This window comes from Equus caballus, chromosome 3 (assembly GCF_041296265.1).
Source record: "Equus caballus isolate H_3958 breed thoroughbred chromosome 3, TB-T2T, whole genome shotgun sequence".
NCBI lineage: Eukaryota > Metazoa > Chordata > Mammalia > Perissodactyla > Equidae > Equus > Equus caballus.
Window position 1 is genome coordinate 117,707,110 of NC_091686.1, and position 255,199 is coordinate 117,962,308.

The following is a 255,199-nucleotide window of genomic DNA, read 5'->3' on the forward strand; positions in this document are numbered from 1 at the left end:
TACCTGCACATACATATTCTCTCTCCACTTCTTTCAACCTCCTTCCCCAAAACACAATCCAGAAGTTGCACATATTCCTGGGGAGAGGATTATGTCAATGTGTTTAATTTTTTAACTAAGCTCTTAAAATTTGAGATTATTGTAGAATCGCATTTAGTTATAGGAAATAAAACAAAGGGCTCCAGTGAGCCTTTACTCAGTTTCCCCCAGTGGTGATATCTCACAAAACTCCAGTGCGGCATCATCACAATCAGGATATGGACATTGATACAGTCAAGATACAGAGCATTGCCGTCACTATAAGGATCTCCCACGTGCCACACCCTCTTCCCTCCAGCACCCCCCATTCTAATTCCTGGCAACCACTTATCTGTTCTCCATTTCTATAATTTTCTCATTTCAAGATTGTTAAATAAATAGACTCACACAATAAGTAACCTTTTGGAATTGGCTTTTTTCACTCAATGCAATTCTCTGGAGATTCATCCAGTTGTGCATATCAATAACTCATTCCCTTTTATTACTGAGCAGTATTTGATGGTATGATGTACCAAATTGTTTAACCATTCACCCATTGAAGGACATTTGTGTTGTTTCCAGTTTTTTTAACTATTACAAATAGTAACCTGTATTTGTGTATGTGTTTTTGTGTGAACATAAGTCTTCATTTCTCTGGGATAAACACCCAGGAGTGCAATTGTTAAATGTTAGTGTTTTAAGAAACTGTGAAACTATTTTTCAGAGTACCTGTACCATTTCACACATTCCCACCAGCAATGTATGAGTGATCCAGCAAGGATATGGAAAAACTGGATCACTCATACATTGCTGGTGGGACTGTCAGACAGTATAAATACTCTGGAAAATAGTCACTAGGTTTTATTTTAGCCATTCTCATGACTACATAGTGATATCTCAATGAAGTTTTTTTCAATTATTTTTTATTGCAGTAGCATTGGTTTAGAACGTTATATAAATTCAGGTGTACGTCGTCATGGAAGTTTTAGTTTACATTTTTCTAGTAGCTAATGGTGTGGAACATCTTTTCACGTGCTTACCTGCCGTCTGTGTATCCTCTTCTGTGAAATATCTGTTCACGTCTTTAGCTCATTTTCTAACTGAATTTTTTTTCTATTGAGCTTTGAGAGTTCTTTAAATAATCTAGATATTAGTACTTTGTCAGATACGTGATTTGCAAATGTTTCCTCTCAGTCTATAGTTTGTCTTTCACCCTCTTAGCAGAGTCTTTCACAGAGCAAAAGTTTTAATTTTGATGAAGTCCAACTCATCATTTTTTTCTTTCATGCCCCAGTATGAATTATAATATAATTATAAGTATAATTCTTTCAGCCCTGGTATTTTGTATTTTTTGAGGAATGGGTCAATTTTATCTAGGTTGGCAAATGTGGATGTGTAAGGTTGTTCATAATGTTCCCTTATTGTCCTGCTGATGTCTTCAGGATGTGTAGTGATATTCCCTCTCTGCCAGCGGTAATTTATGTCTTCTCTCTTTTTCCTGTGTCAGTCTTTCTAGAGGTTTGTAAATTTTCTTGATCTTTTAAAAGAAGCAGTTGTTTGTTTCATTGATTCTCTCTAATATTTTTCTGTTTTCGATTTCGTAGATTTCTGCTCTTATCTTTGTCATTTGCTTCCTTCTGCTTCCTTTGGGTTTATTTTGTTCTTTTTCTAGCTTCTTAAGAGAGGAGCTTAGATTATTGATTTGAGATTTTCTTTTCTAATATATGTAGTTATGCTCTAAATTTCCCTCTCAGCATTGTTTTAGCCATGTTCCACATAGTTCTGTATATTGTATTGCCATTTTCATTCAATTCAATGTATTTTTTAAATTTCCCTTGAGATGTCTCCATGGATTATTCAGAAATGTGTTGTATAGTTTTCAAGGATTTGGAGATTTTCCTGTTATCTTTGTTAGTGATTTCCAGTTGACCCACATTGGTCCCAAAACATACACTATGTGATTTAAAATCTTTTAAATTTGTTGAGGTTTGTTTCATGGCCCAGGATGTGCTCCATCTTGATATATGTTGCACAGGCACTTGAAATGAATGTGATTCTGCTACTGTTGGGTGAGGTGTTCTATGAATATTGATTAGATCCTTTTAATCAATGGTGTTGTCAAGTTCTTTTATATCCTTGATGATTTTCTGTCTGGTTGTCCTATTAATTGCTGAGAGAGGGGTGTTGAAGTTTCCAACTATAATTGTGGATTTGCCTATTTCTCCTTTCAGTTCTATCAATTTTTGGTTCACATATTTTGCAGTTCTGTTTTTTGGTACACAGACACACACACATTTAGGATTTCTATATCTTCCTGATGAGTTGGCCCTTTTATCAAACAATGTTCCTTTCTGTCTGGTAATTTCCTTTTCTCTGAAGTCTTCTTTATCTGATATTAATATTGTCCTTTGATTACTATTTTTAAATTAATTAAAATTACAAGACTAATATATTTTTCCATCCCTTTGCTTTCAATCTGCCTATAGCATTGTATTTGAAGTAAGTTTCTTGTAGACAGCATACAGTGGAGCCATGTTTTTTAATCCACTCTGCCAATATCTGTCCAGATTAAACATAAATCCAATCATTTACATTTAGTGTAATTCTTTATAGATTAGGGCTTTAAAGTACCATTTTATTTTTTTGTTTTCTATTTGTTCTCTCTCTTTGCACTTCTATCTTTTTTTTCTAGCTTCTTGTGAGTTAAGCAATTTTTTAGAATTACATTTTGATTTCTCTGTACTGTATTTGAGTATTATCTTTTTGAATAGCTTTTCCAGTGGTGTGAACATCATATATACAAAACTTACCCTAGTCTACTGGTGTTATTTCACCAATTCAAGTAAAGCGTAAAAGCCTTACCCTCCTTTACGTCTGTCAACACTCCCTCCTTTATAGTTGTCTTAAATATTTCTTCCACGTAATACCCTCAAGGTCCATCCGTATTGTCACAAATGGCAAGATTTCAACTCTTCTTATGGCTGATTAGTATTCTATTGTACGTATATACATATATCTATCTCACATATTCTTTGTCCATTCATCTATTGGTGGGCACTTAGATTGTTTCCAAGTCTTGTCTTGTTAATTACTGCCGTTCTGACGGACGTGAGGTGATATCTCATTGTACTTTTGATTTGTATTTCCCTAATAATTAGCAATGTTGAACATCTTTTCATGTGCCTGTTGGCCATCTGTATATCTTCTTTGGATAAATGTCTTTTCAGATTCTTTGCCCATTTTTTAATTGGCTTGGTTTTTTTGTTGTGAGTTATACATAAAATAAGTCAGATAGAAAAAGCCAAATACCATATGATTTCACTCTTAAGTAGAAGGTAAAAATAACAACAACAAACAAACAGATAGATATAGAGATTAGATTGGTGGTTACCAGAGGGTAGGTGGGAAGTGGGGAGGGTGAAAGGAATAAAAGGACACACATGCGGTGACAGAGACTAATGTCCCTGGGTGGTGAACATGATGTAGTCTACACAGAACTGAAATATAATGAGGTACCCTGAAATTTATAAAATGTTATAAACCAATGTTACTCCAATCAAAAATAAATAAGGAAATGGAAAAAATAATAAACTTTAAAATTTAAAAAAAATTTCCTCTATATATCTTTAGAACCACAGTGCTGTGATTTTTACCTCAACCATCAAACATAATGCAGAAGGCTCAAAAGGAGGAGGAAAGTCTACCTTGTTTCTTCATATTTTAGGATACTGTGTTCTTTTCTCCTTCCTTGTATTTCAAGTTTTCTTCTTTTAACATTTCCTTTCTGTTTAGAGAATTTCTTTTAGCCATTTGTTAGAGTATGAAAGCTAGCGACAAATTCTCTCTGCTTTTCTTCATCACAGGATGTCTTGATTTCCCCTTCATTCCTGAAGGTTATTTTTACTACATATGCATAGCATTCTGGCTTCATAATTCTTTTCATTTTTTTTTTTTCAGTACTTAAAAAATGCTGTGCCACTTCCTTCTGGTCTCCATGATTTCTCATGAGAAATCCACTGCTATTTAGACTGTTTTTCCCCTATAAGTAAGGTAATAAGTAATTTCTCCCTTGCTACTTTCAAGATATTTTCTTTGTCTTTAGTTTTCAAAAGATTGACTATGATGTGTCTTGATATGCATTTCTTTGGGTTTATCCTGTTTGGAATTCACTCATCTTCTTGTATATATAGATTTATGTTTCTTACAAAATTAGGAAGTTGTTAGTAATTATTTCTTTGAGTATTTTTTGAACCCCACCTTCTTACTCCTCTCTTTCTGGGACTCCCATGACACAAAGGTTAGATCTTTTATTATCATCCCACAGGTCTCTGGGTCTCCCTTTGTATGCTTGTTTCAGCCTATTTTCTCTTTGTTGTTCAGACTGGGTGATTTCTAATGCTCTACCTCCAGTTCATCAATTCTTTCCTCTTCTCCTTCCATTCTGCTATTGAGCCCATCCATTCAGTTTTTTATTATGGTTATTATATTTTCACTCCTAAAATTTCCCTTTAGTTCTTCCTTATATCTTCCATTTCTTTGCTGAGACTTTGCGTTTCTTTGTTAAGATTCTTATTTTTTCATTTGTTTCAAGCATGTTCTTAATCGCTCATTGAAGCATCTTTGTGATGGCTCTTTAAAATCTTTGTCAGATAATGCTAATATCTCTGTCATCGCTGTTGACATCTATTGGTTGTCTTTTTCTCATCCACCGGAACTTTCTGGTTCTTCGTCTGATGAGTGATTTTCAATTGAAACTTTACATTCTGCATATTATAAGACTCTGGATCTTACTAAAACCTGATGTTTTAACTGACTTCCTCTGACACCACTCTGACAAGGGAAAGAGAGATGCTACCTCATTACTCCCAGGGGTAATATGCGTGTAGAAGTCTAGATTCTCCATGTAACCTCCACGATACCAAATGGGAGATGCTCTTTGTTATTGCCAGATTGGAGTGGGAATTCTCCTCCCCACCATGCCTTACTCATACCTCCCTGTTTGAGAGAGGTAGCAGTACCTCATTACTACTCCCACTGGGCCTCCTCTGACACCCCCCAGAGTGGGAAAGAGACGTCTCATTACTGCCCAGTGAGGTTGGAAGTCCAGGCACCCCACATGGTCTCCACAGGTACTGTGATGGGGAGAGGGCTCATAACTGCCTGGCAGGGATGAAAGTTGTAGCTTGCTACTTGGCCTCCTCTGACACCACTCCCACAGGGGGCTGGGGGCCTCTTGTTACACATGGGAGGGTGGAAGTCTAGGCTCCCCACTCAGCCTTTGCTGGTATGCGTGGGTCAGTTCTCCTTTGGTGTTTGGCTACAGTAAAGAGGCTATTTTCTAGAAGTTTTCTGTCCTGCTAGCCTGTCCCTTCCTTGTTTATCTGGGTAGAGAGAGTAGGCTTTTGTTGAGTCTTATTTTGTCTGTGCCTGTCAGCATTTCTGGGTTGCTGGCTTCTTCAGCGAGACACATGAAACAGAAAGAAAACTCAAGGAACTCAACACTTTATTGTTCTTTGGGTCTAGAGGTCCCTAGCCAGTCTGATATCTTCTCTCCACATTGCAGAATCTCTTTATGCTTTACTTACTATCATTTCTAGGGTTTTTACTGGACTTAGTGGAAAGAATAGGTCAAAATACATCTCAATCTACCCAGAAGTCTCGAGGTGTCCCTCATGGTTCTCCTTTAGAAATATTAAATTGCTCACATACTTGGCCTTAACTAGACATTTATATATTTCTTATTAACCTATTTACTTGACTTTACCAGAATTCTAAACCTCAAAACCAACAAAAAGTGAAAAAAAGGGGGAAAAACAAAGTCCTAGAAATTTTCCTGAGCCAGGAGAGTGTTAATGTTGCCACTTATAAAGAAAAAACCTCTTGAGAATTAATTCAGATAGAAACTGCTTATTTTTTATTTAATATTGCTGAAACCTCAATTCTACAGCATTCACTCAGAAATCCCAATTTTAAAAATAATCTTGCCTGCTCAACTTTTGGTTAGATATCGTTAAAAACTTCCCTACCTTTTCAAACAGTTGAGACACAGGAAAAGTATTCACCTCTTCTTGATGACTCAGATCCTACTTCTAAGCTGCTGGAGCAGCTTTGCTTTCTCTCCACCAGGCAACTGCCAGCTCTTAAAGCACTTCTTGGCAGCTGCCATTCCTGCATCCCTAGCCTGCTCATAACGTTCTGGGGGATGTGGAGATGAGATAACCATTTCTGACAGAGTTGTGAGTAGAGTAAGAGTCAAATGCTCAAGCTGAGGACACAAGTTCTATCATGCAACAAGCGAGGAATTTGACTCACAGGGGTTTCGATAATAATTTTAGTGCCACTAAAGTAATGGAAACAATTCAGCATTTTTAGCTATACTCTGGGTGGCTGAAGTTGCCAAACAAGTAGAAGCTAAAATTAAAAAAAAAAAAGGAAGGAAAAGGAGGAAGAAAGAAGAGAAAAAGAAAGAAAGAAAGAAAGTGTTATTTTGACAACCGTGGGTATACTGTTATCTTGCTGAAAATAAATTTCTGGAGTGTTGTTATGAACCAGATAGTACACTGAGTCCATTACAAATACTATTATTTTGAATATGTCCTACTTTGCAGAGTCATGGTAAAGAATATTATCCACATTTTTAAAATGAGAGCATTGGGGCTGGGAAGTTAAGTGAATTGCCTGAGGTCACACACATTGCAAGCAAAGTAGATGGATTAAACCCAGTTCTGCTCTTATCGTTTCCACTATGATGGTGTGGGGGTAGGGGGACACACAAAATCTAGTTAAGCACACAGCCAGTAAATCCCGTGCTAAATGTAACATGGCTATCGAAAAGAGCTTCTCAGACTCTAATGGGCATACAGATTCCGGTTCAGTTGGTCTCAGAGAGGGGCTTATGGTTTCGTATTTCTAGTAAGGTCCCAGATTTTTCTGATATTGCTGGTCCACCTACTACATTTTAAATAGTAAGGCTCCAAAAGATCCACTACAATAATACATAAAGGGCAAAAATATGGATTTGGTCTTTATTTGAAGGTATTTCAGGCAATTCATTGGTTTTTTTTCCCCTGTAAGAAATGCAATGTAGTCTTAAAAATTGCATGGCTGCTTCATTACTGATACTGAAACCAAATGGTAACGTTGACTTAAGGCAAAGAAAAATATCTCAGGGCACCTAAATGAATTAAAAAGATAATGTCTGAATATAAAAAGGAAAACTAATCCCTTACCTATTACCAGTAGTTTTCAATATTCTTTAGCTGCATTGACCGTAATTCCTAAATCAAAAGTCAGAATATACGATTTGACAGTTTAACAAGAGATTAAAAAGTGAAATTAGGATTTTGTTAATTAGAGTGACTTTTCCATTGAGATCTGGAATATCTCACTGTTAAATTCATGGAATAAACATGAAAATAAAACAAATATACACACACACAACACACACAACTATGAACACGTTATCTAAAATACTTTAGATTAAAAGAGATCTAAGGACCCAAGGATGCTTATATGCGAGCTGCTGTCCTGCTTTTTGAAGCTGTGATTTATATAAATCAAACAGTAACCCTCTGCATACCCATCTAAAAGAAAATATTGAGCCATTTGAACAACATATACCTAAATATGTTCCAAATAATTCTATTTTCCATGGTCCTGCCTCTAGTCTCTCCTAAGTAACACAAAATATTCCAGTCAGTTTGTCGCAAGCACAGTCTTGCTTTACTATTTAAAAAGTACATTTCCATTTCAAAAGCAAAATTTCAACCTTGACTTAAAGTCTCACCTCCTTCTCCCTTCCCCTCCACCCTTGTGGGGGAGCCTACAGTCAAGGAAGGGGGCTCTAGTTGGCTTTTGCTCCTTCCCCTCCCTAGCACTTTCTCCTGCCACATTCCCCAGGTTTGGAGCACATAGAGGATTCTAAAAGGAGAGGATGACAGGGGAGTTCTTTCTCAGCCAATTATGTCGTGAGCTGGTGATCTGGATTAGGCAGTTGTAAGAAGAGCCGTAAAATATCCAAAAGAGTGTCAACCTCAGAGACCCCTTTCACCTCTGCCCGTATTGTTAGTGGTCTCTCCCTGCAGCTGTCTAATGTGAAAGATGCCTTCATTTTCCTCCAGTCCTTCTACCTCCTCTACCTTCTCTTGGCAGAGACCTTTCAACCCTGCAGGCGCCATCTTGGTTAGGAGCTAAGATGACTCCCCACCAGCTCTCTCTTCTCATGATACTCATTTTGTCAGTGGAAAACACTCACTCACAGAGAAATTCTGGGGAACAGGATATCCAGCACAGCCAACACCCCCTCCCACCTCATCCCCAGTTGATCCATGTGCAGCTGATTGGCTCATCTCTTACTCTTTAGATTTGTCAGAGAAGACTCAGATTCCAGAACGCTGTGACCAGCCCCCACCAGGCTTGAGGTGAGGAGCCGGCATCTCCTCTCTTCCCTCTTTGTGAGGTGTACGGGTCTCACAATGCAGCACTGTATTTTCCAAAAACAGATATTCAAAAAATTATCTTTACTCTCCATTATGCTACCCTTTTGATACCCTGGATGTGGTGAAACATCTAACCAGCTCTTGATGTCTACTTTGAACTTCCTGTATACAACCTAGCACCTCCTTTGAAACTCGACATCCATTGTCTCCTGGTGCCTCGGCCAACATTCTGTTAACTATGCTAATGGGCCTCCAGAATCCTCAGGAGCGCTTCTGAAATTTCTCCCAACTTCAAATCTTCTTCTCATGAGACAGATCACAGGACTAGTGTGGAAGACTTCTTGTAAATACTTCAGTAGAAAACAAAAAGACACGGTGAAGAAAATAGGAGCAGTATATATTTCCAAGTCTCTCTTTTCTAGTATTCCGTGAGACATTTTGCTTTATGCATTAATATATACTTTTTATATTTCGAAATGATTTGACAGCTATTCTCTGCGAGAGAATGTCCTGTGACACAGCACTATTAGGCTAGAAAGCCTTCTGAAAGATTAAAATCTCTGAGTCTTAGAGCACTTGTATTTGTGAAGAGGAACTGATGGTTCTCACACTTGTGTGGGATGCCAGGTCCTGCACTGTGTTAAAGCAGCAGAGTGATGCCCTCGCTGGCCCTAAAACCCAAACGTCAGTGCCCCGAAGCAGTTAAGAGCAAGAATCCGTCATGTTCCGGACATAGGTTTAGTCACCAGTTCATACTTTTAGAGAGAGAAAAGAACATTGCCCACAAGTTGCTAATCTGTTAGATTGATCTACAGACTTTCCTCTTTGCTGAGGCGCTATTACCTTCACACCTTGAGTGGGAAACCACCCCGAGACCAAGTCAGACCTGTGGGCAATAAATATCACTCCTCTTAGACTAAGAGTCAAAGACCTCGAGCCCAGGAGGAAACATTCTTAGAGCATCTGGTTTCACATTCAAAGCGAGTAGGATCTCCTACCCGTCTATTCTGTGATGCTCTCTCATCAAATCATTCATTTGGCTTTTATAGAGCAGGTTACATGTGAAGAAGATCACACACAAAATTAACAAGACAGGCCCCAAGTTTGAGGAGGTGACAGTGTAACAAGAGACACAGACATAGCCAAAGGTAGCAGCACACTGCTGCAGCCGACTTTGAGGTGGAACATATCGCAGCTCCATTTCTAAAGATGCAGTGACTTCCTCAGTTAAGATCCTTCGCCGCCAGAGCAACAGTGTCCTTGACCGTAAAACGGGGACAAGGAGTCATGAGAATGAAATGAGTTAATACTTTCAAATTAGCTAGGACAGTGTCCAGCATGCAATCAGTGCCTGACAAACGTTAGCTCTTATTATTAGAAAGACTATGATAGGGAACACGTGCCAAAAAACAAACACTCTGGAAAGGCTGGTGTCCTTCCATTTCTTTACGAGTCTTTCTTTAGCCCACTTTCTTTCCCTCTACACTTTAGTTATGACCAGCTTCACTTTTGCCCTCCTCCTAGGAAGCTGGATGGCCACCCCAGCTCTGGCCATTCTCTCTGACTCCTATCCCTCCCATCACTCACCACACTCAGACCAATGAGCACAGAGAACCAACCACTCTCAACACCTCACTCCTCTGCTCAGAAATCCAAGGGGCGTGTTACTGCCCAGAGACTAGATCTGTACAGTTCCCAGAGAGGGGGAGATCTGGGCAGCTCCCTTTTGCTTGTTACCTTGGTATACTATTAATAGAGCCCCTTTCCCCTTTTAGAAATGTTCCAGTCTGGATCATAAATCAAGTGGTTGTGATATCGGTTATCAATAATGCTGCATAATAGACAAACCCCAAATCCAGTGCCTTAATAAGTTTTTATTGAGCTCGTGACTTTGAGGGCTGGTTGGGCAGTTCTTCAGGTCTGGTCTAGACTCAACTAATCTGAGCTGGGTTCCTGCCCACATCTGTGACGTCAGCAGGAGTGTCGGCTGATGACTGGCTAATCTAGGATGGCCTCACATGTCTGCAGTTGTCAGCTGAGATGATGGGGCTACTGGTCCCTGTGTCTCTCATCTTCCACATTCTAGGCTGGTATTGTTTACTTAGTGGATTTTATGGACTAATTGTGTTCCCCCAAAATTCCTATGTTGAATCCTTACCCCTCGTTGTGATAGTTTTAGGAGGTGGAGCTTTGGGGAGGTTCTTAGGTTTAGACAAGGTCATGAGGATGGGGCCCCTATGATGGGATGTCCTTATAAGAAGAACAGAAGGCCAGAGTGCTCTCTCTCTCCCCACCATGTGAGGACATGTACCCCATCTGCAAGCCAGGAAGAGAGCCCTTGCTAGGAACCAAATCAGGCAGCAGCTTGATCTTGCACTTCCTAGCCTCCAGAACTGGGAGGAATAAATGCCTGTTGTTTAAGCCACTTTGTCTTTGGTACTGACAATAGGTTACTTGGCAGAGTTCCAAGAAAGTTAAGAAAACTATGAATGGCTTCTTGAGGCCTGAGCTGGAAATCGGCATAGCATCACTTCCATCGCATTCTATCAGCCAGAACAAGTTACGAGGCAGTGCAGAATCAAGGGGTGGGGAAATAGATTTCATCCCTTGATGGGAAGAGCTGGGAAATCATACTCCTCCCTACAGGGAGGAAGGAGAATTATGGCCATTTTTTCTGTCAATCTAGCAATGTCACCAAACTCAAAGAACCAGAAATAGGAGTTTTAGAGTCAGAAAGATCCAAGTTTGAAATTAGCTGTGAGGTCTCAGGAAAATGACTTAATCTCCCTAAGACTCTATTTCTTTACCCATAAAAAAGGGCTAGTAATTACACCAACATCTCATGGCAATTCTAATGATTAAACAAGAAAATTCCCATAAGTATGGAGCCTGGATCTATTTAGCTGTTGGATATTACAGTAGGTACTCAGTAAACATCAGCTTTATAGATATTCTATGTAAAGTACCTTCCAATGAAAAAATGTTTTAGTCTTTCAAGTGCTATATTTTATAAACAGGGATACCGAGTCAGTATAAGAGCAAGCCTCCAAGTCCTGGGTCCTGTCTGATACCATGCCACTATCCACGATTAATGGAATCTTACTAATATGAAGCTTACTTACTAAAACCATTGAGTAAGTATCCTTGCTTAAGTAGAGTACTTTAATGCTGCTTTGTCTGTTCATCCAAATTAATCTGTTAAGCCAGGCTTTTCAATAGACCTGTCCATTTTATAGAAAAACCCTGGAAAGACAGCTTTACAACATAATCATAGAAGTGTCTCTATGGGATTTTGCAGTCCCAAGTAAAACCTTGGTCTCTCTTCTTTAACACCCTGTCCTCCTTCTGTGACGCTGTAAAGAGTATGAACGGACGCTCTTGAATCTCTTTTAACAAACTTAAAATGTCCTCCAATATCCTGCATAAACCACACGCTGCCTTAGCTACTCCCGGCCTTCCTGCACATAGCCACCAACATGATCATCCCAAATCAAAAATCTGACCATGTCAGGCCCAACCTTCCTGGGCTCTCAACGGCCTATGGCATAAAAAACAAGCATAGTCCTTCTGATCTGGCCTCTGCCCACCTCTATGCTCAGCAATGCCCCCACTGCCCCACCACGTGCTTATTTTAAGTTTGTTCTCTGTATACGCTATCTACACACACTGGTTAAGAGCATCGCTGCATGTGAATTCCAGCTCTGCCGCTAATTAGAATGTGACCTTGGACAAGTTACTTATTTTTCTGCATTTAGGTTCCTCACCTATAGAGTAGGAAAAATAGTAGTGTCTAAAATAAAGAGTTGAGAAAATTAAATAATTAGTAGGTATAACACACTTAGAATAGCGTCTGGAAATAAATATTATTTTAGCTATTCCTACTATTATCCAATATAATCATCATGAAATGACGCAGAATCATATTTCTACTTTCGGATGCAAAAACCTGGTGCACAGAAAGATTAAATAACAACATTAGCTAACAGAGATGGGATCTGAGCCCTGATGTCTCTGAAATCGGCATGGAATGCTGTCCACTCTGCCAGGCCTCCTCCTGCCCCCTCATCAGAGGGAACTGCCTACTCTGTTGTGAAAGAGCCAAGGCATCTCTCACCTCTGTTCCATTGCCCGAAAACCCTGCATCCCACCTCGGTCCAGCGAAGGCCTACTCTGCCTTCAGCATTCAGCACAAGTATTATTTCATCCCTGGGAGACTTCCAACCCTCTCCAACTGGCTCAGGTGACTGCCTTGGTCTAAGCATGCCCTGCACTTTCCACTGTCACAATCCATGCTGCGCTTTATCGCCGTTGCTTCTCTACCTCTATGCCGTGACATGCTTGAGGGTGGCAACCAGGACTTATTTACTCCCCTATCCCCTAAACAAATGAGTGCATAAGTGAACCTTAGTCGTGTCCTGTGGAAGCCTATGATCCCTGGCACTAGAAGGAGTAGCTGAGAGAACTCACGTAGGAAAAGGAGACACATGGTGCCTTGGCCTGGTCAATGGCCAAATGGGTAACCTCCAGTTTCTTTACCCACGCAAAAGTGATAATAAAACACCACTTGTATGCATTTAAGGATTTGAAGGGGAGATCAAATGAGGAAAATGAATGGGACAGCCCATGACATCCATGGGAGATATTCACAAATGACGTACATTCTCTTCTCCCCCTCATGTCCTTACAGCTAATACCAGACTCAATATTTTCAGATATGCCTCAAGAGGACTTGAAATTAAGTCTGTCCCTTGTCCAGTAAAACCCTAGTGTTTGTGTTGGCATCTCTGTGCATACTCCAGGGAGCCCTGGCATGTGGTCATTGACTGGGAACTTCTGTGTGGAATCACCTCAACACAGAAACAAATATTGGGACTGTTTCTAAGTTTCCTCAAATGGACCCCCTTAGCCTTGAATTTCCAGTAACAGAAGCACAGCCCGTGGGAGGACCCTGAAGGTCCAAGAGTCCAGACTACATGACCCCGTCTGTAGAGGGTCCAACTGAGAAGCAGAAGTGGGGTGACTTGGGGCTGGCCCCGTGGCAGAGTGGTTAAGTTCGCGCGCTCTGCTGCCGGTGGCCCACTGTTTCGTTGGTTCAGATCCGGAGCGTGGACATGGCACTGCTCATCTAGCCACGCTGAGGCAGCGTCCCACATGCCACAACTAGAAGGACCCACAACGAAGAATATACAACTATGTACTTGGGGGCTTTTGGGAGAAAAAGGAAAAAAATAAAATCTTTAAAAGAAAAAAAAAGAAAGAAAAAAAGAAGTGGGGTGACTTGCCCAAAGACACACTTGGCCTCGAATGCTGAGATTCTAAGATATGTGGGGTTTCCATTATACCTGTCTCCCACTTTCTTTCCTTTTAGAGGGTAATATCTGGAATATCTTTGTAAATATTCAAGTATGTTACTCCAGCTAGAGAAGAGAGCAAGACATTAACACAGACCCACACTGTACTTGCTTCCTCTCCTTCCTACAATCATTCTGTCTCCAGACAAAGCTGCTGATTCACAGCTAAAGAAACAGGGAACCATCAAATGACCTGTCAGAATCACACAGCTCGTGAACAGTGATGCTGAAACCGGAGCCCATGGCTTCTGAACTAGTCCAGTGCCTTATACTTTTCATGTGCCCCTCACTCAATGTAAACAGCACATTGGATTTTGTGCAACAGTGCCTATGGAAAGCTGAAAAATAGCCCCTGACAAGATGTTCATGTCCTAATTCCCAGAGCCCATCAACATGTTATGTCACATGGCAGGGGAAACTAAGGTTGCACATGAAAGTAAAGTTGCTGATCAACGGACCTTAAAATTAGGAGATTACCCTGGATTATCGGGATGTGCCCGATGAATGACAAGAGTCCTTAAATGTGGACGAGGGAGACAAGAGAGAGGCTCAGAGTGATGCGACCTGAGAAAGACTTGAACCCACACTGCTGCATTTGAAGATGCAGGAGGTGGCCACAAGCCATGGAACGTGGGCAGCCTCTGGAAGCCAAAAAGGCAAGGAAATGGATTCTCCCACAGAGCCTCTGGAAAGGCCATAGCCCTGCCCACACCTGAATTTTTGCCCACTGAGACCCATTTTGGACTTCTGACCTCCAGAACTATCAGATAAAAAAATTGCATTAAGTTTTTGGCAATTTGTTACAACAGCAAATAGAAAAGTAGTACAGTGTGTAAGTGCAACTAGCATTTCCCAAGGTCACTCCAACGGGAAGGACAAATGGGTCCCATCAGTATGAACGTGTGTTTTGTTCATTCATTCTCTCCACTTGCTGGAGAAGGAACTTCAGCCTCCGGACTCCATTCCTTCTACCTTGTTGCTCCTGGTAGTTCCCCAGGAGTGTTTTACATAAGCATATATGTAAATGATCATCACGAGGCCCAAATTCTTCTTGTTTTCCTCTAGCCCTTTACTGATGCCTACTCCGAAGGCCACCCATGGCTTCTCTGCCCCATGAAGTCACTTCCCTTGCACCCACTCCCTGTACTTGGGCCACACCACCCTGGCCTCTCTGCACTTAGATGTCACACTGACCACATTGGTCCCACCAAGACATTGGAGCCCCTGATGCACCCAAGGGAAATTTGTTCCCTCGAGTCTTCCATCCACTAGAGTCCAGCCCCTCCTCCCTAAGCCTCTCATCCAACTCCCCATGGGCTCATGTCCAAGAACAAATCTGCACAGCAAATACCATCTGATTTAAGATGCCCTGCTTTCTGACTCCAGCAACATTTGCGTAGATCAAGCGTCTATGCCAGGCTCCACTCCATCTGGCTGCGTTTACTGGGAGTTCCCTCCATTCTCATGGGACTAAGAGGTCTCAAATCCAGATGGACATGTTTAGGACTGAATTTACGAAAAGTAAGAAAATCAGCGGGGACCGAGTCTGCTTTGGTTTATATGTCCTGCAAACCTACTCTGTGCTTGGCATTTTACCAGACACTTTATAAAATTGTGTCATTTATTTTTCCCAGTTCAGCACTCTGAGCTTCAGAGAGTTAACTCTCCCCCAACCCCACAAGCAGGAAGCATCGTGCCTAGAATGTCGAGCACAGGGAGCCTCGACCCTGTGGATACAGAGGCTCCGCCTGTACCAGCTGCCCTGGGCAGAGATGTCATATCCTGGAACAAGGGGCGGGTATGCTGTCCTAACAGCTGCACCCTGCCCAGCCTGGGGGGCGGACACAGACCCCCTCCAGCATATGGTGGATCAAGGTGCAGGGAGGGAGGGGACTGAAGGCAGTGGCATCCCCAGCGGCTCAGGGTAGGCAGCTGACATCAGCCTGTAACAAAAGAATTTATTTTTAAAACTGCATGAAGAAAAATTAAACTTTCAGTTCATCATTTTGTATAAAAACAAATCAGGAGTGAAAATATACATGGTTCCAAGTTATTTTATTCTGAATTTATTTTAAATGCCAATGACAACAAAATAGCTCTTTTAGGTGAGTCATTTTACAAAACAGAAAACATGATTTCCTGAAATGGCGTTTTACAGAAGCTTAAAGGAAACCACTGTTTGACATGAGAAAGATGGATGCAGCTAATTCTGTCCACTTGGGGGTCTCTCTCTCTTCTCTAGCTAACTCCGCGTTCCTCCTGCAAATCTCATTGAAGCTGTGACTTCCTCAGAGAGGTCTTCTCTGGCCACTCCTCATTTTAAATGGATCCCCCCATTATAGGTGCTCAGAGAACACTGCACTAGCTCTTCATGGCACTTCCTGAAATTGTACTAGTTATTCTGTAGGTTTCATGCGCCAGGCGCTTAGGACACATTGAAGTGTAGACCCAGACGTGACCCTGCTCACTTGGAGCTTTCAGTCTAATAGGGGGAGCGAGAGAGCTTCTGTGTCTCTCTCAATCAATTATACTAAGAAATGCAGAATTCCTGAAAACAATGCCCTTGAGGCAAGAGCTATGAGAGGACTTAGCAGGGGATATGGGCAAATCATTCTTAGACATTAAACAAACACCTGAGTGTAAGTCTCTCCGACAAGTCTGTTTTGTTCACTCTGTGTATGGCCCCCATCCGTTGACCCTGTGTTGGGCACATATTAGGTGCTCAATAAATGATTATTGAAACACTTAATGAAGTGGAAAGCAGCCCACTTCTGACATATGGGCTAGTGGAGTAGCTAATGCCGGTGGCTGTGGATTCAAAGCTGAACCCAAGAGGTCTAAAAGGTAAACCTTTGGACTATCATCACTAACAATCTCGCAAAGCACGTGGCAACTCTCATCCTTGAGGTGATTCCAAATCTGATGGATCGTTTTCAGGCTTCAACTTAATTGCTCTCTGGGATGGGTTGGGTCCTGTTGACATGACCTCCTTGAAGAAACGCACCTGACGTGACATGCGCTTCTGCTGGTGTTCTTCATCTCTGGGCAGTCCTTCTTACAGTCTCCTTTGGCCTGTTTCTAAGATGCTGGTTCTCCTCAGGCTCCTCTCTCTATTCTGCTCAAGACCAACAGGTATCAAGTGAGAAGAAAACGCTCAGCTGCTCGTCTAGATGAGGGTTCAATTTATTATTTTGCTTAACAAGCACATGTACAGCAATGACTAAGTTCTAGGTGCTATTCTAGGTGTTTTATAAATAATAATTCGTTGAGGGCTAATAACTTCCACAACTTAGGAGTGAGGCCTGGCTAGAAGCAGAATTCCACTCTCATATCTAAGAAATGGTGGTGCCAGGGAGTGGTGTTGAGAGGACTTTGGCCACCCACAAGCTCCTCCAAACCTCCTTCCTTGAAAAATAGTCAATTGTCCCTGTCACTATTCTATAAACACAGCTGTGAGAAGACCCTAGTCACCACTTCCATCCAGATTGGTGCCTCTCAGCCCCTCTCTCCAGATGCCGATCCCCACTGTAGTCATCCACCACGTGCACATATCATCCCAGGCCCATCTCCCAAGTGCCTCCAGCACCAAACATCCAAAATAGGACTATCTTCCTCCTCCCTGCTGCCTCTTCTGTGCTCCTGTGGAGCCATCTAACCTGGCCTCCGTTCTTGGCATCTCCCGCTTCTTCACCTGCATGGCCCATCAATTCTAAATCTACTTCTTGTAGGTTTCCCAGGCCATCTTGGTCTCTCTGCTCTTCCTGCCTGCACCATCATTCTGTCCTCACAATCTGGACAATTGTGAAAGTCTCCCCACTTGTCTCTTTGCTTTGGGGGCCACTGTCTCTTCTCTAACTACAGATCTTCTTCCTCATACCTCCTCAAAATGGCCGCATGGGAAATGGAAATGGAAATGGGGTCACACCACTCCACTATGTAAAATTCTTCAATGGATTTTTGCTGTCTTCAGAATAAAGCAGGGAAGTCTTTACCTGGAAAGGACAAGATAAATACACTGACATGTCTAGCCTCACCTCTTGGCACTTGTGTCTTCACACCTGTGTGCCACAGGCATCCCAAGCTGCAGGTCTCTGTCCCTGCCTTGCCTTCTGGGTCCTCTTTGCCTCTGAATAGGCAGCTCTCTCTGCATGGAATGTTCTTCCCACTTCCTCTGACTGGTTAACCACTTCTTCTCCCACTAGCTTGATGGTGTAGGATAGCAGCTAAGTGTATGGACTATGAACCCAGTCTGCCAGGATTCAAATTTCAGCTCACATACCTACAGGGTGACCTCATGTTACTCCCCTTTCCGTGCCTTAGTTCTCCCATTTACAGAACGGGGATGACAGTAACCTACTTCACAGAGTTGTTGTAAGGACCAAACGAGCTAGTATAGGTAAAGCCCTTATTACAGTGACCCATGGCAAGTACAGTGTGAGTTTTATTTTGATCAACTCCTGCTTATTACCAGGTTCACTCCCAGACCCCTTATACACATCTCTATTTTTTCATTCACTACACAACCTCTCTGTTTATTTTTAGTTTCTCACCTCACAGTAAGTTCCTTGAGAGGAGGGGCTAGGTTTCCTTCCTCCTTCCCACGTCGAGCACAGAACACAGCAAGGATCAGGACTTCAGCGAAGATTTGCACTGGCAGCAAATAATGCTGGTTTTCAGCTGTGTTCTAACACTCACAACTGGGTACAGAGGGATGAGGACACGCACATTTAATACAGAACTTTCAACCACATTGAATAGGAGAGAGGCAAGGGAGGGAAGATTTTCAAGGAGAGGATTTTGGTTTACGTCCAGAGGCAATAGATTCAACCAAGCCTGAAATAGACAATGTCTGCTTAGAAAATCTGTAGCAGGATTTTAAGCATTTCCTTGTCAAAGTATTGACAAAGAAATGAAAGAAATGTATCTTCCTCAAGGCCAGAAATGTTGGATGGTGATAGCCCCATAGACATCTTTATAGAAGAAATGGAAGAATTAATTGAGGGCTTAGAGAAATTTTGAGTCGACAATGTTTGAGAGCTGGTAAAACATTTTAGAGGCACAGAAGGTGATCATCAAGTTAAAATCATCACAATTTGCTGAAGTTTTTTAAGCAGTAAAAGAGTTGGAGGATTTAATTTCTAAACACAAAGCCTCTGTGTAATCGTATATATATCATTGTATATATGTGTCACAATGGTTTTTGCATATTCCTATTTGCCATTGTTTACATAAAACCACATTTCTTATGAAGGACATAGAGAGATTTGTGTGTAGTTTTCCCCACCCATGCTGTTGGCTTCCCAACTCATGTAAGAACCTAAGTTCTTTTAAGAGCCAACTGTCCTGAATGAGGGATGGAACACATGGCTTGGAGTCAGAAGGTCTGACCTCCAACACCACCACTGCATTCAAGCTGCATGATCAACAACTCACCTCGTTTCTCCAAGTCTCAAGGTTCCTTACCTGTAAAATTAAAAATAAGACCTACTCACAAGCTGAGTTCTGATGTCTGAATGAGGTAATGAGTGTTAAGTTTTCGGAGACTGTGAAGCACTGTGAATGTATAATAGGAACCCATCTGAGTGTCTCATGCAAAATACTGGATAATTCCAGGGTCTCTGTAAAGTCACCACAGACATTTATTTAGCTTTGGAGTTAAATAGGCTTGGGTTCCTTTTCAGGCTGCACCTACTAGCTGTTTTTTTTTAACCACATGACATTCGGTTTCCTGCAGAATAATCATAACAATGTCCTAGCACTTACTGAATATTTATGATGTTGCATGCATTGAGTGGACTATCTCATTTAATCATCATTGCAATACTCACTTTCTTTCTAGTCCACACCTTTGCCCCATCTCATGCTTTAAATTCCATAAGTAGACATTCTTCCCTTTGCCAAACTGGTTTCTTCTCTAATCCCTATTGAAATGTAAATACTTTATACATGAGTGTATTAGTCAGGATTCTCCAGAGAAGTATGTACATATTTAGAGGGGGGAAGAGAGAGATTGAGATCCCAAAGGACTGGCTCCAGTGATCATAGAAGCTGTCAGCAAGAGGGAGAGCCCCGGGAGAGTGAATGTGTAGCTGCAGTCTGAGCTCAAAGGCCTGAGAACCGGGCGAGCAGATGGTGTGAGCTCCAGTTTGAAAGCTAGCAGGCTTGAGACCCAAGAAGAGCCAATGTTTCAGTCCTAGTCCAAAGGCCGGAAAAGACCAATGTCCCAGCTGCAACAGTCAGGCAGGCAGAGTTCCCTCTTCCTCAGCCTTCTTGTTCTAGTCAGGACTTCAAATTAGATAAGGCCTACCCATCTTCGGGAGGGCAATCTGCTTTACCCACCACCTGAGTTAACATTCCACTGTCGTTCAGCTCTGGTAAGGGTTTTAATTCTGAGTAAAAATCTACCTCCTTCAGCTTCTGCCTCCACAGTCCTTCTTATATCACAGAAATCAACACAAAACAATCAACCCTTCCATAGATGTATGTCCTGTTCCTGTCTTCTGGGTCCAGTTTGATGATCATGATGATAAAAATGATGATGATACTTAATTATAATTTTTTTAAATTCCTATTACATGCCATGACCCTTTTATAATTAGCCTTATTTTATTCGCACAACCCACAAAAGCTGAAACAAAGTGTCCATTTTCCAAACGTGTAGACCAAAATTTAGACACGGTGAACAGTTTGCTCAATGTTCCCAAGATACTGAAACCAAGTTCGGTTTTGAAACCATTCCTGTGTGATCCTCTAAGTCCATTCTCCACCTACCACATCAGGTAGCTTTGCCAAAAAGGAGCCAGCAGAGAGAAAATTAACTGCAAATTTATCCTGTACACACCCAGTGGCCGTGCTAACTACATGAAGAATGCGCTTGAGAATGAGAAGCCATTCTTGTTAGACTCTTGAAGTTGCAGAGTTAATTGTTTTGGGGAAAGGAGGCAATAATTATTTTCTCCTTCACAAGTTCATTCATTGCTGTAACTTTGTTTTCACTGCATTTGTACTTGCGTATACCACCAGTAGCTTCTTTTGCTCACCAAGAGAGATGATGGACTGAAATTTCTCGGCTACTCCAACACTAACTCTGCAGGGACCTTCCTAATCAAGTCAACTGTGCAGACTTTTATAAAACTGTCTTAGCTCTCAAGGAGTCTCTACCTGCTCAGGCATCCATGTCCCCAGACTTCAGGTGTTAAGTGAACCATGCTAAAGCTCAGCAATTCCTCATGGGGGAGTTGGGTGGGAGCAGGCGTGGGGCCAATGTCAGTGAGATTACTGCCCTGAATTTCTGTGGTGGCTTCTAGTGATTCCAGGTACATAACTGACTTTTCTTGAATGGGCTTTACTTTAAGATTTCTTTTGCAATCATATGTGTCTGGAATAAACCACCTGTGGCAGGAAATATGTCATAGGTTGAGGGATGATAGGTGGGTTTGCAAGTCATAGGTAGAGATTTCTCAGTTGTTCCAGGCAAACAGGATGGCACGTGTTGATCACACACCCTGCCCTGCTTCCTCAGTTCACCCTAGACTAGAGCACTGGTTCTCAGGCTGTAATGTGCATGAGAATCACCAGGAGACCTTGTTTAGAATGTACAGCCCTACATCTGAAACCCAGAGATTCTAATCATGGGTCTGGCATTGAAAATCTGCATTTTCAACAAGTGTCCCAGTGATCCAGAGAAAACACTGTACTCCAATTATAGAGGAAACTTGTCTGAACCTGGTTCCCCAGAAAACAGAGCTTAAGGCATTAATGGTCAACTACTTTACTAGAAAATTTGACCCTAGGGAAGCTGGAATGAAGGCAAATGGTAATGTGGCAGCTTAGGAGGAAGTGTCAATATGAAGAGATGACGCTGAGCTGGTTGAGCATTTTGTATCGTCCCCAAGTCATTGCTCCGTCTCACAGTCTCATGGTGCTCTCATCCTAAGATCTTCTCAAGCCACTGTGTCCTGGACAGTCCCTTTGCTGTGATGGAAGGGAAGAGTTTATCTACCAGCTTATATTTCCCACTGTACTTCCAGTTGTTTTCTGCACGGGCCCAAGTGAGTCTTGCAGCATCTCATGCTTCAGCAGCGACTGGAGTGCTCAGGGTTGGAGACAAGAGACTCAAGGTGTGGATATCAGCCTAGGTGCTGGCAGAGTGTGAAGTAGATGTGGAGTAGACGCAGGAAGGGGCTGACAAAGCTCATGTAGACTGTGACTCTAGCCGAGGTGGGTCCTGAGGGCCGGCCAAGAGGACCTGTGGCGACACAAAAACCATCCGATATTGACTTCTTTTTTACTCCATCTACTTGGAGAAGAAACTTTGCGTACAAGAACAAAATGGAGTCCTCAAAGACAAACCATAGGGACTGAACTCCCTATGGGCTGATGAATGAAACTCGGACCTGGAAACTCCTGTCTTCTCTCTTCCCCACATTCGCCTGTTTTGGAAGATGGACTGGAGAATGACACGCCTGGAAAACTGACCTGGACCAGACCGGGAAGGAGAAGGAAGCAAGCCTTAAGGATGTGACCTGGGGGAGAGGGCTTTATTCCCCCTTCTTGTCACTCACCTCTGTCATGAGAAGATCCTGACGGCCCTGCAGGGCCAGCATGGGCATAAAGAGAAGCAGGCACAGAGCAGGCAATGGAGTTTAGTCTACGAGGAAAAGGGGAGTGCTGAAGGGCTTCCGCGTTAGTCAGGCATGAGTTAGGTCAAGTCCAGACTCAGCTACTTTCTGGTTTTGTGACATTTAAACTCTCAGACTTCAATCTCCTTCCTTTTAAATGGAGATAATGCCCACCCTGAGAAATAGTGGCAGTGCTGACACAAGATACTACATGCACAGTACCTGGGACTCAGCCAGTGTGAGTGCCCTCCTTCCTTACCCACTGGCCTAAGGTGTAGTCTAAAGGTGTCAATACAAGCTGAAGACCTACACTTGGTCCAACCTGGTAGGATAAAAATTAAGTAGAACTTAGAAATCTTGTATGAGTCAGCAAAAAAATGGAGTGCATTTGACTGTGCTTATGCCGTTGGTGCTTATGCTGCTCAAAAGGCTGACGTGGCAATTGAAGGGTCCTGGGGGATGATTCAGGTATGGGTCCTAGGAATGGTTCCCCCACCTCTACCACAACCAATAGCAAAAGTTGAGGAAGCTGGGGCACCATGTCCAGAAGACAGGGCAGACTTTGTGTTGAAAGGCCTACAATATTTGAATTCATTATCTCAAGTGCTATTTAAACAGAAATCACAGCTGCTGTTCATAGGATCTCTGACCATCAGTGCTTCAAGATGGTTGAAAGCTATGGTCTCCCCCTGGCTATCATATTTGCATTCCTAAAAAAACTCAGATCATTTATTTAAAAATTACATTATAAAAGCATTGTTTCAATGAGGATAAAAGGGTGTTTGGAACTAGAGATTTGTGGACATTCATACTCACACTGTAGAAATTGTTTTTCTATAGGAATTTCCAAAATAAGTGTGTTTCCAAGTTATAAATGTATGGCTCCTTTCCTAAGGCTTCACTAACAAGTACCACAAACTAGGTAGCTTACAAGAGACATGTATTCTCTCACAGCTCTGGGGTCCAGAAGTCCTAATCAAGGAGTCAGCAGTCCATACTCCCTCCAAAGCTTCTAGAGAAGGGTCCTTCCTTGACTCGTCCAGCTTCTGGTAGCCCAGGCGTTCCTTGGCTGTGGCAGCAGAATGCTAACCTCTGCCTCCATCTTCTTGTGGCCCCCTTCTCCCTGTGCATCTCTGTGTCTTCACATGGTGTTCTCCCTTCTGGTGTCTCTCTTCTTCTTTTGAGAACACCATTCATATCGGACTGGTCACCACCCTAATAACCTCATCTTAACTTGATTATGTCTGCAAAGACCCTGTTTCCAAATGAGCTCGCATTCTGCTGTTCTGGCGGCTAAGACCTCATCATATCTTTTTGGAGGACGTAGTTCAACCCATAACAGACTCTAAAACCAAAACATCACTGAACAAATCCAGTCTTTAATTATACCTAACTTTTGCCCCTGAGTCTTTTCTCCCATCAACACCATCAGAATCACGTTGCTTTTTACACATGCCCATCTCATTTACACCCATTGTTAAGACACACCAGGTTCCAGGAGAGCCAAATAAAGCAGCAGTCTCACAAGCCCAACAGCTTCCCCGACAGCCCAGAATTGGGGCTGCTTCCCATCTGAAATTCTGCTAGATACCCAACAGGCCTGTATTGAAAATCCCGTCCTCTAATTAATCGATTAGAATACCCTCAATCCATAATGGGCAATCTCTCAGTACAGGAGGTCATGCCTTCATCTGAGACCTAATATTAAAAATATAGAGGTTTAATATTCCAATTATGTGGCATAAACTGGGAAATCTATTTAACCCTTTAATTTCTCTTTTCTGTCTGCAAATCTACAAAGCTGAGCAAGTGCTGTTCCAGGTACTGGGAACAGAGCGTGAACAAGATAGATAAGTCCAAGCCTCATGGAGGTTGTATCATTCTATTAATATTCATTAAGTTTGTACTATGTGTCCCTGCATGTTCTACATGGCAGACTTCAAGAGGGACAACTCCCCCGCAGTGGAGCGTGTGTTTCAAGAATTTTTCCTTCTTCTCTCCTTAAAATGCTTTAGAATTCTTTCCTCCGCATTTTGCATTTTTATAACCTTCTTCTCAGGATCCTTGTTGTTATGGACTGAATGTTTGTGTCTTCTCAAAATTTATATGTTGAAATCCTACCCCAAAATGTCATAGTATTTATGGGTGGGGCTTTGGGGAGGCAATTAGCATTTCATGAGGTCATGAACCCTCCCAAGTGGATTAATGCCCTTATAAGAACTCACGAGGGAGCTTGTTTCCTCTCTCTGTTCTCCACCCTGCAAGGACACGACGGGAAGTTGTCAGTCTGCAACCTGGAAGAGGGCCCTCACCAGAACCTAGCCTGATCTCAGACTTCCAGCCTCCGGGACTGTGGGAAACATCTCTGCTTTGATCGGCCTCCCAGTCTGTGGTGCTTTGTTAGAGCAGCCTGAGCTGACGCGGACACTAGTCTTCTCAGGGCTGTGGTAAAATCTCTTTTATACAATAAAAGGTATCTTTATCTTTTATACAATAAAAGATTTTCAATGTGTGATCATTAAGGAGCCATGATCCTACCACCTCAGAAAACCCCAGAGTCACAGAAGGTTCCCATTACGGGGACAGCAGCATGGACCGTGTGAAGAACTCCAGCCTTACGATCCGAGTCACAGGACCGCCAACTTTACTACTTCTGTGAACTCAGTCCTGACTTTAAGCTTCACTGTGCCTCTGTTTCCTCTTTTGAAAGATGGAAAAACTACCGGCTAGGACAAGGGGCCTGAAGGTTAGAGATCCAACTTTGTCCTTGCTCAATGGTTACCAGCTATGGAATCCACACAAGACTTGTAATTTAACTTCTTTGAGTCTCAAAAATCATGCTGAGCGGCAGGCACTTCATAGATGACAATCCAAATGAGGAAAGGCAAAGTTCAGGCAGAGTCTGAACATTGTGTTTATTCTCCTTAAACCAGCTATTATTATTCATATCTGCCATAAAGGGAAGAGAGTAATTTTGGTTTTCTTCTCCTTCCTCCTAGGAAAGAAAATATTAAAAAGAGGAAAAGAGAATGAAAGAGAGAGATTACAAACCCAGTCCCTACTAAAAAGCCAAAGGTCCAGCTCCATTTCAGGTGTTAAGCTTGGCTTCCTTCCTCTCATCCTCTGAGTCCTGCCTAGCCACTCTCTGCCCCACACGTTGTTAATCACCTGTGCTAAAGGAGGCCTATGGGTCCCTCAACGGTGTTCATGCTGCTTTCTTTTTTCTTAATCCTATTCTCACTTCAACACCTGAATTTAACCAATGTGATGACAGATGGTGTGGGGCCCTTTGCCCTGCCAATTTAGCGACCCTGGCGATGGTTCAGCCTCTGAGTGGCAAGGGAGTGATTTTGCTCACTTGGTTTAAAAATACCACAGTGTTTTTAACCTCCGAGAAAAGTGTTTGGCAAACTACCCATAGCAGATTTTTCTGTGTATATAGATGATGTCACATCTCCAGCCAGTTTTGTCTAAATAAGGCTTTGCTCAAAATGAATGGCTAGCTATGGCTGCCATTTAAATGTAGAATTGGGAGCCATAGCTGTGCTGGTCTGGAAAGAGATTTGGGTAAAAGGCTAAAACTTGGGCCGCTGTCTTGGTTCTTTCCCCAGCTTACCATGGTAGTTGGTCACTTCTCCTCGGAAGGACTCCACTTCCTCATTTGAAAATGACAGGTTTAGTCTACAGTCAATTCAGTTCAACTATTGCTGGATGATACAGGATGGGCTCTTGGTATTGCAATGGATTCCAAGATGAGAAACAACTACAGCCACCCGCAAGGAATTTATAATTTATTAAGACACAAATACTGCCAAAGTTCATCTCTACCTCAGAAACCTCTCCTGGGGTTCCTTCTACTTAGCAATCTCTTCTCTCCAGAGTTACACCTGACTGGGTCCTTTTCGTCACTCAGGCCCCAGCTCTGAATAAATACCACCCCTGCTGATATTCAACCCAAGACCACCTGATATAAAGAAAGCCCACCCCACACGTCCCAGGCACTCTCTGTCCTATTATCCTGTATCATCCCTTCATTGCACAGTACTTTCTCTTACGTATTTCTCTATCACTGGGATTTTACTGCGTACGGTAGCCTCTGCCACTTCCTGTTCCCACGGCCTTGGTAGGACAAAGGCCACTAATGTTCTGGAGTCTGCGGGGTGCCAAAGCTGGGAGGGGACATATGGAGATGGTGGGGACGAATGCATCTATCACCAGTGTGGTGAGAACTTGGTGACTGAGACTCTGCTTTCTCAAATGGGTAATAGCAATAATGATACCAACATGGGAGCATCATTGCAATGATTAAATTATGCATTTAAGCAAAGTGCCTAGAACCACGTCTAGCATATATGGAGGTCTTAATTAATGTTTGCCCAACGAGGCCTTTCTGGGGAAAAGTAGGGTGAACTAAGCAAGGAATTGGTATTTAATGGATATTCACTAATTGATAAACCACCTATCATTTCTGTGAATAAAGAATTAGAGAAGTCCAGGGAATCTGAGCAGAGATTTTAAGGAAAATTTCTTTCTGAATTTGCTTATCACACTCACCACTGTGATTTCCAAAGAACTTAAATGGCTACAACAAAACTCAGCTGGGAAATAAATCCAAAGTTCGGGAAGCTTGTTATGCTCAGAATGGCTCTTCGCCTCTGACCTGTGAGCTCTTACGCTGAGCCCTGGATCTACCTATCTTAGGGTCTGCCTTCTTGTAGGATGTGTTAAGGTGCTTGGGCAAGGAAGTGGGGGATACCTGAAGACCCTTTATGGAGAGAATGGAATTCTATGGGAACAACCCCATCTGCTATAGTTCCCCAGACATGACCGGATGTGTTTGAATGTCAACTCTGTGTATTTGTTGAGCTTTTTCCCAAGAGCTCCTTCTTAGCAGTCATGAAAATTTTCCAGCTGGTAGGATAGACCCAGGTGATATTGAGCACATCTGAAATCTGGCTGAGGACATGACAAGCTCATGCCAGGATTCCCCTTTCAAAAGTGCTAGTGTGATGAGAAAGAGGGACCATAGCTAATTGGAGGAGGCTCATAACGTGTTTCCTGAAGGAGAGAGGATATGAGATGAGAAGGGAAAAGCAATTAGCATGAGGTGAGCCCCTCTCAGGGGCCTGGAGTCAAACTGCCTGAAGCACTGATAAAAACAGGTGCTAAACTATAATAAATCAGAAAGGCTGGTGTTAATTAACCCAGGCTTCCACACAGGAGCTCTCATATAATTTGTAAAAAATACTTGGATTTTGATCCACTGCAGGAGACAGTACCCTCAACTAGGAACTGATGAAAGAAACCATACACCTACCGTGATGGTGTTGAACACTTGTATTTGGGAAGTGAATGTATGTGTAAATTGCATGGCCTAACCCCAGGCCTTGACATCATCCTGAGACCAGCAATGTGACAGGAACCTGAACTTGGAAGTCACCACGGCCTGAAAGGATGAAACAAAATACTACACAGTATTGAAATGCTGACCCAGGATCAGTGATTGTTTTAATCACCTAAATTATTTTTTTGCAAAAAAATTCAAAAAGAAAACTGAGGAGAGAGCAAGAACATTAGGAAGGTGACAAGGCTAGGTCAGGCTTTGCTAGGTCAGGCTTTGCCATCTTTTTATTTTTCCTCCAGCACATGGCCTTGGCATTAGTGAGAAGTTAATCAAGAATCAAATTGGTTTCTGCAAAGAATGTTTATTCATCAGAAATCAGTTTCTCTGGGGAAAACTGGGTGATGGCTCCTTCACAGGATCTCTCTATACTGTTTTAGCAATTTCTTGTGAGTCTTCAATTATTCTAAAACTAAAAGTTTAAAAGTAATAAAATATTTTTTAAAGTATAGGTAAAATTTCGGTTTCCCCTCACATGTACTCAATTCAGAGAAGGTGAAAAAAATATTTGAACATCTGTCGGAATGGGTTCCAAGCTGTTGACATGTAGTTATGCCCGTATCTTCTTATCGACCTGTATTTGCAAGATAATTTTGTCATTTCACACACTGAAAAATGCTATGAGGTTAGTAGCGTCACACTCCTCTTTAAAGGTGAGAAACGAGAGAATCAGTTCAGTTAGATAACTTGCTGAAATTCATTCAGTTTGTGGGGCGAGGAGGCATGTGAACTAAGCCAGTGTAATTCTGACAACCTTGCACTTCTACCCCCCAGCAGGGCCTACAAGAGCCAATAAAAATCTGCCTTCCCTTCATCCCAGGAACTGTGATCTTACCTGAACATAATTGAGCCTTAAAATCCTGTTTTTTGTTTTTTTCCTGTAATTCTTCCACATGATCTGCCCAACGGCTTCACGCCCGAGTAGACTAGCCGAAAGTGAAAACTCGGCAAACTCACTATGTCAAGTGTTGACGCAGAGATGTCCTGTTCAGACCCACAAGCAACACAGCATACATCTCACATCCTTTATTCGCAGATGTGGTAGGCCAATTATCCAGCAGTTAGTATTTCTGGTGGTCCCATATTATGTTTTAATGTCACTGTGAGAGGGCGCCACGGAAAACCAAGGGAGCCGATGTTAATTAGATGCCAGACACAGGACTAGACACTTTGTAGAAGGTAAGTAATTTAATCCTCACAGTCACTCCTTAAAGTTACCGTTCTCATCCCCATTTGACATATAAGACTCAGAATGGGCAAGTCCTTTGCCTAAAGCCAGGTAGCCTTTCAGTAATACATCTGGATAATTTTGACCCGACTTTCGAAACCCAAACTCCTTTGAATTTTCCCAATACCCTCTAGTATGACTCAGGGTCCAGGGACCTAATAAAGTATACAGGTGGGGGATGGAGTGTGGTAGGCAAGAGATAAGAACTCAGGAAGCAATTGACACAAAATGAATTGTCACCCAAATAGAAAATTAACATGAGGGATTCCTCAGACTGTGGAATGTGGGACAGGCAGCAAGAAAGAGGGAGACATGGGTGGAATGTGTGGGTGGCTGGGGTCAGATTGAGAAAGAATACAGCCCATCTCTCTGGCTGCTTCTGTGTCAGGCTTTCCCCTGTTCTCTCCACATTTCTGTCACCTATCACTTTTTTGGGTTCCTGCAGTGAGTGATACTGGCTCTTCCGCCCAGGCAATTAGACATACTACCTTTACTCTCTTCTCCCTTCTCAACTTACTTACATTCTTCCTTCCTCCCTTCCTCTCCCTCTTCCTTTTCTCTTCTTTTGGTCTAGCAAATTCCAATTCATCGTAAAAGTCTCAGCTTTCATAAGACCCCCCTCCCAAAGGATGTTTTCCCTGAGTAAAATATGCTTGCCTCTCGTCTACTTGTGGGTCCCCTTTGTTTCCGTCTCAGAGTATACAACATCCTGGTTATTATCTCCTATTCAATGTCTCTCTACTCCATTCGATTCTAACCTCCATGAGGACAGGGATAACATTTTTCTTGTCCACCTCTGTATTCCCACATCTAGGCCAGTGCCTGGCAAATAGCATGTAGGGGAGGTCAATAACTGTTTGATAAATGAATGAATGTCTGATCAGGTCCTGTTCATTGCATTTATCACAAATTGTAGTTTTGTAGGTGTCTGTGAAGTCCATTCATTTATTTTCTCCTCCTCTAGACTGTAAGCTCCATGGGGACAAGGAATAGGTAAGTCTTTCACCTACTCGAATCTTTAGCACCTAATAGAGTGTTTGGTACATTACAAACATTCAATAGATAATGAATGAATGAATGATGTTCCAGGAAAAAAAGCTATAAACATCACCTATATTATTAACCACATTCTCACCACACCAAAATATTTTCAATTCTTCTTTGGTAAAAAGCAGGGATTTTCATAACATCAGACTTGGGTTCCCATTGCAGTCCAGTCACTAACTAGATGCCAGCATGGTATTAAATTATTTGCCAATGAAGGCCACAATAATTCTCTTTGCTGTATCCATCCCTTGAATGATCTTCTCTCATATTCACTCTGGACTTAGCCTTGTGATTTGCTCTGGCTAATGGGACCATAGCAAACAGGATTCAAACAGAGACTTAGAAAAGGCTTGCCCAGTGGGGCTTCCCTCTCTTGCTGCACTTACAGCCCTGAGCCCATCACGTGTATGAGGCCTCACCAGCCAGCTGGATGATGAGAATCCAAGTGGAGGTGAACTGAGGCAACTGGCTGACTTCCTGCCAACAAATGGACACATGAACGTGACAGTGCTAGATCATCCAGCTGCCTGCCAAACCACCAGCAGAGACCAGATGATGAGTTCCTGTCGTGGGTTGAATTGTGCCCCACCCTCACTGCCCAAATTCACATGTTCAAGTCCTAACGTCCGGTGCCTCAGAATGTGACCTTATCTGAAGATAGGGTCTTTAAAGAGGGAATTAAGGTGAAGTGAGGTCATTAGGGTGGGCCCTAATCTTATGTGATGACTGATGACCTCATAAGAAGGGAAAATGTGGACACAGACACAGGGAGAATGTTGTGCGAAGATGACAACGTCCATCTACAAGCCAAGGAGAGAGACCTGGAACAGACCCTTCCCTCACAGCCCTCAGAAGGAACCAACCCTGCCAACACCTTGGTTCAGACTTCTAACCTCCAAAACTGTGAGAAAATAAATTTCCATTGTTTTAGCCACCCACTTCGTGGAACTTGGTTCTGGCAGCCCAGGAAGCTAACACAGATCCAGCTGGAAAGAACCAGCCCAGCGACCCACACAACAGCAAGCTAAACAAACTGGTTATTGTTTTAAGCCCATGATGCAACAAAAGCTAATTGATAAAGTGGGTAAATTACTTGAATTTCTCTAGGCTTTAGTTTTCGCAATTTCAAAATGAGTTTAAACGTATTTTCATCACACGGTTATCTGAAAGATTTCATGGGAGTTTTCACAATTTCAAAGTGGGTTTAAACATATTTTCATCACTTGATTATCTGCAAGATTTCGTAGGACAATGCCTGCAAATTGCTCAGCACAGTACCTGGCACATAACCAACATTTAAGGAGCACTTCTTTTAGTGTTACCTTTGGAGGGTATGTTAAGTCAAACCTGAGTTATTTACCCAAGCAAATATAAACTTCTACCTTTGAGTGTATTTCAAGTGATGTTGAGGTTTATCATGGAATTCAACATCAATTTTCATAAAACTAGGAGTGTCAAGTGGCGAGTGCCTGAAGAGGACAGCAGACACTTGCGAGGACTTGCTGCCAGCTTAAATGAACCAGGGTTGAGGCGGAGAGAAATTAAAATGTACTGAGCCCCTAATGCGTGCCCCAAACCTTGCTACACGTCTTTATTTACATTCTTTTTTCACTCTTTGGAATATCTCTATAAATGTTATTACCCCTCAATAATAGACATGGAAACTAGTTGAGAAATAAACTACAATTTGCCCAAGATCGCATGACTAATCATTAATATAGCAAGAATAAGATCCAGGTGTTTCTCATCCCAGATCCCATGTTCTCTCCATAACACCTGAGGGATTTGGTCCATGTGTCTCGGGTGGTCTCAGGAAACCACTGACAACATCAAGTCACAAGTGCTTGGTATGCATGTGAAACAAGACTAGCAAAAGCCATAGGCTCGAATCTTGCTCAGCAATCTGTTTTAGTGTGTTCTCGTAGTTGCGAAGTGTGGCATAAGGACACTGTGTGACTTTAAGGACACTCCCTTTGGGTTCGGAGCCCTCAGCCTCTTACAGCTTCGTTTATTGCATGCATTTCAACTCACGAAGAGGAAGTCCCGCCAGCACAAGGTCATACCACCTTAGGTCTGTGGCTGCATTTCACAGGAAACCAAACCTAAAACAGACCTAGGAGGAGCTTTCTGCTAAAAGACACTGCTCAGCATTGAGAATAATTCAACCCGCTGCCTTACGGATTACCAGCTCCTGGCGCTGCCCGCGATGCCGCCACAGCCCCCCATGCAGGAGACCGACATCTCAGCACAGGGCCTTTTGCGGTCCCCACGCTGTTCAGGTAAACTAAGTAGGCCAGCTCCATCTGAGTGGTCATCTCACTGTCCTAAATGATCAGTAGGAAAGAGCTGATACCAAGCAAAAAAGGTTTTTCTAACGTGGACTATTGGGCCTTCTGTAAAGCATCAAACAGCATAAAGAAAGCCAGCTCCCTTAACTCAGTTTTTAAAGATCCCTTCATTCTGCTGGAGGAAAGAATCAAGATACCTACCCATAAAAAATTAAAAGACTAAATGTTTTCAATCTTCTCTTCCTGAAGCTGGGACTCCCTGACTGTTTGCTACTGAAATCCAAAGGCCAGGCCAGTTGCTGGCTTCTTTGGCTGACCTTCATAAGGACAGCTCCGTAGAAAGGCAGCCTCAATTCAAAGTAGGCCGTTGAATGTAGAAGTTAAATCCTGCAGCCCCTGTGGATATATATTTTTTAAATTTTCTAATTTGAAATGGTTTTCTTTCTGCTTTGGTGTGACTTTGGAATCTTGCAGAACGTCCTTCCACTCACAGGATGAGGAGCCTGAGAGTGAGTAAAGTTGGCATAAAATGCTCACCCTCTAAGGGCACCAGGAGGCATCTCTGCAGGTTTTTCTTGGAAAGAACAAACAGAAAATAAATTGGAGTGAGACAGATGAGAGTATAAGTGTGATCAAAGTCTCTATACTTTGAAAGATACTGATGTGGCTGAACTTTCCCAATACTGATTTTACTACTTTGTGCCGATGTTACTTACCTGATTAGCCTCTTTGTCTATGTAGTGGAATGGCCTCTCAATGATGCTGTTCCTTTGGATTCCCAGGGGCCACTCAAACCACAGGAAATGGTTATTTCAAAAATCAGGGGGGCTGGCCCTGTGGCCCAGTGGTTAAGTTTACGCGCTCTGTTTCGGCAGACCAGGCTTTCGCTGGTTCGGATCCTGGATGTGGACGTGGTGCCACTCATCAAGCTATGCTGAGGCAGCGTTCCACATAGCAGAACTAAAAGGACCTACAAGTAAAATATACAACTAAGTCCTAGGGGCCTTTGGGGAGGAGAAGGAAAAGAAAAGGAGTGGCAATAGATGTTAGCTCAGGGCCAATCTTTAAAAAAAGAAAAAAAATCAGGAAGACAATGGTAGGTCAGGCTAATTGGAGGTCTACCGGAGCAAAGAGAAAGCTTCAGAAATCCTCTGAGAAACTTAAGATAAAATTTGCCCTGGATAGGCAGGAGGGGCAACTGGCATCCATTTAACTCCATCTCTTGCTGGGCAGTCTATATGCATTAACTCACTTAATCCTTACATTCAGCCTTGAGAGTTAGGCATTACTTTCCTCTGTTTACAGATGAAGAGCTTGAGTGGTCCAAGTAAATGTTCAAGGTTGTCCAGTCACTAAAGTCAGTAACTCAAAACTACACTGATTTGCCCCTGAGCTAACTGGTAGGAATGGTGGCCAGCGTTCCTTGTCAGCTTCATAGAGTTCGTCTTGAATCCATTCCTGGAGTAGTCTTTGACACCAGCTATCTTAAGAGTGATATGCCTCTTTCTTCTCTCCAAAGGGCCCTCTCAGATGACTCCAGGAACAAGACCATTCTAAAACCGAAGGTCATAGTTTTCTGTACCACCTGGCCAGTGCTGGCCTTAACACCAGGGGACTCTGTTTCTAGCTCACTTTGCCATGAGTCAAGTGCTGTCTTGGAAAAGCTATAGGATTTAACATCTGACCAAGTTGGTCAGGATCAAAACTCTGCTGCTTGGACCAGGCGTGTTACTTTATCCCCACTGGTCCTCAATTCCTGCATCTTTACAATGGAGCAAGATCACATAACACTTGTATTGACAACTATTTAGCCTCAGTAATATGATATTTATATTAAATGAAATATGGTACATACTTAACGCTTAGTATGTACTCAGTAAATGTGGCTCTTTCTCCATTACTCTCCTTTCCTCACCCCAGATCAGCTCTGGCCTTATCCCTAAAAGATGTCCACAATCATCATGGAATTTATTAATAGAGATAAATTTATGAATATCTTATTTTAATAATCTCATTGGAGAATAGTAATATACCCCAGTTGCATAGCTTTGTACAATCTGCAGAGCTTTCAGACACATTTTCTCATTTAATGATCTTAATAACTTAATGAAGTAGGCAGGGCAATATTAGGCCATTTAAAAGATGTTGAAAGTGAGGCTCAGAGAAGTTGATGAGGATGGAAAGCATAGTGAGACAGAAAGAGAGGAGGCTTTGAGATCAGTCAAAACTGAACATAAACGTAGCGTGTAACTTAATTATGTGTCTTTGGGTAAGTAGCTTAACCTCTCTGAGCTTTGGTTAGCTATTGGCATTTTGTAACTTGAAACTGGGTAGAATAATACATTTTGTGGGTTGCTATGAGGATGAGAGCGAATATACATACAGTGTCTGACACAGAAGAGACATTCAGGAAATGGATAAATGGCAGCCATGCAGTGTTGTTACCAAAGTCACATGGTGAGTGGCAGAGCTAAATCTAGAAGTATGCTTTGGTGAATACCACTACATAAAGCAATTATATCCACCCTCAGAAGCAATTGCTAAGATCTACCAAGACCTGAGTTCTAGAGAGTTCCTCCAGGCTATTGACGACATGTCCTAGCATGAGAAAGATAGAATGTTTGAAGGGGTTAAATTATTAAACAGACATAAGTACTGAGTCTAAATTAGACTTAAGATTTTTAACAGACTGAGCCAAAATTTCTAGTGATTTTGCAAAGTAGGTTATCAATAAGACTGAGAAACGTCACGTTAAATAGGTCAGTTATCAGTAACCTAACAAAGAAAAATAACCTTGAAAAACAGAGTTGTGGAAAAAAGCATTATGGGATTTTTTGTGGTTTTTGTTTATTTTTGTTACCCTTGTGGACCAAATACTTTGGGATATCATCATGATTATTCAGCTTACTTTTAATCATGTCCTCTAAATAGTAATGACTTATAGATTGCCATTTGAGTGCCTGCTATATGTGGACAATAAATACTGATTGCTTCTCTTTCTTTTTTAGTAAGTATACCTATTCTTACTCTATAGAAGAGGATACTGAGGTTCAGAGAGACTCCATACCTTCTCTATTTCATATAGTGGATAAGAAAGAAAGTCAGAAATGGGACCCAGGTCTACCTGAATCCCAGGCTCCTTCTCTCTGCCTTGTGCTCCATCGGTGCCCTGCTGGATATGTTCAGGGTCATGATCACAACATTGCTTTCTTTCAAGCTAACCAACACCATCTTAGGACCTCCTGGATATACTACGAGCCATAGAAAAACATGTGTGTGAATTTTTATTATGATTATTCCATTGGTGTTGCTAACTGCAACACAATTTCCCAAACACCTAAGATGAGCCAAAAGGTCCAGACACAGCATGGGAATTCAATATCCACGTGCTTTAGGGCACAGCCTTTCATTGCAGTGGGTTCCCTATTGAATTTAGTGTGAGATAAAGATGAGGAGTGGCTAATAGCCCAGGCCCAAACTCTGAGAGGGTTGAAGCTTTGTGGAGTCCCTAAGGACCTGCATTTGGTCATCAGCTTTGCAGAGGCAGAAGGCTAATTTCATCCAAGGCCCTCAGAGTTGCTAGGGCTTAAGGGGTTAGCTCACTCTGGCATTCTGGCCCATACATCCATCTTCTATAACTTTGTTCGATTATTAAGAATGTACTCAAGTTGTAAGTTCCCTCACAGGAGGCAATCTACACAGGAAAACAAGTTACTGTCAGAAGGTAGGTTGGTGAGCACAAAGTCAGAGTTCTTGCAATGCTGGATTCACCAAGCTATTGATGGTCCAACGTCTTGATAGGCACCTGAGAGCCAGTCTGCCTCATGAGTACCTATGAATATTCATAGGTCAGGTCACCCTGGGCAAGTCTAGGCATCTCCTGACCAGCTCCATCTCTCGGAGCATTCTCCACACTCTCCTTACCCAAACTCCAACTCTGAAGCTCTTTCTACTACACTGCTCCATCCACTCTTTGAGAAATAGATAATCTGGGTTGAATTCAGACTAATAGTTCCCAGCAGTATGATTTTAGGCAAGTTATTTAGCCTCTCAGAGCTCAGGTTATCCTTTATAAAATGGAATTGCAATACCTACCTTCTGGATTTGTGGCAAGACATGAAATACAATGTGTATAAATTACATATTGTAGTGCCTAGCAATTATTAAGTGCAAAGTAAATGATAGTGGCAATATAATCATTTGTAGCATAATTATCATGAGTTTATTTTATGTTCAGACAAACTGTCATTAAATTCCTTGGCCTTTTCTCCCTTTTTAAGAATTTTGATCTAAATAAGTCCTATTTTAAGATGATTTCCACAGAAAGCTAATTTCTTCATTTTCCTATTTGTTTTAATCATTCATCTATCAAAGCCTTGGTAGTATCTTACAACTTCCCAAGTGTACTGATCCTCTGAAAACATTAAGATTTAATGAAAAAATGATAAAAATTTCTTTAGAACTCTTCCCTTGGCAATTTCAAATCCTCAGGGTCCTTCATGGTATTGATACACAGAAATTGCTCAATAATTACCTGTTGAGCTATCTCGCATAACAGTTCGTAGTTTACAAAATTCTTTCACTTCCACGATCCCATTTGGTCTTTAAAACCATCCTCTGAGCAAAGGAGGATGAGCGTGTGTGTATCCCCATTTTTTAGAATAGTGATACTGAGTCTCAAGTTATAAAATTCGCTGTACAGTTCACCATACCTGGCCTTAGAGATCTGCCTCACCTCTTGCTGGGTGACTGATCCCAGATGAAAAAGAGGGACAAAGCAAGAATCAATGGTGTGGAAGAAGTTCAATTCAGGAATTAAGTTCTAAATGCACTTGAAGTTACAAACGAGGAGATGATCTCATCTGAGTCCATACTGTGCATTTGTTCGGTAGACAGATTTGGCTCGAGAGGACTCTCACTGAACAAATGACAGAATTGTTCAATATTGAAAAATCTGGGTCATTTGGATTGTTGCCGTACAATGGAATCTAAATTAAACAAGATGTCCTACATAGGGTTCTGGCATTCAGTTAATGGTATCATTATTATCGTTATCATTATTATAAATTACATTACTTTTAGCCCAGTCTTGATTAGATTATTTTAGTGCTCCTTCTTTGGATTTTGAGTTTCTCTCAAACTTCTTTAAGGCCCTTCTTATCAATAACAGCTCCTCAGAAAATCATCAGCATTCAGCAAGTGCTTACTAAATGACTGTTTTAAGAACAACAGTGCTTTCACACTGGTCTTAAGATGTCCATGGGGGAGGTAGGGCTGGCCAGACCTGTCTTCACACCAGGGTCAGCCTGTAAGTTGTAAGATATGTATATATAGCAATCCCTGAATCTTGGTTTATTTTCTTATATCTTTTTTTCCCCTAGAATTTCCCTTTGGTACTGCCCCAATGCATTAATCCTTCAATGGAAAGTCCATCACAGTTGGGGATGTTCTGATTCATCTGGGCCTGGCAGGACCTGCCCCTAACCAGTCTGATCCTGCCATCATTTATGAGAGCTAAAGGGAAACAGGGCAAGGTGAACAGGTAAACCTTCCAAAAAAATAAGGAAACATCTAATTAGGCTCTTGATAATCTACTTTTTTTTGCTACAGTTTCATTTTATCTGCATAGTAAAATAAGTTTAATGATAAGAGAGCAGAAAGAGGGAAGATTAGAGACAGGAGGAGGAGGTGAAGGAAGGAAAGAGGACAGAAGGAGGGAAGGAATATGAGAAAACAAAGAGTGAATGAGAAAAAGAGAGGATCAAGAAAGATGCTCTTTACCACAAAATGGAAAAAAAGGGGAGAGAAAAAACCTTACCACTGAAGGAAGGAGTCCTTTCTGCAGAAGAGAAAAGGAGTTGGCTTCTGAATACAAAAAGCAGAAGGATTAATAAATTCCAAAACTACCCATTGCATCAGTTCATTAAGGGTGTTTTCAAGAACATTTAAATAAAAAATGGATGCACACGCACGTTGCCTTGAGACACTTCAGGGAAGTTACTTGTTACCAAGGCAGTTGCAAAATCTTTTTTAAAAATATGCCCATACTTAACAGCAGAAAAACTAGGAGAGCAGACTCCCTTATTCCTCAAAAAAAAATCTATAATAACAATCCATTTGACTTCAAATGCCCCTATTCATTGGAAATCCAATAAAATTAAATGTTACATTTAATTAAATTTAGCTGATTGCCCTGACCAGGATATAGAATTACAAATCAAATCAGCATACATCTTCCTCTAAGTAGGAGCATCTCTAAATTGTAACTTTCTCATTTTTGATATGAAAACAGAGAAAAATTGCATATAATTGTGCATCTGAGAAATTTTGGTTTTAACAGGTTTACTCAAAGTTCATGCGTGTGCTTGCACACGTACACACAGACACACACACACACACACACACCCCAGCCCCCTCTTCCCCAAATGTACACACACCACTTCCTTCCTCATCTGCTAATAGCATTCCTCATTTTGGATGTGTGGGACGTGACTGTGGAGAGAATCAGATGTATGTTGTACGCATCGTATATTCGGTCCTTTTCTGGTGTTCCTGTTTTAATGAGAAAAAGCAGCAAGCCTTAATTTAGACCCTCTCTGCCAGCCCTGACCCAGATTTAGCAATGCAGCTACATCTCACCTTCCTGACTGGTCCTAATATTTTCTGCCGGAATTCCTAGTTGCCTTCTGGTCCTTTCCTAGATCTTTTCAGGTACATTGTCATTATTAGAATGACGTTTCTTAAATTTTAAAATAAACAGAGGCTAGTATTTTTATAAGCTTTATCTTCGAGGACTAAGTGTGAAAGGTTTGAGAGCAAAAACACTTCTTCACTGCAAAAGCATTGTTTTCCCTTCATGAAATATTAATTTTGGATCAGGTGAAATGTAGCAGAAATATTTATGATAAAATGTCTCTTCACAAGCTCGGTTTGGTAGCACTGGTGAATTCCCTGCGGAGAACAAGAGTTCTCCAGGATAACAAGGAAATGTGATGTGTTGCTTTACATATTTCCAGTTGTTTAAACTGCTTATGATACCATAAGGGTATTAATTATTTTCGGATTAAGATCCACACCAAAATCCAATCTATTTATAAAACAAGCCTTTCCTCCCTAACACAGTCCCTGACACCCCAGGGGGGTTCCACGCTCAGAAGCAGCCATTCTGGTTTGAATGTCCAAATCTGAGTATGTTGTTTGGAAATCTTAAGCATGCACTCATCTATAAAGCCTTGTTTTCTTTTGTTTGGTTTTCTGAAATAGTCCTGTGTTTGAAACATCAAGTCCAGTATCTTGACACAGAGCTTTTCAACCCACAAAGTAGTTAGAGACCTAATCAAATATAATCACTGGGACCATCACTTCCAAAACTGTAGGATTATTTGGCCAAAATGGATGGTTGGAGCAGCAACCTCTTTATTCTCAGGACCCCAGCAATGCTGTGCGCCCCTCTGGCACAGCCCTCTTTATATCGTGAGGGGAGGGAAATGAGCCTTACAGGGAGGCAACATAAGATAGAGCAGTGTTTCTCAAACTGGGGTTCATTTTGGACCCCCAAGGAACTCTAGCCTTTTGGGGGGGGGGGTCTGTAAATCCCATGAGGACTCTACTACTGAAAGGAAAGCATAGATTTCTAAGCCAAAATAAATTAATTACGAGCGTATTCTGGCTCTTTTGCCTATGCTTTAGAGCCTAGCATACAGTCAGATAATTTTAGTGCCCAGGTTGGCATTTATGGTTCTATTTGCATTGGCGTCTAATGTTTACCACAGTTGGCATTTTCCCTTGTTGGAGAAATAAACAGGCATCATGAAAAGAGCTGGCCTCTCCCTATGGCCTCCCCGAGGACCCAGGGTCTCCTCCTGCCTGGTCTCCCGCTGACCGTAGGCCCTGCGAACAGAGCTCAGTCTCTTCTTGGGACCCCAGAGTGCTCCTGCCAGCATCCCCACGGCAGCGCCAACTCTGGACAGATTAGTGCCGTTTGCACCAGGTGCCCTGCTGTGACTGACAGATGGCGCCTGAGCGTCACTTCCCTTTGACAGCAAAAGCGGTGCTTAGGCTTTATTTCTGTGGCTAACTAAGAAGAGAAGCTGAAAGAAACGCCCCGGTTCCTATAGAAAGTGAGCGTACAAAACACGATGAGATTTTCCCTATGGCTGGGTTGCTGCAGCCCCTCGAGGTCCCTGAGTCAAAGCCAGAGGAGCACTGGTATTTATATCCACATTTGAATCTCACTCCATCAGGATCGTTTACAGCACCCCGGAGAACACAGACTCGTGCTCTGAGAGCAGGGCCTTGCTGGTGGCCTCTAATTCCTCTCTCTGGATGGTGCCCAGCACATAGTAGGCTTCATTAAATGTTTGCAGGATATGTGAACCAATTCCACCTCATACGACAGTCGTGTGAGCCTGGACTTTACTTACTCGTTTTCTGTAGGCAAGATCCGACAGAGAAATCACTGCTCGCTGAGATTCGAAGCCTCTCTCACTCTCATCTATGTCATAAACGTTTGGATGTGGTGGATTTTTCCTAAATGTTTCACTGCAAATTAACTCAGAAATAACTAAACATATGGAGGATTCTTTATGAGCAGCGGCAGTTCCTGTATTTCCGTTTAGGGCAAATTTGGGACAGCAGGGTGAACGAAAGTGTGATTGTTTGATCCTTTCTCAGAGAACGAGAAGATGTCAGTGAGTGGAGCTGGGCAGACAGAGATGAGCGTGGACTGGTGCTCTCAGGTCCCCTTCCTCCTGTCTCACAGCCCATCAGAGTACATGCAGCGTTGAAAAACTATCAAGACCTGGGCTCCACCCAGAAACAACTGAACCAAGCCTTCTGGGGTGTCAGTCCTTTTTAAAGCTCTCCAGGTAATTCTAAAGGGCAGACAGGTGTGAGAATCCTCGCCTGCCCCACTGCTGGTCACTCACCGCAGATAAGTGCTTCTCATTTCTGGAGACTAAAACCTAACAGTGATAAAGGGCGTTTAATTAAAGTTCAAGCTAATGTTCATCACTATTTCTCCATGTCTTAGATACCTTATGTTCTCATCTAATCCACAGCAGAGCCTTGCAGAAAGCTGCTGTGTTACCCTCATTTTACAGATAAGCAAACTGAGGCTCAGGACAGGTAGACAGCTGTCCCAACACTAACTAAAAAGTGTCAAGGCCAATGGTTTGCAATATCAGATTATTATAGATGGGATGGAGAGCAGGTTACTAAATGTCTGCAAATGTCCATTTGGTTGTGTATAAAATCAGAATGAGGGGCTGGCCCAGTGGCGCAGTGGTTAAGTTCACGTGCTCTGCTTTGGCAGCCCAGAATTCTCTGGTTCAGATCCCAGGCATGGACCTACCCACCAATTATCAAGCCATGCTGTGGCAGCGTCCCACATATAAAGTAGAGGAAGATGGGCACAGATGTTAGCTCAGGGCCAATCTTCTTCGGCAAAAAGAGGAGGGTTGGTGGCAGATGTTAGCTCAGGGCTAATCTTCCTCAAAAAAAAATAAAATAGTGGGGCCGGCTCCGTGGCTGAGTGGTTAAGTTCGCGTGCTCCACTGCGGCGGCCCAGGGTTCAGATCCTGGGCACGGACATGGCACCGCTCATCAGGCCACGTTGAGGCAGCGTCCCATATCCCACAACTAGAAGGACCTGCAACTAAGATATACAACTGTGTACAGGGGTGGGTTTGGGGAGATAAAGCAGAAAAAAATATATATATAAAAAAATGAAAAAATAAAGTAAAAGCAGAATGAAATATGGATCGTATTCAGTTACTGTGGCAGCGACAGGGGAGACATGGCAGGTGTTTGATGTCCATTCTATTCTTTTTGAAAATACACGTCAGGAAGGGAGGGGCCCTGTCTTTCTCTAGCACATTGCCTTCATAACCCTATGGATGTGAAATTCTTCCTGTCTGACTCACCATGGCTCGTGCTCGCCACATCCTTTACAAAATGACTAAGATCAGATAAGACTGTGGCGCTCTCACAAGGGTCATCAGCATTCTGAGTAGAGCAAAGTGCTGCTGGCCTTGTAGAGTGCCGTCCATTCTGTCATGCTGATGACACCACTTGGCTGATTCAGACGCCAAGGTGGGTCACTAAGCCCCCAAATTTTGCTTTTTAAATTCCAGAAAAGTTTGGGCTGTCTTCATGACATTTTAAAATTCCTTTCGTACAATAGATTGCTCACGTCTCTCCAAAGCCAATAGTAAAATATCTTTGTGAACTTTTATTAAGATTTTAATATACAAACCTAATAAGTGTTGATGTTACAAATCAAATAACTTACAAAGGTTTACATATAAGGCAAAAGTTAAGGATTCCTCGCAGGCCCCTCCCGCCCCTCCCTGTTGTCCTCTTTGTTAGCGCTATGGAGGGAGTTCTATTAGGGAAGACAATAAAGTGTGAGAAACATAATAACAGATTTCTCAACTTTTTGAAACCACTTTTTGTCATCAAATATGGATGAATTGTAGTTTTTTAAATAGTACTTTTTAATGAAATCTTTGAGCTGGAAGAGATGTATTGGGCCCAACCTGCTCGTTTTTCAGGCGAAAAAATTGAAGCCCAGAATGTCCCAATGTTCTGTTCAATGCTGCAGTCTACCATGGGAGCAGGCCTGAAAGGCAGCTTCCCTGACCACCTCCCCAGGCCTCGGATCCAAGGCTTACTGCCTTGGAGGAGACAGCCCTGCACCTTGTGATCCCTTCACCCCGTCTGTAAGAGCTAGCCGCGGGCCAGGAGCATAGGGAGCCCTCCATAAGGGTCAACTTATTTTATCCCCTGTCAGCGCTCCTTCAGCACTGCCGGTTAATGCACTCAGAGGAATGAAGCGATTGTATAAGCAAGATATTTAAGTGGTAGATGCTCTCAAAGTGGGGAAGGGCGATACAAATTTGTCCCGCATGACCATAATCAAGTAATTTAATTCCTATAAATATTGATATAATCTAAAACTCAGTGTCAATAACCCTAGATACCCAAACATAACATGACTGATGTTAAAGCAACTTGCAAACCTTACACTGTTATGCAAGTAATTGTTATTCATATTTCCATAACATTTTGTAGTTTGCAAGACATTTTCAGATGCATCAGCTTATTTCACACTTAAAACAATACAGTAAAAGAAAGATAAGGACATCATTATTTATAAATGAGGAGAGATGAAGTGCTCCCACAATGTCACACAGCTAGTTAATGACAGCACTGGAACTGAACGGAGTCCCTCAATTTCCAGTCCAAGAATCTCCCAGCATTTGATGTGCATTGTTTGTATTATATTGACGAATATATTTGAGTTCTGTTCCCCACCACTATGGAAGAGACAACTTCCAAAGAGGCCACGAACTAGACACTTCACACAGCATCCAGAGAGGACTGTCGGTGAACGAGAGCCTAATAGCCACCTCCCCTTTCCCTGCTGTCATTCACTGACCTAGAAGCATCAGATGGAGGATGTGGCTGTGGGGTAATACATGTGGCGTCTGAGGACCTGAAGTCAGTCCTAGTTCTTTAGTCACTTTCCTGCAGTTACTGGTCCAAGAGCACACAGCTCAAGTCCAAATCTCTTCTTTTCTCATGCGTGATACTTGATAGTCTTGAAAACTTAAAAAATTCATTTTCACATATGACCAACACCAAGCTGCTGACCTCTGTGGTCCCACCAGGCTGTACAAAGCCTCTCGGGCACACTATGCAATCTAACATCTTCACACTTTTGCACCTAGCACTCCACCTGCCCAGAATACCTTCCCTAATTCTAAGCCCAGAAGACACAGACTTATTCTGCAAGACCCAGCTCAAGTATTCTCTCCTTTATGAAGATTCCCCTGGCTCTCCAAGGCAGAACTTGGATTTGTTCTGTTTTGTTTCTTATGCATCTGTTTTTACAAAGCCCTTTGCTAACAGCCGTCATAGAGGGATGCAGAATCTGTATCATACTGAGCTTTAGGAGTGCCTTGAGGGCAGGGGCTGTGTCTTATTGGCCACAATAGTTGTACCAAGTAAGTTTTCAGTAAATGGCAGTTGGATAGATGGGTGGATGAATGGATGGACAGATGGATTGAAGAATGATCTAGAAGTGCCTAAAGCTCAGTGGGGTGCAGTTTAGTGACTGGCTAGGAAATGGAATTTTTGAGTCTTGTGGATCTGGGCTCTTATTGCAGATAAGGGATCTTGGGCACATGATTTAACCTTCCTGAGCCTAGTTCTCTCTAACAGTGAAATCCACTCTCTAACCTGCTACACTCAACCGGAAGCCCCAGGAGGCCGATGGATGGAAACCATGTCAGTGGCTCCTCAGCCTTGGCTCCTTGTTGAGTTTGTCCAGTAGGAGAAAGCAGCAGGAGATTCAGGGCAGGAGGAACGTGAGATGGGGATTTTCACCACCCACCCCCCCCCCCACCACCACAGCTCCCTCCCTGCAGGTCCCTCAACTGGGAGCCACAGTTCTCTCTCCATCGGCCCTGTCTCTGGGTCCCAGTGACCTCTGGCCTCCCTGACCCCTCCAGGCCCAGGCACGGTCACAGCACCCCCAGGTCCTCCACTGTTCTTTGTGAATTCCCTCCACTCTGTCCACGCCTTTTAAGTGGTCTCTTTATTAAACTCAAATTACCCAATTTGAGGGGACCCCTGTTTCTTGCTGGAACCCCAAGTGATACTGTGAGTAATATGCTTTATCCCTCCCAGGGCCTTTGTGTAGATTAAATACAATCGTTGATGGAAAGCCCCTATTAAATGCTCCCAGGGTCTCCACTGCTAATTTGTGTGGTAAATTGGGCTAATGATCTCTCCTACGTGGGTGAATACAAGCCACAAATAAAATGCTGTGTCCTATGTGAAGCGGTATATAAATGTAACTCCCAATAAATATTTCATGGCAAAGTCACACTTTGAAAGGAGAAGCATGCCTTCTCCTGCGCATGCGTGAACGCCCCTGAGCAGAGCCAGCAAGCCTGGGCTAACGTGCCCCGGGTGCCCAGGGGAAGCGCACAATTGCACACCAGGGAAAACCTGGCTCAGGATATGTTTGCTGAGCTCCTCAGGGCAGATGGGATGAATGCTGACAGAAAGAGGACAGCATATCAGGGGAAAGTCCCCTCCCCCACTCTGCTCCAAAAATAAACCAATTATTGACCTGGATTGATTCTCTTTCCGTCATTTCCTCTGAGCCAGCACCGGTATCCTATTTTAACAAGAAACGGCAGTAGCATGTTCACCAGAATTAAAACATGATGTGAAGGCCCAGTAACGAGTTTGCTTTTGTTTCCACAGGCTGAGTTGAAGATCCCTCTTATTTGCCGGGAGCCAAGAACTATGAACAGGCAGTAAGTACCTCAATGCCCCGGTGAGCTCAAATCTCCCATCTGCTAGTGGGAACAGGAGTCAGATCCTGGCATATGAACTAAGGAATGATGCCAATGTGCCCCCCAACGGGGAGGGCATGTCCAGTTTCAAGGCCGAGCCTGAGAGGCCGGGGTTGAGGGTATGCACGTCAGTGTTCAGAGAATGCCCTTTCCAGTAACAGTGGGTTTTTGTGGACAGGCCACTTGTTCTCGCCCAGGATGGGTGTGTGGTTGGGGCAGGGGCGAGATACCCCAGCACCAGAATGCCAGACGGGCACCCGGAAATACCATCCATCCCTCCACACCCTGGTGTGTGAAGGCAGATCTAAAAGAGCAATGGTTCACACACTTGTTCCCACACCGAGAACCTGGAACTCAACTTGCTCTTTGTGGAGCACCTAGCATGGGTCGTGTGGTCCCTTTAGGATATCCACATGTGTATCTGGTTCAGCAAAAAATCTATCCCGCTCCTGATGTCTATTAACACAGTAAAATGATAGCAGGCCTCCAAGTGTAAGAAATATTTATAGTGAAAAAAGAGACCTTTAAATTGAGAAAATTTGGTGTACTAATTTTAAAATCAATCTACTCGTCTATTTATTTGCTTTGTTTTGCCAATTGGCAAGATAGCACTGTTATTCTCCTCTGTGGGGAATGAGAAGCAGGGGGATGGTGGGAGAAAGAACATGGGTTTCTGAGTCAGGCAGACTGTGTGGAGATCCCTTGCTCCATCAGTTTACAGCTGTATAATATTTTGGAAGTTGCCTAACCCTCTGGATATTTGAGAAGTACTTCACCCTTCCTCTAGAAAGCAGGATCTGGCTTGGGGCCTGCCTGGTTTCTGGGTGGATCTCTGGTCCTGGAGAGAACCTGGAGGACAGCACAGGGTAACCAGGTTACCCTTGCATCTCACAGGTGGGCCCTGGGTACAGGGCTGCTGTCCAGAGTGACATGGAGGCAGCAGCCCCAGCATCACAGCTACCCACAGATGCCCATGGGTGTCAAGGTGGGCCGACCTGACACAGAGCCAGGCCCACGGGATGGGGAAGCTGGAGCTGGTGCTTTTCCTCTTGCCACGAGAAGTGGAGCCAAAGCTCCCTGGTGCACTGTTCACAGATGGGCTGCTCTCCTGACCCGGAACCTAATTTAGGGAGCATGTCCTCCATGCGAGGTGCTCAGACACGCTTCTCTTTGATCCTACAGTGGGGTTGGACGGCAGGCACCATGAACTTCTCTGAGCATCAACTTCCTTGTCTAAGTGACTTGTCTGAGGTAGCACAGAGAGTGCTGACAGAGCTGAGGCTGGAATGCAAGTCTGTCTGACTCCAAATCCAGTGCTCCTTCTGTTTATCCCACCACTGAGGGAAACTGGGGAAGGCACAAGCTGGGGAGGTAAGGCAAGTGTAGTTTAGAGAGCTGGCTGATCTGGGGTCACACAACAAGAGGGTGAATTCTCAGACCCACAGTTATGATCGGCGATGAATGTGGCAGACAGCCGCCACATTATAAGATAATCAAATAAGTGGTGTGTGGTGTTTGAATCAACAGCAGGGCAGGTGCATTAGTCTCCAAGGGCTGCCAGAATAATGACCACAACTGCGTAGTCCAGACAACCAATAATGTATTGTGTCACAGTTCTGGGGGTTAGAAGTCCCAAATCAAGTGTGGGTTGGTCTGTGCCCTCTTCTAAGGCTCCAGGGGAGAATCCTTCCTTACCTCCTCCAGCTGCTGGTGGCTCCAGGAGTCTCCAGGCTCATGGCTGCGTCCCTCCATCTCCGCCTCCCTCCATCTCTGCCTCCATCTTCACATGGCCTCTGCTCTGTGCCTGTGCCTTCTCTTCTTCTGACTGTCTCAAATCTCCCTTGTCTTTTTCTTTTTTTTTTTTTTGAGGAAGATTAGCCCTGAGCTAACTACTGCCAGTCCTCCTCCTTTTGCTGAGGAAGCCTGGCCCTGAGCTAACATCCGTGCCCATCTTCCTCTACTTTATATGTGGGACGCCTGCTACAGCATGGTGTGCCAAGCGGTGCCATCTCCGCACCCGGGATCTGAACCGGCGAACCCCAGGCTGCCGAAAAGCAGAACGTGCGCACTTAACCGCTGCACCACGGGGCTGGCCCCTCACTTGCCTTTTTCTTATGAGGACATTTGTCATTGGATTTAGGACCCACATGCATAATCCAGGATGATTTCATCTCAAGATCCTTAACTTAATTACATGTGCAAAGACTCTTTTTCCGAATAGAGTCACGTTCACCACTGCCAGGGATTTGGATGGGGACATATTTTAGGGCCACCATTCAACCCCCTATGGCAGGCTTTATTTTCAGACCCCCATCCCTCTTTGGGGGCAATGCAGGGTTACTTTGACAATCCCAGCGATATTTGCTGTGAGCTTCCATCTGGCTTTGTGGTTGACAGTCCTGACCTTCACCCCTGCTTTAATTTCTGTCTGTGATCCCACCCTGTGCCAAAGGTCTCCCCTATAAAGAGGAGGATATGTCCCTTCTGGGGACTTCACTACCTTTGGTTTTCACCAGACAGTTGGCAATTGCTTCTCATCAAGTTTTCCAAAGGATAGCTTTGTGATTTCAGCCTTAGAGTCATGTCAGATAAGAAGCTGCCAATACATAGCCTAGAGAACAGACCAAATCATCATAACTTCATAAACGTCGGTTTCCTCCTCTCAGGATGCTGCATCAGAATCTGTACTTTCACAAGATCCCCAGTTGATCTAGCCACAGTAAAGTTTGAGAAGCACTGGACTAGAACAGTGGTTCCCAGCACTGGCTCCTTTCTGGAATATTCAAGAAGTATCTACAATATTCGCCAAGATATGACTGGGAGAAGGCAGCCACATGTCAGACATTGCGTGAGTGTAGTTTGGAAATTTATGACCTTCCTCCACACACACACGCTCAAAAACACACACACAGAGGGTTTTGTTCTGCTATGCCTTCAGGGGAGCACTCCTTCCTTTGTGAAAATCATTAACCCAGTTAATTCAAACCAGTAGATTTTAAACCTGACTGAGCATTAGAATCATCAAGGAGGCTCTCAACAAAAAGCCATTTCAGTGTCCTTCCCCAGACCAGAGAAATCAGAACACCTGGACAATGGAACTTTCTTTTAACACACAACTGAGTCTAGTCTGCAGCTGGGGCTGCAAAATGCTGATTTGAGGTGTCTTACAATTCTATAACCTGGCATTCCTTACAGTTTTATAACCTGGAATTCTAAATGGCCTTTGTAATGACAGCTAATTTCTTACTATCTCCCATCGGGCACCTTTACAATGAATGAATGAATAAACACAAATGAATGATCAGAGATAGATTATACATACACACATATGTGCACATATATGTATTACATATCTACATATATGTATATATGTGTATACATGCAATATAAGTATATGCACAAGTATTGCCTATAAATGCATCAGTTCAGTCAAAAGCATGTACTGAGTATACACTGCTGGGCACCGGGCTAGGCGCCTCCCTCATAAAGATGAATAAGATTCAGTCCCTGCCCTCAAAGAACGTTAGCCATAAGTTAAGCAAATCATTTTAGTATTGTGTAGAAAGTGATGGGAGAGTTCCACAAATGCGAAGGAGTCCGGATGTCATGATTCTAAATTGCTCTGAAGTGAGCAGGCTATTTCACATTCACTTTTTTTGCAACAAATCTTTCAGCTTTCCTATCAATGAAAATAGTACCTAAGGGCTGCTTCCTCGGAGCCCATTGGTGCTGTCAGAGAGATGTGAGCAGAACTGCCCGCTGCCCCATTACGCCATCAGGGCTGGATAAAGGGGTCTTAGGGTTGGTTTCCAGTATCTCTTCATCATTCTGCAAAGAACTGATAAGAACTTTGTGCTGCGGTTCTGAGTGCTTGGGAAGAGACAGAGGCCGCTAGAGTGACTGCTTTGAGCCCCCTTCCAGCAAGCAGACGCCCTGCACCGGCCAGGCCGCTTTGGGAACTCGAGAGGAAGATGCTCTTGAACATCCCAGATTGGGCACTGTCGGGAGAGCAAGCGCCCCCAAAGTATCCACTTTGTAACAACAATGAAAAGCTGTGGGAGTAAACTAGCTTTGTCCCTTGTTAAAATTATTCCTAGTCCTCATGGAAATTTTAGAAAATGTACAAAATTACCAAGAAGAAAATGAAAATCACCAATTATCCTAGCACCTAGAAATAACCACTATTTTGCTGTAGATTTCTTAACTCATTATTCTATATCTTTGTGTAATATTTTAAAATTTCAGGAAACCTACTTTTAAAACTTCTGTTGTTTTCAGTCACTCATTTAATCATACTGTTTTGTATTCTAAACATTGTCCCACATTATTAAATCTTCTTTAAAAACAGTGTTTGAAGGCTAGTACTTAAATAAATTTCCTAATCCCTTATCCATAATTCCAAAGTCAAAAGGCTTGGAAATACTGAAAGGTTTTGTAACTAATTTGACAGCAAAACTTGACCTGCAATGAGGTGAAGTTATGCACATTCCTCACGTGTCTCGCTTACTGTGAATATCCACATTTCACTGCAGAAATATTAGTGTGTTTAAGGACCAGGTATCGCTCCAGACTTACTGGTGATATTACATATTATTCAGTACAAGCACAATATTCCTGTTCTAAAACCCAAAATATTCTCAATTCCTAGCCCTAAGGAATTTGGATAAAGAATGGTGGACCTATATTTTATCCAGTGGTTTATTTTATCTTGACCTTGGTGTTGAACATTTCCATTGTTACTGTAAAGTTTTATGAGGCAGTTTTATGGCCAAGATTAAACTTGATACTTTATGCTATAGGAGTATTAGAGTAGGCTGTGTCACCATGGTCCCCAGCATGCAGTACTGTGTGTCCTGTCACATGTAACACAATTATACTGTGATGGTGTCTCATTACAGAGGCACCCAGGGTCAATCAAATTATCTGACAATAACCTGGTATTGCTTCTCTTGCATCAGGGAACTTGGCTTTCATGTTTGTTTATTTGGGGAAGAATTTTAATGATAAACAAAATAGATTTTAATGATAAATAGAGTTTTAGAGCTAGAGAAAATCTTAGAGGTTGGAATTCAAGCTTCCACACATGGTTGTAAACCCCATAGCAATAGCCTTGTGAGATCAAATCGAGACTCTTCTTGAATACTCTTAGGATAAAGAGCTCACCACCTTCTGAGACAGGGAGTTTAGAAAGTGTCAGAAAGTTCCTCTGTGTATTGACATCAACAAGGCCAGCTTCAAGTCAATGTTAATCGTTGACCTCATTGCTTAGCAAAATAACCACACTCTCCTGCAATACTTTTCTCACTTGAATTCACTGTCTAGTTAGAGAATGAAAGGGTAAAGTGAGTAAAAAATTGTTGACCGTCTCCTATAGGACAGTCACTCTGCTAGTCATTTTTGCATGTTGATCTGTGTTTGGCTGTCTGGCTACTGAGCACTAAAACACCCTTCCCATGTTGTCACATGAGACCCACCCCCCAGCTTGGGATAAAAGTTTTCCCAAATTCAGGGTCCAGAGTTAAAGCCACATCTCTCTGACTCCAAAATCCATGATCTTTGTGCCATATTGAACTGCTTCACAATGATTAAGAACATCATCTTGCGTATTTCTCATCAGGGACACATCACGCAACTGAATGAGTGTTTTGCTTATTAGAGGAATATTATCTCTTTGAAAGCTTGTATGCTAAAGTCCACTCAGTCACTAGCTGGGGGTGGATATCAGCTCTTCTCAAAAGGGCCCAGCTCAATGGCTGATACACAGGAGATGCCCAATAAACGATGTTTCCCCTTATATGTACGCATGATAAAACTCACTGTAAACTTCAGGTCATTATTTTCCTTCATGATATATGTGAACAAGCCCTGCCTTCAGTCTCAGGGAGCAACTTCATTTTGATTTGCAGGAATTGATAAGTGTAAATTCCACCGAATCTTGGGTAAACAAGAAGCAGCAATTTTGGCATCCTGAGATCAGAGTCTTGCACCCAGCAGAGTAGCCAGCATGGGCTGCCTTCCTAGTTACCCAGAAGTAATTACGAACCAACATTTGGGCCAACCAGACCTGTCCACTAGTGCTATCAGTCACATAGCTAGGATTCCTCTTCGTGGTTGGCTGGTAATTAAAAAGCTGCAAGCTGTGAGAGAGCATGGCTGAGATACAGGGTGAGAGTTTGCCAGAGGTTGTAGACATGGCCAGCGAGAACTTTGCAGGAGCAGCAGGTGTGGTTGGCCTGAGATTCATGAAGATGGGTGGTGATGGAAGAACAGGGGATTTTCAGATAGCCTTCCTTCTCTCTTAATGGCGACATTGCCAGCTGGTGATGGAGCTAGCTGACTTCACTTGCTTTCAGCCACGTGGGAAACGTTCAGCTGAACAAACTTAGTCTCCTGCCAACTATCCACAAGGTTGAACTTCTCATGATTATGGTCTTTAAAAATGTCACAAAGAATAACGGAAACTGTGACTTACTTTAATATTTGAGTTTATTCCTATCACACAAATAATGTAAATTTATTGTAGAAAATTTAAAAATACAAAAAATATATATGTAAAGAAATACTGCCACTAATCAAACCACTGAAAAGTGGTCAAAATTATTGAATATTTTTCCTTTTAGTCTTTCTTATACAATTATGCATCCTATTTTGTCTTTTAACGTTAATATATCATAAGTATTTTCCAATGTTATTAAAGTCATTTTTATAGCAATGCAATGTCCCATCATCTTAGGCATCTCATATTTTATATTCTTCCACTGCTAGAAAACGACACAACTCATGAACTAATTTGACAAGCTCTATTAATATATCCCTGTCCAAATGTTAAGATTTTGTGTTTTATTACCTATTAATAAGCAAAACCAGCCACTCCAGGGAGTCTTATGAGCCAGACCAATGTTTGGAGACCCTGACCCACAATAGCAGTCTATAATGATCACATAGTATTGCTTACATAAATGTGCAGAGAAAGCGGAAGTAAGGCCCAGCATGTATGGTTGGATACTCTGTGAAGGCCAAACCACCAGTCACTTGCATATTCTACCTAACATATACCCAACATTTCCCCACAGATAAGATAAAGGAAGAGAAGAAAGTTGACTGCATAAAAACCTTTGGTCATATCCAAATGCACATGAAACCCAAAAGGTGAAAAGATTTCCAAAAGTTTTGGATGGATATGATTTGGGGCCAATATTAGGAAGTCCTGGAAAATGTGCCCATTGGAAAGAGAAAAAAGGATTTCCTGGAGGCCTGGCTCCCTAGAATTTCAAAATTCCTGGTGAAGAAAGACAAAGTCATAAGCAAGAGCAAGGGAGTTTTGATCACAGGCTAAATATCAAGTAGAAAATTATGAGTGTCTCCTGCTTGGTTCTCCATTCTTTCCTTCCATTCTTCTCTATTACTTGGGGATGGGGAGGAGATTAAAATATATATTTTAAGAGCTTAAAAATAATTCTGTTTAGTTAATCCAAAAAGGGAGATATTAAAGTCAAACATTTATTTAGCTCCCATGGTGAGGAGACCAAATACTTCAGTGATGCAGAGGGTGGGCTCTGATGTGATCTGATGGGAATATCAGCTCTGCCACTCACCAGCTGTGACATTTTAGGCAATTATTTAGCCTCTCTGAGCCTCATTTTCTTTATGTATTAGATGGAAATAGTAACTATTTCGAAGGATTGCTGAGAAGATTAAGTGACAATGTATGCAGTGGGTTTAGCAAACTATCTGGCGTCCAGGGAACATTCCATAGATGTTGTAGCACACTGTATTTTCCAAAGATGGCCAGAATATCTCTCATCCCACATGCCTTAGTGCAGTGTGACCGGGACCCTCCCCATTCAGAGGAGTATTTGCTTCTCTACCTCCTTTAACTTGCCTGCGCCTCTGACAGTATTGACCAAGAGACTGTAACAGAAAGATCACTGTGCCGAGTCTGGGCACAGGATTTAACAGCCAGACAACTCTGCTTCCTGCCTTTGGAATCCAGCTATGATGGCCATGCTGTGAGAAGCCCAGGCCATGTGGAGAAGCCCAGGGGCGACAGCCTCATGGAGAGACAGGGAGGCTGAGGCGCGTCAGGCATCTGACAGGAGAGTTAAGAAGCCGTCTTGGGGGGCTGGCCCCGTGGCCGAGTGGTTAAGTTCGCGTGCTCCGCTGCAGGCAGCCCAGTGTTTCGTTGGTTCGAATCCTGGGCGCAGACATGACACTGCTCATCAAACCACGCTGAGGCAGCGTCCCACATGCCACAACTAGAAGGACCCACAACAAAGAATATACAACTATGTACCGGGGGGCTTTGGGGAGAAAAAGGAAAGAATAAAATCTTTTAAAAAAAAAGAAGCCGTCTTGGGCACTCAGCCCAGTCCAGCCTTGAGATAACCAGCTGAATGCAACAGCTTGACAGACCCGAAGAGGAGCCCATCCGGCTGAGAAGGAGAAGAGATAAAAATAAGTCATTGTTTCAAAGCCACGGCTTTGGACTGGTGTGTTATGCAGCAAGAGATGACTAGACAGATATTGTCTGCTATTTTTATCATCATCGCAATTATTACTTCATGCAGGACCCTTTGCTGTTAGATGTTCAGGATACAATTTAGAGATTTGTGTGGCTTGATATCTCACTTTGAAGAACATTCATTCTGGATGAGAATGGCGATAAACAACTAATTGTGGGTGAGCGGGGGGCTAGTAAGGTGTCCTTTGTTCCAAGTGTGTGCAAAGTGCTGAGGGGACACAGAGGAGTGAGGGGTTATTCTGTTTGGGAGCAAATCTTGGGGCGAGGTGTGGTGGTACTAGAAGAGACATCTTTACAGAGGAGGTGACAGCGAGCTGAGCTGGGGGAACGATGGGATGTTACCGGGCAGCAAATGGAGGAGAGAGCAGAGAGAGACTTTCTTAAGAAGTCACAGCAGCTGGGAAAGCTCGACTAGGATTTAACATAAAGGGTAACATTAAATTGACTGAAAAACTGAATTATGTTGCTTAAAAACTGATTCTAAGTAATTGGACAGAGAATTTCTTGACTGCATATGATGGATAGTAGAATTCTATTTCCCATATGTCTTTATCGGTGGGGAAAAGAAATCGTGATCTGTGATCAGAAGGAGGATCAAGGCCTGAATTTGAGTTGCAATGTTGAAAATCCCATTTGGGCAGGATGGGTTTTGCTCCCCTGCCATGTTGCCTTTTGGATAGGCTGCAATTAGAGGAGTTTGCGCTGCCATTTGTTGCCATTGTCGTTTGAACAAAAATTCTTTGAATAATAGAATTCTACATCCAGGTCAGCTTCTGTGGACTTTTCTAAGGATTCTATTAGCAGAGATCCAGGAAATTTTATGAGGAAGGAACATGAAATCTTTCTCTGCCATCTTCAGCAAGGTTTCATTCTCTTCCTTTATTTTCTTCAGTTGCTTTGAATATTGATTAGAAACAAAAGAATAGCCATAAGCTATGCATAAGCTATAAAGAACAATAAAACAGTTCAGATATGTGCACTCATTCCCCATTTTTAAACCATATCATTATTTTTGAAGTTTCATTCACCCTTCTCTGATCACAGCTCCTCACCCCCCACAGGGAACAACTGCCCTGAATTTTGTGTTAATCATTCACTTTATTTTTAATTTTATCATGTATGTTTGTATCATTAAAAATAATTTGTTTAATTTGCTTGTTTTTGAACTTTAAGCCAAAAGAATCATACTACAGGGGATATTTTGTGCCCAGAATACCTGGTTTTTAACAACTGGTTCTACCAGACATGACCTGTGAGATCTTTAGCAAGTTAGTAAACTTCCCTGGAAAATGGAAACACTAATAGTGCTGACTTCATAGCGTTCTTCTGAAGACTAAATAAGCTTATTTGTATAACGCATTTAAAACAGTGCTTGGAATATAGGGTGGGCTATATACGTGTGAGCTATTATTGTTCTACAGTCTGTTTTATGACTGCCCCAATTTACATTCCAAAGATGCTCCATGTAGTGGAGGGCCATGATCCCTTCAATTTCATGGCTATATAAATATTTCCTTATGTGCATACACTACTATTTATTTATCCATTGTCCAGTCAATAGACCTTTGGGTTGTTTTCCAGATTTTGCTCATACCACTGCTACTAAGAATTTAGTCGCACAATCTCTATCCAAAACCTAACAGGCTCACTAAACTTCCTGCTAATTCAATACTGAAACCAATCCAGTTTGTGTCTTGGAGCATGTATTCAAGAGTCTCTTTATACAGAGGTATATTCTCAGGACTGAAGTCTCTGGGGCACAGAGCATGCGTACCTCCAACTTCACTAGACAAAATGTCACAGTTTCCAAAGTCACCAGGCCATTTTACACTCCCACGAGTGTGTGTCAGTGACCCAGTTGCTTCCTGACCTCATCAACCCTCCATCAGGCAGTTTTAATTTTTACCACACTGGCAGGTGGTTTTAATTTACCCTTGTTGACCTCACATGTGGTTAAGCATCTTTTCAGACACTTACTAGCCATTATCTCCCTCTCATCTGCACACAGTGCTTGTTCAAATCTTCTTTTCATTTTTCTGTCAGGCTTTTTGTCTTTTGCATATTGATTTGTATGAGCTTTTATTTATTCTGTACTCTTTTCCCAGTTTTTGACTTGAGTTTTCCTTCTCTTTTGATGTTTTCTTTTGGTGACCATAATTTTGAGGCAGTTGAGCATAGCAAACTTTTCTTTCTGATTTGTTGATTTTGTGTATTGTTTAAAGAAACTTTCCTTACCCTGAGATCATTAAGATAGCTTCCTATATTGAAGTCCAACATCATAAAATTTGCCTCTCACTTTTAGGCCCTTAATCTTCCTTGAGTTGATTAATTTGTGTATGGTGTGAAGTATGGGGGATCATTGTTTTATTCATACAGATAAACAATTTACTCAGCAGCATATGTTAAAAAGTCTCTCCCTTCTGCACTGATCTGCAATGCCAGCTCAGTCATACACCAAGTTTCCTTATGCGGGTGGATCTTTTTCTGGGCTTTCTCTTCTGTGCCATGATTAAATTATCTACCCCATGTTAATTACACAAGTCCTAATTATTATAACTTTATAGTAATTCATGGTATCGGGGAATTTACATCATCCAGCTTGTACTTCATCAATGAATTGGCTTTTGAATGTTTACTCTTTAATGTAAACATGAGGATCACTTTGTCAATACACACACACACACACACACACACACACAACCTTTTGGGATTTTGATTGGAACTACTTTGAATCTATAGATAACTTTGAAAAGAAATGGTATCTTTATGATACTGAGTTTTCTAGTTCATGAACATATTATATATCTTCAGGAAGAGAGAAAAAACTTCAACATAATTCTATAATGTTTTATAATTTTCTTCCTGAAGGACTGAAACCTAATATCTTTTGAGAGAATTGTTTCTAGGCACTTTACATATTTTAATGATAGTGTAAATGTTAAGATATCAAAACTTCATAGTTTTGTGTTTGTTGGTGCATATGCTTTTATAAATGTTGTATACAGTACGCTTGCTAAATGTTTCATCAATTCTAATCTTTGTCCATTTATTCTTTCGGGTTTGCCTTGTGGATGATATCATCTGTAAATAACTGAATTTTATTTCTTCTTTTCCATTTTTTATGCTTTTTTTTCTTGTCTGGCAGCACTGCTTAGGGCCTCCAAAACAATGATAAATTAACATGGTGACAGTGAGCATCCTTGCTCTTAAAGGGAATACTTTCAATGCTTCAGCACAAATCATGAGGGTTCTTTCACATTTTGGTAGGCTTCCAATAATCAAGTTAAAGACTAGGCTACCAAGAGTCTTTTTTTTTTTTTTAATTACAAGTAAGTATTAACTTTAATCAATTTTTTTTATTTATTGAGATGACTATATATTTTTCCTTCCCCTTCTGTTAATGTAATGATTTATGTTAATGAAGTTTCTAATGTTAAACAAAACTTGAACTTCTAGGTTAAATACAACTTGGTCATAACATATTAATTTTTGGTGCAGTGGTATATTGGTGCAATGAGTCATTAGTGAGTTTCAGTGAGATGCTCTATCATTTTCCTTCCTCCTGCTCTCCTTGCTGGACATTGGCTTCAGGTTTGTGCTAAACTCATCAAATGAGTTAGAGTGTATTTCCCAGTTTTCTGTTCTCAACAAGAGATTGTGTAATGGGGAATCATTTTCTTCTTTACTGAAAAACTGTCTTGAATTGGTATTTCCTTGGAGGAAGATTTTCAATTATTGATTCAATATCATTGTTGATTATAAAAAGATATTTAGTTTTACTATTCCTTCAAGAGTAATTTTTGCTGTTATATTTTTTCTAAGTATTTGTTTATTCACTAATATTCTCTTGTCATTTTAACCTCTGTTGTGCCTATAGTTATGTCTCCTTTTACATTTCTAATTTTGTCCTGTGGTGTCTTCCCTTTTATTCTTGATCAAGCTTACCGAAGATTATCAATTTCATTAGTCTTCTCAATTGTGAATTCATTTCATGTTTAGCGACTTCTGCTCTTATCTTCATTATTTCTGTCTATGTTCTTGGCCTTTTGCTTTTGTTGTGTCTCTGATCTACCAAGTTAGTGCTTTAATAATTAAATTTTCGCTTTTCTCCCTTTCTAATAAAAATATTTCAGTTATGTATTTCTACATTATTATTCAGATTTAAATACTTTTATTCCCATTATCATTTCTTCTTTGATTCACGAGTTGATGATTTCCAGATAAATTTGAATTTTTTAATAATCTTTTTGTCAGTGATTTCTAACCTAATTGCATGGTATTCACAGAAAATCATCTATATGACATTATTTTGTGAAATTTTTTGAGAAGTTGTTATGTGTTCAAATATAGGGCAGTTTTTTGCAATGTTCCCTGTGTGCTTAAAAAAAAGGTATATACTACCATGATTGAATGAAGTGTTTTAGAAATATCCAAAAGAATGATTTTGTTAATTATGTTGTTTAAATCTTCTTTATTCTAATGGATCTTTTGTCTTTTTATCTTATCAGTTATGAAGACTAAGTGTTAAAAATATTTCATATGATTGTGAATTTGTCTTTTTCCTAATAATTATTGTAAATACATATGTTATTAGGAACACAGAATTTTCAAATTATACTTCTTCGTGAACTAATTCTTTCATTGTTATGTAATGACCCTCTTAGGAAAAACACTTTTTCAAAGAAATTTATTCTGTCTGGTATTAATATAACCAGGCCAGATTTCTTTTAGTTAGTATTTTAATAGTATATCTTTTACATTATTTTATATTCAAATTTTCCTATCCTTAAGTTTTAGATGTGTCTCTTATAAAAAGTATATAGCTGGATTGTGAAATTTTTAATCCAGTAAAATAAAATTGTCTTTTAACTAAAGAATTTACTCCATTTACAATTATTGTAATTACTGAAATATTTAAATTTATCTCTACAGTTTATTTTGTATTTCCTATTTTACCCTCCTTTTTTATTTCCTTTTTTTTTGTTTTTTTCTTTTGGTATCCTGTTTTCCTTCTTTCGGTTTGATGTGTGTGTGCACGCACAGGCACATGTGTGTATGTGCGTGTGTGTACGTATTTTTTTCTCACTCCCTTTTACCTCTTCTAGTTTGTTAGTTATACCTTCTTTTTTTTATTTTTGGGATATCCCTTTTTTTTTGAGGAAGATTAGTGCTGAGCTAACATCTGCTGCCAATCCTCCTCTTTTTGCTGAGGAAGGCTGGCTCTGAGCTAACATTCACGACCATCTTCCTGTACTTTATATGTGGGACGCCTGCCACAGCATGGCTTGCCAAGCAGTGCGTAGGTCTGCACCCGGGATCCGAACCAGTGAACCCAAAACCGCTGAAGCGGAATGTGCGAACTTAACTGCTGCACCACCTGGCCGGCCCCAGAATTTCCCAAATTTTTAATATCTAATTAAATTATCAATCTCTAAGGTTATTTACCTACTTTTAGAACAATACATGGACCTTTCAGTACATTATTTCTGATGACTCATTCACAATTTATATACTACCACTGTGATGTATTTTAATTTTGTGTCATTTGTTAACCCCTTAATACTTTATTATTATTATTATTATTTTAAACAGTCAATGTTTTTGAATATTTACTCAAATATTTAAAATAATCTTTGGTCATCTTTTCTTTTACTATCTCAAACTTTACACTGAAGATCACTTTCTTTCAGTATGAAGAAAACATTTTGAAATTTTCTTTAGTGCAGAGGTCTTTTGTAGGAAAATACGTTTTAGTGCCAAAAAAAGTCTTTATTTTGCCCTCATTTTAAAAATGACATCTTCATTGGACATACTATTTCAGGTTAACAGTCATTTTCTCTCCAAACCATAAAGTTATTTTTACCCTTTTGCCAAACACTGCTGTTATTGAAAAGTCGATTATCAATATAATTGCCATTTTTTAAGGTAATAGTTATTTTCCTTCTGCATGCACTTTGCTTTTGGTTTTCTGCAGTTTCACTATAATATGTCTAGGTGTGAATTTTTTAATTTATCCTGCTTTGGATCCATTGCAAATGCTGATTCTCTATTATGATGCTTTTCACCATTTTTGAACACCCTAACTCATTATCTCTCAGATAATTTTTTTGTGCTGCTCTCTTTCTCCTATCTTTCTGGAATTCTTATTAAACCTATATGAGACCTTCACCCTCCATCTGCCATATCTCAGGCTCCCTTTATAGTTTCCTTTTCTTTATTCTATCCTGAATTCTGAATGATATATTTTAAAGATCTATCCTTCAGCTAATGAATTAATTAATTCTCTTTAGCTATGTCTAAACTTATTAAATCCATAAAGTAATTATTTTCCCAAATCCACCTGATCATTTTTATAATATTTCTCTTTTACTTTCTCATACTAACCCCCTTCCTTATTTAAACATAATGTACACACTTAGTTTATATACTTCGCCTGATAACTTTAACATCTAAGGACTGAGCAGCTGATCTTGATGTTATTGTTTCTTCCATTTCTTAATTTCCTGCTTTGTTATCTCAAGGGTTTTCTAATTTTGTCTGTGTGCTCATTTTTCTTAGACATTAATCTGCAGGAATTCTTTGAGGTCTGAGTTGAACGTGGGCTCCTACAGAGAGGATTTGGGTTTGCTTTTGTCAGATGCCTAAAGGAACTACAAAAACAGGACTTATTTACACTAAATTCTCAGGTTGAAAGTTTTTAGACAATCTGGGCTGAAAACCCATGGGTATTTATGGATTCTCCGAGTAAAAAATTCACTCTGCACCAATGTTTGAGAATGTGGAAGGTAGGCTTATATCCAGTTCACTCTTACACTGAGACTGTGGCCATTTAGAGTCCAGATATATATGGGGATGGGGTCTCCTACTATACTCTCCACAGTGGAATATCTGAGCTATAGTTCAAGCCCACCGTGCTCTGTGAGGCCATGAAAATCACAGACCATTTTCCCCTGTTTTAGCAATACCACCAAAGAGAAAGCCAGCTTCGGTGCTCTGCTTCCCTCTCTGGGTTCTCACCTTTATTTGAATTTTGGGCTTTCTCTGAGCAGTCCTTATTTTTGCCAGCAGTTGATGGCATAATAAATTACTTTATTTTTTGAACTGTTTTCCATGAAATCTTCAGTTAAGGTGTCTAATTCATTATGCTGGAAGAAATAAAAGACATTTTTTCCCTATGGAATTCAATTTTTTAAAATTATATTTCAATAAAATTGCAGTTAAAAATAGAAGAAAAGAGGATTTCATGTTTTTTATTTCATCAGTGATGCTCTTATGTTTATATAAAGAAAAAATTACGCATCCCTGGGATTGGTGTGTTCTTTACTCAATATGATTCACCAAAGTTTTGCAAATGCCTATTCAATGAATGTGAACTAAGCTCTTCCTACGTACCAGACTTTGTGCTATTCATATTTGTATGCATTACCTCATTAGATTTAATCTTCAGAGATAAACGATTTGAGGGCTACCCTATACATTAAAAGGGGGAAACAGTATCAGGCAGCAGCCTGGGTTAAGCTATTGTTTGTTATGTGCCTAGCAGTATTAATAGATCCATATATGTACTGCCAATTAATCTTTATATCCATGAATGAACAAACAAATAAAAAACACATCAGTAAATCTAAAATAGATGAACAGCCATATATGCTGCTATGGAATGACTGTGGGGTCTGGGCTCTAACATGTGACCATGCCAGTTATTAAAACTAGAAGACTGGATTAGTAATGTCATCTCTCTGTGCCACAGTTTCCTGGATCAGTACAAGATAATAATCCTCCACTTCAGGAATAAAAAAAGGGATTAAATGAGTAATGCACATAAGAAAACACCAGTGTTAGATTTCTCCTCCCTCTTAAACAATCAAGTTGTCTTTGATAACTTATCAGCTGTGTGACCTTGAACAGGTTACTGGACCTATGCGTGCCTCAGTTTCTTCATCCATACAATGTAGATAATAATAATACTGATCTCATTAAATCGTGCTGACTACTAAATGACTGAATATATGTAGAATGCTTAGAACATTATCTTGAACATAGTAATCCTTCATAGATTTTAGCAATTCTCAGTTATTATCTTAATTTAAGAGAGATTGTAAAAGGTACTAGCCTTTTTAATACAAGAAATAAGACTTTTGTAAAAAACTTTGTTTTCCTTGATTGTAAAATAGGAACATATTCATGTAAAATACAAAAATAAATCAGAAAGGTACAGAAAAAAAGTGAAAGCATTCCAAAATGATGCACATGTTAAAGATCACTGTATCACTTTTGGTACAGAAAATTCTAGAAGGGTATACACTAAAATGTTAGCAGTGATTTCTTCATGTGGGATCAGAGTGATTTTTAACTTTATGTGGGTACGTAATGTTGATATAGATAAATATAGACATAAATATAGGCATATTCAAACTATATATGCATCTGTAGACATATCTAATTGTCTCTTTATAATGCAGTTATTGAAATAGGCAACATTAGCAGTGTATAAATTAAGACTTTAGTTGATTCAAACCTTTATTCTCTTCTTCATTCATCCATATGTTAATTCAATCTGACATCTATTCGTTTGTGCATCCACTCATCTATTTATTTCCTATATGCGAGGCCTTGTGCTGGCTGCTAGGGACGACTAGATGGAGACTTATCAGCCCCAAACTTAATCCAGTGGAGCAATGGACCAGCAAACAAGGAGTTTCTAAGCAAGGAGATTTACTAAGTGCCAGTAGAAAGTGAAGGTAACGCAGGAGCACAGAAGTAAGGGTGCCTACATCTACCCAGGTAGGAGGGGCAGGTGGAGACTTATGTGAGAATCACAATGTTGAAGACAAGTAGGACTTTGCCAGGAATACGTGGAAGGAAAATTCCTTCCTAGCATGAGAATTCTTCGTGAGATCTGGAAAACATGCTTCCTTCTATGACAGTGAAGGCCACTGGTTCTGTCCTCCCAGGAAAACCAGACCTCCCTTGTTTGAGTGATGAAAGTAAGGACTTTAGCTGGGTTGTTAAATGGGTTGTTAGTAGATTAAACCAAGCTGCTTTGTTTTCTCAAGCTTTGGGCCCAAGGTCTAGGAGACTAGAACAAGGGCCAGCCCTTGACTCAGAGCCAGAAAGCCTGAGCCTCATCTTCTCTCTGCCACTCACAAGCTTTTTAAACCCAGTGTCAACACGAATAATCCATAACCAGTCTATAAATCCAGATTGAGGTGAGTTTATTATGAGCCAGATCTGAGGATCAGATAGCCTGGGAGAGTCCTTTCACAAAGGAATGGAGCACTCCAAAGAAATGGTGGCGTACAGAGTGGTTATATCCATCAAAGAGCATGTATCATATATGATTGGAATGTCCCTTTTACAACAGTCATGAGATTGCCTAGCTCACACAGTGATTCACACAGCAATTGATGAACATGGCAGCTAGCAGGTCTGTGGTCTCCAGCTGGGAGGTCACAGCAGGTCAACAATCAATCCCCAGCCTAGGGAGAGATGTGTATCCTTAGGAAATGCCAATGTGGGGGAAGTTACATCTTTCTTTACCTTAAAGGGCGTTGTTCTTGTCTTTGGGACATAGTAAATACTTAAACGAGATATACAATGCATGCTCAACAGCCACGTCAGGCACTTTTGGAAAAACAAGGTCAGGCTGAATTAGTTTTACACCAAATGGCTTCCTCATATACTCCAATATATCCTATTGCTTGCCATTTATTTATCACCAGGCAGCACCTTCCTTATGAATCTTGGACTCCCTTGTCTAAAAAAAGGAAGATAATAGCACCCATTTTCTCCACCATGTTTCATACGCCAGATGCTTGAAAGGGCAGCATGTTTGATCATGAAGATAGATGACTGTGGCTGCTGTGAAAAGAGATTAAACCTTGAAATCAACCAAACCACAGTCCCAATCTTTCCTCCATCACTTGTTAGATTAGGGTTACATGATATAATGTGTATAAAATACACGGGAGATGCCTAGCATCAAGTGCCTCTTAATTGTTACTTCTTTGAACTTGGAGTCATAAGATAGTAACAGCTCCAGCATTTAGTGACATTTGAGACTCAGACAAATGGCCCAGTTTCCTCATCTATAAAGCAGAGATGTCTCATAAGATTACACGCCTATGATGCCACTCGAGATAATATGTGGGAAAGTCTTAATCAGTTCAGCAGGACCAAATAGATGGGATGTCTCATTACAAAGTAATTTTCACGATGAGATGTATTGCTGAGAACATCAGTAACAAGGTGAAGAGCTGTCCTGTAACACCAGGATGCAAGTGAGATACCAAACACGATGAGGTCCAGAGAGCGGTCACAGCAGAACAAGTGGATTCAGCACACTGGATGTAGTGGAATGAATACTGAGTTAGAATCTGGAAGCCCAGTTTCAGTCCAAAATCTGACCTACACTGGCCTTTTGAGGATCAGAGGAGGAGTGTCTCTGGGCTTTCGGGCAGCTAACATGTCTGTTTTCATCATTTTTGCATCACTGTCACCTAGAATAGTGTCTCTTATGGGTCAGCTGAATGCATAACTGAAACATTTTTTGTAGTTTACTTCTCCCTCTGGGAAGTTGTAAGTATAACACCTATCTCTCAGAATTACTGAGTTGGACAAGAAAGGCCTCACCTAGCACATAGTAGGTGCAAGACATAAAGTACTTCTCTCCCAGCACTGCCCATGAGAGGCTCACCTCTGCATTGCAGGTGGATTTATTATGGCCTTTTCCATCAGTCCCACCAGAGAGCTCAGTCATATTTCTATAGCTAAGTGCCCTTCCCACTGCTAATAACACTCAAGATCCAAAGGGGACAGATGTCGGGCTATTTTCAGCCCTAAAAAATTTCAAATTCGTAATCCACCAGCTCAGATGCCTCATATACTAATCAGATCGGAGAAAAAAGCAGAGGACTTGGAAGTTTCCCCAACAAGCCTGAGATTGTAACTGCAGTTTCTAAGTCCTCACTTTTCACCAAAGAGTCACAGAAGGAAATGGTTGAGGAAAGAAATGATCTCTTAATGGACAGCAAATTTTTGATGGTAACTTCTGGGCCAGCCTAGGATAAGCTGTGTCTACTATGCATCCCCAGAGCCTGAATCCACCCAGTAAGTGCTGATGAAGTAAGACCCAGACCCCACCCCAAGGAGCTGACTGTCTGTGGGAAGCCTGGGAGGTACACAAATGACAGTACTGCCTAGGGACCAGTGGGATCCAGTATATACAATGTTCAGTGATGGCAACAAAAAGAGTGTGGAAAAATCTGCCTAAGGAAGGGGAAGGTCCAGGAAGGCTGCCTAGAGAATATTTTCTTCGGTGTAGTCTTGACAAGAATCTTAGTTCAGCAATTTCTTCATATTGCCAATTCCACAGCCTTGGAAATAATGCTGGGATCAACTAGTTCCTGTAGAAACATCTGCATAAGTCAATCCTCATGGGCAATAAACAGCTAGGAATAATAGTTTGAATGCTGGCTGCTTGAGGTATTGTGAGTCATACAGTTTCATTTGCCCATGAAAATTCTCAAAGTTTCACATACAAGAAAAAGGAAGAAGCAGGTAAGAGGAGGCCACCTGCCTCCATCACACTAGCATGGCTCGGGGGAGTTAGGCCTTCTCAACCTTGATCACAGTAGTGTGGCTGGATAGTCATGCTCCCTGCCAAGAAGCACACAGCTTGGTGGCCGACTTCTGTCTCCTCCACTTCTGTCTTCCGTAAGCCAGATTCATCAACAGTGAGGAATTTCTGCCTGACAAAATAGATTTGCTTGGACACATCTGCTCCAAAGCTGATAACATGTCCTGGAAACCCATCATTGGACCATTTCACTTTGCACTTCAAGTCTTGGGTCTATTTTCTGAGCTGACACATAAGTGACATAAACTGTCTTTTCTAAAGCTCTCTAAGTTTAAAAATAAACCTTAACCTTGCAAAGTTAAGCCTCTAATTCACTTTCAGTTGTGTTTTGTTTAAAAGAAGCCTTAAAGTTGTCAGAAATGCAATTAGAATTTGAAAATTTCGAAATGAATATCCATACATGCAACGATAATATGTGTGTGTGCATGTGTGTGTACATGTGCGCTATTTTTTAAGTACCCAATATGTACCTGGTACATACATTGTGTCATCAGATCACCCTAAGGACTAAATGTATTATTGTCTCCAAAGTTGGACGGTTAAGTATGCAAATTCAAGTCTGTCTGACTTAGGCACTTGTGTCACTTCTGTTTAATTGTGCTGATTTATAAGGTTCTTGCCCTCAGAAAGGAGAGGAACTGATACTTGAAGAGGCATGTGGAATCTTAGAACAATAGAGTTAAAACTTCCCTTAAAGCACATTTATTCACTTTGCAAGCATCTAGTGAACTCTCTATTATAGGCGGGGCACTAACTAGACACTGGGGACAGTGACAGGAACACATTGTCAATCATCACTGCAGTTGTGTCTCAAACCACATCATTAGCTGTTAGAGGCAACAAATGCTGTGAGAGAAGACAGCACAGGATGCTTGGTATCATGGAGAAGGCCACCTCCCTCTGGCTGCAGCAGGAGCCCAGAGAGGAGCGGGATCAGGGAAGGTTCTTTGGAGGAAGTTTCTTGTTTCACTATTCATCCCACTCCCTTTCGTGGCCCAAGGTCTTGCAGCACTAGTCACAATAGCCAAGACGTGGAAACTACCTAAACGTCCATTGATGGGTAAATGGATAAAGAAAATGTGGTATATACATACAAGAGAATATTACTCAGCCTTGAAGAAGAAGGAAATTTTGCACTTTACAACAACGTGAACAAAACTTGAGGACCTTATGCTAAGTGAGATAGGCCAGTCACAGAAAGGCTGCGTGATTCCACTTCTAGGAAGTGTCTAAAGTAGTCAAATTCCTAGAGTCAGAGTCGAATGCTGGTTGCCAGGGGCTGGGGGGAGAGCGAAATGGGGAGTCACTAATCAATGCGCATAAAGTTTCAGTTGAGCAAGACAAGTAAGTTCTAGACATGTGCTGTCCAGCATTGCACCTATGGTCAACTATACTGTGTTATGCACTTAAAAGTTTAAGAACCTAGACCTCATGTTCTTACCACAATCAAATGGTTTTTAAAAAAAGATTTAATTCAGGCATCGCAGGCAGAGGAAACAGTATGTACAAACGCAGGGAGGGAGGGCAGCTACTTAGGGATCAGCTGGCGTCTTCTAACCCTGGAGAGCCAGCAGGGCTTGGCGTGAGCACCTTTTTCATGCTTTGTAGAAGCTTAAAGCCCTATCTAAGAATTTTACAAATCCCAGCATAAGTCTTTTCTCAGAGCTCTCTCTGGTTCAGAGTGGAGAACAAGAAATAAGAAGCAACAGGAAAATCTAACTCCATTTAGCATTGTGCTGAGCCACTTTGGAGCCAGTGGGAAAAGGAAAATTAGAAATACTGATTCTGTCTTTATTTTGAAATTTGATGCTTAATTTTGATTTTTTTTAAATATTGCATTAAAACTATATTCACTTTGATTACTGAGTTTTTTGGTGCCCCCTTAAATTTTGTTCCCGATGTGAATGCCGCACCTGCCTCACCCTGGTCTCCATTCTGAGTCTCCACTACATTCTGGGCTGCAGAGTAGACCGCCGGAGCTCAAACCTGGGCTCTGCCTCCTGCTAGCAGGGAGACCTTAGACAAATGGTTAAATCTCATTGTGCCTCAGTTTCCTCATCTGTAAAATGAAGACAATAACAACATCCTATCATTGAGCTGTGAGGTTTAACTGAGTTAATACATGGAACGCGGTAGAAGCTGACACCTGGAAAGCACAGTGTTAAGTTAATATGAGGGGCACATAAACAAATGTGAGCGATTTTCATCCTGAGACTCTCAGCTCCTCTTTCGTTCCCACTTCTCATCATAGCCATGACCAAGACGAGCCTGGCGTGTGAAGAAAAGCTCGCGCCTGAAGATTTATGAGTAAAAGAGAATGCAAACATCATACTCTACACCACACACAACTTAGCGCTCATAATAGACATCCATTCTTGGGGCCACTTTTTCCGGGTTGCCCACCTCTCATGTTGCTCAGCTTCCTCGCATCATCCTGGCTCCTCCCTCTGCCCTCCCCTGGGTAGCTTTCTCACTCTCTTGCTCCTATGTTGCCCAAATTCATCTCTACATTATGTAGAACACTTTGACCTTCTCAAGTCCCCTTTCCCAACTGCTTTGGAAAACCTGGAGCTGATTTGTCAAGTTAGGAATACGCAGATTATGACTGCTGAATGAGGAGACACAAGCCACCCACGTGGGGTCAGCTGGTAGCTCCCTTGGCATCCGAGCTTCTACTTTGAGGAAGTGAAAACCCTGGGGGTCCATGTGATTGAAGGCACAGTTTCACTACACTCACATAAAGGAAGTAAAATGACAAGGTTTATTAGGTACAGATCCCAGAAGGGGAGTGCAATGAGCCAGGGGAAGGGTAGTCCTCCATCCCAGATCAGGAGCAAGCAGGAGATAGAGAGCAGGGTAGCAAGCATCTATTACTTATAAGGTGGTTGGGACAGAAATCAGTAATTTTTCATGGGCTCAACTCTAAGTGGCTATTTTAAAAGGAGCCCCTAGAAAAGCAGGGCGGGAACTTGTGGAGGGCATCCCATGCTCAGGTCCTTACCTAAACATCCAGGCCTTGTATGTGAGCGGGTTGTCACACTGTAAAATGCCTCAAAGTGGCTTCTCTCTCATCACTCAAACCCAGTTTCAGGCCTGCTATACGTAGCCAAGCTCATTGAGGCCGACAACAGAAAAAAAGGATTGTCATGTACCATAATCTAGGGAACTATGGTTATAAATGACACAAGAGTATCAGAGACCTGAGGACTACAAGATATTTGGTGCATTGATGCCCAGAGATGTCATCATGGAATTTCCCCCTGGGATATTTGGACAGTGCTTTGTCACACAGAGAGTTTACAATTGTATTGTTACTGTGAATGTTATGACCTAATTTTGAACTCTGGTTGGGGGCGTATTAGAAAGTAGAGGACTTTTGAGGTTGTAGGAATACTTTGAGGTGTGTAGCCCCTACACCTCCGCCCTATGACTACCCTCTATTATTAGGTGCCTGCATGTGGCAGTGTGTCCTTTCCTAGTGTGTTCTCTTTTGTCACTTCAGCAGCTGTCCTCATGGCAGCAGGAAAATCTGAGATGGCAGGAATAGGTAAAAGAAAGAAAATCAGTCACTACAGGCCACCACAGGAGGGGCTGTTTTCTAACTTCTGCATGGTAGGCACCATGAGGGCAAGGACTCCATCTCTCTGGGTCACTGCCGTACCCTCAGTATACAGCACCAACCCTGGCACAGAGGAGGCATTCAGTGGCATTTGGTGATGGGGTTATTGCGAGAGCAATTGATTCAAGACGAAGGGAACCCAAAGATGGAATCTCATGACTGTGAAGTCATTTGAGCTCCTCCCTCGGCAGCCATCCCAGGCAGGAGAAAATGTGAAGAGGCATTTGCCTCTTTCAGGAGGAGCCATTCTTCTCCAGGTGACATGAGTTAGAAATACAGTTGGCAAAGAAGACCATGAGGCAAGGGTCACATAATCGCCAAGATCCAGAAAATTTACTTCTTAAATGGACCAGCCAATTTTAAGCATTATGTCTGTCTGTCTGCCTGCCTGCCTACATGTGTGTGTGTGCATGCATATAGCCTGTTTTGTGATAGATAGGTCATCAGTCATCCAACAATACAGATCTAGCATATACATACTAAAATAAAAATTTTTAAATCATGACTTATAGCTTTGCAGCACTGAACATTTTAAATGTCCTTCAGTGTCCCCTGTTTTACTTAGCCTACCCAGGAGCTCTGTGTGAATATCAGGGCAAACATAATTATTCTCATTTTAGAGTTGAGGCAACTGAGGTTAAAGAAATTAGGCGACCTTCCCAGAGCCACCCAGATATTAACTGACGGTGCAGCCCAGTGAGATAGGTTGGGTCTTGGTTTTTGCTTCATTTTATCTACTTTTCCCTTTCTGCTAAATAGATGGGAAATTGAAGCTCAAAGATTCCATGATGTACCCAAGTTCATACAGGTCCCACTGGTGGCAGTACCAGGACTCAGGCTAGCAAAGTCAAATGACCTGGTACTCCTTTCCAATATCCATGCTGTTTGTCTTCCCCCTTTTCATTCTTGCCTCCCTGCCTCTGTCCTGGTAGCCCGTTCTCCCTGGGATGACCTCCCCTTCCCAACTGGTTCACCTTTAGGATGTAAACCAAATGGGTCTCCAACAAAAATGTGTCCCTTATTCTTTCAGGCCTCACTGAACATCCTCTCTGTACCTGTTCAGCCTCACTTTGCATTTGCTCATTTTGCCTCTGCATCTCAATCAGAAGCTCCCTGGGGGCAAGTGCAATGTCTTGGCCATCTCTACATGTTGCAGAGCAACTCTGGGACATATGCCAGGTACACGGCAGGAGGCACTGGACATGAGGTCAGAATGCATATGGCCATGCCAGCTGAAAATCGTAAAGGGCTGTACCCATGCCAGATTTGTTTATTTATTTTTACTCTTATTTACCTTGCCTTTTTTTCCAAAATTGTTTCGTATGCATTGGTTACTATAGTTGTATTCTTGAGAATGCCAAATTAATGGATGATGTATTTGAAGGATGCACTTCTGTCATTCATTCCTTCGTTTGTTTATTCATTCATTCGGACGAAGAGGTCTGACAGTTGTCTACAAGCAGCACGCCCAGCAGCTGTACAGCACAGCATCCACTGAGGAGAGTCTTGGCATAGTCTAGACTCCATCCCCAGGGCAATGCAGGAATCCACTGGAGTGAGGACGGACTTGCAGTTTACCTTCCACTCCATGTAGATTCTAGTTTCCTGCTGAAGTCATGCTGAACCCTTAGAGCAGACCCAGACTGAATCCATGACCCAGACTTTGGGAACCACCTGGCTCTCTCTTCCTCCCCTGAATCTTCTGCTCCAACCAGCCTAACTTCGGTAATACCACTGCAATTACCCATGCCTCCATGCCAGTCCTCCCCTGCCAGGGGCCTGTTAAACCCCGCTCAGTGAGCCCGCCCCTCCCCCACAACAGCAAAGCTCCCAGAATCCCACCCTTGCTGTCCTTCAGGAGGCCAATTCCTCTCTATTTAGATGTCTAAGTCAGACTTGAAAGTGCAGTCTTATTCCTCTACAGCTTTAAGACACCCAAGGCAAAAATCATACGTTCTGATCTAATACTTGATTTTTTTTTACATGAAAAATGGCCCTGACATGCTCAGAGATTGGAGGGGTAGGCAAGCTTCCAGAGGCAGCTGCCTTGAGCCCCTCTTGGCTGTGGCTTCACTTCCAGCTGTAGCAAAGGTCTGCCTCTGAAGCTTGAAGCACGGGCTGCTGGGCGAGCACTTCCCGCTGGCTTCAAGCATCTGCTTTTCATCTGCCTATAAGTAGGTTTCACGTTGCTGTTTATAGTTCTTGCTACAAGGACAGTTCTTGGGCGGGGACGGAGAAGCCCGCAGTGCTTGGGCGAAGGCAGAAGCGTGATGATGGAAGGGTAAGAACAATAGTAACAGCTCATACTGCACAGCCCTGCATAGTCGGCTTCTTAAGTCTCCTGATATGAACTAAGAGCCCAGCAATGGGATCCCTATTCTATTCAGGGTGTGGAAACAAAGAATGTTCATGCAGCTTGTTTAAGGTTGCACAGCGGTTAGCAAGAGAGGAAAAATTATGATACATGAGGGGTGTGCTTGCATGCGTGTGTGGGTATGGCAGAGAGAGACAGAGACAAAGAAACAGAGAGAGACCTTTAAGACTTCAAAAATTTTGGTTCAGCCCCTTGCCCAATGCAACAATGCCCTTGAAAAACCTCCTTGGCAGAGCTTCCAGAAGCCAAAAGCTTACTCATTGCCTTTCAAGTTAGACTACACTGTTGTTGGCTCTACTGACTGAGGAAAAATAATCCATTAAGCTGAAAATAGGAGGTAGTGTATGTACTGAAACAGATCCCAGACTTCAGACATTGGGCAATTCTGGAGTTGAGTCTCAGTTATTCCACTTTATATGTGACATGGAAGAAGAATTTAACATTGCTGCTCCTCAAATGCTTCGCTTGTGGAGTCATAACAATGTCCTTCTTGAGGGAAGATGTCTAGAGCAGCTAGAGTGGTGCCGTCCGATCGGACTTTCCGCAGTACTGGAAATGATCTACATCTGGACCAGCCAATATGGTAGCATCTGCCACGTGTGGTAGCATCTGCCACATGGGGATGTTGAGAATTTAAAATGCCACTGACGAACTGAATTTTTATTTTTTTATTTTTAATTAATTTTAATTTAAATTTAAGTGGCCACATGAGCAGGTGGCTGCTGTTTTGGACGGTGCAGATATAGAAGCTACAAATTCACGGTCTCATGTGTTCTCTGTGACAACTTCGTGAATTGTACGATGCAGAAAGCCTTTTCTCATTTTATTGATGAAGAAACTGAGTCTCAGAGGAGATCCTGCTAAGATCTCATAGGGGTATCTCACACCATGAGCTGGCTCCTAAACTAGGGACCTACAGGGGGCTATAGGCAGCCCCCACGCCCCCAGCCCAGCAGGGCACATGCAAGCCCTAAGGCGAGTCAGGCACTGCCTGAGCAGAGAAAGTGCTTGCACAAGGAGCCGAAGCCACTGACAAAGTGTTATTCATTGTGTCAGTGCTAAGCCATTCTGTCCAAACCATTTCCCATCTCCAACAGAAGAGGGTTGGCTTGGTAAAAGGTTCAGAGGCAATCAGTCAGTTTCACACAGCCTCACTCAGCAAGGCAAGAAAGCCTCTGCGCTTTGCCTTGGCCAGAAATGTCTCTAACTCACCAGATCAAGAGTATTCTTGAAATTCCTTCAATACAATGGGTTTTGGCCTTGACATATACCAGCATTTCTGGGGGTGGGGAAAGGCACCTATGACGGGCTGAATTATGTCCCTCTTCCAAATTCATATGTTGAAGCCTAACCTCCAGCACCTCAGAATGTCACTGCATTTGGAGATAAGATCTTTAAAGAGGTAATTAAGGTAAAATGAGGTCATTAGTGGGCCCTAATCCAATATGACTGGTGTTCTTATAAAAACGGGAAATTTGGACACACAGGTACAGAGGGAAGACCATGCAAAGACACAGGGAGAGGAAGACAGCCGTGTACAAGCCCAGGAAAGAGACCTCAGAAGAAAGAACCCTGTCAACACTTTGATCTCAGACTTCTGGCCTGCAAACCGTGAGGAAATAAATTTCTACTGTCTAAGCCACTCAGTCTGTGGTTCTCTGTTAGAGCAGTCCAAGCCAACGAATACAGCACTTATCTGATAAATCTGCCCGCGTGATTCTAGCAAGTAGCACAGGCAGACAGCCCCAGCTTTAATTCACCAAGGAATGGCAATCATTAACACCACCAATGTCAACAGCAAGAATGATAAAAATAAGTTAAAGCATTATAGCTTTGTACAATGAATATGCCACTTTCACCAAGTCATTGTGTGGATTAATCCTTCTTCCCAATTTACGGATGAGCAACTGGAACCTCGGGCAGGAGTTTGTTCAAGTTCCCAGAGTCTGTAGTTAGTAAAGCCAGATCACACCCGCTAGCTCCTGGACTCCTCAGTCCTGAAGTCCATTTCATCATATTACCCACTTTTCATCAAAACCACCTCTGAGCAAGGTGACCACATGACCCAACGTGCCCAAAACAGTCGCAGTTGGCACTGTTTTCCCAGAGTAATTATGAAAAGCGCCCCCTTTCACTCTCCAAAACACCTGGATTTATACAATTCACTACAATGTCACCCTACAGATAAGCCACACTTAGTAGTAAAAGGTTGGCCGGGTGGTTATAAACCCTCCGGAGAGTGAAGCCGCTATCAGTATGGCCGGGGAACATCATTGTGCAAGCAGTGGTCTCACATTTTGGGGTGCAAACAGGCTGGATGACGAGCGGCAGTGCAGAGAACAAGGTGCCCTCGACCCCTCAGCTCAGGAGGCCGGTGCCTTGATGCGACTCTGCCAGTGGCCTGCCATGGGAGCTGAGGTAAAAAGAGGGAATTGATCCCTGAGCTCATGCCAGCTTTAATTCTCTGGTTAATTTGATAAGTGCTTAGGACATTTAAGGGCCTGTGGATGGGAGTGGGCAGTAAAAGCAGAATGATTGACGTGTTCCAGGGTCTTTTGGAAAGGTAGGACATATGTGTAATTCTGATGTTTTGCCCCCAAATGTCTGAGATATGTATTTGCTAGTTTGTCACAGTAACAAATAAACCCCAGAAAGATCAGTTGCTACCACATCGAGGTTTGGTACTTTGTTCACAGAAAGCTTGTGTGTCCAGTGGTTCTCTGAGGTGGATCCCTTCCATGCAGTGGTTCAGGGATTCAGCCTCACACCCTGTAGGTTCAGCATCTGGAGCAGGTAGCTGAGACTAGGTGCTGATGGTCTATTTTCCTTTTATTCACACCCTGCTGTCCAGAACAGTTGCATGGCCCCACCTAACAGCAAAGTTACCTGATAAACCCCACTCTTCAAAATTCAGTCCCAATCTAACAGTTCGTGGCCTGCAGTCTCCTGCTTGTATGCTCAAGCTCCAGATACACCCCCCAACTCACGCTAGGGAAGCTGTCGCCATGCCTTGGTATGCTGTTTTCCACTTCTGCCTACCCTCCTCCACTCCTCTCTACCCAACACCTCTCAGGGCCCATGGTCCATTGAGGTGGCATCTGCTCATATCAGTGTCCTAGTCCTGCTGTAACAAATTACCACAAATTTGGATGGCTTAAAGCAGCAGAAATTTATTCCCTCACAGTTCTAGAGGCCAGACATCTGAAATCAAGGTTGTTGGAAGAGACATGCTCTGCATCCTAGCTTCTAGTCGTTGCTGGAAATTCTTGGCATTTCTTGACATGTACCTACATCCCTCCCATCTCTGCCTCCATCATTACACGGCCGTCTTCCCTCTATGTGTCTGTGTCTTCACATAGAGTTCTCCTCTCTGTATGTCTGTCTCTGTGTCTCTTCTCTTCTTATAAGGAAACCAGGCATATTGCCTTAAGGGCTCACCCAACTCCAGTATTAACTCAGCTTACATCTTAATTTATATTTGCAAAGAGTCTATTTCCAAATAAGGTCACATTCAGGGGCACTAGGGGTTGGGACTTCAACATATCTTTTTGGAGGACACAATTTAACCCCCATCGCTGCTTGAGAAGTCTCCCCAGATGCCCTTGAGCAGAATCCCTCCCTCTGACCTCTGTGTTCTCATGGATCACATGTCATACACCATAAATATGGCATTTGTTCCAGTGTGGAAGTGTTTGCACACCTCTCGTTCCCGCTTTGTACACAGGGACAATGTCTTATGTACCTCTTGCATCTCTCTAGTAGCATCTCACAATGTCTGAGGCCGTCCAGAGCAGCCTAGTCCAGAAGAAAGAGCATGGGATCTGGAGACAAGTAGTCCTTTGAACACCAATCCTGCCACCTCCTAGTCATGTGATTTGGGCAAGGTATTGAACCCATAAGATTTTCAGTTTCTTCATTTTTAAGAGGGGAATAATAACCCAGCCGAACCAGCTTAAGCCTCAAAAGGAATTTATTCTTCCCTGAAGACCACCCAATTCTACTGTACCTTTTACCAGAGTTCCTTCCAGCAATGAGGTTCTCGGATCCTCCCTCATCTCTACTGGCTTTCACTACTCTGAATGAACCTGAAGGGAAAAGTCAAATTGTTCTCCCGAGCTCTGCACAGGAAGCAAGCAAAAAAGCTTCAGAACGCTGAGCAGTGACAGGTATATCAAAATACCAAAGCTTGACTGAGAAGCTGAAACACAGAGGTGCCGCCAAGGAGCAGTGGGCAACTGAAAGTACTTAAAGTAATTAGCACTGAAAAAGCACAGTCTTTCGGTGAGCCACGTAAGCCCAGTAGGCAGAATTGGGGCTGCAGCGTGATTCTCTCTTCCTTTAGATCAAATGTGGAGAGGTAGAAAGCGTGAAGCTGGAGTTGCAGGAGAGATGACAGGCAAACGCAGTAAATAGAGCTAATTAACTTCAGCTTCATTCCCCAGGTTACAAAGGGCTGAGCAAGCTGCCTGGGAGACAGCGGGGTCTCTGGGTCTGCCTGCTGACCTGGGATAACTTGTACGACAGCTCCCAAAGCAACTGCCCGGCTGTTTCCTTTTATATCTGAGGCATCCTGTGGGCCACTTTTTCAGGACAAATATTCGGTCTTCCTCCCTTAGTCTCTCGTCAGTGTCCCCTCTTTTCTCAGAGGGCTCCCCTGAAGGCCCTTGTGGCTTCCATCCTCCTTTTCTGGCATCTTCAAGAAGCAAGTGCTGGTTACGGAGAGGGAGTGCCATCCCACGATGAAGGGCAGGGCTCAGGGCGAGACTCAGCCTGGACCCAACTCTACTTGTGTGACCTTGGAAGTTGGCTTAACCGCTCTAGGTCTCATTTTCCTCGTCTGTAAAATGGGAGTTCTAATCCTAACCTCACTTGTTGTCCTGAGTATCAATGGGAAGATGTAAGCCCAACTGATAGCTACCATGTTTGTGTGTCAGAGCACCCAACATCATTTAATCTCTCCCATTACAACCACCCTCGAAGGGCTGACACAGGGAGCAAATGAAGTACTGTATGTGAAGGCGCATAACAAGGTCTAGCACTTCATACATTGTGATTGCTAATCCTATTGCCATTACATGGAGTGGATTCTGTCTGCTTCTTGTATGTGCATGTTGTTGTCCACTTACATTCCTGCTATTCAGTGTAGTATATAACAGTTATAAAAGCACAGAGTAGAAAAATGACAGAATTCTTGGTCTTTGGAGAACTTGCAGATATCCAAGAAGGCAGCATGGTCCAGAAGAAAGAGCATTAGTTTTAGGGTCAGATATTCCTGGGTTAGGCATGCCATCTCCATCAAATTGCTTATCTCATTTCCCTCAAGTGCAAACCGTGATCACAATCGAACTTCCCATAGAGAGAATGAGAATCAGATAAGAGGATGTGGATGGAGTGTTAACACATCACCTGGCAGTCAGTTAGTGCTCTGTGAACACGAGCATTCATCAGATCCTCTGAGAAAGGCACAGCCCACTAACAGATATGATGAGGATGGAACCATAATTAACAGCCCAAAGATAACACTCTCGATCTGAGAGAACGTGTGTGCCTCAAGAACTTTTGAGGGCCAGGCCAATGGCCAAGTGGTTAGGTTCACACATTCCACTTTGGTGGCCTGGGGTTCACATGTTTGGATCCTGGGCACGGACCTACACACTGCTCATCAAGCCACACTGTGGCGGCACCCCATGTAGAAGAACTAGAATGGCCTACAATTAGGATATACAACTGTGTACTGGGGCTTTGGGGAGGAAAAAAGAAAGAAAGAAAGAAAAAGAGGAAGATTGGCAACAGATGTTAGCACAGGGCCAATCTTCCTCACCAAAAATCATAAAAAAAAGAATTTTTGACTTAGCTCTAATTCTGTAAATGAACAGAAGTTCCAGGTTAAAAACGCTTCTCTTGTCAGTGGCCTAGCCATATTTGCTTATTTGGGCCTAAGTTTGAGGTATTTTAAAAATATTAATTAGTTCATGATAGGTGATGCAAAAGTAATGATAGTGCTGAAAGTGATGGAAATAAAAATGGAGAATTTTTATGTGAAAAGTGAATAAAAATGATGAACGTCACATGGCTTATGTGGCATGACTCCTTCAAAAGTAGGAGCGTTCTAGAAGACAAACAGTGAATCTGTTGTTTTTGAAAAGTGCAGCCAATGTGCACCGACAGATTTATCAAGAGAAGAGGAAAGTGACTGTCAGACCCTGAGCTAGACTCAGAGACACCGGATGCACAAGGAGAGCAGCTCCCTGCCCTTGTGGGGCTACAATAAGGTGGAAGAAACAAATATTCCATAAATAGCCACATGAAAGTCAGCTGTGCTAAGTGGAAGCTGTCTGTTGCGATATGTATGAAATGCTATGCACATCGCCAGGGCAAAATTAGAAGTCTCCATCTTCTTTTATGTTCCTTTGCACTGAGCCCTGATAAGGGCTAAGGCTATTGTCTGCCCACTTCGTGGACTCGATGGACCGGGAGACCAGCAAAGATGAAGGTGGGCATGGTGGAGGTCAGATGGAGAGAAGGGAACAGATCCAAGAAGCAGTTTGGAGGGAAAATCTCCATGATTGGTGATGGCTTGGGCTAGGGATGTTGGATGGTCAAGGATGACTCCTGGATTCCTCTATTGCACAAATGGATGGAAGAAGGTGCCATTTGCAGAACAAAGGGAGCCTGAGGAGATGGCGAGTCAAAAGATAAGAGTTACATTTTGGATATTTTCATTTTTTGATTCTTGTCAGGCATCCAGTTGGAGACATCAGGTGGCCACCCTATACAAAGGCTGTCCATGCCTTCAGCCACCATTCAATATTGCAACTCAATTTGTGGATCAGGTGACATTACTGAGCCCTCTATTCAGAAAAAGAGGCTAGGGTTTCAAATAAAAAGACCTCAGAAGCAGACACATTTGAATCCTAACTCTATTGTCCACCAGCTATGTGAGGCCTGAAGGACAACTGGGAAAACCCTTTTGCTGTTTGAGCTTCACTAAAAAGTAGAAATAATTCCTCTGTCACAGTGTGGCTTTGAGAATAAAAGGAGATAGAAAACTTTCCAATTGCCAGACACCCTACTGGCACTATTTCCCCTTCCGCTTTCCCATTTCCCTTCCTCTCCTCTAACGCTCTGTTCTTTGGTGACAGGGCTGGAGTGAATTCATATTAGACATGTAATTAAAGATCACAGAAACTGTTATGTAGTGTCAACAAATCTTTGTTTTACCCCAAGGATTTGACTATTTCAGAGAGATAAATCTGTATCTGGCTAGATCTACCTGGATAGAAATACAGATGATATAGACATAGATACATAGATATAGATAGAGACACCTAGAAATGTAGATATTCCTCTGTAAGTGTGCTCATCTTATTTTCAGACAACACAATGATCTGAAAAATTTCTGGTTCCCTGTAATTGTGATCTTTCCTCTCCAGCCATTTCATTTCCTTTTTCTTCATCTGAGCATCTGAGGGAGAGGCAGTAGCTATCTCCTCCCCCACCTGTCTCTGGTGTCCAGCCTTCTGCTTCACCCACTGATGCCCATCCTAGAAGAGAACACAATTAAATGACTTCCTACAGAAGGCAGCGGGAGTGTTCGGCTCTTATGAGAGGGGACGCATACCTTAGGCAGCTTGGAAATGCTTTTCAATCAATATGCTCCGGCCAGGGGTCACGCAGATGGTACTTAGCTCCTGTAGAGTTCTTCAGGAGCTGACCTCATCATGTTGACCCAAAGACAACTAGACACCAGGAGGAGCAGGAGGGAGGTGGAGGCCCGGAAGAGAAGGCTTTCATGATGCTATGTTGGGAAATGAGAGTGGATCAGGAAACGCTGATTCGCTAAAGTGGCTCTGGCATTTGGCACCATAGATGCCGTGTGGTAGATGGTAGAAAGCATCTTCTTTTGTGTGCTCCTCTATACTTTCTATAAATATCTTCATTACAGACAGCCTTTATTCACTTGTCTATCCATTTATTCATTCGTTCATTCAGCAAATGTTCATGAAGATAAATGTGCGTGGAGATAAACATGGCCCTCAATTCTGCTTCCCTATTTTAAGGGGCTGCCTACGATGGCATACACAGAACAATAGTGCCTGCCTGGCTTGTGGGAGATACCCCATAAATAATAATTTTTGGTGTAATTACTAAAGAAGTATATGGATTTATGAATGAATAAAAGGATGAATAAATAAATGAATGAATGAATGAGAAGGTGGGGTGCTCAGCCCAGCCTATGAGAATGTGTGGGTAGGGAATAGGAACGAGGTGTAGTGGGGGAAAGGAAGATAAACCTTCCCACTCCTGCTGTCTTGCTAGAATTAATTTTTACTCCTTCCTTCCTTCCTAGAGTTCACAGTCTATTTGGAGAGAGTGTCTCCGTAATTTCTGAATCCACAACACAGAGCACAGGCACAGAGTGAGAAGGGAGGGACATACTTGGTTAAGCAGATGTGGGTTGGAATCCCAGCTCTGCTACGTGCCATCTGTGAGAGCTTGAACCGGTCCCTGGAGCTCCAGCGTCTCCATTTTCCCCTCCGTACAATGAGGGTCATGAGATCCTCTCTCTGCTTATCTCATAGAATGGTCACAGAGTCCAAATGGGGACAAATATGTGTCACAGTAAGTCGTCAACCACCCAGCACTATATAAAGGCAAACTCATCTGAAAGGCATCAGCGGGCCCAGGAGCAAAATGAATGGGAAACAAACCCAATTCAGCTCAGATGTACAACATTTAATCAGTTTCCTCAAGGCTGAGGAGTTTTCATAGAAAAGAACCCCATGGGGCCGGCCTGGTGGCGCAGCAGTTAACTGCACACATTCCACTTCGGCGGCCCGGGGTTCACCGGTTCAGATCCCGGGTGCGGACATGGCACTGCTTGGCAAGCTGTGCTGTGGTAGGCGTCCCAGATATACAGTAGAGGAAGATGAGCATGGATGTTAGCTCAGGACCAGCCTTCCTCAGCAAAAAGAGGAGGATTGGCAGCAGTTAGCTCAGGGCTAATCTTCCTCAAACAAAAAAAAAAAAGAAAGAAACCCATCCTGGAGTGGCAGCAAAGTGAGGCTGTTCTCTGGAGCATTCCTTCATTATTGTCAGTCTTTCAGCATTTCTGCCTCCCCAGCACTCAGAGGTCTTGTGGTGCAGTGGTTCCCAAACACCATGCATGGACTGGGCTTGGCTGGCAGCATCAGAAGCACCGAGATTTTCTACTTGCAATATTTTTCTGAACTATTTCTGAAACGTTGAAAAACATAGGTTCCTGGCCCTCCCTCATGGAGGCTCTAATTCTGAAAGCCTTGAGAGAGGCTGAGACTGTCTGGTTATAAGAGGCCTTCCCCATGTGCAGCCGGGGTGGGAGCCACTGCCCCCTCACCACCACGCTGCCTGACCCCCACGAGCTCTGCCGTTGGGAAGATGTGGGGCCTGTGAGAAACTGGCCTAGAGACAGGGGCTGGGGGTCTTCTCACGGGTAAAGGTGAAAACTCCCTGAGCTTGGCTGAGACTCTAAATCCTGAGTTGAGGTTTCCTGGGTCTGGGCATCCCCTCTCCCAGCCCTGAGAGATGTTAGGGCCTCCTCACCCCTGCTGGGTCTATGTCCACTTCCGTTTCCTGGGACAGATGAAACGTCAGGGGGCCCCCCAAGTGAACACTCCATTGCCTGGCATCTCAGATCGCTGATGTGTTTGGGGAAGGTGAGCCCGCCTCTTCCTTAAAGCCCAGGCCAGGTTAGCAGTGGTTAGTAATAACCACCAGTTAATTGAGCACGGCCCCTCGCACAAGCCTGTGAGGGAGGCAGCCACGATTGTCTTCACTCAAGGATGAGGAGACAGGGCCAAGACCACACAGTTTGTCCCAGGGAGTGAGGAGTTGAGCCCACCTCCACCCGCCTCCAAAGTCCCCCTGCCCCTCAAGTTTGCATCCACTGCTCCATTCTGCAATGTCCCGGGCATCTTCCTGGGGGCTGTCCTATCCTGGCAAGCAACGGTGAACAGACCCTGCCTCTTAGGAGATTCATATTAATTCAGAGAGAAAAAAAGGTAAATAATTTCATAATTAAATATTTTCAAAGCACTGTAAGTCCAGGGGTGACTTACGAGAGCGGGCATAGACGTCGTCTGTGTTGGAGTGTAACCTTGAGTTCAAATCTGAAGGACAATTGGAAAACTAAGCAAAGAGCGGAAAAAAATAAACTTCCCCTCTGAGGGAACTGCATGGAGAAAGACCTTGAATGTGAAGGGTTAAGGCCTTTCTAAGGAAACGGAAGGTCAGTGTGGCCCGAGTTCCAGAGCAAGATTGGGGTAAACCTAGGAAGGCCATCAACGACCATGTAGGTCCGTGTACTCTTTCTCTGAGAGCAAGAGGAAGGCACCGAAAGTTTTCACCCATGGGATTAACATAAACAAATATATGCTTGAAAAGTTTCTGTGGGCTTCCTTCTGGAAACAGATTGGAGGGGGACAAGAAAGAGGGGGTGTGGGAACGCCAGCCAAGAGGCTGTTATCCAAGTGAGAGACAGCGGGCTGCTTAAATCCATCTCATTGTCTGGAAAACCTTATGCCGCACGTCAGTTTCTCTAGAAGCAGGGCCTGAGATGGGGGTTCTTGTGTGAGCGACTCAGGACGGGAGTGCTGGTGGGGGCGCCCTGCAGGGGAGGGAGGAAACCCGGAGGGGAAGGAGAGTTCTGGGGCAGCCTGGCCTGACAGCACAGGAGATGTGGAGCATGAGTTGTGTCACAGAGGTCGTTCAGCCTAGAGGCAAGAGACCGGGTCAGTTAGTGGCTCAGGATGCTCATGGGGGTGGGAGTGGGGAACCCAACGTTTCAGGCTTCACCAGCTCAGGTGGCTCCTGTAGTCAAAGGCAGTCCTCGCAAAAATGGTGCTGATGTGCCCTGTTAGCAGTCACCCTCCAGAGGCAAGAGGAGGGATGTGCTGGCCCAGCAAAGAGGATCCAGTGGGGGAACAACAGCATCTGCTGTAACTCCTACCTGGACCCAAGTGGTAATATTGTTTGAATAAATGAATCAATATAATACTAAACGTTACTAAATGTCAAACTATGTAGGTATTATTAAATAGGTAACTATGCAGAAAGTTTACCTCGTTAACGACTTTTCCTCCAAAAGCCAGGGCACAGGGAGGAAGGGCCAGGTGAGAAGAGAAGAATTCTCGGGCTGGCCCAGTGGCTGAGTGGTTAAGTTTGCGTGCTCCGCTTTGGTGGCCCAGGGTTTGCATCCTGGGCGCGGACATGGCACCGCTCATTAAGCCATCACATCATTAAGCGTCCCACATGCCACACCTAGAAGGACCTATGACTAAAATATACAGCTATGTACTGGGGGGATTGGGGAAAAAAAAAGAGAAGGATTCTCATCCCGGAACACCAGGTGCTCGCAGGGCCTCTGCGGCAAGGCTGGGCTTAGAGGCGGCTGTGACAAGCTTCCTGTGCTCCTTAAAGGAGGGGACTGTGCTCAGGTGCCTTGGGCCCCTCCCAGCTCCACAGTCCTGTGGCTGCTCCCGGCCCCTACCGTAAAAGTCAGTTCCCGCTGATAAAACAAACCCATTCTCCATGGATATCAACCTTCCCGCCAAAAACTTTGAGGGTAAAAAACAGTTTAAGCCCTTGAAGAGGAAGGAAAAGCTGTCCTGGACACATCTCTGACTTCTCCGCTTATGTGGTAGCAGGTTGGGTGACGTTTGCCCAGCAGGAGTAGATGAGAATTCGTGAGAATTGGGTTCGAGTGCTCGTTCTACGGGAGAAACGTGGCTCAAAGCTCTCCCAGTGGTGCAGGTGAGGAAACTGAGGCACAGATAGGCCAAGCACCCTGCTCAAAAAATACATGGGTAGGAGTGGCAGAACCAGGATTGGAGCCAGCTGTGTCATGAAAGCACACGCCTGGAACCATGAATTTGGGAAATTGTTAAAATACGGTATAAGAGCCATAGTCTGCAGTGTTATGCATCCATCAAAATGGTTGTACGGAGGCATATTTAATTAAGCACATATTTATTCATTTAAAAAATTATCATTTATTTGTGTGTGCTATAAACCAGAATATGTCGATTTGTATGGCATGATTTTTATTGTCTTGTTTTTCCTCGTATTCATTTTCTACAACGTCCATGTAATTACAAAGATATACAAATATAAATTTAAAAACCAAATTTTAAAAAAGGAAAGGGGAGGAAGGATAGGGAGGGGCTGACTTGCCATGTGTCGGGGAGGAACAAGAGACCTCTGTGTGAATAAAATAAAGACCATTCAAGAGAATGGGAGGAAGTGAAGATGGGCTTTCCAGGTCAGTGAAGCAAAAAGAGCGAGAAGGAGAGAATGAACGAGAGGCAGGAAATTTATATCCCAAACCTACGCCCCTTGGAGATAAAAAAAAAAAAAAAACACACACACACACAAATTAACCAGACCATTGCCCTGAGAGGAATGCTCATTTTATAGACATAGAAATTAAGAGCTGGGGCTTGAGGCAACTTCCTCAAGACTCTGCAGGGAAGGAGGCAGAGCTGGCCTGAGAGGACCCAAGACTGCCCGTGCCAAAGGCGTGAGCTCCGGGGCTGAAAGCCCTGCGTGTGAAGCCAGCACCGCTACTCACCAGCCAGAAGGAACGGACGAGTCCAGGACATCCCCGCAAATTCAGTCGCTACAGTTGGAAAACAAGAATCATCATTCCTGTGCCCAAATACTTTCATGAAGTTTAATAAATGAGCAGCTGAAATGAATGTGCCTGGTACAGAGTAGGTCACAGATGTCGGCTTCCCTCCCTGAGTTAGATGGTCCCTTCCGCCCCCAGACTGGAAGCATCTCCCCTACACCGTGTTAGCCCTCAGCTGTGTCATGGGAGTTTAAACGCTGACAGACCTGGTCCAGGGTCAACAAAAGGAGAAGGCTTGGTTTGGCTGCCTCTCTGTCTCTGTCTGTCCCTCTGTCTGTCTCTCACTCTCTCTCTGATGCACAAGCACAAATGCACACGCACAGACACACACACAAACACACACACACCCTTAGTACAACGAATGCCCGATGCTCTTCATTTCCAAAGTGCATAAGTGATCTCACTGGGTCTCAAGGGAACAGCCAATTGGAAGAAGAGAGATGAGCCCAGCAGAGCCAAGCTCCGTGTAGAAGCAGCGAGAAAAGCAAACACAAACTGTTACAATAACCTCAGAGTGGTGTGAGCCTGTCAGATTCGCCTCCACGCCCTCCCTTTATACACAGAACGCCTCCCTCCAGTGGAGGACAGCTCTGCTTTCAATTATGCTGGTCAGCGTTTCCCAGTAATAGCAATCCTCAGATCCTGTCAGGCACCCCAGGGCCTGGGGGATCGCTCTGTGAAAAGTCTTGGGTGGTTTTACGGCTCCACAGGCAGGAGATCTTCATGTCAAAGGCATCTTGCAGCGTGATGCCGCTGTGTACTTGGTGCGCCTGAGGCTTTGGGGATGAAAGACTCGTACACATGCACAATATTATGATGGTTATTATTCTACTGCCCAGTAAAACTTCTGCAACTCATTCTTCTTGGAAACTACCAAGAAAGACATCGCAGACTATTCGCCCTGTAATCACTGAGGTGGAAACAAGGCAGACTTGAGTCCTGGCCTGGGCTTTTGCCCCCAGCTGGGTTGGAGATGTTGGGTTGGTCACTTCCCCTCCATAGGGCAGTTTCCTCAACCCTAACACAAGAAGTTTGGATGGAGTCCCCACTTCCCATGTGTGTTCTTCCAAATGCTAGTCACCATGATTCTGGAGAAGAATAATATAAACTGTTTCATCACCAAATAATATGGGGAGCAGGACAAACTCTTTTGAGTCCCATGACGCTTATTAGTATAGCGAAGGTACTGAGAAGTCCTGCAGAAATTATGCCTGCTGTGACTCATGTCCACTGGGTGAAAAAGAACCACTTGACCTAGGTTGCTTCTCTTCATGGAACATCTATTTTTGAATATGTCTTGAGATTAGGGTCCGGAGTAGTGCTTACCTGTTCCAGCATTTACTGATGTCCCTCCGGCTCTGGTGCTCTGGATTGTTTAAATGATAAAAACCTAAACCACTCAGGCAGGTTACTCTTCCTCCTAGGGGTGAAAAGAGAAAGCGCTCCAGAGCGCTGGGTGGCTGCAAGCACCGGGACGTTCACGGGTTCACAGGAATTCGTGTCTTAGGCACGTTTCAACATTCCAAGTTAAACACACACCGCGCCAAGCGTAACATTTCACACGTTTCCTCCCTCTTCACTGTCCACCTTCTCACCCTTTAAGTCTAGCCATCGCCATCCTGACTTGGGGTTCCACGGTTTTTCAAGGATTGGGTTCCCCTTCGGCAGCAGCTGGAGTTTCCACATCACAGCGTTTCACACGGAATTGGAAGTGCCTGTTCATTTGCCTGTTTCCTCCTCTAACCTGAGAGTCCTTAGAGGTCAGGGCACAATTTTCCTAAGTACGTTATCACTGTGTGCCTGACATTAAAAATAAGAGCATCTAAAATCCGTTGAGTGCGTGTAATGTGTCAGGCCCCATCTCATTTAGTCCTCTCAAGTATCTGATGGAGTAGACAGCCGTGCTACACCTGACTTATCGACGAGGAACCCAAGGCTTAGAAATGTGTGCTGACCTTCCTAAGTCCACACAGCTCCAAGGTTAGGGGCCGACATTTGAACCCAGGCAATCAGACCCCAGAACTCTTCCTCTGACCACTGTTATAGTGCCCAGAGGCACTGACGAGATGCTGAACAACTATCTATTGAAAGAAGAAATGAGCGAAGCTTTACTGAAGGAACCTGCCTTGAGGCAGCTGCTTCTCTGATTTTGCACTCAATCTTGTAGCTATGTCCCAGTACTAATGTGCTCCGTTAACCCTCTCCAACCCGGATATCTATCTCTAAAACCCCACAGAGGGATTTAAGTCAGGAGCTCATTAAACCAATCAATGAGTTAACTGAGTTACGAAGGATCCATTCTCTAGAGGGAGAACGGTATAGGGTATAGATTTTTTAAACAATATTTTAGCAACTGTATTCAGGTATATGTAATAAAAATCATTGAGTTGTACACTTAAAGTAGGTGAATTTCATAGGATAGATGTTTTTTAATGCATTTGTGCTATACTTCCCTCCACCAAACCATGGCAAGGGGTTTTGATACCAGATTCATGCTCTTTCTCAATAAAGAACAGGTGGAAACCTCCAGCTGGGGTGGTGGAGATAACTTTGCCGTGGTGGGAAAGCCCCCTTCTGCCCGCACCAAGTCAACCAAGGGCTGGGCAGAGACCCTCTTTCACCGGGTCGGCGCCCTCGTGCCTGCATTAGTTAGCAGGGAGCTGTTGCAGCCGGCCACATCTCCTAATGAATTGTAAGCTCTCAGGAGAGGTCAAGATGAACCCAAGAATAAACAAAGTAATATAAATGTCTGGAGAGGACATGGGACCTGAAATCAGGTGACCCAAATCTGCTTTCCACCATCACCCCCTTTTAAGCTGGGCGATCACAAGTCTCAATTTCCTCAACGGTAAAATGGGAATAATACCTATTATAAGCATGGATTCTAGCCTGCTCTGCCCCAACCATGTAGACAGCATTTACCAAAGAAAGGGGTGGAGCTCAAAGATATTTACATATTTCCTACTCCTTGAAATCTTCCAATGCCTAGAATTTAAGGACTCAAATTTCCAAGGTAAAACTTTTTTCTTCTAGTCTCTAAGCAGCTATTGTTTCCAACCACTTGCTTTTATGACCTAGACTGGAAATACCAAGTCCTGTTTTGCCCAGACGAAAGACTGATTTGAGAACCGTTTAATGGTGTATATTTTCTCAGCATCGCAATCACAGAAATACCTGGGCTAAATGGCTCAGTGCCGATCCACTGTGAAAAGTTGTGGAGTGTTCAATTACCCTTAGAATTGTTCATCTCTTACCTGCAGAGCCCCAGCTTCTAATCATGGGACAATAGGCTGCAGCTGGGAAATTTCTCACCACACACAAAGGAAGTTCACCGAGAAGCCATGGGCCCCAAGCCCCACATGGAAAGTGAGCTGTCCTTTGTTTTTCAATACTCAAATCATCTTTTTCTTGGCATTTTGCTCTTAACATCTTCCTGGAGAGGACAGAATAGTAACAAGGAATCTGGCGTTGGTTAAGGGAATCTAAGGATGGAACGAATTCAAGAGCTAGAGATTCCAGTGGCTGACGTTTATGAGTCTTAACCGGATATGGCTCACTTCAGACACGTGCCACATTTCTGGCAGCAACTCTATCTAGCAAAGCTTATGCCCTTGACTCAAAGGACCCCAAAATGGAAAGGCTCCAATGACACCTTTTTCGTATTGAGTTATAGACTCATTCATCCATTCTTTATTCCATAAACATTTAATAAACCTCAATTATCCACTGGTAACCACGTTTGGGGCTAGGATTAGAAGCCAAACGAGATACAGTCCTCACCCTCAAGATTCTCCCTGTCTCAAGAGGTACTGCGACTGTCCTGCCCTCTCCAGGAAGGTGTTTCTTCTTTCTTTCAAGGGACAGATAGGCAAGTATGCCAGTAGTTACAGTCCAATGTGGTAAATATTATGAGAGAAGTAAGCGCAGAGACCATGAGGTCCAGGAGGCAGGACACCTGACAGGGCAGGCTGGCAAGATGCAGTGAAGGAGGCAGAGCTGGATGTTGGTTTAAAAGATGAGTAAAAATGAACTGTCTGACGTGTGGGGAGCCTTACAGTGCAGGCAGGAGAAACTCTGTGGGTATGAGATGCTCCATACCATGCTGGAGTGCATGGCACCTGCATGGGAAAGTGAAAGGGGACGAACATTGACGTTAGAGAGAGCCCCACTGATCAGCGCCAGATATGATCAAGGACGATTCTGACAGTTCAGTCAGTGCCTGAGTGAGGAGACTAGGATAGGTGGGTTTCTGGCATCAATGTTAACATATACTCTGGGTACAAAACCCCACTGAAAACAGTAAAGCAATTGGTTCCCCTCATGAAGGCACAGACTCCTAGTAAAATGGTGCCTCTCAGGGGTAGGGGTAGCTCTGGCTACTGCCCAGTTGCCTGGCTTGGGTATGCAGCTTTCCACATCTGGACTTCAAGGCTCTCGTTTCCACAAGGAGGGGTTGTGAGCTCTAAGGTTCTGAGGGAAGAGGGGCGGATGTAAGATGGGATGCACGCCCAGTGCTCTTCCCTTTATCTCGACACGGAATTTCCCACTTGGCCGTGAAGACCAAGAGGGAAGAAGGAGTGTCTAGGCTACAGATGGCTCATGTTCTCGTGTGAAAATAAAGCCAGGGCAGGTTATTCAGGCTTCCTCTTTTCATACCACTTAGAATATTAGTGAATATTCTAGTGAATATTAAGACGGGACTTTGTGGAAAGAATCCTGGGCTTTGAAGCAAACGGGAACAAGTTTGGCTTGCAGCTGCCGCTTGTAGCTATGGGGCAGGGTGCTTCACCCCCTCGAGCCTCAGTGTCTTTATCTGCAAGGCGGGGATAAGAACATCAGCCACCCGAGAGCATCACCTGAGACTCTGTATGTAAAGCACACAGCGCACTGCTGCGTTGAACACATTTTTCTTTCTCTGTGTTTTGATTTTGGGGTTTTTTTGTTTGTTTGTTTTTTGAGGATCATAGAGATCTATTCCAAACCAATCATAGAGCTGAACGTCCTCTTTGTTTCATTTTTATTTCCTTTCCTTTTCTTTTTTTTCTTTTCTGGCTACACCACCACCACACCCCAGCCCCCTGCCACCCTCTATGCCTGTGTTTCCTGCAGAAATGAAGCTACTTCTAATAACCAGTTAGTGAGGTCATTGTCACATGGAGAGCGGCTAAGTTGCTCTGAGACGGATGGTAGCTCACAACATTTCATTTTATTTCCAGCAAGGTATTGACCACATCGTTATTACCCACACACAGTCCAAAGACTCCATCTGTCCCCCGTTGATGTCTATTCTGCTTGCTGGCAGCAGCTCAGGAGTCTGACCGGTTTAAAGCACAAAGCTCCTAAAACCAGAGCAAGTAGATTTTCCTAACAGTGATTACTATGCTTCACTCTAATTTAGTGTGAAAAGGCTCTGGCGATTGCTTTCAGAGATAGCTGGGCGTTGTTAGAATGACTTATAGCACTTGGTCCATGGGTGTTCACTTACTGCCAGGTCCAGCGACAGAAGGACTGGTGCTTTGCAGAGTTTCAGCTGAGGAGAGAGATGCTGTAGAGCACGGAGCTGCTCACGGCTTTCCTGTGGGCAGGCATAGGGCCCAGGATGTTCCCCAATCATGGAGCAAAGCCAAAGGAGCCTGGCAATATGCAATTCTCTCCTGCACTTTTTTTAAATATCAATCCATTTAGGCAAACTTTACATGTCATGTAATTCGCCCATCTTAAGTATACAGTTCAAGGATTTTTTTTCAGTAAATTTACCAAGTTGTGTAATTATCACCATAAATCAGTTTTCGAACATTGACATCATCCCAATGAGATTTCTCATACCCGTTGACTATTAATCGCAGTGCCCCGATCCCCACCCTCTGCCTCAGGCAACCACTAACCTACTTTCTGTCTCACTAGATTTGCCTTTTCTGGACCTTTCACGTAAATGGAATCATATAATATGGAGTCACTTGTGCCCGGCTTCTTTCACTTTACATGTTATTGAGGTTTGTCCAAGTTGTAGCATATGTAATTGTTCATTCTTTTTTATTGCTAAATAGCATTTCATTGTGCGAATATGCCCTATTTTGTCTATCCTGTCACCAAGTGGTGGACATTTAGGTTATTTTCTATTTTGGGCTCTTATGAGTAATTATGCTAAGAACATTCTAGTGCAAGTCTTTGTGTGGTTATAGGTCGTTATTTCTCCTGGTTAGACTCCTAAGTGTGGAATTGCTGAGTCATATGGTGAATTTGTTTTTAAATTTTTAAGAAACTGTCTCTCCAGAATCTTGATTCTTTTGTATAAGCTCACTGACCCTTTCCTTCATGACTAAAATGCTAGCGATTCTAACACGAGGAACACACCCTGCTCACCCTTTCTGCCTGTTTGGACCCCTCCTTGCAGCCCAGGATTAAAAACAAAAACCGAAGCTGCTCTTTCTCTCCTGGTCGCACACAGAGCGGAAGCGATGCGAAGGGTTCCAGCCACAAGTGAGCCTGCCGGAAAAGGAATCGGGTCCAGCTTCTCTCTCCCTTTCTCTCTCCTCTGGCCTTATGGATGCAGGGAAAGCAAAACACCTGGGACACATCAGGGCTTCCTGGGAAGTCAAACCTTACTCTTCAAAAGGTTGCCTTGGCTCATGAATGACCAGTCTTTATTTTTAATGCTCTGAGCAAACATTAGCTACTATGTAGTTAGAATTTAATTTACTGGAGAGTTCGGGTACCTACTAAGTGCCTAGTACAGAACAAAAAGACGAAAGTAGAAAAGTAATTTCAAATGAGCAGCCTCTCCCTTCAGCAGGTTGCAGTCCCGTCGATGAGAAGCCCCTAACATAATGAATGACTCATCACGTCGTAGTTCATGAGGGAATTTTGGATGTTTTCTCCTCTTTTGCTCACACCAATCCTGTTGGCAAAGATTTTTTTCCTTTGGGGGAAAAGAGAAAAGGATATCTGAATTTGGGTCTGTCCTGGTTCTACGGATCCTCCAGCTATAAATAGATGCTGGGGAGCTGATCTTGGAGAAGAGTGAAACAAGTGTTGAAGCCAACAGCATGTTAGGGAAAGGATAAAGAGGTCCACTGATTTACAAATACTCAGGGACAGGGATGGGAGGAAGGCAGCATAATTCTATGGGATTTTGTTTCTTTTGTGTTCCTATACTTGAAAGAAGAATAGAATTAACTTTTGCTGGGCGCCCAGCTTCACACCAAATTTGCTAGGGCGTTATTATTCTTCCCACTTTGGAGATGAGAAACATGTGGCTCAGAGCAGTAAATCCATGCCCCGGGCCAGAAACCTAGAGTCTAATCAGAGATGTGCCATCCACCAGCTATTTCTGGCGCCTGAGCTGAGCTCCTTCTGCCTTAGGACGCTGTGCGTGGCAATGGTTTAGGGTGAGTGAGCCAGTGATGTTCTAGTAAATTTTAGTAAATGTTTAACAGCTCTCTAGAAAAAAAATGTATGCATATACATGTACACAAGTTTGCTATACATTTTACTAATATAAAGATATATGCTGTACACTTTACAAATAATAATGAAATATACAGTACTCTTTGTTGATTCTCACAGAATGATTTCGTTAATTTTTGCTGAATTCTCATATTCCCAGGAAACCTATGGTTGCAGTTGATAATGAGTATAGTTCTGACATCCATATTGATTGATATTTTTCCCTTACATTAATGAGTAAAACAGAAGTGAAGCAACAAACAAGTAGGCCCGAACTTCACCTGTTCATCAGTGATGTGAGCAATGTCTTTGCTAAATCAAACAACAGTTTTGAATACTGGAAAAATATCTCCTCCATTTTTGTGTTATTCACCATGTTACAGCTACAGACATGAAACGCTCTTAAATTAAATCTGCTTTATAAATGTCCCCTCCATCATTTTCTTAAGTTAGTCTGTCAACAAAGCAATAAATCAAACCCTGACCTGTAGCGTGTGCCAATTTCTGTGGCATAAACGCTCCCACCATGGCCACAGTGAATACCAACAAGAGGTCACGAAACACAGAGGTGGGAAGAACGCACAGTAACACATTTCCGCCATACAGATACAGTAGACATTAATAGCATCTTGGCTGTAGATAATGGCAAAGTGTAGTAAAATAATTAGAAAGTGATGCGTTTTGAGTATTTACGGCCTTTGTTTTTAACATAATTTTTTCAATTATAATTTTATATAATTTAATTTTTAACAATGACCGCATTTAACAACTGGTTCTCAAAACTCCGGATATTTTAAAGATTAGCCCTGCTGTGCAGTATGAGCCGGCTCCAGCACAGCACTGATGACCCAGGGGCCCCTGCTCGCCTTCTCCCTCCCTCATGCGGGTCTGATGTTGGTCTCCTTTTACTGACTTTCTGTTAAAAGACCTGGGGCTTAGACAGAGAAAGACGAACTCTATATGACTCCACTCATAGGTGGAAGTTAACATATAGACAAGGAGAACTGATCGGTGGTTACCAGGGAAGCGGGAGGGGGATGGGGGGAGGGCACAAAGGGTGAAGTGGGGTACCCACAACATGACTAACAATAATGTACAACTGAAATCTCACAAGGTTGTAGTCTATCATAATCTTAATAAAAAAAAAGAAAAAAAACTCCCAAAGTGAGAGATAAAACAAAGTAATGCCCAAGTATTTTCTTTAAAAGACACTGCCAAAAAAAAAAAAAAAAGACCTGGGGCTTTCCCTGAACATTAGTTGACCTTGGCAAAGTTATTTGACCCCTATATGCGCTGGGGCAGGTGCACAGAGAACTGCACCGGCCCCCATTCACCCTTCTGATTTCTGTCATTACTGCACCCAGAACTAACAGTGACCAGGTGACTTCTCTGATTAGGAGAGTGGGTACTCCTAAGAAACAATAGGAAGTAACAAGGCTTCGCATGTATTAACCCATTTGATCCTCATGACAGTTCTGAGGAAGTGTTCTTAATGGCTTCATTTTGCGGATGGGGAGAATGAAGCCCGAAGGGATCAAGTCACTTAGCCAAGGTTACAGTGCACGCAGATCCCCTTGTCTCTTGTTACAATGCAGATTCCAGTTCTGTAGGCCCGGGCGGTGCCCGGGATTCTGCATTTCAAAGCAGCTCGCAGGTGATGCTGCTGGTCCAGGCACCACACTTTGACCAGTGAGGAACCAGGCCTCCTCAGCCGACAACCGAACGCTGCCCCTCAGCTGATTCCAAAGCTCAAGCTCTTGACTCCCATGAGGGTCAGCCTTCCAGAAAATGAGATCTGTGCCAAACAGGAGTCTCCTGAGGGGGCTCCAGGGGACACAGGGGCATCAGAAATGTCTGCAGAACAGGGGAAGACAATGCAGCTCTGAGACCCTTCGTGGATGAACCTCACACACCCAGGGCACCCGGCTTCTCTGTAATAATAGCGTTTTTCATTATTTGAGCCGCTCATCAATGTGCTACATACCATGCATCCAAGACATCTAATAGTCTACAAAACTTTCCTGCCATCACACAGGCCTCTGCAGCCATCTCACCAAGGCATCTGCCAGGGAGAAAACTGAATCACTGAATCCATTGAAGTTTGGGCCGGGAGAACCTCAGCGCTCAACTAATCTGAATTCTCACTTTACAGCTGGAAAAATGAAGGTCTGGGGATGGCAGGCACACCGTGAGGCAGGAGCTGAGTGAAGACCACTAGCCTTGCCCTGTCATTCTCCAGCCAGTGTGGCAGTAGCTGCTGATGGCGGTCTGGGCATTCAAGGCACTTGGTCAGCCCCCTGGTTCTCTGCTTCCTCTGGAATCCTAAGCACAACGTGCTCTATGCTCCAGGTGGGACAGAATATCTCCAGCTGGCCAACACAGACAAAGCCAAGTAGTTAGATAAGCAATGAAGGCGCAACAGGGGAAAACGTGAAATGTTGGGAAACCTGCCTTTTTAATGGTTTCCAGGGGAACCGGGTATTAAGGAGAGATTAGTTCTGTGGGCACAGTTGGGAGAGGTGATGAAGGAGACGGCCACAGTCTCAACCACGGCTACTAGGATTAATCACTCCTCCCCTGGAGCCCCACCACCTGCCGTCCCTGCAGTGCCAGGTCCCAGCTAGCATCAGTTCCTGTCTGGGTTACTGCAATAGCTTCCCCAGAGCTCTCCCTGCTCCTACCTTATTCCCCAGTAATGTGTCTATTCTCCACCCAGCAGTCAGAGAGATCCTACAGAAACAGAATTGATAGCATTGTGTTCCTCTGTCAGAAACCCTGCCATGGCTTCATATTTATTTGGAGCCCAAGTCTAAGGCCTCTCAGTGACTGCCAGCCTCACCCCATCTGCCCTCACTCCCTCACTCTTGGATCGTCTTCCCAGTCCATCCCCACACTCACTCCTGATCAGCCATGCTGGCCTCGGAGCTCACCTTGACCCAACAGCTTAGCCAAGTTCCTGGCCTCGGGCTTTCTCCCCAGCTGTCCCTGGGCCTGGAGGCACTTCCTGCAGATACCCCACAGCTGACACTGCAGTGCCTTCTCCCTGCTCTGACCCTCTCAGTGAGGCCCACCTTGCCCACCCCCTGCGACAGTCACATCAGCCAGCGCATCTTTCCATTTATTGTGATTGTCAGCCTTCCCCTTCCCAGGGACAGGGATCCTTTTCCATTTTGTCCCATGGGAGATAGGGATCTCCGTTTGCTCCTTGATGTATTCCAAGCACCGAGAACAATCCCTGGCCCGTAGTGTTCACTAAGAGAAAAAATGCATTACTGAATTAACTTTGAGAATGATTTCCAGCCCAAAGATTTATTGAGGATGTATTATATTTTAAGCACTATTCTAAGCATTTTGCCTGCATTATCTCATTTAATTCTCACAATGATCTCAAAATATAGGAAAATCTAAACACCTCCAGTGCCAAATGATACTGTTGAAGAGAAGAGACGATGTGTTATAATGATGAGATCCAGCCCTGGCTTTCCAGGTTTGATTACCTTTTGATAAGTGCTCTGAAAACCAATGGTGCCAGACGATATGTTAAGATAGTTGTGCTGCAGCTCAGAGCTCATCGAGGTGGGAAAGCAACTGGGTACAAAGGACAACATATAAGCCCTGGGGTAAATCTGGGATCCTGGCCCTCTCCATTTCCATGAAACCCAGCATGACGCAGTCAAAAGAAATGGTCTTGGAGTCACACAGCCCTGACATTGAATGCCAGCTTGGGCACGTACAGCTGTGTGGCCACAGGCAATGTACGTGGCCTCTCTGGGCTTCTTTTTCCACATCTGTAAAGTATAGTGCTGTCAACAGGAATAACTGAGAAAAGTGGTTGACCCATGGTAGTGTCTTAGGTCGATTTGTCCTTTACTCTTAGATTTAGGGACTGATTTCAGACTCATGCTTCTTCCTCAGAACTGTGATGCTGGACAGATTGGTGGGAAAGCTCAGCTCTATCACATCGAACCTACCTTGCCGCAGGTGGGGCCATGTACTCAGGGTTGGGAATGTGGAAATACAGTAAATGTTATTTCTTCACCAAGATGTAGGCAGGTTACTTGAGCTCTCTCAACACTCACTTGCTGAGATGATAAAATGAGTTGTGTCTGGAACAGGAAAGCTTGCATGAGGTGTTAATCTGAGGACCTTTTCATTGTAGAAATTTTGGGACATTGGGGGAATGTTATTATGCTGCTTTCTCTGCTCACAGACAGACATTGGCGGGACCAGGCCTGTTCAAGGACGGATTAGTTGCTCATGATGGCTGCCACTAGGGTGCAAAGTGGGGGCCATAGAGAAGGAAGTGTGGAGAGCGTCAGGGACCAGACAATGGAGACGGTGTGCCACGTGCAGGACATGGACTATGACCATAGGCAGTGGAAACACCAGATTTTAGAGGGAGGGCCTCGGCTGCAACATGCCGGATGGATTGGGGAAAGTGAGAAATGATGCGCCTGGAGGTGGACAGATTGCTGCAGAGTGGCTCCAGCTTCCCAGAGCAGAGAAGGGGGAGCCGAGCCCAGTTGCTGGCACATTAAGAACCGTCCCCTTTCCCTTCTCGTTTCCCTTCCCTGCCTTGATTTCCCATCCTTTCTTTGGACCTTCTGGAGCCCGAAAGTGTTGGATCAGGAGATGGAGTAAAGGATATTGTCTTGGGGGCCTCGGTCTCTGGAAGCCCATCCTGCACTCTAAGCCTGAGGCCCCTCCCCAGTGTTCCTGCAGACACAGAAGAGGGTCGGTCATGTCCCTTTCATTCTCGGGTTTTTATTGGGTGTGTACTAACCAGACACAAATCAAGTTTTTGTTTTGAGGGTTTGTTAAAAAATACTCATATTGTTTTTTTCATGTTGTTTTCCATCATGCATCCAGAATCTTTCAGGCATGACCATGTATAAATTAAACTGCACTATGAACACATCTATGGACCTATGAAAAGGGTAATTTGCTGTGGTTATTGTATTTGCTTATTACATACATTGATGGCCTATTAGAAACCATGTCCCCAGACAGTGAAAACAAAGAAAAGAAAGGAAAAAGCATTTGAAAATAGGAGATGTAAGGTTTCTATTTTTCTTGGTTCATTTGTTTCCTTTTGCTGAATCAAAATTTAAACAAAGAAGAAAAGAGGAAAGAGGTTAGATAGGGTTTCTTGGAACCTGGACATAAAGGATTCAGGATTTCTTCCATGTTTTCTAAATTAGATTATCTTTCTTTTGTCCTTCTCTCCTCAAGAAGATTAAAAGGGAAAAGAGGAGAATTTATGCAGATGGCATACAAAGAGGCTTAATTAGAAGACAAACATTGGGAACACGGTGGCCAAATGAAAGGGACCTTGAACCCCATACATGGCGCCAGGGCCTGTGCTGGAACCTTCTCTGTCAGTGTCTGGTTAGTGTGGGCAGGTCATCCCACTTCTCTAGGCCCATGTCTTCTCAATTGTAAAATTAACAGTTTCAAGCAAATGATGTCTAACTTTCCATCAGGCCCCACACTCTGAGAATCTTTGAGGCTAAAATTTTGGAAGAAGAAAAAGCTAAATTCAGACACCACCCTCCATTCTGCACCTGCAACCTATAGGCAGAGCTAGTCTATTCCAAAATATCCCAGGTCCATCTTCTGCCTTAATAAAAAGGAATTAGTAATCCCCTCAGGAGACTCCTGCCTCCATCTATGGATCTTCTCATGCACCAGTATTTCCTCTGCTGCTATTCCGTGTGAGGGGAATGACAGGAACTCAGAGCTGCCGTGGGAGATGTACACACAAGTGACGACCATTCAGGTGGCAATCCTTGAAAATTGAAGCCTGATCCATTTCAACAGAGAACCCAGAGGCTCTCTCTGAGTCAGGAGAAGCTGGAGGAGTGAGTGCAGCCCGAGTGGCTCCCAGGGGCCTGAAGGAGGCCCAGAGAGGACCTGCTGCCTGGCCAGGTATAAATCCAATAGGCAGCTAGCAGAGCTAGGTCCAAAGGGAAAAGCAGGTCAGAGCCAGGCGGACTGTCCCGAAATCAGATAGGCATTCAAATCAGGAATAAACAAAGGGAGGAAGCCATGGAAAAAAGAAAGGCAGAGAGGATGAGCTCCTTGATCACTGGCTTGGTTCCCCCTTACGTGGCTGCCAGCTTCATGAGGGTAGGACATTTTGCGTCTTGTCCACTTGTGTCCCCAGTCCTAAGACAATACCCAGCACATAGTAGCTACTCACTAGATAATTGGCTTGAGGATGGCACCAGGGTCTGCTTCCCAATTTCAACTCAGTTCAGTAAAGGACTTGAATGTGAGAGGTCTTTGTCCCCATGACCTTGAGACAGAGCCTTTCTGGAGCAGTCAGAGGATGCAGGAGGCGAGGGGTAGAGTCCAGGATGGGGGTGGGGGCTTAGGAAACATGGCCATCATCCACCAAGGTAGAGAGCAAACTTCATTCTAGCTGAGAGAGGGACATGGGTCATCTACCTAAACACATTTGGGAAAGATGACTGGAAAAGATGGCATCTGTGCTGGGCCCAGAAGAACAAGGAGAGTTTGAAGACGTGGAGATGTGGAAAGAGAAGAGGAAGAGAGAAACGAATCATGGGCAGAAGAGACTGCATGAGCAATGAGTATTTCAAAGAGCTCTGTTTCAGCCCAGCAAGAAATTCGGTTTGCCTGGAATGTAGGTTTGTAAAACAAAACTGAAGGGTTGAAATGATGGCTGAGACAAAATTATAGGGGATCTTTGAATAGAAAGGGATTGATGTTAAGGAGATCAATTAAGGAGCTCTTGCAGGATTCCAAGTGAAAGATCAATGGGGCTTCCTCAGGAGCCCTATGTGCGGCAGTTCCTGAGGAGATGCAGCATGAGCTGAACATAAGATGAAGAATTCCACCAGGGCTGGGAATGACTAGCACCTGCCTCATAATGCTTGTTGTGAGGATTCGATGGATTAATATGTGGGAAATGCCAAATAATGACCAGTAAGTTGTAAATCTTATGTAAGTTTCAAGCCATTATTATTATCATAATTATAGTGTTATACTCGATTATTATTCATGATCTTGGAGTCAACAATCCAGCTGCATAAATCCTTGAAAGAGAATTACGGCTTAAGAACAATTTGTGTGATTTCTCAGGAGCCTACAAGCTCACTGCGAGTGTATAGAGTGAGAAGCCTCTGGAAAAGGCACAGCTTAATCTGAGAGTTCATTAAGAGAAGCGTAGTTTCACAACAGAAGAAAGGGTGGTGCTCTTTCTGTCAGGTCAGACTGCACCTGCCATATTGGGCATACCTGGGAGTACAGGAAAAGGTAAGAAATTCAAGGGGGAGGACCAGGATGGATGGGAACAGGCATCTCTAACTCTGGAAATATATGGCCCCACCTTACCCTCCACCTCGGAAGTCACCGTGTCATGTCTGGCAGACACCCATTCGTCCTCATTCACCCCTTGGTGGAAGCCTCCCTTAAGTACCCCCTCACTTAAACATGTGGCCCATTTCCTCCTCCTTTTTCCTTCTAGATCATACGTATTTTTTTTAATCATTGATTGCACCTATTACGTTGCTCTGTTTTGGATTTGGGTCTGATTCATTTTCTGTCCCTTGGGACAAGTTGGAAGTTCTGCGTGTTAGTTTCCGAGGGCTGCCATCACAAATTACCATAAACCGTGTGGTTTACAACAACAGAAACGTATTCTCTCTCAGTTCTGGAGCCCAGGAGTCCGATACCAAAGTGTCAGCGGGACTGTGCTCCCTCCAAAGGCTCTAGGGGACAATCCTTCCTCACCTCCTCCAGCTTTTGGTGGCTCCTGACATTCCTTGGCTTGTGGCAGCATCACTCCATCTCTGCCTCCAGCTTCACATGGGGCTACACACGGCCTTCTCTTCTGTGTTTTGTCCTCTTCTCTTTTCTTACGGGAACAGCTGTCATTGGATTTAGGGTCCACGTTAATCCAGGATGATCTCATCTCAAGAGCCTTAGCTTAATTACATTTTCAAAGAAATTGTTTCCAAATAAGGTCACATTCACAGGTTCCACGGAGACATATGTCTTGTAGACACTGTTCCACCCGCTATATATTGATTCAACTACACAGAACTGGCTGAAAAGTAATGAGGACCTGGAAAGGGAAGATTCAGAGGGGATGTAAGAAAGGGAGGGAGCAAGAAAACATGTGAAGGAGGACTAGATGTGTTTCATTAACTGACCACGCAGAAGGTAGTTGCACGGGCTGGCCCCGTGGCCGAGTGGTTAAGTTCACGCACTCCACGGCAGGCGGCCCAGTGTTTCGTTGGTTCGAATCCTGGATGCGGACATGGCACTGCTCATCAAACCACGCTGAGGCAGCGTCCCACATGCCACAACTAGAAGGACCCACAATGAAGAATATGCAACTGTGTACCAGGGGGCTTTGAGGGAGAAAAAGGAAAAAAATAAAATCTTTAAAAAAAAAAAGAAAAACGTAGTTGCAGAGGAGAGGAAGGAAATCAAAGATGGCCGAAAGGCGTGGAACCTGAAGTGCGGGGAGGGCAGTCAAGAAGAGAAGCTGGAGTGTGTGGGGTGATGTACTCATTTTCAGGAGAACGTGAGATGATTGCAAGAACAACTAATTGGCTCGCTCACTGACACTCTGTGCCTCGGTATCCCCACAAGCCCATGGCATTTCCCACTTTCCTGGGATGTGCTGAGTTCTCTGTATAATAAATTAGCCTGTGTTGCTTCCCTGGTGGGCATTTGACCAGGGTCAATGACATGTAACAGAGCAGGAGTTTAAACATGTTCATCTGATTTATTTTACTACATGAGTAGGGTGGGGCGAGTGGCCCATAGGAAGGACAGCTGGTCCCAAATGTTTGAGGCCTTGTAAAATGATGCGTATCCACTCACACTACCGTAGGCAACAGGACTGTCTCCCCAGGCTCACAGATGCAATGGCCAACTCAGGATTGTTGAGCATCTCCTTCCGAGGTCAGATCTCAATGTAATGCAAAACAACCCATTCTGACCTATCATGACTGACATTCTTTAATAATATTGTCTAGACTGAAACTTTATGATTCTTTCAACATTGTACATTAAAGAAGTGTCTCTCTAAAAAGTGAACCCTCAGGAATGGTTTAAGGCGGAGAGAGCTGGTGGGGAGGAAAACTTTGGGGTGGGACGTTTAGGTCTTCCTTGTGATTAGCAAACAAAACTCAAAGCAAATAACTGGGGAGGGGGCAGGGAGGAAAGCTCTTCTGCTTCTAACCCTTCTGCTGCACTCTGCTCTTTTTATGCATTTTAAAAACAAGAAGAGTTTAACTACTTACTGTCCAGGTAGACGGCTGTTTATTTGCCAGCTTGTTAATATTTTCCTGAAATAATCCATTCTGGAAGGAAGAGCTCCTCCTCCTCATTCTCCATTCTCCCCCCGCCCATTCTCTTGTGGGTCTTTTAGTTGCTCTCAGAGGAGCCTGGCCCTGAGCATCGGGCCGTCACACGCTCTGGCTATCTGTGCAGCACATTTAACAAGCACATAGCAGGAGATTGGAGACCTGGTATGGCGTGCTAGCTGAGCCATCCAACAGCCTGGTCACCTTGAACCAAATCCCCTCCACTCTCTGGGTCCCTGTTTCCTCATCTGTAGCTTGGAGCTGAAAAGGACACCTGCCCATTTACTACTGAGAGTTGTTGCTGTAAAGATGAAAGAGAGCTTGAGTTCAACTCTTCTTAAAGTTAAAAAGGCAAAAGCAGATTTTCTGGAAAGGTCAGAGGTAGCTCCCAGGCTGTTGGGTTCTTGAGGCACCTAGGAAGAGGCTGAGGAAATTCCCAGAATCCTTCCCATCCTCCTAAAATTGGACTGGTTAAAGCCATTTAGGCAATGTTACATGGGCATCAGAGCACAGAAATGCTGCCATAACCCAGAAATGTGATGAAGCTGAGGGCCTCTTTCTCCATGCAGAGACAGGTCAGAATTTCCCTGGAATCAGAGATCCAAAGAACTTTCCACAATTGTGTGCTCGGTTCGCTATTGTGTATGAGCCCAGATGGGGAGGCCACTTGTCTATTCATTGTCGATGCATCTACTTATATCCTCCACACATTCCTGAGGTCATGCCCGGGGTCAGTTAGCCAGTGTGCTGGGAGAGAGAACGATGCCTGGACATGCTGCCACTCTCAAGAAGCCCCTACTCCAGGGGAAGGTGACACATGCACAGGCACATACATGGCAGTCTGATAAAACAAGATTGTTTATTTACTCTTGGTGGCCTTTCTCCCCAAAGACGATAAAAGATTCATGAAGCAGACTTCATCTGTCTTCTTTAATGATGTATCCCATTGCCTAACATACAGCCTGGCACAGAATAGGTCCGACATCTATTTGTTGAGTAAGTGAATGAATGGATTCATAAACAAATGAATGAATTATAAAACAGAGATATTCCAAAAATACCAAAGGGGTTCAAAGAGGAAGCAGCACAGAAGAACTCATGGGAAACTAATATTCGAACTAGACCTTAAAGTATCTTGCCAGATCCAGAGGAGGCAAAAAGAAGAATCTGATCAATGATCTGGGAGCATACAAAAGTATGGACCATGCAGGGGACCATGGATGAGGAAGACAGTGGCAGGAAATGGGGACACAAACAACAGAAATTGTATTCAAGGCCCCCGGGGCAGGGATCTTGGCTATCAGGGTAAAGAGTTTGAACTGTGTCCTGCAGAAATGGAAAAGTGGTGAGGATTTTCAAGCAGGGAGGTGACTGACAATATTCTGCTAATTAGACAGGTTGTTCTTGCTGTAGTTTGGTGGCTGGGTTAAGCCCAGGAGGCTGAGAGGCTGATGCTACAGCCAGGCTGGAGAGAAGGAAAGCAGAACGAAGCACAGCTTATGGGAGTGAAGAGGGAGGCACAGAATGAGAGATATTTGGGGATCAATCGTGAGGATCTGGTCACAAATTAGCAAGATGCCCAGGATGGAGGAGGAGAAAGAAAAGATTCAAAGTGAGTGCCCGGGTTGCTGGTTTGGAAACTCAGAAAGCAATGGAGCCGCTCACTAGCAAAATGGCCTGGATCTGCTGGAGGATAACCAATGAGGAAAGCCCAGAAAATAGTTCAGTGTCCACGTCTAGAACTTAGAAGAGAAGTCAGAGAGCAGATATAGATTTATGAATCAAGTTTTACCCAGATAAAAAAAACAGTGAAATAATGTAATAATGAAACGCTTTTGAAATTATGAAATAATGCCATCATCTTTCTAGATGGTCATTTTACAAGTGACAAACTATATCCAAACAACTCATTAAACTTTTTATCCATCGCGTTCTTCTCCATGGGCTAGATGGAGAGAGAGTCTGAAGTCCCCAGGAGGCATTTCTTGGAGCCTTTCATTGGTGTGTACACTCATGTACTCCACTGAAGCCCACTGGGGGCCAGGCACCGCCCCGGGCTCTGGGAACCAAAGCCCCACAACCTCTGCCCTCAGGAGATGGTGGTTTAGCCGGCCTATCAGGTGTGAATACAAGTGCAAACAAAGGACAATGACATTTCAGACAAGCGCTGTGAAGGACCCATCTCAGAGGTTAGAAGGTTTCTCTGAGGAAGTGACACCTGAGCTGAACTCAGAGTGTGAGTCAGTGTGAAGGAGGAGAATTACAGGCATTTGAGAAAAGGGAACAGTACCTGAAAGAGCCCTGGGGAGAGAGTAGAGAGCGTCCACCGACCAAGAGGAAGCAGGTTTGATCCATGTGGGGAGGACGGAGGGCGGCGAGGTGGGAGGAGCTAACCAGGGACCTTGTGGAGGAAAGTATCGTCAGTAAATGTCTGATAGCACCCACGAAATGCCTGCAGAAGAAAAGAAAGCATATTAAACTCGGCTAATTAGATGAACTAGGGATGCATAATAGTGATGGTTTACGATAGTGAATGCCTTTCTGAATTTGAACAAATTAACTCAATTTAAAATAATTGAATCTCTTCATAGAAAATGCCATAGCAAATTGCCTAAATTATATAGGAGTTCAATAAATATTATTTGAATAAGAGTTGCTGTTGCTATGTAACATGCCTTCCTACACCGGATGATGTCTGCTAGTTTGGGGTCAAATTTGACTAACATAGGAAAGGATTAGAACATTCCTTGGCCCATGGACACTGTCCTTGATGACAGTCTCCCATCAACCATGTGGGGAAGGTATGGTGCTCCTCCTTTTACAGACCAATGTCATGGAGACTCATAGAGCTTAAGGAGGGTCCTGCAGTGACCCTCCTGAGGTGGGAGAGCGGCCCACGTCCTCATCCTGACTGGGGCCTTCTTCCACCCCACGCTAGCATCCCTCGTTACGAAAGCTCTTACGTTAAAAAATACTTTCAAGTAATTAGATTACTTTAAACACAGATTTTTCTTAACCCCAATGGAAATGCTAAGAGAGATTTGGAATTGTGAGACCTTAATTACTTAAATCTGACCAGGTAGTTGTTTCTACGAATGAATGCACTTAATTAATTTTTTTCCCCCAGCTTCTTACTATTTCCTGACTATAATCTATTTTCTTTCATCCCAGGGGCAATCGAAGGACAACAAATGAAAGATCCAGTGATCTGAAGTTCCAGAACGTCCCTCTGCCAAAAAATAGGTCAGAATATTTATTTGTTTATTAATAGAGGAGTGAAATTTTTGATTCTGTGGCAAATAAGCTGAGCATCTCTCTCACACACACACACACACACACACACACAACGTTAGTGGGATAGAATTATACTGCTGTCAGTGATCTTACACTGACATGGTTACATGGAGACCAATGTCCGGAAGGAGAAGGGACCTGATGTGAGTGAACTGCCAGCACGTGCTTGATGAAGCTATAGACTGAGAAACCCCCAGGAGTCCACAGCATTTCAGGCCAGAGCTATTTCCACCACCCAGCCAAGTCTCTAAAGAGCCCAAGAGATAGCCACTGAGAGGGAAGCTTCCATTCCTCAGTGGTGAATGATTTAAAGGATGGATCATGGATGGATCAGGGCGTGAGTCCATGGCCAGGGCTCACAAGCAAGGAGACTAGAGGGTGCCATGTGCCTATATGGTTTCTTATCTTTGTCCTTCAGTTGAGCAAAACATTTGCTGAGCAATTATGGCATTAGGACTTGCACAGGCTACTGAAAATACAGAGATGAAGACAAAGTCCTATCTTTGAGGGGCTCACAGCCAAGTCTGACAGCTCAGAGTGGGGGTAACTGGATGAAATGACTGACCGGAGGCCAAGCCTGAAGTGGAATGCAGCCCTGCCATTGACCAGCAGTCTGATCCTGGGCTGCACTCTGATGCTCAGGGGGCTCACGGGTCTCTGGGCGTCCAGCCAGAACCCCCTCGCCACGCCCCGCCCGAGCCGTCTCTGTGCCTCCAGGAAACCAAAGATCTCCACGTGCTAGACCAATCCTTCATTCCCATGTACTTCAAGTCAAGTCGGTCACCACACATCCATTCCGTTCCTACTGTGTGCCACACACAAGAAGCATTCTTGGAATCCTAAGATTTGCTTGAAGAAATATTTTCCCTAGGCAGAATGCATGAATGCTGTGAAACAGACGACTTGAAATATTTTCAAGACCACGTTAAGCAAAGGAAAATTTGCAGCTGTTCTCAGACTTCTTCACTGTCTACATTAAATACACTTGAATAATGCATTTTAAGTTGGTTTTTCTTATTTCTTGACAATAGCAGGGATGGGAGATGGAAGGGTTAGAAGCCGTCCTTCAAATGGAGATGGGCGCAGCAATTACATACATCAAAGTAATATTTGTGGTTACATTTGGAAAAAAAAGAGAGAAGTTATTTTTTCTGAAGTGAATTATTTCAGGATGTGTCATAGCATGCTCAAGATATATTAAAAAGAGCAACAGATGATGTTTCTGCAACCTGTTCCAAACAATTTATAAACCTAAATTAAAAAAAAAATTCCCGTATACATACAAATCTCTGTACCACTGCATATTTTATAAGGAAAGTATTGTATGAATATAAATTAGTATTTGAGATATATAAACCAAATCAAAATGTTTGAAAACTACATATTTGGGTCTACTATCTTACTTTAATAACATTAAAGCTATGTATTCCTTCTTCACACAAACTACGATTATGAGTGTTTGATGACGGTGACGGTGAGAGGGTGCTGGAGGTGGGCAGTGCTGCCAACAGAGGGGGGTCTGTTGGGACTGGATTTAAATCGCAGCTGACCTGCTGAGTAGCCGAGTGACCTCCCTCAGACAAGCCCATTTCTGTTTCAGACTTCATGTATTTTAGAAATGGTATTTGAAAAATAATGAGTAGGCTGTCTTGTCCACTGCTGATCCCTGTACCTAATGCAGTTCCTGTGTTTGGGGACTAAATGCATGACCTCGGTAGGGCCTGGAACATATAGGTTCTCAACAGATAACAAAGACTGACTATCACTGAGTGTTCACCATGTGCTGGGTGCTCTTCTAAGGGCTTAAAGGTAGCATCTCACTGGATTCTAACAACCACACTATTAGCCTCCCTTATTATAGGAGAGGAGGATGCAGGCCGAGGAGATTACTAACCTCCTCAAGGCTGAATAGCCAGTTGTGGTATAGAAACAGTATACATTAATATTATTGCTAATACCCAACAACCCTGGCACTCCATCCACTGCCCTCTCTCCTGCCAGCCCTTAGTAGGGTGGAGGAGTCAGCTCTCCCCACAGGCACAGAGGGCTGGCTCCCCCTACCCACCCCAATTCAAACATGCAAGGAGCTTTCAGTGACTTACAGAGTAAAATGTGAAGCTGTGCTGGGGCCCCACCCAGGTGATCTTGCCCAGGGGACCATCCACGAGACACTCAGGATCACATCCGCCTCCATTACCCACGACCTGTCTACACCATTGATATGAACGTGTCCTAGAACTTCCCATGGAATTCATCAGGCTAAATGCCAAGTGCCCACGTCTATTCTGTAGCTATTCCCCATGGGGGTAGAAACAGAAACACATTGACTGATGTTTTCCAATTGAGTCCAAGTTCAAATCAATAGTTGAACACCAAACATGTACCAGACACCACGAAAGGAATTTAATGGCATTTAATCTCATGATAGTGCTCTGAGGTTGGTATTATTATTCCCATTTTACAGATGAAGAAAGAGAGCCTGAGAAAGGTTATGTTTCGGTCACAGTCACAGAGCTAGTAACTGGTAATGCTGGATTTAGATTCAGAGTCTAACTTAAATCGAGTGCCATTGCTGGGTTCTAAGTTATCACAACTTTCTTCTGTATCAGTACGTACATGTGAATTTCGTCTTCTGTTCCTATGAGTCTCCAATTTGCTTGTGGAAAGACTGCCCACTATGAAGAAGGAGCATGTGCGTCACACTCCTGAAAAGAACGTCCACATCCACAATAACGAAGCCTCATAGTGGTGGTTCTCCAAGTGTGGCCCCTGGACCAGCAGCATCAGCATCACCTGGAAGCTTCTTAGAAATGCCAATTCTCAAGCCCCACCTTAGACCTGCTGAATCAGGAGCTCAAGCATTGGAGCCCAGACACCTTTGTTTAAACAAGCGCACCTGGTGGTGCCCATTCAAGTCTGAGCATCATTACCAGGCGTGCTGATGTAAGAGGCTCTGCCTCAGAGCCCACTCTGCCCCCGCCCACTCAGTCACGGTAAACAGGGTGGAGGGAAGAAGATATAAGGTAGGGACCAGGTGAGAGAGGGTAGGAGGGAGCTGGGAGGGAATGTTCTCCTCACCTGGGAAAGGTCACTGCACTGGGGACTGGGAAAACCAGAGATGAAGACACAGCCCCTGCCATCCAGATGCTCAGTCTATGGCAGAGGGAAACAGAAAAGGAATCTATAACAGATAAGACACTTGCCCCAAGCGGTGAGAGAAGCAGACCCAGGCCCCATGGGAGCAATAAGAGAGACTATGGGAGACCCAGAGCTTGCCCAAGTCCACATTCTAGCGAGTCACAGAGCCAGGGTTCTAAGCCAAGTCTTCACACTCCAAGGGCAAGTCTCTTTTTCTTCCCCGTCTTGACAGCGCTATTATTAACAGTCACTCACACTTCCCACATTCAGAGCCTTCCCAAGTCATTGCCTTACGGACTATCAACTTTTTCCCTTCTGCCACTAGCACCTGCAGCAACAGTTAATTCCAGGGGGACAAGGTGCAGGTGGCTGTAATTTCTCAGGGCCCATGTGGCCAGTCCCCATCCTTCAGGAGGCTGCCGCCCTGTTCTATTCTGTGCACTAGGGGGCCCCCTGCTGGACGTTCCCGGCCAGGCGCGCCTGCGGTCCCAGGAGGAGACGGGCAGCCACTACTGCTTGTCTGCTCTTGATCTCTCTGGTTTTGCCCAACCTGTTCTCCCTGGGAATCCGGGGCAGTGAGACATCCACAAGAATCACTCCTGCTCCCTCTGGCCCCCTTACTGTGCAGAAAGCGGAGTGTCCTCCTGAAAAATCTCACAAGCTGAGAGCTTTATGAAGTGACCAAAGTGCTTTCACAGACAATGCATGGGATACAGTGGGGCGTCTCGCCAGCTTTCCTGTGGTTGTCCACAAGGAGCTCCTACATAGTAGATGCTCAATAAACATTACTGAATGGAGGGGAGGGGAAGGGCAGAAAGGAGAAAGAATAAAGTCAGGACCCGCTCAGATACACTAGGATGCTCTTATCTTGTGCTATTCACAGTGCCTGGCACATACTAGAAACTCAAATAGGTGATAAGAGGAACTTTTAACAGAGGAACAAGGATGGAGGAAAGAAGAGACAGAAGACAGAACGCATGGAGAAGAGTCAGAGAGTGGAGGAGATCACAGACTCAGGAGTTGCTCTGTCCACTGGAGCTAAGAGGCGTGGAAACTGTCCTGCTCTGCTGTTCTCAGGCATCTGCCCTACAACCCATCAAAATGCCAGTGACGTTTGTTCTCATCTTTTAATATTTGTCAGGGACACTGATAGTTTATATGAAAGGAATTGTAGCTTACAAAACATGCTTTCTGTCCTCAAAGAACTTAAAACCTAGTTGAGGAAAGAAAATTTAAAAACACAAGGAAGGTTTTAGATTTCACAATGAGATTTAAATAAGAAATTAATAATTACATGCTGTCTTTTAATTATATTAAGTATGTTATTAGAGCAGGAAGGGCCATAGGAGCTCAGAGGAAGGATGGGGACAGGGCAGGATCCTGAGGAGGTGGAAGCGGGGCCTCCCTGGGTCAAGACGGTCTTGGCAGGGATGAGCTTTTTACAGTTCTGAATGATACCAAACACTTGCAGCATTTTCTCCAGGACCCCTTCAGAGACTTGCATACCCCCAAATATTTTCTTCTGTAAATTAAAAAAAGGAGGATTCTTGAAACTCATCAAGGATTCCTTTAACAAAGAATGAACACATTTATTCACTTATTAAGTATGAGCCTTGACCTGATTCCACCTTGGTGTGAATTTCAACCGCTTCAAAATCCTGTGGGATTGGGAGATGTTCCCCAGTCTCAGATCTGTAATGAAAATGTAGATCCTATTGCTGTGGGGATTTACGTGGGACGTGTGCACACATGAGGACAGGTTCCTGCTATGTGCTGCATGCTCTACTGGGCCTTGCTGGGATAGGACAGGCCCGTGAATAGACCCAGACTTGGTCTGCAAGGTGCCTCTAGGCTGTCCTACTCTGAGAATGCCCCTCCCAGCTACGCCTCCCTGTGCGTGTGTGCATGGCATCCATTCACTCATCCATTCGCTCATTCGTGCTCATTCTACAACACTTTTTGTGTACGAGCCATGTTCCAGGCGCCGTATTAGATACCTGGTCTCCCCCTTAGGAGTGGGGGCCTAGTGTAGGAAGTTTGAGAAATCGAGCTGTACTCTGTTCTGTTTATATGAGTGTGCGTTCCACTGGATAGGTGCCAGATGATCAGAGGGGGGCTTTGGTGGACACGTGGGAAGCGAGGAAAACACTCACTGTCAAGGCCCTCACTACCTCTTACTTAGACTCTTATCCCAATCCTTCCCTCTGCAGTCCATCTTATATGCTCCCACAGTACCCTTCTGAGATACAGCTCTGAGCATCCTTTATCCACTGCCTTGCAAAGCTCCACACTGTCTGGAGGTCGACACAGTCCCTCACACTTATCCCTTCAGGTTCCTGTTCCCTAAGTACACTGTACATTTCCAAACCTTAGCTCCCATAGCTCCCTGATGCAAACCCTCCGCCTCGCTGCCATTGGTGGAGGGGCAGCAGGACGGGCCCTGCCATCAGACAGGTGGGCTGTGAAATATGGCACCAGTGACTCCCCCAAGGGGCTAACCTGGGCTTCAGTCAATCCATCTGCAAAATGAAAGGGCTAGTTCACGGCCCCATTGGGTGCTAACATTCCATAGTAGCCCTAAAATTGAGATAGAAAAACTGTCCACCAAGAATTGCTAGGAAGTTTGGGTGAAATGACTTATGTAAAGTGCACAGTTACCGACGTAGTACAGACATTCAAGCCGAGGGAAGAAGAGAATGAATTTAGAACTTTAGATCCTTCTTCATTTCTCTCTAGAGTACATTAAAAATGAATTTAGTAATGCTTAAAAATATCAATTTGTCTTCCAAAAATTAGAGAATTTTATTCTAAAGTAATCTTTTAATTTCAGGGGCAGAATTTAAAATGAGTTGTGGAGCTGAGCCAGTTCATCTTGGAGGTTTGAGAGAGGGAGAGGGCTGGTAGGGTGAAATCACCCCGACTACTACCCAGGGGTTTGGCTGCCATGTGCTAGACCAGCAGCGGGTGCCTGGGGAGATCCAGAGGTGAGATCCAGAGGGTGCCTGGGGAGATCCAGAGGGGATCCAGAGATCCAGAGAGATCCACTTGAGGGGGCGATGAGAATTAGTCTCCATGCCAGGAGCTTGACCCTGGAGACAGGACCAAGTCCCGTCTCTATGGGACCAGAATAACACACCATCCAAACTCTGTTCCCGTGGATAAGCAGAATGCAAGTGCTCCCTGCCTGCTTCATCAGGCCCAGTCCTCCCAGGCAGGAAGGGGAGAAGATGAGTTTAATTTAATACCCTTTAAAAATTAAAAATTATTAAATTATTAAGAAGTATTAAAAATGAAAAATAATTGAGAAATCAAAAATCTTTATTTATAATGAGTCTTAAATATTGGGAACCACAAACCTCTGGAGAGCAGCCTTGTTCATTTCGTATTCCGTGAACCCTGCCCCCAGCACAATGCGGACACCTGCCTATACATCCAGAAGTACAGAGGAAGACCCTCTGCCTGCAGGCCCAGATGTGGAAGGGAGCAGGGGGTGGGAAGAGCAGAGGGATGGCTGCCAAGCCCTAACACCCTCCAGCTGTGGCCCGTTGGCACGTGGCCATGTTATTGATGCTGTTGCACGAAAGGAAGCCGGGTGCATCCTTGTAATTCCCTGGCGAGAGGCAGCTTGCTAACACATGGGCCTTGCTTGAGCACAGAGAGAACACATCAAATCTCCACGAAGTTTGCTAGCAGCATCTTTCATTAATCACTCCAGCCTGTCAAGCTGCAAAGAGTGTTAACACAGGAGCCTTTTCAGATAGCTCGTCAGCTGCTGGTGTCGAGGCAATATCGGCACTCCAGCCAGATACAACCGTGGAGTGCAGGACGCCTCCCCAGGCCCCGTCCTTCCCAGGCCCTCGGTGTCAGCTTCCAGCCTTCCTCTTCTCCCTCCGGGCTTTGCGGGCTCAGCTGGAATAACAGCACCGTTCCCTGCTTTGCTGACGCTTCCTCTGCTAATTCATTTGGCTTGCATTGACGCACAGAACACCCTGGGGTGCATAATCCCAGAGGATGTGACATATGAATGAGCACCATCGCTTTGGGGCCCGAGGAGAGGCAGAGTGGATCAGATAAGCCACTTTCAGACAGCCTTGACAATTGGGAGGAAGCTCCCAGATGCAGAGAGCAATGAGCTTTAAGTTGCTGCTATGGGCTGGTAAATAATAAGGGATTTAGAGTCAGACAAATCCCGGCTCTGCTAATTGCTTGCTGTGGCACTTTAGGCAAGTCACTTAACTCTTCGAAGCTTTATCTGCACAGCGGGAAAAGCCACCCAACCAGAGTGGAGCCTCCCTCAGGGCCTGAACAGACCCTTGTCCGTTCAGCCCCACTCTTTTTGGATGTCCAAGACCCCAATTCTGCCTCTACAAGTCTGACACTTGGAACAATGAATTGGACATTATTGCCAATGCGCTTTCTAGTGTTAAAGCCTTTGAGTCTAAAAGCCAGGTGAGGACAGGGTCAGGACAGAAGCCTAATCTAAAACCCAAAGCTCTTTCTAGGATCCCGGGGAGAGTGGGCCTCCTATTCTGAACCCCAGGGCTCAGGCAGGCCTCCTGCCCACCCTGGCTGTGCTGCCTCCCGCCGCTCGCCTGGCTTGCCACACTCACGTCAAGCTCACCGTACACAGTAACAAAAACATATCATTTCCATTTCATGTGTCGTGAGTTGCAAGTCTGGGGAGCCTTTCGAGGCCTTAATCAAAGGCCAACATGTCAGGGAAGAGGCCGTGTGTTGAAAGCGTCATCTCAGGCCCCAGATGAACGACCTGCTCCTTCCCGCCTGATTGACTGTTAATTTCTGCAGAATCTCGGGCAGCTTGAAAGGGTACCAAGACCAACCACAAGGGTTCGGAGATGCAGCTGCACGATGCTTCCAGAGCAGGACTCACTGCTGGCTAGGGGCAAAGGCTGGTGGGGCAGACGGCGAGGAATTGGGGGTCCGACAGGCTGGTCTCAAATCCCTCACGCTCTGTGGGAATGGGCATGTGGTGGGCCCTCCAAATCCCCCATTTCCTCATCTGTAACCTTGGGACAATAATAGCTACCCCACGAGTCATTTTGAGCATGCAAAAGGGCAGAGGGCCAGAGGGTGAGCGGGAAGCTGGACTCCGTGGGCTGCGGTCTCCAGGTTACTATCATCTCCCGGCTCTGCGCCCAGTGCCCTGCCACCAATGAAGCCTCATAAATATTTACACCCGGCTGTGTTGCGATGCTCAATTAATTGCTCCTGTGACGCACTTTGAGAGCCTCGGAGGAAAGGTGCCGTCCAAGGACCGGGGATTATCAACGGCACAAACAAGTCGGCTGGCAGAAACAGCGTCCTTCAGAGCTTTTCCTCGCCCCAGGGCTTTTCAGATCATTGCCCAAAATCTGGGGGAAAGTGCTTCCAGAAGCACACTGTCCAAGGGCAAACATCGTGGCTCTGCAAAGACCTTGCTGGAAAATGGACAAATACGTGTGCAGATAAAACAGAAAAAATGCAAATGGTCCAAAACCACTTGGAAAAAAAAAAATCACTCTGACTAGTCATCAAGGAAGTGAAACAGTTAGAATAAAGAATCGAATCCCAGGGAGGCAAAGTTGTTTGAAAGTATGGATTTAACAGTGGCGACGTACCGCGAGATAGTCACTTCTCACTCTGTGGATTAGAATGTAAATTGACACAACCCATCCGGAAGGCCACTGAGGGATGTGCCGTGGGGGGTTAGAAGACCCACTTTACCTGACCCCTTCACTGCATGTGGTGGAGTCTCTCCGTGGGAATATTCAGCGATTAGATTAAAAACACAAGCATAGATGTGCATCGCAACACTGCTTGCAGTAGTAAAATCCAACAAGAGCCTAAATGCCCCCTCCGAAAATCATACAGCCAATCAATATTGTGGTTTTGAATATTAAAGACATACCAGTGTATTTTTAACACCAGGATCCTGTACATTCTTTTGTCATTTTTGTGCATCTCTATATTTAAATGTACACATACATCCTCAAACACATGTGCACATATGTACAAGAGATTTGCCAAAATATTACCTGTGGTGTTATTTTCTTCTACACGCATGTTTCTATTCTCTATATTCTCTCTAATGGGGTGTTACTTTAGGTCTAGAACAATACAAACCTAAAAAAATCCTTCCAGAGGTTGATCTGTGAAACAGCCTTTGAGGACTGCCCACTCCTTGGGGGAGGTCTCTGAGCTGCCTGCAGCTGCCATTCACCTCGATTCTCTTTCCTGCCCTAGGTCACGGCCTCGAGTCAACAGTCCCACAGGTGAGTCAGGGGACCTCAGCCACCCAAGCAGTGGGAATGTCAGTGTGGGTCCGTTAGACTCTTCTTTCCATTCTTTTGCGTTTTTTCTTTGATAAAACTATTGGCCTATTCAAAATGGCATTCGCTACCTATGGCCTTTCCCTCTGGTTGGTCCCAGGGTGCAGCCTGGTCTGTGACTTCTATAAGCTCCAGAAGCTGGCAGACTGGGTAGGAATCCTGGCTCTCCACTTATTAGCTGTGCAGCCTGGGAAGGAGAGCAGATCCCTTTGGGCCTGAGATCCTTCACCTGTAAAATGGGTATAAGTCTGCCTAAGTGCCAGTATTGTGGCCACTCACTAGTGTTTCTTCAACTAAACTCTATGTAATGGGTTCCCCCAAAAATATGTGTTGAATGGATGAATGGATCAGAAACCACATTTCATGCTCCTCTTGCATCTCTTTTCAGAGACTAGTGTCTGGTACTAGGCACTCAATAGGAGCCCATTAAAGTTTGACTAAAAGTATGTACTATTCATCTTGGAGCATTATTATTTCAAGGAAAGTCCCATAGAATTTCCTAGAAAGCTAGTAGCTAGAAATGATGACTAGAATGAGACAGAAAGAAAGAGGAGAGGAAGTGTGCAAAGAAGTGATAGAATCGTGGAGAGTGAGGTAATCAACAAACAAATTCAAGAGGTTCATGATGGCACATGTTGTAATACAGGCCTGCCCTTGGCACGTTCCACACAGCAGTGAGGAGAAGTGGGAGAAAGTAAGATCAAAATCACCAAATGTGAACTTAAATCAGAAACGAGCACCCAGCTCTAATCCCTCTTACACAACATGTTTTTATGAAGCTTCCCTGTCAGGTCCTAACAAGGGTTGCATTCTCTCAAAGCAGATGCTTCCAAATTATGCTGGAGTCTTTGGTCTCAAATATACCCCCCTCCATACGCTTGCCGCCTCTCAGCCCTTCCTACCACCCGCTTAGAGTCCTGGGGGGACTGTAGAAAATTCTAAAGGGGATGTGCCTGAAAATGAAGTTGCCAGTCTGAGGCGGTGGTTGATGAATTATAAACCTGTTCTCCTCTCCCTTCCACCTTGCTCTCCACCTACGTTAAGGCAGAGAAAAAACTGACAGGTGGGCATTCCATTTCATTAGCAACATTTTAGAGACAGAAGCAGGGAAAAGAAAACAAATCAAACCCCTAAAAAAGTCATTTGAGATTCAGTGGCCAAAGCCTGCCCATACACACGCAAATCTCTACCCTGCCAAAAATACCTAGCAGCAAACCACAGCACCCAGCCTGTGGGTGCTTATGAACCACTGCAAGAGTCTATTAAAATAGAACAGGACTGACATAATTAAGGGTGTGCACAACCGTTTACATAAGAGACTGCTCATCACAGTGATATTTATAACAGTCCCAGATACTTTTAAGTGTTTGCAATTTTTTCACCATGGAATTAGTTGAAAGTATGGTGAGGAATCCATATAAGAGAATACTACGTAGTCATTAAAAATGATGATGTTAAAGTATATTTAGTGATACGGATATGTTATAGTATGCTATTTTATGAAAGAACAGGCAAGAAAGCAGTGTGCACACAGTGTGATCATGTATACATGGACCACATCGTGTGTGTGTGTGTCATTTGGATATAATCAAATATTTATAGTGGTTGTCTTTGTATGGGGACATTATAGTGATTTTTATTCTCTTCTGTTTTGCTTATCGGTATCTTATAATTTTTCTACAGTAGCATGTATTTTTGTTCACTAAAAGCAATTTACCAAAAAAAAAAAAAAAGATACTCCAGGCCTGGAGAAAACAGACTCACATTCAAACTTGGACAATCTGTCAATACCAACACCTTCTCTGAGGCTGATACATGGAAACCAGTGCCATGTTTTTCCATTGAATAAATATTACTTCCACTGAATAAAGAGTGAAATTGGAGAAGATAGCCCTATTTAGAGACTACTTCTTCTGTCTAAGGTCACCATACACAATAAAAACCCTAATTAAGATATATGTTGGCTGTTTTCAATTAAACAGACGAGAAATTTCATGTTGTCCAGGAACACTTGTTTTGTTTTGATTTTGTTTTTTGGCTTGCTAAGGAAAGTGATCTTGAAGGTTGCTCTTTCCCACTTTTTAAAGCAAAATTAATACATATTTTAGGACCAGAGGGAGGAAATGCAGGTATGGAATGTACGAACATCCAATGCCCCCTGCTGGCCATTTCTAGATATTGCAATACCTGCTTTTAGTTTAGCAGAGGCTGGTTGTCCCCAAGACGTTGGGAAATTGGTGGACAGAAACAAATTGAAAAGTTGACAGTGGAATTGCTGGGAAAAGGAGTTCACCCAGTTCTCATAAGCACGAGCCAGGATTTGCCTTTAACAAGGTAATTGCATTCAGGTATTTCTAGGATGGTCTTCAGAGAATCACTGGCTAAAGCAAAAAGAGAAGAAAAAAGGAAACTATCAAGATTGTCCCCACCGAGAAGCTGCTGTCAATTCTCTGAGCAACAACTGTCTCCGAATATTTGAATATTTTAATTTCTGGAGGTCATCCAGAAAATGGGATGGGAGGCAGCTGCCTTAACTATTACCATTCATTCATTCATCCTTCATTCATTCAACCAGTTTGTGGTAGTTCTTAGTGTAACAGATAGTATAACCAGCTTTGAAAACAGATTTTTAAAAAAATGAAAATGAAAGGTCCTGGAGACTGAGCTAGTCTGCGATTCTAACGCCAGGCTTTACAGATGAGGAAATTGAGGACTAGAGAAGAGAAAGGAATTTCCGAGCGCCAGCCAGTGAGCACAGTAAGCCTGTTCTCCAGACTCCCCATAAGTGTTTCCCATGTAGCTGCTTCTGTGAGTTCGGACTGTTTGTGACTTGGAATTTCAGCTCATAATCTTTAGGTCAGCAGACCGCGGTTCAGAGAAAAAAACTGACATGGCCAAAACAGTGAGATGAAAGAGCTGATAGATGATAGATAGACTGATACATACACAGATATGTGTGTGTATAGATATAGTCTATATCTGTCTCTATTTCTATCTGTCTCTTTCTCTCTTTCCCTTCCTACTTTCTTCCTTTCCTCCCTCTTCCTTCTCTTCTTTTCAAGTATAAGTGATATAGTCAAGGCTTATTGGGTATCATAATCCTCTACTCAGATAGTGAAAAGGAATGTAAGGAAGTTCATGCCTGCCTTTCCCTACGTTGGATTGACACCATGGATTGACGCCAGACTGAAGATTTCTAAAGTTTGGAACCTGACAGGGGAAAGGGTGTGGACTATCCTATTTCTCGTCATATTGAGATGAAGGTTAGATTGATGCCCTCTGTCCCCAAAGACCTTCTAGTTCCTAAATGATGAAAATTGAGAAAGGCCACCCAGCATAGATAAAAGAACCCAGGGCTGTAGCTGTGGAACCCAGAATTTGAATACTGGTTTTCTTATGACTCCGGTGAGACCTAGGAGTGAGAATGAGAGAAAATGGAAAGAAAGCAGCTCGTTTGTGCCAGCCATTCTATAAACTTGTCTAATTTAGCTGTAGGGTACTTATTTTATTACACTCACTGTGTAGATTAGGTAAATGAAGCCCAAGAGAAGTCAGTTAATTTGGAAAGAAATCAGTGGACTAGAACTCACATCCATCACAGTACTTTTGGCCTCAGTGTTTTCATCTTTAAAATTAGGGGTTCAACGTGATGATGGTGGTCACTGAATCCCTGAGCCTCAGGGCTGGAAGGGCCCTCAGCTTGAAGAAGCCTTGGGAAGAATCGGCAGGTGCGTGGCAACAGAGTTGAATGTTGAAAAAGGCACATGCTTTGTTTCAAAATGAGTGCTAAATAATGAGCAAGTTCCTAATAGAGATCAGAAAGCAGAGAGTACTAAAGATCTTGACTGAGTGAAAAAGATTTGGTCATAAAGTTGAACTTGAAAAGACATGAAACACAGAACACAGCAATTTGTTAGTGGGGCACTGAGCCAGGAAGTTTTTTTTTCAAACTTCCAACAGCTGTTTGGGATCGACACTATTATTCCCATTCTGCAAGTTACCGTTAGTTAACCAAGGCTCATACGTGATGGAGCTTGCCTGAGGTCACAAGGCCAGAAAGTGACACGGCTAGGGTTTGAACCTAGACCTTCTCATTCAGCTGCCATGAAATACACGTTCGCGCCTTTGATTAGAGGCTGTCCTACGTTATTGGAGAACTCCAACGCAGACCTCAAAAAGGAGGAGATAAAACATTAAAGATTGAAAGACACTTAGAAAAAGAAATCATGGGGGCTTCAACATGACAGAGGTTTATTTTCTTCTTACGTAAGTCAAGTCCAGAGGTAAGCGGTCCAAGGCTGTTTGGCAGCTCTGTTCCTCCAAGTCCTCAGAGACACTGCTCCTCCTGTCTCGCTCCCTCTCTTGTATTGGCCTCAATCCCATTGCCTAAAATAGCCATATCTGTGCTCCAGGCAGTGTGAGAGAGGAAGGGAAGAAAAAGAAGGAAGAAACGGTGCACAGTTTCTCTTCAGAAAGTTTCCTGGAAATTGTTAGTTGATTTTCCACCTCTTCCTTCTACCAGACTTGGACTCATGGCCACGTGCAGCTGCAAGGAATATTAGGATGTGTCGGAAGTGCTTGCTCAAGGAGGTCATGCACCCAGCTAACCATCGAGGGTTGTAGCACTGAGAAGAAAGGGAACCTGGATATGGGGAGACACACAGCTGCCTCTGCCTCACAGTACTTAGTGCTCAGTAGTGAGAATCCACTGGCCTGTCGCTTTTGGCCACATATTGATGAGTAAGTCCAGCTGGTAGCCTCCGGAGTTGGAGCCAACCCTAACACTCACCATACCACTCTCTTCCTCCCCAATCCCTCCAAAACCTCGAGACTGAAATGAAAACAGAAGCTGGTTTTGCTTGGGGAACCTGTCTGGCTTGGGAATGTAATCCTGTGAAAGGCCAGCTAACTGACTTCACTTCCTAGAGAAATAGAAAGTTCTAAAACCCTGAAGCCTTCATGCTTCAACTTCTCTTCTCACACCAGATAAGCATATTCTCTTCTGGGACCCGTTGGGAGTTGTTTCAGCCCATGATTTCCTTTAAATGTAACTACCCCAGGGCAACAGAATTTGGCGGCTTGGCAGCTACACTGTCCCTGTAAAGGTACTGAAAGTGGTGTAGATAAGACACCAGCCTTGAGCCTCCAGGGGCTTAGTTCATAGAAGTGTTTACAAGTAAAGATAGTCTGCGAGTCTCTCTGTCTTACTTTATTTAGCTTACATGGCCCATCTCCCATTGGAAGGGAGCTGGCGCTCCTAAGTCAGTGGTCCTCAGACTTCAGAGTGAACAGATAGCACCATAGGAGCTTGGGTAGAAAGTAATTTGCTTGTGCTGGGGCCCAGGATTTGTTTTTCTGTTTTTTTAGGCACCCAAGATGCAAATGGTCAGGAGATCTTAACTGGATGGCATTGGGCACACGCCTTTGTCATACCTCTGTGGGCATGAGGTGTACAAGTTGAGGGCCAAAGACTGGAGTAATTGCTTTCTGCCAGTCAGGAAACCCCCGAGCTTCATATGACACATATTCATCTTCACTTCCATCTTAAAAATAACTTCCAAGGGAATGTTGTCTTTTGTAAAAAGATGCTTCCTTGAGGGGCACGTAGAAGCCAGTTGTTCCCTGGAGCTGTCTGCTGTTAGTGGGTGATGAAGGACCCTCCACAGACACACGTGGGCATGACTTCCAGGATGGTGGTATGAAAATCTACTGTGCAACGACCTTCATCTTTCTAGAAAATGGCTCTCTCTGAGAAGCCAACCTATCCTTCAGGTCCAGAGAGACTCAGAGACCTGGAAGAGTTTGGGGGTGCCACTTTGGTGGGAATCAGGGGCCCAGAAAGAAGGTGTGTCAAGCCCAAGTTCACTCAGCAAGGAAAGAGATCAGATTCTACTTGAAGTTCTATTGCTGGTTCCCATTTCTGGGGTGTTTCCACCACACCCCTCACTATATTTCACAGCTGACTGTTCATTTATTGTGCACTTACCAGGCACTGGGTTACAGGAGTGAAAAAGAGCCTGAAATCTCACCCTTGCCTTGGGGGAGGCAGGCACCACAGCCTGTAACTACATAATATATTTATTGGCTTGCTTTGTTCCTACACGCTGCGGAGAAACTAAAAAGGGTGTATTAATCAGGAGAGCTAACATTGATAACGCATAAACTACAAATGTTGGTAGTTTAATGAAATAAAGGTTTATTTCTTGCCCACATCACAATCCAATGAGGACTGAAGGAGGTCTTTTTCCAAACACTCATTCAGGATTCACTCTCCTTTACCCAGTGGCTTCCATTATCCCTCAGGGTCTTGGGGTCCTCTGTCTCTGGCCAGCCACTGAGGCAAGAATGAGAGCCTGGAGGGTCAAGTGAGCCAGCTTGGAGTGGAGTCTATCACCCCTGCCTGGTCCCAGCAACCATAGTGCCATGCCATGGCTGCCCAGTGCAAGGGATGCTGGGAAATGTATACCAGTCAAGTGCCCGCAGGAAGAGGAAATGGGGTTTCCTGAACACACAGCATTCTCACTGCCATGCCAGGTGCTTGAGATAGTGAGGACCAGGGCCAGAGAGGTGCTCCTTAAGTTTTACCTGAAATTGATGGTCAGGGACTTTCTCCTGGGGGAAATGACATTTAAGATAGGATTTGATGGAAGAAATGACCCAGGCATGGGCAGAACTGAGGAAAGAACATTCTGGACTGAGGGACAGTGCATGCAAAGTTTCTGAGGTAGAAGGAGAGTCTTGAAAAGATGCTGATGTGGCCAGAGTTCAGAGGTGAGGAGGAAGCTGTAAAGAGATGAGAGCAGAGAGCAGGCAGGAGCCAGGCTGTTCTGGACTCTGGGGACCACAGAAGGGAATCTGGACTGTACTTTGGGGGCCATGAGTGACATGCACTGATTTACAGTTGTAAAACTAGGCTTTTAAATTACATTTCCAAAACTCTGCATTGTTAATAACACAGATAGGCACTGTGGGAGACAGAGATAAAAGACAATTCTTTCCCTGAAGACGGGCAGTGTACGTACACAACAAAGAAGTAATCAGATGCTGCCTATTTTTATTTCAGTGTTGCCGGGAGCGTGACAGAAAATGAGCGCTCTGACACCTCAGTGATGTTAAAGCAGCCTGGAGTGGTCAGAGGTGGATGCCCCAGGACAGTCTCAAAGGACACTGAGCATTTTGGAAAGCAAAATGGGAGTAGGGGCGGGGGGAAGAGGTGGGGACTCCCGGTGGAGTCAACATAAAGCCCCAGAAGTGGCATGAGGCATATTTGGGGAATCCAGCAGAGTCTCAGGCTGAGATGCTGGCCTTCGGAGAAAGAGGAGACCTCCTGGCTCCTCGGGGGTTGTCAGGATAACGCCCACATTCAATGAGGCCAATCTCCTAAAATGCAATTCTACTGAACCCTGCATTAGACAGTGGAGCTCCTTTCAGAAGTCATGAGAGCCAGAGCAGACCCCAATAATTCTGTGATCATTTGCTCCTTCCAGGCCAGCTGGTCCTTAATGGGTGACCTTATTAATTTAACTCAATTCATGGCAGAGGACAAATTGCTGTTCTGAAAGGCAAGGAAACCTGTGGGTTTCTCTGCTAGGGATCTCAGAAGGGGTGTGGCTGTGCTTGGACATGAAGGTGCCATTAGTGTCAGGGTAGTGTTAGCTATCAGGATGGGCTGGGACTGGTGGCAGGTGCAGACAGGATTCTGCTCCTCCTGGCTTATTATCTCAAAGAGTCAATGCCTCCCCACACAGCGGTCCTGGGAAAACTCCAGCAAGGTGTGTTTCCACTGAGCCAAACTTGCAGAAATTTACACATTACCCTCTACCAAAGACTTAGGCATGCTCACACAAATTCACAGGTATTTATTTCATATTTTGGTATTGTAAGAGAATTAAGGGTGAAAGGACAAAAGTTTAAGAACATGATGAGACTGGACCAAGATGTAGAAGCATCATACCGTGGTCTTCTGTACTACCTGGAGTCAGGCCAGAAATTTGCCCTGAGGTTCTTAGCAGCCAAAGGAGGAGGGAAATATGATCTCTCATAGGACTGGTGTTTTCCATTAAATCAAAACAAACCAATTGCAAAAAAGCATGCAGCTTCTGGTCCTGAGACCTGCTAGAAACTTCTCACATATGTGCTAATAAAGAGACTGCAGTAAGAACATTTTCTACTTATAATGTTCCTCAATGCAAACCAACAGCATGAAGCTATAAGGCAATTTAGGAAAATTAAGTCTCCGAAGAAGCAAAACCCCTGCGGATGACATGAGCAGTTCTTTGGTGGTTTTGCGTGATGTGAGGGCAAAATTTAAGACATCGAACACTGAGCGCACTAGATGACCTCCAGGCAGTCTTTCATAAAACAAGCTCAAATGAGGGAGCTGAGTGTTGAGAACCCGCAACCGAACAATATTCATTCAGCCAACACCTGTCAAATACTCATATGGTCAATATTGGGCCCTGTGCCTGGAGCTAGGGATAAATGAATGAACAGATATGTCTCTTGCTCTCAAAATATTTACAGTCTGTTCAAGGAGACAGATGTATGGACAGACGATTGCAAGTGCAACATGTGTGCCAGAAGGGGGACAGGGGAGGGGAAAATAAACCTCTTCATTGGCTGAGATGTCGCTAAGTCATGACTCAGGGCACAATTGATGTGGGGTGGGGTCTTCTAACATTGTTTTTCTCTCGGTGAGAATATTAACCTGCTGTAGAAAGAGCAAGCCTTCTTAGTTGAATTTAATTTTCTTTCCTCTTTTTCTATTGCCCTGTTTTGCAAGAGCAGCAGATAGAATGAGAAGTATGGAAATACGCACTTCATTTTGAACAATTAGAGTCAAGAAAAATTAATTGAAATGAGTGCAAGATTTCTGGGGAAAAACAAGGGTTTAGTCTTTTTAATGTTTTGCAGTAACATTTGGCTCTGTTTCTGTTGGCAGGCCAGTACCGGACTATTCACAAGCCTCTTCTCCATTGCGTAAGTCTGCCTTACTTGTTTGTCACTCTTGATATTTACAAAGTCAGTGGCTTTTTTCAAGGTACTTGGTGAACTAAAAACAAAATAAAACAGAACAAAACCTTTTCCAAATGGCGTAATTTCCTGGCAGAGAAAAACCGCATTTCAATTCTTGGGTATAAAACTGTATTCCAATTCCTCAGCTATACAATGGAGATAAAAATTAACTCACATGGCCATTGTGTGGATTGAATAAGGTGAAAACACCAACACAGGGTGCTGGCAAGTGTGTGATGAGCAAACCACTTCCTAACACTCATGGTGAAATTTCAAATTGGAACAAACTTTCTGGAAACCAATCTCAAAATATTAACTAGGCAATATAAAAATGTCCATTTTCTTTGGCTCAATAATACTGTAGTCGGGAATTTAAACTAAGGAAGTAACCTAGAATTTGGATTACACACTCATATATATTTTATAGTAATATATTTTAAATGGCAACACACTGGGATCATGCGAAATAGAAAAATAGTTGAATATATTATGATATACTCATATCTGAAGCCATTAATAATATTTACAAAGAATTTTAATGACTAAAGAAAATTTAAAATTTATAACATGAACTAAAATATCTAATATTATAAATAATTTTATTGTTAAATTGCGTCTGTATATAATTTAAAGCTTTAACTAACATATCCATAGATGATCGATAGATACATACATACATACATACATACATACATAGAATCTGCCTGTAAAATCATTAGTTCTTTACTGTTTGAAAGACTTCTTTAAGAATTGAATTAAAGCTATGGATCCTCATCCCAGAACACAACACACACACACACACACACACACTCACACAATCACTAAATATTTTATAAATTAGGACATTTACAGGTAGAGAATACTGGGCTTTTAGTTACGAACCTCTGAGATTGACAGTAACTAGATAATAGATAGGCTAATAGATAAACAGATGTAACTCATTATATTTAAAGCAAAACTCTGTTTCTTTCTGGAAAGAAATAAACCAAATATTTGTATTCGGTCCTGGGAGCAAGATTCTCAGGGCCTAGAGTAGATTCTCTTCAGACCTGGGGTGGCCGTGCTCTTCTGCCTGGGCTCCCTCTGTGCCCTGCCCCCAGGAAGTCTAGCAAGGCAACTGGATGAAAGATGGGCTCCATCTCCCGTTCCCAGTTATTCCAGCAGGCCCAGGACTTTCCCAGAGAGGCTGCGCTGTGGGGAGTCTTGGCGGTTGCCATAACAGCATATAAATGGGGCCCTTGCAATAAATGTTCGTCTGTCAAATCCCCAAGGAGTCCCAAGCCCCTGCTCCAGCTCAGAACTCACTTCTGTGTGCAGTTCTGGAGAACAGCTCCATCACCTTCACCCACTTTGCCAGGTCAACTGTGAAACACCCTGGAGTTCACCTCCCCGCAGCTTTGCTTTGCCCTGGGTACTTGGTTCTGCTGATACTCAGCATCGTCAGCTAGAGGGAGGGGATCTAACATGTCCTGAGCTCCTGTCATGGCAGATGCCTAAGTAGAACCTGTACATACATTTTGCTCAATTAATCTCTGACTACAACCAAACAAGGTAGGTTTAGCCATCTCCAATTTAAAGATGGAGCATCTGAGTCAGAGAGGTTAAGTAACCTCCCTAAGGTCATAAAGTGGACCCACAGTTTAGATCTAGGATGAGTGACTCCATCCAGGATCCACGCTGCCCCCAAGCAGGCCAGTCTCACCTGATTTCCCATCGAGGAACCCCCAGTCCAAGCCCTGCTTACCTCCTGAGACAGATCAAGGGTGAGGGGCTTCACGGCTCTGATACCCAGTTGCTGGGGACACAGCATCAATGCAACCATGCAAATGGTCCTACTCCAACTTTGTGTTCAGGGACTTAACCTTTCTCCTTTGGGTCACCAAGCTCTCACCTTCTACTCTATTCCTACTCCTGGGTCACTGTGTTGGTCCTTGGTGCCTTGCACCTGAGCTCCCTGAATTTGATAAACTTACCCTTCATAACTTACTGATCCCTCAGTTCATGTAAGACTCAAGCCTGGCTTTCCCGAGGGAGCTCTTGGGTGGGAATCAAGGGATAGCACATTGAAAGTCAAAATTACTGTCTTCAGGGGGCCCCCTCTCCTTCTTTATTCTGTCCCATGGAGAACACAGACTTAGTAAATAACATCCTGCATCCTGGCTTCAAATGAGCAGAGTTGCTTTGAGCCAAAGTGGAGCACAAAAGGCCTTCCAGATAGGGGATGGCGAGTCCCCCTGTGCTATAGTTTTACCTGGGAACTGGACTTGTTGGGTGGCTAGTCTTCACCTTTACCAAACTGCTTTGATGGAGTGATGATAGAAAAAGTCACACACTTACAGGCTTGGGGCTGGTAAGTAACTTGCCCAAATACATCAGAAGCTAGAATGCTGCAGAGCTAGAGTTTAAATGCAAGCCTGTCTAATTCCAGGTCCCTCCACTACAGTAAAATCACCTCGTAGATTTTTCTGCTCGTGCAATGAAATAAAGCGCAAAAAGCACTCAGCACATATACATATGTAACAAATGCTCGAGGGGCTTTAAGAGCAGGATAGGAATCCATGATGAGTGGCCTTCCCATATCTCCGACTTTCTTTAACAGTAGTTATTATTACAATAATAGTCAATTGTGAAATGTACATGAAAATCTCTTGTAACTGAACCTGTTTTTCATAGCCATGGCCATCTGCAATCTAGCAGAAACTTTAAGACGTTAAAGATTTTCTAGAATGTATGTTCCACAGTCTTCTCCAGTTGTCAGCCCCTCACAGCCCAACAGTGGAACCGTGAAGCCACCCTCATGGCATGGTTGGTGTTCAAAAGAGACAGTACAAAACACAGAAAAGATGTCTCTATCTCCTTCTTTTGAGCTCTTGACACTCTGCTTAGATCCTTCAAAATGCCAGCACTTATTAAACTAAATTACATGGTGGCACTTGGATCCTCTCTCAATCCCAAATGAAGACCAAAACTATTTCTATAAACCAGGGAAGAGGGGAGCATTTTGAGACCCAGGAAGGAAAAAGAATCCCTTGGTGGCTTTGTATGATAGACGAGGGATCTTTCTGTATAGAGATCATCAAGAGTAAGGTCCCTGCTTAAACATAGCACGATGAATGGGTGCAGATTCCAGAATTTCTGTGATGACAATTACATCTATTGTAGGCTAGTACCCAACCCTGCCATTCCCAGTGTTCTGACTCAAAGCTCATTACTGATATATAGAAATACAACTTAAATTCTTATATTGATCATGTGTCCTGACACCTTGCTTAATCGTTCATTAGTTCTAACAATTTTTTAGTGGTTCCTTGGGACTTTCTATATACAAGATCACGTCATCTGCAAATAGATCCTTTTTCTGCTTTTAAGGGCTCATGTGATTGCACTCGGTCCACCCAGGTAATCCAGGATAATCTCCCTATTTTAAAGATAGCTAATTAGTGGTGTTAATTACATCTGCAATATCCCTTCACAGCAGCACTTAGATTATTATTTAATTAAATAACCAAGGATGGGAATATTTGGGGATATCTTTAGAATTCTTTTTTTTCCTGCTTTTTTCTCCCCAAATCCCCCCAAGTACATAGCTGTATATTTTAGTTGTGGGTCCTTCTAGTTGTGGCATGTGGGACACCACCTCCGTGTGGCCCCGATAAGCAGTGCCATGTCTGTGCCCAGGATCAGAACCAGTGAAACCCTGGGCTGCTGAACCGGAGCATGTGAACTTAACCACTCAGCCCCTAGAGTTCTACTACAAGAATTTAACTGTCCCAGATGCCAGACTCTTAAATCTTTAACCCTCAGCTAAGAGAATCCAGATCACCCCCTAGCTAGCACTGTAGTCTGTAATCTTTATCTCCATTATACTTTCCTTTGACTCACTCAAATGCTCCCTTTTGCTTAGGAAAAGAACTTTGCTGCAGTCCTGGATGGAACAAAAGGCCATGATGATGATGACTATGAAGACCCTGAATGTCATGTGGTAGAGGCGTGGCAATCGATGAAAATTTTACCAGCAAGGCCTATAAAGGAATCTGAATATGCAGGTAACATTTTGGACCTAAAATCTGAAAATGCATGCCCATGCTACAATATTGCATAGTAATTAAAGCTGCAGATTCTGAATTAAATAACTCTAGGTTAAAATCCTGCCTCCATGACTTACTAGCTGTATGACCTTGAGCAAGTCTCTAAAAATCACTTTCTCTATCTGAAAATAGGGTTCATAATAACAGAACTAACCCCAGAGAGTTCTTTTGAAGATTACACATACGATGCATGTTGAGTTCTCACCAGAGCGCTTGGTGCAGAGTCAGAGCTCTAGAACTGTTGGCTGTTGTTATCACGATGTTCTTCCTGAGTCCTGGGGATGACTGAGGAGCATGGCAGAGGGTGGACAGGCAGGGAGGTGGTCAACACGGGAAATGTTCAGATGGACTTCTCGTTGTGAGGAGTAGAGTGAAAGGAAGACTTTCTAACTTGGTTGATTCGTTTTGCAAGTGGCACTAGGAATGCCAGCAAAGCCAAACATTTTAAGAGTAAGGAAGACCTACTTTCCTGGCCACCTTTCTTTCTTTCTAACTGGGGGGCATGGGGCAGCTTCAGCAATTCTCTGAACCTTAGATGTAGCACACTGCTGTAAGGGAGAACAGGAAGCCTTTGTGATTTCTGAGGGTCTGGAATGAATCTATAGAAGTTCCTCTGAGGGAATCACTTTGGAAATAACAATGGTATTCCTTTGTTCATTCACTCAACAAGCATTTTCTGAGTATCTACTCTGTGCCAGTTCCATGTTAGGATTGATCAAGTGACAGAAAGATGAACAAAGCATAATCTGTGTTCTCAGGAGGGTCACAATCTAGAGGAGGAAACAGACAGATTAACAGATAAACGTGATAGACTAGGGTAAGTGTATAATGCAGAAAGGAAAGCCAGGGGTGGGGTGCAGGTGGGTGGGATATGGGACGATTTTCAAAGGATGTGACAAGGCCCAAGCCTTGAGGATGAGTGGAATTTCCCAGGTGACTGAGGAAATGACGGATGCTCAAGTTCAGACCTTGGCATTTATGTGGATGGACCAAGATGGGTAATTTCTCCTGCTTGAGACTCAGTTTCCTCATCTGCTAAGTGGAAGTAGACCTGCTTGTCTCATACCTACGTTGTGATGAATCAATGAGTTTGTAGATGTGCAAATATTTGGTAAATTGTAAGATGCTGAGTCCACATAAGGTATGACTTTAAATTTTTCTCTTTTCACAGACACACGCTATTTCAAGGGGGTGATGGACACTGCCCTTTCCTCAGATGCCAAGACCTCTATCCCCACAGAGGAGCAAACCTGGAACATGCGGATGAGGCCGGAAGAAGTGAGTAAAGGCTTGATCCTGCAAACCAAGCATGTGTAAGATACTTCCAAACAGCCAGGAGCTTCCCCATCTCTCATTCCCGAGGCATCTCATGCCTGATGGGATCATAGTCCTGTGGAATAAGTACCTAGAAGGGAGGACAACTAACACTTGTTAAAGATTTTCTGTGAGCCATGCAACAGGCTAAGGATTTTTACATGCGTCTCATCTGATGCTCATCCCGTTCTCCGGAAGCAGAATTTGAACTCAAATCTTTTCGATAATAATATATCATTTTGCCCAGATTCTAGGTCCAACATTGCCAACTGCTAACTAGGTGGTAATAAGTAAGTCACACAGCCTTCTGAGCTTCTTTGTAACCTCAGCTACAAAACAGGAATAAAAATCCACACCATGCTGATTTCAAAAGGCTGTTTGGAGACTACAAAAGATAATCTTACGAAAATATCTTGTAAATGCAAACGCTCTAACCACACATATAGAATTTTATTTTTAATAACACTTTGCTAACGTTTCATTTTCTTAATTCATAAATGCCTAAAATACAAGTTAATCACCCCTGGGGTTGCAGGGTTCTCAGTCATAATGTTTTGGTGCATTTCATGTCAATATTTTCTATGCAGATATATTTCATGCAAAGGAGTCCCTATCGTATAGTATATGCCTGGCCTTCTTTTCTTTTCATTTTAAGTTCTGGCTATAAAACAATTTCCCATGTGATAGTCAAGCATAGTCTTTACAGGCATATCATACCCTATTATGGGATTTTTAATTATTTTACTTAGCCATTAAGTTGGTAAATATTATGAAATGTCTTTCCTGAAAGATCATTTCAATTTACCCTCTATGGGAATTCAAACCCTCTATCGGAATGTCCACCTCATAGAACTTTCACCAAAACTGGCTATTACTTTATTAATCATATTTTTTAAAGGGATTTCACTGTTTTTTTTTAATTTGTACCACATTTATTAGTGAATGTGAATATGCTTTTGAATACTTATAGCACGTCCTTCCTCTTGCATTATCTGTTCACATTGTTTATCTATTTAACTTGATCTTCTGTTAATATTGACAAGAAAGGGAAACTACGAGTTTTACCAAGCAATGTCGTTCACACAGAACATATCTAATAGACACCGGGAGAGCAAGATGAGGATGAAATATTGAACACTTCCTCTTTACACAGGCACCTACTTGAACACTTCAATCTTTCACTCAACAAATTCATTCAAGAAATATGTGTTGAGTGCCTGCCATGGACCAGACACAATTATGGGCTCTGGCACGCATCGGCAGACAACCAAGGCCCTGCTCTCATGAAACTTGCATACCAGTGGGAGGAGATCAGTAATAAATAGATAATAGATATCTGCTTTGAAAAAATAATCATTAAAGTACAGTAAGGACAGTCGAGGAAAGTTTTTCTGAATAAAGATGAGAATGAATGAATGACATTTAATCCTTAAAATAACATCACAAGATGAGCATTATAATCCCCATTTTAATAGCTCCAACTTTGTGATCTCTGTCCCTTTGGGCCAGTTACTTACCCTCTCTGAGCCTTTATTGTCTTAGCTACAAAATCTCATGGCTCTTATGATAATACATACGGAGCAACGTGCCTGGCGCAAAGCAATCAGTCAATCGATGACATCTCCTGGAGAACAGGGACCATTTTAGCCCCAGCACAGAGCACAGTGCCTTTATGGAAGAGGTTCTCAGCAGATGTTAGTTAAATAGATGAAAATGACCAAACAAACTCCCAGTCATTTGAGCCGAATCTTGAAATATGAATAGCTGTTTAATAGGAAAAGAGGCCCAGTCTTTCCCCAGTTCGACTTCTGTTCACATGGAACTCTTACAATCTATCCTTCAAAGTTCTCATGTGAGTATTTGCTACTGTCACCAAGATCCATGACTGGGGCCACCCCACATGGGCTGTTTGACAGAGGAGAGAACATTTGAGGACTCTCATCACTGTGGCATAGAGCCTATGCAGGGAACAGTAGGAACTTTAGCATGACTGGGCCAGTGGCTGAAGACACAAGTTCTGGTCTGGTTATAAAGGAGCGGAGAATGCTGACCTGAAAAGTGAGGCTTTCCTTTCCCTAGAAATCTCTGACAATCCCTCTTTACATGGAAGTCAGCCTTCATGAGAAGAATTATTTTAAGAAAGATAATTCTCATTTGCTTTTGTAAAACAACTCCGACAGAATTTAAGCTTCCATTCTTGCTCCTTCATATTCTCTTCATATTATTTTTGTAGCTCTCTGTTACAAGCAAATTCCTTCCTTTAGCTAGATCACTTTGCAAGTAGGACTATAGTCTCAACATATGAAGTGGAGTGATACGACAGGAGAATAAGGATGTAGGAGGCAGGACACAATTTTGGCCAGGAGGGAAGTTGTCTGAAGAGTTAAATAAGGACTTGGCCTCAATTCAGATTCAGAGGAAGTTTTGCTTTTATAATCAATGTTTGAATAACCAAGTTTTTACAGTAAATAGATTACATTTTTCATTATGACCTCATTCTCAGGAGTTAATTCTTATTAGTTATTATTTATGCTGAGATTAAACTATCTGTGAAATGGAGCTTCAATAATCCTTACAGAGGCCAGTTCTTATCTGGACTCTTTAAGTTGGTTACAACTATCTTAAACCACTAAACCACCACCCATCTTTCCACTTATTGAGCACTTACTGTATATCAAGCACTGTGCTCAACAACGGGGATAAAAACAAGCCAGTGCCCACAGTGTAACAGAGGAGGCAGTGGCCCAAAAGGCAGTTGGATGTAACAGGAAGTGCTGGGACAGAGGTGAGCCCAGGGTGCACAGAGCATTGGGCTGCATCACTTGGCCCAGCCGGAGGCTTCCGAGAAGCCTTCTGGAGGAAGCCATGTGAAGCAGTCTGACACCTGTAACACATTGTGCTGCAATCAGTGGTTCTCTACGGGAAAATTGGCAATGTCTGGAGACATTTTTGGTTGTCAGGACTGGAGGACTGCTGCTGACATCTAGTGGGAGGAGGACAGGGATGCTGCCAAGCATCCTGCCACGTACAGGGCAGCCCCTCACAGCAAGGAATTATCTGGCCCCAGCTCTCAGTGGCGCTGAGCTTGAGAAACCTGTGTTATAATTAAGCCTGTGTCATAGTGTGTTATAATATGTTGTAAACTCAGACCCGCATGCATGTCCAAGTCATCCTTTAGAATCCAAGCTCTTACTCCTCTTTGTTCATAAACTAGCATTGATACAGGAATATAATAGACACTAATAAATATTTGATAGAAAATGGGAGTAGCTCCAGGACAGGGGCAGGAAATATTCCTGGGCCCAGGATTCTGTACTAATACTATCAGAGGGCACCTATGCTGGGGGAGATGCAATGCAAAGAAATGCTCTCCTGCAAAAGAGCCAACTGAATCCAAATGGATCCAATGTAATTTGGCCACCAAAGGGAAAAAGAACAGGAATACTGAGGAAGCCCCTTCCCTAAGACCCTGCAGGCCCACTTAAGACAGAGACAACAGAGAACCTCTCCTGCCCCCATGACCAGGCTAGCAATGGGAGGTGGGCAAGAGCATTAGGAGACACTCCCTCTGTGGGGAAGACACACAGGGAAGGCTGAAAGCTGAGGGTGCACCAAGAACATTGAAAAACCTTCCAGCACCGCAGCCTCCCCAGGGTAACTCTGGAGGAATTGGAAGCTGATGGTGCAATGAAGGAAGCCATGGCAACAACAAATCCAAACCACACTCAATCCTTAACTAGATTGACCAGCAGAAGAGCCATGCCCTTTCCAGACATAAATACCATAGTTCAATGTTCTGAGGAGGAAAAGAAGTGGACATTGAACATCAGAAAGTAAGAGGTGACAGGAGGCTCAACGACCCTCGCCCACATCCACCTTGGCCACCTCAACTTGGTGCCAATAAAGAGTAACACTAAGGCCCTGTATTAGTCAGGGTTCTCTAGAAACATCGGAGATGGTGGATAGATAGAGACATACAGACATAGACACATAAATAAAATAGTGATTTTGGAGGCTCAGTCCCATGATCTGCCATCTGGAAGCTGGAGAGCCAGGAAAGCCAGTGGTGTAAGTTCCAGTCTGAATCCAAAGGCGTGAGAACCAAGAAAGCCAATGATGAAAATCTCGGCTGAGGGCAGAAGACCAACGTCCCAGCTCAGTCAGGCAGAGAGACCGAATTCTTCTTTCCTCTGCCTTTTTATTCTCTTCAGGGCCCCAGGGGATTGGATGATGCCCACCCACATTGGGTAGGGCCATCTGCCTTACTCAGTCTACTGATTCAAATGCTAGTCTCATCCAGAAACACCTTCACAGACACACCCAGAAATAATATTTAACCAAACATCTGGGCACCCTGCGACCCTGTCAAGTTGAAACATAAAATTACCCATCACAGACTACACTCCGTGTTGATCTAGACTTAAAGGCTTTCAAAGGCATTGGGCATCTTTATGATGTCTTCACTATCTTCTTCATCCTCATGTCTAGCATTGTATAGCCCTACATAGGTTGCCCATGCCCTTAATAATATTAATAATGACAGCTGATAATTATTCAAATTGATTGGTGCCACTCCCTGTTCTAGGCACGTTGCATGGTGTGACTCATGTAATCCTCCCACCTTCATGAGGTACCTTTTCTTACTCCCATTTCACAGATGAGGAAACAGGCTCAGAAGGTTAAGCGACTTGCCATGTTCTCTTACAGCATGGGATGGAGGTGAAATCCCAAAGCAGGCATCCACACGAGGCCACACTCTGATCTGCCTGCTTGATAGCTTTCATGTACTTGATCATGTATATTGATTGTCATAATAACTCAATGACATGAATTGACTAAGTATTTTTCCTATTAAAATGATGAAAAATCTAAGACGTAATATGGCAAATCTCTTTCCAAAATTTCACAGCAATAAGTGGTAGGATTGGATCTCAAACCCAAGTATTTTATGCCAAATACCACCTGAGGCCACTACACTTGTCACTGGCACAGCAGGACATGTATTTACACATATTTACACATATTGACTAACTGCCAACCATGCACATATGGCGACCTCTAAGAATGATGAGTCCAGGGACTTATGCCTTTATCCTCAGGAATCTAACCATACAAAGTGGCAGGACATTATATGGTATCATAGTCACAATTGAAGAGATAACGGTGCCACATTGTCTTCTACAGGTGGACAGACCCATTTCCAAGGACATCAGAAGCCAACACGTTAAAGGTAAAGTCAAGTCAAAAGTTTGAAACATAAGTATATTTCTTTGCTTCCAAGATCCTCTTGCATTTTTCCTTGTGGTCATGGATTTTCTTAAACAAGGTGATCTGTTGAATTATCCTTCACGAAATAACGAATTTTGGAAATACTCTTGCGCATCTTATGCCTTTTTATCACCTTACCTTATTGATGAAGGAATTGATTGTGAAAACTCATATTGCGTGTTGTGCAATTTCAGAAAAGAATTGTTTTGAAACATATATATTGCATTAAATCTATTATTAAGTTATTTCTCTAAGCACACCCCCAGTAAAATCACGAGATAGAAATCTAATTTTAAAACATTGATTAATTAATATGAAAACATATTCTAACGCTTTAGGCAAAGCAACTCAATTTGGAGGTGAAAATACAGGTAGGAAGCTGAGAGGAAATAATCAATTTCAGTAGTGCTGGAAGCACAAATGGCAGACAGCCAAAGAAATTTAATTGGATCATATACATTATAGCTTCTCTCATCATTTCCCCTGCGCCCCCATCTTCTCTTACAATGTCCAATTGGAAAAGATGACAATCCCATGATTTACATTCCCCAATAACTGAAACATATCAAATTCATCTTTTATGAGTCTAATGTCTATAACATAATACCAATATCACATTTTCTTTAATGAGAAAATGTAATAGTTAGGGTCTTAACAGGAACAGATGGAACACCCAAATTAGGATAATTTAAGGAAGTTTATTTACAAAGGAACTTTCACTAGGTGTGTGGGGTGCAGTGGAGGAACGAGTGATGGCGCGGGAACTGGGATGAACAGCAGTGGCACTGTCGCCACCCCTAGGCCCGAGTGGATGAAGGGATAGTTACAGAAAATTAGAAGGAGCACATCACCTTGAGAGAGGAAACGACCACTGGTCAAGGGTCACCACCACCCCAAGTGGATCTCACAGCAGGGGAGCCACGGGAATACATGCTCAGCCTCCCTCTCATCTCCTGCTGGGACTTCCCAATGGCTGAACCCAACCAGAAACAAGAGGGCAGGGCAGCCCATGTTGGTCATTGCTGCTTGGTCTCCCAGGATGGAGAGTAGAGTGAAGCAGGGTGGAGAAGGTGGAGGATGGACCTGGAGGGGCAAAGAGAAGATACTCATAACAGGTAGCATGGTGGAAGGAGCAATGAGAGTAGCAAAAACCCTGGCTCTTCCACTCCCTGGCTGTGTGACCTTAGGTAAGATACCAAACTTTTCTGAGTCTTACTTTCCTCCTCTTTAAACTGCAGAATGGGTGGGGCTTTTATGACTATTCAATTCAGTTGCATTAGCAGAGTCAGGAAACAACAGCCATTTCCTAGTCCACCTGTCCTCTCCATCCTGCACAGCCTGACAGATCCCTCTCCATCTTCCTTCTATACCGCTCCTAAACCACCCCAAAATAGGGGAGATTTCATATAGTGCCTCTTCAGTCCTTAAAAATGGCAATACCTTTGATGTACACAGCACTTGATTCAAAGCTCTCCTCCGTTAACTGACGTATTCAGTCCTTAGAAACACCAGGTGAATTATGTAGAGGAAGTATTTTCATGCCTCTTGACAGAGGGATCCCAGATCACACCATAATCGTTTGATACACAGTCACATGCTACATAAGAACATTTTGGTCTACAATGGACTGCATACATGGCAGTGGTCCCATAAGGCTAGTACCATATAGCCTAGGGGTATAGTTGGCTATGCTATCCAGGTTTCTGTAAGTACACTCTATGATGTCCACACAATGACAAAATTGCCTAAAGACCCATTTCTCAGAATGCATCCCCATCATTAAGTGACACATGACTGTATAAATGTTCTAGGTCATAATAGAAATTTCATAGGCATTCATTGAAAAATGAGTCCTGGGGAGAAAGCAGACAAGAAACGGATTTCACAACTTCTCTCTTTTTCTTGATAGTTCAGTGCAGACTCCACCTTCACTTCTTTGATTGACTATTATTCTGTACATCATTATGTCTTTTTGCCTATAAAGATGGTTCTAATCCCAATTCCAACATGGGGGGGGTATTCCCCCCACACTGCCAAGCATTTCTCAGACACCAGTTGGGTGTCCTACAATTCAACCCAATTCTGACAGTATCTACCTAGAGATAGCACCAGATTCCGCAAGTTAAGGGCTCTCAGTCCTACAAGACTGCCTCCCACCACCACTTCAGCGGCCAGTCACAAGCCTAGGTTGTCACGTGTGCTTCTGACCAACCGGCCATAGAAGAGGTTCCAACGACCTTTTCCCTAGGTACAGTTAATTTGCTGGAGCAGCTTACAGAACTCAAGAACATTTTATTTATTAGATTACCAGTTTATTATAAAAGGATACAACTCAGGAACAGCCAGATGGAAGAGAAGCATGGCACAAGGTGTGGGGAAAGGGCACAGAGCTTCGGTGCTTCCTAAATCTTCCGGTGTTCACCAACCCGGAAGCTCTCTGACCCCTGTCCCTCTAGATCTCTGTGGAGGCTTCATTACACAGGCATGGTTGATTAAACCATTAGCCAAGGGGGACTGAACTCACTCTCAATACTCTCACCTCTCCCTGGGTGGGGCATGGGGGGGGGAGAGGATGGAGGACTGAAATTTCCCACCCTCTCATCACAGGGTTGGCTCCACCAGAACCAGCCCCATCCTCAGGAGTGGACCAAAAGTCACCTGCTTAACATAACAAAAGACACTTTTATAGCTCTCATCACTTAGGAAATTCCAAGGGATTTAGGAGCTCTGGGTCAGAAATAGGGACAAAGACCAAATATATATTTCTTATTATAAATCACAATGTCACAACTATCTACCCATATATTTATCTATACTTGGCCACAGCTCACAAAGATATTGGAGTAGTTAACAAAGTTTTGCATAATAAAATAGAAGAAAATAAAATCATTGGGAAAATCTAGATAGACATATGACTAAAATAAAGATAAAATTCAGGAATCTTAGGCACACATCACTACATTCTATTAATATTAAACAACTGGTTTGCCTCTGAGCTTCCTGGTAGTCTAAGCAAAGAGGAGATCCTGCTTCTTTATGTGATATTAATTGCCCATAACAAAAAAAGCAAACCAGTTCCTCAAGGAGCGCAACAAGGACATATCTTTCAGAGTTAAGTTAGTGCTGTCAATTTTATAGGGGAAACATCCCCTATATATGGGTACCTGATAGATGGTGTACCACAGCTACAAAAATATGACTTTTTAAAAGTAGACCCCAGTGTAGACTGAGGCCATATACAAAGAGGACCTCAGGGAAAGCAAGGCTTGCAGAAGTTGGAGCTTGTAGGGAATGAGGAAGGTTGTGGGGAAAACTTCTTCAATAAGAGCTATTTTCTTTACGTCTTCTCTTCCCACACTTCCATAATTGATGTTCTCCATTACCACCCAGAGCTCTGAGTTACTGTACACAGAAGGGAGCTGAAAGGGGGGAAATTAATATGAATACCCCCATTTTTAGGATCAGGCATCTTTCTGGAAAACACTTGAATGATTTATGTGTTTATTACAAAATTCTGTATTTTTGATGCTAACGCATTTTCAGATAATTTATTCATTCTCACAAAATGTCATAGAAAAAACATATCGGTTGGTTCAGTAACGGCAGAATTTTATGGTGATATTTTTCATCAAGTTGAGCAGTTATAGATTTATGTTAATGTACATTTCATGTCATTTTTCTTGTGATCATATTCTGACATTATCTGGAAACTGTCGAATTTCAAGAACCTGTCTTCCCTGAAGCTTGACTTTTTTTTTATTCCTAAAAATGAATAAAAGTTTTATTTGGGGGCAAAGTATATATATAGAATAAATTGTTTGCAATGAATCATTAGCATCAACCACAGATCCAGAGGAAATTATCTTCTTTTCAGATGAGCATACCTGTAATATTCAAATATGGTGTGGCTTAGCTTCTTAATGCTGAGAATAAAGGAGGCTAAAATGAATTTCTCTTTGCCTTAGATATGAACCAAGCACAAACTCTAAACCAATTACCTGTGAGGTGACAAGCATACCATATACAAGAATGAATTTATAACGAAATATAATAAACTATCCAAAAAAAGAAAGAGGGAATTATGCATAGGTGACCGAATGTGTATATCCAGAGACACGAGCTTGGTTGAAAAGAAACAAAATAGAATTCCACATAATGCCATCCAAAGACCTTTCTGCTAGTTTGCTTGTAGATGAATTTAGATGCCAAAGAAATTGGAATCAGAGGTGATTTTAGAGTTAATCTGGTTGAACTCCCTCTTTTTATGCAAGGAGGCTTAGCAAGAGAAGTGGTGTGCTCAAGGTCACAGAGCCAGCAGACAGCCTAGACCAGCGCCCAGCGTTCTGTCAACTATGGCAATGTTTCCAGGGTTTTACTCTGTTTGCCAGTATCAAAGATTCATCCTGCAAACTCCCTCTCCTGTTCCCTGATAGCCACTCACCAGAACTGTGCAAAGTTTAGCGCCAAAGAAATGAAATGATGGATGACACTGTCCCCTAGTGGCGGAACACAGCAACACAAAACATTGCAAAAATGATGGAATTTGGCATCCTATAGATCATATCCTTAACAAAAATAACATGCTTTATTTAGGCCACAGAGGTGATCAGAAATAAATTTGATTGTTCTCTTACCATTTTAGATGTAAATTTGTTTCAGACACAACCAGTGGCTCAAAGGCAACAGAGGCATTGATGTAATACTCAGTTTGAAGTTAATGTTATGAATTTTGTAAAATGACTCATTCACGGGATTACAAGATGGTATTTTGTCTCACCACCACGCAGAGAAAGTAATAAGGCTCAGAGAAAAGGAAAGCTGTCTGAGAACTGCTCGATGTAGCACATGTGTTTTCTGATAGAGAAATATAAAGTAGCCCCAAACAGAGCAGTTAAAAACAGGGGAGTTACAAGGTCATGTGACAACTGCTGGGGTAGAAGCTTAGTTTGTTTGAAATTAATTTGTGCCAGGGCACTGAGTCACATAAGACATTAGACCACGAGGACCCCTCAGTCTGGCCAGGTCTGTAATAAAGTTGTGGGAACTCAAAAAAGTGCATTCTTAATTCTACCCCGGGAGAGAACTGTGTCTCCCAGGAAGGTTTCCCAGAGAAAGGGGCATTGGACTGAGGTGTGAGACGATGGCCTCAGGGGAACTTAAACACTATTTTTGGTACTCAGAAGCAGCTGAAATATGGTTGTATGAATGTTGGACTGGCGGGCAAGGAGCCGTGTGTTCCAGTCCCGGCATTACTGCTTTCCGACTATGAAATCTGCAATGAGGAACTTAACCTCTCCAACTTCAAGTTTCTATATCTATAAAGTGGAGGAAATAGCACCTACATCATGAGATATTTGTCTGTTTTAAAGGTGATAACGTACACAAAACCTATAGCACAGTTACTGACACATGGTGGACCACGCACAAAGGGATTGAACTGCACAAATGATCCCCAAAATTCTTTCCTCCCTCTTTACCCTCTGCCTCTCTCCCAGCACTGGAATGTCTTCCTGACTCTCTCTGTAGGCTGAAACCATCTCATGCTCTATCTACTTCAGTATTTAGTGTATAAAATAAGTGTTATAGATGGATATAAAAATAACCTAGACTCCTCAATCACAAAGACCAGAGTTTTTGAAACATTGTTTTCCCATAGCAAACACATAGCACCGTGCTGGGCACGTTGTGAGTGCATAGAAAATATTTATTAAATTAACTCTGAAATTTAGCTTATTTGAATAGTGTCTTAGGTAAGCATTGCTGGGCGTCATAGGTCCACCTAGAGACAAGCCTGTGACCCTCGATCATGCATGCCCATTATGTGGGGGCCTGTGGAGGGACAAGTCAAGAAGCCTAGGTTGCTTCTGGCCCCATCTTTGTCTCTGCTTCTAAATTTAGGCAAATGATATTGCCACGCTGGGCGTTAGTATCCCATCTGTAGAAACATAATAGAACACAGTGGGCTCTAACATTTTGTGAATCCATGGATATGGTTCATTCATATAAGTCCACCCACCGCACTGCCCGTGTCATCCCCCCGAAGTCTTGGTCTTTCACTTCACCCTGCCTGCCCGCCTTTCCTCCATTCTCTAAGACACCCAGGTCAGCAGAAAAGATGTCTCCCCAGGCTTGTTTTGGAAAGATGCTTCTATCCCACACCCATTACTAACCTCAACATGCAGCTGTTCAAGCACATGTTCAAGTAGACGTTGAAGTGCATGTCCTAAGAAATCATATTTTCTGACCTCATTTGAGGAGCTGTTAAAGCAGGTAGGTCCCTCCCACATCACTGGCTTTGCCTAACTTAATCCCACCTCGCTCAACCCAAAGAATGGTTTCAGCAATTTATTGCTGGAATTAATTTCTGAAAGTTTGAACAGACTTGGAGAGGTTTCTTAAACAGGGCTTGTCAAATATACATTAACCACTTGGATCATAATTTGCTTCCTTGGACTCTTCCATAATTAATCATTAGTATATGAAATCCTAATGGTTCACTGTCATACATCATAAAACTCTGAGACATAATAGATACTATGATTGAGGCCAAGTATTATCCAAGTTTTTACAAAGCCTATTTCTCTAATTACGGAACGTTACACTGATGGTCTATTTCTGACAGTATTGATTTCATAGATAAAGGATATTGTATATATTGAACACAAATTGAATGGTAGCTAAGTAAGAAACAAGTGTTATTTTATTTAATCCTAACCGTCCAAAGAACTACATTTCATTATCTACATTTTACAGTCATGGAAACTGAAGCCCAGAACATTTAACTAACTTGCCCAACGTTACACAGTAAGTGATAGAGGTGGGATTAGAACCCAACTTGAATGACTTCGAAGGTCCCATTTGTGTTCACGCTCTTATGTCATTGTGCCTTCTACCAAGAAACAAATTCTTGGATCCTACATATCTTCTTGTTCAACAACGTAAATCACAGATGAAGATAGCAAAGCTCAGAGAAGCCAAACAATTTGTATTAAGTCACTCAGCTTATTAGTAGAAATGCCAAAACCGGATTACTGGCAAAGAGGTAAATGTTTAACAACCAGATCTCTGAAAAAAATGTGGAAGAACAAAGTTGGGAGAGTGATGCTACTCGACTTCAAGGCTTACTATAAAGCTACAGTAATCAAGACAGTGTGGTATTGGTAAAAGAACAGACAATAGATCAATGGAACAGAACAGAGAGCCCACATACAGTCAACTGATCTCTGACAAAGAAGCAAAGGTAATACAATGGGGCAAAGATAGTCTTTTCAACAAAGAGTGCTGGAACAACTGGACATCCACATGCAAAAACATAAATCTAGACACAGACCTTACACTCTTTACAAAAATTAACTCAAACTGGATCATAGACCTAAGTGAAAAATCAAAACTATAAAACTCCTAGAAGATAACATAGAAGAAAACCTAGATGACCGTGGGTATGGCGATACCTCTTCTAGATACAATACCAAAGACATGATCCATGAAAGAAGTCATTGATAAGCTGGACTTCATTAGAATTAAAAACTCCTGCTCTGTGAAAGACAGTATCGAGAGAATAAGAAGACAACTCACAGACTGGGAGAAAATATTTGCAAAAGACACATCTGATACAGGACTGTTATCCAAAGACCTCAACAAACACCTCACCAAAGAAGGTATACGGTTGGCAAATAAGCATACGAAATAGATGTTCCACATCATATGTCATCAGGAAAATGAGAATTAAAACAGTAATGAGATACCACTACACACCTATTAGAATGCCCAAAATCCAGACACTGACAACAGCAAATGCTGACGAGGATGTGGCACAGTGGGAATGCTCATGCACTGCTGGTGGGAATGCAAAATGGTACAGCCACTTTGGAAGACAGTTTGGCAGTTTCTTACAAAACTAAACATCCTCCTACCATCTGATCCAGCAGTCATACCCCTTGGTATTTACCCAAAAGAGTTGAAAACTTCTATCTACACCAAAACCTGCACACGGATATTTATAGCAGTTTTATTCATAATTGCCAAAACTTGGAAGCAACCAAGATGTCCCTCAATAGGTGAATGAATAAGTAAACCATGATACATTCACATGGTGGAGCATTATTCAGTGCTAAAAAGAAATGAGCTAGCAAACCATGAAAATACATGGTTATTAAATGCACATTACTAAGGGAAAGAAGTCAGTCTGAAAAGGCTACACACTGTATGATTCCAACTATATGACACTCTAGAAAAGGCTAAACTATGGGGGCAGTAAAAAGATGAGTGGCTGGGGACCGAGACGCATAGGCAGAGCACAGAGGATTTTCAGTGAAAATACTCTGTATAATGTTATAATAGTGGATATATGTCATTATACACATGTCCAAACCCACAGAATGTACACCGCCAAGAGTGAACCCTTACAGAAACTATGGGCTTTGGGTCATTAGGATGTGTGAATGTAGGCTCATCCTTGGTAAAAAAGTACCACTCTGGTGAGTGATGTTGTAATAGGGGAAGCGATGCTTGTAGGTGGGGGAGGGAGCACGGTTTATAGGAAACCTCTGTACCTTCCTCTCAATTTTGTTGTAAGCCTAAATAGTCTTTATTTTAAAAAAGTAATCACGGCATAGTGGTTAAGTGGCATAGTGGTTAAGTTCAGTATGCTCTGCTTTGGTGGCATGGGTTTACAGGTTTGGATCTTGGGCATAGACCTACACCACTTGTCAGCCATGCTGTGGCAGTAACCCACATATAACGTGGAAGAAGACTAGCACAGATGTTAGCTCAGGGCTAATCTTCCTCAGCAAAAATAGAAGAAAAAAAGAAAGTAATTATGCTCACCATAGACATATTAAAGAAAAATGTTGCATCTTAAGAAAAAATGTGTGCATACACATGTATATATGACCATAAATTTTACTGATAAAAGGATGTATAGCATACGATTTAAAAATAATAGTAAAACACACAACCCTCTATCATAAACTCCACATAGACAATTGATTTTCACAGAGTGCTTTGCTGATTTTTTTCCGAAGTTTTTTGTCTGTAGCCAAACTATGGCTGCAATTGATATAATGACATGAACAACTTCTTAGCTGAGTCTGTAATAGTTTTCGAATATGAAATTATATTTCCTCAATTTTCCTCTTTTTAAAAAATTTATTTATTATTTTTTTGGTGAGGAAGATTGTCACTGAGCTAACATCCATGCCAATCTTTCTCTATTTTGCATGTGGGATGCTGCCACAGCATGGCTTGACGAATGATGTGTAGGTCTGCACCCAGGATCCAAACCTGCAAACCTCGGGCCGCCAAAGCCAACCACAGAGCTTAACCACTACGCCACTGGGCTGGGGCCCCTAATTTTCCTCTTTTCACAGAGTAATGGCACAATGTACAGACACAACACATTTTTAAATTTAATTTGCTTTAGTAACATTTTCTCCATCACTTTCTTAACTTCAGACAAGCAGCAAAACAATAAATCAAAAGATTTATGGCATTTGCCAGTTTCTATGGTGTAAATACTCTCACTATGGCAGATTTCAAGGTACCAATATGATCAGCAAACACAGAGTTAGGAAGAGATCTCATTTCGTAGTATTTCCATCATTGACACTATAGAGCTAAATAACTTCAACAGCAAAGATAATAGTAAGATATAGTGAAATAATTAGGAAGTCATGAGTTTCGAGGATGTATTACCTTTGTTTTTGATATAACTTAAGTGTACGTTTACACAATTTATTTTTTAATACTGGCTGTGTTTAAAAACTGCACCACAAAATCCCTAAAATATGTAACAACCAGCTCCTGTAAGCTGGTACAAGCTGCTCCCACACGCCACAAACAGATCTTGAGATACTTTCTTCTCCAGGAGGTCTTGCTTTAACGCCACAGAACCCTATGAGGTTGGCAACTTCTTCGTACTTTCACCCTAATAAGTTATGGAGGTAAGAGTCAAACTGGGTCCCACAGATTCCACAGCCATGCTGTGCCCGCCTCACTACATTACCTGCCAAGAGGCAATAATTTTGCAGCGGAAGAGAAATCTATCATGTGGCAGACTGAAGAGCAGATAAGGACGCTCCCTGCGCAGATGGTGCTCATTACACAGATGGCCACCAGATGGCGAGCATGCCAGCCTCCTCCCCGTGAAACTGCTTTCTTGAATTTCAAGATGCGGAAGACCTCAGAGAACAACTGTTTGGGTCTTCCTGTGTGACAGATAGGGAACTTTTCACAGCATTTGAGAATATTTGTGTACTTCATCAGGAAGGTAAATTGCCACTTTCCCTCTAGTTTTCCATTACACGATAATACTAGTAACAGTGGGTACACATTCAAAGGCCATGTACTTGAAGTGCATTGACTCATTTATTCCAAACAGGAATTCCCAAGAAGTATGAATAACCATTTCTCACTTTTCCAGACGAGAAAACTCAGGTGTTTCTCAACCAATATGTTTATTTCATAAATATTTATTGAGCATCTGCTGTGATCCTGCCTGTAGTAAGTAGCAGAGTCAAGATTGAAACTCAAGAAACTCAGCTCCAAATCTCATCCTCTTCCATTATCTCAAATACCTGAGTTGTTATGACTTTATTAAACAAGGCCCCTTCTGCCCTCCAAAAAAGCTGGCTGGATTTTATCTGAATTATCATCACAGCTGTATGACAGTATGACACCTTACTTTGCCTGTTTGATCCAGTTTTCCCACTTCTGAAGTCCCTAAGTTCCCTCGTACCTCTTCGTTTGTAGCATTATCAGTTATCTAAGCAATGAATAAGAGAAGCTTCATGGCATAAATTATTGCTAGGAGCTACATTTGATGTAGCTGAAACCCTCAGAGATTTTTGCTGCTGTTGTGTATAACATCATACACAAAATTTTTAGACTGAGGGGAGAGTATTAAATAATGCCAGACAAAATCTCACATTATAATGAAGACACAGGACACATGGACAGTATATCAAAAAAAATGCATGGTGGGACTGGCCCCATGGCCGGTTGGTTAAGTGCTCATGTTCCACTTTGGAAGCCCAGAGTTCGCCCATTTGGATCCTGGGCATGGACCTACACACTGCTCATCAAGCCATGCTGTGGTGGCATCCCACATACCAGAGCTAGAATGACCTACAACTAGGATATACAACTATGTACTAGGGCTTTGGGAAGAAGAAAAAAGATGCGTGGTGGTGAAGGCAAAGTTCTTACCACAGCCTACGAGACCCCCTGTGGTCTGGGCACTCCCCACCTCCACCTCTCCAGCTGTACTCCCCATTATGCTCATCCCATCTCAGGGCCTTTGCACTTACTGCTTCCTCTGTCAGGAATTCTGTCGCCCAGGTGATGCGGGGTCGGTGAGCCGAGGAGTCGAAAGAAAGATTTCTTGGACTCTCAAGATCTGGCAGTAGTGCTCTTTTATTTAGAGAATAGAATAGCATGGGGACAGGACCCATGGGCAGTCAGAGCTTCTGCTGCCGCTGCTTCTGCTACCCCCGCTGGCATGGGGACAGGACCCATGGGCAGGCAGAGCTGGTGCGTGGGGATAGGACCCACGGGCAGTCAGAGCTCCTGCTGCTGCTGCTTCTGCTGCCCCCGCTGACATGGGGACAGGGCCCATGGGCAGTCAGAGCTCCTGCTGCTGCCCCGAGTTGAGGGTTAGGGCTAAATTTAAGGCATAGGTATGTGAGTCATCTCTTTACGAAGACAAAGGAAAGAACATGAAAAAAAGTTAAAATGGTATCAGTGCAGGTGGGGTCTGGTCGGTCATTGGGTGATCCCATGACTTTTAGACAAGAATCAAATCAGATTAAGTAAAGGTCAGAAGCCACCACCCTAAATCAGTTACATGAGATTGCCAGACAGCAACCAACTTAAGTTCTTGCCTTCCCCATTAAGAGTTTCTAGGGATAAGGTCATCTCTCTTCTTCTTCCTGGTACAGAGAGGGAGGCACCTTTTACAGATAGAGATTTACCTTACAAATGTAAATATGTCCCAACAAGGGCAAGTTCCATTTCCCAGAGCCTCCTTCCCTGTCCCAGTTTATGGAAAGCAATCAGCCCAAAACAATCCCGATGCCAAAGAGACATATCCTGGGGTGGCCAATTTCAGGTCCCTACAAGGTCATCCCCCTTCCTTCACAAATGCAAATGTCTCTCAAAAGGGCAAGCAAAATTCCAGTCCTCGGAGCCTGCTTCTTACGTGCAGTTTTAAAAGTAACCAGCCTAAAATCCTCATCACAGGTATTCACCTGGTGTGCTCTCTCACTCTCTTCAGGCCTCTGTTCTCATCACCTATCCAGAAAGACCTTCTGGAACCTGCCTTAAAACTACTAGCCCTATCTTCCATCTCTCACTCTCCACACCCCTGCTACCTCCCTCATTCCACTTCATTTTTCTCTGTAGCACTTGTCATCACCTGTCATCATATACTTTTGTTCACTTGTTTTCTATCTCTTGCCACTGGACTATAACTTGCATAGGAATCACAACTTTTTTTTGGTATTATATTCCCCAATACCTACATCAAGAAATATATTAGGGGCTGGCCCAGTGGTGCAGCAGTTAAGTTCGCACGTTCTGCTTCAATGGCCCAGGGTTCGCCGGTTGGATCCTGGGTGTGGACATAGCACTGTTTGGCAAGCCATGCTGTGGTAGGCATCCCACATATAAAGTAGAGGAAGATGGGCACGGATGTTAGCTGAGGGCCAGTCTTCCTCAGCAAAAAGAGGAGGATTGGTGGCAGATGTTAGCTCAAGGCTAATCTTCCTATAAAGAAAAAGAAACATATTAAAAATGAGTCCATGCCTGACCCATACTATGTGCTCAGTAGTAAGTCAATGAATATGAGGAAGATAGAGTCCTTTTCTAAACTCTCATCACTGAAGCAAACGGGATAGATCTCTCTGAAACAATCAGTGGAATGTTCCTATTGAATCCCAGATACTCAGTCTCTTTATTGGATTTTTTTCCCAGTGATTTGAATTGATCCCCAATAGATGTAGTGGTAGCTAGGGAAAAAAACCTCTTGGAAAGCCAACATTTAGCTTCACAGGGCAAGTCATCAACATGAGCATCAGGGAGCTCCGAAGGGAAAGCCGACAGACAATAAAATGAGGGGAAGTTAATCTTACGTTTTTAAATTTGGTGCCTTAAGAAAGCATCATGTGGTGTAAGCTTTTTGGTAATATCACTGAAACAGCCAAAGATCTAACATTAACTCTATTGTTGCTGTTGTTGAAATACATTCTGGGTCACATTTTGTGTCATTACAATGCCAAGAACATCTACGATTCCTGCTTGCCGTCAGTGTTTGAATTCATGCACAGAAGTCTATCCTGTCTATTTAAAAAGTGTTCTCCAAAAACAAAAACCAAACGCAGAGAATGGTAATTTTGTTCAATGAAGTAGTTATTTTAAACCTGGATGAAACAGTAAAATCATCCAGACCCGTGTGTGTTGTGTTGTGTTGTTTTGGGCCAGCTGGACCTTTCATCAAAAGAAATCTTAGAGGAGACCCAGTGGGAAGCAGATCAAAGCGGAGGAGCCCAGGGGAGCTCGTCAGAGCATCGTTAAAGCCCATTGATCTAGTCCAACCTCATTGTCTCACAAATGAGGAAGCGACCCACCCAGCCAGCTCTCCCTTGAGGGCTAAATCTCCCATCAGAGGAGACCGAGTGGCATGGCTCCTCCCGCAGCCGGACAGAACAGCATTTTTACATTGCACCCATTTTTACAGATAAGTAAACACTGCTTTCTCAAGGGGGCTTTTTCCGACATCCCAGATTAACTTAAGTCTCCTACATGTTCCTTTAATACCTTGCCCTTTTCTCCTTGAAATTCTCATCACCTTTTTAATGTTTTCAATGCATGACTACCCTCTTCAGTATAAACCATATGGCGACAAGGGCAGTGTCTCTCACCTTCCCCATTGCATCCCCCAGAACATAGAACGTGGCCTGTAAACAGAACCGTGACCACCTTCAGGGGAAGGATCATGTCATATTTGTCTTTTTATCCCCAGTGCCTGGTACTCTTATGCTTAGCTCAGAGTAGCAGCTCAATCATTGTCTTTGAGTTGAATTGCATTGTGGAAATAAAACTACATAGAAAGTCAGGAAAATCTTTTCCTGGCTTCATTCAGGCTTTTCTAGGGTTGGGTGGTCTCGAGCAATTGTCCTACCTAGTTTGTCTTTCATTTTGTCAACCATAAAACAAAGGAATTGGATTTAGGGGTCTTCAAAAGCCCTTCAATCTAGAAAGTTCTCTGATGCTATTTTCCTCTGCTTGGAAATGTCCAATGAAGGTGTTAGGCAGGAACTTGAATTAATGAGATGACTATTAAAGGATGCTAATTCTAATTAGGAAACAGTGGTTAAGAGGGGACCACAGGCGTCACACCATTGCAATGCAATCTTCGTTCAATCACTTACTATCTGGGTGACAGGAGGTGAGATGCTTAACTCCCCCCCGCCTCAGTTTCTTCATTACCGAACAAAGGCGAGGTTGAAGGAGATCGCAGAACTAAAGTATTTAGCATGGTGCTGGCTAGCTAATAAGATCTCAACAAATGTTCATCGACATCATCATCTAGATTATTAAAATGGGAATGATTTACGTTTAAATATATGTAAAAATAGCTTGATGACACTTTCCATAAACTCACCGCACTACCTCTTATGTTTTAGGAAACAAACCCACAAAGGGAAACAAGGTAAGAAAAGTCATGAAAATGCATTTGTTCCCCACTGTCTATTTTAGAAGCATAGGAATGTTGACAATGTGAAGATATCACTTGAAAAATATATATCACTTGAAAAATATATCCTAGAAGTTTGGTTGGGATTTGTAATTTCTATTTGTAAACCAAAATATTGTTAGCCATTAGCTCTGCTGAAGGAACAATAAACTGAATTTCTAATTCTCTTTCCTTCTGCAGACTCCGTTACCACCTCCTCGGTAAGACCCTGAAAATAGAATCTTGTTTTGCTATATACTTAAATGATTAGTTTCAGAGTTTGAAAATTTCCAGAATTTGAAAAGGAGAAAAGTGAACATTTGACACTGAAAAACTAATATGAGCCGGCCAGTGAACAAGATTAAACGAGCATTTAATCATTCATTCACAGTCGTCTATTCAATATACCTTCCCTCGTCATCTCTTGATGAAAGCACTGCTTCCCATCCCTTCCTGTTTCTCTCCCTCCTATTAGTACAGAAATCTGCCAGACAGTACTGGCACTGGGAAATGTCTTCAGGAACTTGCCATATATAAGTATATATTTATATAAGTACATGTATTTCTATATGTAGCACATAAGTAAATACAAATATTGTTATATATATATACAGACATGGAGGTGAGAGCAACAGACTGATTTCTTAGGCTCTGAGTGAGTAGGCCACTCTGCTGTTCTCCATGGGCCCCATGAGCGCCTCCATCACAGTACTTATTACCCTTGCTGCTAATCTTCTCATCACTCCTCTCTCTGCCCTCCTAGAGGGGAGCAACTCCAGCCAAGGACTGTGTGTTTTTCCTCTCTGCACTCCAGCATCTACCAACAGTGCCTAATACACTTTACAGTTGAGTGAGTGAGTGAGTGAATAAATGGGCGAGTGAGGCATTCATTGACTTTCAAACATTTTCCTATTTTGGGGGCGATTTAAAAAAACTCAGGTCTTCGGGTCTGGGGTAAATGAAGGCTATCCCCGTATATTTTTTTTCAGGCCTCCTAAAACTCGAACAGGTGGCATTTGAGAAAACTAGGTCACCCTGTAAAAAATTACATCACACTCTTTAGAAAACAGAACCCAACCAAAGAACACGTTGCAGGGAGGTAGACCTAGGCTGGTTAGGACGGTGACTATTCTGACATTCGAAGCTGCCTGAAATGGATCGGGCTGCCCTGTGAAGCAGTGAGCATAGGGAAACTAACATTTCCAACCCAAAGCTGGGGCGCTGAGGGCAGGGCTGTGTGAAGGCTGGGTCTGAGGAGCCAACTGCACCACACACCTTCTCAGGCCCCACTGACTCTTCACACAGGCCGCCCATCACCCTTCCCAAGAAGTACCAGCCCCTGCCCCCCGAGCCGGAGAGCAGCAGGTCAGCCTTCCCTCAGAGGCACACCTTCCCTGAAGCCAAGAGACAGCCCAGGTGAGAGACTCGTTGTTGCTGCTGGTGCAATGACCAGGGAGAGTGCTGGGCGGGGACGGTGGCAAGGACAACCAAACTACTCACCTCTCTGAAAGGCTCCCTAGCGGCGTGGGGAGGAGCCAATTATACATCCAGGGAAATCAGTCTTAGAAACCTGGAGTTTGATTCTTTACAGCAAACACAGCTTCTTTGTAATAAAATGAGCTATTGAAAGAATGGTTCACTTGAGGTCTGAATTACTTGTTAAAGAAAATGTTAAATGTCTGAACAGATCAGGACTTTTTATGGAAAAACTGAAAGGGGGGTTCAGACTATTCCAGGACTGATAGCGGCCCCCAGCTTCCCATCACTCAGGCTGCAGGAGTATAACGGTGCGTGAAAACCCATTTGTCAAATACATGATTGCCTTTTTGACAAATAAATATTAAAAACCAACCTTCTGGTATTAAGTGCTGATGACAGAGCCCCACCCCCAAATGGGTGGGGCATTTGACAGCCAGTTCCAATCACAAAATGTGACAAATGCAAATGGGCATATTTTTTCTCCAAGAGAGTTTGAATTTCCCAAATTACCTTATTTTAGAAGTCGGAACAGAGATTAGGGTTTTCCTCTTGTTCCTGCTCAGAATGAATGATGCTTTCTTACTGCAAGCTTGATTCAGCAGGTTGGGGCACCAGGCATGATTTCATTAGTAAGCATTTCTCACCAATACAGAAATTCAAAATATCATGTACATTTTGAGCTTTTATGGAAACCCATTCATCACTGGTTCTGATGGGGGATGTTAAAAAGCCTGAAATGCCATTTCCCCCTCTTCATTTGTTGGTGAAAGTCTCTTCGTCTTTTGGTCCTTCACAGCCCCACACAAACATACATCCTCCATGCAGCAGCCCCCTTGTCTCCTCCCTTATGCGATTGCCTTCCTCCTGGGCCCTTCTCAACTGGCGTAGCAGTGTGGGAAGCGGCGGGAGTTCTCATGTCTCCATGCAAACTGCCCGGTTTGAAATTTAGGTTCTCCTTCTTGTGAACTGGCAGATTTGGGGCAGGGGTTCTCAACTGGGGGTGACTTTCCAGATACTGCTAACTCCCCTGAGGGCAGACATTTTTGGTTGTGACAACTTGGGTCGGGGGTATTCTTCTGGCATCTAGTGGGCTGAGGCCAGGGATGCTGCTAAAATCCTACAATGCACAGGACAGCCCCCAGCACAAAGAACAATGAGGCTTAAGAGGTCAATCGTGCAAAGGTTGAAAAATTCTCCCTTAAGGCCAATTGCTAACCTTCTCTGAGCCCAAGGTTCTCTCAGTAGTGAAGTGAGGATAACAGTAACATCTACCACCCAAGTCATGGACTAACATGAGAATTAAATAAGATGACTCCTGTTGAGCGCTTAACAGTGCCAGCCTCGCACATATTTACAACCAACACCTATTGTACTCATTACCTTGAGCTCTTTTCTCTTGGCACCTTTGCCACCCCAAATAATATATATGGATACAAGTCTGTCTTTTCCACCCCAGAAGGCGGGACTCAGTCATTTTGGTATGCATGCCTCCTGGCATGGTGCCTGCCACATGGTAGATGTTTGATAAATATTTTATTTCCCCCTGCAGCTTCCAAAGGGTTCTAGCCAGACTAGGAGTCACCAAATGTGTTCTATCCTGATTTCTTTTTCAAAGAGTGAGAGACTGGGAGGCAACACCAGTAACGGGCCGTCAAATCCGCAAAGTGGTGTCATCAGAACCGGAAATCTAAGACGAAACATCCCTAAAACTCCTGATCAAATAGTCTGTTATGTTCAGAACTGGTCAAAACTCAGAGAAGTAGGAGAAAGAAAATAGGATGAAAAAAATATCAAAGGTGATGATGTTGTTTAGTATGGAGAAAAGAGGATTTCATCTTCTTTCTGTTTCTTCCTGCTGGAAAGAGCAGCATTCTGGGACCCGGGGGAGGTGGGTTTGCCTACCAGCTGAGCCTCTTCCGGCTGTATAATTTCGGAAAGCTCTTCAACAGTTCTGAGTCCTGCTTTCCTTATTTGTAAAAAGAAAATAACCATCCCCATGTGGTAGAATTCTAGCGAGGAGGTATGCAGTTTTTCTCAAGTGCCTGGGATAATATCTGTCACAGTACAGGAAAGAAGAGAGAAAAACACTTAAACAGCATCTCCCATCTGTCCCCAGCAGAATTAGGTACCCATAACCCTATTTTTTCTTGAAATCAAGGCTATATATTGTAGTGCAATGTTTCTCATCCTGGCTTTACATTAAAAGAATTAGGAAACCTTTTTAGAAAGTACTATTCCCGAGTGTCTGTTTTAATTGCTCTGAGACGTGGGAACCAGGCCTCACTATTTTTTAAAGCTTCTCCAGGTGAATCTACCAGGGCTAAGAACCCAGAGACATCCAGGTTCTAGGAATAGATCTGCCACTAAAGCCTGGAAGATTCTTAGGCCTTACCTGTCTGTGCCCAGACTTCTCATGGCTAGAATAATGCCGCCGTGACCTCCAGCTGCGTCCCTCTGCAGTCTGCATCTCACGAGTCTCCTGTGCAGCGACCTTACCGGTGTTGGAATCTTAAGAAGTTTGCACTTCCTATCTCTGGGGTCTCTGTAGTTATAGTTTACATTTGTTTAATCATTTTTAGATGTGATGAGAACTGTGCTGGTCTTTTCACTCCAAACACCTCCAGAGGGTAATTACATCTCATCTCATTGAATCCTTCCAGCAGCCCTATAAAGTATGGTTTTTCTAAGGTTTGGAAGGCTAAAGTGCCCAGCCCAGTGGATGGCATATGGTAGGTGCCTGGTAAAACCACTTCCCTACCCATTGGGCACAGATGGTCACTAAGACTCAGAGAAGTTAGGTGACATGGTCAAAGTTATAGGGTTTGTATGTGAGTATTAAAGTGGCAAGAATATGCAAAGCCTGTGCAAGACCCTGGGAATGCCATGAGTTTTGCTTTAGGAAGAGAGCTTTCAAATTCATTTTCAGTTGGTCCCCACATAGGTACTCAGATGACCAGTACTGATGACACAAGTCACATGTAAACAACCACACGAGGCTAGATTCACTTTCTCTGAAAACAAAAGGAGCACTGGAGATCTGAGCCAACGCTCGAAGCACAGCTCCTGCTCCTTTCCTAATAGCTGCTCCGTGGGCCCAGGGAGATGAATTGCCCTCCCTAAGGGGAGGCGGTGATTTACATCTGGCAATCAACTGCATCAATTGAAGGCGCCGACAGCTGCAGCCCTTTACAATTGGCTGTGCTCACCCGGAATGGTGGCTGTGGTTCCTGCTATTGTGTTTCAGCCCCCGTTTGTCTCCGCCAGCTCTGCCATTCTCGTTTTTTAGAGCTGAGTCTTGGCTTTACAAAACAATTGCTGAATCAAAGCACTTCAGTTAGGGAAAATGCCACTTAGATCATTCCTTGACAACTCAAAACTAGAAGAAAACTTTGATATTTGGGGGATGTCATTTGGACATTCTCAACCATTTGTGTAACATTATTATGATTTTTACAATATCCACATAATATTTTTTGCTCAGCTCGTTTTTTTTACTTAAGTAAATTTATTTAAAAGGGAAACATATTATTACCATAAGTAACTGCAACACAGACAGTTTCAGACCCAGCTTTGAGCCTGGGGAATTTTCTCTCTGTTAAAAAGGGAAGAGAAGTAAATGTTCCCTTGTGTTAAGGACGCCCTAACCTCCACCCTGCAACTCTCCTTGACATAATGAGAAAGAGATTAAAAAGGAAGAACTTTCCAACCATTTATCTATTGTTATTTTAATACCATGTGACATGCACCAAATAAAATCATCCGGAGTAATCATAAGAGTGATTGACATTTGCTGACCTCTAGCGACTCACTGGGCCCATTTTGGAGTCTTTTGGGCGCATTAACTCATTTCAACCCACAGCAGCTCCGTGAGGAAAGCAGGATTACAATCCCCAATTTACTGATGAGGACACAGAAATGCAGAGAGGCTCTTGAGACACCACATTCCTTTATGCTTCAGCAAACTCAGAGGCCCAAGGTGCTGCATTCAGCCAAAATATAATTTAAATAAAGGGGCCTGATATTTAACTAACAAAATACCTATTTACCTTGTATAGTTTTCCCTTTTCAAGAGGGATGCTGGCACCACATCAGTTCAAGAAGTCTCAGTGGCAAAAATGTATATTGTGATGATTTGGAAAGTGAAAAAAAAAATCTTTATAGCTATCGAGCAACCATGATCCTTTAAAAGAAAGTATGGATCACAAAGATATACAAATTTGCATTTATGAATGGAAATTATTGATTTTAAAGTGTGAACTTTATCATTATTATTATAGTTTTGCAAGATGTTGCCATTGGGGGAAACCAGGTGAAGGGCACTCGGAATCTCTCTGTAATATTTCTTACAGCTGCATGAGAGCTACAATTATCTCAGAACAGAGAGCTTAACTTAACAAAACTATTAGAAGTGTTCTGCAGGTAGAAGGTGTTCTTTTATTCCAAATAGCTTTCACATATATTATATCATGAGAACCTTAATCAACCCTCTTCATTACTGTCGGGATTTACCCATTTTACAGGTGGGAAAACTAGAGAAAGAATTTCACTTATCGAGAGTGACAGAGCTCATAGATGGCAGAGCAAGGATTCAAATGCAATTCATTTAAAACTAAGCCAAAAACTAAGGGAGGCTGACGAAGGGTTACTTTTATAGTAAAAGGTATTATCCTCAAATGCACACTGAGTACCTATTATGCGCGGGAAGGGATGTGGGAAAACTTATTCTCTGCAGTCAATCACCATGCTTTACTGGCCTTCTCCAGCAACAGAACCTGGGAAAACTTATGAGTTGGAAGATGCTCTCAGAGAGGCAATGTGGTGCTGTGGGGAGGAGGCCAGAGTCCCCGCCCTTTTCTGCCATTGTGTGACTTTATGCAGGTCTCTCTGTCTTCAGAAATCTCATTTAAGAGATGCCCTTCCCCCCTCCCCCAAAGCCTGAAGCCTTTGTTTCACAGGTGAGGGCAGCAACTGACTTATGGAGTCTTGTCAACATGGGCATTTCAGTGCCAAAAGATGCCTGTTGTGCCCAGAGAGGATTTCCTACAATTACTTTAAAAACCCAATTTTTTAAAGTTACCAATTGCAATGCCTAGCTTCACTGGAACCTCCAATTTCCGTCTGTAAAGTTATTGCTGTACTTATAAATCAAGTGATTTTATCTAAACAGAAAGACAGTCACTCTGCTCGTCACATTAGACAGGTTAAGGAATCTCAGACAATAAGCCTTATTGAAAAACTCAGTTAAATCTCCTTAAACATTTGAAATATCTTGATACAGTTCACTTGCTTGATTTTTAAGTATTTCTAATACTAGCAGGCAAGGTCTAAAGTCTTATCAGGCAAAACTTTAACAATTCTTGTCAATCTAATAAGGTAAATGTATAAATATGGAAAAATTTAAGTTCTCAAACAATTCGAACTCTTTACAAACAAGAGTCGAACATAGCTTGACTCTAGTAACTTAAAGTCACAAGTCTAACATCAATTATATATTTTAAATTGAAGCCACACGGCCAATCTTTCAGTATTCCTAAGATGCCAGAGTCTCTCAAACTTTGAGAACATTGAGATTAGCCTCAATTTAACCCCCAAATAATTAATACTATGGATGTCTGTTCTATTTTATTACTTCTAATCAGATCTTTTTATCTTCTCACTTGCCCCATTCAAAGGGGGAGGCAGGACACAGATGTACTGCCTCAGATGAACTGATGACACAAGTTAAAAAATGCGGCACTTCAGCACACTTGCCTATTGCTTGGAGGTCGGAGACCAGAATACGTCATCAAGCGCTATGTGCTCTGGGATCATCTTACCTGATATGGACAGACCTTTATAACCTAGGTCAACAGCTTTCAACTGAGATGGGTGTCGCAGCCTTAATCTTCCGGCATTTCTTCAGTTCTCGTCTTCTCACCAATGTGCCTGTCACCTCTACTCCCTCTGTAGTCTCCTCCTCTGACTTTGACCACATTCTAACCATGGTGTCCACTAGATGCCCAACATTTTAATTTTTATCTCTAGCAATACTCACAATAACCCTCTAAGATGAATACCCTTGAGGCCATTTTGCAGATGAGAAAAATGAGGTTTAGAGAGGTTAATTTCACTGTCAATGTATGCGAAAGGCTTAGAGCTTATTCTGGGACCTGTCCAATGTCCACGTTATCAAATTCCATGCTGAATTCTTTCCCTCTCATTCAGTTTCATGTTTTTTTGGTCTCACATCTCCTTTCATGATCAGCATCCTTTCTCTCACACGTGCCTTTCTGGGATCCCGCTGTAGCTGACAACTTCATGTTTAAAACTCTTTACACTTCCTCAAAGGAAAAAACTAAGAGCTTTAAAATCAAGGCACTAAGAGCAGCTCTGACTGTGCTAACCAAACTTGACACGGAAAACCAAATGTGGGGAGAAATGATGTTATTTAAATTCTCCTAAGATGAGAAGCAAGTTTATTCATGTCCTTTCTGTCACCACCTTTTACATTGGCTCATAACTTCTTCTTTTGCTTAGAAAATTATGAGAAAAATCACCTGGCTTTAGCTTTATAGAACAGTAATAAATATCACCCTGGACTATGGGCTGTTAATCTGGCAATGAAAATGTAATCAAAGGTTTTTAAGGGCTCAGAATGGTTTTATCTTGATCATTATGAATTGTACTTTATGTAACACCATATTTCTTTGCCTTGCAGACAGATAAGCTTAAAGAACTTAAGCGAGGTAAGCAGCGATTTTGTCCTAGGAAACAAAGAAGGAAATCTTTGCGCATTAATGTCTGCAATGACAAGATACTATTTGCTTCAGATACTTATCACACTGAATTATCATAATAGCTATGCTCAAAATGTATTATCCCTGTCTCAAAAGTGAGAAAAGTCAAGTAAAACAAGTTAGGGTGGAGATTTTAAACCAATGTCCTATTTTGCCAGCGTATTCAGTGTTTACTGGTACAGTGAAGAGAAGAGCATGCCCAGATCCCATGAAAGATATAGTCTCCACTGATGGCTTCCAGGCCCCAGCATTACAGAAATAAAATGGGGGAAATTGTATTATACTTTGCTATTTGTCCTTCACAAGAAAGACAGGACTGCACAGTAGAAGAAACATGAGATACAGAGTCACACAGACTGGGTTTGAATCCTGCTCTGCCACCTACTACTTTCTTGAACTTTGGCAAGTCCCAGTACCCCAAGCCCACCCCAGTTCTGTTTTCCCAGCCATAAAATAGAGATGAGTACACTCAGCTCTGCAAAGTTGTTGTGATAAAGTCAAAGTCAGTTAAAGTAAGCACATAAATGACCAGGTGAGAAGGAGAGGTTCCATAAATGGCCTGGAAGCCAGGTAAGATGCTATCTTAGAGACCCCGTTGGTATTTAGTTCCGTAAGCCCCCAAAGAAGAAATTCCTTAAGAAGATGGTGAGTCCACTAGGACTGATGGAAAGTTTCTGTCCAACAACACGGGTGGCCTCACCTCACTCTCACTGGCCTCCTAGGGATTTGGTTCTTGTCTTAGTAGCTACCTGTGCTCTTCTTTCTAGACTATATGGTTGATTTCTTTTCTTTCTTTTTTCTTTTTTGGCCTTATGAGAATGCTAAAATCAAAAATCACATTTCTAGCTTGTCACTCAAACAAGACATTTATTACCTCTAATCCATAAGACAATGACATCAAGGAGGATAACACACGACTGCTGAATGAGAGGGCCAGCCCTGGTTTCATTCAGGACTTCATCCTGCTCACCCTCTTCTGAGAGTTGTTGGGCTGTCTGGGTGCCACCAGGAAGGAGGAAGTTGGGGATAGTATTCTGCTGCTGGGGGAACCCACACGTCTAAAGGGATTCCACCCCTTTCTTCCCATGGGTCGGAGTTATGCATCCCAAGTAGAAGGTGCCTGCCACTCAAAATGACGTACAGTCCATCACTCATTTGTCAGTCTGAAGGAACAATAGGACCCCAATCACAAACAAGCAAGAAGGAAAAGGGGAGGTCAGTCTTAGACAGCAGGGATCATGCAAGACTGTTTATTTTCCTTGCAACTTTGGTTGGCATTCTGCTAGAAGTCAATACCATCTAAAGAACAACAAGGCCCAGTGGAAAAACACATTCTTCCTCCTTATCTTTTGCCAAGACACTTCCTCATTGTTTGTCTGGGCTGAGACTCAAGGCCATTTCTCTACCAGCGAAGCCCATCTCCTAAGGCAAATGCCATGCTCGTGTGTGTTAATTGCTTGCTCAATTTTATCTTGTGGACCAAAATCCATTCCAGCAGAAATGATGTGCTACCTGCCCCAACTCAAATTCACAGAGTGCTTTACAGTTTTCAAGGAGAGTAGAAACTCATTATCTCATTTAATTCTCCAAAAACCTGAAGAGAAAAAGAGGTGGCAAGACTTGCAGAGTTCCCACAGCTGGCAGAAGATAGGACCAGCCCCAGAAAGCCCAAAGTTAGGGTCTACTCCCCACGTCTATGACTCTCTGCCTTAGAAAATTCAGAGACAACTTTAGGCTAAGATAGTGAAAAAAAGAAGAAGGAAGAAAGGAAAGGTGGAAAGGAGAATGGGAGGGTGGAAAATAATAAAGAAGACATTACTATTTAACTTGAATATGTTTATTCTCTAATAACGTTAAGAAACTAGAGAGATTTCACTCCACTTTTCTAATTACATTTGATTTTAAATTCCAAGGCCTCAAGCTAAAAGTTGGCTGGGTCTCAATTAAATAAAACAACTGCTCTGCCAGACGCACGGCTTCCGTGCCGTGTTTACAGCCCTGCTCCCCTTCCCTTGGACAAGCCTGAGAACCACAGCCGCATCTGATTGAGCACTTTGAACTGCCAGTTCAAAGTCCTGGGGAAGACTCAGTGGGAAGACTTTCAAACCACTCGTTAGAATGGATGCGTTACCCTTTTTACTTAGCCTAGAGATTTGCCTTGATTTGCTGTCCGCGATAAACTGTATGTCTTCTTTGCAGAACCCTAGGGAATGCCAAGGTCTTTGAAACAAAATGGCTTGTCTGTTGGCTAGGTTCAGACAAGATGTACAATGCATCTCTAAGCTATGTATTGCTAAAGCTTTCTTATCTATGAAGCCAACGTGAGGCACGAGACCTCGGCTCCGGGGCCAGTTCAGCCACAAGATAACTGTTGCAATCTGGGGAAATGTACCACTCTTTGGACCTCGTCTGCAGACCACTGGCTTTAACTTTTCATGGAACTCAGACCCCTTCGAAAATTTGATGAAAGGTGTAATAAAGCAGAAAAAAATGCACATATTTACAGAGGAAAAAAATTCGTTTTTAATTTCAGAAGTTTCAAGGACCCCGCTAGGCCATCCAAGGACCTCTTCTGTCTCCCACGTTATGAAGCTGTGGTCTAAATGATACCCAAGGTCCTCCCCGGCTGATGCAATGCATGAAATGGACTTTGGAAAATTACTTGAAGTGAAGTAATCTTACCTTCAACAAATACTTTACCTCTTGTAAGGTATTTTGCTTCTTTAAGAGTAGAGTAGGGCCCAAGGATATGCATCCGATAAGCACACAGATTTTCATGATGAAGGATGATCAGGAATTCTACCACTGCTAAGGAAAGGAAGAGAAAGGAAATGTCTGGGGAGATAAATGGCTGTATTTAAAAAGAATAACGTGAATATTTTCATGCTCATTTTTTAAAATAAAAATTTCAGATCAGGTATAAAGAAAGAAAATTAACCATAGCCTCATCACTTAAACACAATCTCTATTAAGATTTTATCATATTTCTTCAAATCCTTTTTTCTACACACATAGACCCACACACACACCTGCACGTAAATATGTCATGAACCCAGTTTTATCCTGAACTTTTAATGGAACATTGAGACATAATTATAGAATGGTCTTATTCCATACTCTACATCAGCATTTACAATGCATTTGTAATATTCCAATAAGTGAGTATAGCACCAATAATTATTTAATGGCTCTCACTATGGGAATGTGGATTGTTTGCAGTGTTTTGACAATATAAGTAATTTTATACTAGACATCTTTGTACATGGAACTTGTCCAGATGTCAGGTTGCTTTCTTAGAAGAAGAGCCTCATCGATGGAATTGCTGGGAGAAGAATAAGAGTGTTTCGAAGGCTCTTGACAGCTGGGGTTAGATTGCTTTCCAACAGAGTCAGCGCAGTTGGTAGTCCCACCAGCAGACCGTATACTTGCCAGTTACATCACACAGAGTATAAAATTTTGATTTTTGCTCAGTCTTTTGGAGAATTATTTGTAGATTTTTTTAAAATTCTAAACTAACAAAAATTTTGCCCAAACTCTACTATCCAACTGCTCTAAAACATACATGTAAATCATATTTTATGTTAAACATAAAAGGTAAAATCCTCTATCACCAAGAGTTATTCATTGTTATTATTATTTTTTTTAATACAGGTCCTTGGAACAGAGAAAGGTAACTGTTTACATTTGTTTTCTTATCCTAATGTCATTAGGTTAAGTTCTGTTAACAGATTTATAGTGCTGGTCATTTTTTAAAAGGATTGATAGTTTCAGAGCATGAGCTATACGGTCACGTGTGTGTGTGCATGACAAGATCCAGATGGATCCAGGACGTCATAGTCTATTCAAGAGTCCTCCAGTCTAACCTGGTGATTTAAATTAGAGGTAGGCCAGAGGGCTTTCTTCAGCCACAGGCTACTGACAAGAGGGAGGCACACCATTACCCCCTGACACTTTGGAAAGATGTTGCTGACCCACTGCTCCAGAGAAGCTCCTGGTCTCTCCATCTTTGATGTCACCCATACACATACACATGTGCCCTCATGCATGCATGGATACACACACACACATGCACACTGTTGGTGCCATTGTTGTAGAAGCCTGAAACCCAACACTCACTCACCAGCTGGCAGGATGCTAAGCAGGTAATACCTCCATGCTCATCCTTGAAATACTGTTCACTATTCACTTAGAATGACGAATTACGTCCAGAGCTGAAGGGCCTGAGCTATGGCCCAAAGAGTTGACACAGGCGGCATAGTTCAACAAAACAACATCGGCTTAGGATTTCAGAGGCCTGCTACCAACTCACTGTGTGATTTTGGCCAAGTTTCATCGCCTTTGTGAGTCCCAAGTCTGCTCTTCTTTATGTTGAGGAAGTTAGACTTGAGGGGGGTCTAACTAGGTTTATGGATTCCCAGGGGTCCCCGATGGAGGAGTAGGGGTCTGTTGGAAATTCTAAATAAACTTAAAATCTAAAGGAAGCTGCCCTTTTCCACACTAAAGCTCAACATCCTAACTGAAATGTTCAGATGTTGTTGCATCGAGCGTCAATGATTATCAACACAACAAAGTGACATTGTTTGGCTCATGAGGGGCAGATGCTCTGGGTGACTGTTGATGACGTAAAACAATTTGATGGGATGTGTGACTAGTGGACCAGTCACTGACTCCAATCACATTTCAAGTAATCACAGTCCTTCGGTCAAAGCTATCCAGTTTGTGATCAACCTTGGACAGAGCACAGAATAACAACAAAAATTAAGATGTGTCAGTGTCTATATGCTTCCTTAACTTTACTACTCATAACACAACTGGGAGAGTGTTTTATGGGACTTCATATCATAGTATTATTATGTGCCCTTGGTAATTCTGGATGGCTGGTTAAAATCTATCCATGATGAAAAGGAAATAAAAAGTGGTAACACCAATGGCATATGTAATTACCAAATAACTCCAGGACATATGTTTGGCAGAACTTTTCAAAACTTGAAGATCAAAGGGGAAAAATTGAGAAAATGCATTCCTGGTGGTAACCAGGTGGGAACTGATGGTCTCCATCAGAATCCTTGGCACTTCACAGAAGAGATAAGAGAATTCAGGTGTGTGGGGGCCAGGATTGGGCATCCCCATGCCCAACATTGCTCAGAATAGATCTTAGGTTTAACCTTTTTATGTTTCTATATAAATTTTCATTTGAACGCAGAATTTAACTTCAGCCCACTTCCACTTCAAGCCCTTCCAACACCAAATACTTTCCAAAGTAATATTCTATATTTTGGGAATTTCAATGATGAGTTCAAGATTCAATATTCTTGATAATATTATTGAACATTCAATATTCAGAGCAATTTTTATAGCCTCCGGAAGAAGCCACTCTCAGGAGCCAGGGTTGTCGCATAATACGTGGGTTACAGTTTCTGCCGATGACTAACAGAAACTCCTAATAATAAGAGATTTCTTGGAGAAAATTACAGTAGTTCCAGTAGGCTGCTAGCGGTCCCCGATCATTTTCCTTTTTCTGACCAAACTATATGGCTTCTTTATGCAGTTCCTCATCACCAGGTGAAGTCCGAATCATTTCACCTGTCACAAAATCAAAGTACTCAAGAGATTCCTCTTGCCATTGCCAGGTAAGGAACCAGGAATCCCTTGTTGGTCCCAGCCTGGGGTCAGGCCACGTGTTGTCTCAGATAATGACTCACCAAGGCTTCCTGAGAAATGGAAAATCTTTGGCCTTTGATAAAGAAGCCCAATGATGAGGCCCAAGGGAAACCTGTGAATCACATTTGTTATTGAAGCTAATAACATTGTTCTTCCCGCACTTTATAAGTGATTGAGTGTTAGAGAAGTCTGGGAGATTTGAAGACTTGAATATTAACTAGATAAGGCTACCTGGAATGAATGCTAATCAGTCTGGGAAGAAAATTTGGCCATCTCTAACTCGTCTCAGTTGATGACCGTACAGAAGCTTACAGTTACTTTTGAATAGCACTGTATAGATGGCCAGGGGTTGAAAATGCCATTATCTGACTAAATACTTGCCTGATCAAATTATTGTGACAACTGACATCCCAACTGAAGAGTCGAGGAAGCTAAGGATCATGCTGGTGACTCATTGACCAAGGTCACTGTAAATTAGTGGTAGCTTCCTTAAAACAAAATCCAGGGCCTCCAAAATTAGTTCTTCTAAGGCTCTCATGACTGCAGTCTGGCCAGGAGCTCCAGCCTTGGTTCGTAACACTCTACCTGCTTTCCTACTGTCCAATGTCAGTTAACACAGGACATTTGCACCTGCTGTTCCTCTGCCTATGCTGCTTCCTCATATTTCCCTCTCTCTACCCTCTCCCTACTTGAAACTCCTCTTCATCCCTCAGACTCTAGTTTAAAGCCACACTGAATCCAGAATATAGTTCTGACCCATTCCCCAGAGGGAATAAATGAGGCCCAGAGATGCTGAGTCCTTTACCATTGAAGTCAAGTCCAACTGCAAAGCCCAAGCACTTTTCAGTAGCTGCCCATAAAGACTTGATTCTAAAATCGCAGCCCATGGATCCCGACTTTCCCTGGTGGCTACCCAAGGTTGAGATGTTATCTCTTATTTATTCAATAAATATCTACAGGGAGTATACCCTGTTTGTGGCAGAATAGAGCAGTGCATAGGAAGGATCCACTGGAACGAGACTGCCTGGGTTCATCAGTAGCAAACCATGTGATCCTGGGTAATTATATCACTCATCTTTCACAGGGAACTGAGAGCAGAGCCAAGCCTGTTGCAAGTGCCCAGTAAATGCCAGCTCTCATTGCCATTGCCAGGCATTGTATGTCAAGGGAATGCTCTCCATCCCCCACGCCCTTCCCCTCCCTCACTTGCATATTGTTTTTTGATTGTCTTTTATGATATTTTTTATACTCTCTTTTTCCTTATGAATTTCCTTATAATAATCCACAGTTTTCTCACCTAGCTCACATTTCAAGAAGGAATAAAATAATTTCTATACTCTCCTTCCTTGCCATGGCTGACTCTCCTTCAATCAGCATACAATTTCTATAGAACAGAGCCCCAACCAGCCACATACCATTTTCTATAATGACTGTAGTTACAAGACAAACGTAAATTTGTGGCTTTCAAAAGTAAAGAACTATGGTATGGGCTCATTGAAATGATATGGAAAGAACTTATATAGGTCAGTCAATTTGTTCTATATATAATACCTGTGTATCTTGAGAAAGGGGAGAGAGAACCAGCCTCCTATTGCCTTACAAAACAGATATTCTTCTAGCATATCCAGTAAAATATTAAGAGCTTTGTAAATGTGACTTGGGCCACTATCATTGACCTTACCTCTGAGTGGAATTTTACCCACCATGAGAAATACTAACATTCTTTCAATTCAATTCTAACATTTCCTTTAGCTCTTCATTCATGGTGAACAACTACAGTATGCAAAACAGAGGTAAGAACACTATACTATGTAAGAGTTATAAAACACACAGGTAAGTCATCACACTGCAATATTCCTGCACTGTGGCTTAGCTTTGTGGACCTCAGAGTCACTGAGCTGATGTGTATAATGTCATTAGCTTGTTTTCATTGATAAATAGCATTCCAGTGTGTTAATATAACAATTTTCATCCATCATTAAATATGATCACTTAGGTGGTTTCCAGTTTTTTCTTCTTACAGACATTATGTTTTGAACCATACTATAGATGTCTTCCCATGTACATAATAATATGATAATTTCTCTTTCTAAGAGGGAAATTGTTGGATTTTAGGATGTGACTTCTTCAATTGTACTAGATGTATTTTCCAAAGGAGACATAGCGTTCGGTTTCACCAAGAGTTTATGAGTCCCCCTTGTTCTCCATCCTCTCCAACAGTTGTTTTCGACAAACTTTTAGTTTTTGCCAATCCATTGGGTGTAAAATAGATTTGTCCTAAGAAAAGTCTATGAAATGGCAAAAATAAAACTGACCTCTCTTACTAATTGATTGTAAGATAAATATCAAAAGGATACCATGTCTGTGAAGATGTCTGAAGCAGCATGTAAATATTACTGTTGGTGATGGATTTTGATATTGTTAGTATCATGACATAGATCTGTCATGTTCTTTTGTCTTTCTGTCTTTATTCCATATGCTTGGAGATTCTGTGTTCAGTTCTAATCCTGCACTCTCTCTCTCTGTTGAGTAATTAGAGAGGGTTTAGGGCTGGAGGAAGCAGACACCACGGGCAGAGTAGAAAGGCAGAGGGCTCTACTGACCTTTGTCCTAATTCTGCCTCTCTCCCTACAATAGGATCAGCTTGAGCAAGTTAATTCCTGGAGCTTCACCCTCCCCGCATGCATAAAATTCAAATAGTAATGTTAACTCACAGGGTTAATACACACAAACACACACACACACAACACTCTGCTTGACACATAGCAGGCAGCTGACACGTTTTGATATCCTTCCTTCTTTTCTGCGTTCCCTTTCCTTCTCCAGGGATTCCCTACCCAAGTGATCCCGTTAGACCAAGAGTTGCCTCTCTTATTTCCATCATGTCTTTATTTCTCATCTGTTCTATATCTTCTGGGTGTTAGATTGGAAAACCAATCTGGAAAACTCATTTCCGCTGAGGTACACATGGCTAATAAAAGTTTCCCAAGAGTGGCCTCCTTTATTTAAAGGAAGGGGGCCTGAGGAGGCTGTGATTCGTTAATCCCGTTGGATGAGCTCAATCCCTGGGAATCAGAAAACAAGAACAGTGGTGCTGGAGGCCAGACCTCAGTGTATGAGGATGAAAAGATTTGAGGTGTCCAGGTAGAAGGTGCAGGGACTGACCAGCCTGGGAAGGGCATTACTTATGGGGGTTTTGAGAATATATTGGAGGGAGGGGAAGCAGAATCTTAGTTTAAAGAGGAATCCAGAGTCTTACCTTGAAAGAGAAATAAAAATGAAGAGCAATTAAAGAATGGAGCAGCATTGTCAATGGAATAGATGGCCTTCACAGACATGCGTCTAGTCACGCAACCCAGGGCTGCGAGTAGATCATTTGTAGTGGATCCTGTAGCTTGTTCTCTACTCGTCTCAGAGGAAACCAGGTTGCTTAAAGGAACATCCTGGGATGGACAGGGAACACATTTTGGCCTCCAGCACCTTCAAACACCATTAATTCCTCTTTCTGTCAACAAATATCCACCAAACACATGGTTTGTACCCAAAATTGGACTGGGTCTAAGAATAGATAATAGGGACAACCTCATCCTTCAACTAGCCAGTGCTTAAGCACCTGCAATGCTCCTCCATTGACTTCCTGACCAATGTTCACTCTATTGGGTAAAAATTTATTTCTGCATCCCCTCTACTTGGTGGAAATTAGGTACGTAATCCAGGCCCTCACAGAGCTCTCAGTCTAGAGCACTCTCCAAAGCTGATTGGATTAAATTTGAAGGCCTCAGGTGTGTAGGCAGTACTTTTCATGGTGAACAGTGAAATCAACCTCTCTGTCAATGTAGATATTAGCATCCTGATTGCTGATTAACACCTGTTGCCAATCTTCCTCTTTTTGCTTGAGGAAGATTGGCCCTGAGCTAACATCCACGCCAATCTTCCCGTATTTTGTGTGTGGGTCTCTGCCACAGCATGGCTTGATGAGTGGTGTAGGCCCATGCCTGGGATCCAAACCCACTGACCTGGGCCACTGAAGCAGAGCACACCAAACTTAACCACTATGCCACTGGGCTGGCCCCAACAAAATTATTTTGATATATTGGAAGAGGATCCAGAAAGTTTGGTTATACTCTAAAATAGTAGTAACATTGCTAAGTTTGGAATTGTGGGTGATTTCTTTTCTTCTTTGTTTTTAGATTTTGCTCACTATTTTCTTTATCTGCATTTTATAAATATTCTTTAAAATATATAGCTCTTTTTTTAAAAAAAAATTATTTTTTAAATTGTATGTGAGGGTAAATTAAAATTTGCTAATAAATATTTATGGATACCTGCTTAAAATAAAATGCTTTTATTATAAGTCACAAAAGAAAGCTCTAGAGCTGTGTTTCTCTAATAATACTAACAACATTAGCAGTAACATTTATTGAGTGGCAAGTATGGGTCAGGCACTGTGTTAAGAGTTTTATATACATAAGAATTTAGAAATGTTAGTAATTATTGATATCAGTATGATTTTACAACTGTTACCTTTTTTATCAGGGGGCCCTGCCTCAAATTTTATTGGCCACCTACACAGTGTCCTCCTCAGTGTTCCTCCACTTACTGGGTCCACCTCTTCATTAATGTGACCCTCCATTCTCCAAGTGGGAAAGTCCTATTTCATGGGGTTATAAAACCCAAATGCAACATGCTATGTAAAGAAAACTTTCAAAAGATCAGCTGCCATTATTTTACAATGAAATCAATTAAATACTGCAGTGGATTACATGCTCAGAGTTTCATTCATTCATTAAACAAAGATCCAATCGGGACTTCAGGGGAAAATTGTGTGGCCAAGTTGGTTTTTCGTCTGTTTCGTTTTGTTTAACTCATTCTCTGAATAGGCTAAATGCTCTTTTTCAAGTAGGACTTTTTAAATATTCAGCAAGGCACTCAGAGTTGAAATGTAATAAATCAGTTGCCACAATATGGTGAAAAATTCATAATTGCTGAACACTATTATGTACGCCACACAAACTAAGTGATAGGAAATGCTGATAATGGTTATTTTCTTCTCTCAAGCATGTTCTTATTGTTTCAATCCACGTTGAAAAGATAGCATGGCTATTTCAATAATAAGTCTTACGTGTTGCTTCACTATAATTTAAAATGAAGTTTTTAAAACCATTCTTCCTATATTATGATAGCTCCTTCAGCTTTCTCTTGGTTAGGATTAGCCTTGTATACCATGTTCCATCCTCTCACTGGTGATCTCTCGGTGTCATTACCTTTTAGATGTGTAATTAGCACATAAACCAGTCTGCATCTGATTTTTAAATGCCAGGTTTACACCTTTGATATTTATTGTGATTACTAATATTTTTTGATCCACTTTTATATTATTTTGTGCCTCCTATTGCCTGCTTTTTTACTGACTTTTTTTTTTCTTTTCTGCCTTATATTGGATTCATCTCTCCATGACTCCCCTTTCTCTCTCTCCTTTGGAAGTCATCATTCCAGTTCCATTCTTCTATTGGTTACCTTGAGCATTTTAAATAAAAGCATGCTTGAATTTTAAGACTCTACAGTTCATATCCTCTTCCCAAGCAATACAAAAAACTTAGAATGCTTTTAGTTTGATGGCATGAATTCTGCACTGTGTTTGAATATTAAGCTCTTCTACTCATAAAATAAAATTTTAAAAGGAGAGATATCTTCAGCATCTTTTGCCTATTTTTAAGGTCATAAATTGGTGGGTGAAATTAACTTACTATGATGAATGTAATTTAAACTTTAAGTGATCTGACAGTTTTCTACAACAAACATTTTGATACACATAATTCCCAGTAACAAACATTCTTAGGCTCAATGTTAAAAGCCACAATCCTTGGAACCATCAAAACAGAACTTTCAATATTTCAGGAGTACCCTTTGTTCTTTTTACTAAACCTAGAGAGAAATTCGGCTTTTTGATGATGAGAAGCAGAATAAATATACATATAATCTAAATGTTATGATAAATGGCACGTAAATATTTGCTAATGTTCTATTTCGCATTTTGCCTCAAAAATGTACTGTGTCAAAAGTATCCCATTTTTTCAAAGTTCTTGTTAAGCTACTAACCAGGACTACAACTTTGGTTATACATTTTACAGTGAATTAGGACTATATAGCTTATAATTCTTCACACTAACCACCTTTCTTCCATTTTATATGTTATTATTGTCCAGTACTTTATTTTCATATTGTTTTTATGCCCTCAAGGCTTTATGATTTTTTTTACAATTAATTCTTTCCTTAAATTATTACCATATTTATAAATATTTTTGTTTAGTATTCCTCCTAACACCTCACTCCTTCCTTGTGGTTTTAATTTCCTGAAATTCATATTCTATTAGCATTTACTGGAATGATATGCATTAGATACTTAGTTTCATTGAAGAATGTAGAGAAAATACCAGATCAAAACTTGACGAGTGGTAGTATCTTAAAGCTTAGGAACCATGTGAAATCAAAACCCTTTCAATGAATTATTTTGCATTTGGTCACTTTAAAATTTATTGGTCTATCTCACTGTTTTAAAGAATCTTTTACCCAGGCATGATTTTGTAGCATCATGCATTGGTCACTTGAAAAATAATGATTCATGGAGCTGAGCAGGTCTTTCCAATGTTAACATATTTCAGGATGTAACATTTTTTAAAATCACATTTGTAAGTAACACCCCCAATCTCATCAGAAAATTCTCACTGTGGGGATGCTGTTATGTCAGAGTGGCAGATTCAAGTTTTTCCAAATTCCAATTCATACTTGAAAAGTTTAATTTTATTATTGGCAACAAATACTGTGCCATTTTCCATGAGGTGACAGGCTCACTTTGTTTATTTATAATACAACATCTGCCAAATGCCCAAGTTTGAATAACCATAGTTTGTCTGTCAGTCATTCTTTCAGGTTAAAAAAGTGGTGTTCCATTAAAACAAATGTTGTTCTTTCAAGTTAACAATTTAAAAAAAACATGCCGTTTCCTGAGTTGGGAACGAGCTTGGCTTGTTTAAGAAGCTGAACAAAGTTCACTATGGCCAGACTAGAGTGGACAATGGGGGATGGAGGGAGCGATGGAGGGATGAGTGGATGGGTGGATGGGTGGATGGGTAGATGGATGGATGGATGAATGGATGGATGGAGAAAGAAGAAGAGAAAGATTATTCAGGGCACTATTGACAGACGATAAACGTTAGGATTTTCTTCCAGAGGTAAAGGAAATCATGGAAGGATTTTTACCGCGGTGGGTTGGCAAAGTCAGAATTACATTTTTAAAAGATTGCTTGGATGCCCTAGAGACAGAGGAAAGGGCAAAAGCTGAAGAAGAGAACAATCCAGAGGAGACTTGTGTCCCGAGGGAGATGGTGTGGTGTAGACCAAAAGGTTGCCACAGACACAAGAAGGAGTAATGGGTTCCAGCTCCTTGTTGGAGGGAGGTGGCCTGAGACAGTAAGGAGATCATATTGAAATGTGCATTTACTTTTCCCAGATCATAAAGAAAGCATGCAGTCCCATTCTCCTCAGAGATGTCAGTCTCCAGGCAGCTCCAGCTCTCAGGAAAATTTGCTATACTATAAAAACACAAGCTGGAGAAAAACATTCCCCGCAAGGTCTGATGAAAAGGTAAACCAAACACATCTCTGCAACTTCTTTCTAGATGAACTTGACATCTAAATAGAGCTTTATTGAACAACGGCTAAAAGATCATCACAATTGGCTTTAATTTTTTTCCCCTTCTGGTTACATACCATTATATATTACATATTTAATTTTTTTTTTAAAGATTTTATTTTTTCCTTTTTCTCCCCAAAGCCCCCCGGTACATAGTTGTATATTCTTCGTTGTGTGTCCATTTTTAGTTGTGGCATGTGGGACGCTGCCTCAGCGTGGTTTGATGAGCAGTGTCATGTCCGCGCCCAGGATTCGAACCAACGAAACACTGGGCCGCCTGCAGCGGAGCGCGCGAACTTAACCGCTCGGCCACGGGGCCAGCCCCTACATATTTAATATTTTAAAAAGCATTTTGCTATATAACATTTTATATTGCTCTTTCACCGGAGTTTTAACTCGCATATTTCCAGATTCTCAGTGTGTTTTTTTTAATTAATCCAAAAAATGGTGTTTTATATTTTAGGCTGTTCAATAATCTTTAGAATTAACAGGGATTTGCATACTGCAATTCTTTTTCCGACAGAAGATCCACATATCATATACTCACTTCATTTGAACAGTCCAACACCTTTTACTGAGTACTTATCACATGCCAGACAACATGCTGAGGTTAGGGTCCCGCCCTAGAGGAGACGTACAGAGGGAGGGATGCAAATGGATAACAGATGTATTCTTGTTAGTCCTTCATCTGTTTCCTGGGCTCAGGAAAAAAACAAGACAGACAAAGTTTCAAATCTCAGTTCCACCGCAAGTGACGTCAGGCATGTGGCATAAAGATGCTCACAATCTCTACCTGTGTTTCCCTCCCCTGCTATGTTTATGATGAGTAGGGCCACATAGGCTTCACAAACAATATACATCCCACCTCAATAAGCTTCACAGTGCAGATGCAGAAAGCATTGATAGATAGAAAGCGTATTATCCATTCCGAGTTTGGCGCCGGGGGGCCTTTCTCAATCGGTGGGGAGAAATTTCTGATTACTTTCAATGACAGGCAAACTCTGTCATGCCAATTTCATAATTCCTAAGCTGCAGTTACTTTTTCTGTGTCTATCTCCAGATCCAGGGATAAAATTTTTGTACTGCATATCTACAATAAATCAATTTGTGACTTGGCACTGGTGGAACAAATGTAAATTTTAATTAATTAATTAATAATTAGTACTTCCCTTTGACACTAAGATATTCATCATTTAACCTTTACTGCAGGATGTCCAGCACAACGAATGGTACATTGGAGAGTACAGTCGCCAGGCAGTAGAAGAGGTATTAATGAAGGAGAACCAGGTAATGCCTTCTACAGAGCCCATCTCATTGCTTCTATAGCCATCCTATGGTTTCCTGACCGTAGGCACGGGACGCAACAAGCAGTGTGCTTTGATGCAATAGTTCCTGCATTGCCCTGTATTTCTCAATGCTGGGAGGTTGTAATTGGAAGGGGGATTTCAAACAGAGTTTTAGATTTGAGACTTGGTTGGGTCGTCTATCTGCTGTGTAACTTTCTCAAGTCCCTCTATATCTTTAAGTGTAGTTTTCTTTATTTGTTAATTGAAAATAATAAAATCAACCCTAAGGAGCTGGTATTTTGGAAATCAAATATGAAAGCTGGGTTATAAATGGAGGTCACGTGGAAGGTGCTCTCCTTCTGCTTTCTTCAAGTTTCGTCTCCTTACTAATGGTCTGCCCAAGGTGGAGTTGGGTCTCTATGCCTCACTTCTTCAGGAAAGGAGCAGAGACCATAAATGCTGTAACAGTTAGGCTATGATAGGTTATACTATAGTAACAAACAACCCCAAGATCTCAGTTGCTTAGTATAACAAAACTTTATTTCTTGCTTGCACTTCATGTCCAAGGTAGGCTTGGGTAGGGAGACCCAGACTGCTGGAGGCTCCATGTCAATGTGTGTTGACACCAGTCACACACTGGCTCTTAACACTTCACTTCTGCTCACATTTCATTGGCCAGACCTAACTTCAAAGGGGGTGAGGAAGTACAAACATACCATGTGACCAAAAGGAGAGAAGACCTGGAGTATTTGCGATCGGATCAAATGACTGCTATAACTATGATCACAAATAGGGAATAGATATTAAGCAACTACTCTATGTGCAGAGAACTATCCTAGATTGTTTAGAAGTGATAGAAGGTTTCTCAAGGTCAATGCAACATCAAAACCTATCCTCAACTAAACACTAAATGGTCATGGTTGAATGAGGAAATACAAAACGAGTAAGTTAGTTAATTAGTGGATGGGTGAGTAATGACAGGTATCTAATAAAATTTTAATAAAATCTAGCTCTCAGAATTGATGTTATAAAATTAAATGAGATAAATTATATGTAAGTTGCTATAGTAAACAGAACAATGACCCCACACACATGGTGTCCACATCCTAATCTCCAGAGCCTGTGACCGTGTCACCTTACCTGGAAAAAGGAACTTTGCAGGTGTAATTAAGTTAAGAATCTTGAGATGGGGAGATTATCCCGGATTATCTGGGTGGGTTGAATATAATCACAAGGGTCCTTATAAGAGGGAGGCAGGAATGTCAGAGTCAGAGATGGGGGGCCATGAGTCAGAAGCTGGAAAAGGCAAGGAAACGGATTTTCCTCTAGAACCTCCAGAAGGAACCCAGCCCTGCCGACACCGTGATTTTAGTCCAGTAAGACCCATATCAGAATTCGACCTCCAGAACTGTAAGAGAATCCATTTGTGGGGGTTTTTTGGGTTTTCTTGTTTTTGTTTTTTTAAAGTTTCAGTGCATGGTTGTGTATCCCAGTTGTTAGTTTAGTTCTCTATGAGAGCTGCTGCCACAGTGTGACAACTGACAAACGGGTGGTGTGGCTCTACAACCAAGAAACTACCCTGGGCTGCAGCAGTGAGAGCACCAAAACTTAACCACTAGACCACCAGGGCTGGCTCAACACATTTGTGTTTTAATCCACTGAATTCATGGTAATTTGTTATAGCAGCAGTAGGAAATTAACACAGTTGCAAACCAAGTGTCTTGAACGTATAGGTAGAAATAGAAGGATCTCATTTTCCAGATGAGGAAACTGAGGCTAAGTCAGATTCTGGGTCACAAGGTGGAGAAAGTGGCAGAACCTGTATTCCAGATCAGTGCTCTTTTCACAAAATCACGGCTGCCTTTAGTAGCCATGAAAGCTCTTTACATTCTAGATGGGGACCCACGTGTGGTTAGGTGGTGCCCTGCCTCCAGGACCCTCCTTCCCCTCTCCCTGGGGAATCCCACATGCTAATCTCTGCTGGGTAGAATGGTGGAGCAGTGTGCTGGACTTGTGGAGGCTCAGCTCCAACCTGCGTTCCTCTTCTTGGCTAATAGTACCAAATGGGCCATCATACCCTCTGAGCCTATTTCTCAACCGAAAAACTGCTCTTAGAAGGCCTGCTTCTAGATGCCGATGTGTGCGTGGTGCTAGAAGAGCAATGTATAGGTCACGTAATGTCCTTCCAGCAACGTTTGGGCGCTCAGTCAATGCTCCCTCCGCCGACCCCTTCTGTGTGCCTGTTTCTGCCTCCTCCAGAAAAAAACATTGAGAAAACAGAGTCTCAGTTGAATAACTTCATATTTTCCTATTCTGTTTGTCTCAGTTAGCATCACCAAAATGTGTTTCCCATTTATAAAGGATAATTTAATTTAAATCACAGGATTGCCCAGATTTATTGTGACAAACTCATCGCAGAGTTTAAAATGATAAATCCCAAAATTGGTCACGTATCTTGGCCTCATCTCCCTCTCTATCTTTGGCAATGTTCTGTGCTTGAGTCTTAAGGCTTCAATTGCAGCTGAATATTTTAGGCAGAACAAATTCCAGAAAATCTCTCTATCCCATTTTATGTATTTGGGGGCTGGTATATTTAAAGAGCAAGAATTTGGGCTTGACTTTTAGGTATTCCATTGACTAGCTGTGACGCTTCGGGGGATTCACTTAAGCTCTTAGATCCTAATTCCCTTACCTGCAAAATGGGGATAAAACACCTCCTCAAATTTTATGTAAATATCAAACAAAATAATGTGTGTAAAGTGCTTGGCATCCTGAGGGCAATTCTCAATAAGCCTCAATCATCATAACATCTCCATAGTTTTATAGTATTATTTATAGCTTTAATGTATTTATAACATTATTATATAGTATTATAACCATTATTATCTATAATATCTATGTGTTAGTTATAACATGTATTATATAATAATATAGAATATAATTATATATTAAAATATAGGTATTAAATATAGTCTCTATATAACTATTATAAATATGAATTATTATATATATCCATCTTTATAATGAATAGATAGTAAGTGCTGCACACATCTACTTAGGTCTATTCTTTACAGATCTTACTATCTATTCTTTGTGGATCATTTATAACCATCTATACAATAATCCATGCAAGCACAGTGACAGATTTTTCAGTATTTTTCATCATAAATGAGATGATGTCAGCACAAAACTAGCGCTTGTAGGTGTGTTTATGTTCAGGAGGACTGCTCCATTTCTTAGCCTTTTATGACCAGACCTTCATCCTGAGCTATTCCCCAGGGTGTGCCTGATTATTTCTTTTTTTAAATTTTTTATGTATTTTTTATTGAGGAAACATTGTGCAAATTTCAGGTGTACACCAGTATATTTCGCCTTCTGTATAGACCACGTCATGCTCACCACCAAACGTCTAGTTGCCATGCATCACAGTACACGTGCTCCTTTACCCCTTTGGCCCTCCCCCACTTCCCCGGGGAACCACCTGTCTGTCCTCTGTATCTATGTGTGTGTTTGGTTGCTGTTCCCTGTTGTTTCTGCTTCCATGCAGTTTGGCTATTCAGACCACTTCACATTGTTGAGCTTCTTTTGGATAGCCTCCCTCTCCTCCCTTGGCTTCTGTCACACCGAAGCTTCTGGGTTTCCTTCTGTCTCTCAGACGTCTGCTTAAATTCCTTTTCTGTCTCCTCTTCCTTGCCCTGCACTTGCCTCTACCTCAACCCAGGCCAAATTTTCTCCTCCCTCAGAGTCTCTCCACTCATTTTAATATCAATGACTGTGAAGCCCCGCATCTTTTTTGGGGACCGTAGTCCTATATTGACATCTCCCCACACAAAGACCCAATTTATATGCTAAAAGCCTCTCCTGCTCAAAGCCTGTGATGGCTCTCACTTTTCCTGGAATAATACCTGAGCATCAGGCAGAACAAGATATATGTCAACATTGGCAGATGAAGGGAAGCACACCCAGCAAGGGGGAGGGAGTTACTCCAGGCAGAGGGGGTGGCGTGTGTGAAAGCTGGGAGCCCAAAAACAAGACGGCACCTTTGGGAAATGGTGGCTTGACTGGAGGCAGGATGCAGAGGCCAGAGACTGCAGGAGCGATGAGAGATAAAACCACAAGACAGGTTGCTGCATTTACCCATGAACGTCATGCAAATGATGTAGGCATGATGCTGAGTAGAGGATGTTGAAAGACTTGGAAGATGGGGTGTCATGATCTGATTGGTAGACTTCTCAGAACATAACAAGAATCCTCATACATACTGACACTCCTTAAATACTTACTGAATTAAATTGAATAAAGAACTGGTTTCCCAAAAATTAGAGCCATTTGGGAATCTCACACAGGCACGCATCGCTGTTGCCAACATTGTGAGGGTGGGACGCTGGCTTTCCTGAGAAGATAATCCTCCTTCCTTTTGCTTCAGGATGGTACTTTCTTGGTCCGAGACTGTTCCACGAAATCCAGGGCAGAGCCCTACGTCTTGGCGGTGTTTTATGGGAACAAAGTCTACAATGTGAAAATCCGCTTCCTGGAGAGGAATCGGCAGTTTGCGCTGGGGACAGGACTCAGAGGAGAGGAGGTGGGCATAACTTCACGGTTTCCCTTTTCCAGGCCAAAGACAACAAGTGAGGGGAGAGTTTGGGGGATGCTAGCCCAGTCATCTCCACATCCCCGTAACTGCAGGACAGGAGAAAAGAGCGCCGCCCTGGAGGTGGAGAATGTCATCTAGTCCTGCCAGGCCTGTCCACAAGCATCCCCACACACGTCTCACACTTCAGCTCGCGGGGCCAGCGGTCTATCCTGACCATTCCATGCACCCTCTGTCCTGCTTTGCCCACTAGAGAAAACTCATTCTGCAAGACGCATCTAAATTCAGCCTCCCAGGAGGCCTCCACCGAACCCCACTTTAATGCCACATTCCTTACCTGCCCCGGCGCTTAACTCGCACTGCACGCATTTCTGACAGCCTCTGTGAGCATGAGGAATCGGTAGGTTGGTGTCCCCAAGTTGAATGTGAGCTCAATCACAGCATTCAGTGCTATGCTGAGCATGCCCACCTTCAGTACAGATCTGCTGATAGTCAGCTGGGTAAAGGAATGCATCAGTTAAAGCATTCATTAATAACTGTATGAATAAAGCAGAGAGAAAGGAGATTGATTTTCACTGCATGTGTTGTGCTAGGCCTGGTCTGTCTGCACTATCTCATTTTCATCCTCAGCAACTCTTTGACATAGCGATTGTTCTTATCTTAGATATAGGGAAACTGAGGCTCAGAAAATGAAGTAAATGGCTAGAGACACACAGGGAGTGAGAGGGCAGGGAGAGGCTGCTCTTTCAACTCTTCTAGGAAGGAAAGAAGAGAGGAAGGAAGGAAGGGAGGGAGGGAGAGTGGAAGAGAGGGATGGAGAAAGGAAGAAAGGAAGGAAGGAAGGAAAGAGAAGGGAAGAGAAGGGAAGGGAAGAGTAAGGTTCAAGTTCCGACTCACCATTTATTTACCAAGGATGTGAGCTCAGGCCAGTCACTTAACTTCTCTGGGCTTTAGTTTCTTCAAATGTAAATGTTCTTTTCAAGTCTAGACTTCTATAACTCAATGATTCTCATTTAGCATCTCCAGACCTCAATTTTATCTGTTGGTATATATTATGGGCCGAATTGTATCCCCCACCAAATTCGTATGTTGAAGCCCTAACCCCCAGAACCTCAGAATGGGACTGTTTTTGGAGAGAAGGTCTTTAAGAGTCAATTAAGCTAAAATGAGATCAGTAAGTGGCCCCTAAGGACTGGTGTCCTTATAAAAAGAGATTAGGACACAGAAACACACAGATGTGAAGTCACAGCAAAAAGACAGCCATCTACCAGCCAAGAGGAGAGGGCTCTTCTAGAAGAAACCAACCCTGCCGACACCATGATCTTGTACTTCCAGCCTCAAGAACTGTGAGAGAATAAATTTCTGTTGTTTAAGCTCCCTGCACCCCTTCTGTGGTACTTTGCTACAGAGGCCCAAGAAAACTAATATGATATGAAACTAGAATCTTCACACAAATATCTATTGTTCTTCAATAGATATCAAAATAAGGCATACTGCCAGGGCTGCCAAAATGCTCCAGGAAGGCACGTATGTGAAAATCCTATCAGCAGCTGTGTGAAGATTCCAGCTTAAACCCAGGGCCTGATCCAGAGCCCTTTTCTCAGAATCACACGTGGCTGGAGAGGTGTGCTCTGCACTGGCCGGGCTCCCGAGGGGTCAGTCCACCGGCCTTTGCTACAGCCTGGAAAAGTTTGGGCATAAAGGAGAGCATGAGTGGATATCTAGATTAATACCTAAATCTGCTAAATAGAGCCACATTAAGAAAGTGTTACGGCCAAACTCAAGAGAGAGCAGCCCATTTTTGCTTGTGTAATGAGGATTAGTGAGTTAATGAATGGAAAACAGTCAGAACCCTGCCTGGGAGAATCGAGTCCACAGTAAATGTTAGTTATTCTATTTTCATTATTATGACTGAATCATAATAACTAGGATATAGTTCCCCTCAACCAGATACCTCTTGTTAATGGACTTTCCAGCTCAATTTCCCTTTATCGTACTATACCTGCTTCCGACTTATAGAATTTCTCATTTAAAAAAAAAAGGTTTATACAACTTTCAAGTTCTTGGAATTAAGGATTCCTTTTCCTTAGAGACTACAGAAAATGGAAATCATGTGGCCTAACATGTGCGGGGCCTTCTGTGAGATGCTGTTTAATTTGCTCTCGCATTTGTCCTCGCAAAAACTCAGGGAAGGACGCCTTATTAAACTCCTTTTACCAGTGAGGAAACTGAGACCTAAAGAGGTTACAGCTTTTTTTCCCCAACCATGCCATACTCTGGTCTGCTAAGAAAAGAGGAAGCAGTGTCTCTGTGATAACATCCTAATAGCATTTAATCAGATCATCACAGGTTCACTGACTGCCTCGGCAGGTAAATGGTCATCTATGACAGACAGCCCAGAGATTAGACTCTCAGCTTCCAGGTGAGTGGCTCTAATTATCATCGCTGAGGACCCCTTAGGGATTCCAGTGCCTACTTTAAGAAGACCCTTTTGTGTTCCAAAATTTTCTCCTCCCATGCATCCCAGGCAAGAGTTTCCTTTTCATATTATTTATTCACACTCACAAACACGTACTACGCACAGACACTATTCTGTGCCGTCAATGGTTATTAACTAACTTGAACAATTTTATCCCCATAGCAACCCTGTGAGGTAGGTGCTGCCAATATCTTCATCTAATCAATGGTGAAACTAAGGCACAGAAATGTTAAGTAACTGGCCCATGGTCACAACTACCGTATGGTAAAGCTGGGGTTCAAGGTGGCCTGCAAATCTGTTAACATCCTCATACAGTCTCAGATAAAATCATGACCAAACACAAAACAGTCCCCAGCCGGCTTGAAAACAGTGCAAAGTGCTGGCTGAAGAATCGGTAACACTTACAGGGAGCTTACTGTGTGCCAGGCACGGGGTGACAAATGCCTGCACTGTGCTGGAGGCAACGCTCCATTCTGGGTACACAGAGTGGAGTACAGGAGAGGCCCAGCCAACGAGGGGGTCCCCCGGTAATCTGTGCCTGTCTGCGTGGAGAGAGGCAGGGAGAGACTGGAAATATGGAGCCAGCCGTAGAGTACCAGCCCTGGCCAGCCAGAGGCACCTGCCACAAATTTCCTCAGCGCTCCACCTGCAGCACGCCTCAACGCTGCACCCGAGGTTTAGACATCACGTTTGTCAACATCTCTGTGACAGCTCGTAGAGGGGAGCAATTTCAGCCATCAGACTTTCCCGGGTCCTACAAATGTGTGTGATAAGCTGCTGAAAATTATGACGGATGTTTACTTGAAAAATTAAACTTTAAGGAGTAGGAGACAGAGACAATGAACCCATGGGTTTATTTCTCACTTCTTCTGTCTGCTTCTCTCTCCTCCCTCTCTCTTTTTCTCTCTTTCCTTCTTTCACCCCTATGAGCATACCCAAACAGAGTTATTTACCTTTCTGGCAGTGAAACATTGCCCACAATTGGTATATAGGGCTAACAAAAAGGTTTAAACAAATTTTAAAATCTAACATTAGGATGACATTTTCTGTCCTCCTGAAAAAAAAATCGTTTAATACAAAAATAAGAGCTTAATTATAATCTTTTTTACAAGGCTCTTTAGGGTAATATATGGGTTGTGAGCCTATTGCTAGAAGTCAATAATAAGAAATGACAGTATGATTTATTGTTCCTGTTTCGCTTGCTTCCTATGACTTGCTAAAATTACAATTTTATACAAAATGTCACCCTTGTAGATTACCAAAACAATTAACATTGAATTCATTATTTTGGGACCATCCTCAAGAAAACAGGAATAAGAATGTGAAGCAAGCATTTTTCCTCTGAAGATTAACACCAGGAAAGATGATTTCCTTTGGGTAATGTGGGTTAACCAATTTTGTGGAAGAGTTCTGCATGAAAAGTTTTTTCCATAAATCACTTTTTGTTGTGTCAAGTAGGAAGAAAGAGCAAGAAAACTCTGTCCTTAGTTTATAACTGGAAATGACGTATAAAAATTTCCTTTCTTCCTAAAAGCTTACAATGATAGTCTATAAACTTCTCTGGTGACCTCATTGCTCTTTCATCATATTCTTGGCAAACCTAGAAGGAAAAAGGTCCTAATAATGCCTGACATTTATTGAGCACTCACTGTGTACTGAATTCTCTTCTAAATGCTGGATATGCATCAACTCAACTAATGGCCCTCAGAGGTGGGTCCTAATATTACCATCGCTGAGACAGAGAGTGTAAGAAACTTGCCCAAGGTCACACAGCTAGTGGTTGGGAGAGCCCTGTTTGGAACTCAGGCACTTGATCTCCACAGGCCCTTAACTTATGACTTCAGTAGCAGAAAAATTACTTTCCCAGTGACAACAGGGAAGCCACCTTACCATAGCATCAGGTAGCAACCAATAGTCATTATATACCTGTTAGGGGCGGACAGATAGCTTATCTCATTGAAAACTCTGCCACAGACCCAGTCAAAGGCTCAGGGGGCAAGTGGCCTACAGATTTACTTAGGACGCTTTCAGTGAGAAAAGCAAAAGCCAACTCAAATGAGCTCAGGTGGGAAGGGGGGAGGTTTGTTGACTCAGTCACCAGGAAAGACAGGAAGGGAGCAGACCCAAGACTGGTCCGTGTTAGGAGACCCATGACTCCACGTCTCTTTCTCCAAGATTTTTCCCCCATGTGATGCTTACTTGCTTCACAGGTGGCAGGAAGGAGGCCAGGCCATGGCAGGTGCAGTTTTCTAGCGTTTCAACTGAGCGCTCCCCTGAGGAAAAATTAGTTCCCTCCGAGAAGCCATAGGCAGCCTCCAAGGGAAGCCCCCGGGTGGCCTGGTGAGGTTCTCGAGCCCAAAGGTGATTACTTTCACAGCACATTATCCCTACACGAAATTATGTATTTGTATAAGAAATTATTTTCTGCCTGCCCCCACCAGAAGGTAATCTCCGTGAGGACAGGGACCTTGACAGTCTCCTTCCCTGTTGGGTGTCCCTAAGGCCTGTGAATCCTTCTGTGCTAGGCCGCACTGGGCAGAGGCAGGAGCATTCAACACAAAAGCAGAATCAGAGTCCCCCCTCCCCCCACCGGGACTCCCTTCCTCCAGGCTGTGTCATCTCTACCCTGGTCTGTTGGAGCACCGGGGTCAAAAGCCGTAGGCAAAGTTGCATATAGGAAAAAACAGACTCGAATCCAGAAAAACCAGCCTCCATTCCTGGTCCTGGTCCTCCAGCCACGTGACCTCTGAGCAAGTCAGCCCAGTCCGTGTCTCCGAGCTAGAGTTTCCTTAGCCCTTCAGGGAAGGTCATTCTACCCGCCCCGCTCACTTCCCAGGGTTCCTGAGGAGGATCAACATTCTCTCAAGGCGTAGAAGTCAGGTTGTGCAAGCTCTTCCTATTTATCTCCCTATATCCACTTTCAAGAACTCATCCAAGCTCAGCCAATCAGAATGACCGTCTATGCCCACGTGTTCTCAACAGCTGTCTTTGTGCACCGTCTTCCTCTGCTTTAAATATCATTAAGCCCTCCTTGTCCACTTACCTAGAATCACCCAGAATGTATAGCCCATTTCAGGGCTATTATCTTTGACAAAGCATTTGCTGATTCTCCTAAACTTGAAATAATCTCACTTTCCATTAAATCGCCAGAGCACTTTATCCGTACATCTCTAGAAACATAAAAGTGTAATGGTCTGCTGTCACCTCCTTATTTCACAAGAAGCCCAGGGAAGGAAGCTTAAGTTGGCTAAGAATGACCCGCAGCCCTGTGGTCGTCACCGTTCTTTCTGCTTATGCCGGAATTCGTTACAAGAGGGGTTTACAGGAGGGAGAGTTCACTGCAGGCCTTTCCCACCAATTTACTGAGTGAGGGTCAGGCCTTGACGTCCACATTTTGGGTTGTCACAGTTGGTGTCAAGGTAAGGGAGGGCCACAGATGCTCCAGGTTGACTGCTATGTAATTAACTCAGCTGAATTGCTTACCATAGGAACATGTGGTCACAACAGAGTGCACCTGGACCAGCCTGACCCGGTTCTGGTGAACATTCCACCGGTGGGAAGCTTAGAGAGCTGCCAGAGGGTTCACTTTTGGTCTTCCCAAGTCCCTGTGTTCTCCCATGTTACCTTATAGGTTTTTTTGGTTTTTTTTTTTTGAGGAAGATTAGCCCTGAGCTAACATCTGCTGCCAGTCCTCCTCTTTTTGCTGAGGAAGAGTGGCCCTGAGCTAACATCCATGCCCATCTTCCTCTACTTTATATGTGGGATGCCTACCACAGCATGGCTTGACAAGCAGTGCCATGTCTGCACCCGGGATCTGAACTGGTGAACCCCAGGCTGCCGAAGCAGAACGTGTGCACTTAACCGCTGTGCCACTGACCAGCCCCTATCTTATCATTCTTATCACTCATCCTTCTAGAGTTTGTTTGCCACATCCCTTTTTTTAAAAAATCACTTTCTGACACATCTTTATAATCCAAAAAATTTTATTTTATTCTATTTGTTTTTAAAGATTGGCACCTGAGCTAACATCTGTTGCAATCTTTTTCTTTTTTCTTCTCCCCAAAGCCCCCCAGTACATAGTTGTATGTTCTGGTTGTAGGTCCTTCTAGTTCTGCTGTGTGGGACACCACCTCAGCATGGCTTGATGAGTTGTGCTAGGTCCGCACCCAGGATTTGAACTGGCAAAACCCTGGGCCACCAAAGTGGAGCGTGGGAACTTAACCAGTCAGCCACCGGGCGGGCCTCCAAAGAATTTAAATAAGTTAACTTCTTCTCTAAGTAAAACAAAGCATCTTAGGCTACACTTTTAACCTACAGACACAAAAGATAGATATCTAAATTTTCATGAACTTTCTTTTCTGTGTTTCAGAAGTTTGATTCGGTGGAAGACATCATTGAACACTACAAGCATTTTCCTATTATATTAATTGATGGGAAAGATAAAACTGGGGTCCACAGGGAACAGTGCTACCTGACTCGGCCACTCCCTCTCAACAGACTCTTCTCACCTTGGTAGCCTGGCCTGTGTTTATCTTCAGTTCAGTGCATCCAACGCCTCTATCGTTTTTCATTTATTTCAAAAGATTATTTTCTGTGGCTTTAAGGGATTTCTTCTTTGGCTTCACAGAAAAGAAAAACATTCTATAATGGAAATTAGAAAATCAATCACGAGTTTAAAAGCTCAAACCACAGAAGAGATATTTATAAGATGCAAAAATTAAAACTAACTTTTAAAAAGTATCTTCTAAAGAAAAAACTATAAACATGGTCATTACGTTCATGTTACTGACCAGCAACAGAGGTTACAAGAAGCTATTGCTTAAATGTCTGCAGTTAGCACACAAGAAGCCTAGGTGAGATTCCCAAATCTACGCTCTTTAAAGAACCCAGCACTGCCTTTTCTTTATTTCAGGACTGTTTGGACTTGTGAATTTCCATCGTCTACGTGATTCCTTATGCTAAGGATGTTGGTGAATGTTAGCTCTATTTGTCATCCTGGAAACTTAATTATAGGAAAGGGATATGCTGTGGAAAACAAGAACACTTGTAAATATCACTTTAAAGACAGAAATCAGAAATGCTTTGACTATGGTGTGAAACGGCCAATGGACCAGTCTCTAGCAGACTGTTTAGAGCTGCTGTAAAAAAAAGTGGAATTAGCAGATTCATAATAGGAAGTAAGCTTAAGTCTGAGCGAAAGTACAATGTTTTTTTTTAAATTCTACCTGTGGACTTCCATTCAAAGGAAGAGAAGAATGTTCCTCTAATTAGTGTTAATATCTGGCAGGAACATTGCACATGTCACAATATTGTCCCCTCTCAAGGCTACGAGGATCTCATTTTATTCCTATTTTACAATACAGATGAGGAAACTGAGGCTCAAAGAGATTACTGATCTTAATCTAAGAAGAGAGCCCAGATTTTTATCTGCTTTGCCTGGCTCCATTCAAGCACATCTTCCCAACTACATTCCCTGTGGGATTTTATAATCAAACTGAAAAGCTAAATTAAAGAGAAAGAGAGAAAGAAACAATTTGAAAATACAGATTTACCCACATTGAAATAGATAAATAAATAAACTCTTATAGTGGGGTAAACTTAAAAAAAAAAGAATTCTGTTTGAAATTAATGTATATAATGACTTCAAATGTTACCAAAGCCTAGATGTGAAATTTACGGAGTATTTATGTAATTGTAGATTTAATGCAGCAGTAAAATCAACAGAATAGGAAGGTAAGAGATATCAATGAAAACAATACCAACGATGCCCAGTGTTTCTCTAAAAAAGCAGACAATGAGCACTCTGATTGGAGCTCTTGGCATCTACCAACCAGCCCACCAACTGCCCAGGTTCTCTCCTTTCACAAGGGCAATGTGAAGTAATGCCTCTAAGTTAGACCAGGAGATTTGATGCAGAAGCTGCTTGTAAAGCTGGAACTCTTGATCGCCAGCTGAGCCTGTCTTAGAGTGCAGCTGCACAGAATAACATACGAACCACACACAAGAGTATTTGGATTGGAGCTTGGCTACCGAGGAGCAGACTGCTCAGAGCTGAAGGTACTGTGGTTGCTGGTCACTCTCAACCGGACTTCAGCAAAACCAGGCCAGTGTGGAAACAGACTCTGCAGAGAGGCCATAGGCACGTGTGCAGGAAGAATCTGACCTTCATCCTCAAAAGCTATTGGGAGATTACAGATCATTCTGATTTGCTTATTCCCTGGGGCTGTGCTACTCAATGCTATGTTCTCAAGAAATGTTCCTGAGTCTCCTCAAGCATTGCTGTTGTTAAAGTAAATGAGCATTAGGTGTTAGTTAGCATCTGATGAGGTCTATGTTTCCAAAAATATGTTATCACCTCTTGTTCACAAATGCATGATATGATGCTAAGAGGAAAAAGAAGTAGAAATCGACCATCTTATAATAAAACGCCCACAACATTTATACATATGAAAATCTCTGGAAAGAAATAAAAAATTCAAAATATTGACAGGGATTGCTTTAGATGATTGGGATTTGAGAGACCATGTTAGTTACGTCTTCTGGAACTCAGATGCCAAGACAGGAGTTAGAAGTGCAAACATTTATTGGAGGCAACGCCTGAGAAAGATAAAGGGGAGAAGGAACAGGAGTAGACAGGGAGAGCCTTCAGGCTGGGACGTAGGGCTGACGCCTATAAGAGGAAAGAGGGAAGAAGGGAGGAATGAGTAGGAAAAGCACCAGTCTGAGAAGCAGTTCTGCGAGAGTCTTGGCCAGCCCATTGGTAATATCCAGAGCAAAGACTGCCCATAGAGGAGAGAGTACCATAGTGGGCAGAAGTGGCCAGGTCTTAGTACATCACCATGCTAAGCCATTACCGGAGACTGCCCAGGAAAAACACAGCCTTCAAATGCCATGGGAGATCTAGAAGGCGCTGCAGCTGAGGCTGTCAGGTGATTTATTGATCAGCAGGTTCTTCTTTCAAGGGAGATGCAAATGGCCCACCTCCATGCCTGCCATAGTGACGTTCTGGTTTTCAGTGTTGATTACAATAAGGACATTTTGCTTGTAATAGACTACTAAAGAATAAGGATGTATAAATTTTAATTGTACTTGATTCTTACAACAGTTCTGTAAAGAAGGCATGGAAGGTATTCTTAAATCATTTTATAATTGAGGAAACTATGTTTTCTTGGCAAAAATCTTACAGTGACATAGTCGTGGCTGAAAACAAGCTCTTCACACACAACTCTCCTATTCAGGGTCTAGCTGCTTATTGGCTCTGAAATTGAAAGCTCAATGATTTGGCCTTGGCATGCCCAAATTCCAGAGGGTTTTAATCCCTCTTAAGTATTATTTCATTTTTAGTTCGAAAGTGTCACTTGATACCCAGCCTCAGTAAAGCAGTGGAATTTTAGCTTTATCTGATTATAGCATCTATACATTCCAGATATTTCTTTTTGACTAAGTAATTCCCATTCTGGGTCAGTTTATGTCTTCTTCCTCTCTAGTAATACCTGATGCACTTATTTGTGCACTGCATATGAATTCGCTGCTAGGCGCTCTTGTAAATGTTGGAATTATAGTGAATTTAGTGGGAGAAACAGACAACAGGTATATAATAAGATAATCTAAGTTGGTTTCCCATTACTTTGTTGTGTTTCCATTTTAATACTTATCACTGAGTGCTTGTGAGTGAGGCCAACATTAGATATTTTGATGAAGCTTATCTGAGATGGCTTTAAAAAGTTTTGAACCAAAAAATTTTAAATTTTTCCAAATTTATTCAATGGAAAATTCTCCTTCTTGGCTATATGGCAGGGGTGGGGGTGTTGTGTTTGAGTAGCCACATCATAGCTGAAATTGAATATTCTGTTCTAATTACTATAGAAGAATCCAAATTTTCCCCATTGTCAAATTTAGCCCATTGCCGTGTGTGTACACATACACACATTTTTTATAGGATGATCCATATTGTATATGATTAGCATTATATTTGTTATCTATTTTTTTATCCTGAGTAACATTTGTTCTAGCTAAGCATATTTACATTTTTTTGAACACTCATGATTTACACCTGTGCTAACCTAAATGAAAGCAAATATGTAATTAAATGCCATATTATCTCTGTAACTGAGTATTAAATAAAGAAACTTAAAATATAGTTAAATTTTGTTTGTTTCATGCCCTACTATCCCTAAAGCCCTTTTGAAATCATATTCAGGGTAAATTTACGATAAAATTTCTAGATCAATTTTTGACATATGAGCACTAGCCTATGCTAGGTTTGAGGGATAAAGATGAAAAAGACACAATTCCTGTGATTGAAGGCTAAAAGCCTGGCAGGCAAAGTACACATGTAATTAAAATCACGCAATTCAGAAACATAGATTCGGTAATTCTCTCCCTCGTCCCACCGTTGTATTGGCAGACAGAAATGGATGCACTGGGGAGGGGACAGTCAGGGAAGGCTGCCCAGGGGAGATGTTCAAGCAGAATTGAAGGAAGCCTCTAGAATGCAAGCTTTAGAATTACAGACACTTCGTCCGTCTATTTTTGAGCATTCTTATCTTTAGGGCACTATTCTAGGCCATTCTAGTCACTAGGGAAGCAGCAATTTACCTACCACGTGGGTAAGTGAACACAATAGAGGCGGCATCCACGGGGAAAGGACAATGCTTTAGTAAGTGTCCTGGGGAGATTGGCTCACCATATGGGAGAAAAATGCAATTATGTCTCTACTTCAAGTCATATTTAAAAACAAATTCTCCATGGAGCAAATAGCTAAAAGTGAAAAGCAAACTTTAAATTGAGTCTTGCATTTTCTTCTAATAATTCTTTTGTCTGTGGGATAGGGAAACAGTTCTTAAAAAAAATGAAAACATAAATCATAAAGGGAAAGATTGATAGGTTCATTACACTAAAACTTAAAATGTTTGCAAAAGTTAGACAAAGTCAAAAGGGCTTTAAACAGCCTAATATAAGAATGAGCTAAGGATATAAATAAGCAAAAAATGAAAAAAACAAAAGCCAACTCTTTGCCTTGTGAGTTAAGATGTCCAGGCTTGCTATCATAACTGGACAGTGGTGGAATTGACACAAGGATGCCAACAGACACTGTCATGGAATGGACCTGTCTTTAAGGACAAATGACATGAAGCCTAATGGAGCAGACCAGGAGATGGAAGTATGGCTTCTCTGGTCCCCAACCCCACAGTGCTGGACAACAGACCCACATCGAGGGAGATTTGAGCCAGAATGCTTAAAGAGAGGCCAGGAGAGTGGGCAACCTCCATGGGAATGGCAAGTGAGCTCCCTGTCTGCCCACTAGATGAAAGGAAAAGGGACAAATGGATCCTAAACCCTTCCTCTGTGCTTACTGAGAGACTTGCTGAAACAAAAAGCAATCACCCAGGAGCCTCCCCAGCATGCTCAGGCTTCATGCTTATCTGACGTCTACAAAGCTACGTCTACAACCATAGCCAAGAAATGCCAATTAAATAACAATTGTATAGCACTTTTCACCCATCAGCGTGGTCAAAATTAAAGATTCAGATAGTATCAAAAGCTGGTGAGGATGCAAAGAAATAAAAATTCTCAATTGCTAGTTGAAACATTGCAGGGTAGGTACCTGACAATTAGCATTTTCGTTGTAATGTAAGTGCCTGACTTTGAGCTTTTGATTGCAGAGGCATCCATTTCAAAGACATCCTCTTGAGTAAACACGTTGCCAGCTACACAACTAGACGAAGAGCCAGGCCGCCCCACCCAGGAAGTTCGGCTCTGGTGACCTAGTTAACTGACCTCCTGAGTGACCCCGGTTTTCCCTTCCTGTGCTTTAATTCCCATTCTTGTTGTAAATTCACCAACAGCAAACCAGCAAATTCCTAGGCACCCCACCCTTGACCTCAGTAAAGGCAGATCCCCAGGCCCCCACACTCACTCTCTCTCTTTTCTTTCAACCTTCCTGTGTGGCCTTGGACTTGTGAATAATAAGCCTTGTTTCTTTCAAAGTTCCCTGATGGTTGTTGCTGAGGTGTGTCTTACTACCATAATAAGAACCACAAGGGCCAGTCCAGCCTCAACACTGGCTCCAGTCATGGAAATGTATGTGGGAGCTTGCACAAGTGCGGGCCCAGGTGAGTCCCCACAACCATTCCTAGCCAATACCATCACTATCAACAGGCTGAGACTGACAAAAGCAAACATGATTCAGAACAGCACTTTGGAAAGCAATTTCACAGTATTTAGTAAAATTCTGAATGTACACTCTCACTGCAGTAAGACTTCCAATGAAAACATGGCTAAATATGAACTTATCTTTGATCCCGTTGGAAACTCCACTACATTGACAATAAAGGAATTGAAAAGGCAAGAACATAAGATAAAGGGAATGGAAGAAAATACGGCAGAAGAGAGATGCCCACAAAATTTTGGATGAGGGAAATTAAATGGACAAAGAGTAACTGAGTAAATAGAGAAAGCTAAAATGTAAGCCTGCTAGGAGAAAATTCAACAGGAAACAAGTGGTTCCCATTACAAAAATCTGGAAAGGCTCAGAAATTGGAGTCACAAGTTACCCTTAAGGACTGGGTGAAAAGAAGACTCATGGATGGTCACTATAAGAATCAGTTATAACCAGCATCCCTCCCGTAGGAATCACAGGCTACTATCCCTTCCTTACCCAGGTGGTCATCAGAGAACACATCTCCAGAAAATATTTAGAATTAAGCATATAAGGTACTGCTGAAAATGAGAAGTATGTGCTATGCCAAAAATTAGGGTTTAACTGAAAATTTCATTCTAAATTTATAGAACTCCAATGCCTCTTAAACACTTGGTTCCCAGGAGGAGCAGACAGAATCATCACCCGAAACTGACAGAAGAGAGTAATTCTGCTACAAATACTGACATGTGCTGGTTCCCAACAAAAGAGCAGATCCCCACTCTATCACTCTACAGTGAAGCCCCACCCATGCACACACAGGTTCCAGCTAGTATTTTTGTGCCTCATTCTTAAATATGAACAGTCAAGATCTTAGAGAAGAGCTTCTAAAATGAAAGGCGTTAAACGAAACCTATAAACCAGAAAAAGAAAAAACACAAGAGAGAGATACGATGTGGAATGGAGAAGAAAATTACAAAGAGAAATATAGTTAATCTGATAAGAGAGATAAGACATTGAATCCATGAAATATGAATAGAATGGTAATTAGATAAATAAGTATTCAGAAGTAAAATTGAAAGCACTAAAAGGAAAAAAGACAAAACCACAATGATAGTTGGAAATTTTAATACACATCTCTCAGAAATTGATAGAGTAAACAAGCAAAAATGAATAAAGCTATAGAAAATTTTAACACCATCGACCAACTAGACCTAATTGTCACTTATAGACTACTTCACAAAACAAATATAGAATATACATCTTTTTCTATTCCACACAGAACATTCACTAAGAAGGACCATCTTCTGCGACCTAAAACAAGTTTCAATAAATTTTAAAGGACTGCAAAAATATAAGTTGTATTCTCTTAGCCAAAAAAAGGAGAATTAAAATAGAAATGAATAACAATAAGATACCTAGAAAAATCTCCAACTATATAGAAATTAAGCAACACATTGCTAAACTACTCATGATCAAAGAAGGAAACACAAGAAAAATCTAAAAATTTTTCAAAATCAATGACAATGAAACACAAAATACCAAAATTGGAGGATATAGCTATCTTTCAAATATAATGATTTAATATAAGCATTTATACCTTAAAAGCCTTAAATGCTTATATTAGAAAAGAAAGATCCATAATCAAGTACCTGTTTCCACTTTAAGCTATAAAGAAAGCATAAATTAAGCCCAAAGTAAGTAGAAAGAAATAATAAAAAGCAGAAATCAAGGAAACAAACAAACAAAAAAAAAACAAAGAAAAGCAACAAAGACAAAAGTTGGTTTTTTTTAAAGATTAAGAAAATTAATAAACAGCTAAAGTAATCAAAAACATAAGCAAAAGAAAACACAAATTACTAATAAGGAATAAAAGAAGGGACAACACAACAGATCCCACAGACATTGAAAGGACATTAAAGGGATATCAGAAGCACCTTTATTCCAGTGAAGTTGAAAAATTCAACTCCACAGATACAAGACTAACACAAGAAGAAATAGAAAATCTGAATAACACTTCACATTAAAAGAAATTAGAAACTTTCCCACAAAGAAAGCTCTCAACTATGATGGATCCTCTCAAACATTTTAAGAAGTAATAATAGTAAACTTATAAACTTTTTCAGAAAATAGAAAAGAGGGAACACTTTCCAACTCTTGTCATAAGACTGGTATAAACCCAATCATAAGTAAATAAAGAAACAAGTAAACCTAACACAGACAATACAAAGAAAGAAAATTATAGATTAATATGCTTCACAAGCATAGATACACAAATCCTTAACAAAATATTAGCAAATCAGTTGGGAAAAAAGATGCTGACCTAAGTAACTTGAGAACTGAGTGCAGACTGCAAGACTAAAGACAAAAAGAACTACAGATTGGCACCATACTCCAGCTGGTAAAGTTATTTCTCATGCACGTAACTGTATACAGGCATCCTGCATACATGCAAACTGGAATAGAACAAATAAGTAAATGAATGGCAGATGGTGGGAGCTAGGCTTCTCCCTGTTAGAGTGGGAGATTGATAAAGTCAGAATGAGCCATGTAACACCGCCTTAGAGCTGGAGACATCAGTAGGAATTCATGTTTTGCTTAATATAGATACATATGGATAAATATAGAAAAAATTACAGATATATGTGTGTATACATGTTACTATACACACACACAGTTGCAAGCTCTGCTCACTGAGAGGGCCTAGAGGCAATGACACCCCAGTCGCAACTAGCACACCCAGTGCCCAGATCTTGATTTCTAATATTCTCCAATAAAGAGAACCAGAGCTCCCAGGAGAAATGGCTGATTGTCAGGCTGGGACAGGGAACATATATGATGAGCCTGTAGCATCTTGTAGTGCCAGAAAGGAAGGAAGTGCTCAAAAACAACTGCACAATGATGGGGGTATATCAAAGGGACATAGGAGCCAAGTGAAAGAGTTCCCAATGTGACAGTTTGAGCAACAAAACAAATAACATAGCATTAGATTACAATCAAATCTATAAAATAAATATCCATGAGTCCACATTGATATAAATAGATGATGAACAATAGACAAATGTCACACACAGAAGCATTCCAAGTAATTTATGTAGATACTCCACCCTCAGGGAGGTGGACGATAACTCTCCACTTTTTAAGAGTAGGCTATGCATAGTGACTTCCTTCCAAAGAGGAGAGCATGGAAAGAGCAGGAAAGTGTGTGACTTTACATTGGAAGAAGCTGACAAACTGCCTCGGCCAGATGATTAAGCTTAACAACTGTCAGTGATAAATCCTGTTGACAGTATGTGCCCTTGATATGACGTGATGAGAATGGCACTTTACCTCTGTGGTCTTCCTCCCAAAAACCCATAATCACAGTCTAATCATGAAGAAAATATCAGACAAACCTGAGAACATTCTACAAAATACCTAACACTCCTCAAAACTGTCAAGGTCATCAAAAGCAAAGGAAGTCTGAAAAACTGTCATAATCTAGAGGAGTCTAAGACTCATGACAAATAAATGCAATAAGGAATCCTGGATGGAACGCAGGGACAGAAAAATTACAACAGGTGAAAACTAAAGAAATTCAAATGGAGTATAGAGTTTAGTTAATCATAATGAAGCAATATTGGTTCATTAATTGTAACAAATATATTTGCAAGATGTAAATAATGGAAGTTCTTGGCAATAAGAGAAATTGGGAGTGGAGTATAGGGGAATTCTCTGTACTATTTTTGCAACTTTTCTGTAAATCTGAAGCTATTCTAAAACAAAAAAAAATTAATTTAAAAAAAGTAACTAGTGGGGCTGGCTCCGTGGCCGAGGGGTTAAGTTTGCACGCTCCACTTTGGCAGCCCAGGGTTTCGCCTGTTCGGATCCTGGTCGCAGACATGGCACTGCTCATCAGACCACGTTGAGGCGGCGTCCCACATGCCACAACTAGGAGGACCCACAACTGAAAATACACAACTATGTGCTAGGGGGATTTGGGGAGAAAAAAAGCAGAAAAAAAAAAGACAATTGGCAATAGTTGTTAGCTCAGGTGCCAATCTTTAGAAAAATAAAAAGAATCTTCACAAAAAAAAATAACTAGTGACACAGATTGACTGAATGGATAAAAAATAGATCCACTTATATGCAGTCTAGAAGAGACTCATTTTAGATCTAAGAACACACATAGGTAAAAAGCAAAAAGTTAGAAAAAGATATTTCATGCAATCAGGAATCCAAAGGGATTGGAGTGGTCAGACTTACATCAGACAAAGCAGATTTTAAGATAAAAACTGTCACAAGAGACAGAGAAGGAATTAAATAATGATAAAAGTGTCAATTCACCATGAAGATATAACAATTATAAATATGTATGCATCTAACATTAGAGCTCCCTAATATATGAAGCAAACATTGACAGAACTGAAGGGAGAAATAGACAGCAGCACAGAAATCGTAGGACACTTTAATACTCCATTTTCAGTTATGGATAGAACAACCAGACAGATCAGTAAGGAAACAGAGAACTTGAAGAGCACTGTAGACCAACTGGACCCAAAAGACATACACAGAACACTCCACCCAACCACAACAGAATACCCATTCTTCTCCAGCAAACATGCAACATTCTCCAAGATAGACCACATGTTAGGCCACAAAACAAGTTTAACAAATTTAAGAAGATTGAGATCATACAAAATATCTTCTCCAACCACAATGGAATGAAACTTAAAATCAATAGCGGAGAGGAAACAGAAAAATCCACAAGAAGGTGGAAATTAAACAACTTATTCTTAAACAAACAGTAAGTCAAAGAAAAGTCACAAAGAAATTTAGAAAATATCTGGAGACAAATGAAAACAAAACACAACATACCAAAATATATGGGATGCAGCAGAAGCAGTACTAAAAGGGAAGTTTATAGCAATAAGCAATTACATTAAAAAAGAAGAAAGATCTCAATCAGTAATCTAACTTTATACCTTAAGGTACTAGAAAGAGAAAAAACTAAACTAAAAGTTAGCAGAGGAAGATAATATCAAGAGAACCAGAAGACAAGCCACAGACTGGGAGAAACTCTGCAAAACACACATCTGAAAAGGACTATTATCCAAAATATAAAAAGAACTCTTAAAACTCAACAATAAGAAAACAAACAATCCAATTAAAAAATGGGCCAAAGACCTTAACAGATACCTCACCAAAGAAAATATACAGATGACAACTAAGCATATGAAAAGATGCTCCACATCATATATCATCAGGGGCAAGCACATTTAAACAACAATGAGATACCTCGACACACCTATTAGAATGGCCAAAATCCAGAATAATGATAACACGAAATGCAGACAAACATGTGGAGCAACAGGAACTCTGATACATTGCTGGTGGGAATGCAAAATGGTACAGTCACTTTGGAAGACAGTGTGCCAGTTTCTTAAAAAACTAAATATACTCTTGCCATATGATCCAGCAATCACATTCTTTGGTATTCAGCCAAAGGAGTTAAAAACATATGTCCACACAAAAATCTGCACATGGATGTTTATAGCAGTTTTATTCATAACTGCCAAAACTTGGCAGCAACCAAGATGTCCATCAGTACTTAAATGGATAAATAAACTGTGGTGCATCTAGACAATGGAATCCTATTCAGTGCGAAAAAGAAATGAGCTATCAAGTCATGAAAATACATGGAGGAAACTTAAACGCATATGACCAAGTGAAAGAAGCCAATCTGAAAAGGCTACATACTGTATGATTCCAACTATATGGTATTCTGAAAAAGGCAAAACATGGAGACAAAAAAAAGATGAGTGGTTGGGGGGAGGAGGAGGAAGAGGGAGATGAGGCAGTGAAAATATTTTGTATCCACCACCCAGAGGATTTTTAGGGCAGTGAAAATATTTTGTATAATATTATAATCATGAATAAATGTCATTATACACTTGTCCAAACCCATAGAATGTACAACACAAAGAGTGAACCCTAAGGTAAACCATGGACTTTGGGTGATTATGACGTGACAGTGTGGGTTCATCCTTGGTAGAAAATGTACCACTGTAGTGAGTGATGCTCATAATAGGGAAGGCTATGAATGTATCGGGAGAGGGGTATACGGGAAATCTCTGTATTTTCCTCTCAATTTTAAAGTCTTAAACAAAAACATCAAAAAATTTAGCAGAAGAAAGTATAAAAAAAGATTAGAGGAAAGAGAAACAAAATAGAGAATAGAAAAACAAAAGAAAAAATCAACAAAGAAATTGACAAACTCTTAGCAAAATTAACTAAGAAAAAGACAGAGAAGTTTCAAATAACTAAAACTAGAAATGAAAGAGGGAATATTACAACTGATGCCACAGAAATAAAAGGGATTCTAAGAGACTACCATGAATAATTATACAACACATTGGATAACCTAGAATAAGAGGATAAATTCCTAGAAACGTACGACACACCAAGATTGAATCATGAAGAAATTTTTAAAAATCTGAACAGACCTCTAAATAGTAAGGAAATTGAAGCAGTAATCAAAAACATCTCAACAAAGAAAAGCCCAGGATCGGATGTCTTCACTGGAGAATTCCAAATATTTAAAGAACAATTAACACCATTATTCCTAAACTTTTCCAAAGAATCAAAGAGGTGGGCACACTTCCAAATTCATCTAGGAGGTCAGCATTGCTCTGATATCAAAACCAGATAAAGACACAACAAAGAAAGAAAACTATGGACCAGTATCCATGATGAATATTGATGTAAAAATCCTAAACAAAATACTAGCTAACTGAATTCAACAGCACATTAAGAGGATTATACACCATGAGCAAGTGGGATTCATACTTGGAATGTGAGGATTGTTCAACATATGAAAATCAATAAATGTAATATACCACATTAACAGAATGAAAGGTAAAACCCACTTGATCATTTCAAATGATGCGTAAAAAGCTTTTGATAAAATTCCATACTTTTTCATGATAAAAACACTCAACAAACCAGAAATAGACGGAAACTGACTCAACATGTTAAAAGCCATATATGAAAAGCCCACAGTTAACATTGTACCCAACTGTGAAAGACTGAAAGCTTTTCCTCTAAGATCAGGAACAAAGCAAGGATGCCCACTCTTGCCACTATTATTCAACATAGTACTAGAACTACTAGATGGAGCATCATCCAAACTGGAAGGGAAGAAGTACATTACCTCTGTGCTCAGATGACATGATCTTATATGTAGAAAACACTAAAGAACCCACTAAAAAAAATGTTAAAACTAATAAACAATTTCAGCAAACTTGCAGGATACAAAATCAACATGTAAAAATCAGTTGTGTTTCTATACACTAACAATGAAAACTTCAAAAAGGAAATTAAGAAAACAATCCTATTTACAATAGTGTCAAAAAGAATAAAATATGTAAGGAAAAAACTAACCAAGGAGGTGAAATACTTGTATGCTGAAAACTACAAAATATTGCTGAAAGAAGTCAAAGATGATACAAATAAATGGAAAGACATCCTGTGTTCATGGAATAGAAGACTTAATATTGTTAAAAGGTCCATACTACCGAAAGTGATCTACAGATTCAATGCCGCCTCTATCAAAATCCTAATGGCATTTTTTGCCGAAACAGAAAAAAATTCTAAAATTCATATGGAATCTCAAGGGATTCCAAATAGCCCAAATCATCTTGAAAAAGAACAAAGTTGGAGGTCCCACACTTCCTGGTTTCAAAACATCTTATAAAGCAACAGTAATTAAGACGGTAGGGGACTGACATAAAAACAGACCAATGGAACAGAATAGAGGGCCCAGAAATAAAGCCTTGCATATGTGATCAAATGATCTTTGACAAGGGTGCCAAGACGAAACACACTGGAGGAAAGACAATCTCTTCTACATACAGTGTTTAGAAAGCTGGATATCTATATGCAAAAGAATGAATTTGGACCCTTAACTTAGACCACATACAAAAATTAACTCAAAATGGATTATAGAGCTAAACATAAGATCTAAAACTATAAAACTCCTGAAAGAAAACATAGGAAAAGCTTCAAGACATTGGATTTGTAACAATTTCTTGGATATGACACCAAAAGCACAGGCAACAAAAGCAAAAGTAGACAAATGGGACTACATCAAACTTAAATACTTCTGTGCGGCAAAGGAGAGAATCAACAGGGTGAAAAGGCAACCTATAGACAGGAAAAAACCAAATAACCTGATTTAAGAGATTGGACAAAGGACTGGAATAGATACTTCTCCAAAGAAGATAGACAAATGGCCCACAAGCATATGAAAAGATGCTCAACATCAGGGAGATGCAAATAGAAACCTCACACCATTAGTATGCTCGCTATCAAAAAAAAAAAAAAAAAAAGAAAAGAACAAGTGCTGGAGAGGATGTGGAGAAACTGGAACCCTGCGCACTGTTGATGGGAATGTAAAACGGTTCAACTGCGATGGAAAACAGAATGGAGTTTCCTCAAAAAATTAAAAATAGAACTACCATATGATCCAGTGATCCCACTTCTTGGTATATATCCAAAAGAACTGAAAACAAGATCTTGAAAAGATATTTGCACATCCATGTTCATTATAGCATTATTCACAATAGCCAAGAAATGAAAGCAACCTAAATGTCCATTGGCAAATGAATGGATAAAGAAACTGCGATCTATCAATGCAAAGGAATATTATTCAGCTTTAAAAAGGAAGGAAATTCTGTCATACTACACAACATGGATGACCCTCGAGGACATTATGCTAAGTGAAATAAACCAGACGTAAAACACAAATACAGTATGACTCCACTTGTAGGAAGTATCTAAAGTAGTCAAATAAAGAAACAGAAAGTAGAACATGATTACCAAGGGCCAAGGGGGAGGAGGAAACAGGGAGTTGTCCGATGGGTATAGAGTTTCAGTTTTTCAAGATGAAAAAGTTCTCGAGATCTGTTGCACAAATATGTACAAATAGTTAACACCACTGTCCTGTACACTTAAAAATGGTTAAGATGATAAATTTTATGCTTTGTGCTTTTTACCACAGTAAAAAAAATGAAAATAAGCAATTGACAAAATGTACATATGTGTGTAGGGGGGTGTGTGTGTATCCAGCATATATATATAAAGGTGAGTATCTCACAAACAAGTAGGATTTATCCTAGGAATGCTATGTTTAACATTTGAAAGTCAATGTAATTCGGCACATTAACAAACTAAATGAGAAAATTTATTTGGTCATCTCAATAAATGCAGAAAAAGCATTTGAAAATAATTTACCACTAATTCATAACAAAACTACTACAAAGTAGGAATCAAAGGAAATTTACTAGGATAATCTGATCTCTGTGTTATCTCAAATATGTTCACCTTAAAATCAGGACGAGGCCAAGATGTTTGCTCTCACCGCTTCTACTCACCATTGTTCTAGAGGTCCTAGGTAGTGCAATAAAGCAACAAAAAAATAACAAATAGGAGGCATAAAGATAGGAAAGGAGGAAGTAAAACTGTCTTCATTCAAAGATGACATGACTGTGTATGTAAAAAAATCCTAAGAACTCTGTAAAACTATTAAAATAATAAAATTTAGCAAAGTCAATATAAAAATACTGTATTTCTATGCCTCAGAAACTATCAATTGAAAAATAATTTTTAATTCTATTTTGAATATCATTAATACATTTAGGAATAAATGAAATGGAAAAAAATGTACAATATCTCTACACTAAAAAGTAAAATCATTGTGAAGAGAAATTAAAGAAGATCTAAATAAACGGAGAGAGGGGTCACGTTCATGACTGGAAGACTCTGTATTATTAACATGTCACTTCTCTCCATATTTATCTAAAAATCCTAGCAGAGTTCTGTAGAAAGCAAAAAGGTGATTTTAAAATTTATATGAAATTGCAAAGGATGTAAGTCTAGCCAAAATAATCTAGAAAACAAAGAAAAAAGTTGAAGGACTTATAGTACTTGATTTCAAGACTTATTACAGCAAAGCTACAGTAACTAGAGCAGCGTGGTATTAACATGAAGATGAATAAATAAGTCAGTTGAATGGAGTCCACAATCCACAAATAGTTTCACACATTATAGTCAATTGATTTTTGGCAAAAGCACCAAAGTTATTCAATCAAAAAAAAAAAAGAGTTCTTCCCATAAATGGAGGTGGAAAAACTAGATATCCACATGGACAAAAAAAAATTAGGTCAATTTCGCACCATATAAAACAAAGCAAAAACACAGAAGTGGATCATAGATAAAAATGCAAAAGCTAAAACTACAGAACTTCTAGAAGAAAACAGGAGTGCACCTTTCAACCTTAGGTAGGCAATGATTTCTTTGTTATGACACCAAAAGTAAATAATTGTAAAGGAAAAACTTGATAAATTGGATTTCATCAAAAGTAAAACTTTCTGCTCTTCAAAAGAGACTATTAAGAAAATAAGAGGCAAGCCCCAGATTGAGAGAAAATATTGTATACATATTTGATATATATTTCCTATCTAGAAAATATAGAGAACTCCTGCAAATCAATTATAAACAGACTTGAATAAACACTTCACAAAATAAGATTACAAATGGCCAGAAAACATACGAAAAGATGCTCCACATTATTAGTCATGAGAGAAATGAAAACAGTTGAATAGAGAAAGGAGATGATGAAGAAGGAAGATGACTTGTTTTCCATCATAAACTTTTTAGTACTATTTGACTTTACAAAATGAGGTGTGTATGTGTGTGTAACTTTTTACAGCAAACATTAAATTTTACAAAGGAGCATGTCCTGTGAAGCCACTCTGTCAGTCTAGTCCTTGTAGGAAACAGAATTTATCCCAAATGTTCAAATAAAGTGCCCTTTATGAAGAGACTTTGGAGAGGAATAGGCAGGGTGAAAGAAACAATGGGTGGTGAAAGACACCGAAACCAGCAATAGTGGGGACCTGTTCCCTTGCTTAGGGCTGATGGACGAGGAGAGGAAAGAGAGGTGCTGGAGCCCAGTCAGAGCTGGAGCAGGGGAGGGGGCCTGCCCAGAGGGAGCTGCAGTCACGGAGGGACAGACCTACTGCCAGACATATGGCATTGAAACAAAGAGGAAGTTAGGGAAAACTACCCAGACCCCTCCTTTCTGCCCTCTAATCTACTGCCAGAGCCTCCCACTGGCCAAACCCAACGGGAAGGCAGTAAGAATGTAGTTTACAGGAATCAGCATCCTAGGACAGAGCAGTCAAATAAACAGTGGACAACAGATTAGAGAGAGCAAATGCAGAATAACCAGCAAACCCACCCATTCTACTTGTGTTTTTAGAATCCCCCTTGAGAATCCCTTGCACACTTGCAGTGAAATGTGCACAAAGATGTTCTCTTTAGCACTGTCTATATCAGCAAAACATTACGTTCCCTTGGCAGAAAACTATATAGTCATCAAGAGGAAAGAGCTAGATTATACATTTCAACATCAATGGGTATCAACAACAAATGTATAATACTATCTCAGTAAATTTTGAGAGGACATAGAATAATACCATATACTGTTCATGGGTACATGTGAAAAGTACATAAAAAGTATGAATCACGGATTGTGTGTGTATGACATGGAATTAAGGGAATGAGACCGGGAAGAGCAAACAACAATTATAAACTACATTTCAAGAACCCTAATATGTGCCAAGTACCGTTTTAAGCACTTTAGATATACTGTTTTCTTAAATCTTTTCAACAAGACTGTCGGTTAGTGGCCATTATAATCCCTAATTTTTAGAAGATGAAAATGAAGCACAGAAAACACAACAACTTTTTAAGTTCCCTCATTCAACCTCTCCTCTATTCCAAAAATATTGAGTTCCATTCTGTGCCAGGCACTGTCCTAGGCACTAAGATAACAGCAGGGACAAAACCACATCCTCCTCCAGCTCACAGTGTAGGGGTGGGAGAAAGACAACAGATGCAAATTATAAAGTCTAGAAATTACAAATTATCAAGTCTGTTAGAGGAAATTAAGCGCCATGGAGAAGTGAATAAGGGAAGGAAGATAGTGAGTGCTGGACTGCTGGCAATTTTCAATAGGGCAACCAGGGAAGGCCCGGCTGAAGGCGTATTGGAATAGAAACATGAAGGTGAAGACATGGATTTCGGAGGCAAGGGCAGCCCAGGCAGAGGGAAGGCCTGTGACAGGCATGCGGCTAGCAAGTTCACGGAATAGACAAGAGACCAGTCTTTCCCTCCTTCTCTCTCTGTCACAGACACACACTTGCACACATACACAGTCCGGAGGCCCCCTTTCTCTTCTCTCCTTTTTCTTTCTCTATAGCACTTACGCATTTTCCGCAGTGACCAACCCATCCCAGTTCACCCTGGACTTGCACTGAAAGTTCTGTGTCTTGAGAAACATCTTGTCATCCACCAAAGTGTCCCAAGTGTCTCTATCAGTTCCTGGCACATAGCAGGTACTCAACAGATATTTGATGGAAGAAGGAACGAATAGCCGAGAGGGAGAGTAACAGGAGTGAAGTCAGAATGGTGACAAGAGCTGGATCATGTAGAACCTTGTTGCCATTGAAAAGACTGGCTTTGGGTGGAAGAAGGATCACTCTGGAGCTGAGAATAAACTGGAGAGGGATGAGGGCAGAAGGAAGGAAAGCAGTTAGAAGGCCATTGAAATAACCCAAGAAGTGACAAGTGACATTGCTGCCTCAGGCCAGGATGCAGCAATGGAGGGGAGAAGTGGTCACCCATTTTGAAGGTGAGGAGATCTGGTAAGAGAGGAGCTCAGAAAGGTTTTCTGAAAGATGGAGCCAGGATTCAATGCAGGGAGTCGGAGGGCAGCGCCAGCGCAGGTGCTTAAGCCCAGCAGTGTGCTGAGGGATAAAGGCGCTGGGGTGCACCCAGGAAGCCGTGTAGCTTAAACTGAAGCTGAGTGCTGTTCTCTGGCAGTTCTGGCCACTGTGACTGACAGGGAGCTCTGTTGAATTAGGAGGCACCCTTCAGAGAGCATCCCTTGCTGACGTGCACCTCTTGGAGAACAGAATCTGGATGGATTCACTCCCCATGGCGTCCCTCCTGCTCCAGCAGTCCCCTTTGCCTGACAGTCACTTCCTAAGAATGCTAGGAAGTGCAAGCCACCATGATGATGGTGGGGCCCTTGCCAAGTCATTTAGGGGATGCTCCATCAAATAAGCCCAATTCTATACCCCTTAGAACCAGCACAGAAGGAAAAAAATTACATTTCCTATGGGGAATAAATGTCAAAAAATATCTAAGACAATTCTGGCGGAAAAAAATAGTGGGGAGCAGGTGAGGAGGCAATCTTGCCTCACCAGATTTTTTAAAACATAAAGCCACTGTAATAAAACATACTAGAAATTCACAAATAGGAAACCCAAGATGTTATAAAGGTGGTATTACAAGTCAGTGGGGAAAAGATGGTTTACTGAAATAAAGATTGCCAGAACAACAAGTGCCTCCCTGTCAAACAGGAGGGAAAGGTAGATCCCTCCTCTGACCTACATGAGAATTTACATTCTCCGTGAGAATTAAATATTTAAAGATAAAAATATATAACAATGACTATTTTGAAAAAATTTATGAAAATATTTGTAGGCCTTTGGTATTTGTGGCAGTGGTGTGTGTGTTTGGGGGGATTTCTTAAGCAAGACAGGACACTCAAAAAAAAAAAAAACAAAAGGAAATGAAGAAACATTTGACTATGAAAATATTTAAAATATGACAAAAAAGACAATAAGCAAAGTCAACAAGCAAAGAATAGCCAAAAAATCTTTGAAGCACAAACGTCAGACATAAGATTCCTATATATACTACTACAATAACTCCCCTAAATTGATAAGGACAAATAGTCCAATTGAAAAATAGTCAAAGGATAAAAATAGCCATTTTATAAAAGGGGAAATCCTGACACTCATAGACACATGAAAAGGAGCTCAACTTTACTTATCAGGGAAATGCCAATTAAAGGAACAATGAGCTACATGTTACACCCAGTCCTAGTTGGGGGGTGAGGGGACGGAAAGCAGGAGGTTCCATAAATTGTTCACAACAATGGGCACTACAACTATTTGGAAATTAATCTGGCAAGCTCTGTTAAAATTAAAAATACATGTATCTTTCTGCTCACCAATTCCAGTTCTGGAAATGTATGCTATAGAATTAAAAGTAAAATAATTCACAATGTTTTAAAAATCAGATATCATGTTTGGGTTTGAGAATAAAATTTGTATAAAATATAGATCAAAATGCAAAGTATATTGTTCAGCACTAGAAATACAGTTTTCATGACTGGATATTCAGAATTCTTGGATTTTTTTACTTAAAATTAACTGGCTTCTTGGGGCTGGCCCCGTGGCCGAGTACTTAAGTTCGCGCGCTCTGCTGCAGGCGGCCCAGTGTTTCGTTGGTTCGAATCCTGGGCGCGGACATGGCACTGCTCATCAAACCACGCTGAGGCAGCGTCCCACATGCCACAACTAGAAGGACCCACAATGAAGAATATACAACTATGTACTGGGGGGCTTTGGGGAGAAAAAGGAAAAAATAAAATCTTTAAAAAAAAAATTAACTGGCTTCTTATCTATAATGTTCACTCTTTTATTTATAAACGATAAGAGGATAAGATTTTCAGACTGGTATTTGCAAGCACTTCTCTGCAAATAATACATTCCCAGTATAGGTAGTCTTTAGTTCCAACAAACGTAAAGCCAAATTGGATGAAATTATAATTTGTTAGTGCCGTCAAGCAGCTTCTGACTCCTAGTGACCCTGTGGACAGCAGAGTGGAACCTTGCCAGGTCTTTTTGCGCCATCCTCTCACCTTCGGGTGCTGTATCAGATAATGCTCCTCTGCTATTCATAGACTTTTCAAGGCCAATTTTTTTGGCAGTGGGTGGCCAGGTCCTTCTTCCTAGTCTGTCTTAGTCTGGAAGCTCCACTGAAACCTGTCCATCACCGGTGACCCTGCTAGTATTTGAAATACCAATGGCCTAGCTTTCAGCATGACAGCAACATGGAGCCACCACATATGACAACTGACAGACGGTTGGCATGGTTCCCTGACTGGAAACAAACCCCAGACTGCAGCCGTGAGAGCCCCGAATCCTAACCACTAGACCACCAGGGCTGGCTAAAATTATAATATCGGATATAATTTTCTCTTGTTTGTTTTTAATTACTTGAGGACTCTTGATATACCTATGAATGTGGATCATATACCTGCAACTCTGGTCTCTGGGAAAGCTCATCTTGAGGCTTGAAAATGCTGAAAAATTATAATTTTTTGGCTCCCACTTTGTTGCATTTCAACATCAGCATTCTCTTTGCCTTCTCATTTTGTCTATTAGTCATTAGGGTATTCATTGAATAATGTACAATTATGAAGAAATAGTTCAAAACTTCCCGGTGATCATCATCCTTCTGGGGACCAATGTTCAGCTGAGTGAATGCCAGCTGAATGCCTGACTCTGAACATGCTCGTCTGACCGTCACAACCCATGACACGCATGCAGAGCTCTCAAAGCTATTTCAAAGGAGCGAGAAGAGAAGGTACATCACCCTTTACTCTGAGATACCAAAACAAAAATGCTGAGAGCGTCCCCCTTGTAGAAGGAGAGGCAATGGCCCTTGCTTTATATCTGGGGATTTTATAAGGGTTTGAGGTGGGAAGAGAAAGATTACTTCTATTTCTTCCATAGACTTCTCACTCTGAGTTGTTGTTTCTGCTGAATTATTTGAATTTGTAGATCATCCAACACATACTGTTCATTTCTCATATCATGTTAGCCCATCCCCATCCTTTACTTTCTCAGACGACACTGGTATTAGGTTTTGCTGTGACGGGAAATCCAAAATAGCAGTTCATTTCCCTCCTAAGTAAATTAAGTCAGGGGTAAACAGTGGATGGTAAACAGGGGTACAGTAGCCTATGATTATCAGGGACCCAAATTCCTTCTACCTTGTTATTCCACCATCCTCAGCAAGTTATATTCACTTCATGCTCCATAATGGCTGTTCTAGCTCCAGCCGTTGCCTCTTCCTCGCTTTATTCAAGCCAGCAGAATGAGGAAAGGGGCAAACAACTGTACACGCCTTCCCAGAAGGACACTTTTGGACATTGTGAATACTCCAGTTCTACTTACTTCCCATTACTAGAACTTAGTGACAGGATCACACCTAGCTACAAGCAAGACTTGAAAGTTCAGTCTTTCTTTCTGAGCAGCAAGAAATTGGAGGAGGGTTATTACCACGTGAAAAGGGGAAAGAGATTTGGGTGAACAACTAGAATACTCTGCTACCACTGTAAACTGATCGTAAGTGCTGGTGGGCTATCAACGTTTCAGAGTGCTCCTAAGAAAAGGAGCCTGAAAAAGGCCGCATGCCCAGCTAAAAGGAGGCTTCTTTTAAGGAAGAAGGGGAGAGCAGACATTGGGAGAGACCTGGCAGCTTCCGACATCACCATGAACACTAAGTTGTGTCTATCAGACTTCTCCTAAAGAGTCAGGGCGCAGCGAGTGTTGACATGCAACAGAAAGAGACGTTCATTGTAGAGCCCGTTCTTAAACATCTGTGACCACCCACCTCCTGGGCCTTGGTCACAGGACAGCTTCACCTCAGCCTGAATTCTGCAGCCATCACCTCTTCTAGCTTCTCTGACCTTTTCTCTCAAGTCCTCAGAACCTCCAATTCCTGGAAGCTACACTGTTCTGCATGAGGAGTCCTCTCTCCTTTAGATATGGAAAGTGAGGTCCCAAGGCAAGGTCTGGAATTTTGTTTTCCTTAACAAAACCAGTTTCTCCTCAGGAAGATTTTTCGTGCCAACATGTCCATCCCACTTAACTTGTTTGCTAAATAAATGAATGGTCCAAATTTTTCTTTACACAGTTCCTGGATGAATTGGAAAGATAAATTCTGGGGGCTATAATTCCTATACCAGCAACGTAAGATATACTTGCCAAATAGTCACTGATTCAATCAATTGTGCCAGCCATCATGGGAGGGAGGGGCTCAGTATACAAAGGTGAGCACAATAAAAATAATCTTTGTTCTCGTGGATCTTACCATCTAGTAGTATGCAGCACCATCCAGATTTAGTGAAGAGAGAATGGATGGACCCCAAAAGACCTGTCACCAATACATTTCCTAGACATATAGCAAGAATGTTGGGCTACACCCAAGAACAGGAAAAGAACTCCACGCTGAATATTTAGGTAAGCTCAGGCTTCCCAGAGTTTTGTCATTCATGATGCATGTGGACTAGAAGAGAGACTGAAAGAAGGAATAACAACAACCATGATAAACGCTGTAATCGTCTGGGAAATATGTCCGGTTCTCCACGGCACTTGGTAGGATAGCACTCCTCTGTCTCTTGCAGTTAGGTGTGGTCACGCGACTTCGTGGCCAATTAAACGTGAGCAGAAGTCATTTGCCACTTCTGGCTGGGAGTTTCAGTCAGTGCTCAGGGAAGCCAACCTCTCCTTCTCCCTGCCTTGGCAACTGGCAGCACATCAGCTGGTGGCTGCTTTGTCAGCCTGGCTTCTGGACTAAAGACGTCAAGCAGCCGACTCCTCAGCCAATCCGTGATGGACAGATAGTGCAAAGGAAAAATAAACCTCAGTGTTTCTTAAGCCACTGAGATTTGGGGGTTGTTTATGACTACCGTGTAACCAGCCCCTCCTCACTGATGCAATAGCTAAACTGTCTATGGCTCTCAGTATGAGCGGCGTGTTAGGTCTTCCACAAAAGTCAACTCATCTCATTCTCATATCAAGCAGATACTGTTATTATCCCCATAATTTTCCCAGATGAGACAATTTAGAGATAGAGTGGCTGAATAGTTAAGTGTCAATATTCAGACCTAGGGATTCCAAGTCTGCTTTCACGCCCTCCTCACCCAAACCACAGTTTTTTTCCTGAATTAATAAATGATAACTCAACTAATATGGAGCCTACTAAGTGCCAGGCCCTCTGCCTCAGGCCCCGGGAATATAAGTGTGAACAAGACAGACGATAACTTATTTCCTAGTGGAGGAGCATGAAAAGACCCAAGTAAACAAATAACAATTTCAGTTCATTTGAAAGAACATAAAACACAGGGATGCGATAGAGTGAGAGGAGTGACACCATGTGAGAGGAAACTGTGAAGGCCTCTGAGAAGGTGGTTTTTGAGTTGAAACGAGAAAGATGAGAGACGTCCCAGGCAGAGGGAACACGTGCAACGGTCTTCTGACAGGAGACGCCAGGAGCATCAGCGGCACAGAGGGAGCCAGTGCGGCAGAGAGCGCAGGAGTGCGGAGGAGCAGGTAAGACAGGCAGTGTAGGGCTGCAGGGTCCTGCAAGGACTCTTCAGCTGAGCTGGGGAGTGACTCGATCTCATTTGCTTTGTGGAAGGAGCACTCTGGATGCTGCAGAATGGATGAGTGACACAAACGAGTGGAAACAGGGAGGTGAGACAGGAGGCTACTAAAGCAGCCTACAGCCATCTACAGAGAAGGACCAGGTCTTCTCCCACCCCTATCGCTTTGAACCTGCACGCGTCTGCTGCATGTGGCTAGAACGCAGCCGGAGCCGCAAGCGACCATCCCCTGAGTTTGACTACTCCCCACCCGGGACTCCGCTACCCTATTCTTCGAATCGGGCCGCTGGGATGCCCTGTCCAAGTGCTATGAATGTTTCTAAACGCTCCTCTCTCTTTCCGTACCCATCCCCGCCCTCGGGAACCGACGTGGGGGACCGACCCCTGTCCCCACCAAGCTTGTCTAGCCCTCGTCTAGGCAAAAGACGCTGGTGGTTCAGACCAGCTTGGCCCTGGAAGCCGGGGCTGTTCTGTGCCTGGCACTGTGCTCTATCCTGGCGCGTCAACCACGAACAAAACAGCCAGGACACGTGTCCCGGTGGGACTTACAGCCTAGAGGCGGTGGCACACACTTATTTGCAAGTCTAACGAAATGTGAAGGATGAGAGGGCTGCAAATCATCAGGAATGACTTTGACCCCACCCTTCGCGATCCTTCAGGGCAACATTTGCATTTGGTTAAATGCAACCTTTGCAAATGTTGGTCGGTCGGGAGAGCGCAGAAGGGCAGCGCCCAGCCCTCTCTAGCGCTGCGAGTGCAGCCGCCGCCGCCGCTCCTGCTCCTGCGGTATAAGAGAAATGAAAGCAAAGCAGCACATCGCGATTCTCGCAGGAGCGGGGTCGGCGGGAGGGCGGGCCGTGGGCCGGGGCGCCCAGGCTGCAGCAGGGACGGCCAGGTTGGCGCGGGACGGCCCCGCTGCGCTCCCTCCCGCCGGCACGCCGGGTAGAGCTCTACACGCGGGGAGCCGGGAGAGCCGGCCGCGCAGCGACGCCACAGGCCGCCGGTGGTACTGCAGCGCGCTGCGTCCCCGGGCGGGGCCGGGCCCCGCGTCCAGGCGGCCTCCCCTGGCTCTACCGGCCGCGCATGCCCAGTGCGCTGATCGCGGCTCCCAGCCGGCCGCGCCGCGCCGTCCCGCAGCTCCCGGCGGCCGAGTAGGGCGTGCGCAGCCTGGAATGCCGGGCAAGGAGGCAGCGGCGCCGGGAGGCACGGGGCTGCTGGGACCCGAGCCTAGCCTCAGGCGCGCTCCTCCCTTCCACAACCTCCAGAAAAGATTGCCCCAGTTACTCCCTTTTAACAGTTGAGAAAAGCTTTCAGAGACTAGCAGTAACTTGCCCAAGGTCACACAGCTGGAAGAGACGAGTAATGGGATCAGAATTCGACTCTACAGCCTCGGCTCCCCGCCCCCCAGGACTGGGAGGAGACCTGAATTTGAGTATTAGGGCTGTCATATATAACCTAGGGGACCCTGGGCAAAGAGCCCTTTATCCCTCTTTCACAGGTGAGCAAACTAAGGCTCAAAGAAGTTACTAGAAATTTTTGAAATGTTTTAAACAACAAAAAAAGCCATTTCCTTGGGTCTCTTCATGCACAATCTTTAAGTGCCTGAGATTTACATGTCTTTGCGCCCCGACCCCCACCCCAGCTGCCCTAGTGGTCAAGATTCCAGTCTCTCTGCAGTGGCCAGGCTCTGTCAGGTCACGGAACCACACCTCCCATCTGTCGGTTGTCCTACTGTGGCGGCTGCATATTGCTGTGATGCTGAAAGCTATGCCACCGGGATTTCAAATATCAGCAGGGTTCCCCACGGTGGACAGGTTTCAGCTGAGCTTCCAGAGTAAGACAGACTAGCAAGAAGGACCTGGCCACCCACTTCCAGAAAAATTGGCCACGAAAACCCTATGAACAGCAGCAGAGCATCATCTGCTCCAGCGTGGGAAGGTGAGAGGATGGCATGAAAATACTGGGCAGGGCTGGCTCTGCTGTACTCAGGGTTGCTAGGAGTCCCCCCCGCGCCCCACCCCCCAACCTCGAAGGTCCTGACCTGGCTGTTAAAGACCTGGCTGGCTCATCTTCAAAGTCCCCTTCACTGAGCTTTTCAGATCATCTTTTCTCTTGCTTTGCACTCCCTTCCACACCACACAACCCAGTCTTATTTTCTCCCTGGTCTCCAGAAAACCCGAATATTAATTCTGTATTCCTTTAATTGTTTGAGGTCTACAAACCCCAACTAAATGAATGCTCCCTGAGAGCAGAGCCTTATCTGGTTCCTCACTCTATCCTCAGAACCCAGCCTGTGCCCGCACTAAATAGGCACTTAATAAATGTTTGTTGAGTGAACAAGTGATTGAATGAAAGTCAGCTCCAGCCCTTACTTAGACTCAATGACCAGTTTTGTTCACATGTCTTCCCTCCTCTCTATGTTAGGCAGCCATATCTAGGAGCTTGTATTAGTCTCTTAGGGCTGTTGTAACAAGCAAATTTATTGTCTCACAGTTCTGGAGGCTAGACGTCTGAAATGAAGGTGTCAGCAGGGCCGTGCTCCTCGGAAACCTATGGGGGAGGATTCGTTCTTGCTTTTTCCAGCTTCTGATGGCCCCAGGTGTTCGCTCATCCCGTGGCTGGTGGCAGCCTAACTCCAGTCTTGCCCTTTGTCTTCACGTGGCCCTTTTCTCCCTGTGTCTCTGTCTTCACACGGCATTCTCCTCTCCGAATCTCTTCTGCTCTTCTTTTAAGGACACCGATCAGACTGGACTAGGGCCCCCAATGACCTCATCTTAACTACATCTGCAAAGACCCTATTTTAAAATAAGGTCTCATTCGCAGGTGTGAATTCGCATTCACATTCACTGGGGATCAGGGCTTTAACGTACCTTTGAGGGGATAGAATTCAACCTATAACAGAGGTGATCCACGGAACAGAAACAGGTTTTAGGCAACCTAGGCTGGAGATGGGGCAGGACACGTGAAGGCAGCTGTAAGTGCAGGAGACGCACACTGGCTGCTCATCCAGAAACGTTTCAGGGTGAGCTCTCCCGGCACCAAAAGGCTTGTAGGGGACAACACTTCAACTTTAAGAGTTTCTACAGCAGTCGTTTCTATCCCCACTTGGCCTTTTTCCAGGCTGTAAACACCCCATTTCCAGGCCCTCCGAGAAGCACCTTATCTCACTGCATTTGGGCTCCTGAGAAGTATAAAACTTCAGGGGCTATTGTGAGCCTTGCCCTGCTTTCCCTTGTTTGACATCTGGCTTGTGAGGTAGGTCCTATTATTCACGGAATTTTACGTGAGAAACTAAGCTTCAGACAGGCTAGGGAGCAAGCTCGCAGCTTCTTCATTCCAGATGCGAGATTTATAACCAGCTCCAACTCTAGAGACATTTCCAGGAAACCCAGAGGTACAGTTTCATCAGCTCTATATGACTCAAGAGGGCAGAACTGTGATGCATGAGTGGAAGTTACAAGGAGAGACAACAATTTGGGCTAAATTTCAGGGAAAACAATCTCTAATACTTAGACTTCTGATTCTCCAATACTTAGAATTAATGTTCTTTTCTGACTCGGCTCCTTTTGCCACTAGAGGTTTGCAGGCAGTGGCCGGTCTAGATTCTCCATGCCCTTCGCAAGCTCACTCTACTCTTAAGGGGGACTTTGAACTCTCTGCTCTATTCTCATTTGAACTCTTCACACGCAAATGTGTTTTTCTGAGAAGAGGGGCACTAACTTCTCTGAGCCTGGGAGATGGAAGACCAGGAGGCTCCCTTATCAGCAAGGAGGTGGAGTATGGCAGCACACAGCAGGGGGAAGAACCCGCTGATGGTGGCGCATCTCTGGGTTAGCATTCTCTCTGCCCAGCTCTTGCTGTTCAGCGGTGGAGATTTCTGCCCCGCTGCTGGTCCTGTGGCTGACACTGTCTTCCCGAACGCCACTTCTCCGTGTTGAAGAATTGCACCAGCCCTGCATTTCCCCCCTGCATCTGGCCAATATCCATGCACCGTGACCTCTGGCCTCCAACAGGAAGGTGTTGGAAACCAGCCTTATTCCTTCCGGAGCTTTGAAATAAACTTTCGGCTGTTATTCCTGGAGCAACTGCGCTTCCCGGGGACGCTCCACCCTGCCACGATCTGCCCGAACTAGGGAGCAATTTTATTTTGTAGGGAGCAGCGACTGAGTCACCGATTATGCCGGCTCTAGCAGTCCGCTGCCCTTCTTTCCTCAGTCTATTCTAGATACATCTTCTTTCTGGAAGGTCAGAAGTGCGCATGTGGGTGGGGGGGTGGCGAGAGGTTCCCAGAAAGTGCCATTGGAGTCCAAGCAGCAGGAAAAAACGCTGGCAATTACACGAGCTCACATCGTCTCCAGACTCTCCCACAGTCATCGTCTCGTTCGACCCTCACAACCACCTAAGTGACGGATGAGTTTCTGGGCTTCAGGTCTCATCTTCCCCACCTTTAGGAATGAAAGCACTGAGACTCAGAGAGGTCAGGGGACTTCCTCGCCCAAGGTCCCGTCGCTAGGATGGACAGGCGTGAGGAGAGGCGGGACCAGAACCCGGGACTTCAAGGCCATCTCTCATGCACTGCAGCTCTCAAAAGAGGAAGAATTTGGAGGCTGCAGCCCTGAGCTCTTTTTCTCGGGCCTTCACGCACTCACCCGCTACTGCAACGTCAAGCTCCACGAGGGCAGAGGGCAAATGCGCCCTCCGCTCGGCCCGGGCAGGGCACCTAGCGGGCGCCCCCGAACGCTCCGCTGGGCCGGCCCTGGAAGCCGACTGGGCTCTCCTGGCGCAGGGAGGCGCCCGGGGCTGGCGGGCAGCGAGGCTGAGCGCGGAGGTCGGGCGCCGCGGACGGGAACCGGCACCGCGGCGCGGCGGGGGAGGGCGCCGCCTTAGGGACCCGGGCGCCGGCCGCGCTCCAGCCGCGTCGCCCTGCGCAGGCGCGGCGCCGGCTCCGCCCCCGAGTAGGGACCTACCGCGGGCGCGGCGGCGGCGGCGGCCTGCGGCGGGCGGTGCGGCGCCGCTTCCCGGGACGGGACCGCCGGGCCGGTGAGTGGCTGAGCAGGAGGGCGCGGGGCAGGCGGGGCCGGGCGCGGGGTGCCGCGCCGGGCGGGCGGGTCGGGTGTACGGCCCGCGGCCCCGCGTGCCCGAGCCGCCGGCCGGCGTCGTGGCGAGCAGGCCCCGGGCGAGCCGGCCGCGGACTGGGCGCGGGAGAGGGGTGACGGGCGGGGGGGTGGGGGGGCCTGCGGGGCGGGGGCGGCGGGCCGCGGGGCGGGGGAGCCCAGACCCCGGGGGCGGCGGGGTAGGTCCGGGCGCCCGCCAGCCCGCCTTTGTGCCGCCGCGACCCCGCAGCCTCGCCCCGAACGCGCCGGCGGGACCCTCGGCGGGGCCTCGGGGCTGCGGAGCCGCCGGCCCGGCCTCCTCTGCCCGCCCCCGGCGTTTTAAATGATGCATCTCCTGGGAGGATTTCTACCGGTCGGCTCCGAGCAGGAAGTGTCGTCAGGAGGCCATTTTTAAAGCCTCCTGCGGGCCTCGGAGGTAAGCGTTGACGTGGTCTGATTGTCAGTAGTTAGAAGAAACCCCCGCGGTCCCTCGAGGGGCCAGGACGCCATCCCATTGTGCCCGCGTCTTCCCTTCCCAGCACCCACGCTGTTAGATGTGGACTCGCCTCGGATGATGTGTACCATCGGTGTGAGTGTGCCAACAATAAACTTGAAAACCAGACTGGCATTGTCTTTCCTTGGGGGTTTGGGAGCGTGTGTCCAGCGATGGGCTTGTCCGTCGAGGACCTGTGCATCTTTTCCTGGGGAGGGGAGATGTTGAAGGTTTGCCTTGTTCCAAATGCTGATGTCACTTTTTGTGGGACTTCCCTATCTCAGCCTGCCCTTTTATCTTGTCGCCTTGGGGTTGTTGGGCAGTTTAAGGCTTGGGAAACAACGCAGGTTGCAAAAGAATGACTATTTCTTAACCAGAAAGGGAAAGCTGAAGGAGAGAATGAAAGAAAACATTTAAGTCCCTCTGTGTACGTTGGGTATTTAATGTATCCCATTAAGATACCCCTGACTTTAAAAACTGGGGTAATGAACAATTTATCAACCTAACATTAAAGAATAAAAAGTAAAATACTGAGCACTTGTCCTTCTTAAAAATAAAAATCTACACAGCTGAACTGTAATGTTGTGTTAGAACCCTTAAACATTATCCTATAAATTTAGAACTGAAGTCACCAAGAGTAAGACAAACCGCTGTCTCCAGGAGCTTGCAGTACTTTCCCATAGAAGAGCAGAGAGAGAAAAAAGGAATGTATCTCTTTATCTCTGTCTGAGTCTTGTATGCAAAGTTCAACCCAGCCTGTGATGTGTGTACACAAATGGTTGTTTAGAAACCAATGTCATATAGTCTTTGAGTAGAATGTTTCTGCTTTTAAAATTGTACGTCAATGTTATCTTAACCTACAATGCATTTTTTAGAGTTTTTTTTATCTTGGATCCAATATATTCTTGAGAAATAACGCTTGTATGTATCCAGTTTTGTCATGCTGATAACATTCATTCCAAGTGCATTTTGAAAACAGACAAAGGAGGACGTTATTTATATTGGGCCTCCTTCCTGATGTATTATACCAAACTAATGTAGATTTTTAAATATGCAATGGCAATTTTTGAAAAACTGCATCTCTCATACTCTATTTGCTTTTTACGTAAGGGGATCTGGGCCAGTTTTTGTGCAAGAGGAAGAACAAAGAACATTTTTATTATTGTCGCCATGAAGGCTGGCATTTCTTTCATTCATTGACTCATTCATTCAACTAATATGTATTGAGTGCCTTCTGTGGCCAAGCCCTCTGCTGTTGACTGTGATAAACAAGGTCCTCACCACTGAGATTTTCCCAGTCTTGATTGTTCTCCAGCTGCCTTGCACAGACTGCATTTTCTTTGTTCACGTATGCAAACTCAGCCAACTGCCATTTCCAAGATCCATCCTTGGAGTGAAAGTGTCTGGAGACCATTTACTCCAGACATTCTCATCATGGGGTGGGGGGTGAGGAGGCGTCAGAATCACCTGGGAAGGATTTTAAACCACGTGCCTGAACCCACCCCAGGAAAAGGGCAGTCTGAGTCATTAGGTCACCTGAGTCCTGGGAAACCTTTTTTTCCTTTTTAAGCTCCCTATGTGCTTTTGCCACACTCTCCTGCTTGAGAAGCACTTTTGGGGCTTATTCCTCTTATTTTCTAGAAGAAAAGGGCCTGGAGAAACCAAGGAGGGTTACACAGGCCCAGGACTTAAACCCAAGTCTGGCTTCTGTTGCAGGGCGCTGTGTGTGGTGCCTTGCCGCCTCCCCAGGTTCTGATTGTAGAAGCCTACACCAGGGCCTGATGTTGAGACCGGATGGGACTTGGGGCCTGAGAAGAGAAGGCCTGGAAGAGAAGGAAGAGCCCATGGGACTTGCCATGTTTTTGACTCCCATCTGCAGCTCGACAGCTCCAGACAGGAAGTAAGAACAGTGCCCAAGTGGCAGCAGATGCTGACTGTGACTTCAGTTCACAGCCTCACACAGTGGGCTGGCAAAAAACAGAATTTAGATGAGACACCAGCTGACCAGCCCTGTGACCTTGGAAAAGCCACATAACTTCTCCAGATTTGTTATCTTACCAGAAGCAGATAATGAAGATGTCCTTTGAGGAGTCTCGAGGTAATGTATGAATCCGCTTCTGCAGGCCCCCCTTCCACCTGACTTGGGCCACAGTGCTCCAGAATTGAGCTAGCTCACTGGCTAGCCACCAAGAATGTCCTGAGCACACATTTACTGCCTTGCTGAAACCACCCATTTACTTCTCTGCATCTCCTATTCCCCTCCTTAAAGACGGCAGCCCACAGCAGGTGTGGGGTGAAACAGCCCTGGCTCTGCTCCTCGTTCTCACACCGCGCCGGGCCAGGCACTTGTCCAGGAACGTTAAGTTTCCCAGAATCTGCGAAGTTACACACTTTACACTGACACAGAGAGCATCAGTGATGATATTTCCAAGGTCAAATGGCTAAGCAAAGGCAGGACTCAGAGTCCCCTTGCCTAATCACCCCATTACAGTTCAAGGCAGTGGCCTTGCCCCACCTCCCGGCACCCGAGAGTGAGTTAGGTATTTTAAAGGATTGCACAAGAATGTTGGTACTGTTCTTGAGTTTCTGCACGCTGTGCACCTGTAACGTCAGGTGGTACTCAACATTGGCTGCGTGTTAGAATCACCTAGGACGCTTTCAAAACTCCTGACTCTCCCTCTCTCTCCCTCTCCCTCCCCCTCCCTCTCCCTCTCCCTCCCTCCCTCCCTCCCTCCCTCCCTCTCTCTCTCTCTCTCTCTCTCTCTCTCTCTCTCTCTCACTCACACACACACACACACACACACACACACACACACACACACTGGGGCCCAGACATCATTACTTCTAAAGCTGCCCAGGTAATTTTGCTGTGCAGTAGGGTGACCAACCATCCCAGGAACCTTTTTAAAAAATAAGTTAAAAGTCCTGGGCATATGACAAATTGATCACCCTAATGCAGGCAAAGTTAAGAATCACCAGTTTAGTGGGACATAATTTCTTCTGTGTTTGATTATACTTTCTATTAAACTCAATCTATTTCTTCTACAAAATGTTAGTTTTTCTTTAATGCAAAAAAAGGGAAATACAAAAATTTATGTGTCCTTCATTTGTATCACCTTTAAAGACCTGAAGTCACTCGCTGTGCTTAATAACAGAATTTTGTAATACTGCTTGTAATACTACCTACTTTTTACCTTGTATGTTTTTTAACACTAACAAGAGCATATTTGCCAATTAACATTTTTTTCCCCATATGCAGAACTATAAGTTTTAGACTTGAAGAACTCTAGCACTGGTCATAGTCTTTTCTCTTGAAAGGTTTTCTCTCAAGCTGTTAAAAAACATCCTGTATAAGAACTTCCTTGTTTTCTGCCGTAGTCTCAATTGACGTGCTCAACAGCCTCAAGTATCCCAAAATAACTCCTTTGCAGCCAGGGGGTGAGGAAGAACAGCCTTGCCTCCAGCCCTGGAACTTGTGCTGCCTTGGACCTTTATCTCATCCGGCTCTTTGTTAAGCTAAGAGTTTCTGCTTCTCTGGAGATTACGGGACTCTTCCACATATGAAAGAGTCTTACAAAAATACTTCGACTCATTTCTTGACGAAACATGTACTGTTTGCCAAGCACAAGGTCACTGCTATCTGCATATACCTTTTCCTCACATCAGCCATGTAAATTAGGCATTATTCTCATTTTACAAATGAGAAAACTCAGGCTCAGAGAGGTGAACAAGTCCAGAATCACACAGCTATTAAGTCAAAACCCTGGGTTTTGAACCTTGTTCACGATGTCCCAAAGTCATTGCTCTTTTGACTCTGTTACACTTTTCACCTGGAAAGCAGAGGAATCAGAACAGGGCTCTCTTGTCCAGCCTTCTTGCCCCGTCTTGTGCCCCACGTGATCCACTCGGACACAGAAGGAAATGTAGGACCCCAGAGGTCGGACATCTTTCAACAACATGTGGAAGTATTTTTTTTTGTCATTAAGATGGCCATCAGTTTGCAATTTGGTCCTTTCTAAGTGCAAAGTAGTTTGGCAAAAAGAAAATAATACTTAATTGATGTTTTTCCTTGTTTAGATCTATTTACCATTCAGTTCAATTCTGATTCTTTGTAATAAATGGTCTGAAAAAGTTCTTGCCAAGTGAGGCAACAGTTTCTTGCTAAATACCATCCTGCTGGGGAAATATTAGCAGTTTACGTACCTAATGTTGGACTTTTTTTCTGATCAGGTATTACGTGTTTACATGCTGCTAGGCACTTTGGGGTAGAATGTTTTAAAATTTGGGTTACTGGTAAACATTTGTTAGACTAGCCTTTGCCAGGGCTAAATAGACAAAAAGAACAGAGACAGTTTTTGAGTGCCTGTGCCACCGGGCAAACTGCTCTGTGTACATTTTCTAGGTTGCTTCTCCTGATTACCCTCTAAGTTTGATGATATTAAAGCCTGATTCCTCTCCTGTCAGTGAATAGAGAGAAATCACTTGCCTAAGGACCCAGGAAATAAGGGACAGAATGGGAGTTTGGACTGCACACCTTCCAGCTCCATTCCCATTGCTCTTCATGGCTACAGCAGCTCCAGCCCTGTTCTTGCAGTGGATGTGGTAGAAGCCACAATGAAAGGGCTTCTGGAAAGAGCTTCCTAAATGTGCTTCTCTGTCCAACAAGGATGCAGTCAGTCAGCTAACACTGACTGAGTTTGGGGGCCTCTCTCCTGAGCAGGACAGCGTGTGATCCATGCAGCAGGCATGTGATGAGTTAGCCAGCCGCTTTTCTTAGTTTTCACACTCAGGTCTGGCCTGGAAACACCTTCATCTGCTACCTGCTACAGGGATATTTCACAGTTGAGCTGGGCTTGCAGAAGAAAAGGTAGTTCAGGAACCAGCCTGTACATAAACCTAAGGTGTACGAGGACTCTTGTAGATGAAGCATCTTTTCCATGGTGATTATAAGCACCTGTCCGCCACTTGGCCAGTTAGTCTAAGTGGATGGTTTTGCCCCAGAGGTAAATTATCTTTTAGGCTGTACAACCAAGCAAGTATAACTAAAATTTTAACAATGAGATTCAGTGTGTATTCTGGGAGCAATTGCCAGGCAGCTAAGAAAGCTTCGTTTTAGCCTCTTTGACTATTTATGTGATTGGCATCATTTCTTCTGTTTTCTTCTTTAAAAAATGGAAAATATTTTAACGCCTTGATGTGTGAATAACTTATCTAAGCACTTCTAGTCACATTTTCACATTTAATCCTCATGACTACCCTGTGTGGTAGGTACTATTACTGTCTCTATTTTACAGTTGAAGGATGGGACAGTTGCCCCAGGTCACATACCTGGAAAGTGACAGGACTGGGAATTAAAACCTGTAATCTGATTCCAGAACCTATAGTTTTAAACACTATTTTACCACTGATTTCTTTTCTAATTCTGTTGAACATTTGACATTTCCAGTATTTGGAAGTCAAATGCTTCCTCTTTATAAGGACTTAGGCAATCCTTCATGGTTTTTCTAGCCCTCAATGTCACTGAACTGGTTTTTAACAAACTCAGTATTTTTTCCCCTATTTCTCCATAATAAATCTTTAAGAAACTAGGGCAGGTAAGCTCAAAGACAAAAGAAAAGCTGCCAGCAGCAAATGCTGTGCTTCCCCAGGGAAAGGTGTGACAGCCTAGGGGAGCACATTTGAACATACTGTGCCGCTTCTCTTCCGCATATCGGCCGTCGTCTTTGGCTGCTGCTATAGGTGATTCTGCATTAGGAAGCTCACTATATGCTGTTGAAAAGCAGGCAACTTAATATTAAATGGCCATCTTATTTATTGTATGAAAAGTTAATAATACTAAATATTTTCTGTGTTTTTGAGAACGCTCCTAAGTCATCTAAAACTGTGTTTCTAGTCCTAGGAGGTTGAATGCAGAGGTTTTGTAACAGGTCTTGCGAGTGTGGAAGGCAGGTGAACACCGACGCCAATGTTAGTGACTCACTGAGTGCCTCTCAGCGTCAGGCACACGCACAGCCCTCATCTTCAGTGTTTTTATATAATCGTTGGTCATCAGTCCACTGGGGAGTAATTTGCCGAGAGGGCCCAGCTTCTTCGGTGGTTGTACCTGAATGTGAGCCAGATAGAGGAAGGCACATAGAAGGAACAGGGGCTCAGGAGCCTGTTGCTCAGGTGTGCCTCCTGTGGCCTCAGGCGTTGTCCCCCTGTGAATACCAGTGTCATGTTACTGTGTCCATTTATCTCTTTTTTGGGGTGTTACATCTGAAATCTTTTCCCCCAGCACTAGCCACACAAGTTGCAGAGGCCAAAGAGAACTTTGCTTGTTTTAAAGAAGCCTGACATCTTTTCACCTGGACTGAGGGAAGTGCCAATGTAAAAACATTTCATTATTTTGAGGAGGGTTTAGAAGCCAAGATCCTTTCCAACAGGCAGCGTAATTCAGTCATGGCCTAGATGTCTTGCCCCCCCGTTAAATTGTATTTTCTAATCACAGGCTCACGCTTTATACTGGCAGTTGCTCCTCTGGATTCTTAATTCAGATAACTGCTGGGATGGTTCTCAGGAGCACCTCCCGGAGGCCCCTGCGTTCCTCAGGCCCTGTGGCTGGCTTGGTTAATTCTTTAGGGACTTTCCTCCATCAGCATACTCTCCACTTCTTGCTAGTGTACATGATCTTATTGTCCAGTCTCTTAGATTTCAAGTCTTTAGTTTTAGGAGAAATGACACCACCAAGTTTTAAAAGGACTTAGAGAGAAAATGGCAAAACTGCCTCCTGTGATCTTTTGAAGAATCCTGGAGGCTGGGAAAGGTGCCTGAAAACTGAAAATGCACAAATGGAGTCCTGGTTTGGTTGATTCTTCAAATAGAGAACTCTTGTCACATGATTCATTTGAGAATTTCTTAGGATTAATGTGTAAGGTCTTATGTTGAAAGAGTTGGTAATCAAGTTGTGCCAGGCAAGTAAGTTACTTTCTTCTTTTCTTTCCTCTCCTCTCTTTCTGTCTTCTTTCTTTCTCTTTTTCTTTCTCCCTCTCTACCTCCCTCCCTTCCTTCCTTCCCTTTCTTTTCTTTTTTTTTTTCTTTTTTTCCCCTCCTCTTTTTCTTCTTCTCCCCTGCCCCTTTCTCTCCCTCTAACTAGTAGGATTATGAGGTTGTTAGATGAGACCAGAGATGTATAGATTGACTAGTTTAGAAATCTTTTGAATAGAATGAGAACTAAGAACTAGATGAGAGAAGAGGTTTGCAGATGAATGACTGCTGTATCAAGAGAAGTTGTTTGTAGCTCCAGAGTCAGGATATAAGAAAGAAAATTACGAGGAGGCTAGTTTCAGTTGCATGTAAGGGTAAATTCTTGACAGTGAGGACTATGTGAAAATAAAATGAGCTGCCTAGAGAGAGAGGCAATGTTCTGTTTATGGCATTATTACAGCACCAATTGCATGATCAACTGGTGAAGATGTTTTAAAGGATGTAAATGTTGCTGGAAGTTTCAGCCAAGGATTTCTCATACTGGCTTTTCATCAGAATTACATGGAGTGCCTTTACAAACTGCAAATGTCTCTTTCCCGTCCCTCTTCCCACCGAGATCTGGCTTCACTCGCTTTGGGATGAAACCCCGGAATGTCTGTGTTAGCTGTAATTCTGATGCTTCTCTGGATTTGGGAACCACTGGACCAGATCCCTTTGCAGCCCCTTCTCAGCCTCTGCGTTCTTTGGGCCAGAGGTTTGCTTGGGTTCCGGTTGCAGCCACTGCTTCCTCTCTCTTAACGGGATGAGAATGTTGATGAGAGTAGCATTCTTAGGTGATAAAAAGTCTGATTTCAGGGATCGGCACTGTCAGACTGGACCTAGAAATCATCTAGGTGAGCAAGCAGACGCAAACGGCTGGCTTGCTTGAGGTCATTTGATTAGTAGCAGAAGTTCTGAGTGTCACTTCTGTCTCCCTTCACTGAAGCCAGTTTACAAGTCTGGAAAATAAAGTGTGCATCAACTTCTACTGGCGACTCCTCTGAAAGTCCTACCTGTTGTACATACCAGGAGTGCAGTGGAAAATACAAGTCCTTGTCTTTGCCCTTGCCTGTTTGCCAGTACGAGGCATTCACATGTCCTCTCCTATTTGCAGTTTCCTTGCAGAGGCACGTCTTTGAGCATTGAGGGCATAGCGCCTTGCAACTCCCCAGGCCTTTGCCAGCTTGATGTCTAAGTGTCACATATATGCTTAAGGTAGGGCAAGTCTGATTGAGTCTCTTGCTGCCGCCAGGGCTTGATCGCATGCTGGGAACTGCTTTTGGAAGGAAGCAGCAAAATAGAGAAAGACAACACTGCAAAAGAAAATAAAGCTGGGTATCAAATATGGTATGTTCTTATGGTGCTTTCCGAAAATGCTTTTAACGGACGGGTTTTATGCTAGATCTGAATATGCAGTAATTGTTTCTCCCGACCCTGCAGAGACCTTCTGCTCCCCCAGATCAGCCTTTCAGACTGACTTTGCGCGGCTCCTGGCCTGTTGCAGTGTGCAGGAGGCAGCTGCGGATTCTCCTCACTGCTGCCCACCGTTGGGCACACACTTGCCCCGTGCGCCTGTGTGCCTCTTGACACTTAGAGAAGCACTTGAAAACTTCAAAAGTGTTCTCTTATGCTCCTTAATGTTTCAGCCACGGTCGTCGCACTGTGGGAGAGGTTGGAGAAGTGTCCTTGATTCTGACTGCCAGATGGAAAAATGGCGGCTCAAAAGGGTTAAGTGGTTTTTTAAGGTCATAAAAGAAAGGCTTTTAGCAGATCCCAAACTAGAATCATTTTTGTTTGGCCTCTAGTTCTGTGTATTCTGAAAAAAGAACATGATTTAAAGATAATTATCGATTTTTGTATAAAAATTAGTCACTGTGTTTATTCATATCGTGGTATTGCTCTGGAAAACATTTGCACCTCTGCTGCCACCATCTCGCTGGGTCTCCTGCCGCCATCACTTCACCCTCACAGGCGCCCGTCCTCGCAGCAGCTGGAGGCTGGTGTTGCTGCGAGCCTCTTGCTGTTCCTCTTGTGCTCAGGCCAGCTTCCCACAGACTTCGCCCTCTCCCTGGTCAAGCACCCTCTCCCAGAAGCCTCAGTGCCTGTTCCCTGGCTGCGCCAGGGCTCTGCTCAAATGTCAGCTGATGGGGAGGCCTTTCTTGACGATCCACACCTCCGTGCCCCGACCTTCCAACCTCATCACAGATATACACCCTAGTGCCCCTCTTTATACCCCATGAGGGGGTAGAGCAAACCAGAGACTGATTTGCTTCTGGTCCCTGCCCTGCAGGACTTAGACCAGTGCCGGCACATGGTAGATGCTTAATAAGATGTTGAAGGAGTAAGGATTTGTCTGCCTAGTGTCGTCAGTAAATTATTGGCTGCTTACCACTTGTGAAAGCAGGTGGAGCTTTTGCGGTGAGTTCCATCCAGGCAGATAATCAGCTGCAATGTAGAAGCATTGGACACCTGAGCCGAAGCCCTGGCTCCACCACTTGATAACTTGCATTTAGAAGCGGATAGCAACCTCCTCTACACGGCTTTAGAGAGGTCAATGTGAAGTTATACCTGGGAAACTGCTAGGATGCTCCCAGCGACATTTGAAAATAACTTTTCACTGACGGACAGCTGCTCTGAATGACTGCCGTGATCTCCTCGCTCCTGGTAGACCTGTGTTTATGTTTGATCCAAAGCAATGAGTTTCAGGAGACTGAGTCTGAAGATTAGGCTTGTTATTTCCCAGCTCTTTTGTTATGTATTACTATCAAGTTGTGTCTAAGATAAGTCGAGATTTAGCATAAAATTCCCAAGGTCATTGAAATGTAGAGTACGTTTGGAGACAGCTTAGCTAAACCTTAAGTTCACCTATTAATCATGCTCTGTGATTTCTTTTTTCCCCTTTAGTGTTGCCTGGAATATCAGAGAATTGGAAACAACTATATTTTGGGATTATGTACCTACTCTGGTGGCATATAAGAAAAGATAATTAAGTCTGCTCCCAGGAAGTAGCTGCTTCTCTCCTAATCACAAAGTATATTGAAGGATGCCTCCTAAGGATCTTATCATGTGAAATCTTTCTGCATTTCAATGGACTCTTCTTAGAAATGCAAATAAAGAAGATGAAGGATATTGGACAGCAATTATATACTCCACAAGTGAATGATGGACCTAATTCCTTGACCATGTCACCCAAACAGCCTAATGCTAACAGAGCAACTCGACCAGATAGACAGGAAGCTCAGACTCTTTTGTATCAAGGCTCAGAGGCAGAGGCTGCCATGATGACCATTGCTACATGTGTAAAATGCAAAAGTGTTCACAAAATCCCTCTTCAGGATTTGAAAAAGGGTACTGGGCAAAGCCAGAAGGAAGACAGATACGTTTGCTTCAAATGCAACCTGGGCGTGGCTCCTCCCCAATTTCATTTTGTGAACAGTAATCCCAGTGCTGCCCATGTAGGAAATAAAACTGAAACCATTGCCAGTTCCGTCAGTAACAAATTTAAGGTAAGGAACTTTAAGCCAGGCAAATACTATTGTGATAAATGTCGATTTTCCACCAAGGACCCTCTGCAGTACAAAAAGCACACGCTTCAACATGAGGAGATTAAGTTCATCTGTTCTCACTGCAGCTACATTTCCTACACAAAAGGAGAGTTTCAGAGGCACTTGGTGAAACATACAGGCATATTCCCCTATCAGTGTGAGTACTGTGACTACGGTGCTATTAGAAATGATTATATTGTCAAACACAGGAAGAGAGTACACGAGAGGGCTGGCGGAAAACGGCCGCCCAGAACTGTGGCCAAGCTGGAGCCCAAGAGAATCAGCACATCCAAACAAAACCCAGAGCTCGGAAAAGCTTCCCACCCAAGGACTACCTTCCAAAATAAGTTGTCAGATCAACTCTCAAGGTTCTCCCTCCACGCAAACAGAGACAAAATGCACAACATCATGTTGTTACCTGAATCAAGGGAATACCAAAAAGATGTGGTGTGTGTTCCAAATAAAGCGCCCCTGTCGGAGCCAAACGAAGTCAGTCTGTTTGAGAACAGGAGTGTGGAGGTGGAAGTGTTGTCCCCCTCGCAGGAGCCCGTACAGCCAGGAATGCCACTGACAGTTGTGGCCCCAGCGGAGCTTGTCGTCCCTGCAAACTGTTTAGCCCAGCTGATAGATGTGAAAGTTGTCAATGGAACACAGCAGCTCGTCCTGAAGCTCTTTCCTCTGGAAGAAAATAATTGCCTTGAACCTGGTGGGCCCGATGGAGGGAACTCTGAGCATATGACTAAAAAGGGTCCAAATGAACGGGAGAAAATGGTTTCTGTGGAACAAACAAAGTCACTAATGATTGAGGGGAGCGTCGGAAAACTTGCAGGTAATCTTCAATCATCGGCTCAGAAGCAACTTAAAAATGTGAAATGGGTAAGCTCTTATGACTTCTTCATGTCAAATTCTGGTGTGCACAACTATGGAGAGTCCCTTCTCAGCTCTAAGACTGTGGAGAATTTGCAGAAAAAAAGTAACATGTATCCACATAGAACTCCGCTTCCTTCTCTTGCCTTAAAAGGTCATTCTCCATCATCTGTAGCAAAAAACAGTGTTTTATGTGGTCTTGGAACTGCACCAAACCCGTTTCCATACAAAGCTGCAGTTTCTTTTACCGAAGATGGAAGAAATGTGCACAGTGACTCACAGCATCTATTTCCTCCTGCTGCATCGCCTGCAGCCATTTCTTTCTCTGGAGAAAAGAATTTATTGCCCATGAGTCAAACTGACTTGGAATCTAGAAGCGAGATCAGTATTCCTGTAAAAATGGTTCCATCTAATAGGAGGTTGAAAGACAGCCAGACAGAGGAACAGAAGGCAGTTTCAAACATAGGCCAGCTGTCCTCTCCACATAAAAGTGAGTATTTACACATAAACATAACAGGAGAAGACAGAACCAGGTCTCAACAGCCTGGGGATAAACCTTTGGAACTAAAGAATTCTGAAAGGACTAATGACTCTTTTGAAGGCCCAATCATCTCTTCAGTATTTTCTTTGAGCTCTGGATCTGAAAATGTCCCTGAGGGCGTTAAGTGGAATAGTTCAACATCCAAAATAAAGTCAATTGAACTCTTGCGCAGAAAGATAGCTCAGTTAATTGAATCCTGTGGCAAGCCTTCATCTTTGGCTGCAAATAGTATGCATCGTCGTTCTGCAGGGCAGACATCAAAGGTAACTTCGAAAGCTAACCCTGAAGATATTCAAAACATTAATGTGTCATTTAGTGGCACTGACTATTCCACAGACACTCTCCAAAAACCTCAGAATGACTGTGGCCTTAATGGACAACTTGCTCATCAGCAAATATATCCACAGTTTGTAGAAGGCAGCAATGGGGAAACTGAAAGCAGAGTAGCCAGGAAGGCTCACGTTGCTACTCCAGTCCTGATCCCCAAAGGGGCTGTCTTGAGGGTTCTTAATTCCTCAGAGGATGCCCACATCATCGAGGCTACCTGTGAAGCACCTGTCAGCATCCCCTGCAGTAAGACACAGTTAACAAAACCTCTTCCGTTCTGCCCAGTGAAACAGACACACTCAGACTTAAAGCCTTTGACAAGTGAAAGTGGGCCAATTGACATGTCCCAAAATCTTGACACATCTGTTCGGCCTAAACCAAGAAAAGAGAGTGCTACTTGCAGCACCACCCCTAGAAAACTCGGACCCCTGCACAGACCACCAGGAAGCAGTGAATTGAGCAAGCACGGGAAACTGCTTTCCAGAAGTCTTCCTATAAGTAAAAATAAAACCAAACAAGTAAACTCATCCAAGAAGAGAAGCAAAATTCAGGCTGATCCCAGCCGCTGTCTCAAGGATCCTTCCATTTTTCAGGTGGCAAGACAACTTCGACTGATAGCAGCCAAACCAGACCAGTTGATTAAATGCCCCCGGCGGAACCAGCCTGTCATTGTGTTAAACCACCCTGACGTTGACTCGCCGGAAGTGACCAATGTGATGAAGGTAATAAACAAGTACAAAGGCAACGTCCTCAAAGTTGTCTTGTCTGAGAGGACTAGGTGTCAGTTAGGCATCAGACGGCATCATGTTCGGCTGACCTACCAGAACGCGGAGGAAGCCAGTCAAATAAAAAGGCAAATGATGTTGAAAATGAAACTTAAAAAAGTTCATAGAAACAACTACCAGGTGGTGGATTCGTTGCCTGACGACTCGGCACAGTGTATATTTAAGTGCTGGTTCTGCGGACGGCTGTATGAAGACCAGGAAGAGTGGATGAGCCACGGCCAGCGGCATTTGATAGAAGCCACTAGAGACTGGGATGTTCTTTCCTCCAAGGGCAAATAAGTTAAAAATTGGTCTTCGAAGCAAATTGTTTTTCTTACTTTTAGTTAATTCTGGTTTGGATTTTTTTTTTTTCCTCCCTGACTTAATAGGAGAAACACAGGTTGTAGGAATAGGAGGATCGCTAATTCCTCAGACCCCTTGAAGGAATGTTGAGAGCCAGGAGTCTTGACCTGAGAGACATGACTGGACTTGGAAGGTCTTCGAAGCTCCTGACATAGTGCGCACAAATTGATGTACATGCATTTTCCTGGAGGGAAGAAGTGAAACTTTCAACAGATTTCTAGTAGGATCTGAGACTTTTCTTCGTTTAGCACCCTTTTTGTGAGTAGATACAAGTCTTTTCTGTTCCATGCAGAGGGCCAAGTTTAGAGAGTTTGACACATGCTCTTCATATAGGAAAATACTACTGAAGGAGTGAACCCATGTCTTGGTGTGCACATCCACTTTTTTTGTTTGTTTTGCATTAACATGTCTCCTGAATATTTGGTACCTAATGGAAATTATATTTTCTACCTTAATAGTTAACTTAAATTTGGGGATAGAGAAGTGGCCATTCTCTTGGATCCCTCGCCCACTCTGAGACTCGCACGCGTCGTCTAGAGCACAGAGAGTTGTGCGTTGGTCGGCCGTCATAGAGAATGATTCCAAGGCTTTGCCTGAACGCACTGCTTCAGGTACAGCAGGTGTTAAGGGAAGAAAGAAAACATTTTCGAGCTTTTGCTTTCTTTTTAAACATCTTGATTTATGACAACTGGGGAGGGAATGTGCCTTTTTGCAAAAAAGAGGCGGTCACAGAGGCAAAATAGATAAAATTGAGTCTCCTGTTTGCCCTTAGCACCCTCGCAAATATGAAGTAAGTAACCAGTTTCCAGTGTGAACAAACAGGCTTCTCACAACAGACAGAAACCTTAGGAAGGCAGTTCAAGGGGAGACTGCGAAGGAAGTGGGGCATCGGCGCGCCAGCCGTCCTCACTGGGAGCCGCCCTCGCCCCTCTGGGCCCGGACGCTGCTCCCAGGCCTGCCGAGCAGGCCCTCCTGCTCCGTGCCCTGCCTCTGCTCCCGCCCTTTCCCTTTGTGCCCTTGAGGCCCCTTAGGTGTTCCCTCATGAAAATACTAAAACCAGAGACAGAATCAACAAAGCGGGGACATCCTCCATCTCTGTTTAGGGTACAGGAACCCTGTCCCTGGGCTTCCTTGACGGTAGCCCTCTGCCCCTAAGTCCTCGGCCCGCCGAGCTCCCCGGTTGCCCGCCTTCCCTAGGCTGCCCCTCGGGGGATGCTCCCGCTCCCCTGCGCCAGCGGCCGTCGGGGCTGCTGCTGCTCCGCGGCGCCTTCGGGCGCGGGAGGGCGAGCGGTCCCCGCGCCGGGCGCTGGGGGAGAGGCCCGGCCTCGGCTCCCGCGCAGCCCGGCGCCCCGCCTGCAGGCCGCGATGGCGCAGCCACGGGCGCCCGGCTTCCTCTCTGGAAGGCTGCGCCTCCCTTGGGGAGGTGATTAGTGCGCGAAGGAAGCTGGCGGCTGTCACGCTGGAAACAGACGGCAGCGCGATTTCTATTGTGTAGGGGAGTCCGTTGGAGACTTCCTGATTTTCTTGCCCACCGTGGCAAAGTCTTAGGTTATCCTCTGATAGGTGGGATCCTAATTCTTCTTCGTAGTTGGTTCTCATTACAGATAATCAACATTTGTTATGTGTAATTCCATACATGATCGTTAAGTTGATTAATTGGTTAATTTTTATTGAAATTTAAAACTTGGATTTTTTTATGTGTATATATGTGTATGTACACATAAATATTTTTTACCATATGAAAACTGCAGTAGTCAATTTTCTGATTTCCTATTTTATAACGAAATTACGTGGGCTGGAAAAATATAAAACTTTTTATATTCTAGAAAGAAATTATTTTGAAAGTACATTTTTATAATGGTCTGGTCTCATTTTTAGCAAATGAAAGCACAGTAAGTGATGGGTCTCATTTATATGAACAAATGGAGTAGAAACCCTGTGGATCGTTTCATTACATATTCAGTCCCAGTGCGTTTCTGGTTGGTGCTTTTGGGAAATGGACCTTGGGTACCACTTCACTACGTAAAGGAGAGCCTTCTCAAGTTGTATCCCTGTGTAGATTTTACCCCTCCAGCATGAAGGAAGGCTCCTAAGATGTTGAGAAGAGGAGAAGAAAAGGCTGTGATTTTTATTTTTTTCTCCTCCTATACCTCACTGCTTAGTAGCTTCTTTCCTGAAAGGGTAGACCATGACCTTTCAGGGAAGATGACCACGAATCAGGCCAGAGTGTTAAGTGTCAACGTGAAATATTTACACTTTGCAGCCTCAACTATTTTTCAAGTATTACCTAAAACTCAGCTTGTGTACTTGGATGGAGCTAAATTTTGTGAGTAGAAAATGTAGCTCAGCTTTTGGAGATTTTCAGAACTACAGTACTTTTTAAGGAATTAAGAGGGCTCCTGAAAGTTGTAAAAAAATGAAAAAGCAAAAAGTGACTGTCTCCCCTATATAAAGGACTTTGAAAATGGCCTGTTAACATGTAGATGAATGTCGTAAAGTGAGCATGTCATTTCTAACAAGACTGGAGAAGGTAGGGCAGAGCCGTGTTGAGTATTGGTGAACTCCTTACTTTGTGAAGGACCTCTACTCACAAGAATTTACTAATAGGACTTCTAAAATCATTTTAAACTTATTCTTTAAAGTAGATTTTCTTTCGGAGATCAGAAATGAGATGATCTTGATATGACAGAGTGAAAATTTTTTTTAAATCACTCAAAGTATACTCTACTCTAATAGATTATATTTTACTCAAATTTTTATCCCCAGCCCCAAACCTTTTGTGAGCCCCTGTAATGGGCCAAGTGCTGTTTGTTGAAGTAAGCTGAACACAGTGTTAACCCTCACAGGCTCCCTCCATCTTGCTTTAGGACGTACCTTGTAAGCCATCCCAGACAAGGAAGACGTGATGCTGCTCGGCCTTTGGAAGAACTTTTGAATCTGTAAATCAGTATGAGCAGAAAACAAAACATTGCGTAACGTGTTTTAAGCATTATTCTAAGTCCTGCGTTAACAGTTTGTGAGTCTGCTGCTCTGGTTTTGAAACACGTTTGTACATAGATATAGAAGTTGGCGTACATTTTGTTAAATAAAGCAACTGTAAAATGTTCTCTGCCCTTTGATTTCAAATGTTAAGCAAGGCGGCTGTGTATTACCCAGCCTATCTTGCGTAATGCGTTTCTGAGCCACATGAAGGCTTCCTTCTGCACAACACGGGGGCTTTGAATTCCACAGTGTGTGCGGAGTCAGGTGCACTGCTGGTCAAGCACGCGCACCCTGAAACGAGGCCAAGTTACCTTGTTTTGCTTTGGCGTCAATTCACAGGAGGTGCTAGTCTGGGCATCAGTGGCAGTTCACACCATGGTCAGTGGCCTCATCAGAGTATGTATGTGGGCACTCAACCTGCCACCCGTGCCTGGCCTCTCCTCCAGGAGAGGGGCTTGGGGGAAGACCCCACACAATTGTTGAGCCTCCACATGAGTGTAGTTGCACTGTCGATGTCCTCTGGGCAAATATAATAGATCCTTTGCATCTGATTCCACGCATATTCGAGAGGAAGTACGAGGGTATTTGAAGAGGGGGCTTAATTCCCTCATCTCATTCCCAGTGTCCAAGGAGTCAAAAAGGGAAAAGAATTGGGCTTGAGACGAATATTGGCAGACCCTGAGAAAAACAAAGAATGGGATGTGAATTGCTTAAATTCAGCAATTTGGCTGATCATTATCTGAGTTGGAATGAGTCATTATCCTCTAATCCTATAGGTCGAGTCTAACACATTGTCACCTTTGGTTATTTCGTGGAAGCCTGAAGGGGGGTTTGTCTGAGGCAGAGACTGCCAGGGGGGCTTCAGAGAGGGGACTTGGGCAGAAACTGACTTCAAGGCCATTAAGTTAGGAAGTGGCCATCACTAATCCACATTTAGTAAGAAAACTGAAGCTCAGAAAGATGCGTGACACCTCGTTCGCCAGGTCCACATGAAGACGAGGGGAGTAATGTGTCGGACAGTGTTTTGGCCAGAAGCACCGCCCTCTGCCCTCGTGTCTGTAAAGCTCTTTGCTTTGCAGTATGGGAGCCTTCTCCTGCCACAGGTTACACGCAGCATGAACTGCCTCCTTGAGGTCGCAGCGCATATCAGACGTGTCACTTGAGATGAGGTATCCCGCTGGGGAGTTTGGACTTAGTCTAGAGCAGTCCTGTTCAATAGAGAGTCTGAACCATGGAAGTAAGCGTAACTTCCTAATAGCCACATTTAAAAGAGTCGAAGGAGCAGGTGAAACTAAATATGTTTTATTTGACCCAACTCATCTAAAATATTTAACATTTTCAATCAAATTAAAATTTGAGGTTTTGTGTATATAAACACACACGTACGTATATACTTGTTTAAAAATAAAGTCTTCAGAAATCTGATGTATATTTTAAAGTTACAGCGTGTTTCAATTTGGATGCTAAATTTTCAGTTATAGTGAGATGCCATCCTGCCAAAACACCTAAGTTGTGTTTAACGGGGAGATTTTACACTGCTTCGGTTTTTTAATTTAAATAAAATTAAAAATTTGGTTCTCCAGTCACCATAGCCACATTTCAAGTACCCATTACTCATATGTGCCTGGTGTTTACCGTATTGAACAGCAGAGGGCAAGGGAAAAATATCATATTGTGAATAACAGCTGACTTGTCTCAGCAACTTGATGGGAAGAACCGGATTTTATTTGTCTCCGTGTCTCTAAGCTGGGCTAGGTGAGGTCTCACTAACTCACATTAGGGAACGCCAATTCTGTGCCAGATTCTGCATCAGTGCCCAGCAGTTCTGTTCCCAGGTCTATACCTTAGAGAAATTGCTGCACATGTGGCTTTTTTAGGTTATTTATCTTTCATTTTGCAACCCTAGTTGGTCAACCAAATGTTTATTTCTCCTTCACACTTCCTGTCCGCAGTCTGTCAGGGACCTAGTCTGATGGAGGGACCCATCTTGTAGCTGCACCATCGGAACCCCTTGGGCTTCTCCATCACTGGGACAGGAACAGAGGCAGAGGAGAGGAGCTTGCACAGGTGGCAAATAACACACAGCACTGCCACTCACCAACCATTGTCCAGAGGTGGTCACGCAACCTCCCAGAGGGGCTCTGTAGCCCCACTGTGTGCGGAAGGAAAGAAAGCCTGTTGACCACTAATGATGTCTAAACACACTGGATCGCAGGGTGAGCGCCCGAGGGCTACAAATGGCCATCGCCAAGGAAAGCAACTTGCCAATCTGATGGTTGTGACATGGTAACAGTCTGCTGAGAGTTGGTGAAGATAGGGAGAAACAGGAAGTGCAACATACCATTTGGCCATACCTGGACTTGAAGCAAAGTATTGCATTCGTTTGCATTCCCTGATTCCTGGTGAGTCAGTGGACTTCTGCAAGTGTGTGTTGGACATTTTAATTTTCTGTGTATGGCCTGCTGGTACTCTGTCCATTTTACTATAGAAATATTTATTTTAAACTTTCTAAAGAAAATATAAACACTTACTTAAATATCCATAAAGAAAAAAATTTCTTTTAGGTTTGGTGCTTCCTGTGCTTTATTGTAGAAGTCTTTCCCTACCTTGAGATCAAAAAGATAGTCTTTTCTATTAAATTTAATATTAAAAATAAACTTCCATACAACAGTGAACAGCGTAATAAAATACAAGCTGTCTGTTCAAAAGGATCTGGGTCCAAACTTTTTTTTAATGAAAAATCAGATTCATATGCTCACAAAAGTTCGGTTTGAGGTGAATTACTCAGTTGTGCTAACACTCATTACTGGGGGGTCCATGCTTTTCTCCCTGTGTGTAACACGACCTCCGTGGATCCAGCCTCCATGTTTATATGGATCTTGGCTGGGTCTCTGGGTGCTGCATTTCACTGTTTATTGTGATTCTGCTTCAGAATTCCTTCTAACAGGACAGTTGACCATTGAGAGAGGCATATATACAAAGTGGGGAGACTTTCCCTAGCAGATATTATAAAACTGTAGTAACGGTCTTGGCTATTCTTGGCTCTTAGCTCTTCCACATGCATTTTACAATCAGCTTGTCAACCCCTGCTGAGAGTTTGATTGGAAGAGCATTGAACTTATAGATGCATTTGAATAAAACTGGCATCAATGGGGACACATTATTACCTTTTAGTCTGGTAATTGGTTTGAAAATGTAATAGAAATAAAGTTGTGCTGGACCAGTAATGTTTTATTATTCATTCCTTTTATTTTGGGGAAACAATCTCATTCATGGTAACAATAAAAATAATAGGTTGCATAATCAATTAAAACCAGGAAGAAGGAAGAAAGAGAATTTTAGGTCATATCACTTGCAAATAAGACAGTTCACCAAAATTGCCAGTACACATTCAATATTTCATCTTATTTTATTTTATCTATTTTTATTCAAGTAACATTAGATTATAACATTATGTAACTTTCAGATGTACAGCGTAATATATTTCGAATTCTGTGTAGATTACATCATGTTCACCACCCAAAGACTGATTACAATCCATCACCACACACGTGAGCCTAATCACCCCTTTTGCCCTCCCCCCTCCCCCCTTCTCCTCTGGTAACCACCAATCCAATCTCTGTTGCTATGTGTTTGTTTGTCATGTTTTTATCCTCTACTTTTGAGTGAGATCATATGGTATTTGACTTTCTCCTTCTGACTTATTTCACTCAGCATGATACCCTCAAAGTCCACACATGTTGTCACAAATGGCCAGATTTCATCATTTCTCATGGTTGAGTAGGATTCCATTGTGTATATATACCACATCTTCTTATCCATTCGTCCTTTGATGGGCACCTAGCTTGCTTCCACGTCTTGGCTATTGTGAATAATGCTGCAATGAACATAGGGGTGCATGTATCTTTATGCATTTGTGTTTTCAAGTTCTTTGGATAAATACCCAGCAGTAGAATAGCTGGATCATATGTAGGTCTATTCTTAATTTTCTGAGGAAACTCCAAACTGCTTTCCATAGTGGCTGCACCAGTTTGCACTCCCACCAGCAGTGTATGAGGGTTCCCTTCTCTCCACACCCTCTCCAACACTTGTTGTTTCCTGTCTTGTTAATTATAGCCATTCTGACTGGAGTGAGGTGATATCTCATTGTAGTTTTGATTTGCATTTCCCTGATAGTTAGTGATCTTAAACATCTTTTCACATGCCTGTTGGCCATCTGTATATCTTCTTTGGAGAAATCTCTGTTCAGCTCTTTTGCCCATTTTTTAATTGGGTTGTTGGTTTTTTTGTTGTTGAGACGTATGAATTGTTTGTATATTTTGGATATTAACTGCTTACCTGATGTATGGTTTGCAAATATGTTCTCCCAACTGTTAGGTTGTCTTTTCGTCTTGTTGATGGTTTCATTTGCTGTGCAGAAGATTTTTAGTTTGATGTAGTCCCATTTGTTTATTTTTTCTTTTGTTTCCCTTTCCTGGTCAGACATCATGTTGAAAATATGCTGCTGAGACCCATGTCAAACAGCGTATGCCTATATTTTCTTCTAGAAGTTTCATGGTTTCAGGTCTTACATTCAAGTCTTTAATCCATTCTGAGTTGATTTTTGTGCATGGTGTAAGATAATGGTCTACTTTCATTCTTTTGTAATGTGGCAGTCCAGTTTTCCCAACACCATTTATTGAAGAGACTCTCCTTTCTCCATCGTATGCTCTTGGCTCCCTTGTTGAATATTAGTTGTCTATATATGTGTGGGTTTATTTCTGGGCTCTCAATTCTGTTCCATTGATCTGTGTGTCTGTTTTTGTGCCAGTTCCATGCTGTTTTGGTTACTATGGCTTTGTAGTATAATTTGAAATCGGGGAGTGTGATGCCTCCAGCTTTGTTCTTTTTCCTCAGGATTCCTTTGGCTATTTGGGGTCTTATGTTGTTCCACATAAATTTTAGGATTCTTTGTTCTATTTCTGTGAAAAATGTTGATGGAGCTTTGATAGGGATTGCGTTGAATCTGTAGATTGCTTTGGGACGTATGGACATTTTAACGATGTTAATTCTTCCAATCCAAGAGCATGGAATATCTTTCCATTTCTTTGTGTCTTCTTCAATTTCTTTCACCAATGTTTTATAGTTTTTGTGTACAGATCTTTCACCTGTTTGGTTAAGTTTATTCCTAGGTATTTTATTCTTATTGTTGCAATTGTAAACGGGATTGTATTCTTAATTTCTCTTTCTGCTACTTCATTGTTAGTGTATAGAAACACAACTGATTTTTGTATGTTGATTTTGTATTCTGCAGCTTGATTGTATTCATTTATTGTTTCTAAAAGTTTTTTAGTGGATTTTTTAGGGTTTTCTATATATAAAATCGTGTCATCTGCAAGTAGTGACAGTTTCGCTTCCTTTTCCACAAATTCAATATTTTAAAAAGCAATTGAATTCCTATACATCAACAATGGAAATAATAGCTCTACTAAGAATGCTCCTATCATCTCTTCTATTTAGCAGTTTAAGAAAAGTCCCAACCAATGTAATATTAAAAACAAAAATGGTGGGGCTGGCCCAGTGGTGCAGCAGTTAAGTTTGCATGTTCCACTTCAGCGGCCCAAGGTTCTCTGGTTCAGATCCTGGGTGAGGACCTATGCACTGCTTATCAAGCCATGCTGTGGCAGGCATCCCACATATAACGTAGAGGAAGATGGGCACAGTTGTTAGCTCAGGGTCAGTCTTCCTCAGCAAAAAGAGGAGGATTGGCAGCAGATGTTAGCTCAGGGCTAATCTTCCTCAAAAAAAAAAAAAGAAAGGAAGACAAACAAAAAAATGGGCATCCTTGTATTTTCTATGTAAGCAAAAGATTAGAGCTGGAAAGAAATTAATATTGGAAAAAACAAAATGTTCCTTAGTGTTTCACCATTTCATTTAAGCATAATTTTTTGCCATAGGTTTTTGGAAGATTCATTTTATCAGCTTAAGGCAATTCCCTAATATCCATAGTTGCTTAGAGTTTTTCATAACTACATTTATTAAATTTATAACATATTTGAGTTATTTTTTCTTTTAAAGTCTTAATGTAGTGTATTACTTGAATAAATTTTTCTCATATTAAATCTTCCTTACATTCCTAGGATAAACCTTACTTTGTCATGACCTGGTTATATGTATATGCTGCTGAGGTTACAGATCTAATATTAGAATCTTTATGTGAGTGATATTGGTCCGTAATTGCCTCTTTCAGTACCGTCCTTATACCTTTTTATTACAAGATATACTACTCTCATAGAATGGTTTGCACCACTTCCCTTATTTCTCCATTTGATGCAAATTGTTTCAGAGAGTAGACATCAGCTGGTCCTTCAAGTTAAGCCACCTCACCAGTTGAAACATCTTGGATGGGCATCTTTAGCAGAGGAAGAGAAGCATGGATGGTGGGAGTGGGAGGCTGGAACGTCTCAAATACTGATTTGATTTCCATAATCATATTTTTCCAGGTTTTCTATTTCTTATTAAGTCAATTGTGCTACTCTATTCTGTTCAATTCCATGTCCCTACAAACATAAACAATAGTCATGTCCTTTTGATGTTTACATGCAAGTAGGATGTTGCATCTTATATTATTTTGTGGGACACACAGTCCACATGCCATTGTGTGCAAAAACAACATCCCCAGCCATTGACTGAGTGGACAGAGGACATAGAGGCAATCAACCGCACACGTGTGCGTTCATAATGTCCTAAACATCAGATTTCACACAGTTCATGAGCGCAGCCCATAAAACCTCTAAAAGCGTGGCGTTCCTCCTCCCCGCCATGCTTGAAGACAGGCCTCGGTATGGAGAAAGGACAGACCTAGAAAGCGAATGGTGCTTGTCAGAGAATGAACCTTGGCCGAGTAGCAGAGGACGGTCACTGAGTCGCCATTGTTAAGCTTCCATGTCTTTAGGTATTTCTCAGGGCCCCAGGCATTCATTTTCCATAGCCCTGGTGCCTACCTTATCTGGGTTCAACCCATTGGCCGTGCTGTGGCATGCCTAGTCTAGGATATGCTCACTTTTAGGGCGCCCAGGCTCCCAGAAAAGCCCAGTATACACAGAGTTGTCTGATTGCAACACCGAGTCCATGCTAGTAATAATGATCTGATCACAAAACTCAAGTCGTAGTGGTTTGAATTCAGCAATGACTTATGTATCCTTGTGTGAAGGACACTGCAGGTTGGGCAGCATTCCCGTTACCCTTACCTTGGGGGCCATCTGTTTCAAATGCAAGAGTACAAAACAGAGAAGAGAGGGATGGAGGGGAAGAGAGGGCTGGCTCTTAATCGGCTCAGCTAGGAGGTGACATATGCCACGTCCCCAGCGGTCCATTGGCTGGAATTAGTTCAACAGCTTCAACTAACTGCAAAAAAGATTAGGAAATGTGGGGGAGCACATGGAATATTTGGTAAGCAGCAACTCGCCACAAAACTGTGTGACTTTGAGCGAGTAACTCACCCTCTCTGTGCCTCAATGCATATAGCATTCGCTCTGGTTTTGCAGCCAAAACTAACATATTTTATATCTTGCAGGATTATTATGAGAATTCAAGCACCCGGCGTGGTGTCTCAGATACTAAGTGTTTAATTCAATAGGTATTTATTTACTAATCTATTAAACATCTTTTCTGGGGCAGACATACTCGATCTTGATATAGCAGTGAATGTAATAGCAAGATCCTTGCCCTCACATTGCCTGGAACTTTCTACTCAAGTGTAGTCCTTGTATCAGCAGCATTGATATCACCTGATGTCTTGTAAGAACTGTAGCATCTCTGGTCCCACCTCTGGTCTCCTGAATCAGAATCTGCAAGTCGCTGAGTGACGTGCATACATATGACAGTTTGAGAAGCAATGGCCTAAACACTGCTCCTTCGTTTCTCCCTTCATCTGGCTAATTCTTTGTTTTCTTTCTCAAGAACACCTGCTCTGGTTTGCCATCGACCCCACCCCCATTCGAGGTTAGGGATCAGATGTTGCCATGGCATTGCCATTGCTCTTAGAAAATGAAGGGGAAAAAAGTGCTCATGGGCCGGTGGGGGGAGGGCAGACTTTCTGTTATCAGAGAAAGCAGCGTGTGCAGAGCCATAGGCCACAATTAATGGTAATATGAACCCGGGTGCAAGGTAGGGAGGGGCAGGCGGAAAGGAAGACAATGAGGAATCGAGAAGAGTGTCCTCAGGCTGGACAAGAGGGGCCTGAGTCACAGAAAGAAATCCAGGCTTGAAAAGAAGTGAGCCAAGATGCTGTGTGGTCCAATCGCTTAAGAGCTTGCTCAGGACTCGCCTCCTGAAAGCTGAACGCCTGCTTGTGGTGGCTGTCATTTCATGGTCAGTTTACAAGATAAACTGCCCTGGGCCTGAGGGCGGGACTCCTCAGGGCCTCGTGGGTAGTCAGCTTGTGATTTAAACTCTAAAGTTTGAGAAACACTGGTTTGCTGTGCATCCAAATCACAAAGGAGCTCATGGAAATACAGATTCCGATTCCGTAGGTCTGATGATGCCGATGCTGCCATTCCAGGGACCACGCTTTGAAATCTTCAAGTTCTCTTTTATGAAAACAGAGCTAGGAACAGCTGTCGGATAAAGCCCTTTAGAGCCTTGCGATTGAAACATTCCTACTTATTTCCATGAACTGACTCAAAAAGCAATTGTATGCTTCACTTTTCAGTTGACCCTTTTGTGCACAATACATCCAACCATGAATTCCTTGATCTTGTCTCGAAGACTAAAGGACAAATAGTGCGTCAGATTGTGGAGTAGCCGGCTCTCTGGCATGTCAGCCACTCAGACAAGGCTGATCCTGAGATACGTGACCTCACTCCTCCAAATCCTCCCCTCCCAGGTCATCCCTGAGGGTTTGGGTCCTGGACGCTCCTAATAGGGTATTTTGAACCAAGGACGCGCATCACCTAGGGGTTTTGAATAGCAATTTATAATGAGCTCCTAGAACCAGATGTTGTGTGGTGGGCCTCTGGAGATCCCTAAGCTGGTCTCATGGTTTTAAAAATCACTAGGGATTCCGGGCAGGTGCTTCAGGACCAAGCAGGTGGCACTTGAGTCCTTACCCCACTTCCCACACTCTAGCCAGAGCCCGTCCTCCTTGTTGTCATTGTTGCTGTTCTTAATTCATCTCCACACTTTCTCCAGAAACAGAAGCAATCTGACCCTTTGGAAAACTAATTGAATCTTTCCCCTTTGTTTAGACATCATAAACCTGGCAAGTCTCTTCATTTCTTCTAGCCTGAATGTTAGACAAATCTCTGTCTTTTAAAAGGGTTGTATATCGTATGTAGAGGGAAAAGAGAGTTCTTCTTTCCAGGCTTTATTCATTTTGGTAGAAATTTCACTAAGAAATCCATAAAAGGAAATTGTGATTTAGAGCTCAGAGGTTTCGCAAATAAAATGAAAGATCATTGTTGGCAGTTATATTTGCCAGTAATTCACACAAGCGTTCTCTAACCCTGGAAGTTCTCTGTGTGTTCAAATATAGTTAGAACTGAGATTGGAAGGAAAGCTAAAAATAATAAAAAGCTTAGCCATAATAAATATTTTAATAGAACATTTATTTTAAGAGCAAAGTACATTTTTAACCTGTAGAATGTGGGGGTTGAGGGGCCAGCCTGCGGCATAGTGGTGGGCTTCCCACTCTGCTTGGTGGCCTGGGGTTTGCCGGTTCGGGTCCTGGGCGTTGACCTGCACGCCACTCCTCAGGCCATGCTGTGGCAGCATCCCACAGAGCAGAACTAGAAGGACTTACAACCAGGATATATAAGTACGTAATGGGGCTTTGGGGAGAAAAATAAAGTGTGTGGTTGGACTAGATCATAATAACAGTGCTATTTCTTATTATTACCATCATCAGGTAGAGCTAGAAGGGACCTTCTTTCAGCACATCTCAACCACATTCTCAGAGGAGCTTCCCTCTGTGTCACCCAGATTAGGCAGACACGCTCCGGTTCGTTTTCACTGCACAGCTGGACAGCTGCTGGCTTCACAGCCAGGAGCGCACAGGACACACCCCTCTGCAGGGAGGCAGGTACCAATGACAGAGAACTCCAGAGGTGCTGACCCCTCTCCCAGGTGCTTTATTCCTTCTCCCAAACTCACTAATTGCACAAGTCATTCCTTTCCCGGGGGCAGGAGGGCATGGGGTGGGCACAGGGAAGAGCATGCCCCAGCGCTGTTCTAGTGGGAGACACTCCACGGCAATGTGAGGGTCCCACTGTGCTGGACATGTTTCGTTTGCCCCTTCCCCACCCCGCTTTGTGCCCAGAGAGGCAGAACTCTATGGCCTGAAGTAACTGGGCTCCCTTCCCCTCTGGCTTCCTTGGGGTTGCAGGACGAGGGGGTTGGGGCATATATTCCTGCTGCTCGCCATTGCCAAGGCCCCTTTAGAAATGCCTGTTTCTCCACCGGAGGCCACAGCCAGGGCAGAACTAGTTGTGTGGGGTAGAAGTTTATACAGAGTTTGGACTCTCCTTAAGAAATACAAAATTAGGTATAAAATGAATCTCTGTTTAGAATGAAAAGAGAAATCACAACTTTCAAAATTAAAAATATCTTACAAATCACACAAATTTCACAAAATCAATACACACCTAAATAAAACCTTTTCTGTATATTTTATCTACCTTCTCTTTATTATCATGAAAAGTTTCATCAACTTTGCAATATTTTCAATAGAGAAAACAGAAGAATAATTCAGCTTTTTTTTAGCTGCTTGAACACTGTCATCACCGCTTTATTAACATGCCAAACTTTTTTTTATGGGAATATAGCAAAATAGAATTTTTTTCTGATCAGAGAATATTTCTGTTTTGACCAGGGGGTCAATGCTAACTAAACTCTCTGCTTACGATTTTACACATCTGTTGGCTGGAAGAATTTTGCCCAGACTAGCTTCTGGCTTTGTACATTTCAAATTCCTTCGTTCTCCTTCACTACCCACATACTTCTGGTGGCTGGGTCACACGACACATTTGTATGGCAATATGGTCATCTTGCGACTTCGTGTCACAATATTTGGGCGAGTCGTCACAGATGGTGCCCGGACTTCTCCTGGAGGCCATTCCCACATGGCAATGCTGACAGTAACTGTCCATGGAAGTGACTGGGTTTGGGGAGATACACTTATGCAATTCACAAATGAAACATATCCCCAACGCAACAGCTCCTTAGCTGCATTCAAAATACTCCAAAACCACCCAACAGGAGGGAAACGGGGTGAAGGCAAAGTCCGAGGAGGAAGAGACAGATCTTATCCAATTGTGGGTCAAAAATCTCACTTTTTGAGAAGTTTACAAAAACATGTGACCACGTGAACACATTGCTAGATACACTCTCAAGGGCCTCGGAAGGGCCTCAGGGAAGTGAGTGCTCCTAACGCGTCCGTTGGTTAGAGGCCCTCCTACGGCTGCAGCTCTCTGAGCTCTGGGGTCACCTCCTGCGCTTTGTCCTCTAGTCAAGTCTCCTTGCGCGCACTTAAACATGCCATCCACTTCCCGCCAGGATCCACTCTGAGGCACACCCCAGACCCGCCCAACAATGATAGTGACAGAGGAACATGGATCAGGTCTCTAATGTTCCAGTCACTGCCCTGAGAACTTGACCAGTGTTGACTCATTGATCCTCATACCAACCCAAGAAAGTACTGCAAATCCTGTCACGACTTGAGCCTCGCCAGCCACTTAGTAGTTTTGTGACTTTGAGGCATAGGCTGTTCAGACATGACTGGCTCCCTTGCAGGTAAAATCAGGATGACTCTTATCTAACTGCGAGTGTGGAGAGCACGATTAACTCGGGTGAGTGTGCAAAGCACGGATCATAGTGACTCAAGGTAGGTAAGGAAATAGACCCAGAAAGGAACTGAGGAACAGCGACCAAAGTATGGGAAGGAAACCAGGAGAGAGATGATGTCATGGACAAAGGGAGAAGAATGAGTGTGGGCACTGTGAGAAATAGCTCCAAGGCAGCAAGTGTCTCTAAATCCAATGAACAGATTTCAATATTCACTCACTCGCTAATCAGTTCAAGCCTACTTATTCAGTGCCTGCAGTGTCCCAAGGTCCCAAGCGTTGCTGAACACCGTGAAGGAGAGAGGAAAAGTCCATGCCCTCAGGGAGCTTGCATCCTGCTGGTGGAGATAGGCAATAAATGCTTTTATTAGCTTATTAATTTGTCTTTCTCATAGCAGATCTCCACCTGAAGTTAGAACAAGCAACGTTTGCAGAGTGACCAGGGAGGAGACGGGGAATGATTTTAAGTATGTTGTTCAGGGAGGGCCTCTTGGAAGAGGTGACATTTAAGCAGAGATCTGTAGAAAAAAGCAAGTGAATGAGGTACACAAATACCCAGAGGGATGCCATTCCCAATATGGGGAGCAGAAAGGACGGGACTCTGAGGCTGGTTCTCCCCACGATGAACAAATTTCCCGGGCACGTGGCAAAACTCTAGAAGCCGCTGTTTCACTAGCTATAAAAGGGGGATAGTAGATGTATCACAAAGATTAATGGCTTGTGAACTGAGTGACCTGAGCAAGTGGCTCAGCTGGGCTGTGAAGGATGACCCCTTGTCTCCTTTCTGGTACACCAGCCCCTCTCCCCAAGAGTCCCGGGTCTTCGTCCTCCCCCACCTCCTCTGGTTCCAGGAAGGATCCAGAAACGTGCCTTCTGGGGTTTCCTTTTTGACTAAAAGAAAAATTTCACCACGAGGACAAACCCTGCTGCGGACACTAGTGCTGTAACGCCGTACTCCGTGGAGTTCTCTTTAATTAACGTGGTTCAGGGGAGCTAACGACAGATCCAGGGTCCTGCAGCTAAGCATTCCCCTTACACAGCTTCATCTGCAACCTCTGTGCTGCGTTAATTGGGTGAGTCACTATCATTACATGGGTTGTTAGTGAGGCTGCTTTTGTGCCCACAGGGAACCAAGTTGGAGGCAATTATGTTCTCCTTTTAGTTTACCCATCGCTATGGGTTTCCTCCCCCTTCTCACATCAGTTATGTGACTTTCACAAGTCCTTCCTCACGCTCCCTCTCCAGTATCCCATCTGTAGTAGGGAGGGGCTGGATCAATTGGTCTCCAAGATCCTTGATACAGTTTAATTTCTCTTTTACTTGATGTTTACACTTCATAATTTCATTAGCTTTTATTTTCCAAATGTGCTTCCATTATGTGATTTGGGGTCCACTTCTCAATTCTCTTGGTATCATGTTTTTGTTCATGTTTAAATTTACAGTGAAAAGGGAATTTGGAAGCACCCAAGTCGTTTGTAATTATTATTCTCAAAGCATTAAGGGCGGTGGTAAATAAAACCACTCTGCATTTATCCTTCTCACAGCTCATTAGGCATTTCCAACTCATTAAATTAAAATGTGTTGCTACTCTTTCCCTTTTCCTCATTATCCAGGCCTACACCTATCCTGTGAATCTACGGCCACACAAGGACTGATACTGAGCCCTGGTCTGGTCCCGTAGCACCTGGTCCAGGCACACTGGTGAGTGGCAGAGGCTCTGCAAAAGGGACAGTGACAGCTGCAAATCTGTGACAGAAGGGAGTTGGTGATTCACTTATTCTTTCAACAGACAGTATTTATCCATTCTTTCCCCAAAGGGGACTCCTTTGCCTTCGTTTATTTTTTATGGATGGTTAGAGTCCTTAGGAGCAGACACTGATGTGCACACCTGTGCAAGGTCCAGAGAAAGCCATCTGAGAGAGGATCGCCCACGTGTAGGTCAGATACTGGAGAGGGGTCCCCCACAGGGCGCCGAGAGAGAGACCCACGCTCTCCTCCCCTCCGGCTGAGTGGAGGGATGCAGAAACAGTTTTCACCAGGAATGAGAAGGAAGTTCTGAGAGGATGTGAGGACTGAAATGAATTCTAACAAAGGGCAGAATTTGGGGAGAATATTCTAGATAGAAGGAACAGTATGAAAAATGCCCAGTGGTAGAAAAGTGATTAAATGTTTGGAAAACAGACAGTATTCTACTTGGCTGTTATGGGGTGGGTTTATTCTTTCAGCAAAGATTCCCTGTGGATCAACATTATTTTAAAGTGTATGCATTTATTTCCAGATCTTAATGTCAGATCATTTGAGACAAGAATCCCTGATGCAATGAGGACGTTGATAGTCAAGTATATTTCAAACTAACTGCTTTCTCAACTGCCAGGAAGGAATTAAAACCATCCCTAGGGGCAGCCAGCTCTCTACGTAGCTTTCATTACAACGTGGTTGGAGATACACTAACATTAGATATATCAGCCTCCTTCCTTCATCTCTAGCCCGCAAAATACTTTTCCTCACTCGTTCTTCTCCATGAATACAGGACCCGTGGATTAAGGGAGAATTAGCTCAAAAACAAAACCAAATAGTTAAGCTCTTGGAGAAAGTTGTTCAGTCGTGGGATTCAGTTAGGGTGGTCCAAGCATCACTCCTCGGGTGCCCCTATGAGCCGCGAACTCCAGAACACACATGAGCATGAGGAGAAAGAGTTCCAGGAAGTGGGCTGGGTACACGAATGCCGTTCGTTTAACTTCTTTCTCCTCTGGGTAAGAGCTCACAAGCCAACCTGGGAACTGGGTTTCCGGCGTCTCCTGTGCTGGCTTCGTTCTTCACAGTTTGCCTTCAGCAAACGATGGAGGGATCAAGAATCCTCCTCCACAAGAATCCGAATATCCTGTGAGTCTCTCTGAAAGCCGTCTTTGCATTTACCCCAGTCCCTTTCTTCTCATGAATCTCAGGGAAGTCCCTCTGTATGCTGGACAGGGGGATGACTGGGGATACAGATGGCTCCACATAAAAAGGGCTACGGCGAGACCAGGGGGCTTGAATTGCTGTGTGTGGAGAGTGGAAGAGAGGAGGGCTTGAGGAGAAGACGGCTGACATTGAGAGAGAATTTGAGAGGAAAGCATAGAAAGACTTAAAGGGAGTCTGTGTGAAGTTTGCCACGTCACTTAGGTTGTAAACCTCTTCCCTCCTAACCACAAACATGTCCAGCAAATTATCAGTTCTTATGCATGCAGTCTGGAGTTGAGGCAGCCCCTGTGAGGCGCTGAAGTACTGAGTCTTGCTTTAAAGAAATAGTAGGGCCCCAAGAGACTGCTCATAAGGACAAAGAATTATTTTTTAGTCTCTCAGCATGGACTAAATTACTAGCTGCTCTCGGTTGGGGTAAAGCGTCATCCTGGATCCCGAACCAAAGAGGGCTCAAACCCAGGTACAAGAAGCGTTGGTTAGGTTGCTTGTGGTTCTGGAAAGGCATGAATTCAGATCAAACGACCTTATTCACGACTGGCGCCTGGAGTGAACAACACCGAAGACTTCTGTCTCCATCCTCTTCCTCACTCTCCCAGGTCAGGACCTTGGGTCTCTCATCTGGGCGACCGCAAGCAGCAACCACCCACCTGGTTCCTCTCCTGCAGGCCTGTATATTCTCCCAAACCCACCAGTACTACCTTCAGAACGCAACAAGAGCGCCCCTTCCCTCAGTCCTGCCCCTTGAGAGCCTCAAATATCATAAACACACAATTCATTTAAATGAATTTCTCTCAAGAACACCTGGGAACCTCAGCTGGGATCAGAGCTGGCAGAGCGCAGCCCGTAACTAAACATCCATCCTCACGACCAACACCAGCCAGGCCCAGGGAAGCACTTCTCGTCTCCTGCTTGGTGTTCTAAGAACAAAACATGACTGTGGGCTGTCTGCTTCAGAGGCTCCTTAAGAGGGTGTGGACAATTTGAGCTGTGGACGTGCTTAGATACGAGAAAATACCTTGTCAAATCCTTCTGCTCAGAAAGCACGGATGCAATAAATTCTCTCATGACAAACAACCAGTTCCTAGTATTGTAGAACATCCATTTTATTGCTTTTCATTATGCTTGTGGTCCCAGAGGTAGTCACAAATTACCGTGGTATTTTTAGTTACACATGGTGTCTGAGAAACGCTTCTCAACATGATACAATTCATTTTGCTCCTATATTTTTGTATATGTGGGTCTAGATGTAATGTGTGTGAAGCATGGTACCAATTCTGTGCTTTGGAGACTGAATGGATGTTGGCTGTTAGATTTTCAGTTAGTTTTAGTTTTTATACAAAAAGTTAATGTCATTCAATTATATTTTTAAATTAAATATATATCTGCATTTAAATAACTTAGTTAAAATTTTATATTCATATTTTTATTTGCCATTTAATTTTTATATAAAATATTAATATTTTTTAACTTTATTTGAAAAATGTGTGAAAAATTATTTTTTAGGTTTTTAAAAATATGTTTAGGTCATTTCTGTCAATAGAATACAAACTATGTAAAAGCCATAATTATAAAAATGTAACTAGTGATTTAGCTGCGTTGAAGGCAAAATAGATAGTATGGCATGTTACTTAATCATTTATAAGTCATGTATATGTTTATTTTATTACACATCTGAACATTGCCAGCCCGTCAGCAGACAAAGAGACATGCATAATTAAATGTGGTTATCTTTGATATTTTGCTGGCATTCAGTCATATAAAGTGATAACTTTTCACATGTTTTTTATTCTCTTGTCATGAGAATCTACTTGTCAAAGTTCAGGGGTAGAACACATGAATCAAGCTAGCAAATTATTAAGTAAAAGATTTTTTATATTCTTGCACACATTTATCTGAGCCTCCAATTAGCTTTTTTTTTGCTCAGGACGACTGGCCCTGAGCTAACATCCGTGCCCATCTTCCTCTATTTTTTAATATGTGGGATGCCTGCCACAGCATGGCTTGATAAGCAGTCTGTATGTCCACGTCCAGGGTCCAGACCAGCAAACCCCAGGCTGCCACAGCAGAGCACACGAACTTAATTGCTACGTTACGGGTCCGGCCCCTCCAGTTGGCTTCTGTACAGGGACTTGAAAGAAGCTGGGGCAGGTCTGTTACCCTCCATGTGACCTGGAGCCTCCTTGGCCTGCGGTGGACACGTAACCTACATCTCGTTCACTCAGTGGTCAAGTTCTTCGCCTAAAGATAAGTTTGCTTGAACCGTAATCCCCTTTGAGTGCTTTTGCTTCTATTTGACTTACTGCTCTTTCATAGTTGGCAGCACAAAATGAAAATAATCAGGCATTTAAAAAATTAAACGTAAATGCATTTCAGATATTTCATACGACGATTACGTGTGTGGTGTGTTTGTGCATGTGTCAGTTTCTTAGGGCTGCTGTAACAAAGTACTGCAAACTGAGCATCCTAGAACAGCAGAAATACATTCTCTCACAGTGCTGGGAACTAACAATCCCAAATCAGGAAGTTGGCAGGGCCCCACTCTGCAAAGGCCCTAGGGAAGAATCCCACCTGCCTTTCTACTTCTCGTGGTTGCCAGCAATCTTCAGTGTCGCCTGGCTTGTAGCTTCACGACTTCCATCTCTGTCTCAGTCTTCACATGGCCTTCTGCCCTGTGTCTTTGTGTCCAAATTTCCCTCTTCTCTTAGGGACACCAGTGATACCGGATTTAGGGCCCACCCTAATCCAGCATGGCCTCGTCTTAACTTAATTATATCTGCAGAGACCCTATTCATGATAAAGTCTGGTTCATAGGTTCCCGAGCTTAGGACTTGAACAAAGCTTTTGGGGGACAAAATTCAACCCGCAACACACATGTTGCGCACAGTGTGTAGTTTCTCTGGTATCTATTTTTGAAACTTTTAGTTATAATCTGGCCTTTAAAACAAACAGTTTTCGATGAGCTGAGAAAAATGAAAGGTAAATCATTGGAGGTCATTTATCCTTCGATAGGAAGTCTCAGTATTATTAAGGTTTCTTCATATAGGTCCTGTACATTTCTTAGGCTTATTCCTATATGTTTAATGTTTTATCCTGGTACTCGAAATGTGATCTTTTCTTCCACTATATTTTAACTATTTCTTATTTGCATATCTTTTTTTTTGAACTCTACTAATTTCTGTAAAGTCGCAACTAGTCACATTTCTAAGGTCAGTATTGGTAGATGACATGGCTGATCCCAAGAAAATCCATGGACAATTAGTATAAAGATTTAGAAATAATTATGGCAAATAATTTTACCAAGTTCTTTCTTGTTTGTATTCTTATTTTCTTCTCCCTGTTTAATCCTTTTCCTGGTACATTCAGAACAATATTAAACAGTACTAGCGACAGTATCAGTTTACTTTCAATGTTTCACTCTCAACCAGGCTGGTGGCTTTGGCCTGAGAAATACCCTGAATAGGAACAAAATGATGGTTACTGTATGCTGTAATCTACTATACTTCCTTATGACTATGGGTCTACAGGTGAGTATACTGTGCTATACCATTGATACGGGTTTTTCCTCCTGTATTGCACTCTCAATTATTGAACCTTTATAACGAACTTTAATCTACTAGCTAATAATTACTTTCCAGGAATGGTTGCTGAATAATTTTCAAATGGCTTTTCCACATTAGGAGGATCAGATGCTTTTTTTGCCTTGGGACTATTAACGAAGTGAATCATTGAATCTTGCATCCCGTTTAATCGATCCATTATGGATCCCACTATTACACCTAACAAAATACAGTCTATACGTGTGGTCACAGGGGGCCTTCTAATATTTCACATTGTTTTAAAGACCTGCCACCCAAAGCATTTTTCCTTAAAATTAATAGCAAACATGTCATTTCATCCCTACAGAGTTCAGTAGGCATCTCTTTAAAAACTGGACATTTTCTTACATAAATAAGAATATTATTATTACCTAACAAAATTATAAATAACTCCTTGGTATTTATATAAATAACTAGTCTACATTCAAATATCCTCAAATAGTCTCAAAACATATTGTTCAAATTAAGATCTAAACAAAGTCCTTACATGACATTTAGTTGTTATTTCCTTGGCTACCTGACTGGTCCCCACCTTTGGCTCTGAATACGATTCTGAACAGCATGAGCAGGAACGAACTCGGGGCAGCTGGTCCAGGGCTAACTTCACATGACTTACACGGAGCCTGCAGGAATGCTGTCGGCCCCACATGAATTATAGTTGTCTTTTCAGATTAAAGAAAAGGCCTGCAGATTTGGCTAAGAAACAGTAAAACAGGGAAATCCATCAATGTCTAGTTGGCCACATGGGAAAGATTTGCCGATTTGGAAGGGAGCCTTAACCAGAGCTCCCCTCCTCTCCCATAATCTGCCTCCGCCGCACTTTGCCAAGGCAATGGCTGCACGTGCCTGGGACACGTTAACGTCAGCCATAGAGCATCACAGAGTTCCTGCTTACTAAGTCCTAATCAAATAAAAACAGCTGTTCGCTTGGGAGCACTAGAGAAATAAACTCTCCGTCCTACCAACTGCTATTGTAGTAAAACTCTGAGTTCTCACGCCCTAGCTAAACCAAAGCCTTGACCTTGCTCCTTATTAACTTTATTCCCAGCCACCAGAATTTGCATCTCAAAGTCCCTGGCCATTGGATCAAGATATTAGTATTAATTGGCCTTTCTAAAACCCTTTTATCCACTCCAAAATTTGGAGTCAACCGAGAGACGACACATAAATCAGACAGCGTTAAATATGTCAACTTCATTGCTGACACAACTAGAATGGAGAATGTAGTTCATGTGTGTGGTCATGATGGGCCTCCTGATGTTTAACACTGGTATAGAGACCTGATGCCCAGTCACTGACCCTATTGGATGAAGACAGTCTTCTCTTGCAGGACCAGTCTGCCCCTGTAAGTGCCCCACAAGAGGAAGCAGGAGAGAGCTGCATCCTGTGGGCAAGGTGAATCCAGACGAGAATGAGCATCAGGGTGGTCAGCCAAGCCTAAACACGACAGGACTGCCTCTCTCCCTCCTCTAGGCAAGAGTGAAGGTCGTGGGAAGAGAGCTGGAGGTGTTGCTCCTCTGCTTCTTGGGGTAGAGCGGAAAGTCCCTTCCACATGAGAAAATGTGAGGAATGGAAGTAAGGATGACCGGACATCCTTTGCAGGGGAAACACTTAAAATCCGAAAGGGGAACTATCAGGAACATTGTAGGATCAGTCCTTCCAGTTACTAGGTGTGCAAAAAGCATGAGGTGCTCCTGGGTGCCAGCGCTCTGCTAGGCGTTATGTATACTGTCTATAACTTTCTCCGCCCTGCAGCCCTTATGGGAAATAGATACTAACACTGACTAGCTGGGTGACCCTGGGAAGGTTATTTAACCTGCCTGAGTCCTGGTTTCTTCATCTATAAAAGAGATAGACAGACATTCAAACTGATTTCCAAACCCACTGCTTTTGTCATTACAAAACCAAGCTCCTTTCAGAACTCCAATTCATGAAAGAAACTACACTCACAAGCCTCTTTCCCTGGGCATTCTAGTGCCAGCTCAGTAACTCCTAGACGTTGTAGTAATTACCATCCATTACACTGTGTGGACCATCCATTCATGGAGGGTTGGGGGGTGGGGGGCAGAGAGGTTGGCAGGAACCAGTCGTTAACATTCCCCTAGACTTGCTTTTCTGCAGAAAGCTTTAGAATTTTTGGCTGGGCCTGGTAAACGTGCTGTAATAAAAGGAGATGTTGATTCAATTTTCACAATCCATCATTCCAAGGCCATTGAACAACAAGAAAAAAGCTGCTTTTGTTGGAAGGAAAAGAGAATGTCAAGTTATTTCTATTCATTCGTATTCACAAGCCCTGTCTCTCCCAATATGTCACCCGTCGAGCCTAACAGGATAGAAGCAGACAAGCATAATAGCTCTAAATTATGTGTATTGGGAAAACAAACGGAAAAAGCAAGCGAAAGGATCCAAGGAAATTAATACGGTTGTTGCTCAGTTTTCATGCTGTCTGTCAGAGGCTGAGCTGGAAGATAACTAACATTTCTATTCAACTCAGTCCAAAAATTGTTAGGAACTGGAGAGGCCAAGATGAAGACACCATGTCAGGCCTCAAGGAGCTCAGATGAGAAGGTGAGTCTGATGATATAGCACAGTAAGAGCAACGATAGACATGGTCCCAGGTAACTCAGAAGCAGCCTTGCCCGGACCCCCCAGCCCAGGGGTCTTGGAGAGCCTTCTGAAAGAGATGTTATCGGAGCTGAACCAAAGATTGAGCAGGAGTGAGCCAAGCAAAGGGAGTAATGGGACAAACTCAGCACTGAGAAAATTCTAGACAGAGGAAATAATGTCTAACACCTGCCAAGTCTTATTGCCTTCCAGTGCCATCTACCTGCTTTTCACAAAATCTCTTTGAACTCTGTGATCTTGTGATTTATAATAAATATGTATTTGGTCTTCATCCTGTCTCCCGCACAGAGCTCCTAAAATACTTGGAATGTCCTAAGGGATGAGAGCAATCAAGGTTTTTGTTGTTTTGTTATGTTCTTAAGGTGACTTTGGACCTCACCTAAAGATGAGGGCTAGTTGCCAGTGGAATTAATCATGTGATTAGATGGTTAGAACTTTCAGTCCCACCCTTGACCTCTGGGGAAGGAAGAGCGGTTGGAGATTGAGTTCAACTGCCAATCAATCATGCCTAGGTAATGAAATCTCCATAAAAACCCAAAAGGATGGGGTTCAGAAAGCTTCCGAGTTGGTGAACACACGGAGATTTGGGGAGAGTGGTTCACCTGGAGAAAGCATGGAAGCTCCACGTCCTTTCCTCAAGTCTTGCCCTAAACATCTCCTCCATCTGCCTATTCCTGAGTTATACCTTTTTATAATAAACCAATAGTCTAGTAAGTAAAATGTTTCTCTGAGTTCTGTGAGCCACTCTAGCAAATTAATTGAACCCGAGGAAGGAGTCATTGGAACCTCAAATCTATAGCTGGTCAGTCAGAAGCGTGATTGACAACCTGGGCTTGCAACTGGTATCTGAGGTGGGACTTGTCTTGTAGGACTGAGCCCGTAACCTGTGGAATCTGATGCTTTCTCCAGGTAGATCGTGTCAGAATCGAGACACCCAGCTGGAGTCCGGAGACATTGTTGGTGTGGAAACAACCCCCCTCCCACCACACACACATGTTGGAATTGGGTCCAGAACCTTTAAATTCTTATGGCAACGTGCTCATGAAACAGCTAATATTAGCATCCTTATTTTTCAAGTGAGACAACTGAGGTTAGAGAATATAAGTATCTTGCCCAAGTAGTAGTCAATACACACCATACAAGGATTCAGACTCAGGTCAGTATCATTCCAGAGCCTAATTTTTAATGGAGACAAACTATACTGCCTTTGGAACGTGATGAGCAAAGGCAAAGAGGTGGGTTACAGCATACTGTCCACGGGTAACTACAAAGAGTACTGTTTCTGGATGGTAACATGGGAAACAGAGAACAGTTAAACATTACATGGACAATTTTATGTACCATGAGAAGTGGATGTTATCCTGGGGTAAATGATCTCAAAGGGTTTTAAGCAGAGAAATGCCGTAGTAAGATGTGATTTATATAAATACATTCTATTTGGTCCCACCACAGTAATGTGAAAAAAACAGAGAAAAAGACTAGTTAGGAAACTCTAATGGTAATCCAGAGAGAACGTGGTGGGTCTCTAAAGTAGGTGGTGGAGTGGAGATGGAGAAAAGTGGGATGATTGGAGAAATAGTGGAGAGGTAAGTACAACAGGACTGGTTGATCTAATGGCCATAATGATGATGAAGCAGTAGTCGTCAAGATGACTCCAGGTCTCGGGTTGGAATGACTGGGTGGATGTTGGTGTCTCCAACTGAAACAAGAACACAGGGAGAAGAACTGTTTGGGAGGAGGAGCCAACATGTTGGGTCTCTATGGCTTGAGACTATGAGTCTAGTCTAATGCAATGGAATCCTAATTACATAAGCTATTTCCCATTTTTACGGAAGCTAGTTTGAATTGGTTTTGAAATGCCTCAGGGTTATACCTGCTACAGCTGGATTCAGGGATTCAACCAAAGTTACAAGTAATCTTTCTTTTGGTCTCTCAGATCAAATTTCCTCTGTCAGCTCACTCTTGGGCTCATTCTTTATGGTGGTGATAATGTTGACAACTCCAGGCTGTAATGTCCACTTATCATCATAGCTGAAGGTGCCCCTTGTTTTTTAACAACCATGTCAGCTCCTGGAAAGGAACTCTAAACAGCTCTCACTGGGGTCACATGTCTGCTCCTGGAAAATCACTGAGTGGAGGGGAGGAGAAACTTTGAACAGTGATTGGTGGATTACATGTCCTTTCCTCTGGTGGGAGGAAGTAGGGTCAGGGAAATCTCTCAAAGGAAAAGGAGTCCCATTACCAAAAGAGGAGCTTTGTCTCATGGACAGGCCGAAGCAACAGAAATCCATGCCATGGGAAAATATCCATGCCGGGGTTGGTTATGTGACTGTGGAATACAGAGGGAGAGGTCAAGGTTGGGGTAGACGTGGAGGTCATCAGCAACACGTAGTTAAAACCCAAGGAAAGCATAGATATTAAGACAACTATTAGGTAAAGGATGAAAGAAGTCAGGGCACATCACCCCTTAGGATAGGAAAGGGAGGAGGAACGCAAACTAGAGATAACACAGAGGAGGGGGATTACGTGCTGAGGAATGGATGAGCATCGTCTCACTGAGTTTAATTCTCACTACAATGCTAAGAGGAAGGTAGAAGGATTTTTTCCACTTTAGGAGAGGAAGAATTTAAATCTTATCTATTTGTCTTGCCCATGGCCCAACACAAGCCTGACAAGTTGTGGAGCTGGAACTGGAAGCTTCAGTTGTGAGGCTCCAAACTCTGTTCTACTAGAAGTCGTCCTGAGAGTCCCCACTGAGGGCCAGGCATGTACACTGTTCCAGATGTTTTCTCCTCCCATCCGGGAGGATTAAACTTTTAAACACATGCTTTCTTCTTGGCGGTAAATAATGCCTTTGCTCCACAAACAAAAAAACAAATTAAAAACAGTTTTGACCACTCTTGCTTCAGAAGTCATACTTACGCAAACATTCACAATCTGTCCTTGATTAAGTGGGTCTGTTACAGACTCCAGGAAACCTAGAAATGTAGAATATGTGAGCTAAGAAGATCATTAGAGGGGCTCGCCCCGTGGCCATGTGGTTAAGTCGGCGTCTCCACTTTAGTGGCCCAGGGTGTCGCTGGTTCAGATCTTGGGCGTGGACACGGCACCGCTCATCAAGCCAAGTGAGGCGGCATCCCACACAGCACAACCAGAGGCACTCACAACTAGAATATACAGCTATGTACTGGGGGGCTTTGGGGAGAAGACGAAGAAGAAAAAAAAGAAAAGATTGGCAACAGATGTTAGCTCAGGTGCCAATCTGGAAAGAAAATTTTTTTAAAAAAAGATCATTAGAAATTACCCTACAAGGGAACCAGTGATGGATTCCAGTGGGATCTAGAAACACTTGGAATTGAATATAGAATTATGTTTGTACATAATGGGCTTCTCTTCTGGGAAGAGGATCGCTAAGTTCCTTTGGATTTTCAAATAAGTATAAGAACCCAAATATCCTAAATTTGCAGACGTGGAAATTGGTCAAGACCCCATGGGTCTCAATGTCACACCATGAGGCTTCAGTAGAATCAGGCCTCTTGATTTCCAAAGCATGACACCTTCATGAAACCTCTGCCTGTAAGAATACTGTCAGTGTCTGAAAGAAAGGCCCTGGCCCTGACATAGATTTTGTGGCCATCCAGGGTTTCTCTTGCAAAGTCATTCCTTGAAAAAAGAAATTTTTACTAAACTGTCATGTATAAGCACAGGGAGAGTTAGGTGTGGGCTTGACTATTTCAAGGCTGGGGACTGCACAGAAAGGCCGGCACTGTTGCCTTTCCAGCTCCTACCCCTTGAGCATGAAGAGGAGGGGGTGGGGGAGGCCTTCACATGGGAAGCCATGTCAGCTGAGGCACGAAGAGGAGAATGAGAGCAGGAAGAGCCTTGGTTCATGCTATGGTCTGAATATCTGTGTCCCCTCTGAATTCCTATGTTGAAATTCTAATCCCCAAGGTGACGGTATTAAGAGGTGGGGCCTTTGGAAGGTGCTTAGGTCATGAGGGGGGAGCCCCATGATGGGATCAGTGCCCTGAGTGAAGGACCCCACAGAGCTACCTCACCTCTTCCACTACATGAGGACACAGCAAGAAGTCTGCTCCCCAGAAGAGAGCCCTCACCCGACCATACTGCCATCCTGACCTCAGACTTCCTGCCTCCAGGGCTCTGAGACATTTATGCTGTACCAGGTACCTTTGTTTTCTTTTCCTCTTTTTCCCCCATTTAGAAATGGCCCCTGAATACAGAGTTCAGAAGGAAGATTATTTTGTATTTCTCTCAGTTAACGTTTGATCCAGGACAGAAATAATTCACTGTGGCAGCACGGATATTTGGGGACTCCATTTTGACATTTATGTAGTTAAACTTGAGCTTCTGTGCTATAGTTGAGAAGCTGAGCAATAATCATTACTTTCACAGAATGAAACCAATACCCAGTGTCATGAAATATATTACTAATAGTTCTGCTAATTTAACAGCAAATGTTTATCATGCACTTACCACGTTCCAGGAACAGATCTAAGGCAGATGTACTCACTGGCTCTTGCTATCGAACCTCTAAAGTAGGGACCAATAACACACCCACTGCACAGGTGAGGACACCGAAGCAGAGAGCAGATGAATATCTTGTACGAGAGCACATAAATAGTAAGAGATGGTGCCGGTCCTCCAATCTAGCCAGCCTGTCTCTGGAGCCTGTGCACGCTCTTAACTTCTGCACTGTATGCTTAAGTATTACAGACTGGGAGTTAGAGACCGTGACACGTGCTCCAAGACCAGCTGTGCGTTTACTGTATGACTTTGAGTAGGCAAGTCTTGAGCAAATTGAAAATGTAAGTTTTCATCATTCTCTTTTGAGGATGAGAACGTTCTAGTATCTGGGCACAGACCTGTCTTTCCTGTATGAAGATGAGGCTACTGGAACACCATCGCAACAAGCCTGAATTGTTTTTTCTGTCACGTTCACTAAACCTTCCTGAAAAAGCACTCATAATGCATTCAAATCACCTCTTATATGTTTTCAGGACAATGACATCCAAACCACTTTATGTACGTCTCTTGGGGAAAATGGTCTCCTTTTTCATGTTTGACATCATTTGTTGCTTCAGATTCTTCTGATGGCAAGGGAAGGCACCTTTGGAAGTGGAATGCTTGTGACTTTCAGCCAAATTTACTAGGTTGTAAAACATATCTTGACTAGTCTAGTGAAGTTGATGCAG

The 255,199-nt window shown here is 43.0% G+C and overlaps 2 protein-coding genes and 1 long non-coding RNA gene across 7 annotated transcripts; 2 read left to right on the top strand and 1 right to left on the bottom strand.

Moving 5' to 3' along the window:
- Positions 1 to 32,112: 32,112 nt before the first annotated feature.
- On the top strand, positions 32,113 to 186,652 carry CLNK (cytokine dependent hematopoietic cell linker). 3 transcript variants are annotated; one of them, XM_070262704.1, is made up of 20 exons: positions 32,186 to 32,383; positions 45,671 to 45,723; positions 73,402 to 73,525; positions 104,543 to 104,614; positions 114,047 to 114,075; positions 123,074 to 123,111; positions 127,052 to 127,193; positions 128,407 to 128,513; positions 133,734 to 133,779; positions 148,499 to 148,524; positions 148,750 to 148,769; positions 149,854 to 149,964; positions 156,725 to 156,752; positions 160,455 to 160,473; positions 162,352 to 162,433; positions 164,217 to 164,257; positions 169,975 to 170,108; positions 171,366 to 171,443; positions 175,869 to 176,024; positions 182,882 to 186,652. In XM_070262704.1, exons 7-20 carry the CDS (start codon positions 127,148 to 127,150, stop codon positions 183,026 to 183,028), a joined length of 1,041 nt encoding a protein of 346 aa, XP_070118805.1. In that variant the 5' UTR covers positions 32,186 to 32,383; positions 45,671 to 45,723; positions 73,402 to 73,525; positions 104,543 to 104,614; positions 114,047 to 114,075; positions 123,074 to 123,111; positions 127,052 to 127,147; the 3' UTR covers positions 183,029 to 186,652. The 3 variants fall into 3 exon arrangements, with proteins under 3 accessions (XP_001499335.3, XP_070118805.1, XP_070118804.1); XM_070262703.1 differs by lacking the exon at positions 73,402 to 73,525 and adding an exon at positions 117,770 to 117,860; XM_001499285.6 differs by lacking the exon at positions 73,402 to 73,525 and having other exon boundaries at positions 32,113 to 32,383.
- Positions 149,958 to 211,909, bottom strand: LOC138923521 (uncharacterized). Its single transcript, XR_011437217.1, has 3 exons — positions 211,655 to 211,909; positions 159,486 to 159,608; positions 149,958 to 152,081 (listed from the first exon to the last, which is right to left on the bottom strand). It is a non-coding gene; the product is annotated as an uncharacterized lncRNA (long non-coding RNA).
- Positions 211,908 to 229,109, top strand: ZNF518B (zinc finger protein 518B). 3 transcript variants are annotated; one of them, XM_023636869.2, is made up of 2 exons: positions 211,908 to 212,045; positions 222,501 to 229,109. In XM_023636869.2, exon 2 carries the CDS (start codon positions 222,701 to 222,703, stop codon positions 225,938 to 225,940), a length of 3,240 nt encoding a protein of 1,079 aa, XP_023492637.1. In that variant the 5' UTR covers positions 211,908 to 212,045; positions 222,501 to 222,700; the 3' UTR covers positions 225,941 to 229,109. The 3 variants fall into 3 exon arrangements, with proteins under 3 accessions (XP_023492637.1, XP_070117851.1, NP_001243907.1); XM_070261750.1 differs by lacking the exon at positions 211,908 to 212,045 and adding an exon at positions 212,272 to 212,534; NM_001256978.1 differs by lacking the exon at positions 211,908 to 212,045 and having other exon boundaries at positions 222,716 to 225,940.
- The last annotated feature ends 26,090 nt before the right edge of the window (positions 229,110 to 255,199 follow it).

Coding starts and splice junctions, on each gene's coding strand:
- CLNK (XM_001499285.6), top strand. Junction 162,434..164,216: donor ATTCCTCTTGCCATTGCCAG/GTAAGGAACCAG, acceptor CATTTCCTTTAG/CTCTTCATTCATGGTGAACA. Junction 171,444..175,868: donor TATTAATGAAGGAGAACCAG/GTAATGCCTTCT, acceptor CTTTTGCTTCAG/GATGGTACTTTCTTGGTCCG.
- ZNF518B (XM_023636869.2), top strand. CDS start 222,701: ATGCAAATAAAGAAGATGAAGGATATTGGACAGCAATTATATACTCCA.